The following is a 243,793-nucleotide window of genomic DNA, read 5'->3' as shown; positions in this document are numbered from 1 at the left end:
GTGGAACTGGAAGTTCATCGTCTAAGCCTCCTTCTCTCATCAGGTCTGCAGTGAGTGGAAGAAAGAAAGTTTCCACCTCTGAGTCTGGTTCTGCAGGTTTCTTCCTGTTAAAAGGGAGTCATTCCTTTTCACCATCTCTACTTGCTCATGTGCAAGTGTTACTTCTTCTCTGTAAAAGTGCCTTGAAATGACCGTGTAGTATTTGTCGCTGTATTAATAAGTCTAATTCAGTTGTGTGTGTGTGTGTTGGGGTGGTATTTGTTAAATACAAATCTAAGAATCAATCAGACTGTTCAAAAACATTTTGTTTGACTTCTTTGAATATAAAAATGCTATTTTAAATGTATGCACAATATTTCACCTCGGAAATAGAATAAGTGTTATTGTAGTACAGTATAGTAGTAATAGTACATTAATCATTCATAATAGAAGTGACCGGGTCTGCGTCTTCAGCCCCGCCCACCTCCTGCCGCCGACCAATGAACGGCTCCGTGCTTTCGCCATGTGCTCGCACGTCTTCTCCTTTAGGCATTGCGTGTCAACATGGCGGCATCCATTGCATCCCAGGCTGCATTGAGAGGACTCAGGACACCCAAACACATACTTCTGGACAAGCTCAAGGTAGTGTCACGGCTTCTGTCAGTCGGAATGCGGCGGTCTGTGCTCAGGGGAGGCGTCGTGTTGTTTTGCGACTCCTGTCAGCGTGTTATAGAGCTCCTGTGGTGCTAACATGTTAGCACGAGTTAGCACTGGTTTGACAGGTCAGAGTTGAACTCTGTGACACTCACGTAACACCCATGGAAGCTTTACTAACCAACGTTTCTGAGATGGCAATTATAAATCTGTCCGATTAGGTACTGACCCGTGCATGCATGTGTCTCAGTCCAAGTCACATGTTAAACATCTAAAGCTTTGCCTGTCACCAGTGTCTGTGCCTGCAGCCTCATGTGAGATAACATCGTGCAAAGGTCAACTCCTGCACTTTGATCCACTCTGTTTGTGAGCAGCTTGCACACCTCGTCCTCTTAGCTCAGCCTGTTGTACACGATTCACCATAGTTACATGGCCATTCATTCAGCAAACAATGCATTTGGCCTAATGGTCACGAGCAGAATTAAAGTGCCAGAATAAAGAGTGTGAAATTAATCTCCCTGCCTTGTATTGACTCACAAACCAATAGAGTCTCAGCTGTGCTTTCCACAATGAAATCCAAAGCGTCACGACCGGCAGACGAATACATCAGCATGCTCTCCTGCATGAAGTGTCCCTGCTTGATATTTTTTTCTGACTGGTTTTCTATCTTGAGTATTTGTGCGTACATTTTCGTAACAGCGGTAGGGCTTTTCATACTTGAAGGACACAGCAAGGACCTGTCGATGCTGTAAACATGCTTTCAGCCAGACAGACACACTCCGTTAGGCACTATGCTGGTAAGTCTGTTGGACTTTTGCAATCTCATGTTATATTTACTTCCACATTTGATGTGTCTCCCCGGTAGATTGTGCTTCTGATGGAGCCATTTGTTGTTGACATTTGGAACAGATTTTTACACTTGAGTGGATCAGGGTGTTTTTGATAGGTGCTGTGAATGACACACAACCGATAGCATCGTGACTGATAATGTAGTTTGTCTTGTGTTGCGAAAACCAGAAAAGTTGACCGTAGCAGGCATAGTCTATTAGTCTATCTCCGCTGATAAGGCCGGGTCGACGCGGTCATCCTTCTGGCTTGTGGTTCATTTATCAGTAATTGGTGAACATTTATGTTCAAAGTTTCAGTATATATATATATATATAAAATATACAATGAAGTTCATAGACATACAATGTTGACACGGACTTTAAAAAAGTGATGAAATGTACCAGCCGAGATAATGTTTTGATTTGTCTACCAGGAGTGTCCAGCTCTTTTTTTTTTTTTTTAGCAGCCACATGCGGCCCAATTTCACTCTTGAGTAGATCCACATGTAAAATAGCCAAAAATGAACTTTTAAATTTAAAAGTTAAAGTTTTTCTCTGTTGTGATGCACAGTGTATGTGGTGAAAATGTCTATACGTCCACAAAAACTAAACTATTTCAATTGAAAATTACTACAATCCCAACATCAATCCGATTCCAATACCTTCTAGTGTAAAATACAGTGAAAAAGAATGAACAGAAAATCACAAATCTATGACGATAAAAACTAACACTGATATTAAGGCAAACAAAAGAATGGCATTTATTTTTTAATATCAATTTCCGATTTTCTGCTGTTTTGAAATTGAAGTGAGATATTTGCTGATAAATTAAATTTCCAAAATAATTTCTGACATCTCTGTGCACGATGCACTTCAGCATATTGCTGTTTTAGTTTGAACATTTATACTTTAGAAATGTGCATCCTTTTTTTTTTAATTCTTTTGATATTGCTGTCTTTGAGGTATTTTAGAAATGCTGATAGTTCCGTGAGCTTTCCCCAGAATGTCTTTGATTTCTGTCTGTTTGCTGCGGGAGCCACAAAGGTTCTTATGAGAGATTACTGAAGTATCGTTCATATGACTTTTCTGCACGTACAGTTATAGTCATATCATATCAAGTCATATCATGCTTTTTAATTGTCCTCAGATCAAATCAGCTACTGTTTGAATCGGTCCATTAAAAGTATGATCTTTTGGTGGAGAGTTGCTGTTCGTGATCTTGTGAGACCACCGCCCAGTTACCAACAAACTATTACCAATGTTTGTTTATGCTTCTGTTCGGAAACAACCAAACCTACAAAGCACTTGATTGTCAGATTGTCTTAAACATCCCTGCAGTGAGTTGAGTGATTTTGTTCAGATATGACACTCTCACTGAACATGATCTGACTAGATTGGGTCTCCCAGAGTCGAGGTGGCTGTGACCTCGCATATGCTTTTTTTTTTTTTTTTTTCTGAAACCAATCTCTCAAGCAACCCTCCGGCTTTTTATTCTTCTTTACCCAAAGAAAATGGCTGACATGGACTCCATGATGAACTATTTCCATCTTAGAGGGCAAAGTCACCATAACCTCACATTGTACAGAGTTGAATATTTCAGCAAATAGTACACTTGTTACATGTGATTGGATTTTTGATAGTTTCCACAAGATTAATGTTTCAAGCCTGGACAGACGCATTATGATGCTCTAGTGAGCTTCCACTCTGATAATCTTCAGTATGTCCATTTTGAAAGGGATGAGTCATTTTTTCATAGTAGGGTAATTGAAGAAAGTTTTAGTGTTGTCTCCATTTCTTTCCAATAGGGATGGTACGAGATGGTCCGACCGTATTTTCCAGACTATTGAGCGCACCTGAATACCAGCAAAATTTAAACAGAAAAAAAAAAAAAGTGTATATATATATATATATATATATATGTAGGCAGCACTTTACTATAAGCCGCAGGTGTCCACAATGTAACGGGGCAGGAATTTCACTGCAGGGAGAGGAAAAACACAATCACAGGGTTTTATCTCTGTTGATTAAAGTATTTTATCGAGGAGGAAGATTTTTCAACCACAGAGTCCACCAGGGCGGCTTTACGTGATGCGCCTGAACGCATCACTCCCGGCCGCCAGCTGCTGGAGTTCTGGGCCGCGGAAAAGCAGCACAAGACAAGATCACTCGGAGCAGAAATATCACTTTTAAGGCAAGTTTTGGAGAAGCAGAGGCGCTCAAAACGTATCTACATGGGGAAGTAGAATCTGGCGGCATGAAGCCCGTTAATCTGTAAAAATTCACAAATTAGCAGTGTCATTTTATAAGCCGCAGGGTTTAAAGCGTGTGAAAAAAGTAGCAGCTCGTAGTCCGGAAACTACCGTAATTTCTCTTTCAACAAAACAGAAGTTTGAAGCGAGGGCATTCAGGCTAAAAAAAAAGAAAATGCTTAGATAACAGTCAAGATGTAGCTCTGCGTATTCCTGCTTAACGTCGTTCATTTACCTTCTGAAGCTCTGTGTGTGGTTCCATTCTAAAAACAAAGAGTCTATAGTAGCCTCAGAAAATGTTTTAAAAAATGCAAAAAAAAAATATATAATTTTCTCTAATTGTGCAAACAGGGTGTATTCAGTGTATTTATCACACACAATATCATTATCACAACAGTACACAATATCTTATTCCACATAATCACCTAATACCGTAGAACCCTAACCTTAATACTTTTGCTTGGTTCACAACATGCGTGCTTCTGTGGGTGGTTTACTGATTGAACCACCAACCATGAGGGGTTCAGCACTTCTGTTTATCCTTTGCATGTTTTTACAGATGCTGGGAGTTTACGTCAGATTGCCCCTTAACTCGGGCCTCGAGGACACTTTTCCTCTTCAAGGTTGATTCAGGTGCACTCAGACACATCGGGCCGAACGTGTGATTGTTGAAGAGGCTTTTGAATACAGAAGATGGTCCTTTAGAACGTTTTACGTTTGTTTTTTTTAAGTCGAATTTTGAGACGTGACAGGTCAAATAGAATCATCCATTGGCATTATAGCTTTTATAATCCAAGGGGATGAAAACAAAGTTATTTTTAAATGTAAAAGGAGTAAAGATATTGACTTTGTCCACATACATACCATGTTCATATATCACTTACATTCATCGTTAAACACAGTGAAACATGTAAGAAGTGTAAAAAAAAAAAAAAAAAAGGCTCATAATTTAGTACGTCTGTATGATGTAAACCTGTGCAAGACTTGTGATCTCACATTTACTGGCTCTTGTATCTGCCCGTCTCCTACCTCTTCCATCTAATTCTCTCTCTCTCTCTCGCTCTCGCCCTCTCTCTCTCCCCCTCTCGGCCCCGGTGATGAGAGCAGTGATCGAGTATTCGCTCGACTCTACAGCCTGATACGCCGGAGCCTGAACTGATTGACTGGCAGATATCACTACAGCCGAGTCGTATTAGCTTTGACCGTACGCCAGCTAAGCTGTGGATTTCAATTAGTCCTGAATTCTCAACAGCATTGTGGAGGACGTCACAATATTCCGATGGTTCGGCTCCAGGATGCTCTTAAAGAGGGAGTGGATGCAGGGGTATTTTTTTTGTTTTCTTTTTGTATGCGCTCTCATAAATCAAATCTCCTGAATTCTTGTCTGCACAGTGAGATAATCCTCGGGCTGTTTCTCACTGTCACCGCACAGTGGTGATTTCCAGTTTTCTTCTCTCTCCACTTTTTTTTTCTCTTCCAAGGTGTTCACACTCACTAATAACCCAATGGTATCCAGTCCCAGTCTAGTTTGGAGGGGAACACTCGGAAGAAAGGTGCCTCAATGAGACGCTGTCCTGAATATTTTACGGAGGGGGGGTGGAGAGCCCTCCGCCTGCGACGACTTCTTTCGCTGGAACTTCAAACGACGGGAGGCTTCCCCATCTGTCTCCGCGAGAACACATTTACATTTCCTCCCCGCGAGGGATACTGGAGGACGAAGTTAGCTCTAACTGGATTTGAATATCGCTCACCAAGGTTAATAGCCATTTCTGTAGCTGCTGAGGTGCTTAGGCTTTTTCAATAATTTAGAAGGGCTGCAGTCATTAGGAAATGTTGCCAGCCTCCAAAATGGGGGAAATGCAATGAGTGGATGAGCTCATATCAGCTTAAGTTCTGCTGTTGTTCTGGTGCAGATAATGATGGAGGAGTGGGAGTGATGCTGAAAATTAGCCCCGAAAACAATGTCAGTGATTGCTGACAGCCGTAATTCATTAAACGTACAGTATAGAGGAGATTATGTACAGCCCCTTCATCATCCATGAAGTTAGACTCGCAAGCATATTGCGAGAGGGATTACAAACTGAGTTGGCCCCGTGGCGACTCTCGCTAAACTCTGAGCAACTCACCGGGATCTGACTCATTCTCGTCAGCGCTGGAAAGTCTCCCGTACATCCATCTTGCCGCCTGATGGTCGTACAGTGATGTTTGTGTTACTGCGTGAGTGCAAACGTTGTTTGACCGAGTGAAATGGCTGCTGCCACCAGCCGCAGCCTCAAAGGCTTGGTCAACAGTCAGAATTCTACCACCTGTTCTGTCGGAGTTCACACGGAATCGGGTATTTTTGAAAATGGACATTTCCCTACAAAACAAAACAAAACAAAACAACCTCATCCACACAGATTGTGTTTAACAGAAAGCCAAAAAAAAAGAAGAACAAATCTCCATCCTCACGAAACTGCAAAAACACAAAGTGCTGTCAAAGAGCCAAACAACAACATCATTATTGTTGTCTACTATTTGGGCAGCTCATCCGGTAATTATAGCAACGTTTTGCACTTGGGAAAGTTTGCTTTCGCTACACTTACAACAACTTTCTAATTTTATCCCACCAACTACAACTGTTGGAAAGGTTTGTCCACTGACAGTGTTGATAGCAGAGTTCTGCAGCATGCTGTGAGAATGATGGTTGATGGGTAACTGTGCTCGGTGGTCAAGATGTCTCTGGAGAAATGGGTATACTCTTGATCACTTTTTTTATTTTCCTTTTTTTTTTTAAATGGTGGCATGTAAGACGACTGTATTTAGTAAACATCCATTCATAGTATTTGCTCATTGTCATGTAATTTATATGTTAGCACTATTTACCTCATCTCTGGCTCTGATTGGTTCATCCTCCTGCGGGCAGAAATTGGCAGCAACACCCCTAACTGTACTTGATATGTACATTTGTGAAAAGTCATTTCAGTAAATTAAAACGGGCCAACTTCCGCATAGTTTCACGTAAACAAAGGATATTTTGCTGCCATATTTGGTGCAGTAATCAGCCAAAATGCTCTTTTTTTTTTTTTTTTTTCCTTCCACGTTTAAATTTTCTATTCACTTTTGAGTCTGTCAACAATATTCAACCGACGTGGATTTGGTGAAACCATATACCTTCTGTGTTTCACTGTTCCACCTTCACGCGCCATAGGCAACAGCAATTCCATCGGTGGCTTAAACATCATCCTTTGCCTCGTGGTTATTAACATGTTGTACCGCTGCTTCCCCACATTATGGTGCGGTGGCAACATTAGTTTAGGTTTATGGAATATGTTTTTTTTTTTTACAGAAACAGGTTATTCGCCTACTGCTTACCCTCTTCGTCTGGTCTCTAGTTCTCTAAGACCAGATGAAGTTAAACTTGCGTTGCTGCTTGAAGCGCACGGTCATCAGGGAGCAGACGCTCAAGAGCATCATCAGAAATGTTTCTTTCTCTGGAATGACCTTCAAGCCTATTTGTTCAGTTGTTGTCTTTCAGTGTGTGTTTTTTTTCTTCCTTCTTGTTTTCTCTTCAGTCTCCTGTTCAGGAGGTGAAATGCACGCTCAGTTGGATTAGGCCTCCTGATTGACTTGGCCAGCGCAAACCTCCACTGCTTTTCCGTTGCAGTACTTTGTGGAGTTGGCAGTGGGTTTTGGACCGTCGTCCTCCTGAATGATAAAGTTCTTCCCGATTAATTTGGATGCATTTCTCTGCTAAACTGGCAGACACAATGTTCCTGTTAAATTCGGAATTCGTTCAGCTGCTCCAATCATGAGTTGTATCATCAATAAAGATTAGTGAGGCTGTTTTAGGAGTTTGCCATGCACGGCCCAAGCCATGACATTACCGCAGCCATTTTTCACAACAGGAGCTGGGTTTGGATCGTGGGCAGATGTTTGGCCTCTCTATCACGTTGGTAAAGGTTCATCTTGGTCTCGGTAGTTCATAAAAGATTGGACTGAAAAGTTGTGGCTCATTTCTTTATTACTTTCTTTGTTCTGGTCCAACTGTTTCCTCAGCGTATGCTTAGTTAGTATTTTCCAATACTGTGTCTTATATTATAAGATGCTGGAATGCTGCTCTCTTTATTTTGTGACAAAACGTCCACAACATTGCTTCTTGTGAATGTTGGGACATTTGTGTGTGTGTGTGTGTGTGTGTGTGTGTGTGTGTGTGTTTTTTTTTATTGTTTCGCCAACTGTTTATAAAAGCAATAAAGGGAGCAAAACAGTGGCAGGAACTCTTTTTCTTTGCACATTGATAAAAAATAATTTGAGGTCTATTACATCTTGCGTCAAGACTTTTAACAAACCACACGACCTGGTGTGCACCAGGGTGCGGATGACAGCTTTCGCACTTCCATAAATGGTATCACTAATGTGGCTTTCGTCTCCGATTTTCTTTTAACTGTACCTAGACAAGTGTTAACACATTCTTTAAATTGTCTTTTAAACGGTGAATTCTGCTTCCTTCACCACTGCAGTTTGGAAGTTGTTGGCGATGTCCCCGACTGCTGTTGGGATATCATTATTTACCATTCTCACAATGTTTCTGTCATCAGTTGTTGATTTTCTTGGCTGACCTATTCAGCTGTCTGTTGCTCTGTATAACAATGGCTTGTGTCTTTCTCACTACATTTCAAATTATTGCTTTGGCTATGCCCGGTGTTTGTGCAATGCTCTCAGATTGATTTTCTCTCTTTCCTCGGCTCCACAATAGCTTCAGTAGACGGCTTTCTAAGTCTCTGTGTTCTGTTATTCTTTTTTAACCACAAATGCTGTCTTCACATGTGAAAGTCAAGGCTAAAACAAAAGTACATGTTCAAACAGGCTGCACCAGAATAACAAGAAACACCTGTCAGCCTCATGTTCCAAATGGGCTCTGGTCTTGGCTGTTAAACACATTTACATAAAAACAAAAGAAAAATAAAGGCTGGAATTTAATTTTTTTCCCCCCCCATATTTACCTTTAGGTCTTGAGCTGCTTTCCAATTGTTTCCAAACTGGGAATGATTGTGATCACAACATTGTCAGTCAGATATTAACATGTTTTTGCTCTTTCTGAGTTTGACATTGAGAAGAACATGGTAACTTCAAATCATACCCATAGGTGACATTATGGCAGCGCTATATGTGCATGTCAATGAAATGGTCTGAAAATGTTCAAATTGCTGGTAAAAACAACAATAAAGTCACACTGTGCGCTGTCTCAAACGAGGAATGTCCAACTGCTACCCTCACCAGTCGACACCTGTACTTTTTTTTTTCTTCACGTACAAGGTCACGCTGCCACCAGTTGGGACTACACTGCCATCGGACATCCTTCCTCCCTCTCGTGGAGTCTTCTTGTAGAAGATCTGGAGTTACTTTTCTCTGGAGGATTATAATAGGACAGTGTATAATGGCACGCAATTGCTCCACTGTAGCAATACCACATTAAACTCAAGTATTTGGAACATCAGCCTGCACTGGACAACCGTCGCTGCTGCTCGTAGTGGTCGCTACAGTCAGGCTAATCTTCTCATCACAGCAAAACCTCACAAGACCTGCTTCCACTTGGCTCTGTTAGTGGTAAAGGCTTCAGGAAGTTAATGGTAGTCATTGTGCATGTACTTCAGCAGGATTTAAAATCCAATACCGTGATATAACATTGGGGTTAAAGTTTTTAAAGTGCTCTTAATATATGGTTTTTATATCAGTTCCTCAAGTCCAAAAAAAAAACCCGGTCAGAATAATGAGTTTGGAGGACAACTGGAGTGCACTTTTATGAGTCAGGAAAGTACACCTGATTGAAAGTGGTATGTTTTGAGCAGCCCCAGAAGGAAGTTCTTTGTAGATCTTTCATCAGGCATTTGTGAAGCTATAAGAGAAGTTGTATTTCTTCATGCGTCATTGATTTTCCTGCAGTAACTGTTTGTGTAGGAGTGCATAAATAAGTTGATTCTGAATGTAAGCTGATGAAAACATTGTTATTTTTCTGCAGATTTTGCCAGGGTAGATTTTTTTTTGGGCTGTTTCTTGTTCTTGTGTAAAAGAATTCAAGTCAAGAATAGGACTTTCCAAACTTGCAGCGTCACTTTGACAAAGTTGTACATCCTTCTGCTAAGAACAAGTTTCTAACAGAGCAGTCTCTCCCTTTAGAGCCGACACCTCTGAATGCATCTGTGTACACCCTCCTCTTATTAACTATGCTAATTACCCAAATCCCTTTCTGGGGAGACACAACAGTCAGGTCTTGCTTTCTTAAGCCTGTCTACAGGAGATTAAACCTGCCCTGCCTAAAGACCTGCCAATGATGCAAATCTCACTGATCTAAATCCTGGAGCCATGCTCTGGTGCTCCCGCCTCTATCTCTGCTCCACTGTTCTATCCCCAGCTCTGGAACTGGCAGATGTCATTTCTCTCTCCACACTCAGATGGTCTGGGCACAACCTTAGCTTTTAAGAGGCAAGGACATGGAAACCTACAAGTAATTAATAGCAGTAATGAGAGCAAAAAGCTCATCTTTGCATATCCAGGGCCTTATGTAATTCGATCTTTATAAATAACTAAATGGTTAGATCCCCCCCCCCCCCAATAAATTCTCTGACTATATATCAGTCTGAAATTCAAAGAAAAGCACTAGATTTTAAATTGGCACCATGTGGTGTATAAACAAAAGACAGCTTAGGTTGATCAATCTGTGTGCCTTTATGCACCTAACTGTTGCAGATGTAGTCCATTGTCTTTCAAGGTTGTTTTGAGAGGACAGTCCATTGAACTTTCTGTAAACCAAGTGGCACGAAGGTTTTTACCAAAACTGCATGCCATCGTTTTCATCCAACTCTAGGTAAACACTGCCAAAGCTGCAGAAGAATGTCTGCCTTCCACGCTCGAGTACTTTATTAATTAGAGGAAACCAGGCTTTCTGAATTAGGCCACTAATGCTTTATGAAGCATCGACATGGCAGACTTTAAATGGAAATGTGCCTATTGACTCTGGCATGTTTATGGAGAAACGGACTTTCCTGGGCCGTTTCCTTTATTGCATGTCACCTCAATCACAACTCGCGACATGCCGGTTGTCTAATTGCAAATAGTCTGTCTTTATGTCCCGCTACCAACTAGCAGAGCGCCGCCCCATTAGCAGAGACTTTCAGTCAGCACAGCCGTGATTCCTATAGACGCTCTGAGTATTCCGCCATGTGGTTCAGCACATGCTCATGGAGGTGGACAATGGAAAGCTTGCCTTTAAATTCTTCCCGGTTGGTTAGCTAAATGGATTGGGAACAGAGACGAGTTCATAACCTGAAAGGGAACAAATCAATTACATAGAATTTGTGAACTGGCAATCTGTTAATTTCTTAAACATTTGATAATACCCCTTAAGGAGCATTCTGGTTAATTAACTCTGCAGTCATTTGTCGTTACTAATTAGGGAATGTCATTTCAAAGGGGTAGGGTCTGGCCATGACAAGTAATGAGGATTTTAACCTTACTAGGCATCTGGGGATCTTGCGTCATAATATGTGATACTCATTGCCTCTGGAAACTCCAGCTGTCTGCTGGCTGTGGCTAGCAATTTAGAACACAGTGCACAGCTTTGTACAGGTGCGGTTAGGCTTTTTTTTTTGGCAGGGAAAAATCCAACACCGAATTGCCAATGAGGGAACAGTTATGCAAATGTTAGGATAAATATTTTAAATACAAGCTAAGGTCCTTTTTAATGATGCTTTGAACACAAAAGAGTCATCGTTATAAAGGCTTATTGTTTGCTAAATATGTCAACAGTGCTGACGCGTTCCATTTAGGGAAATTAAACCACTCAAATAGTAAATGCCAAAATGCCTACGTGCAAAATTAGCTGCAATGCAAGGGAAAATACATATTTCGATAACGGGAGAAAAACGCATGATAGATCAAGGGCCACATGCATCCCAATGTTATGTTTTGTGGGCTGGGCTGGAAAGATAATGCCATAATAACCTTTAAAATCAAATTTCAAAGTTTTTCTTTGTTGTGGCGCAGAGTATACAAGATGAATTGAACGATTACTACAGAAAATGACTACAATGTCAACATAAAGGCTAATTTTAGTGATACCGTCTGGTGCAAAATGCAGTAAACGTAAAACAAACAAAAAAAACCATCTATAGCTGTTGCATTATGCAGGATTTTACAAACTTACCCAGACAACATGGCTTTGAGGCTAATGCTAGTTAGCATTTTTTCAACGAGGTCGCCAGCTTTCATGGCAGGGTCTCAACGTTGTGTTGTGTCCAGTACTTTAAGAAATGTAAGACCTATAGTTAAGCTCATGCATAGTCTCGCCCCCCCCCCCCCCCCCCCCCATTTTGGAAAATGAAATTCAAGCTCTGTTTTTATCTATTGTTTAAAGTAAAAGAAAAGCCAAAAAGAAGTAACTTTGGTTACACTGTTAGACAATGTCAAAAGCAGTTTTGTTCATCATCATCAACTCAGATTGTACATAGTAGTGAAATGTTATTGTATGCTAACCCATCCAAGACCTGGCAACATATTAAAACTACTTATTTAAACCTCACAGTTTGTCTCGGCATCTGAATATCTGCAAATTAATTGTACTGGATCAGTTACCTTCTAGGAGTCATGATTGAAGTATATTAGTCTTCAATGAAAAAGACACAAAGCTTCTGTCTACAAGGCACCTTGCTTGTGTGAATTAAACAAAACCCTAAATTGATTTGACGTCCATTGAATGAAGCTTTCACTGTATAAAGAACCAAATGGGTTTAAGGCTTCAAACAAAATGTCATCTTTTTCCACTGACATTTGAGAAAAGAATCCAATGAGGAAGGTCATCTCCAGTTTTGAAAGGCTGGGAATACTCCGCAATCATTATAAGGACACTCACCAGGAAGACATTTGTGATTTTAAAATGATTTTAAAAGTCTCCTTTCGAAGCACTCCCTGATTGGACTGCTATAATCTTCTCTCAGTCCTGAGAGTATTGTCTTGTGGGCCACATCAATACAGATTCGGAGTGTCCTTATGAGCATGCCTGTTTAAAATTGGGCCTCTGTTGTCTTGAAATACCAATAGCCTTTCTTTATTTTCTGCATAGACTCCTTTGGGAATCAATCCTAAATTGACTCATTGGAAGTTTGCCACTAATGGAGCCTCGCTGTGCCCAGCGATCAAGGCATCTTAATGATGATAGTCTCTGTAAGTAGGATATAGTCTTGTGATCAAAATGCATTCTGGCTCACTTCTTTTCTTTACTGCCTTAATGCAGTTTTTTGCACAGGGGATATAAAAGCTTTATTTATATTCATAATGTATAAACTGGTGGAAGAAATAAAACTCCATAAGGTAATTTATTACTTTTATTATTGACCTCTGAAAGGTAGTGAGTGATAATGGTTCTTGTTGAGGTGTCCCATAAGGTATCGATTGACTCATACAGCAGCAACCACTTTGCATGTGTCTTCCACATCATCAATCAGATCCACCTTTTTAACATGTCTGCTGCCTGACTTTCTCACCAGCAGAGCACCGGGCACCCGAGGTCCTCCTCCTGCTCATGATGGCGTCTTGTAGTGATCTTGTTTCATTACCGCAAAAGTGCAACCCCCGTAAAGTACTCATTCACTTTGGCTAACAAGTCAGGAAATAATGTTTTCTGTTGAGAATCAGGAGCCGGTGCATTTAAAGTCATTTATATGATTAAATACATGAGCTGCACATCGGTTGGCTAATTTTCAGGAAAAAAAAATACATCAAATATCAGTGAATGATTTGTTATGCAAGTTTTTTCAACAAAATATTTCAGCCTAGTGTTAATTGTGGGAAAAATGTCTGCATTTATCTAGGAAATATATCTAATTATACAGTATTGATTTCCAAATCTTGGTGGGTCGATGCGTTTCCGAAAAATAGCATTTTCATTGTTTACATGGAGATGGATTCAGAGCGTTTTCAAATAGTTGTGTTTTCAGTGGCTCCGAGCATCACTATCGTGTGAATGGACACCCAAAACGCAACAAAAGTTTTCCAGTGTGCAAACGGGGATATAGTCTTTTCATTAGTGTTTGATGTTTGACATTTTATGTATTTATGTTGACCAGACATATTTATAATGAAACACAGTTTTCATGTATAGATTTGACGGATTTGGGAAAGACAGCATGGGCCGAGCTGTTAAAATGTCCCATAGCCAGTGTTGAAAGACAACTTTCCCGTAGCATTCCCACCTGCCAGGGAGGAATCACATCTTTACTCACTTGAATCTTGTCGAGCTTCACTTCCAGGAAACGAATGTGTTTTTTGACCTGGGCTGTCGACTCTTTGAATTTTGTGAGTGCCATATTGATGCACGTCGTGGCATCGACTGGCTGCTGTATGTGGGCCTGATCAGAGGTGATTGCCTGCTTTGTAACCTTCCCCTGTAAATTAAGGCTTATGGCTCTAATAAATTTCCAAGGGAGCCAGAACCACTCTGTCAGCTGGTGACTTTTTGACATTGCTCCGCTCTCTCACAGTGATAAAGACAACTGCTTTAAATTAGCCCTAGGTTATTGACTCCTTAAGTTGAACAGAAGGGCAAACGACAGAGTGGTGGCATGTCTTAAAATGACTTTGCAAAGTGCCGTCATCAAGCATCCCTCCTCACTGTAATGACACTTCCAACAAGTGTGGCTTGACATTGTGCATCCTGCACTCAACCAAACATGAGACTGCACAATTTTGTCCCTCTTAGGAGGAAGAGAAGTCCTGATGTTGCATGATCATGTGCTGAATACCATATGGTCCAGGCACAGAAGTGTTTTGGGAGTAAGGTTGCGCATACCAAGAGTTTGTCCTTCAACGCCACTCGTGGAGTGGCGACAAGGACTTGGCAATCTGATGCATCTGCTGCCATGGCACTGTTTGTCCTCTCCATGTCTTTGTGTGAGGTCACGAGAGCTCGGAGAGAAGCGGATGGTGACATAGTTTATTCAGCACATTTCAATGTTCCAGTTGGTCCTTTGTACCTTTTTCTTATGTCCTTAAAGTTTGTATTCAGGGAATGTTTTCATTATTTTTCTGCGTTATTTCTTCTTTTCATTACCTTGTTTTCAGATGTTCTGTATTCAATGTACCTATTACTCATGTTACGTTTAATTTTGATGATTGTATATGTCAGTGGTTTACGCAAAAATCAATTCCATTATCCTTGTGCCACTAAGTGAAAACACAAAACCTTTGTTTCCTTTTGGGTATACGTTTAAAGGACAATGGTCCTCAGAGCAACTGAAAACACAACCTTTTGAAAACGGCTCCCAAGATAGAAATCTTTGAGAAGATATGGCGATAGGGCGATATGGCAAAAATATCATATCACACATTTTTCTATAATAAAATCATCATCAGGATTTTAGCACAATTCTTTTTTACATTGGTTTTTGAGATTCATTGGCAAGTTTCTGAACAGTGCAACCAAACCATTTTCCAATATGAAACAGCCCCAACAGAAAAAGACAATTTAGGCCAAAGAACCTTTCTGAACATATTGTAATTTAGATAGTTGTTGAATCTTTGCCAACAAGTGCTAAACATGTAAACGGACCAAAAGGTAAACCACACTGATAAAGTACATTCTTGCAACATAAAAGCTAAACTGCCCTTGGCTGTTGAGGAAGCTTTCACATGAACAGTGAAACACGAACACGAAAAGTAAAAAAAATAAAATAAAATTCTAAAACAAAATGTTAAATAATTTTAATATTATTTGAGGCTTATTTCAAATGGGAAAAATAAAAACTTTTATAAAGGCAGTTCTGCAAAGTATGATTTAACACATAATTTAACAAGATTTATGTGTATCTGCACACTTTTGCAAATCACGGTTGCTTGTGCTTTGTTATCCGGGGAAAAGCCAAACCGTTTCCACACGACGAATGTGGACTTTCTTTTCGCGACCGATTCCCGATTTCGCCCTCAGCCACGCTTCCTCGATACACAACCAAAACAGACACGCTTGTAATTGGCCAGGACTGGTTGGTTCAGGTGCACAAGGAACTTCTGGTGCGACCATCAACACGTTCTAATCCTCCACGATCCAATATCGCGCACCCCTGGCTTGGGCTATGTCTTCGTGTGCGCGACAGGAACGCTGCTCCTGCACATGGTTTCCTGACACAAACAGTCAACAGCGCCAACGTGTGGCCTGGCACATTGTTTTCAGCATTTTTGCCATTCCGGTGCAAACGGACATCATTTTCAAAACGAAAACGCAAAAACCATTTAAGCGTTGGTGATTTTCATCATTTATGTATGTCAAGTCAAGTACATGCAAATCCATCACATTTCCAACCACTGTCTGTGGCTTACATGAAATAAAGTCAAACAAAGAATGTTTCAATTGATCTTAGTTAGTTTTTAATTTGATTGATTTAAAATCGAGTAAAAAAAGATTTTTTTTTTAAATATTGTCAAGTATTACACGCTTGAATCAAAGCATGAGTCAAATGCACCATTAAGATGGAAGTAAAAGTGGGCCATTCCTTTTTTCAAAGCTTTTTTTTCTCCCCCCTGTTAAATAAGAAGCCCTTTGCCAAGAACAAAAAAAGTTAGTATCCACCTCTGCTGCAGTATATAGCCGTGACATTTGTGATCACTCGCTGAATGTCAAGACTCTTGCTGCAAGCCTGCTGAAAGCAAAAATCTTTCTCAGAATAAGTGCTTCCTCAGTACGACTTCTGCCTCCTTCTCCCTCGCCTCATTTGAATTTGGTGCTGAAGGTTTTTTTCTGCATTTTTTTTTTTTTTTTTTTTTACATCAAAAGCACAACGTAGTAAAGGAGATGATGACGGGCTATTAATAGAGGGGGATGACATTAAAACTGTATGGCTTCATGGTTCGTTAAAGCATTTAGTTTCCTTTTGGAAATGTGTCTCTGACCTACAAGAGAAGCATGGGAACCTTTTTTTTTTTTTTTTTTTTTCGGAGATCTGGCACTTGTGCTTAATGTTTTGTCAAAAATCTGAGTTCCTGAAATGCATGACCTGAGAGTGAAAAGGAGACACTTTTGCTTGTTCTTCATAAAAACTATTTCTATTTTCAATTGACACGATGGATAAAATGTTTTTTTTTTTTTTTTTTTAAATGTCATTTTGGCTGTCTTTCTCCATACCTCCATCTGTTAATAGAGAATGCTATTGTTTATCATTGTCACGGCTCCAAACTCTCTCTTGCCACTGTGTCCCATTTCTCTTCACTTGGATGCACTCATAAGAAGGATCTTGAGTGCTTTTGTGTGTCGAAGAGTTTTGCTGTGAATACTTTATCCCATCTTGGGCCCACTGCATACAACTTTGTTTGTGCCAGTGTGTCGTCACCGGTGTGCATTTCACATCCCGTGTGAGTCTATTCTCGCCTTCTTTGTGTGCATTAAGAGTAAGTGGAGCAGGAGTTGGGGAGAAGGACTGAGTAGGATTGTCTCTGGAGTGCTGCTGCTGATAATTACTGTAGAAACTGCATCTCAGGGGACGGCGGGCCAGCTGCCTGTCTGGCTGCAATATCGCCGTCCACCGCTTACTATTTTCTTCCAGGTTAGATAAGAAGCGCTCACTTTATTTGTCACCTGTCAAGACCACGGCAGTATCATCGTTTTCCATCTGATAGCATTACGTGGGACTGGAAAGGACTTAAAAGCATGTTTGTGGTGATTTTAAAGTATAATTCCCTTTGGAAAACAGTGTTTACTATCTATGTAGTACTACTCGAATCATTGAAATCGTAATGTCAGGTTTTACAACTATATAACTGCATAAAGAGTGTGCAATCTTCAATTTAAATGTTAACATGTGCCTGTGAGAGTGCCTATCTCTCCTGTGTGGAGTTTGTTGACATTATGCCCACAAGCTACACATGGTCACATGACTGCCAGGCGTGCAGCAGAGATCCACATGGAGCAAACGCAGCACCCAATACATGGATCCAGGTACGGAGATGTCAAACAGAAACACTTGCTATGTCAAACTTAGAGAACTAAAGTCACCAGAGCAACAGGACCAGTTTATATCAGTACTTAAGACCCAAAATGCATTAGAGAAAGAAAAACAAGCTGAGTAATGTGGAAGTGAAAGCTAAGTGAAAACTCCCAGAGTCACATAAAACATCAACTGAGTATTATTACACAAAGATTTGAAAGCCGGAAGACAGGACCTCAAAGAGACACAGGAAAGTTAATCTGGACAGGAGCCATACACTGGACAGAAAGAATATACAAAAGTTAAGTAATACCAATGGAAAGGTTTACCAAAATAAATATCAAATGTTTTTTTAATGGTGCTGTACAATCTTGTAGGCTTACAAAAATACTAACAAAGCCTTTGAATTTACAGTAATGATACTGTTTTTGAACCCAACTCATGACTTGTCACATTTTTCTGAAACATGTGGCGCTTTGGGGGAAGGAGAATTTACATCAACATTTTGGTTTCGGGGCCACTACAGCCCAGTTTCATCTAGAATGGGCTGGACCAGTAAAATAGTGCCATAAAAACTTTTAATTCTAAACTTTGGAGCTTCTTGGGGGACCAGTTTTGACTCACGGGCCTTATGTTTGACACCCTTACTCTAGATAAGATACCATAGTGTCACGGTCGGCTGTATTATTATAAGGCAGATTCGGGTTAATGCACAATTTCTGTTTTTATTTACCCTGAATCTGAATCAACATATAATATTGTCGCATACAAAATAGAATATACTCTGATCGCAGACGTTCAAAGGAGTTGATTATAGTGTGGTCCATATCGCACCCTGCCTTAATTTGATGGTTAAGCTTAATTTTTAATGACAGCGTATCCTGCTGAAGGTGTCTGCTGATCAAGCCACGTGTTTTTTTTTTTTTTTTTTTTTCTCCAAATAACTTTGAGCTCTGTGTGTTTCCTTACATGTGTCACAACATCACTTGAAATTTGTATCCTCACTTTTACAGCCATACCATACAAGCATGACATTTTCTTCCAATCTCTGGCATCAGTCATAAGTGTCAGGAAGTTGTTTTCCTGCATCTCTGATTTACTGAGGCTCTGTATTTATTTATTTTTTGGGTAAGGTGTAGACTTTAAATGTGTACAATATTGGAAAATCAACAATATTCATGTACTTCAATGGGAATGTTTAAAAAAAATTGATAATATCACATATTTTGTGAATTAAAGAGAAATTTCCTCTGATACTCACGCTTCAGGTGTGGTTGGACCAAGGCAAAAAAAAAAAAAAAAAATGGTAATCCATCGAATTTTCATACATTTCTACATGATTTGATTATGAAATACCATCTAAACTGCATTGAATCGGCATATTGCTTAACCTAATATCAAAGACAAAAAATGCTGATCTTTAGTATTCATCGGACATGGCAATAAAACATTTACAATGCTGCTTAAAAATGTAAGTGAAGCCTTAGGCTAATGACAGCATGGGGAGCTAATTGGAGTCAAGAGCTTGCAAACCTCAAGTACAATCAATGAAATACGACTGGAGACGGCTCGTAGTGCTACTTTGACTTCTGTAATATGTTTTTTTTGTAGTTTACTGTTCCAGCGGGGTATCTGATAAAATGAATTATTGCTTGGAAAAACAGATCTCATGATGTTTGTTCAAGAATTGTTAATTTAGATGACACTGGAAGGGTTTTGGAAGACTTTAGTTGCTCTACAGAGGACAGTTAGACAAACATTTAAACGCCATTGCAGGACAACATAAAGGACGTTGCTATTTTTATAAAAATGTACTTGACTTTGACACGTTTCGGACAAAGGTTACTGCATTTGAACATCTGAGCATCATTGCCACTGTGGAGCACGGCGGAGGGATCATCATAATTTGTAGCTGCTTTTTCTAGCTCAGGACATGGCGGACAGGTCGTGCAGGGTTGATGATTCCGTATGATGGCCCACGAACCTCTATGGATTACATCCTGCTGCAACAAGAGAAAATGAACCTTTTAGGAGTGGTCCCGAAAGAGCCCAGACCAGGATCTAATAAATACTCTCTGGGAAGAGTTCAGCGCTGATCAACATCTACTAGAGGAACTTGGCTGAAGTAGTAATTTAATCTATGGTTACTTTTTCCAACAGCACCGTTAGTGTTCAATGACTGTGTTTCCAGTGGCGACTTGAAACATTATTGCTTAGAATTTTACATATTTTGTCTTGTCACACTATGCCAATGACAAACACTGATGGAAGTGGTCATCAATATTCAGCAGATGGAAGTGATCACAGTAAAGCATTAATTCAATCAGCTTAAAGCAAGGGCTGCTGTGAGACTAGCCAACATTTTGAAATGAGCTCATTTACTCCGACATTACAGACTATTTTTTTTGTGCCGTCAGAGAGATGCAGAGAACATGCAGTACAGGAGCCTTTCAGGATCAGGTTAGGACAACACCAACACACACGGTTTGCTATTAGTCACAGGGGTTTTGGAGGCATGTTTTCAAGGAAACGTACTTCACGTTGCAAGTGAAGTCTACAAAATACTATGGTTGACTCTCGCTGGAGCCGAGCAAAGCACTGATGAGTATGTTCTCCTTGGAGGAACAGTGAAAAGAAAAGATCAGTGGCTGTGTTAGTTTGTTAAAATGCACTACAGGATCAGTTTGTGTGAAGTCCGGATGTGAAGGTGTTAACAGTTCCTATTTAATGCAGCGTGTCCGTGGGTCTGGTATGTAGTAAAAAGTGCAGTAGGTTTCTTACCATTCTCTGGTGTTTCGCCCAAGGTAACTGTCAATGCCTGAAGGGCCACCTCCAGCCACACCTGACTTCTCCAGGAAGTACTCATTGTTATTTTTGGAAGCTTATATGGATTTTTCTTTTATTGTTTTTTTTTTTTAGTTTAGTTTCACAATCTTCTTTTCTTCACAGTTTGTGTTTAAGACTACACATGACTTGACATGTAACTGGAGTTTTCTGGGTAGCTGAATTGAGAAAACCAGCATTTCTATGCGGTTACTGAGTTTTTCTTTTTCTTTTCTTTTTTTTGTAACTCCCAAGGTGCATCCTGCTTATGGCAGAAATGTGCTTTTCTTTTCCTCTCGGGTTGTAGCGATGGCTTTCAGGTCACATTAACGTCAACCGGCAGCGCATTTAGGATTCTCCCTTATTCATGAGCCCGTTTACCCTCTACAGCGTCTTGACTTGTCAAATAACGGAGTACTAAACGGCAGTCATTTTTCCAATTACAGTATAGTTTTAATCAGATTTTAAATGAGTATTTAGCATGTTCAATACAATTATATCTCTATAGCGCCAGTCATTTCAAGTCACTTTTACAGAGGAAAACCCAACAATTCCACAAGCATATGAGACGGTGGAAGGGAAAAAACTCCTTCAGAACCAGACTCAGAGGTGGAGATATTTCTGCTGTTGTGGTTGTGGTTAGGGGACCGCAGGAGAGCAAAGGAGAGGACAGTGAGCCACATGCAAGCAAACTTGATTCCATTCGTTGTTGAAAAGGAAATTTGTTCTTTCAGTTAATCGTCAACCTGCTTTATGTCTATTTTATGTATGATTCTGTAAATCATTGCAATTTTGATTTGTTCATCTCCACTGCAACATTCCGGGAAAAGTCGCGTGTCATGTGTTCAGGGCGTCAGACAGAATGCACAAAGCAGCCTATGGCTACCCAAAAGAAGAAAATGTTGATTTAAATGTGTTTGTCTTCAATTTATTGTCTAACCATGAGGTTTACTGTTGCCATGAGATTTCGTGCTGTCTTGAATCTCTACATGTTGCGATGATAGTGAAGACAAGAATAATAGTTGAGAAACTCGATTGTTGTATAAGTGATTCATGGTTAAATTGATCCGAGTTGAGATTGTCCAGAATGGCATTACTCATGTCACCACCGGCGTATCATAATGGGCTTAAACCCGTCGCACTTTGCCAACATCTGATGGCAGCGTAAGCTTGACCCCACAGCAATGTGTCCCTGTCAACATTTAATCTGGCTAGATCCATTAAAGAGACGTTTAACCTGCTCCGGCAAGTGGCTTTCGTTTGCCATTTTCTTTTGAGCCTAATACAGAGCAGGAGACTGACGGATAGAGACATGCACCCAGGCAGCAGAGCTTATTCTCCCCGGGCAAACTGTGCGACGGCAAGGAAAGTGGATGGTTTAAGAGAGAGGCCCCTTTAGGTAGCTGACAACAGTCAACTGTGAGCCGGCAAAACACTGAAGAGTGTTTCTGCCGGTTGGATAGTTTAGGTTTTTGTCAATATTTCTTCGCCAAATTAGACGTGTCGGAATGAATGACTGCAGAGAATGATTCCTAAAGACATACCGTAAACCCGAGCAAGATTTTGTCAATAAACAGACTTTGGGATACAGATGATCCATTTTGTTCAAATACATTTTTCTAATTTCTCAAATCTGTTTGAGCTTTGGCTGGTTTTCCACAATTATTGTTTTTGTTTGTAATACCACACAGATCCTACTTTTCTGCCTTGCCTTTCAATCCCTCTGCACCACTTAAAGAGAGTCATATCATCTTCATAGATGTGGTCAAGTGCTTATAGAGACAGACGTGAAAGCATGAATCCATATATATATAATGTGTACACACACATACATAAGCTGCAATAACTAAAACATAGGAGTAGTGTGGTGTTATAGAGAAGGCTGCAGAGGTAACCTGCAAATGACCCTCGTTATTGTATTCAGTTATGCAAAAGAAGAGGCCAGCATATATCAGTGTGCCCTGTTCTCGAAAACAAACCATTCTGGCTCTAATGAAGTCTCCGACTGGCTCTCATGAGAGTTGGAATGGATAAAACATGCTAATACAGTGTGTTTAGGCACAGTGACTGGTCGCTTTTGGCATGAAAAGTGGATCGCAGGTCATTCGATTCAGTCTTCTGTTGAAGCTCATTGGTGGTTACACTCGGTTTGGGATATAAAAGGCCTGGGTCGGCTGTTGCCTAGTTAGGCGATTGTGTCGAGCTCATTATCCTTCAATCGCAAATAGTCATTAAGGGTAGTCAAGGCTACATTTCACCTCTTCCATCACTTAACCGTTGAGAAGTGCCGAACAAATACGCTCCGTTCCAGCGCTCCCGCCCCTTCCTGTACGTCCCTGCTTTGTGAATGATTGACTGGTGTCTTCAATAGGCTCGGAGTGGACTTGTGACGCCCCCATGCACCACTGAACGAAAACTAAACTATGACCTGTGAAAGGCAAATGTAATGCATGTGCATGCAATAGTGTCCATCCATCCATCCCACTTACATAGTAGAAAGTCCGTTGTTGTTGTTGTTGTTGTTCACCACACCAGCTGATTGAGCATTTTGTTCTCTTCATGACAACGTAGGCAACACAACATTGAAAAAGCCCAAATCAGGCCCAAAGTTCAAATTATTGTCAAAATTGACACCATAGATTGTTGCCTGCTGGCGTTAGGTGTTATTGGAAAAGCCAGCATCTTGAACTTTCTAAAACCTTTCCTTAAGGAGCATCATCTGGTCGTGCTACTGTCGGTTTAGGATTCCACTTCATGTTTGATGGCACAGCTTGATGCCATCATCACTTTTTTAGGTTGTTTGCACCGAGACACAAATGTGTTTTTCACACTGTAAGGCACAGAACAAACCTTGAGCAGCTGGTTATTAAAAAAAAAAAAAAAAAAAAAATCATGTTGCTGTACTGATGTTTTAACTGTACAAGAAACAATATTCCAGTATTGGTCAACAATGAGCCTTTATGCTGCAGACATACCATCACCTTCTGCATTGTTAAATGTGCCCTTTGTGTTCATGCAGGTGTCCTTGAATGACTAATGTCTTGTGTCCATCCAGCAGATATTACAGTGGTTTGTAGCCCATGTCGGCTTAATTTGACTGTGCCGCTGTAAAATATCGCGGTGCACTCTTGCTGTTTAATATTAGTTTAATATATTTATTATTTAATAAAGATCAGCCATAATTTACCTTGCAATCCTTGTTTTGACTCCCTCAATCTGTTCTTGTGAAAACATTAGCATACATACACGCGCAGACACGTATCCACACACACACGCTCACACACACGTGCACAGAAACCAAACGGTGTACACAGAGCTTTGTGTCGGCGTGGAAGGATTCTGACTCCGCCACAGCCCGTGTCTCTCTCTCACATTAAAAAGCCAATTTCTTTTTAATAGCAACAACAGCTGGAGCTGACAGGGCCACTGTCTGCTGATGGAGCAAACAGCTCCTGAGCTGTCCTGCAGCTCGGGCCCGGCTGCCCGCCTCATTACAGAGCGGGGAGAAGAAAAAAAAAAAAAAAAAGGCGTGTGAGGTGGTAGGAGGGAAAAAAAGGAGCAGGGAAGGCAGCCGGTACACTCTGAGGCAGGTGTTAGACACATTTAGGTATTATACACTGTAAAGTCTGTCCACAGAGGGCGCTGAGATGTTGAGCTGGAGAGGAAAAAAGGGTTATCATTAACTGCGATAGAAGCCCTAGTCAAGCATGCCCTATCGCACTGTGTTAAATCGCCTTTCGCTCACGAGCGAGAGTCTGAATCCCTTTGCTTCGCCCCGTCCCCTAGTGCACCTGGTCGAGTCCCAGGAGATGGCTCAACCTGCAGGAGTACCAGAGCAAGAAGCTGATGCAAGAGAGCGGCGTGGCTGTCCAGCGCTTCTACGTGGCCGACACAGCCTCCGAGGCCCTGGAAGCCGCCAAGAGACTCAGTGAGTGGACTCTGCACACACAAACTTGCGTGATTCACTGCACCATTGTTTCATGCAGACTTACTCTGAGCTCAAGGGTAAGTTCTAGTTGCCTGACCCTAATCCAACTGTAAGCATAGAATATTAAAACATGTCTTTACCTCAAATATTTACATGATTTCCCTTATTGTGACATGTATTTTGATGGAACAATGAATGAATAAAGTAAGAGTCCTCCCTCTCACTGGCGGCCTTCCTTCATTTGGCTTTGTTTGATTTGAAATAGTTTAGATTTTGTTTTAAGAGAGATTGATTTCAAATAGTCTCACAACTTAGAAAACATATTCAATTAGTTGATTTCATAAACCGATGCACAAATTCATAAAAAAAAAAAAGAATAAATACAACTTGTATACAATTGTATAAAGTCAGTTTGACTACTTTTGATTTTACCTTCATATTTCACTATTTAAAGCTATTAAAACGTGAATGTTTGTTGTCATTTTCTTCAGCACATTTATTCATTTTGATATATTGGATGAACATACTGGACCTAAAATTGCACAAAAAAATAAAATAAAATAGAAATCCGCTTTTAGCGTGCACAAATGTAAGAATTTTTTATTTTATTTACGGCCCCAAGCATGGACCAAAACATTGTGTTTTTCCTTCATCATAACTCTGTAAATCGTGCTCATGGGTTAAGAAGCCGCTGATTTCAGTGTGGTGATGTTTTCTCTCTTAGGCCCTGTTTACACAACAGTGCAAAACCTTTGGTGCATTTTGGGGGGTCTATTTACACGGAAACGTTGCTCAGAGCCACTGAAAATGCAACTTTTTCAAAAACGGCTCCTAAGGTGGAACGTTTATAAAATGCTCTCTCTCCTTCTCCGTGTGGACTGTGGAACTTTTTGACCATCTTGTTGCTTCCAACACATGTGAGGAGAAAATGAGGCACGGTATTGTGACTTGATTTGTGTTCTGCAAAACACAAATATTTCCAAACTTTTTGCAGAAGAGTGTCTATATTATTTAAAAAAAAAAAAAAAAAAAAAAAAGCATATTTATGAGGTCTTCTGTTGCATTTGTGTAGTGTTGATTTCATACTTTCCTTCCAGTAACATTAATTCTATCAAACTACTCTGAAATGACATCATTCCTCCTCCCATTCGTGCTATTTACGACTTGAACTGCGTTTGTACTTCTCTTTTAACTACAGCTGTAGCGAGATGCGGGCTCACTCCTTTGTTACGTTTAGTGTTGATGATGATTTAGTTTAGCGGTAGATGTAATTGTGCTGCTTTGAAAAACGGTGAAACCTTAACAGCCCCTGTTTGTGCCGCGTGGCTCCCTGGCCCTGCTACAGCATGTGCAAATGGCTGTGTTTAATAAGGGTTGAAGTTTTTATCAAGTTTAATCGCGTCTTTATGCCGTTTGCTTACGTGCGGGAGCCTGTGTTGTTTGAGCTTAGTGGCCGTGCCTGTTTTGTTTTTCATCACAGCACTCATCCGCACTAATTTGTTCCACAACCTCTCGTATTGAGTTTCTCACGCTTTATATGTTTAGTTTTTTTTTTTTTTCCCTCTCTTTGTTTTGCGTTTTAGTGCATTTACATTTAATCCTTTTGGTACAAGTTGGATCATTTCCCTTATGAATTCACACAAAGCCATGTAAAGAAGTGACTGAGAGTGTAATTTCTATACTCGTAGTACAAATACATTGCACTTGGATGAACAAAGAGGCCCTAATACCCATCTCTACGCACCCATACTTTTCTCTATCTCTCTCCTGTCTCCTTACCTCCCCTGTTCCATTTTCTTTCCACAGCAAACCGCCCGACACATACTGTGTATATTTCTACCCTCGGCTTTATATTTTATTCATTGTCCTCTGCAACTACAGCAGCAGCTTTGTGATAGCGCATCCAGGTTGGTTGTCAGCCAGCGAGGTGCCACTCTCACCGCTGTCTCCGGGCTCATGCGCCTGGGGCGCTGCTTTCCGTGGCCCAGGTTACGATGCAGACAAAGATAAACTGAATAGGAGGAAGAAGATATATATTCTGATGACAGTACCTATATTGCCTGGCAGGGGATAAAATGGAGAGGCTCGGGATAGTGGACTTGGAAAAGAACAGACAGTTTAATAAAACGCAGGTCAGACTCGAGGGTTGAGTTACTTATAATTCAGAATTTGCCGTGCATTTTATTTTTTGGAGAGCCAGCAAGTTGGATAGTAATTGTGCGTCGTCGTGTTACTCTTGAGAGCCTGCACTGGAGTAGCATAACCAGAAATTACACGTTGGCATTTTTTTGTGAAATTTCCTTTCTACTGTGCGGTTTGAAAGTCATTTATCATCGCGGTCTGTCGACCTGGGTTGAGTTTAAAGAATTTTTTTTTTTTTTAATAGGTTTTCTATAGCGCTTGCTTTCTTCTGTGTGCCATTGTTGCCTAGAAACATAAGAGAACTGTGTGAAATAATTCAGCATCAGATCTTAATTAACAGTCGTGCAATCAAATTAGCGCATCCATGGCTGCGATCACTTTTGCTGAACGTGTTCGTAAAATTTCAGGCTCGTCTTAACATGCTGATTTCTGCTGTAATCTGGAAACGTCAACCTCATAGTTTTTGCCGTGTACTTCAGAGCTACTTTGACTTCTCATCTCTATTCATGCGTTCAGCTTTGGTGTGTCTGCGCATGTGTCCATGCGCGTGTGTGTCTTGCCCTTCTTGCATCTTGTGACTACTGCTGCCTCACTCATAAAGCATGCAATGGGGCATCTTCAGACGCTTCATTTTTTTCCCCCCCCTTACACACTGTCTGTATGGCTTCCTCTTGGGCCGTGTTAGGTCATACATAAGTGTGATTAAAAAGAAAAAAGCCAGAGGAAGATGAATAATTTCTTCGCTTAAGATCAGTTGAACTGATGCACAAACTGAGACTGCCAAGCAGCGACTCCCGCGGGGTATCGGGGGGGGGAAAGGCGTGCTATGGAGCCAGACCTGGATGAAGGTCTGTATTATGGCTTTCCCCTGCGGAGGACAAACACTATGCCTCTGCACAGAAGATGTGGAGGTTTTGGGTATCTGAGCTGGCCAGGAGTGGCTCAAATGGATTTCTGCGTGGAGCTGATATCCTGCTGTGAGCCCCCGGTTGCCGGTACACAATAGAATGAAGCAGTCAAGCATGGAAGCACAGATACAGATGAATGAATGACGTTGGTAAGTGTGAGCTCTCCTCTACGAACACTCACACTCGCACGCAAACACTTAAACACACATGCACACCAACCAGTATTCTCCCCTTTACTGCACTCACTTAACCATGAAGTGGTTAGGTTGACAATTTAATCGCCGCTCCGCTTTACAGAAACACCTCTCGATCTTCTCATGTACTATAAAGTGGTCCAACTTTTCCCAAAGTGGACAGAGATTGATTTGTTCCATTACCGGTAAGAACACACAGCTTAAAATCGTTCTACTTTCCAATCAAAACCTTAAAAAAAAAAAAAAAAAAAATAAAATAAATCCCGTATGAGCTATTGATTCCATTTAACTAGAATGGCGATTCTTGGGGAAGCGTTCACATCGCGGCAGATGGTTGATTTACAACCAGCTAATGTCTCATGGAAAGCAGGGTTTGATTTCTGCGGCACCACACTGGGCAAGTCCTGCAGGGAGTTATCAGAAAAGTCCAAAGCTTTTGTAATTTGTGCTCCACTGGGACGCCGTGTGCATGGCACACTAACAGCGGCTGTCTGTCCAGAACCAATGACCCACATCCACCGTTGGCACAGTCAAGCTGCAAATGTGGTTTTTTTGTGTGTGTGTGTGTGTGTACACTCAGTTTTACTTTTGAAAAATAAACTTTTGGACCTTAACATTACTTCAGCGTCCAAACTCTTTGATTAAAATGTTAAAATAATAGTTGTTGTCTCATAAATATTTCATCCCTGAGCTCCCCAGCATTTCTGTTCATTTGGGTATGGAGGCATAATATGACTCATTTCTGCTGGTAATGTGCTCTGCTCTTCTTTTGTCAATCGGGAGAATATAAGTCAACTGTCCATCTGCCAAAATAAATAATTGATAGTTGCGATGTGACATTAAATGGCAAGCAGGAGTCGAGTTACAGCAGCTCTTCTATTTCAGCCTTTCCTAAAATGTCACCTTAAAGAAGTCAGAGAAATTAAAATCACATTTCCATAGTGATAACCCAGCACTTGATTAAAATTATATTCAATCAAAGATGCTTTATTAGTGTGGCGTTCTCAGTGCTTCATCAGCCCGATGAGGCAGTCGAGGACACATGTAAGAGGGTGTTTAACTGAAAGAAGAGCTCATTTGACACACTAATTAGTCATAATACCCCTGCCTATATTCAAAGCATCCCAATGTAGGAACATATATCATAAAGGACACATTGCCAGTCCATCGTGATGACAAAAGCTGTTTACATGTTTATTGAGATGCCCGCATGTGTAACGATGTACAACATTTTGGAAGGGGAAGCTTTAGAGAGTACTGTTACCTGGTAAACCCTACGTCTGCAAAAACTTTGAGTTCGTCCTCACGTTCAGAATAATTCACCCCTTGCATTTATCGATGTTGTCATGCTCCAAGCTCGCGTCGCCACAGCAAGATCTTGTTCTTCAGGTTCCATTTTAGTTTCAGACTAGATATGTGTTCTCATCCACCTTCAGTGGTGTGGCCCGTTGGGGTCTGACAGCCAGGAAGCAGGACCAGAGAGAGGTTTAGTCTGACACTCTGACAAAGGCCTAATAGGTGTCAGATTATCTCTGGAATACCCATTTGGATGTCTGTCAACTACTGGAAGCATCTACAATGAATATGGGAGTGATCGAGGTGGACTGGAGCAATTGAAGAGTGCATCCTTTATTCTCCTGATCTATCATTCCAGACTCCTCACATCCATTCATAGACATTACACCTTGATACCAGTTGCTTCTTTCAGCAGGATGATGCTTTCAAAGTGTTGATGTTCTCTAAGTCGTCATTGTACAATAATAACCATGGCGTACAACTCATTAAGGCCATGACTTGTACAATTTGAGGGGGATTCTGTGATTAATCTGCTGCCAGATATGACCCGGAACCTTCAGAAGTCTGATGGCCCACCACAGCCTGGGGCCTTTCCCAATACTGGTGCTTTTAGTGTTAATGCAGTCGGTTCTGTGGATGGCACCTTCCCAGTGAATGAAAACATAGCTCGTAATGTTTGTGTCCTTACGTCTTTTATTGCAGTTGTTTTTGGTGTTTTGACTTTAGAGTTTTCCATAATTCTCAATGTAACAAGGGACTTTTTCCTCACCTCAGGCCAGTCCGGCCATTTCTTTCAGGCATCAATGAGGGAACTCCCATTTACACGACATTTACGCGACATCATTTTCAGCGTTTATGCCAATTCCTTGTAAATAGACTTTATCCAAGTGTTGCCATATAAACGCAAGGCTTCTCTGAAACTGAAACACAAAAACGATGCGTGTAAGGCCTGAGATAATACAAATATTTGAGGTAATCAAGCTGCTCTGAACCGCTAATTTACTATATAGCTTGAAGCTAATAGCCAATTGGTGTGGTCTCCAAAACAAAACGTGGTCACAGTGTGGATTAAAACACAAAACAAAAAAAACACCACACATATTAAAGATGATTGATAAAAATAACCATTGGGTAGAGAGCAATATTTTTCAAGGATTTTTTTCAAAGTGTCTGAAACTTTGATATAAACAGCTTTTACGCAGAGGCATGCTTTGCCGTCTAGCCTGTTTGGGTTATCAGAGCTCCAGTAATGAATATAGATTTTGTGTTTGCCTTGGAAGCAGATTTGCACAGTTATGCACTTGCAGACAAAATATACGCACACGTACCTGTGCCCGGCCATAGCCAAAGAGAATACGATTATGCAGTCCACTTTGTGTGTCGCCACCCGCTTGACAGATGCATCTGTTGAGCAAATCTTGATGGATTTTGAGTCTGAATTCTAAATCAAAAACCACATTTTCCCTCTCTTTCCTCTCTATGAGAGCCCTTCATGTCCGCCATGCTGGCTGCCTCCCGCAGAAATCATTCGTTGACAAAGCAGTGATGGAAGAAAACATCACATCCAATTCTTATCTTAACCACATGCTGAGCCCGAGAGATGGAGGAGCGCTACGTATACTTGTGTATATGTACACCCCATATCTGATGAGAAGGGAAAATGCTCTCCTTTACCGTTGTCGGCTTCCTGGCTTTGCATTGACAAATTATACTGCAGCCCTGTTTACCGTGCCTTCATGTTGTTTGTCCAGTCCTTGGTTTGTACGGTTCCGTTCAGTTTTCTTCTTCGTTGCCGACGTCTGCCTGCCCTACTCCTCTTTCTACTCAGCACAGTCGCACCGCCAGAATGACAATTAACATAGGGAAGGAGCTATTTTAATTCATTTCACTCTGCAATGAATATTCAGTGTAAACTGTTTTTATGCCTCGCTGTCAAATCTCATGTGTGCTTATTAGAGGGATGGTTTGGTGTGTTGGCTTCCTGAATAATAGCAGGATAGCGTGACATTAACTACCTCTTTGATGAGGCAGGTGTGTGTGTGTGTGGGCGGGTTTTTGTGATGTTGCGTGATGGCGAGGAAAGAGTTGAGATCTATGCGATCGGCTCACCTCACAAACTCTCCTATCTATTCCGATCTGCCACACGTTGGCGCCTTAAGTCGACATGCTGGAAAGATTTCAAAGATTGTTTGCTCGCGGTGTAAACATCACCGCGTCCATTAAAAACACAAAATATTCTATTGTTCATTCTATATATAGTGGTTTTGTTTTTTCCTCAAAATGAGAGCGTTTGTTGTTGTTTTCTTCATATTTTTGGGTCACTGGTGATTGTCAAGTCAGTGAGACTGGTATTGTGTCCCAGCTGATGTCAACTTAAAGCAGCTCAAGGCCACAGTTATTGTCTGACTGTTTTCAATCTGCTCATTTGCTCGTCTGCTCTCTGTGGTCGCTCCGGCTCGTCTGTGCTTCAGGCCTGTGATCTCACTGTTAACCGGGAGGCGGCATTTTTTAACACGATACTGGCTTAAAGTCGATTTGTGTCATCAAGGAAGTTGTTACATGCTTTCAGAGTGTATTTGTTTTTAGATTTGTTTTTAGATGTTTAATACAGTAAAGTACGGGCGTCCTCACATGTCATATTTTGGTTTTGGCACTTTTTTATTTTTTTATGTGCATATTTTGTCTTTCGCCAAGTCTTTCTAATTAACTAGATGCATTTTCACAATCGACATGTTTTAGACCTTTTCAAATTAGATGCAGTAGATGTGTCAAAATAGTTTGCTGAAAGGAGCATGTTGTTGCTGATTCTGTTCAGGCTGAATTTACGGCCCCGTTTGCAGAACTTTTTTGCATTTTTGTGTCAGAAAATGTTTGAGTTTACACAACAACATTTGGAAAACAATTTCCATTTATACGGAAACGCCAGACATTCTGAAAACAATGTAGTTAACATGTTAGGCCACTAGTGGGTAGTGTTGTTGTTTGTTTTGTAATGAAAACACTCACGTGCTACAGAGAACAAAACGCTATAAATATTAACAATGGTAGTACACAGACATTCGTATGGATGAACAACCAAGCGGGATTGCTATTACGAAGGACTCAAATGCAAAACTTACAAGTCAAATCATGACACTCTGGAGTTCACCATTGTTGGTATTATCCATCTACCCTTGCTTGCTCAGAAGAACTATTTACTACAGCCTGAGCCACGCTGTTTATGCGCACGAGCACTGTTTCAGAAAAGGCGTGTTTTCCCCTGTTAACATGGAGACGGAGTTGAAGTGTTTCCAAGAAGATGAGCTTTCCTCCATTTCCATGCAATTGAAGTCCTATGATGTAGAAAACATTCGCCTTTTCCAAAAGCATCATTTTCAATGGCTCCGAGCACCGTTGTCGTATAAATGGACACCCAAAGTGCAACACAGGTTTTTACTTAAAAATATTGTTGGATTGTTAGGTTAACGTAGGTGGGTTGTCAAAGTTTAGGGTTATTGTTTAGTGCCAGATGCATTACAACAAAATCTGAGCAAAACAAATGATGTAACTTATTTTGAAATATCAGTTATATCGGGAATCTTTCACAAAAAGTGAATGCAATGTTTCTCGAGGTGTCTCGTCGTAATCAAGTTCGATTTAACATAATGCTACAAAATGAGTCCAATTGTCAGGAAAACTTATTGTTCTCTACACGTACTGTAAATTTTTTTTTTTTACTCTCCTCTAAATATAGCTGTTAGTTATAGATTCCTTAATGTTTTGAGACCTGTCACGCTGCACAAATTTGATTTCTTTAAATGTTTTTTTCATTACACTGCATGTAACAACCGTCTTTATAGAGAATCTCTTTCTTTTAGATGCTCGAAAAATATAAACGTAATAGATAGAAATGTCCTTGAATGCCTCTTGAGTAGGCACACAGACAAGACACTCTTTACAGGCGCTAATGTACTCTTGACACTAAGTGACAGTAAAAACAGGAGAGATTCTCAGAGGACATTTGTGTTTACATGGACAGGGTAAAAAAATTTAATAAAGCCCTTACAATTGAAGAAAACATGTTTTCATCATGTATCCATTTCACATTTCAGCCAATTCACACGTTCCTCTTCAAATGACTAATTGTGAGGCAAAGCAGGTGTATTTATCGTGACAACACAAGTTGTCGTGTTTACAGTGTTGAATTAGAGCATGTATAAATGACAGATTCTACCTGTATCGTCTTGCACAATACAAAATGGCACACTCTGTTGTGCGAGTGCGTTTTTATCCAAAATGTGGAGTTAATTCCCATTATGATGTTTTACTCTTTTCAAAATTTAGTTTGTTTTAAATGCTGCCCAGTTTACATGATGTTTTCAAGTGGGAAAAAAAAACTCCAATTGTTTTTGTATTTTCGTTACAGAAAAGTTTTGCAGTTACATGGCAACTTTCTGAAACATGTCTGTTAAAACATCCGAAACACTGGAAGCTATGTAGTTTTAATTGCTATTCTGGGTTTCTCTCAACTATAAACCCACCAAGTCCCAGGAGAATATTGACGGGTAGTCATGTCACTCTGGAAGCCGTCATTGTTGTTATTGTCCATCTATTCACACATGTGCAGAAGAACTAGTTACTATGTACTATGTACCCATCTACAGGCAGACCGATGGAGAGTGTTTTTGAAAAGTTACGCTTTTCCCAGTTTCCACAGAGACAGAGTTGGAGCCCAAACGTAACAAAAGTTTTGCGTTTTTACTTGACAACGTTGTGTAAACAGGGCAGGTTTTCTCATTTCTGTATTTATCTTGATTCTCTAGCTGCAGCAGTTTAGCGTGTTTGATAATATTTCGATTAAATGTTCAGCATTTTTTAATGTGAGCAGTGGCTTTTCACCTTGAGCAAATTACACAAGAAAAAGGTTTCTGCCTTAATCTTTACTAAGGCACATGCTTTCTTTCATGGATTGTAGTATTTTTTGGTTCAGTACCTGGTTTCTGAATGTTTTTCAAGAAAAATGACGCATCTTCTGCTAGCGAGATGCTCTTTTTTGAAATACCTATTTAATATTTACAGTCAGTAACTTGCACTTTTGGTTTGCACTAAAGCTTATTTTAAAATTTCTGTTGGATGTACAATGACACAATTTCTAAACTTGTGTTTTAATGAAGTATAATTACTAGTTTTATCCTTCACTTTGTTTTAAAATACTTGGAAAAGGCTTTCTCATGACACGCAGATTGTTTTTGCTGCTGCTACACCCTCACCTGAAGCTCTCTGCCTCACTTTCAGAAGCACTCATCTCAGGAGTAAAGTCATCCACCGGTGAACTGAGAGAAAAGTGCAATTTTCCTTTTTTTTGTTTCTCCATTTGGTTTCTTTGGTTCGGGTCTCCCGTTGTGCTTCGGATAGCTAAATCCATTCGCAGCACAGCAGCCTCTGCTTCATAGTCATTAAGAGCGTGTAGAAACATGAAATCATATGTATTTCAGACACAGATGCAAAAGTATGTTTGAAACAACTAGTAATGTGCTGCTGGCAGGCAGCAGCTTGACGGGCCATGAGACAAACAGGAAGTTCTTGAGCCGTAAATCACTGCACATTTGCACCTTGGTCTCGAGCGAGGCCTTTTCCAGCTCCCTCGTCAACACAGTGTGAGCATAGCTCCTGCCAAGTCCGACATGCAAATCTTATTCAACCACACCGGCAGATGCATACTGGACCGTCTTGCAGTTACTTTGCAGTCATGTGGGGGTTTAGCATTACTTTTATGCACAATTTCATCAAAGTGCCTCTTGGCCGTCTGGATATTGTCTTGAGTGTTGTAATTTAACTGCCACTTCCTTGACGACATTCCTGACAGTGGAAATTGCAAGCAACACATTCTTTAGTGTCTTTTGACAGCCTTTCTCTGCAAAATGCTTGATGCATTAATGAAGACAAGTTGGTCCACATTGGTGAACGTTTTTCCAGCGTTTCACCTTTGCGGGGAACAACGCAACAGTAGAATAAACATTTGATGAAAAGATAACATTTTTAATATCACTTTACAAGGAGAGGTTGAAATTAATTTGTAACAAGTCGGTTCCAAGCAGTGTTGACTCATCAGAAAGGTTCATGACTAATGGTCTAAAATAAGAAAGTCACCTAAATACGAAATGGCACACATGCTCACACTTGGTACGCCTCCATATTTCTACTGGTGATTTCAGCACTTCCGCGTTCTCTGGCAGGGTGCAGAGAAGCATTTACACCTCCGACTGGGCCTGGCGCTGCTCGATGAGATCATCTCGTGAGCACCATATGCTTCTCCACCAACCAAACACTCTGCCTAGCCTGAGCCATCTGTCGCAGAGATGCACTTCCCCACCATGGGTATCACCACAAACTGTTTTAAGGACTTCCTTATCTATCTGTGACAAATATTACCCAAGTCCTACGTCATGACGCCATTACTTCAACCTCCGACTGGCCCCTGGGCCAGTGAAAATGACCAGCAAGGTCATTGTTATATTTTGTGTTGCGACATTTGTAATTTCATTCAAAGCTAGACTAAGCTTTGCCATCAATCTAGGGTCCAACTGAACCATTGGAACCCCCCCCCAAAAAAAAATAATACAATAACACAACTCCACTTAGAGTCTCGAAACATTGAATTCACAGATATGGGAAGAGGACGGAGTACCTATCAAGCTCAAGACCTTGTTATTGTGGGGTAACAGTCCCATCCACTGTCTCGATGTGCAGTGTGTCTCCTGCTTTGGATCAATTAACTATAGAGTTGGTCAAAGATCAAAACAGAGAACAGATGTAGAGATAAGGGTCCATATCAATTTGCATCAGTAAGAGACATCAAACAGTAAAGACTGTGGGTTTTCTTTACATGATGCATCAATTATACACCGAGGCACAGATAGAGCATGCAAACTCAACACAGAAAACTCCCGGCCCTGGAATCCAACATAAGTTCTCCTGCTGAGAGGTGCCAGTATTAACCACTAACTGTCCACGCTGCCCTCCTTGTCTTTTTTAAACCAAAAGATGATTACTTCATGTCAGCAAATATCCCATAGTCAGAATTTCACACACATCTAATACAGAACATGCAAACTCTTCTCATATATAGGCCTTCTCATGGAGTTGACTGAAGCAGCTTACTGAAGGTCTAGAAATTCAAAGTTCAAAGAACTTGACGGAGACAGTTGAGAATGCACTTTATGTCTAACACCTTCAACTGGTTGAAATGTCAACAAAAATGCACTCAAGGAAAAGTGAAGTCAAAAGAGGGTCTTAGAAATAGATTTTTGTCACACATTTGCTTGATTTCAATGAGCAGAAGGGTACAAAAGCTATCCCTCCATTCATGTGCAACCGAGATGGTAAACGGGTCCGCTGGTGCAGGCATGATGGTATGGGTTCTTGTACAAACACAGAGTACTCATGAAGGTGTTTGTTGTGAGAAATAAAAATCTGTATCTGTTGAATAAAACTCTCGCCCAACGTCAAGACTTGAAGTAAGGGAAATGTTCTGCTTTGCCATTGTGTAGCGGCTCATAATACAAGGAAGAACTGCACAGGTAGATGTGAGACTGCATTCCTGTAAAGATCAGCAAAATATGAGATGCAAATACCGTGCAGTGAGAGAAGGAAATCAAACCTAAATGGAAATAGCTCCAAGAAGTTATGGCTGGACATATTTTGGATTCAGCATGACGGGAATAAATAAAGTGGAACAAGACAGGAAAATGTGTTCCCTTTTGTATAAAAGTGATGCGTTTTCAGTCGAAAATATGTTTACATCAGCGATGCAGTAATGCATGGTGCTCGCTCACCAACAGAAGAAACCGCTAGTTTAGTGTCTTGCCCTGGGACAACTGGTCAGTCGGAGATGGGAGTTGAACTACTGACCTTAGGATTCTGCTTTTAATCCCTTAATTCTACATAGGTGAGTTAAAAAATAATATCACGCTAAACCCCTCAAGTATATATCCATCGTGAAAGCTTTTTAATCTCAAATCTTAGACTGTGTTGTTTGCTTTAACCCCTTCGCTTCTACTGGAGCAAAAAGAGCAAATCAGTCCTTGTTCCACTGAATCATTTCCAGCTTCGTTTGGGGTGGCCCCGTCTTTTTAGGCCCTGCGAGTTCCAAGGCCGCACTTGTCTTGTCACCCAGCCCTTGGGTTTCCTGACGGTGTGCCCGATCTACCTCCACCTGGTGTCCTGGTTGGTAATCTCACATGGATCTTCATCCCGGATGATCAAAGGTCATCGGATCCCAAAGATGGAACGCCAGGCCGTGTTAGCTCATCGTGAATTTGTTGTGAATTACTAAGAATCACTTTAGAGTCAATCTATAACATGAATTGAATAGCTTTCAAATAATATGGTAGTACGAAAGGCCCCGTAAAACAATATCCGTGTGGTTATTGATTTTTGTCTGTATATAATTTCCAGGAAAAACACTTCAAGAGAGGAAGAGGCAGGTTTCAGCTTTTATTGCCCATTCCATTGGCCACCCATGCAATATGTACATTTCACACCTCTATCAGTTTGATTAAATAGCAAAATCTAAACCAGTTTTTTTTCGTATCAAGAATGAGGAATTCCTCTCGAGTGCATGATCAAGTTTCAACACTATAAGTCTTCGGACGATTGACACTATTTAACAGGAAGAGAAAAGAAGGAAATTCCATGCAGTTGGTCGTTGACTCCTGAAACCTCGTGATGTCGTTCCACGCATTTATGGCAGCTAATAAAACCTGCTGTTCTCTGAAAACTCACACAAACAGTTGGTTAAGGGTCCATGAAACCACAATAAGTGCTTTTCTTTTTCCATCGTGTCTGCTGAACATTTTATTGTATCTTCTCAATGCCAAACACTGTATAAAACACCACTGCTTTTGTGTGTTGACTCCTTCTATGCAAGACGTGCTGCGCAGTACGACTTCACAAATCAAACAGATTTTAAAACCCTGCCACGGGCTTCTGTGGCACATTAGCATCACTCATGCCTCAGTTCTCCTCAGCTTTTTTTATGTCATTGTGTCCCAACACTTGCTCAGCGATAGAGCCATCGTCTGGATAATACTGGCCCTAAATTGCATGTTTTATTAAGGCTATTCCACACTTCATTGAGCAGTGCATTCGTAAGGAGCAATGCAATGATATTTTCTCCCTATTATTTTCCCTCTGTGTGTCTTTTTTCTTTTTTTCTTTCTGTGCACTGCAGTTCAGTTCCAGTTTTTTGTCTACCTGGATTTGGATAACAGTGTTGTGTAAGACCCCGGTCCTTTAGTCATCAAAATCTATTATACTCCACTCACTGTGTGAGATGCCTTCCCCGTCTTAGCAATGAAAAATGTTTGGACAGATCTAGTAGTTTAATGGTGTTGAATAACAAAAGGAGAAGAAGTACAGTCACAGCACTATGTTGCACATTTTTCACACATGGCGCCGGCTGCTGTTTCATCAAGGGACAGAAAAATGCACGTTACTGTCAAACATGTTTAAAACATGGGACATGTGCAGACCTCTCCTCGCTGCGAGTCTCCGCCCTTCTCATTCATGCCGTCCCCACTGGAGCTGCCTTGTGCACTTCAACATTTCAAGCGCCTTTTAAGACCACTTTCATCTTTCTTCTTCAGAAAATGAAGCCGAGTCTCTGGCGAGAAGCGCTGACAGTAGCAGTTAGTACTGAGCGGCGTCTCCTCAGCCGCGGCCCTTCTCGCTTCTGTCTCCCTCTGAAGTGGCGGCAGATAAGACGAACCCTCTCAGAAGTATGTTTCTGTGCATATATAGACCAGCTGGAGACTGTGTCACGTCCGCCTCTCATTGGTCCGCTGGACAGAGGACACACAAGCAGCTGCTCATCAAGCGAGGTAACTGATCATACAAATGGGTTCTTGAACTTCAAAAGATTACGCGGCCATAGTCTTGATGGATGTTGCACTTGTACCGGTGCCATCTTTACACTCTCACTGCCAGCCAAAACCATTTCCATCAGAGTGTGGTTCCCATTGCCACTGCGAATGTTTCCAGGGTAAACACAATGGCTGCCCGGCTGTGACATCATGAGTGATGAGTGAAGCTGTGCACAAATGACTTTATTCTCTGTGCTCTGCGGGGGAGGGAACAAATGTATTCAAGGTCAAAGGGGTCAACTCTCTTCATTTTGAAATTGTTATTCTTTAACTTTTTACTAGAAGCCCTTGATGCGACACTCTTTTAGTCTTCAAAAGGAATTCCTTGTTGTTAGTTTTCATGTTTGCGCACATTTTGTTTGCTTCAAGTCTACATTAAAGGTTGCTACTCTTGTATATATTGTGGGGATACTCAGTGAGTCATTCATTCATTTATATGTGAGCATGCCGGGCCATGAGTTGCCACTGTTGTTGTAATGAAACCACATACACATGCGCTCAGAGAATCTTTTAACTATAAACTCTTAACGTTGAAGCTACCAAGTCCCAGAAAAATATGAACGGGGATTCATGACACTGTGGAGGCCGCCATTGTTGTTAGTGTTGATCGACTTGCATGTGTACAACAACTAATTACTGTGGTCGTGGTACGCATGCGCATGAGTTTACAAGTTCCACCTTGCAAATTGTTTTGAAAAGTATTCAGTGGCTCTGAGCACCGTTGTGTAAATGGAACCCTGCAACACAACCAAAGAACCAAAGTTTTTCGTTTTCCTTTGAAAAAGTAACCTTTACGATAAGATCTTTCAGCAATTATTTGAAATAGAGTCTACATTAAAGAAAATCCCTTGTCACATTGAGTGATTATCAAATGGAATTTGCTGTCTGCTTTTAACCCCTCCCTGAGGAGCAGAAGACGGTCGCTGTGCTGTGCTGTGCTGGGGGGAGCGTCTCAGCAGGGACAAGGGCCGAGCTCGGGGACCCATAGTAGTTACCTGTGGGGACAGACTGCAGCCATCTGTGACGGGACTAAACATCCTCCTTGCCTTCTATTTCTGCGTTTGCTCTTGCGCTCGTCCAAATGAAGGGTATCCATAATTTAAAGCAGGGAAGCTGAAACCTCTAACATAACAAGAACCAAGAGAGAATTGAGTTTATTTTTGATTGAATTCACAATTTCTGTTGACTCACATTAGATAGAATGCATTTGGTTCAACTGTAAAGGACTGCATATGAACACACCCTGAAATGCCTTCTCTTTTCACAATAATTTGTGGTGACTGTAAATATGTTGTATGCGAATTACATTGATAAATTTAAATCCATTAACAATGTTACTGTTGTTTACATGGCCGTGGAGTTTGGAGCGAGCATTATGTTAATACTGTCTCCTTCAATGAGTCGGGGTTCATTTACAAAGCTATTAACTGGTAATATCAAAACAACATTTCTCTTATGTGTTGTACTCGCACATTCACACCTTCTTCCCTTTAGCTTTAGTCTTTATTATTTTCAGCCCCCTTGTGTTTTCACCGCTTGCCCTTATTCTTTACCTCTATTTGTTGTTTTTCTTTGTGGCTCCAATGTAACTCCATTCTTCATCCCCTATTTACACTCACCCACCTGTAAAATCGATTTTGTACAAAATGGCTTCTTTGATTATGTGACAGTACAGCTGAAATGATGAACTGATTTTAAGTATATTCATTAGTCTCTTTTCAAACCTAATATCTAAATATCTTTAGATTGCCAGTCATCTCTCTGCACAAACTTGCAGCTGAGACTTCAACAAATCAACAAAACAAGTCCGAAACAAAGGTCTTCACGATATTAGCGAAAGTGATATTTTTGTAGTTTGTTAGTTCCACATTGCGGCGGGTCAATAAACAAGCGTGGGGTGTTAACTTGAGTGAGCTGCGGGTGTCTTTGACACATCACCCCATCACAGCAGGTTTCCCCGCTGATGGACAGAACAGCTCCTTTCCCTCAGTGCTGCTGGTCTTTCACTTTAAAAGACAGATGTTAACCTGCAGTTTTTCTGCCTCGACTACTTGCCGGGAGCGCTCCTATTGCACGCAACGAGGAGATAAGATGGAAGTGGGCTGGTGTGAAACTAAAGGTTATTAACGCAACTGGCACCGGCTCACCGAGATGCAGGAAACGCCAGCAAACTCCTTGTAGGCTTCGTAATAACTGTGAAAACACGTTGGGGCTTTTGAGAATCTGCAAACAAATATATTAGAAGTCAAACACCGACGAGCATGCCAGCCCAGGCACACATTGCTCTGCCCTCTCCAAGGGCCTGTTGTTGTCCCTCACATTTGCTGTTTCTTAGGTGCTCTTTTAGTAAGAGAAAGCAAGGCATCTGAAATTGTCTTAACAGCTGTAAATAGGCTTTGCGGGGTAAAGCAGCCTGTCTCTCAAAGAGCTGATTTCTATAAGCAGCTTAGTGTTTCCACCTCCTCATTACGCACCCTAACCTATTCATGCTGTGGGTGAGATGCGGACTTATTTCCCACACATCCCCTCCATCGTATTAGCATGATACTAAGTGAACATGTTTGCCTAGTGTTTTTGCTGTCGGGTGCTCCATGATATAGGGGTATCCGTTAAGTGCATGAGCTACAGTTGAGTGCCAGGTCGGGTTAGAAATCGCGCTTGTGGAGTGAAATGCGCAAACACCATCATGCTTTGTTGCACCGAGCACCGGCCATTAGACATCCTTCATTTCGCATCAGTGGAAATGGCCTCGGAAGTCGTCCTCCTGCCTGCTAATGCATCAGCGGCAGCAGCAGATGTTGGGAGCTTTCTCAATGCTTTTTTTTCTCCCCCCTGGTATTGTTCATGCTGAACTGATGGAAACTGTTCAGGCAATAATGAGAAGTAACTTGTTTTATGTAGACTCTTATTTTCAACATTTTCACAATATTTCTTGTCTGTTACCGGGGTTTTTCTAGTTAGGTGGCTCACGATGTGGCCCGACAGAAGAAAACGACGGCGTGAGATGCTTCGTTCAGAGACAAATGAGTCTCCTGGTGGATATGCCGCGGTGGTCATTTAGCACCAGTTGCTCCACAACACCATTATCACGCCGTCACCTCTCCGGATGCACGGCAAAGAAAAAAAAGTCTCAGCCAGGGGTTTGAACTTCACCTCTCTGTCACCGAGAGGCGATCGAGGCCGTCTCAGGTTGTCATTAGAGGTGCTGTCGATGTCTAAAAGTAGGTGGACTTGTCCTCTAATGAGGACTCAGCTGTCATGCTGACAGTGACTGGAGGAGGTGTCACACAAAGGTGCCTCTGTTGCTGTGGGACACTCGTGTTCTCCCCCCATGGAGGAGCACTGAGATGGTATCATTAGATGCAGAGACGAACGCGGGGGCAGCGAGGCAGTAATGATGAATTAAGTTGTAAAGAGTAAAGCCGTCGAAATGGATTTGTTATTTTGGAGTTTGTGGGGCCAAAATGTATTTGTCTCCTGCTGTATGTCTGATAGAGATGCTAGTAGCAAGAGGGAGTTGGAGAACCTGGTGAAGATTCAGTGGTCAACCAAACAAACATTTTCATCTTCAACATATAAGATTTAAAAAGTCATTTCATGTCAAGCCAAATGCAAAATTTAGTGTTTTGAATGGTTTTGGAAGTAAATTGTGCCCAAAGAGGTTGGTTATTGGTGGAATCGAAACCAATTTATTTATCGTATGCAGCTTATTTCAGGCACTCTGGTGAGCTGATGAGTGTCAAGGGTCTTGCTCATGGACCCACAATGGTGACCTGTCCGCTGTGGGAATCAAACCTGCAAACTTCAGATCCCAAGTCCATTTCTCCAGCCACCACTGCCCCCAAAACCAATGGAGGCAGCTGCCTTCCAAGGTGCTCAATCCATCCAATGAACGCAGTTTTGGGGTTCAGTGTCTTGCTAAAGGACCGTTTGACATGTGGACAGTGGGAGATGGGGAAATTCCTGCAACATTCCAATCGAGAGACGACCGCCCTACCACTCTTCCACAGCCGGACCCAAAAGCTAAAGCTTTGGTTTTAACAAGATTTGAGTAGCAACAGGACTTTGAAGAGCCCGGTTAAGATTTTCAACCTCAACCACAATAAACTGAAAATCTTTTCAGATGTGCAATGTTATCGTGTCTTAAGTTACGAGTCCAGATTTCAAATCAGGACTCTTAAAAACAGGCCCAGGGGTGTTAACAATATCCATGTGTGTTGCAAAGACACAACACAACACAACACAACACAACACAACACAACACAACACAACACAGATGATAAGCACTGAACAGCTGATGGCACCAAATCCAAATACTGAGGTTGAGTTGCACCCTGAAAAGCAAATGGTCAAGATGAATCTTAAAAGATTCACTCCGGCAAAGAAGAGATTTCAGATTGCAATTTTTAATGATTAAATTCTGAATATATTCACAAGTTGCACTACAAAAACAAAAAATTGTAAGATGTCATCATTTATTGGTTATACCCCCACACACACACACACACACACACACACACACACACACACACACACACCAACCATCAGACAGTATTTATAGACGCACACAGGGACAGTGTGAAGACGTTGACAGTAAAATTGGAGGCGTTTACACATTGATTTTGATTGAAACTTGTTCATCGATCGTTACACTCAGACATCCGTTCTGACTCGGACGTTATTCCCACGATTGCTTTGGAAAGCCCAGCGAGTCATTTATGATTTATTGTTGACTTTTCAACCTCAACCAAACAGACAACTTTCTTTTTGTAAAATCTTTAAGATTTCAAGGGCCGTTGCATGTCAAGCTAAATGCATAACCTAAGGTCCTGGAGGTTTTATTTTTCCTAACCTTTCTTTCGGTTTACCTGCCTTCACCGCAAGAAAAAGAGGACCATTCTTGCTCTGACCTTTTCACAGTCTGGTAGAAAATGAAAATGTAAAAGTTTATGGAATGCTTCCCTTGTTCAAGATTAGCCCAGCAAAACTGCTGTGGTGAAACAAAATCATCACTCTGGGGGCCTCGACCCAGTCTGCAGACTGGCCCTTGTGTATGTGTGATTAAAGTGCTCGTAAGGCTATGGCAGTGAATAATCAACAGCAAGTGTTGGCCTGATTTGACTTTACAGGTGAAATGAAGACAAACAAATGTTCAATATTCTAAAAAAAAAAAAAAAAAAAATATATATATATAATGTTTTTGAAGCCATTGATTAAGTAAGTTATGGTTTCCCTTCTCCCAATATTAGCAAACCATTATTGAAACACACCAGCAAGCCCTATAACTAAGTCACTCACAGGCTATACTAACACACTAACGCTGTTTCCAATATGCTGTTGACAACATAATTGAAGTTATTAAAAGACCTTTTACGTTCCACTTTATCGAAGCAAATGGTAGCACAGAATTTTGCCTTTATTTTTCCCACTTAAAGAACGAAGAACTTTATCGCGAGAAACAACTGTGTAATTACATAATGTACATATGGTGTTAGCGTGACGGTCTTTCTTCTTTTTTTAAAAGAAGACCTTTCTTTGTGACACCAATCAACACTCTCCAGCACCGTAATGAGGAGCTATACCATCAAACTGTGATAGTTGAAAGGTGTTCGTTTCTCTACTTTTACTTTGGTGTTAATCGTTTCACGCATAGTCAGCTGAAACTCGTAGTAGTGTTTGTTGGTATGCTGCATACTTTTTGTCCCCCCCCCCCCCCCCCCACTCCCAAGAGTTTGATTAGTCGTTTCCGTTTAGCCGCCACATTACTTTCATTACGACTCACATGGATGCTGGGCAGGGCCACCCTGATCGCTTTCTCTCTCCTTGCAGATGGTGGCCTCATCTTACTCTATCTGTATTGGCGCGCATCCTGCGTCTGTCCCTCCACAGCCAGCACTCCCCCCATGGCACAGCCTTGAAGGGCTTAATTAAATATTAGGACAAAGCTAACTGTGCTGCTGGCCGCCCGTAGGCTACATAGAAAGAAAGGGGGGGGGGGGGGGGGATAAAAGGCGATAGGTCTTTCAAAAGTGCACAGTAAGAGAGGGTTGAGAGAGACACTGTGCAATAAGAAACATCCTCTTCTCCAGCTGCTGTCACTGGCAAGCAGACTTGGAGTTGATTTGCACTCATTACAGGAAAATGAGCAAGGCCTGAGGACGATGACCGCATTACTCAGATTGCATGTGAACTGATTGGAGATGTTGTGCGATGTTAATCTCCTCCCCTGTGTCCCCAAGAAAAAGGAAAATAAATGGAGATGAAAATCTTGCTCCACATTCCCCGCGATGGGCCGCAAATGATACGAATGTAAGTGGAGAGCTGATTATGCAACACGGTCTCCCACCCCTCCCCTCCGGGGAAAAAGGAATCCGACCAATAACCCAGCCGCTTCCGGCAAGAGGTATTTCTAATTACTGTGGTTGCGGTGAAGAAATGATCAATTTATCTAGTACATTTATGCTCTGCGTGTTTGCGTACCAGGTAATGAAAACATACATACGAGGGAACATCTTTGACAGAATGTATAATGTATGGCCGTCTGATAGAAACACACATCTGAGTCACCCTTCATTAGTGTGACCTCTCAGTTTACAGATTTAATATTGCCTTTTCTTCCGCTGTGTGAATACGTAGCGCTACGATACTGCTCGCCGATGTCTTTACTGATTAACTTCAGGCATGTGCCCTTCTTTCCCCTTGCTCTTCTGGGAGTCTCGGTTGAACATAAAAGCACGACTTGTCTCTGATTTCTTTTTCTTTTTTTTCTTTTTTTTTTTTAACATACACCTGTTCCTTTTCTTGCCAGACCCTCGCTCTGTTTCACACTCATTACGAACCAACCTTTTGTCTGTGTTAGAGGCCATCTCATGTCTGTCATACTACCAGATAATGGTCGCCCTGCTCTTTACCATGCACCGTGTTCACCCTGATCTTTGAGGACATCATTATCCTCTCCATGTATTTCAACCAAGACTGCTGTTGGAGTGTTAACCTGAGGATTTGTTACGGTATTTCATTCCTTTTTTATTTATGGTTATGTGTGGGTATGTTCTTCATGCAGAATATGAGACGCCGTTTGGTTCCATTTTGTTTCAGCTCAGTTTAGAAAATAAAAAAAAAAAAATTTTAAGTAGTGCCAATTACAAAAAGTCAACCACAGCACTAAATGTTTAGATGAAACATGAAGGGTTAAAAAGTGCCGCGTAGGCATGTGTGGAGGGGAAAATAACTCCCTTTTAACAAGAAGAAACCTCCAGGAAAGCTACTATCAGATTGAAACTGTTTCGACCCTTCAGGGTTAGAGGATAGTGAAGTGAGGAAAAAAACAACAACAGGACAAAGAACAAAAATCAACATGTTGCTGACTGATGGGCGCAGACGCCACAGATCAGAACCTTTTTCTCCGTAGACAGAGAGAGGAGAGTACAGACTACCAAGGAGAGATGCATAAAGTTAATGACGTGCAATACTGACATGAAAATGCAAAGAGCAGAGTTTTTCAAAGTGTGGGAGGATGACCCACTGCTTACAGAGCTTTTATTGCATCGTTTCAGCTTCCAGTCTGACTCTTGGCATCCACAGGCAATGAAAAGCACAACTTTTTGAAGGCTATTAGATGCCTTTTAGTTTTTATAGTCTGTAACTGTTGGAACTGTTGTTACTTATAGGCCCGGTTTGCATGACAGCTAAACACATCGGTTTTGCATTTTCGTTTCAGAAAAGCTTTGCGTTTACACTGCAACATTTTGGAATGCTTCGACTCTGTGTAGACGCTTGAACATGCAACTTTTCTGAAACGCTGCTACTGTCTTGTGCACCACGGTCGCAGAAAACCATACTTCTACACATGTGCCAATAGATGGACAATAACAACCATGGAGGCTTCAAGAGTGTCATGACTCCCAGTCCATAGTCTCCTGGGACTTGGGAGTTTTGTAGTTGGGTCACTGTAATAGCAATCCAACATTGCCATCTGTCCACTAGAATGTCTGTGTACTCGTCATTGTGAATGTTTATAGCGTGTGATGTTCTATTGCAAAAACAAGCGGCGCCAACTCGTGGCCTGGTATGCTAACTACATCGTTTTCAGCGTTTCTGCCGTTTCCATGTAAACGGACATCGTTTTCATTTGCTGTGTGAACGCAAAACTTTTCTGAAACGACAAAAAACCAACCCTTTTCTTGTTTTCACTTTGTTGTCGTGTAAAGCACAAGCGAGAGGCCTAATTTCAACCAATAATATCATCTGCTCTTATTGTTTGTTTTTTCGCTTTCTCTTATCAACAAACTGCTTCACATTCATAATGCTGATATTGCTGCAATACTTGGTTATGTGCTACACGATAAGCAGGTTTGTTATCAATTACTCATACAGCAGGAATGAACCCGCTTTGTTTTTATCCCATTAACTTCCTTAAGATGTCAAACGCAAGGTTAATATATTTAATATGGCTTTGCTTCAAAGCCATATCTTGTACGTCTAAAGTCGTTATCTGTGTCGATTCTGTCACCTTAACTCACACCCCAGCGACAACGTCTCCCTGTTGGGGCCATGTCTTTGTTCTTAAACTGGTTTCTTTTTCTTTTCTTTTCTTTTTTTTTTTTTTATTACCATTTCTCAAAGCAAAAGTCATTTCCTGTACGTCTGTCCTCCTCGCTGCCGCACATGCCCGCAGGACACTCTTTCTCATCTTGCTTTGAACTCTTTTTAATTTTGCAGGGTAGTAGTTTTTTTATTAACATATTTATTCATTTAGAGCGCCTCTCAAAACCCTTTGCATACGAGCGCACCTTTATTCTCCCCGTCTCTTTTTCTCCTGCTCAGCCCTTAACTCTCCACACACAACAGGCCTCACTAATGCAGTGTTAGTTTAATCCCCGCCACCCTGTCAGAGGCTATTTTCTCTGGGTCCTTCTCCTACTGCAGGCAGCATTTTCAAGGCTCTTTTGGCTCACCAGCTTCGAAATGTTCGCCACTCTCTTTGTAGAGCTCAGTTTCTTAGAAGCAGTCCAGGAAGCAGCTTTTCTCCAGCTCCAAGGTCAATTTGTCTTTGGAGCCGTTGCAGATCATCCCCGTCTACTCTCCCAACCACATACTTGATGACGCCCCGATGGCAGCCACCTGTCAATAGTTGAAATTCCTCACCTAGATATTAATAACGTAGTCAGAGGCCATATTTCACCAAGTGTCCTTGCTCCATTTGAATAGAGTGCGATTGTGGGCAAGATACTGAGCAGGCGGCTGAGGGGTCTCCTCCTGATGTGTGAGTTCTTGCAAGATGACAATGATGGTGATGGGGAGGCAGGGCGGTTATATAATGGTGGCAAGGTCATGTTAAGGTTCCCAACAGTAAGGCAGCTTGCTTTATCTGTCTTCATCCACAGAGGTTTTTGTTGAATGCGACTCGAAATAATACAAACAGTTGTTATTAAAATGTGTTCTGGTGTTCAGGTTTTCATGTATAATTCTTTGGTCAAGGATTAAATTCTTCCTTTTTTTTTTAACAATAGAATCACTGGATTTTATTGCAATGCTTCATTACCAACAAGGCAAAATGGTTTACTAATTTGTCAGATATTGAAAAAATGTCTATATGTCCACAAAGAAAAGCTCGTATCCAATGGTGTTTTTTTTTTTTTTAAAGAAACAGTGGCATGTAATACGACTCTATTCGTGAAAATCCATCTAAAGTATTTGGTGAATGTCATACAATTTTGGTATAATTTCTCAGTTGGCAATATTTGCCTCGTCATGACCCGCTCTACTCTGCCTCCGATTGGCTCATCAGCCCTCATGCTGCACGGTAAACCGAGATTAACCAATCAAGTCAGTGAATACAGTGAGTACAAGCCAACTAGAGACGTCATCATCCTAGAAGTAAAAAGAAAAGGGGGCAATCTGACTTGTAGATACCTGCTGGTAGACTTAAAACACCCACATATACTCTGGACTACACTATTAGTTGTACCTAATTCAGGACAGACAGTGATGGCTCCTTAAAAATGCCCGTTACCTTTGAAATTAGATTGTATCGGAATGACTTGAGGGCTTTTGCACTTTCTTTGGGAAATGAAAAATATTCAACTTTAGTTTTTGTTCAGCTTTGGAAAAACTGAGCTCTGAATAATAGTAATTTGTTTGTTTCAATTATGAATTTATTGTCTTGTGTTTTTTTAGTTTTTTTTTTTAATGTGGTGTATGTGAGTTATGCTGGTGTCAAGTGTGTGTCAGCAGCAGGTCCTAGAAGGCAGGTAGGGATATACACATGATGTTATGACCCTGGCTTAGGGTGCTAAAATGAGACGCAACATGAATACCAAATGGAATATTGGTTTAACATAAAGTTATCTAAATATATTGAATGCAATGCATTGGAAGTAATATAATTTTAAAGCTTTCAAATTTACTACAATCATTGATCTTTTATTTAGGATTATTAGTTTTTTTTCTCTTTTCTCAAAGCTGTCACACAACATGCAAACATGATTAGAAAAAAAAATTTGGTGCATTTTCTTTACGTGTATTTGCACTCAGACCTTCAGCAAAAATGTTATGGTGGCTCAAACTAATGTCAAGAATGTTTTTAGTAGAATTCCAATTATTGTGGATATTTCATTTGGCATAGGATTATTGTACAAGCACCATTTCATGTTCACGTGTCAGAACGTACTGATTATACTGTACATTCTTGACCGCTTTGTGTTTGATCCCCTGACCTTCTATTTGAGACGGTCAAGTCCAATCCCAAACTGTTTGATAGTCTCAATCTTGAGCAAAGAAAACACTTAACTAAGCCGCTAAGCACATTAAATGCTATAGCTAATAAAACGGAGCATGGCGGTGTCGCCACTACTTGTTGTGTGCTTTTCATCCCAAGCCACAGATATACAGTTTTACTAACTCGTAAGGATGACTGGTACGTGCTAATTAGCACTGATATGAAATTTCTATGTGGATGGCATTCCTGGTCAGGAGCACAAAGTGTTTCCCTCCGTCACTGATTCGTATTCCTGTCACATGCCACTGTTTTGTTTTCCTCTTCTGTTCTTCGTTCAATCAGATGGACAAATGTGGCAGACTCAAGGGGGGGGGGCAATCAAAGTGTGGAGCCTATGTCTTAAGTGCTCTGTTTAATGTTCCTGTTCTGTCTGTGTCCCGTCCCCCCCCCCCCCCCCCACACACACACACTACACCACCATGTCCCTGTCTGTCCGTCTGTCTCTCAGATGCCAAGGAGATTGTGTTGAAAGCTCAGATTCTCGCTGGTGGCAGAGGCAAAGGTGTGTTCGACAGTGGCCTTAAAGGTGGAGTGCACTTAACTAAGGAGTAAGTATGCCCCCGTATGTGCGTTTCCACGCTGCGCGCTACTGTAGGTGATAGATTCATGTTATTTTTTTCCAGCGACAGTGGCTTTTATGGCGAGGAGGCTCAAAAAGCTCTCAGAAGATGCTCCCTCGACACCAACACACAGTCAGGATTACTTGTGCCGCAAATAAATGTTTTTCTTCATTTCTTTCGGTCTCTTGTTTTCGAACAACTCCCCTCAATTAAATGTAAAAAAAGAGAAAAGGATTTTAAGGTCGGCTAAAGCATAATGCACCTCACACAGAGTGTTTGTCTCTCAGGTTGATTAGTTTTGTGCCACTGCTGTGGGTTATTTTGTTCCAGCTTAGAGTTACAAAGTGTGATGCGCGTATTCTTCCAATGAGGGCTCACGCCGAAACCTTTTGCATTTTTCAAAAGGCTAAACAACAACTTGAAAGAGCTTTTCTTCGCTCACCCACTGCATCGCCTTCAACCAAGCTTCCATGTACCCAGAAAGTGCTGTCTTCTTAGGAGAAAAAAAAGGTACCAGCTACTTACTGCTGCCTTAAAGGAACACAAAAAGTGATTTATGACAATTGTCCCAGACATGTATCATCATCACCCTACTTCAGGGTTTGGAACGGCCAGAAACTTTTTCAAAGTGAGATACACTGAAGTTCATCGTCCCCAGACAGTGACATGAGTGCACAGTTCACCTTCCTCTCATCTATCAAAGGATGAGTACAACCCCCTGCTTCATTTGTATTCACTTCCAAAGCCAGAGCAGGCTTGCAGAAGTGGCACCGGCATGCAGGCAGCTTTTAAATAGAGAGAATAAGTACACGTTCATTCACAGTGATTTCTGAAGTTAGCTAAGTGGTTCCAAGAGCTGTGCTGCTGCTGCAGAGCACACTGATCCAGCCTCAAGATTAAAAAACCACTGAGTCTCTCGTTACACTGGCACCAATCTGGAGGTACAATCTAGCAGTTGATGGGTTGAACGCATGAAGATGGACAAAGCTCAACATGCTGTACATGGTAGTGATGACAACCAATCTTCAGGGATGGACTCTGCTCAAGACTGACCTCCTAAATGCAAAGGTGGTCTAAGGAAGGACAATTGGTGAAGCGACAACAAAGTCACAGGCGCCTTAAGCTTACTGATGAGCACAGGAAGTGTGAGCCTGAGGCCCTGTTTACACGTTTTCAAGTAAAAATGGAAAACGTTCTCTTTGTGGCTCAGTTTATGTGACGACGATGCACGCAGCAACTGAACTTTTTGAAAACTGCTTCCATTGTGGAACTTTTCAAAACCGCTTCGACTCCATGTCTCCATGTAAACAGGGGGGAATTCAATTTTTTTCTGAAGCGCTGCTACTGCGTGTGCGCCCTATGGCCATAGTGGATAGTTGTTCTGCACATCTGTGAGAAGATGGGTAAAAACGACAATGTTTGCCTCCAGAGTGTCAGAACTCCCAGTCCATAGTCTCCTGGGACTGGGTCGTTTTATAGTTGAGACTCACTAATAAAATCTAACTTTATCATCTGTATATAACAGGGGTCTGCAAAAATTAAATCTTTTCATTTGAATCGTTGTCCTGTTAATGGGAAAGAGTGTGAGCCAGATCAAGTAGAGAAGCTGCTGCCGAAAACGTTAATGCTCGTCATCAGGAAGTTGTCTGAATACCAGTAGGGATGCCTAGGCTAACTATTTAAAGGGTTCGGGTTAACCCTAACCCGGCAACAATGATATACGTGTCACAGATTGTGAAACATAGTGCTCTAAGATGATTAATCATTGTCCCTTTGGCATGATGTGGCCAAAGGGATGTTGGCCTGGGGAACTGATGGAATCAGTATTTTTTATGGATAACAAGTTGGAAAGTTGTATAATACTGTATGATCTTTTGTTAGCCATCTGGATTTTTTGTTAAACATCCTGCAGACTGTTCGCTGGATCAGATGTACTCAATATAAGACAGGTAGTTGTAATTGTAAATACAGAGTGATATATAAAATTGACGGTTGTCTCCTTGTTTCAGCCCTGCAGTTGTCGGTGAGTTGGCCAACAAGATGCTGGGTTTCAACCTGACCACTAAGCAAACGCCTAAAGATGGAGTCAAAGTCAAAACGGTGAGCCAAAGCACAGACCGAAAGAAAGACATTTGTCTTCTTTCTCACCTCGTTTTAAGTCATTTTGTGTTCAGTAATGCAGTTGTGGAAAAATTAATGTCCACGAGGGCAGCCTGGCTCCTTGGTTGTGTGTTTTGTGTATTTTTTGCTTGTGTTTCTGCGTTTAAATAGTCGCTGTCCACTGTTGTTTACTGTTGGGTTGTGGTGGCTGGTGTTATGGCTCATTGCATAAATTGAACTAGGCCCACTGTGAATATAAAGTGTTTGGTAAACAACTGTTTCTATGTGCCACTAACAAGCAGGAATATCATTTTCTCTGCTTGCATGCCACATGCAGTCCCTCCTCAAACAGACATTTCCAGGTGATGAGGCCTCCTCAGTCTGTGGCTTGTGTGTGCATCCTGCTCTCTTCTTCTTTGTCTCTCCTCGGCTCTGTTTCCCCCTGCTACCCCTTTACTTTCAGCCAACTCCTGTTACCGCTCCTTCCGCAGAGTTTAGCTGGAATCAAACGGGTGCCACGCTTGTCAGTTTTCCAGAAAAAACACCTACGGCGAAAGGAGCGGGCTCAGAATTAACTCTGAGGAGAAAGGCAAACGGCAAAATAAACTTCAATTACTTGCGAAGTAAGAAAAGACGCGACCTCCAATTGCACATCGACCGTAATTGTCCCACCAAGAACATCGCCTATGGCGCAGAAATCAGACCTGGCAAAGAGCAGCCTTTGACTGACCTGCAGGATCGAGTGCAGTGGCAGTGTAGTCAGAACCTGGTGTTTCAGATGACAGCCAGAGCTCAGCTGTCAACCTGCCAAAGGAGCTTGCATCAGCCCTCCACCCGTACTGCACCACGGAGGAGGGAACGCCACAGTAAAAGGGGCAGCACTTCTGCATCTACATGGATTTGCTGTCATAGCACTGATAGATGAGTGAGCAGGGAAGATGGGGGGGGGGAGAGAGACATGGGGCGTAGAAAGTGGTTGAGGTAGACGGTGGCAGGAGACAGGATTGGGGTTTGAGGTGAGAGCGAAGGAAAAGAACAAGGCTGTGGGAACAGAATGTGTTCAGGTTGGGAGAAGACACGGGCAAGTCAAACGACGGGGAACAAGAGAGCGTTTGAGTGACTCGGGAAAACATTTGGACAAGAAGATAGGCGCGCTGTCTGTTAACGCCAAGCAGAGAGAAGGCTATCCATCCTCATTGACTGGGCGATAGGGTGGAGGCAGAACATAAGGGCTGTGCATGTTCAAACAACCTCCCCATCCCGAATGCCTGCAGCTCATTAACCACCACAGAACTGATAGTTCCCTGTCAAGTTTCTTTTTTCTCCTCCAAATGAGCTTCTTGCTTGCTTCCTCTCCTCGCTCTCTGTTTGAGTGAGCATCCAATTCCTCTCTATTTGCCTTTCTGTTCTCCGTTCCACAGCATCAGGGATTTCCTCAGAGCTGTTCTCCAATTCTGTCGGTCCGTGGCTCCTGCTTATTTGCCTGTGTCTTCAGCTCAGTTTTAAATGTTATGTAACTTTTAAAGTTGCCATCAAATGGAAAAAGTCAGAATCTTGGTTTGCTTGCTGAATGCTAAGCGTTAGGTCCCACACCTTGGCCTTCTTTCTAATGCAGTTTGTCTGTGCAGGTGATGGTCGCTGAGGCCTTGGACATTACCAGGGAGACATATTTTGCCATCCTTATGGACCGCTCCTGCAACGGCCCCGTCATGGTGGGAAGCCCCCAGGGCGGTATGGACATCGAGGAAGTGGCTGCGAGCACCCCAGAACTCATCTTTAAGGTGCATCATTTCAGATTTCTTCTCATCATTTCAACAAGATGTAGAAAGAGAACCCTTCTGAAACTGTCCGGATTGCCCTAAAAGAGTCCCTTTTTTTTTTTAAGTAGTTGTTTTATTGGGAAATAGATCAATTTTGTCTGGCCCAGAGGAGCAATTTCATCAAGTTGCAAACCTTTTGCTATCTTTATTCAGAGATCTTCATTTATAATTGACAAAAGTTTTTCGCTTGTGTGTTGAAATCCTGCCCGGCTGCCCAGGGAGGTTTCGAGAGCCATGCTGTCTTCAGTTTGTACTCTCTGCTAATTCACATTTCAATTTGTTGTCCTGTTTGCAAAGACACAGCAGAAGCAGGAAATAGTGCGCACATGCCGCAACACACTGGAGCTTAGCATGAACAAATACACACTCGGGAACAAGTCCTCTGTGGCTGGTAAAAACCTTCGTTCGGTGTTGCTTGCAGTTGCTTAGCACTTCATTTTTGTCATTGCTAACGGATGCTCAGATGCTTTACTCACATTCCTGTCATTGCCTGCTCCTATTTATAAGTAAGTGTTGTATAGATTTGCCTCAGTTTTTCTTTCTTTTTTGTGAAATTCATAAAAAAAAATTTAAGTTATTGAAGCTGGCGTCAAATTACAAGCACCTCATGCTGCAAGAGTGACGTCACACTAACGAGGTTTTTCTTCTCCCAGTCTGAATGTCAACAAAAGAGAGTAACAAGGTTAACAAGAGTAACAGGGGAAAAATACTCACACGCCGCTTTTAACTTAGTAACTCAGGCCTTCTTTACACAAGAACATTTCAAGTGAAAACGGATCGTGTTAGCATTTTATTTTTACTTAAAGTTTTGCACTTCCACGGCAAGGTTTTGAAAATGATGTCCATTTGTTCGGCAGAAATAGAAAAAAAGATGTCGTTTTCAAGGTTAGACCATTAGTGGGTGCAGTTCTTTGTTTTTGTAATGAAACCACACACACATACACACATATATATATGTATATGCGTGTATATACCCTCTAAAAAGTCCCTTGAGAATGTGGTCTGGGAGTCATGTCACTCGGGAGGCCGTCATTGTTGTTGTTATTTATTATGGCTGCGGCGCGCATGCGCAGTAGCGGTGTCTCAAAAAAGGTGCGTTTTTCCCCGCAACTACAGGAGTATGGAGTCGGAGCGTTTTCAAAAAGTTACTGTTTCGGTTGCATTGTCGTGAAAACGGACAACCAAAGTTTTCTGTTTTCACCTGAAAACATTTTGGAAACAAAGCGGAAGCTTAACTTTTTTTTCTTTTTTTTTTTTTTCTGATTAAATTAGCCTTGAAACAGTTTGTGATATTGGCCACCTTGAGTAAAAGACATACCATCTTGGTGATGGCTTTAGTTTTGTTTAAAATCCAATCAAACGTTGTACTGTGAAAGCGGTATGTGGATGGCCAGTTGTACAACCTCATTAAATCCTTGTTGCAGTGTCGCCGCAAATTCATTGATAAAACCGCACAAACCTCACAGTTTTCAGGAGCCTTAAGTTGGCTTGTGAAACACAACTTAAAAGGATTCCCCACCTCCCTCAAACTATTTGGTTAGTTGAGTGTTATACAAACATTTTACGGCATAGAAAAAAAGCTTGTTGTTATTCTTCGGTTTGGTTTATTGTACAGGTTATGGTTGGTTGGCAGGATTGGTTCATACTTACAGTTTTGTCTTATTTATATATAGTCTTATTCTTATTCTTATTCTTATTCTTATTCTTATCCCCATAATTTTTCCAGTCTCTCCTCCCTCATTTCATTCTATTTGTCACTCCCTAATAGCAATACACTTTAATATGAACATTTGAATTTTCTCATTACCGTCAAGCGTTTGAGTCTCATTTTCTCACTCGATACACGCCCTCCTTTGTCTCCCTCTCTCTTTCCTCTCTCACTGTAACTCTTACAGGAAGTCATAGATATATTTGAAGGCGTGCAAGACGAGCAGGCGCTCCGCATGGCAGCTAATTTGGGTTTCAAAGGACCTCTGCAGAAACAGGTAATGGGCGCCCTGACGGCATCAGAGTCACAATGCAAAGAGGCTGCGGAGAGATCTTGGATTCCAACACGCATGTAGACAGACAGCCGCATGCCCGTTCCCAAACACACCTCACTTTGGCTATTATTAGTTTTCCAGAGGCAAGTTGTGAAGTGTCATTACACGTGGCTGACTTGCCAGGTGGTCTATTGTGATATCTGGCAGTGAAGCACAGCTCTGTGCCAGGCTGAGAGCCCAGATCACTAATGATACCATTATTTGATAGAACATGCCACAGATTGATTTTGTGAGCGACAAAAAAACAAAAAAAAAAACTCATCTCAGTTGGGTAAGCTATGATTTTAAAGACGGTGAAACAAATACTATTTTTGTCACGCCGGTTTTTTTTCCAAATCTCTTTTTTTCTGCGGGGAAACAACAGAATCACCCAGAGTTCACACTCGGAACGGGCATGTGTGCTTAAACGACTTCATTTCATGGCGTTTTGTTTTTTTTCTCTCTCTCCCGGCTTTAGAACACCAACTTGTTTTCATTTCCCACCGATATCGCAGTTTGAGCAGTCCGATTAGTTCTGAAATGGAAGATGGTGGGCTATGTAGTCTGGTTGAGACCAACTTTGTTTTATTCTTTTGAAACGTGCAATCAAAGATGTATGAAATGACTGGTTAAGTGTCTGCATTGTTGGCATACTTTTTCTGGGGCTTTGTGTGAGTCAGCCTGTTGAATTACAGCAGCACAGTTATGTATGTTGTAGTAGTGTGTGACAGAAAAAAGATGAGGTTTGGAGGCGTGACGAGTTTGTTGAGAGATCTTGTTGTGTTCACAAGGTAAATTAAACTTAGATGACTTAGACAGTTGGGTTTCAGACAGTAAATATTAAGGCCTCCGTTTTACACGACAATGATTCAAGTGAAAACATTTTATTAGATTGTATTTTTTTTTGCATTTTTGATTCAGAATAGTTTCACGTTTATACGGAAATGTTTTTAAAAACAATGGAGTTAGGATGTCTGGCCACTAGTTGGTGCTGTTGGTTGTTTTGTTTTGGGGTTTCACTTCAAAATCGCCATGTAAACGGAGGCTAAATGAGTAAACTTAGGTGGTGTCACATTTCACATTTAAACAGCACACAAACTGAGGAAACTTATATTCAGAAGATATTTTTTAATTTTTTTTATGTAATGTTGCTTATTGGCATGAACTCTTTTTAGTCTTTCTAAATGCTGCCGCATTTGTCATGAACATGCATTTGTGGGATGAGCCGCGGCTGAGTATTTGGGTTTCACCATAAATGAATGTTCAAATATTCTCCACCAGCAACTCAGCGCTTATTCTGCTGTACACTTTTTTTGGAGGTTTGGATGATTGCGGTCTAAAGAAATGAGAAATATTGGTGATTTACCCTTTTTTTTCAGAGCAACATCAACCCACATACTCATTTGAAAAGGAAATAACAGGCTTCCCACCAGTGCAACTTGTGACATCAAAGAAATAGTCTACCAAACACCTATTCTAAATAGCCATCCTATATGTAATGACATCTGGTCAAAGCTGATATGTGTCTCAATCCTTGTCCTTTTTGCTGGTTTTTGCACCTTTTGAAAAAGCAATGAATCGCATTCTGCCTTTCATACACATTCATGCTAAACAAGCTCCGGCGGCGCGGCGGTGAAGGTGATTTGCCATGTTTTATGTAGCCTGTGTGGGATGCTGAGTGGCCTTGGCGGGGCCGACTGCTCAGAGCTGAACCATCAGGTAATTATTGTCCTCTGTGGACCTCACAGGCAGCAGATCAGATTAAGAGGCTCTATGATCTGTTCCTGAAAGTCGACGCCACTCAAGTCGAAGTCAATCCTCTCGGCGAGACTCCCGAAGGACAAGGTACCTTGTAACACAGCAAATGCTCGTCTTTGTGGGGGTGTGTGTGTGTGTGTGTGTGTGTGTGTGTGTGTGTGTGTGTGTGTGTGTGTGTGCGTGGGTGCGTTTGCTTGCCTCTGTCTCATGCTTTATGTTTGTCTCTGCATGAGTGTTCTCCGTTGGGTTGCTGCCCATAAATCAAACGTAAGATGTCTGCACTGCATTTTCGATGCAGGAGCCTTCATTCCAGCATGGAGACCCAGCCACCTAACGCTGCGTCTCCTCGGGTCTGAATGCACTTAAAGACCATGAACTTTACAGTAATTGCAGCACATTGACATCAGCTTCTTGCCGGCATGACTTTGTCGAGATCAAAATCCGAATGGCTTCGGGGAGCGGAGCTTTTCTGTTTTTTTTTTTCTCAGTACGCCGATGTTTGTTGATGTTTCCTAGCTGTTGATGATTAAGTGAAGGCTTACAGTCTGTCATCAACAAGTAATGAGCAAATACAGATTACAGCAGAAGCTTCAGACACATCCTATTTAACTACTCGGGGTTGATCTGCGAATAACGATGAGAATGAAATGGATATACTGTATATCCATCAGCCCAACCACAGTGTCAGCAGCCCTGTGAAAGATGTTGAATTAATTTTTCCTCACTGTATGTCAGTTCTTAAAGACATTTTTTTTGTTGTTTGCTTTTTTTTAAACCTACAGCTGATATCTGAATTCATATAACACAATGCTCAAGAAAAGGGCTTCATATATGATACATCCAAGTTAAATGTCCATCTTTCATGCTGCTTTCTCTCACTTTATGTGCACTCATACACATTCCAGAAAGAAAAGGGCTCAAGACAAACCCGGGCTCAAACCTGGGACCTCCTCGCTATGAGTCCGAGCTGTTAACCAATAGGGATGCAATATACCGATACCAATATTGACTATCGGGTCCGATACTGCACCGTATACTCATGAAAGCTCCATACAGTTTGGAGATTTTCTGATATTAATGAGAATGACAAGAAGAAAGACCAGCACCAGCAACTTAATCAGCAGTGACATTTGGACCAGCAGAATTAGCCCGGTGTCGCTCATTAGTTTAATTGATCAGAGGATCCAGGAGGATTTTCCTCCAAACTGTGCTACATGCAAAAGGAATGCTGGAGCTCACACACAGCGGCGATGCTACATGATTAAAGTATGACTGATACGCTCAATAACAGCCAGCTGGTGGGTGTAACGGCACGCAGCAAGCTCGGTCCCTCAGTCCAGAGTACGCCATAGTGCAGTGCGTAGACGCAGTGTACTGGAGCCCTCAAGGCTGTTGGAGGTGTGCATAGTGTCGACAGGCTGCGTGGAGGATGGTTCACAGCAACGCACAGCCTCCGAACACCGTTTGCGTTTGGAGTATGAACTCGACTTAATGGCATTTAGTAAGTGCTCTTATCGGTACTCGGCATCAGTGAGTAGCTAAAGGTAAAAAAAAAAAAAGTGGTATGGGTGCGTCCCTATCAACCACCACACCACTGTGCAACCCTGTTAAAAGAACTAACCCCCAAAAAAACAGTAGTTGTCATGTTTGTTTCCTGCATTCTAAGAACACTGTTAATCACTTTGTTCACCTTCACACACACAACACAATGCCTGAAGTAGTTAGGTACACCCACCTGCAATCCTTCTGTCTTCAGCTGGATGAAAGGGAGATTATAACAAATTAAAAGATTAAAAAATAATCATCCTTAATTAACTGTCTTTATTGTCGTGCCGCCTGGCCTATTACATGTTCAGTCTATTGAAATTAACTTCCAGTAATTAGATTCCGGATCAATTTATTGTGCAGCCGAGCAATAAATAACGTCCCCATTGTCAGTCAACTGTGTGTACTTCAAGGATAAACTGTGAGACAAAGTCTGGATTCAGACCTGCAGCTCATCGCTGTTATGCTGCTGCAGCTTTGCCAGATAGCGCTACTAATATTGGATTAATGGAGCCGTAAATTAGCAGTTGGCCTTTCTCAACAAGCGACAGTGTCTTTCTTGTAACGCATTAAAAACAATGCAATAACATGCTTTCTTGAGTTGGCTGTCAAGAAATGCTCAAATTGATTATTTTGATTTATTTATTTTTTTTAATGCTTTGCATTAAAAGTCTAAATGTCTTTTATTAGAATTTCATCAAAAATGTACAGAGAAATGATGTGTCCCAGCTTCTGAATAATATTACTGCAATCCCAGTTTTAATGATTAAGATAACACTGCTATCTTGAACCGAGGTAAACAAACTCATCATCGCGCATTTAAATCAAGAGAAGGATAAAATGGAACACAGGAGCTACAATTTCTTTTCCCAATACATTTATGCACACTCGCTGTACAGCTGTGACGGTTTTCTGCTGTTTGTTTAGGAACAGTTTGCTGTAAAGCTATGGTAGCAGGGTATTCCTAAGCTTAAATCTAATCCTCAGGCGTCGTGAGAGGAATCGTTGTCATCTAGGCCCACGAGTACAACCAGAAAGAAGATGAAAATAAGTTATTTGTGCAAATTGCAAAAAAAACAAAATTTCTAATTTTCCCAAGAGTGAATCTACCAGTTTAACTTCTGTCAGATGCATTTTCTTTTTTTCTTTTTTTTACCCACTTTGAAGTGGGACCTTTCCCTTTATGCAGTACCTTGTGAATGTACCAGTAGTTTACCAAAGCTATGGACCGATATTATGGTGTAGTAGTTATCAACAAGGCCCTTTGTTTGAGTCTAGAATGAACCGGGGGCCTTTTCTCTGCTGAGCTTTCATGTTTTCTCTGGGCATGTATAGCTTTTCTCCATGTAGTCTAGTTTGCGTCAGTTTATGAAGACGTATCTGTGAATGTGATTTTAAAGGCCCGTTTACACAGCAACGTTTTAAAAACCACGTCTGTTTACATGAAAACGGCAGAAACACTGAAAAAGATGTAGTTCTAATGTAAGTCCACTCGTGGGTGTTGTTGTTTCTTTTGTAATGAAAGCACACACACCTTTGTATGGACAGATGAGGAATTTAATTAAATCAGCAATAATGTTGGTAATCCTTACAGTAATTGTAGAATTTGGACTAAATACAAACAACTAAGTAGATAATCTTAATGTCTTGGCCCTCTTCTTTTTGCCCTAATTTACACAAACTGTTGCTGTTGGGCCTGGTAGTTGGGATCGGCTCCATTCCCTCGTGACACTAAGGTGGACAAAGTGGTATGTAAGAGGGATGGATAGTACATTTCCTTAGCTTCTAGTGTGACAAAACATTGTTTACACCCTGTATCAAATGTTGCCTACTTTAATTCTCAAATAAACATGGTGAAATACGCGGGTAACGTTCGGTTTTCCCTGCTGATACAAATGGAGGTTAGCGGGTTAGCTTTTCAAGCGTTCCTCACTGATGAGAAAGCTATTATATGTAGACACAAAGCGTCATTCCAGCTCTTGTGATGCCAGTTCAGTTGAACTTGTGCTGAACTTGGTTTTTTTTTTCTTCTCCCCACCAAAGAAACAAGAGTTATTGTCGTGTGTGTGCAGTCGAACACAGATTGACTGTGATGTGTCCAGCGGAGAGGTATTACCGCACGCTGAAGATGCATCACTTCTTTGATGTAATTTAGTATATAAAAAAATAAAAAATAAAAACAGGAATCTTTTTCAAAGAATGCTTTATCAAACATTGACAAGATAAGTTTGTTATTTCATGGTTTCCTATGAATATTAATGAATAGAATGACTCCTTTCACGCGGCGGATTTGCACAGTGAGGTATGAGCTTCCTCCAGCAACCAGCAGGAAGAAGCGCCGGCTGTGATTGAAGCAGGTTTTGTAGGCAGGCTTCACATTAACATCAGCTCATTCTTTGGTTCGATTTGTTCACATGTCGCAAGGGAGTGCAGCTATTTTCCGGCAGGCATTCAACAAACGTGTATCGGAAAAAGAAAATTTCTCAAGGGTGGAAGATTTGTATTTTTTTTCTTCTTCGTTTTTTTTCTCTTTTTTTTTTCCCCCCTCCTGTCTCGTTTCGTAATAGCTGAATTCATTTTGTAGATAGTGAAAACAAAAGCAAGTTTTGTAGTGGGAGAACTACTCTAAGAGGAGGACCCAGTATGTCTACTCCCACAGTCCCAGGAGAGTCTGTCGGCTGCATGTAGAGAGTGTGTGTGTGTGTGTGTGTGTGTGTGTTTAGTGTACGTCTGTCTGTCCGTATGTCACTCTTAAAGAATATCCCTGTAATTCATACTATTATTATGTGACTTTTTTTTATGCCGTCTTTTAGCTCTGATAGACATCTTTGTGTGTCATTTGCTGCTCTTCTTCAGATGTACAATATTGGCAGTCTCACCGACGAGCTCATGCTAACTGTATATTTTGCTAATATGAAGCTACTCGAATGCAAGCCGCTAGCTAGGTAGCTTAGGCAAAGATTAAGCTTAAACTCGCCATTAAATCATAGAATACAATAAAGCCGTGAGAGAACTTTGGCCCTGTTTACAAGACAACCTTTCAAGTGAAAAGGCATAATGTTGTGTTTTTGTTTCAGACAAATGTTTCGGGTTTACATGTAACATTCTACAAATTATGCATTTATCCTGTTTGGCCACTAGTTGGTGCTGTTGTTTGCTTTTATAATGAAGCCACACATGTGCGCAGAGCACAGTTTGCTATGAATGTTAATAATGGCGAGAATAAGGACATTTGAATGGACAGACGACCAAGTTGGATTGCTGTTCCGTCGAGGTGCTGATGGGCAGTTGCAGCATTTCAATATAGTTGCGTTTCCCGTTTCCACGGAAACGTAGTCAGAGCATTTTCGAAAATCTGCTTTCGAAAAATTTTCATTTTTCATGACTCGAGGGCACAGTTGTCATGTACAAGCACACAAAATGACACAAATAGCGATGTAGCTTCAAAAAAACATTAGTAGACAATAGTTTCTAGGTTTATTATTACAATAGTTCTATTAATTAATTCACTCATCAGCTGAATCTTTTGTTTCTAGTGATTTTTTTTTTGTTTTGTTTTTTTACAATTGGCAACCTAACCAATAAACCAAACATAAACCAATACAATAAAATGGATATATTTTGTTAATAGATGGAGAGACTTAGATGCAATTTTTTCCTCCTTCATTATTCGGTTTGAAATTGTTCTTGACTGATCAGCCATAATTTAAAAACCGTCCGTTATCTCATAATGTCCCTTCACTCACTATCTGACCGAGATGAGCAGATTTTTCTTCTGTCTCTTTGAGGCCACTTTTAATAACACCCAAGCATTCCCTTTGAATCGGCTACAGTTAATCTCAATAATTTCAACCCACTTTTGTTACCAAAGCTACAGACGTTTAATGTTTTTGCCTCGTTTCTTAATCTTATGCAAAGCCATGTAACTGGCTGCGGGCCTCAGCTATATGATTACTTCACAGACACGTCAGTTGTGGCAGTCTTCTCATTAAACTTGCAAAAAATGCAAATAAGTACATTTTTATATATATTTTTTTTAATGTTGAACATTTTCTTTAAGTTTCAGTCGGTGTTTAAGCATAAGCTCTTTGACTAATTTGCACAACAACAAAAAAAAAAATAATCAAGCTCCAGGTGGCTTCATGAGTCTTTTGAAATTCACTCTCTTTGAAGTATTAAGAAAATGTCCATTTACTATAATAGTCTTTCCCTCAGAGGCAGTGTCAGATACACACACCTTAGTGAGCCAACCGCTGAAATAATTAAGACCAGTAGGCCGAGGGGAGGCCCTTCACTTCATTAATTTCAGGTTTTAGAAATGATAATTAGCCAGCTTTTCATGTCTGAAACCTTCCTCCCCCACTCTCCTGCCATGTTTTCTCCTCTCCCGTTCCTCGCCGTCTTCACTCCTAACTCTTGTCTTTTCTGTCGTCGTCCCCGCCCGTCCGTCTCCTTTCCCCAGTGGTTTGCTTCGACGCTAAGATCAACTTTGACGACAACGCGGAGTTCCGTCAGAAAGCCGTGTTCGCCATGGACGACATGACTGAGAGCGACCCCACAGAGACGGAGGCAGCCAAGTGGGACCTCAAATATATCGGTCTGGACGGAAACATCGCCTGCTTCGGTAGAGATACAAAGGATGCAGGCACTCGTAACAGCGCGCACACACACACACACACACGGAAGCACGTCCCCTATCCAGTAAATGAATTCTCCCGTAAGCGAACCCCTGTTGGCATATGGCTTTAATGCGTCTCTAAAGTCACATAAGTGAAAAGCTCGGACACAGTTAAAACTTCGTCAAACTAAAGGCAGCCTGGGCTCCGCTCCAGTCCACATTACAAGCCGCTTTCTGAGGACTCCAGAAGGAACGCTGCCGTAACCAATGCGTTCTAATTAGCCATAATCCACCCAGAAAGTCTCCAGCGAGCCAGATTGTTAGCATTCTCATTAAAGGCCCCCTCTCTTGTCATAAATCAAAGCTTTTACAGTGTACGGCAGCACTAACAGGTGCTCTTGCTTCTTACCCCATAGCCTCATAAACACATTAGATGTCTGTTAGCACGAGTCCCCCCTTCACGCACACTCACACACCCCATTTCTGCATCCCCAGCTCCCAGACTCTTAAAGTAACAACAGCTTTTAAGGCCCTGCAGCTTCCTTGAGAGCTCTGTAAGCCACCAAAGTGACAGCTGTTAAAGCGAATTTCCCTTTTATCGAGACCTCGGTCGGGGAGCTTGCCAGGACACAAGTTCAGCTTGGCTAAACCAAATGAGGCAAGACATTTTTGTGCACTTGGCTCCTGCACAAACCCAGCAGGGTGGAGGCGCTGGCAGTTGGCTAAATGATGACACAGTCCACAAAAAAAAAGGCCAAGCCGAATCCCCTTTAATCAAAACTCTTTTTCTCTGAAGTTGAGGGGTGACTTATCATCACAATTTCTCTCTGTTGCTTGACTTGAATGCTCCTGATTAGAAGATTTCCAACTGATTCGCTTTTTAAGTCTGACATTTTTTCCGGCTATTTGCTCCTATTTGGTGGATAATTTAGTGCTAGATTCCTTTGTGGGTGTTCTTACGGTGCAGGCCATCTTTCCTTCAGTGCCGGTAATGTTATTTTAATTAATTCATGTCTGCTGGCATGGCACTCTCCTCTCCGGGAGTTTTGTTTTAATTTCTGGACCTCGGCCTGTATTTCACGGCCAAATTCCGTCTCATCATACTTAACAAATGCATAGAATTTCAAATTATTATTACTGGATATTACTATTAACTAGTGATAGCTTCTCCCAGCATGCCTTCTGTTTTTTTTTGTGAAAGAGATTATCATAAAACATCGATAACAGAAGTAAGTATGTATCATGTATTTTTAGAACCAAAGAAAATGGAAGTTTTTCCTGAGAAAATCAATTAACATAACGTGCTCTGATGCGGGTGTAATAAGTGTGACTATTGCAATCACTCGTAATAGATTTAAAGTTACATTTTTATGCTTCTCCGTGTCTCGGGATCCCAGTTATGAAGTGGCAAACCTGTACTTGGTGAAAATGAGAGCATTGCAAGATTGAAACTGAAAATCAGACTTCTGAGCAGATTCAGCAGGAGTGAGTATTACCATCGCTGACAACTATAATCCTTCTTGTCCATGGATAACCACCCCTGATATGGATCTGAGGTATTCCGCGGTAGCACTGTGACCCCACCCCCACCCCTCCACCCTCCAACATGATGCCTTTGGGTTTACCACATACTAAAGGTTTAATTCAACGCTGAAACGTGAGTAGAAAATGGTGTGCTCTTGTGTAACTAAATTCAGTTCTCTTTCCTTTGTGTTTCCAGTAAACGGTGCTGGTTTGGCCATGGCCACATGTGACATCATCGACCTGCACGGGGGAAAGCCGGCTAACTTCCTGGATCTTGGGGGCGGAGTCAAAGAACGGCAGGTGTATGAAGCCTTCAAGCTGCTCACCGCTGATCCAAAGGTAGGAACCAACTGTTGACGCACTAATCCATCCATCAGTCTTTCATCCAGTTCAGGGTCACGGGGGGGGGGGGGGTGGAGCCGATCCTGCCTAACTCAGAGCAAAAGGAATTGTTTTTTGTTCTTGTGAAGCTTGGCTGCACTTTAATAGATAAGCCAGAGCGGTTCCTTTATTTTGAACTTCAGAGAAAAAGTCAGAGTGACAAGAGAAAGCAGTTTCACCACCTGTTGAATCCTCTTTGTTATTGCAGTCATGTTCCTTGTCTGAGCAGACTCATAAAGCTCCGTCTATCTGCTCGGTGTTTTGTCTCTCAGACAACAGCGCTCATTAGAATAGGGACCTTGGCACGTGTCCATGTTTTACCCAGGAAAGGATGTGTGATTATATGCCATCACTTTATCTTCTGTTCCATGATAAATTGATCCTCTGTACTCTGCGGTGAAAACCGGACTTTTAAAGACTTGCCATGACGTGCACATTGACTCACACACACAGAGAGGCTCACATGCAACTCAGAACGATTGCAAAATCTCAAATCAGAATCGTCCTTCTGAAAAGGCTCTGCGGTGAGTGGCAGCTTGGGGATGTTTTACAAGCGACTCTGCTCTATGTTCAGACCGCTAATAACTCCAAACTAAACAGCATGAGCCTTGTAACAATACCGCCGCACTGATTGTGTGCTGACAGTCATCACATCACTAATTCCCCCCACCGCTGCCACTCTTACACCCCCCCCCCCCAACTGATCTCTGGCTGGCTCGGCGCTATCGTCTCTGTATTCCATACAGCCGAGTGCTGCCAGAGTCGAAATCCACATAAATTCTGTCCTCATCTCATCTCACCTTTTTTTTTTTTTTTTTTTAACTTTGGCAAACACATGCTGACTCTACTTGGCAGGAAATGCTTTCATGAACGTGTCTCACACAAATTTCTTTTAAACGATATTGACATATCTCAAACCTTTTTTTTTTTTTTTTTAAACCTCCTTCCAGGACAAGGTGCTAATTGACCAGAACTGTTAAATGCGCGATCACCCATCCAAACACACCGCACTCTCTCTCTGATTTAATTTGACATGTCTGCTTTTTTTTTTTTCTGAGCTGACTAGAATAAGGATAGCTTACTTATTTTTAAGTGTCTTGAGATAACGCGGATGCCGTGAATACAAATCCCCTGCGTGCGATGTGATGCATGGTCTGCTCTCAAAATAGATATTCTGCCGATGTTACACTGCCCAAAAAAAACTAATTTCATCTAAACAGAATCCCTGAGTCTTTCACGGTGGCATTTAGAAAAAAAAACAAAAAAGAAACACAGCAGTCAACAAACTGGCGTTACACACCTTTTGTGGATGAATGTTAAAAACCTACTAACCTTAACACCCCAGCAGGTGATGCATTGCCCGACTCAAATATCCACTGTGTGATCGATTGGTCTCGTGAATTCGGCCCAGTGGAGTGTAGAGGAAAATAAAAACCAATAGGGTAAAAAAAAAAAAAAGAGAGAGAGAGAGCGTGGGAGAAACTGCACAGCCTTGAAGAGTTGTCAGTCTCACAAAGTTTGGGTGTTTATTGCTTTATTTAGATATGCAAAATAACAAATTAGAAACTAAACTTCCTCCCTCTGGCGCCTACAGAATAATAGATGCAACCGTGTGCGGATGTTTTCCACAGGTGTACAAAATTGCAAAAAGAAAGTTCGAAATAAGGGTTTTATTAGTGTAGATTTCCTTTTTTCTAAGTAATTTAAATACCATTTTATTCAAGTCAGGGTCAACCTATTACAGGGCAAAACACAGAGAAACATTCGTGCAGGTGCAGGCGATGTAAGAGCCACAGATTAACCTGAAAAGATGCACCGAGAACTTCTTGTTAGAGTCCGAACCACTTCATCGCTGTGTGGCTCAGTATCAATAAAGCATTTAATATCTGGTTTCATCACTCTTAAACTTGAAAGAGCTGTAACACAGATATTTAGAGCAGTTATTCCTAACTGGGCGAGTTGAATATTCATGGGGGGGCGGGTCACGGAGCCCTCTTGATTTTAAGGGGTATAACATTTTGTAATTAACTTATGTCACAAAACTACCAACTTGAAGCATTTTACATTAGCATTACAAGTGTATTGTTTATTTAACAATATAATAAAAATGAATTACTATGCCGACCATACTCGACCATAGTTAACTGGGATCCTCTCCGGTGTCCTGCGGCCCAGCAAAGGGTGACGCTGCGTACAAGATAGAGGGTAAAAATACTATTTAGAAGTTTTAAAATACTGCAATGGTATGGACTTGTTGAATGAGAAGATACAAAGGTACGCTCGTAGTTGCAGCAGTGGGAGAAAAAAAATGTCAGAGCATAAAGTCAAAAAAAGGAAATAATAAAGAGCTACATAGAATTTGGCTTTCTAAAAACAGCTGAATGTATTTCGCGGTGACAAACTGACAAACTGGCCAGTGAATGTTTGAAACAGCTGAAGCAGCCAAAGGTAAACCAAACACCCCGAAAATGATCTCATCATCATAGAATATAACAAAGAACGTGGATTTCACTTATCATGTGTTATCTTCTTGTACGTTGCCTGTGTTTACAGTGGTACACGTTTTGGAATCACTGATTTAGAGAACCTTGCAGGAAGATTACTGAAGAACTACACACAGAGTACATGTTTAATGTCGAGTAAATCCTCAATTCTGTTCATATAATCTCCGACAGACTCCGGCGGTCAGTGCCGTCGCAACCAGGACCTCTTGTTCTTCTTGATGGCACACGATAGAACTTTATGGCACTGACTGTATGTTGGATTCAGAGCCAATAAGAATGTCTGTATAAGCTATTTTGCACATGAGTAAGAGAGCATCTCTCTCCTCCTCCTTCCTCTTTTCTTTTCTTTTTTTTTTTTTGGTTTCTTGGTTTGAGTCCCCAAATCCAGATGGGGGAGTAAGCTGTTGCCTGTTCCTCCTGCTGCTGCGTATGGAAATAGACTCCTCCTTAACAGTGGATGGCAGGGACAAAAGAGAGAAAAAAAAGGTAGAATAGGATTGACATTAAACTGGGTTGGAGGCACCATTAGCATTTCAACCAGGGGAGCTGAGAAACCTGCTCTGATCTGTGGAGGGGAATGTTAATCATTTCACAATATGAGCGAGTCTCTCATTTGCATTTAGTTTCTCTCCCTTTTCTGTGGGCTCCACAAATTACCGCTCACCCAACCTCGAAAACACCAGCAGAAGCCAACATTAAAATCACACCCAAGGTTCGGTAAATGCGAGGAGGCAAAATGTATTGATCTCGAGCGTCAGGCTCTCTTCATTTACTTTTCAGCAGCGAGGCGGCGGCGCTCGCAGCCTTCAAATACGCGACCCTTTGTTTACCATATATCCACGGTCTCCACTCCCAGACGGACCGGCTCGCTTTCATTTCACATCATATTTGCTCTGTGTTTTTTTAACTTTCCTCTTTACATAACAGTGTTGATGGCATGTGTTATGAGGATGACGCTTGGTGCTGAATGAAATGAGTTGCTGCAGGGAAGGCCATTAAAAGCCGGGCTTCGTACGCCAGTTAGAAGCCGCTGCAGCCGTCGAGTGCATGGAGTCGTTTCAGCACACGGACAGGCAGTGCTGCGAGAAGTGTCCCACTGTAACAGAAACAGGTATTTCCGTGTTGGTCTCTCCCTCCCTCCCTCCCTCCCTCCCTCCCTCCCCATTTGTGCTTTGATGTCTCGGGCTCATTGTGCTGCGTGGAGCGGAGGCGGTGCGAGCGTAGCGCCGGCTCCTGAACAGCAGAGATGGAGCACGAGATGACAAAGGCGAGCCTTATCTTTTCTTGTTTGCTCAAATACCTCCCCCTTAAAGCATTCATTACCTTAAACTTTATTATTTTCAGACAGAGAGGAAGAGGGGAATGGGATTGTGTGAAGTAGGGACAACACAGGAAAGAGTCTTGATGATGTGGAGGCTGTTGGGGCTTCGCTAAATACTTCTAGATAATGACACAAGTTTCTTTTTTTTTTTCTGTCTACAAAGCAATACCGGCTCGACCCCCAAATTACTTTGTTGCTTTTATTAGTTTTAAATGCTTTGAGCTGCAAGCGACTCTCTTCCTATTGGTTGCATTTTAATGCGCCTATAGTTTTGGTAAAAGTATTTTCTCGCTCTCGACTCATCCTTGACGAGATTGTAAGAAACACGTGCAGAAGGAATCTTCCATGTCTGCTTCTGTGTTTTGTATTAGTATTCCTCGCAAAAAAAAAATATATATAATCTCAATCTAACTTCCCTGTAAAATAAAAGTGGAATAAAATGAAACGAACAAAGGGAGAGAAAAAAAAAATGTATCCAGCGGTGCGTATCCCCCGGTGTGTATGTTAAATATGTGCAATGTTATGGAGCTCAGCTGGGCCTAGTCGACCATTCAGCTTTGTTTGAATTTAGGCCCGCGGCATTTTGAGTGGGGACATATTTATTTTCCATGCGAAAATAAATAGCTCCACTTTCTTCATATCCACGTATAGAACAGTTTGTTGACAGACTGCCGGGATTTATTGAGGTTTCCTTCACATCACCTGTAGGCATGAGGCAGGAGCAGGCAGCAAATACCAACACCCAAATAACCTTGTTATTGCCTTGTGCCGGTGCCGTAAAGAAAGTGGCAGATGGATGTTTTGTCCAACTCGAAATCCATTTTGTTCCCAGAGCTTAAGGCTGTTTTCTGTAATTTTTATGGGCTGGAGTAAATGATGACATTTTTCTAAAACTGGTGTGTGTCGGCATCAGGACCGCCACTATATCAAACTTAATAATTGTCACGGCAATTTGTTTTGTGATTTATGTAGCCATGATTATGTCACTATTGCGTAATTAAAATTCCATTCAAAATTCAATTCCTTTTTTTTACACGAGGGTTTAACCTTTCATTGCTGTGTGTATCCTCCTCACTGTGAAAGCTAAACAAAACCATTTCTTTTCCCAAGAATCAGTTTCTTTAGCGAAACGTCTGTTCAGCTTTTTTGATTGATTGATTTTTTTTTTATGATTTTGACTAGAGATGCACGGATAATAATAATGCCAGTATTGGGTTCGATTCCATCGCCGCAGAGGGGATTCATGGAAATGCGTAGCCTTCACGTTTGGTTTGCATATAGAGTATAAATTAGGCTTTATGGCACTTAAGTTCTTGTATCGGTACTCGTATCGGCAAGTAGCTCAAGGTTAGTACTCGTACTTGTACTCTTTTAAAAAGTACAACTAGTTTAACTAACAAATTTGGACGGTACTGTGGCTGATTCCAAAACACTTTCAACATTATGCCTTTCCAAGCGTCTCTGTTGGACAGTCTGCATCCGTTCATGGCCTGTGCACCCTGAGTAGGTTGCCAGTTCATCGTGAGGCGAACACAAGGGCACAGATAACTACATGCACTTTCACTCACACCTACATGCAATTCATATTTCATATAGGGTCCAACGTACATGTGTTTCAATTATGTTAAGTGGCCAGAGTACACGGAGAGAACCCACGCATGCACTGGGTGACTTGGCCTCAGACAGGACTTGAGTGCTCATATATTACTGTCTTTTTTTTTTTTTTTTCCCCTCTAAGGCTCTTTCCAGATGACGAAGTTGGATTGTTGTTACGGGTGACGCTTAACTATCAAACTACCAACTTCCAGAAGAATATGGACGGGAACTAATGATATTCTGGAGGCAAACATTGTTCTTATTGTTTATCTACTCACACATGCGCAGAAGAACTTTTTAATACGGCCGTGATGCGCATGCACAGTAGGAGCATTCCAAATAAGCTGTTTCCATGGGGGATTGAGTCAAAGCGGTTTCAAAAAGTTGTGATTTTCCTCCGTTTCCAAAGAGATGGACTCTGAGCTTTTTTTTTTTTTTAAAAGATCCACCTTGGAAGCTGTTTTCAAAAAGTTGCATTTTCAGCAGCTCGGAGCACTGTGAGCGCACACCCAAAACACAATGAAAGTTTTGCATAAAAGACATCAGTATGAAGAGACCAGGAGATTTAAAGCCCATAGCAGACCTGGACAGAACCGAAGGTCAGTGGTACTATTTTCACACTAAAACTGATTCATTCAGCCAGTTTTTGCATTGAGTTCTGAAACACATTGGCACTTCACACGTTTCATAACTCCGGCTGGCCTGGGTTCAAATCCCAGGAGATGAGCCGTAACGCAAACCACCACTTTCTCTGCTGAGCAAGTCACACAACCTGAGATAAACACCGTCCCCACAACCTACCTACAAATCTCCTCCTCTCTACGGGCCGGCAGAAGCTGTGTACTCTTTGCATCTTATCAGTTCAACACCGTTTTTGGTGTTGTTCGCATGTTCACACTAACCCTGCCCCCACCGATGAGGTTGGTGGGTTTGGCTTTGATGGCGTGAACACAGATGTCAGCCACAGAATGAAATGAGTATAACAAGAACAACATGTTGACATTAGCGACGTAACATTCTTAACAGGGATATATTTTGCTCTGTCAGAGAGACCTCCTTCTAAAGCTCTGTCGGCCGGCTCTGTGTGGCCAATCAGACGAGACCTCACAGTCACATGACTGCAAACCAACTCTCCACAGCAGCAGGCGGGGAAAAAAAATCTCAACATCAACAGTTTTTGAGACGGAGTATGATAAGGTTTCTGCAGTAACCACTCGCATTCAGTCCATTATGTTGTCCACTGATTTATATTCAGCGTTCGTATTCCAGCACTTCTCAACAATGCCTTGTAATTTTTCATTAACGCATGCCACTTCGGCACAGTTAGAAAATGTAGTGTCAAAGATATTTCTCTATAATCAGACAGAAATACACACAAGCCTCTTAGAGGTTACTCAGCAGCTTTTATATTCCTAAAATGGATTTCTCTTCCACAATCAGTGGCACAAACACTCTAGAATGAACCACTGATAGGAAATCACAACATAACTAAATATCAACTCTTCCAAATACTTTGTTTATATGTGTGTTTAGACTGTGCTTTAACAAAATATCTTAATGCAGTGTTTTTTTTACCATATTTGGTATAAACCATAAAGCAGCCTGTCACATTTCTCAGCTCAACAAACAAAATATCTACACTTCATTCAGTAAATGTGGACGTTTTTCTCCACTTCCTCTGAAAAGCAGCACTTTCTTTACGTTTTATGTGCAGATTAAAAGCGACGCTGCTTTAATGTCAATTTGTGAGATATCTCACTCTTTGTGAGCGTAGCAGCCGAGCTGAAGCCTTCTTTATAAACAACTTTCAATGGAAACGGAACATTTATAAGCAAAATATGATGGGAACTGAATATTTCCGATCTCGGGAACTCAGTCGTGATATTGATTATTTTAGTGATTATGATTAAGTAACAATAAGTGCAAACAATAACAACAGCCGTATTATTTTTGAACATTTCAGAGTAATTTATTTTCACACCGTAGTTACCGTTGAGCGAACAGTGATCTAGATGAGGAGGAGATTACTCCAAGCTTGTGTTAACTACACGTGTAATTCTCAGTCAAATTTCCCATCACAAGTTGTGCTGTCATCTTCAAACAGTGGAGTGATGCAAAAGTGCTGCAGGCTTGTTTGTCATCTATAAATAAAAAAAAAACCTTCTAAGTGGCTAAACATAGTTTCACCTCCTGTAGGAGAATGCCCTGAAAGGGAAATGTTCCTATGATTCCGAAAAAAAACCCCAACAATTGAATAGATTGTGTGCATTCACGTAACTCCACACTTCATAAACTTTGTATATCTTTTTATGTGGGATTAAAAATATGAAGAGATTGAAGGAGTTCAACTGTAAGCTCTTTTAGATTCATTGTTTATAGGTTATTAAGTGTCTTATTCCCTCTTATGTTCAAACGTCTCCAAGCTCACCTCACAAGTTTCTCTTTTTTTAAAAAAAATGAAATAAATGGAAATTAGAAATGAAAAGTCAAGTGAAAAATCTGTACTTTATTAATGCACCTGTTCAACAAACCTAAACACCAGAAGGCAATTTTCTCCCACTATGTGTCTCTTTTTTTAGTTTTATAAAAGTGCCGTGCGCTACCTCGGTGCAAGCTACAAATAAGGACAAACAAGTTAAAACAAAAGTTGTGTGTTTGTAATTCCAGTGTTGAACTTGGCACAATTATCATTTAGAGGATTGGCATGAAGCGAACTCCAGCCTGAGACTTGAAGTAAATCCACCAAAATAAGAAAGAATAAGTTGGATCGCAGGAAAGGGAATGTATAGATGTCTTTGGCCCACTAAACCAACAAGCAAATTGTTAGTAGATGAGTAGCAGACACAGCGCTCCGGTCCGAGTTGGAATAGAATAGAATAGACATTCTTTAATAATCCCAGAGGGCCATTCTTTGTAGCATTGCTTCTCAAAGAATAGAATACAGAGACTTAATAGAAGAAAAGTTAAAATATCAATGAGATTTATTATAAATTTAATAAGTAACTGTTAAGCAGAAATGTAGCCATTTTCATCCTGTATACTCAACGCCACAACAATGAAAAGCTTGAGAGTTTAAAATTAAAGGTTTTTATGGCACTATTTTACTGGTCTGACCCACTCCAGATCAAATTTGGCTGTAAGTGGCCCCTGAACTGAAATGTGTTTTACACTCTTGGATTAGAAGAAGTATTTAATTAGTAATATAAAGGGGCTATAAAACCAATAAAAAGCATTGATAGCATTAATAGTCTTGATAAAATCTTGTTTTTTTGTTTTTTTTACTTCAGAACAGCCAAACAATACAAACACGTGTGTCACTTGTGAGTTCTGTTTCCTGAAGAGCAGCTTTGTGCTTCCTCGAGCAGTCTGTAAAAATTCCACTCTATCCGTCTCAGAAAAAGCCTGAAATCTTCTAAATAGGCTGTGATTTTTTTATTTTTTATTTTTTTGCCGGTTGCGTAATGTTTTTTTCTTTTTCGGAATAATGTTTTTGTTGTAGTCACATTGGCGGCAGAGCCAGAGTCACATTTCCATTGTTGTGAGTTGTGAACGTGCTGCCTCCCACTTAGTTCATCTGCGTGTGTGCTAAAAAAAAGGACGTGGGAAGAACAAAAGTATGCTTTTAAAAATGAGGATATTCAAAAAAAACCAACAAAAAAAGTCAGTCTGAAAAATTTGGCAGCAGTGTATCCATTTAGCTTCATCTTGGTGAGATAATCCAGGGCGCATGAGTGGAAATCAGTGCTGGTGTGAACAGAAGCTGTGGGTTTGTCTCTCGGAGCATGGAAATGCGGCTGTAGGCTCCGTGCACGAGTATGTACAGCGGTAGTCACGCGGCGGCGTTGTTCCAGGTGAAGTCGGCATGCGGAGCGAGGAGGCGCCGCCCAGAGGCGTACGAGACGCAGGTTGGCACATTAGCATCAGTTCAGCTGGACGACCCACCTTCCAGGCGGATACAGCGCTGGCTTCATTTGCATGTGGTAATGTTGTTGCATAATCGTTCCGTTGATCCTAAAACATCTTTTTAGCTCCCACTGGCGCGTGTGTGTGTGTGTGTGTGTGTGTGTGTGTGTGTGTGTGTGTGTGTGTGTGTGTGTGTGTGTGTGTGTGTGTGTGTGTGTGTGTGTGTGTGTGTGTGTGTGTGTGTGTGTGTGTGTGTGTGTGTGTGTGTGTGTGTGTGTGTGTGTGTGTGTGTGTGTTTTTCTCTCCTTAACAAGCTGAGTGGACACAAGCTCCTGAGAACTCACTGATACAGTCAGGACAAAATTAATAGAACATTTTTAAAGATATGTTTTAAGTGCAGGCGAGAGTTGGTGAAGCTGAATTTAGTTGTCGTCTGCAAGAAATTGAAGAAAGTCAATATATAGAGCAAGTAGTTGAACCGTGGCAGTCTGTGGGGACAAAATCTCTTTAAATGTTCAAATTACACTTTTAGTTGTTTATTGTTGCGCTAAGGTTTGATTAAGATGAGATCCGGAATTTACAAATGGCTATGGTTGAGTTTAGATCATACACATACATTTCTGGGCCACAACAGAGAAAAACTTTCAAGTTTAAATTCAAAAGTTGTTACGGCACTATTTTACCAGTGCGGCCCACTCCAAATGAAATTGGACTGAATGTGGCCCCTGAATTAAAATGTGTGACACCGCTGGATTACGAGAAGCATTTAATTAGTAGAACAAAAAGAAGTGGTAAAAGCGATTTATGTATATGTACGGTTGATGCTGGCTCTTTTTTCACCGGTCTCACAATGATTACACATAAACGTAAAGGTCAGGGTATGATTTAAAGGTTACCGTTTGACTCAGATCAAGTGTATCTTGTCAGGTATTGAGCTGTCTTGTTCATTTTAGGGATTAGGAAAGGACACAGACAGAAATTTTATCTACTTTGTCTTTCGATGTCAATGGAAGCTTGGTCTTAATAATATAAAACAAGATGTTATTCATTGTGAATGAGCGTGGATCCATTAAATTCTGAATATATGGCAATAAAGGGAAGTCTTGACAAGGATAGTGACTGTCTGTAATTCTTCTTCCTGCATTTCACTCTCTCTGCTTGTGCGGGATTATTATGCGTGTCTCCTGGTGCTCCAGCCCTGCTTTGCCCTCAAAGGAAACTACATACAATTTTACTTCTTTCCAGCTCAGTGCCTCTGCCTTAATTCACCTGTGGTCCCTCTTTAACCACGTTCTTCCTTTTTGCTGTGACACTCTCGAGCCCTGCCAGCTCTGAGTCCCATCTCCCCTGTCCGGCAGGGAACAGCCTACTATTACCAGCTTCTCTTTCTGTTTTTCCTGAAAAGTGTATCCATTGATAATACACACGTAGAGTTACGTATCTGGGCATTTATAGCAACACGCTGTTGTTTTACTGCCAGTCTACCTCACGGGTTCCTCCCGTATTTATCCCTGTCCACATTCATTTCTCTTTGCTCTTTCTCTCAATTTCCCTCTGTCTCTGTGCCTGTCTTTTCTTCCCTTTACCCTTTCATCTGGCTAAATCCTGTTAAAGTCAATGTGAGGAGATCCCCTCGGTTTCATGCCTGCTAGTTAAATCCTGCTGGAGCCCTGACACTGCCTCTCTCACCCCCATATGGAGATGTCTGAGCCCATGCCTAATGGGCTGCGGCATGTATAGAGTTGGAAAAAAAGGCAGGGGCTCCCATCCAAGCCAGGTGTGCCAGGGAAATGTCTCGTGAATTGTTTCACGAGAAATAGGAGCTGTGTCTTAAAGGGCCGTTTCCTCAGGATGCTTCAGCACAGCCATGTGACAGAAATCACGCAAGATCTTCGTTTTCTCTGCAAGGAAATACAAATAGCTGCGTGCATCATCTCACCAGCGCCGTACAAACGTCGGCATGCACATGCAGGGCCTCCAGGGACCCCGAACAACTTTTAATCACTAGTCACCCGTGATATGAGAGTCCCATGCTGTTTTAGTTCAGAGGAAAAGAAATCACCTCTCCGCCTGGAGCTGGTGGCCTCCGGGAGATGCCGGTCCCCTGCGATCCAAACAGAAGCAACGCAAGCCACCGGAAAAAAAGAGAGAAAGCGAGCTACTCGGTAATGGAGTTAATTCCCGACACGCAGAGTATTACACAAGTGCTAAATGAGGGGCCAGCCATGGAGGGACCCACGCTCAGTCCGGCCAACACACCGGGGCTGCCACATCGAGGCCAAGCCACGAGAAGAGTGAACATTGCAGACAGTTTGTGGACTCGCAGGGCGCAGCGGCTCTCTGGCTGATGTATTTCTTTATTTATTTCACTCGGCTATGTGCTGTGTAGGTCATTGTATTGGTTTGCCACTATTTGCGAAAAGCTCTACCTTATATAATGGTTTTTCCAGCAGATTTGCTTACGGTGCATTAAAGTCCCATAGTAACTGATTTATTGATGGATTTTTTTTTTGTGTGTCGTGGGACCTCTTTTGCTCCAGTACATAAAAAAAAACAAAAAAAAACCACTGCAGCAATGTGGGAAGCTAATGTTATAGGCTAAAAAGCAGAATGTGTGAACCCCATGTTTGAAATGTATTCACCGCCTCTGTGATGCAGTTTACACATCAATCGATTATATGTGGCATTTATTTCTGTTTTTTTCCATTTTGAACATATAGTTTGTGTGTGAGTGTGTATGTGTCTGAATAGGTATATTTCAAGGCCGTCTGCTCCGGGCTTCAAAGATACAGAGCAAAAAAGCCAATTGTGCAGCCTTATTGAAACCTGCTTCCAGACTGATGCAGCGTGGGTGAACTGGCCTTATGCGATATCCCCTTTGGCTCTGTGAACTCTGGAGCATGCCTATCACTTGGGTGCACAAGAGACACATCAGATAAACAGCGTAAACCCTTTTCATGGCTCGATACAATCATGAGTTCAACTTTAAGCAGCGTTATATATTTTCCAGCATAACGTCAGTTGACTGGATTCAGCGGCTGTTTTTTTGTTGTTTGTTTTGGTTTTCTTTACCGTTTTCTCAACTTCTTTGTGGGCTGCTGTATCAATGCACCCACAGGGGTTATCCAACCAAGTGTTTTTGCATTAAAGTCGCAGTATTGATTGGTAAAGACACATGAGGTTGCATGGATTTTTAAAAGATTGCGTGCATTTTGTTTCTTGCCCACACTTTCATTTGGTCGACATCGACTTCATGTTACTGCCAGTGCAAATCCACATCTGCACTGTAGATTATGCATGATGGCCTCACAGACAACATTTGATATCTGCCTCTTCACTGCTCATTTAAATGTATTCGCGTTGCTCCCGCTATGCCTTCGCTGTCATGTTTGACAAGAACACATTGATTTTGCTGGCAATCTTTTATTCCCTCGGGGAGCCAGCCCAACGGTGAGTCGGCAAGAAAAGCCGAACAAGACATCATTAGTCAACCGAGTGGTATAAAGAAACAGAAATTATGTTGTACTGCACTAAATATAATCAGACATTTGTAACTAGACAGAGCTTTTCACCAATATTTTGGGATCACCACTTTTTATTTCCTTCAGATTGCTTCTAAGGTTTGTACTCTCCCATGTTTACCAACATACTGTATTTAAGTAGTAGTCTTCAAAATGGTCAGTTTCTGGAGATTCTGAAAAGTTATTCAGGGTTTCTTTCACACGTGCAAATCGAATTTCGACAACTTCAGTGAAGGTTAAACCCTTAACCAACACCGACACCAGATTGCATGAAAACAAGTTGGCTGGAGGACGGACGTGTTCTCGCAGCTGACTGACTCCATCTGGTGAATGTGTGAGGAAGACCAGTACCACCGTGAAGCACAAGGTGGCCTTGAAGTGTCTAAGGTCCCGTTTACATGACAATGTTTGACGTGAGAATACATAGTTTTTGCATTTTCGTTTCAGAGAAGTTTTTGTGTTTATGTTTTAAAAATGGCAGAAACGCTGAAAACAATGTAGTTTTCACATATGACCACTAGTGGGTGCTGTTATTTGCTTCTGGTATGAAAACACACACACGCACACACACACACACACACACACACACACACACACACACACACAAAAAACACGCAGCACTGGACCATCGTCACATGCATATGCGCTGTCGGCAATATCCAAGCCATTTTCTTTTATTCTGCGGCGCTTCTGATTGGTTTTCTGATGTCACTGAGGTGTTTGCAAAGACAGATGAACGCCAGAGTGGATCTTTGGTTTCGGTTGTCACTAAAAGTGAGATTCTCTGTAATGACAGAACACACGTCCTCTTTTCTCTAATCTGAAAGCAGCCTTGGCCCAGATGGTGTTTTTACAAGATATGATTAACTGTGTTGAAGCAAATTGACCAAATACTGTTTCCTCGCTAATTTTAACCACACATTTAGAATTTTTACTACTTTTCCCAATCATATTGTGTTTAACAGGCAGCTCATTTGGTGCCAGAACTTTTGAAATTACTTTTTTTTTTTTTTTTTTTTTGTCTCTTCTTTGCATCTGTTATGTAAATGTTTAATTGTCAGTCTTTGATTAGAATTTGAATTTGAATCACCTTTTCTATCAGTTAAAGCGAATATCCCCCTGGTTCACAATTAGAATTGTGTTTTTGTCACCAATAACACTTTCCTTTGTCCCAGAAATATATGTTGACTCAGACTAATACCTATTCGGTAAGTTGAACTGCTTGCTCATTTCTTAGAGCAGTCTCTCTATAAATCACAAGGTTGCAGGCTTGATCCTGTCCTCTGTCAAAGTGACTTTGAGCAGGTTTTAACATGCGACATCATTGTAAAGTGCTTGAACTAAATTAGCCTAAAGTGTGAAATCGATATTCAATAACCTGCTGTCTGGCATGGGTCTAGTCTTGGTAAAGTTTAGGCTCTCAGTCAGGTTGTACTGGCCTCTAAATACTGTAAGTGTGATATATAAAACCTCTTCAGGACGCAATGACATTATGATTATGGACAGATGAGCCTTTTAAGGATGATCGAAGGCCCGTTTACAAGGAAACATTTCAAGTGAAAACACATTTACATATTGTTTTGAAAATGAGCTCTGTTTACACGGAAGCGACAAACACTGAAAACGATGTAGTTAGTGTGCTATACCATGAGTAGGCGCTATTGGTTGTTTTTGTAGTGAAACCACACACATATTCACATCGAGAACAATGTGATCTAAATGCTACCAATGGCAAGTACACGGACATTTATATGGACCGACGACGAAGCTGGATTGCTATTACAGGTGACTCTCCACTAGAAATAAGTCCCAGGAGAATAGCAACTTACTACAGGCTTGGTAGCAGCGTTTCAGAAAAGTATATGTGCATGGTTTGACCTCCTCATCCAAGCATTTTTGGCTAAATGGGGGTTTTTCCATTGTCGGCTTTCGTCACTGGGCTTACTATCAGTCATGTCAAATACAATAAAGGACATTCAAAATCAATAATTGTCTTTTGCAGACTTGCTGGTGGATGTAGGGAGTGGTTGAAACACAGGCAGAAATACTGCATCCCTTTGAATTCAAGAGAAGGAGAAAGAAAGTGAAATGCGGCGTAGGTGTATCAGTGAAGCGTATAGCAGTGTGTAGTTCCGTCTCTGTTAGCAGCGAGAAATGACAGTTCTCATGAATTGGTCCATTGCAGGTTGAACATGAGCGGAGTCACCCTGCTTCATCTTTGTGCCTCTTGTCTTGAAATGGCTTTGTACTCCAATATACTGAGATGGGACAATTGCACAGTGGGCGACATTGTTACTTAGCGAAAGACAGATGTCTCCTCGAGTCGTGAATTTGTTCAAAAGCACATCCTTTTTACCCAAAGTGAAAGGCTTAAGTCATAAGTGAAGGACAAACAGGGTTATCAGACTGCATACGTCCTCGCTGTCGCTTCTCCACCAGAGGTTAATTCGGGGAATTGAAGGACTTTTCCAGAGATGTAGCATGGAACTGATGACTTGTCAGATTGATTTGCCCTTCAGGGAACTAATGCCTTGTCTGTCTTCTTTTCCATTTGATCTGGCTCCGAGTAGCACAGTATGCTTTTAAGGACCCGTGTCATTTTCCCCAGCACCATCAGCAGACAGCGCTATTACTTAAGCATCATGTATGCATAAAGACCATGGATTCCTAATGTATTCACCTCATCTCAGCACCTTGTCTTGGCACCAATTCGCCCCCAGTTGACACACTCACACACACACGCACACTCGCACACACACACGCACACACGCACAGCTGATCCCATGGGTATGTCTGATTGAGCTTTCTCCTGTCTGCCATTCCTCATCCGTGTGAAATCAATAGAGGATCTGGGATTGGAGCTCAGGCTAATTGAGCGCTGCTCTCTCTGTTCTCTTATTGCTGCCAGGAGCATTTTGTCATCACAGCACCTGGTTCACACCACGGGGCCAGGGGGAGCCAGCCAGCGATCAGATAGGGCCTCTGGATGCCACAGGGAGGGGAGCTGCATATGATTGAGCAACCTTGTGAAGTCAAGCTCTCAGAGGAAGGGCATTGCAAAGAAGGACTTCATTTATTCTCATGTACTTCTATAGGAGCTGCTCCTCTTTACCTGATCATACCTGAAATGGAAATATATTTTATGTGCTTGCTGTGGAAAGCAGAATCATTACAGCAATGATTATCACTTTGGAAATTAAATTACTTTTCTTACTTTTTTTCTTTTGTTTGCTGCAACTGCAGCCCCTTAGTCCAACTGGAATCGGTCATTTACTTTATTTACCCATTTCTTTCTATCCTGCCACTTTCAACAAGACGTCAACAGAACAAATGAAAGAAGAAAAGTCATTTTGGCAGTTTTAAGTGACCCACGATTCTTACTCGCTATAAATATCATTTTGCGAGTGGCAGTTCTGCTGTGTTTACACTTCACACATGGTCTCAACATAGTCCTGGATCACTCGGTCTCAATAATGCCTCATAATAAATGTGGCACGCCATTGCTCGCCAGTCCTCCTGACAAACTGCTTTTCTCCTCTCCTCGATGTTCTAAAAGGAGATTCCCTCCATCCAAACCATCTGCTGTCATCGCGCCACCCTTTGCCGCCATTCCAGTTTCCACATCCCTCCATCTGTCCACATTCCAGGACTTGGGGGAGTGTGACCGCCACTGATAGCCTAAGACAGTGCTGAGGGACGTTGCAAGAGAAGTGCGACTGTTAGACACTCCCTCATTTCACGCTCCCCTGGCGCTTATGAGCCCAAACTGTGCGGGGGATTATGTGAGACCACTCGAACATCCAATTGATGAGATCATTGGAGCTCTCTGAGGCGTTTACTGACACCACAAACACTGCGCCCATCCCTGTATCCGCAGCCTGTTAATGTGGGTGATGCTTTCAAAGTAGCCGGTAGTTCATTGAATCACGGGTTAATTGCAACAAGAGCCATCAAATGTTGTCCTGAATTAATTTCCACATTAAAACGATGAATAAACTGTCAACATTGCAATGCCCTTGTAATTTGTCGATGTGCGGTGTTACCCCATCTTTAACTTCAGCGAAAGATCATGCACAGTAGGACTCAACATCCACCCAATTTGATGGAGCATCCAAGGACTCTCCCAACGAGGGATTGAACCGATAATTTGTAGAACGGTGGTGTGACAGATAATGAGGTCTTTCTGTATTTATATACAGTCCCAACATAAACTCAAGAAACTATTTCTTCATTCCAGTTATAGAAATAAGGCTTGTGTTAAATTAAAATATCTCAATGCTTAGGGCCAGCTGTTCAAAGACGAGTTTGAACATTTGTATTACATTTTTCATGAACTTGAGTTCTGCATTGAGGAGCATTATTAGACAAATGAAAATGTTTTTAACCGTGAATGACAAATATTACGGAAAACCTGAAAATGATCGTAATCCTGTTCCTTCACCTTGTTGTGAAGTTGGTTGAAGTAAAGAAGAATATTCTCTCAAAGCATTAGTGGGTAGGACATTGTCACCCTTAGTCCCTGCTCATGTAAACGCTTTGATACGGATTCCTCCCAATGCATCTTAAGAATGTCCTCCAGTGGTTTTGCGAGAGCAAAAAAAGACAAACACCTGTGCACTGTGTTCTACATATTATACCTAGAACCACTGGAGAGGTCCTTTGAGTTTTTTTTAGTTTTATCATGATCTAGTCTACTCAAAAATGAGGAATTGAAACATGCTGCTAATTCTTCCAGTTGAATTGGCAGACAAAAGTGAGACTCTTCTTCCCATCCATGCATCCATTTATCCAGCCGTCCGTCAGAGTTTGTTTCTTAAGTTGTGTTGTATAGCAGCTTAAGGTCTTCATACCTGTATAACACTCCATTTGTTGAGTTGAAAGTGAGCCTGCAGGGTGTATGAGGTCTTTTAAGAATAGGTTGGATCATGTTTTTGTTGTTGTGTATGTTAATCTTTAGCAGATACATGAGCGTCTTTATCGGTGCCGCTTTGAGTTCCTTTGTTTACTTAGTCCTATCTGTGAATCATGTTTTTGTGCACAAGCATTGTGAAACCTGTGTTTGTTGTAGCAGGGCCCAAGGCGCTGAGCAACTCGCATTAACCCTTCTGATTTTCAGACGGCTCGGCTCTCGAATCCACCAGCCCTCCTGACCTCTCCGCTGTTGAGCAACCCCCCCACCCACCACCCACCCACCCCTCTGGAGGTTTGGGGCGGGATCACGGGTTGAGACACTAGTTTCTCTCCACCAGCTCCTCTGTGCCATCCACCTCCGTAACTTTGTCAGTTGCAATGCTGTACGTACAACTTTGCTTCACCGTTTGTTTCCACAGCCTCGTCCACTTAGGTGAGCAAGATTAATTCACACGCTATGCATCATATTTTGATACATAGCAAAAACCGGCTCTAAATATGTTGTCACTATAATGAAAAAGCAACAACTTCTGAATGCACTATGTCCTGTGTCTGCACAGTGGCCCTCCTCTCCACTCATCATGTTTTAGGTATTTGTTGCCGGGTATGGTGAGACATGCCGGCAGCAGTGCAGCGAGAGATTATTGTCACTGTAATTGGCTTTTCCAGGCCTGATTTGATACGAACCTCTTGTCTGATCCACACACTTCTTTATTATCCAGCGTAATGGAAAGACGATGAAGCTCACATAAAACGTTCAGCCTCGTCATATCTCCAGAGAAATCGCCTCCTGCGTTTTGTTTCTGTACTCCGGGTCAGAATGGATGGTAGCACCTCCGTATAAAGACACCGTTCTCGCTGCGTACTCACAGAAACACCCTTCTATTAGCATTATACTTATCTGCAGTCAGGAGGAGGAACATGCAGGACTAAACACGGATCAGCCAAAGCATTATGGCCATTCACAGAACAAATGAATAACATTGATAATCTCTAGTTACCTGTCAGTGGGATGGGTGTTGAATAATAGGCAGGAATTGAGTTTGAGAGCACCTCCAAAAGATCTTGTGGGGTATATCCAGTCTCCAGTGGTCATTCTCAAAACTGCTCCAGCGAAAGAAAAGCTGAGAGTCAGTGACAGGATCCTCAGCAACCCGGTCTCATTGATGTCCATGGGAAGTCCAATCCATCAGACAAGCTACTCTTTCTCAGGCCCAGAGTGGCATGACTCTCAGCTGACTGTTCGCAATTGTTAATGTTTATGGCCTATTCTCTGCACGCATGTGTGGTTTCAAAAACAAACATCAGCATCCATTACTGGCCCAACATGAAAACTGCATAGTTGTCAGTGTTTTCTGCCTTTTCCATGTAACCAGACATCATTGTGAAAACATTGCCATGTAATCACGAAACATTGCTGAAACTAAAATCTGGTTTTCAGTTGAAACGTTGTCATGTAAACAGAGGCTCAATCTGCTACCAAAGTCACTGCTAATATGTCAGAATTTATGTTGTGGATGCTGACACTTGTCCAAAAGCACCAACAGTATTCACTGTCAAATGAAAGAAAGGTGGCTTTGTCTGATTAATCACAATTTCTTTCACCACCGGCAGGGGAAGTGCTTTTGGCAATGTTTGGCTGTTAAACCTTATGTCCTTCCATTAGCATGGATGCTACCTTGACATGTATTGTAAGTATGCATTATAATGTTTATGGAAACAAAATAGCTTTTCATTTATTACAGCCTGCCACAAAGAAAAGAAAGTGTATGTTGTTGATCACCTTAGAAAAACAATACGCTTTATAACAAGAGTACCCGACATCTGTATGGACTGATGACGAGTCAGATGCCATTCGGGGTGAGTCAACTATTAATCTACCAATATGGACTATAAAACTAGAATACGGACCACAAGTCATACTACTACCGCGGCCATCATGATCGCTGCAGGGGGGGGATCGTGACCCTGAAAGAAACGGTCCACCTTGGGCACTGGTATAAAACCTTCATGGATGCAGTGGCTCTGCACACCAGTGCCACGTAAATGGACCCCCCAAAAAGTGAAGAAAGTTTTGCGGATACACCCGTAGTCATTGCCGTGTAAACAGTGCCTTAACTATACATGGTAGCAGCAGTGAGAGTTGCTTAGTAACACGTTACTCATATGACCACTTTTTTCGCTAACGAGTAATCTAACGGGTCACTATCTCCAAACCAGTTATCAGGTTAAAGTTACTTATCCAAGTCAGTGTGCGTTACCCTTGTAGCGTCCCAGAGGATGAGTTTGTTGTCTGTAAAGCCGCTTTATTACTGAGCACAACAGACGTAGATTAACCGGGCTGCTTCTCCATTCCTTCTCCTCAACCGGGCTCACACACCCAGGCAGTCTCCTCATGCTCACGCACCTGACCCGCCCCCCCCAGCCAATCCTAGGCCAACTCGCTCCAACAGTGCGCTCAAGTAATGTCAAAGAATAGGAACCAACAGTACATCACCAATCAATCATTGCAACTGTGCCTCGGTGTGATGATTGACGACAGCACAATTGTCCTTGATGTTTACTGCTCAAGGTTTATTAAACTCCAAAACCCCAAAATGTGAGAACTCATTGGCGGCATTACCCAAACACAGGAGGTAGGTCTTGTCATGTGTAGCTCTTAAACTACAATAAACACTTTACCGAACTGTCCAAACCTAAACACTTGAGGAAACGCCGATACACTCTCATCCGTCCACCTGCTAATTATGTCCCCCCCGGTAACGACTGCTGATATATAGTTCCGCCTGAGATAATACGGTCTTTGGGGGTAGGAACCAAAATTTAAAGGTGTGAAAAAATTTGTAATGCACTGCTAACGTGATGCAGTTACAGCAACAATAGCACAACTGCAGAGATGTTTGTAATTGTCCTTGGTAAAAAAGAGGTATTGGCAGGAAGTCGACACTGCCTCTAAGGCACCACTGCCCTGCTTGAGGAATGGTTTAAGAGGTACAAGGGCCAGTTTAAGGGTCATTAACCTGTAGGATCTGTAAGACAAGTTTCAGGATTAAAGGTTCTGCTACTAACATCCTGGTGCCAGATACCACAGAGGTGTAGTGGCGTAAATGCCTCAATGGGTGAACGCTGTTTAGGCAAACCTCCACGATATTGTTGGTCATAATATTATGGCTGGTTTATATGCAAACGTTAATAGTTCTGTGTTGTCCCCGTTTTCCAACCTCTTCATATCACCCTGATCCAGATCTCATTGTTTTTACTGTCCTGGTTAATAACAGCCAGTGGAAAGACTTTGCCATCAGATAGCATGATCCGACTCAATCCCTGGTACCCTGTCCAAGCTGACACCACTGCCTGCTCCAGCAGCAGTCTGCCTTGTTCTCGGAGCGGCAGAGGCAATGTCGAACACGGCTCGGCTATCTCACTCACTATCTGCTGCTGCCAGAGGAAGATACAGATGGACAAGAGATTTGCACTGGGAAAAACTGAGAAGCTCTGTAAAGACGGCGAAAGCGATGATATCGAGCAGAAGCAGTTTTATATTCCCCTTACATTTTTCACAAAATCACCAATTATCTACGCAGTGAGAATGTTGTGGTTTTATTTAATGCAAACAGAATCCAGGTAGATAATGAAGCCTTTTTCCGAGGATGATAAAGTGGCAGACAAGAAGAGACCTTTCTCTTTTTTTTTATCCGATATGCGCCGCCTTGGGTTTCGTCCAAACAACGCAACATTCATACATTCTTAATACTCGCTCTACATTTTTATTTCCCCCATGTCCCTGTCATTTCCTCATTCATTTCAGTCTAGTGATACAACATTTGCTTCACTGAGGTTTGGTTGCCAAGACAACAACCTCTGAGGCCTTTGGCTCTCGGATTTATTTTGTTCATTATCACGAACAATATCAATGCTTGGGAATATCAGAAGAGGCCAGATGAGGGTAAATAGATGTCTGAAATTGGCAAAGAACAAAACACAGACGAGTGCACGAGGCTTCAAGATGTTCTCTCACACATTAATGGATTCCTCGTGAAACCTGCTTGATGCTTTTTTGCTAAAGATGTTCAGATTTCTATTTTTGGGACCCACTTCAGTCATATTTCGTAACATCTCCTGCTCGCTGTTCCTTTTGATACCGTTTGATTTAATTAAGAAAAAAAATCCAGCTCATTCTGAGATGAAGGGACGGCATACATCAAAAAGACTACAGTTTAACCATAATTCTGAAAACCGAAACAAGTGTTTTAAACTAAAATTAAAAAAAAAGTATTTGAGTTGAATAGCATTAGTAAGTTCATTCTTATGAATATAAACAATAAGGCATTGAGGTCCAATTTTATTCAGTGATCTGGATTGTGTTTAGTGTTACAGATACACATAAATCTATGTGGGATTACACCCTGTGGTAATTTAATATCCTGTTTGCTTTCATAGGGTGGAATGTGTCATAGCTGTCATACATGAGAACCTATATATCGTACTGTTGGTATCTTCAATGGATCAATACCAACAGTATGATCCATTGAAGATACCAACAGTATGATATATACTGTTGGTATCTTCAATGGATCAATACAATAGAGAGCATTTCAAGCATATTTTTTTTACGGATGACTTGGATACTGAAGAAAAAAATGTATTTTGATCTTGCCAATGTTGTTAATGCAAATTCATTTATGATAATTTTCTGTTCATAAAAGTACACATCAGCGGGCCAGGAAACAAAGACTTTAGTCTTTTGCCAGTTATGAAAATGTCTCAAAGCAACTCAGGCATGTTGTCAGTGGAATCTATTAAAGCTGATCCAATAACATGCTCACTGTTTGATGTAATGCGCAAGGGAAGTTAGCATTATTCCTTCCATTTGTGAAAGGTGTGTCAAACACATTTTAATTCAGGGGCCACACACACACAGCACAATTTCATCTTGAGTGAGCCGGGCCAAGAGAATGGTGCCATAATAACCTTTAAATTTGAGGTTTTTCTTTGTTTTTTTGCAGATATGTGATGAAAATGTCTATATTTTTACAAAACCAAACAATTAGTACCCAAAGTGACGACAATCTCAACATAAAGCATTTTTAATGAAACCTTCTAATGTAAAATGCAGTGAAACGTCAAACAAACCTCGTAAAACTGTTACCTTACGCATATTTTTTGGCGCACTCACCCGGACAACATGACATTGAGCAACAAGGTAGCTCTATTTCACACTGATATCTCAGCTCGGGTCTCGGTGTTGTTTTGTTTCCACTATTTTGAAGGAATTACTAAAAAGAATAATCAAGGTTTTCTTTGAAATTTTTACAATTTGCTTGGTGGTTTGTAGGCCCAGATTGGAGCCTCTTGCGGGCCAGATACCGCTCACGGGCCTTATGTTTAACTCGCTTCTGAAGGAGAAAAAAGTGTGAGACACACTGTGTTAAAGTTCCTTGCTTCGACCCCCAACGGCTCGACCCAACCAGACTACTGCAGTTCTGTGTTACTCAAATACTAAAAGAATCTACATTTATTGTTTCCTTGGTCAAGGTTTCTTTTTGTTTAATTTTATGGTGATAATTCATCTATTTTTACATAACAGACTCCCCCTGCACCTCCAACTTGTCCCAAACCTTTCTTGTGTTTATTAAGTGTCACAGTTGGTCCTAATTGACTGTTTATGTTGGTGGAACCACTGCATGAAATGGTTCAAAATCTAATTTTAGCTCAGACTTGCTTATTTTCTCTCTCTCCTTGCGGCTTTGGTACTCACGCATAGAAATCGACAGCTGCTTGTATCCTTCTCAACAGTCCAGTGGGACTCTTCTTCTGCTTATCAGAAAGAGCGTGACTTTAACTAGTTGTGAGTGAGCAGTGGAGTGGTTGAAATGGCGCGTGGATAAGGCAGATGAGTAGAAAGGCAGTGACAGAATAAGCAAGAGTTTTTGTTGAAAAGTGCATTAAAGAAAGGGAAATGAGAAGAGTGTGAAAAAAGGAAGGAGAGAGAAGGAGGGGGATGTTGAGTGTAGTAAAATGGGTGGACTAGTGTGGGGTGGGGGTGGAGAGGGGAGCTCCAGCAGTGATTACATTGTCCATCAGGCCACAGGACGGCCTGCATCAGCCCACAGGATTGATGTTTGACAGAATAATTAGAAAACTGTCTCAGCCTGTAATCACTGGAGCTCATCTTGCCGAAGAAGACTTCCATTCGCTTTCTGCCACACACACACAAACACACACGTACACACACACATGCACACACACATGCACACACACATGCACACACACATGCACACGCGTACACACACACATGCACACACGCAGTAGAGGGAGCCATGGTTGGCTGCTATATGGGACAGTGTGTTGATAGAGTGGTAAGATGGGAGTGTTCCTGTTTATTCTTAAGAAACTGAAAGGCTTTATCTGCAGAGGTGGGGACGGCGGGTTGAGCGTAGCACCTCGCTTGCCGGTTCACTGAAGGCAGGAGTGGAGAACACGGTGGTGGTTTTGAAGGTGCTGGCAGTAGGATTTATAGAGTGGAGAAAAAAAAAAAAAAGAAGAATTAAATGGGCTTTTACTACAGTGGGTGGCAGAACGAATGAGATGTGGGACCGAGGACCACCCCCAACTCTCCAATGCTTATGTGTACTATAGACGCGATTCAACATGGCTGCATGGAAACCAAATTAACAGCTAAACTGGGCCACATATTAAAGTAGTGTAATTCAAGAGTATATTCATCATATTCATTTCAGATTTTACACAAATGGCACAGAAGAGGTTGCTTGATTAACATATAACTGGTATTTGTACAGTCATATCAAGAACAGTCGCATCGCCTAATATAAATTACAAAATTCACAAATCTGTAAGTGCATGGCAGACAGCACGAGTCTCGGTTTTCTAATATTCATGTGTGAAAATCCTGGTAAAATGCTGTGAGGTACTAAATAGTTGTTATCCATTTTTTCCTCTCCTAATTGTGATGATCATCTACTGAGAATAAATTGTTCATTTGAAAAAAAAAATCCTCAAATGCTTTGTTCCTCGGACAATATCAGATGTGAGCTGTTGTTTAATTCCGGTGCTTATGAGTTGGCTGCTTCTTTGCAGTAAAGCGTGAAAAAAATCAGCAGGGTTCATTTAATGTTTCTGGCTCTGGTTTATTTCTTTTCTTCAATGGTGTCAAGCAAGCCTATTTTTTGACCAAATAGTAAATGCAAATCAAATCAAAAACAGTCATTTCTACTGCTCGCTTTTATTCCCTGGCATGTCCTGTAAAGAATTACTGGTGATAAAAAAAATTTGGAAATAAAAAGCCAACGTGTCGTCATAGTCATGGCGTTCTATGCTATTCATACAGTAGAAGAGCAATTAATTCTTAATGTATTGAGTACTTATTATACTCTTTCAGTGTCTCTTGTTTACCCAGCTGAAAAGGCATTTGTGGTAACACGAGCTGACAAATCCCTCCCACTAGGAGGTCCATTAACCCCTTTTGCCCCAAAGCAATTTTTCATTTATTTATTTATTTTTTTTTGTGAAATTTCCACTTCGGAAAAAAAAGGTGCAACTCCAGCCAATAACCACTCAACAACTGTGAAGACGGAATGGGTTCAATGGAGGTGCAGTAGATTGTAAACACCACAAATAATAAAGGTTTCTGCCTCTGCTGGGCTCGGAGGATGGGACTTTCGGCTTTTTTTTTTTCTCTTCTTTTCTAAACCAAGTTTTTTTTCCCATGATTCAAGTTGAATAGCGGCTCTACAATGTCCAAAGGTGTGTGTCTGTGTGTATTTGTTAGACCTGTTGTGGGCTAATGAAGTTTCCCAGGCAACACCTGTTGCCCTTTACTTGCTGGGAAAAGCTCCGGATTCCTGTGATTGATTGAATATATATATAAGGAACAATTGTACATTTTCTTTATCCGTAGTAATGCTTGGCTTCCTCTTTAGTGGGTTCTTTTTTTTGTGACGGAATCAGCGGAGAATTGCTGCCTGGTCCTGTCGAAAGATGAAATAAATCATCACATTGTTGTCAGGTGTTGTTATTCCTCAGATTGTTATTAGATTTTGATTGAAAAGAGTGCCGCCACTTGCTTTGTGGACTTTTTGTAATCCTATTAATTTTTATATTAGGTTTCCATGTGATTTTACAGTGTTCTGGTGATAATTAGTCAGACAAAAGTATGAGTCTTTGTGAAGAATCTCAGAAAGGATAAATCAAAAAAGCCTTTTCATCAGAATGAAAGCCATCATGAAATCTGAACTCCAAAGCAGGGAAATGAGTGTTGATTGCCAGGCAAGGCCACTCTTAAGGCTACCAGGGACAGAATCTCTCAACAAGCTTCACAAATGTGAGATTTATGTTTTTCACATGTAGCGGAAATGAACTTGGAGTGATGAGACAGTTGAAGTCTCTTATTTTTCGATTACCATTGTCAAAATTAAGACTTTCTCCAAGTGAGAAAGTGAGAATATTTTTGTACTATTTATATTGTTATGTATGTTTTGTGATGATGATTACACAAATACCTAAATTCTTATATGTCTGCTCCTGGCTGTACAGCTCTATAGCCTATTCATATGTAAAAAAATTCAGTGACGTTGTCATAAACCTGTGTAAAATCATTTAATTCCATTACCTGGTGATAGATTTGTACTTGTACTTGTAAGCCATTAAATCTGTGGCCATGTTTATGCATTTCACTCACACCACAGTGGCGCTCAGAGTCTCGTATAAAGCAAGTTTTTGTAAATCCACTCTCCTTGTAAATATAGAAAACTAAACTCTTCTGAAACGCTGAAACGGTCAAAGGAAAAAGTTTCACCGCACATGTGTGATTAGAGCAACAATAACAAAGCCAGATCCCAAAGTGACGCTTGTGCTGCTGACTCTTTAAAATTTAACAGCGCTTCTCCAACAAAGTGCACATTTTCTCCACCATCTGGATCAGCGGAGACACATTTTCTTACATTCACCAGACACTGAGTGGGTCTGAACAACAAAGAAAGGGGAGCTGAAAGGAGCTTGAATTTTCACGCCAACTAGTTCCTTGACATGCCAACAGCACGTGTAGTGTGTGTGTGTTGATTAAGTGCAAAGTACTTCATTCATAGAATACTATATACTCTGTGTTATCTGAAAGCAAGGTTTTTAGGTTGCTTGGAGCTCTGTCCGGGAGTACTTCCTCAGAGGATATGAAATGCGTGCAACAGGATCTCTGCGTGCATCGCCAAAGTGGGCCAGTGTGCGTTTCCACATGGGGGAATTGCAACATCGTTATTTACTTTCTCAGACGGGAACAGGATGTGTCAGCATTTGTCAAAAGATGAGAGTTTTTGGTGAGCTGTTACACATTCCTAAACCCCGAGCTCTCGCGAAAACTTCGCTTTCGAATATGTTGCAAATTAAAACAAAAAAAAAACCAACGTACGATTAAAAGAACCAGTGTAACTCTTTGAAAACAAGCGTCAGACTTTGACCTTCAGACTAGTAAAAGTAACCCGGAAGACTGTAGAATGTGTGTATTTATCAAAATGTGCTCATCTTTCAGGGGATTTGTTACTGAAATGCCTTGGTATGGTTGATTATTGCAACTCAAATATCTACACATTTACCATGATGTCTGCAGCCCTCTCAGATGTCCAGAAGCAATCAGGAAATGTTAAATCGCTTGAGGTCTAAGGTCTTGATTGGGATAATGGCGTCAGTTTGCACTTAAAGTTCAAAGGTCCGATTATTTGTCCCTATTATACGGTCCTCTTGACACGTAGCGAACCCCTAGATGGGACTTAAATCGATCTTGAATCTATTCAGCCGCTTCCTTTCGTCCCGAGGCTTTTATTGGTTTCTCTGATCCCCTTAATACCTGAGCAAACCCTTAATGGCTAATTGATATGCTGTTCTGTTCTCCCGAGCTTCATCAAAAATCTGCAGGGCAAAATGTCAGCCGTGGAGCCATCGCTTGCCCTCGCTCTCTGCAAAGGCAACTGAAAATCTTTTCATTTGCATATGAGAGCAGCCAGCTTCTCTATTAGATAAGACTGGAGGACATGGGAAACTCTCGTGGAAATGCTGTCACTGCAGCACGGATCAGGTGAGGCTGCTCACATGCTCAATCGATGTTGAATCTCCGCGTCTGGATTTTTGAAAAGTCAGACTGTGATTGTGCCGATCTGTTTTAAAGGCGGTTTTCTGTCAATTTCGCATTCCGCTTCCTCAGACCTCGTAGGACCCAGAAAGGGAGAAAGGAAGGGAAGCTGAACGAGAGAGCACACACACGCGTGCAGAGAACAATACGCTATATAGACATTAACAATGCCGAGTACAGGGACATTCGTATGGACCGACGATGGAGCTGATTGCTGTAATAGGTACACTCAACTATAAAACTACCAAGTCATGACACTCTGGAGGCCGCCATTGTTGTTATTGTCCATCTACTCGCACATGTGCCGAACAACTATTTACTATAAAGAGGCAGATTACATAAGTTTCATTCTGCTCCTTTTCCTTCATTTTGTATTGCTTTAAATTGTATTAGTTGTGTTTTTTTTCTCTTTTGTCAATGAATGAAATGAAAATAAACTAAACTACCCTAGTGCTCATGTGCAGTAGCAGCATTTTCAAAAATTTCAGTTTCCTCTTTCTACACTGAGACTGAGTTGGCACATTTTCGAAAGATTTCAATTGGGAGATGTTTTCAAATAATTGCATTTCCACTGTTTCTGAGGATCTTCGTCATATAAAAGGACCCACAAACCGCAACTAAAGTTTTCCAACTTCACTGTAAATCATATAAACGGAGCCTAAGTTGAGGTATGGTCATCGCCATCAACCAACTGTGCTGATGTCTTTTTTTTTTTTTTTTTTTTTTTTTTTTTTAAAGGCATACAGGTTCATGGTTTATCATTTGTGCGTATGCCTTTTTTTTATTCTGTCCGTACTCTCTTTACTGTCATATGTATTACTGTCCTCAAGGTATGTAATATATACCACTCCTATATTAGATACAGATGACTTCATCTGATGAAATTCACTCAACACCTTAATCACAGCTTAACTGGTTGTCAAAGCAACTTGGCTTCAAGTCGGATGCGAGGGCCTGTGTGTTCTCATGTATTCTTAGAAAAGTATTTCATCGTGTTGCTTTGTGAAGTGTGAGACGTATTAAGGTGAAAATTGAAGTTACTTTGCCACTTACTGCGAGGATGAGGGAAGTGTAGGCCAGGAACTAAGATTAGAAAAGTTCTGTAAACAGCCTCGCCCTTCCTTTTCAACTTGTCATCGAGCAATTAGTGCCTTTTCACAAAGCTAAATAGTTTTCCCATGCTGGCACCGTGCATAGCCTCAGCATAGAGTTAGATCTCATTGCAGCAAATGCAAGTCTGCTTTCCTCCAAGCACATTCACACACAAGTGGGTATCTTGCATCTGGGGTAACATTTCACCAAAATATTAATTAATAAATCCTTGGCAGCATAGTGCAAGAAAGGGAATTGTTGTCAAATATTCTCTTTCATTTTACAAGTATAGATAATTTAAAGTTGGTAAAAAACCAAAACTAAACTTATTTAATTGCTCACCAATTGCTCACTGTGTGCCTGCAACTGCAGAGACACATCTCATACATGACAACATTTCAGAAAAGTTCTGCGTTTACACAGCCACATTGTGAAAACGATATCTGTTTACACGGAAATGATAGAAACCTTGAAAATGACATAATTAGCATGCCAGGCCATGAGTTGGCGCTATTGTTTGTTTTTGCAATGAGACGACACACACATGCACCGAGAACAATACACCAGAAACATTAACGATGTCAAGTACACAGACATTTGCATGGACGGATGATAAATTTGGATTGCTATTACAGGAGACTCTCCACAATAAAGCTACTAAGTCCGAGGACAATATTGACTGGGGGTCATGACACTCTGGAGTGCCGCCATTGTTGTTACTGTCCATCGACCCACGCATGTGGCGAAGAACAATGTACTACGGCTGTCGTGCGCATGCACAGTAGTAGCGTTTTCACTTCAAACCTCGTGCAAATGGGACCTCAGACTAGTGGGTGGCGTCCCACTTAATTTAATCATGCCAGCAGATGCACAGGTTTACTTTAATGCTAATCACTTCATCCTGCTACATATTGTCGCATGCACTGCATATTGTGCGTTCCACATTTTAAAAAGTGACTCGCACAGGGACAACAAGGAAGTTTGCCGTACTTTCTCAATGCTTTTGGTCACACGCGCTATTGTTTACCTACCTACTTGTCTTGCTTTGTGGCCTGACTCCGTCTGCACAAGTTAAATGTTAAGTTGTTTATCCATTAGTGTAATGCACTTCAGGAAAGGTGAGCGGATGGCCGTGCACATTTGGACATGTAAATGGTTGGGAGGTGACAAAAAAAAAAAAGAAAAGGGGGTCGGGTCGATGATTTGCCTTGCAAAGCACACCCATCTGCCCTTTCGATGGCTCATTGGCTCTTAAGATCAGGTGCAATCTAAACTGGAATCATTTGGATAATTGACCTTCTGTGTGCATACATTAGAATAAATTAATTTTGATTGGCCGCGCAGCATTAGGAACAAAGCGGGAAATGTTGGCTCTTTTATATTCAGCTGCTGGTTTGTTGTAGCGAGTCTCTGAGGTGATTATGTATGCCATTCCTCAACTATTATGCATTTCTTCAGTTTAATAAAATAATTCTTGCTCTAAGCAGAGCAGAGACAACCACAACTTGACACAGAGCAATATTTTACTTTTTGAGTAAAGCTGAGGTCTGACTTGGCAATAAAAAGCACCCACTCGAGTATGTGTGCATTCACATTTGTGTATTTCATATTTCAGGGGTGTGGGTGAGCGTTGTTGTGTGTCGATCTGTGTGGACTCATTAAGACAAGCTGAAGCTTAAAGAGAATGCGTCTATATTGGTGTGCTTGCCTCATGTGGCCACGTGTCTTCCCGGGTTTTTTTTAGTTTCCACTTTTCTGACCTTGCAATCCCATTGAATGTGTGTGGTACACCACACCCACGAGGTCCTATGTGTGTCATTGCCAGTTGATGGACAGCCATTAACCCTTGGTGACGGGGTTGAGGAATATTTATGTCTGCCTGTCAGCGATGACACCACACCCTCTGGGGATGAATAATATGCCTGCCCTACACTGGCTCCAATTGTTGAGTCCAATTCACCGCAAAATGTCTTGTGTGTGTTCACGCTGGTGTGTGTGGTCCTGCTGATAGATTTACAGTACGTGTGTGTGTGAGTGTGTGTGTGTGTGAGTGTGTATGTGTGTGTGTGGGCAGTCAGTTGGAGTGTGGGTTTAGGGGCGTTCTGATACCCTGAGGTGAGCAGCAGGAGACGAGCTTTCCATCCCTCACTGACAACTGACAAACCGTTCTCTCGCCATAGAGGCTGGGCACTCATCCTCGCTGTGCATCATGCATGGCCTCTCCATGTCAGCCTGTATTTCCTCTCCTTCTACACAACTTTCAACGTGCGCAAAGGCTCCAGCCGATTTGTTATCATGTGCATGCCCAAATTTAAAACCAATTCCGAAATAAAGGCTTTATAGTTCTGTTTTTTGGGTCTCTTTTATAACTGTATAGAGTTAGTTGGTGTCCATTGTTTTGCATTTCATTTTAAAGCTTTGAAAGAAATTATTTCTAATTTGACTTGACAAACTGCCTCCCACTGCACATCCACTTCCTGTGGCTCATTCTACTGCTGCTGCATATTTTAGAGAAGAAAAAGAAAAAAAGGATGATACTGATTTAACTATCACTGAAATAATTCAGCATCTGAGAGCAAAACACCCCGATATTGTGACTCAACTTGTGACCCTGTCCGACGACCCAGATCTGTTGAGCAGCTCTTTTACGCCAATAACGGGAACTGAGGCGCATCTGGCTTTTTTTTTTTTTTTTAACTTGTGTTTCACACAGATGTACTAAGAAGTTGCCGCTGTGAGGCTACAGTGCTGATGACACCACCGAGCAATAAGACTGACTGCAGTTTAAGAACCCGTTTCCACAACAGCATTTTCAAGTGAAAATGCTTCGCTAGTTGGCGCTGTTGTAAAAAAAAAAAAAAAAAAAACTACCAAGTCCCGGGAGAATAGGGACTGGATGTCATGTCACTCCGGAGGATCTACTTGCACAAGGGCAGAAGCACTATGCTACGACCGTGGTGCACATGTCACCGAGGTTCATCCGACATTGACCATCAGCTTTGTCTCTTGCTCACATGGACGTCTCCGGGTGTGACGAATCATTTGAAGATATTTGACAACATGGACATGGTGGGATCGACAAAGCGCGTTCCAATTGTTCAACAGTTTCTTTGTTTGTTTTTTTCTTTTTGTTTTTTGCTGGATGGTGACCTCCTTTCTGTCTCTACCTTCCCAATATGCTTTTTGAGTATTTGCCTTCTAGTTACTGACCTGTTGCCAATTAAGTTAATTGGCTGCTCAATGTCCCTCCAGCTGTTTTTCTTTGTTCAACTTTTATTATTGAAATTGCAAATTATTTTATGTGGAACATGATTTAAAGTGGAAATGGATTATAATAAATGAGACCACTGGTGTGATTGCTGCAAATTCTTCACCTGTTGTTGCTGTTCTATCCAAACTTTTTTTTTTTTTTTGCCCCTCTTTCTTTATACAGCATCTGTTCAATATACTAAAATGTCTTGAAAAGGTCAGCATTCATTCTAAAGTATTGCCGGGAGAACCTTCAGATTGTGAAGTGGCTATCGCACCACTCCATCTGACCAGTGCTGATTGCAGTATTTGCTCTCGTGGTTTGTTCAGTGTGATTAAAAAAGTACATTTTACCAATAAACCTTCCTACATATATTTGATATTTCCCATCTGATATCGTACATAGGAAAGCATTTCCCTCAAATGTTTTCTCACAATACTATACTGCAGTTTTTAGGTCACCCTGAATGCAATAGGTAGGAAAGAAACTGTGTTTTAATGCCCTATCCAGTCGTGTTTTATTATTTATAACTTCCCCCGGAGGTGTTGTAGATGTACATCTGCAAGACTGCCAGCCCCCTCGATTGTTTGTTTGTGGAATGTTTATTTCTTGGTGACAAAAAGAGAATATGGACAAGAGCAGCAAGTTGCACGACCTGTATCTTCTTCCTTTCGACTCGCCACCACTTTCCAAGCACTTAATAGGACCTTCATAGTTTCCAACAACAAAGTGTTCCCCCTGCTGCACCTCCACGCCGGTACTCTGCAGTCGCTGCCTCCATCCCCATCGCAAAAAGGTGATATGCAGTGTGGTGAAACGCACTTGTCGTTTTAAATTGCGCAGACTAAATTCCAAGGCAGCCAAGTGTAAAGCACACGTTTGAATATTTTGTCCTTCTTTTAATAGTGAACCCCCACTTGAGTCAATCAAATGATTCAGTTTTCTATAACTCGCTCTGGGTTGGACCTACATTCTGCAAACATGAATAGAGTCTTTTATTTTATATTTATACTTGCTACTTTCTCCAATTTATTTTTGGGGTTAACTATTTAATGTGTAGTATATATACTGTTGAAATGAAATACAGAATTATTGAGCAGTAGTGAACGTGACAGCTGGAATTCAAGGTTGTTGAATCATCCTAAAATGAAACATGTTCCACAGACAGAATATTGAATGCCTCACTAACTTACCTTGTTTTTCCCATCTCTCCTTTACTGCTTTACTGTTGAGCCCTGATCCTGATATTGGGTATAAATAAGCAAAGACTGCAAATAAAGAAAATTGGACCTTTTTTATTAAAATCTAGGGTTCAATGAGAACATAGTGATGGGAGGGTACTCGGGTAGGTGAAGCTGTTCTGTAATATAGTATTCATTGATATCTAACTACGGCAAAGAAACCTGGCAAAACACATCACTTCACACATGATTAACCATGATCAACTTTCACCTACTTGTCTACAGGTCTTGGTGGATAAACAAGTAACTACGGCATACAGACATGTCATTAGGTAACTGGCAACGTCACGCATATCAAATCCGTACCGTTATATTGGCAACAACAGAATAATGCTCGTCTAAAAATGTGACTTCCTCTGCCTATCTTCCCTGCACTTCAGAGAAAATTAAACAAGGAACTTTGAAAGTGGCAGAACTTTAAAATAATCCTCTCAGTCACGACACCTCTTTCTGTTTGCGAGCCATGGATGACAATTTTTGTGTAATTAGCGCTATTTGTGCCTCTCACACCTGTCAAACATGTTTAAAAGAGTCTTAATGGGAATGCCTGGCGGTGACTGGATCAGAAGGCAAATGATTACAATCATTAAACACCACATGCCGAATGATTTTATCTCATCGACTGTCAACACTGACTGGCCCAGACTCCAGCAGACTTGATCCTACTTGGTCCAGTCAGTCACTACATCCCAATCGCAACTTTTACTGGGCTGGAAATTTTAAACGTCTTTTCAACCTCCTAAAATGTCGACTGATTTTGTTGCTAGGGTTTTTTACGTTCTGGAGCTTAGACCTCAACTCAGCCACTCACCTGAAATCACAAGCTTGTAAAGACCGTTGTGTTATTGTACATAAATGCCCCTGAACAAATGAGCTTCGCTTGGTTTCTGTAAAAAAAACCTCAGCGCCCTATGACAGATTGACGAATAGAAAGCGTGCCCTTTTTTTTCCTGTGTCAGAATGGTTGGGTACACACAGCCATGGGGAACCTGTCACAGTCCATGACCTCGCTGCTCTCTCACATGACTTGGCATCGTGAAGGCCATCCTCTCTCTGATTTGCTTCTGCTCTCTGGCACGCAGAGAAAAATGGAATCCCAGAGCATTTTTAGATTGGAGGTGGCTAAGTGCTCATAAAGAGCTAGTGTCCGGTCCATACGAAGAACACTTAAAGGTGTGTATTAGGGTTTGGAGTGCCATCCATGCCGTAACTCCAGGAGTCCCGAGTTTAGAACAGTGTGGTTTGTTGGGAGTGGTGCTTTCAAAGCATCACATCAGTCCAGAGGTTTGCAATTTCTACTGGAGAAGGTGGACTTCACATTAACACATGTAGCTGGTGGACTGAGTTCAGTGATTACGTCTTTATGTCCTCTAAATGAAACTTTGCGTCCACCGTTCATCGATCAGACAGGTATCCAGCTGCCGGTTGCAGTTGGTTTTTCCCCCCCTGTCAAGTGAAACTTCAGACGCCTCTGTCTGTCAAAAGGTGTCTCTGCCAGTGACATGGGCAATCTTTGACATAATGCACAGCCTGTCTCTCTGCAGTCCCAAGAAGGGGCTGTCATGCTTCAGCAGGCCGGATAATTATTTCCCTCTTATCCCTCCTTGCCAGGGCCAATCCCAGCCTTCAATAGAAACCAGGGCCTGCACCACTTCCCATCACTTCTCTCTGTCTCTTTTCTTCTACATCTCTCTTCTTCCATCTGCCTCACTTCACCTCACTCTCTGACTTCAAGACACCCTTTTCTCTCCGTCTGTCTTTGTGGCTTTCTCTCTTTCTCTTCCCCGTGTTCTCTCAGAGAATAGCTTTGCGCAGGCAAAATAGATCCTCGCTTTGACAGAATTGATGTTCAAAGATGTATAAAAGATTGCCGTATGAGTATCTTCATTACACGGCTTGCGTCGCTTATTTGATGCCGCCAGCAGATACAACAAAGAGGAGTTCTTGCTGTTCTTTTTTGTCCACACAGTCTTCTCATGCTGCTAACATGAAGCACAATTACATAGAAGGGCAATTCCAAGGAATGAAATGTTCTGAGAAGCTGCTTTGTCCAAAGTTGGATTGCTGTGTTTGTACTGTTGTACTTGCCTGCATCTTTTTTTTATATATATATTTTGGATCAAGATAGGGGCAAAGCTTCATTGGTTTATTTAGAAATTTTCAGTAAGTTGGGGAAAATTTCGGTATTGGTTTTATTATAGGTGATCTGAGCAAAAGAGAAAAGCCAAGCCTCAGATGAGGATTGAACCTCAGCCTCCTCCCATACAGGAGCCAGTGGCCTCCCTTGCTTGTCTTCACTTCAGTTCTAGAACAAGTGTTATTCAGAATCCATTTGTTGGCTATTTATTTTCAATGGGTGCCTGTATAATAAAGCCCTGCCTTGGATGAAGACTGATCCCTCTCCTCTACTGTTCTCATCTAGTACATTGTTTTTCACCACTACTTTATTCAGCAAGAGGAAAAACTGAACAGGTTCAATTTTTCCTCTTACTTTAAAATACACAATGGGGTACCTGGCCAAAAACTGAAACGTTGGATTGAACTCAGGCCTCCACTTTCCCTCTTCAGTACCAGATTCAGTATGTGTGTGTAACTGTTTTTAAAAATAGATGAGTCAGCATTTAATCCATTTATATTTCGAAACCACCTATTTTAAGAGTTTATATTGGTGTAAAGTGTATAATTTAATAAAAAATGTATGTTAAATAAAACTACGAATCAAAGATTTTAAAGTAAAAAAAGACTGAATGGACTCAAAAGGCATTATGAATGTTCCCATCATTTGTGAGTAGATGTTAAGCTCGGTACACTCTTGTTTTGGTGCAACTTGACAGGTAGAACTTGCAAAACTGCATCCCGGAAAAAGTTATCGAAAGAAAATCGAAATCATCCCTTGGCTACTTAATGCCATTCACTCCTATCATGTGGGCAGAAGCAGAATAATTGTTCTTCACCAACCTCCAGTCTTGCCTTTCCAAGATGTGTAATTAGAGCCAGCAGGCCTGCCTTGATTTGGAAGCTGCGCATGTTAACCTGTGGCCCCGGGGCCGAGTGCTCGGGCCCCCAGCGGATCGAAAAACAAATAAACAAGGCCTGCCAGAGCGGGCGGTGATGGTACAGGCTGTCTCCAGTAGATAAGACAGAACAATAGCCCTTAATAGGCCACAGAGAGACACACACCCATCTCCAGTCCTGCCTTTTTCTACTCCTATCTGCTTCGCCGGTAACAAAAGAAACAAGATTCTTTCCTTTTTTCTTTCCTGCAGAGAGATTAGCGGTGCATAACAGGGGTATGGGCATGAAAATGTGTATTTGAGTGATAATTCAGCAACGCACGCATAACTGGTGACAAGGAGCCTTGCAGAATGAGAAGGAACACAATGCCTTTATTCCCCCCTGGGCTGAAATTTGGAGGAGAAAAGTACATCGTGTTTGTTTGCTACTTATCGTCTGTGGTGTTGAATATGAAAACCCAGCAAGCATGTGGCCCAACTTTCCAGTGCGGTGTTCGTAATTCAGTCAGTACAGACAGCCATCGATTTATAATTTGATAATACTGTGACCCATGCGTGTGTCCATGATACCTGCTCACACACATTCTGATGAACTTTTATCCAAGGCACGTTTCAACACTCACACCGTAGGAGCACAATACTAGTCCACGTGCGCATGCCAAATTGTCTGGGTTACATTTCTTTCTTGTCCTAAATGCAGTTAGTGGGGCGTATAATAGCAGGCAGAAAAGCCGGTTTCTCCTGTGAAGGCCCTTTTCTGACTTTGACGACAAAAAAAGAAAGGGGGCAAAAAAAAAAAAAAAAAACCTTGGCAGGGTATCGCAACGCCAGCAGCAATGATCCTATTTTCTAAAATTTGAATCATTTCACCGGCGCCCAGGTGGAAGGCGACCGGCTCATGCTGTAACTCTTCCTGAAAGAACACACAAAGATCCCTTAAAAAGAGTGAGCTGGCACATTATACATGATGCCATTATGCTGAGCTCTGATGAAAGAAGTCTACCCTGCTGCCAACTTGGTTCACCTGAAATGAATGCCTTTAAGGAAAGAGACTGCACTTCTGTAATGGGAAGTATAAAAAAAAAGAAAGAAAGAAAATGCTACAGAATACAATGTTGAAGATTTTTAGACAGATCGAAGTGTAAGGCACTATTTCGTTCCTCGAAGCTGGATTTCTGGACATGAATGGAGCAGAAAAGTAGTGGACTTTGATTGGAAAGAGGATTTACTCTAAATTGGGCGCCCATTCTTTTGACCAGTTCGTTATCGGGGAGTTTTAACCCCGCACTGCCCACACAGGCAAGACATATCATTTCCAATAGCGGTTCACAGTCTACCACAGGATACTGAAAAGCTGTGTATGTTACTCCAATCCGGGACAGAATGAGCCATTTCGAGATGGATTGTGATGAGAGAAGAAAAAAAAAGAGAAGACAAAGAAAGATGCACACATTTCTTTCGGCTTGAGTACTGCCATTGTGTTTGAATGATCTCAATTTAAGGCGGCGTTCCCTCTGGGCATGCAGCTCTGTATTTAACCACAGTGCCTGTCTTGAAACGATAGTGAGGTGGTTGTCTGCTGCCGTCACTCTGGATCTGTGATCTCGGCATGAAATAGGAAGAAGTGAGAGAAAATTCACATCAAACGTCTGCTCCTGTGTAGCTGTTGCCTCTTTTTTGCGGGGAGAATAATGTTCCTTCAGGTCGTTTTGCTTTCTCATGAACCGGAACTCAAGAAAACAAAAAAATAAGAACTAACTTGCGGCAAAGTGCAACTAGGCCCCGGTCACATCTATATTTCTATAAACTGCATTTACTTCAGTGCCAAGCAACATAAATCATGTGTGATGTATCATTAATAAACATGGGTGTCAATAGGAGACGCATGAATGGAAGAAATATGGCTCTTCCCTATAGAGACAGAGTTGAAAAATGGGCTGCAGATAGGGTGAGAATAGAGCCTTTTCGACTGAGGCTGCAAAAGGCATCTAAATCTCTGCTGCCCCCCAGTGGACCATTAGATAATCCTGTGTGGGTGTGTGTGTTAGTAGGTGCGTAGGTGTCTGTGGCTTAAAAAAAAATATGCGAGCTCTTCCTCACATGGGCACATATACAAATAGTATTGAGTGCACTGCAGTTCCACTGTCAAAATCCCACTTTGTTGTTGATGCATTGCACTCTGCATTTCTGCTCTCATCTCATAATATATGCAAGGAATGATACAAAAGTCCTGTTGTAATTCGCACACAGAGTTTTTAGTGCTTTTGTACATACATTTATTTTATTTATTTATTTTCCCCCCACAGTCTCTGCACAGGACTTTATGCTTTACAATCGTACTGTGTATAAATCTGTTGTGGTAGCAGCAGCAGCGTTGGCATTGACCTTCCCGTGGCCCACGACTGAATCAGCTTGCCATAGAAATGCACATTGATGCACGTGCCCTCAGGCTGCATGTAGCATATATGGTTGGATAAGACACCAAATGAATTGCCCAGGTGAACTGCAGGCTGTCAAAAGGCTTGAAATAAAACATGTTTGCATCATTTCTCTTTCATGCAGCCTTCAGGTGTGTACGTGCACACTGCTCTCTGTAAAGACATGGCTGAGATACCCAAGTAGTTTTCTTTTTCCCCAACATATAGATAATCTGTAGTGAAGAAGAGCCACATTTACTGCGCATTACAATATAGTACAGCTGATTCTTCAAACGGTTTAGGATTAGTTCCAAATCTGTGATGAACGCACAACATTTATGGACATAACAGAACATTGGAATTGCAAATTGATTCAACGTAGTGCCTCAGTTCATTGTTTTGTTGCTCCGCGTCATTAGCAGGTGAATAAAAGACATTCATTGGGAGTGTTTCAGTCTCTCAAGATAGTATTGATGAATTGTAAAGTCTGACCCAGCTGAGTCCTTTAATTAGACCACTCTGGTCATCTTTCTAAATGGCAATAGGTGATTTACTTGGAAAAGAAACTATTCTTTTGACATATTTACATCAGTGTAATTGCTGGGGAATCCATCTTACAGCTTGTGTCTTAATATGATCCAGATTCTTATTAAGAACAAACCCTCAGCGTGTCTGTACTGAGCCTCAGTCTTGTTGATCAGTTTTATGATTGAGCTTGGCCCATGTTAAGAGTTTATGTTGGTGTTTGAGACCTGGAATCTGACCACAGTCTTACTATTTTGTCTGGAAAGACCTACGGGAGCGAAAGCACTAAATCAATGCTGTGATTACCATGATGAGGCAGTCTGGCATGTTAAATTGTTTGCACGGCTTAGCACTATTATGTGGCTGAAACATAAACAACAGTTGAAAGCTTTTCATTATGTTGTTTACCTAAAGTTTTGGCATTCAAGTTTTTTGTGAAGTGTTGACCAAGCACTGATGCCTCAAGGCCAACCTCGGACCTGCTTGAGAGGTTATATTTCTTGCTTGTCCTGGGAGCAGCCCAAGGTCTTCCCAGTTGAGCCACAAAAAGTTGGCTTGGCCTGTTTACTCTCTACATTCCCACTGCTATCCTCCTGTGGACTAAGTGGGTACGAGGATGGATGGATAGATTTGGGTCATTAAGCGAAAGAAGAATTTAGCTTTTTCAAGCAAATACTTTTTTCCGCCAATCAACTACACTTAACAACAATTAAACCAGCAACGTAATCTAAGTGTGCCATCTGGACTGGCTTTTTTTTTTTTCTCTCTCTCTCTCTGGCCATTTGTTGAGCTACTTTGTGTCTTTATAAAACATGTGTTTTTAGTCAGTCATCAGGACCCAGCTTTTTTTTTTTCTTGCACCTTCCTCCTTTTTTCTTTTAAATTAATGTTGCGCTACTTTTTCAAAGGAACTTTGTGTCTTTATATGTAAAAATACATTACTATTCATCCTAGGTCACTGAAATGTTACAAATAATTCACTTATTATAATAAGGCGTCTAAATGGGAATCATCTATCTGTGAATCGTCTAACTGGGAAGCGTCTATCTGGGATGAGTTCTTCCTTGACGGATCTCCAAGGAAGTTTTGGGGGCCAAGCCAACAACTTGAACCCCTTGTCATGTCCATCAAGGTATTCACGAGCATGTGTGGCGGTGTGCTTTATTCCACCTGTTTGTAGTTTCATTACAAAAACAAACAGCACCCACTAGTGGCCCAACATGAAAAAAAGTTTTTTTGTTGCATTTCTGTCGTTTCCATGTCAACGGACATCATTTTCAAAAAGTTACTGTGTCAATGGGAAACTTTTCTGAAACAAAACGGTCAGGTTAAGGTGCCTCAAATACGCTCATAGATTTATCATTGCAGCCCATCATATGTCTGCATCAATGTGTCACGAGACAGCAGAAATTCTAGAAGCTGAAGTTTCTAGCCAAACACTGTTTAGAGCCTCAGACACTTGAAAGAAACATTCAAATTTTTGGTTTTGTAGTTCTACTTGTTTCTAATCTTTCAATTATACATACATACATGCATTTTAGATTACATACAATGCAACACAGTTTGTCTCACAAAGGATTATGTGTGGTAGTGGCTTACTTGGACAAATGTCCTGAACACATCGCAGTTAAACTTAGAACTCGCTCCCACTTCGCTGCTCTCCCACTTGATGTCGTGGCCCACGCTACAGTACATGACAGAACTTCAAGTAATAAGTCAAAAATTCTGCTAATGGGATAAGTTCTGATGTTGTCTTGTTATTGAAAATAGAAAGGATAAAAAAAAGTCTCTGGATCTCTGTGAAATCTCACCTGGGGGGTGATTCTGTCGTATATCAGAGGTGATGAAATCATTTCACTAATACACCCATTAAAGCATGTAGTTGTTGCATTGTTTTGCCGCTGCTGAATTGATTTCATCCCATAGTGAGTCTCGCTTTCATCATTTCCTTTTGTGTCATTGAAAGAAGCTCGTCATTCGTTAGACCTGCCACCTATTTCCTTTCGTTTAAGTTTTGGCACTGGGTGTTCTGACACCTTTCTGTCACATTCAACACTGTAATTTAATCTATATTCACTTCTGTGAGGGATCGAACCCAGAGAGCCCACTGTTACCATGACCACTGCCACCAGTTTGCATGTTGCCTTTTCCCTAGGTCACTTCTGTAGGTAATGACATACGCTGAGAATGCCTCAAGGTGCCGCGCTGTTTTGGAAATGCATTGTCGCCGATCAAGGAATAGAAAATCAATCATGAGGTGATTATTTAAGGAGTCATATTCCTAACACTTGGCCGAAACTTATTCTGCACAAGGAGACTTTCTGCAGCTGTTTCTTTCACCACCTCTTCAGAGAAAACTACAGAACTTGGCAAAGCGTCTTAGATCCTCACACATGCACAGCTTTGTGTTTTCAACAACTTCAAGATGTTACTGTGCTGCTAATTGGCATGTATTGAAAATTGATGGAACTGAGTTAGTTCCAACAAATGTCTGCGTACCCACCATTGTTAATGCTTATGGTGTATTGTTCTCTGTGCGTGTGTGTGTGTGTGTGTGTGTGTGTGTGTGTGTGTGTGTGTGTGTGTGTGTGTGTGTGTGTGTGTGTGTGTGTGTGTGGGTGTGGGTGTGGGTGTGGGTGTGGGTGTGGGTGTGGGTGTGGGTGTGGGTGTGTGTGGGTGTGTGTGTGTGTGGGTGTGTGTGTGATTTCATTACTAAAACAGTGTCAACTTGTGGTCTGGCATGCTGGCCACATTGTTTTCAGCATTCCCGTTGTTTCCATGTAAATGGACATCGTTTTCAAAACGTGCCTGTTGAAACACAAAACTTTTCTGAAACAAAAACTTAAAGCGTTGCGTGAACACAGTTTTAAATTCATGGATGGTTTCAACAACAAAATATACAGTAAATTCAAACACCTCTTTGTTTTTCACAACATTGTCATGTGTGATTTGTGGATTAACTTTTGTGGAGCGGTACATTGGTGTGTGTGTGTGAAGATTTGGATACTTGTCCAAGGTGAATTCTGACCCCTGCCCTGTACAAGCTGGGAGCCTCTGGAAGTCATGTATCAATGTGATTGTCTTTCTTTTGAAAGGTCTTTTATTTTGAACTGTTTGCCCAACTGTTTCTTATGGTTTCTGCATCCCTGCATGATCATCTTAACAAGTATGAAACTGCTCAGTATGGACTGAACTGCTCGCCCTCTTTCTTTGCGTGGCAGTCGTTACAGTTCTTCCCGTGTTTATTTTGGATCTCTCTCCTGGTCTCGTGTCATCCTCTGCCGCTCCCTAGGAGATGCTCATTTGGATAGCATGTAGAGGACAATGCCATGGCTGTCGCTCTGATAGCTATCCAAGTCCTTGATCTTCTCTCCCTGTAAACATCATTACCACACACTGAAAACATACACGTTCACAACATTCACACGCACGTTCACACTCGCATACACACACACATACACACACAAACACGTGTGTGCGCGCACACACCCACAAGCTGCTCATCCAAATCGGCGCTAACAGATTAGCAGTGATTATAAACAAACATGGAGGATTAATCCTGTGTGCTCTCAGTCTACTTTTCCACTGAGCTAGCCAGGGTAATTATGAAGCACTAGATTGTTAGTGTAGTCACACACACACACACACACACACACACACACACACACACACACACACACACACACACACACACACTTACTTGCCGCCTTGCTCCTCTACTTGGTGATCAGTTTTATGCTCATTTTATGAGAAAGTTGAAGATATCTCCCTCAAAAGAAATTGAGAGGCAGCTGAAGTAAACACACACACACACACACACACACACACACACACACACACACACACACACACACACACACACACACACACACACGATGGGATGTTTGAGCATAACCTAATGTTCAGAGCTTGGGGGCTCGTCCTTCATAGCTCAGAGTGGAATATGGAAATCTGAAGGTGAGGGACATCTCAACTTTATAAGTTATAAGCAAGGTGAGGATGAACTGACCAACGACTCTTAGATGAGGCCTCTTTAATGCTGGGGCTCATTGCATTGAGAGATGGTGAGTTTTATCCGGACACCTTCTGTTGTTGAGAAGTTGCTTTATTATTTGGCCCTTTTCTGGCCTTTTCCACCTGCTGCTGCCCTTTTTGTAACAATATATCGCCACAGTCTGCCTCCATTGTGATGCTGCTGTATCTCCGAAAGTGCTCTGACTCTGTGTGACCTGCTGTACACAAACTTGGCTGCTCTGCTGTTTTGCTTACTCGGGGGTTTTCAATCTGCCTGCTGTTAACTTTGTGCGGAGCATGTTTTCAGCTGTGTAAGACGTGTGCTGTCTAACGGCGGTACAGGATCTGCCGATGTTCGGAGCTGTATTAAATGTTAAACGTTACAAATGAATCCAGCTTTCACCTTGTTCTGATTTTGCTGCACGGTATACAAGGATGTTAAGTGGTCTCCCTGTCTCCTCTCCTCCAGGTTGAAGCCATCCTGGTCAACATCTTCGGAGGTATCGTGAACTGTGCCATCATTGCCAACGGCATCACTAAAGCCTGCAGAGAGCTGGAGCTGAAGGTGCCGCTGGTGGTCCGGCTCGAAGGTAAAAAAAATAAAATAAAAAATGACAAAGGGTCCCCTTTCTGCTTCTAGCTAACACTCCCATTCCACACAGGGAATCATTCCCCGTAGAAAGGCTCGAAGGAAAGAATTTGACCTTAATGAAGATTTCATGATCCTGGCTAATGACCCCAGCCGCAAAGATACATTACACTTTTTAGTACTTTTAATCGACCTCGCTTTAGAGTGATCTGTGAAGTAAAACACTAAACTTTATCTATGGCAAATGGAAAACACCACACATTTGCATGTGGACTGCAGGTAAATTATTAACCTAAACTGTAATGAATTGGCTGTTGACGTTTTGAAATAACCTGATAGTAGACGGGGCTGCTGAGGCGGCAGGAAAACCAAAAGTACGTTTACACTACGGTATGTTCCCGGCAGCCACGGCAGCACCGTGGACAAAACGGGATGGACGTGAGACAAAGCAGGGGGACGGGATGTGCAAACGTAACAGGTCGTGATTGCTAGTCATAAAATTGCCATGGCGGCCACGGTGCAGATGAGAAACTCAGTAGCCCGTAGCAAAACGGGATGAATGTCACAAAATGTGGCAGCAAGAAATAGGCAGTAATAGAACTTGGAGGCAGCCCGTAGTGGGACGGGAGGCTTACAGGAAGTGACGTTTAGTGCACGTTCTGTCACGGTTCTTTCACGGTTGCTTCGCGTTTTATCACGTCGCATGTTGATGGTTTGTAGACCCGACGCGTTGCGTTTTACTCCGGTCTGCCACGGCGCACACGGTCTGGGAGGAAGCCGGGCTCGGTAGGTGAGTTTCATTCGAATCTGAGCGATCAACGACAGAACACTTTCTACAAGCTCGGCCACCGAAAAAAAAATCAAGAGGTACGTATGCACCTAGCAAAAGTCACTTTTGGTGGCCCTTTGGGGCATAATCGTGCTTCAAAATGGCCCGGCGTCCACATTTCATCCGTAGAAAGCCTTGACAGAATGTGATAAACGTGCCAGACCTTCCTTACAATTCCCCAAAATCCCACGGCGCACTACATTTCGAGCAAACGAGGCTGCCGTGAAGATAGCGTAAACGTAGCATTCCAAACTCTCCCTCACCCTTAGGTGAGCGTTTCAACATCCATTTCAGTTAGTCCTTCTAGATTTTAACTTTTTTAATGTTTTCTTTTTAGTTTAACTGAATATTATGATGCAGTATCTGATCTGAGGGTAAAGTGAGCCAGAACGCCAAACAGATCAACCTCAAAAAGTTGATCATCACTCAGAGGAACACTGGCTGAGATACACTAATAATTCAAATATTTTGCACCATGTCCTTTCGCAGTCTACAATATAAAGGAAAGCTCAATTTTTTGCCTCGATTCAAACTTCCGGAGCCATTGTTCTGTTGCCGCCGTGCTCTCTGGAGCCGATCCATCTTCATTGTTCCCCGGTGTCCCGATAAGAACAGCACAGCATTTCTCAAGCAAGTCACATTGTGCCGCACCTGTCATTAGCGGCGGCCGGAGTAACTGGAGAGACGGCGCTGATTGGCTCACCTTTCACCTTCGTATGCTAATGAAAGCCGCTCAGTTGTCTGAGCGTGAGTGTGTGTGAATGTGTGTGATGGCAGCGGTGGCTCCCAGAGACACGGGGCCAGTAGGTGGTGAGCTTAATTGTCAAGATCCTGCTGAGTGGAGTGTCCAGAGCAGAGAAGTGTGTGTGTGTGTGTGTGTGTGAGAGAGCCCTTACATTTCTCACTGTATGTCTGCACACGCTTTGCTAATATGGTTTGCAGGTCAGAGCGTGTACGCTAAAACCCATCTGTGTGCCGAGGGAGTGCAGTGGAAGTGTGGACACGGCTGCTCAGAGCACAATAAGTGTGAAAGATTCAGTTTTTACCACCAATTTCACTGAGAACAAGGTACAGTCAGGTATAAGGATGTACTGTCGGTACCGATTGTTGGGTCTGATAATGACATTTTTTGCCGATAACTAGATCCAATTATAAATGTTTGTGTGCCTTGTCATGCTGCTGTGTGCTGTTGTCGCATGCGTTGCGACATTGATGCACCTCAAACATAAACATGGTGTCACCAGGGTGGGTGTCTTTCACTGTTTCTCAAAAAGACAATGCGATTCCAGTATGCAATAAATGTTCAGCCGCAAAAGATGTTATTGGTTAACGGTATTAGTATCGGTTGTGAGAAGTTATTGTGCGTCCCAGGTCAGCTATGTAGTACAGAAGATTGTTGGGGCCACTGAAAAAATCAAATATAGGAGGTAAAAGAAAATCCTCATGCACTTGGAGAAAAAAAGTCACAGATTTTTATTTTTTTTTTATTTTTATTTTTTTTTAACATACAAACTGGAAACGTCCGTCTCCTCTGGTCCATCCCTCATCATTTGCCCATGGATGCCGAAATAATCACATTAAATCTCATAATTCTGACCATACAGGATTGCTTACTGCTTATGGACATTAGGTTTTACACTGGATTTGCAGTCAAAGTGCTATTAACTTTTCTTTTTTGAAAGTGCATAATAAAAAAATCTATATCTCGACATTGATTATGGGCTTTTTTCTCGAATTGCATGAAGATTTTGTTTTTACCCAGATTTTTTTTCTCTTCTCCAGTGGCCCTAGTACTCTTCCGTAATGTAGTGCTTTTTTTGTCTAAAATAACTGTACATTTGAACCAGAACAAAGTCAAATTACCCCTGCACACACAAAGTTACTGAGGACAGAGAGAGAGGGACAGAGAGACACTGTGTTAGTTTATCTACCAAAGGTGCAAGATGATCAGATTGGCAAGAAAAACAGATCCCTAATTAGCTGCCACACATCTCTCATGCCAGACCACGTTATTCAACTTCATTCACAAATGGTCCAGAAGGTCACTCACTGGTGGACGGTCCAGGCGCAGCTCCTGGCCCGGGCCTAATCCAAGCTTTAGTTGTGGGTCATTACACCCTGGGCTGCAGTCTTGTGGAGAGGATTGGTTCAGAATCAATCAGCTCAGCTTGCTAGGCTGACTGCGGGGCAGTGAGAGCAGCCCGGCGCTCTTCAACAGGATCAAAATGGATTAACAGGCACACTTTTAATTGGAAAGCCTCTTTTTAAAAGGCTGGGGCTGATTGCATTGCTGGAGAGTTATGTATTCCTCTGTGGAGCAGAGGAGCTGTGCGCTTTAGATGCTGGTAGGGTCATTTTATTTGATAGGGCTTGTATGAAGTGTTTGATATGGGCTGATAGAGATGAAACACGGACTATTTGCATGCTTCAGATGTGGCTCTGGTGTTCATTCTTGCAGCAGAATAGACTCGCATGTACATACTGTAGATATTTGGGCTGTGGGAGTTCAGAGATACCTGACGAAGTACTGCACTGCCCTCTGTGGCGACAGCATGAGGATGGGTATACTGTATGGCATGACTTTCTGAGGACGGTGTCTGTCACTGTGGAGGAAAAACAAAATCCCCTCCAATGGTCTGAGAGGTCTGTGGAAAAAGGAACGAGTGCTCTGCTCTTCAGACCGTTGATTGTCTAAGCAATCCTCGGCTGTCTGTCGGAGTGAAGCGGCTCCCTCTGAAAACGTTTCCCTCCCATTTAATTGAAGCAGAGGTGAGAGTCCCCATATTAAGCTCCATCAGTCCTGACAGCATCATTATAGCTTAAGTGACCATTTGCAGATGTGCTTATACTCACACCTATAACTCCGCCTGTTTTCACCCAGATATTCTCATGATTTCTTTCTTAGTTTTTTTAGCCAATCATAATGTAAGAAAATCAATCATTTAAAGATAAAACTAATGTTTATTTCCATAAAAACACTGTTATAACTGAGGGTTTAGGTATATCTTTTTAACAAATGCCTCTCAGCAAGAATGTCTCTTTGCTTCTGGGATTGAAGTGAGTACTTCTCATGATTTCTCTGTGCATAGATGGATTTCCTATACATGCTCGGTGGTTTGCACACACTTCGAGTTTTCTGTGCATGCATGGGTTTTTGGGGGGAGGTTACTTTAGTGTCACCCCGCAGTCAAGTTTGAATCTAAAAAATTTTGAGGGGAAAAACAAGTTGCGATTATAAAGGTTATTTTAATTATTTCTAAAGCGCATCTGTACCACAGTGTTGCCTGTGGGTATGATGACGTTACCGTGGCTCTGCGATTGAAATATAATGTTTTTGTTCATACTGGGAAAGCGTGAGCACAGGAACAGCTGCCATGGGGGCGTCCATATTGTTTTTGCAACGTCTTGATCAACCGGAATGCCAAGAATCTTGTTTGTCTTTAAACAGTGACGCCGTTTTCAACTTCTCATTTCTGAGACATCACAACGCGGCCTTATACTTACAATTCCTTTCAAAATGATGATCTCCCACTAGCATACTATGCTAATCCCTCTTATTGCTTATGCATTCAACACAACAAATCAATAACATCTCGGGGAATGTGTTAATGTCGTTCAGGACGGCACATCCATTTCTTCTCATGCAAAGAGAAAATCGGGTTTGAACAAGATGAGGTTGGATTTCACTAAGAAGAGAAATATGTGCACAGAAAATAATAATGCCCACATATACATGTAAAGTGTAAAAGAGTTAAAAAAAATTAAAAAGAATAAAGTGAGACATTTTATATATTATAAACTGTAATAGCACAGCTATGCAATATGTGAACTTAAGTTGTCTGGATATTTTTGAGTGTCATTTTTCTAAAAGTCATCAAAAAAGCTGTTATGCCGGCTGGCTGCAAACTGTGGGCTGGATTTCCTGAAGGGAGGTGGGTCTCAACGAGACGAGGAGTAATGAGTCAGGAAATCCAGTCCACAGTTTGCAGCCAGCGAGCAGGCTAGGGAAGCAGCACTGTGCTATCCAACTTTTCATGACAACATGTTGCTGTTTTGACGGATTTTACACTCAAAACACCACAAAGCAACGCACCAACGTGGAGGTTAGCAAAGCCGTTGTACAGCGAGGCGGTCGCGTTGTCAACAGACATCACCGTTTTAAAACGCCAGCTCGCTGAGGAGAACGGTACTGACCGCGGCATCAAAACAATGAACAGCTCGCTCATCCGCTGGAGCAGTCGATTCACACCTCCGTGAAGCTGCGTCCTACTCCGCGCTAAACTCCATGAAAATAGTCCCATTCATTTGTGTTGCGTTCAAAATGGAAACATTGTGTTTGTGTTGCATTACTAAATAATTTCCCAGGAATTAATAAAGTGATTCTGAGGTTTTAAAGATAGAACTAGTTTATTATGAGATGATGACGTCACGCAGACCCCCACATTGTCCAAATGGAACAAAAATAGTTTGATCCTTAATGTCAAGCCCTGCATTAGTATAGTGACCAAGCCTGGGTTTATGGCATTGATAAGCACAATGGACAAGCGACTGCAAGTCACAGTATTTAGTAAGTTTACAACTGTAATTGAAGTAGAAAATAAATAAACTGTCTTATTAATGCATCCTTCATTTGACTTTATCATAACATAAGCCTAGCCTATAAAAAAGAACAATTTATGTATAGTAAATCTGATATTGTTTATTATAATACACATTGATTTATTGCTTGTGTTTGTTGAAAAGTACATGAGAAAAGGACCTTCAAAAAATACTTGCATATTAAATCGCAATCGCAATATTGGGGGAAGAAAATCGCAATTACTTTATTTTCCAAAATCGTTCAGCCCTAACGGACACAGTTTTTAAAACTTTTCTGAAACAAAAATGCAAAAACTATACATTTTCACTTGAAACGCTGTTCGAGCGAGGCCCAGGAAAAATTGTACACTCCCTCTCCGATTGCCGATGTGGCCAGATGTTTCAGTGAAGGCAGACACTGGTAGATGCTCCCACGTTGATCAACGTACAAATTCAGGAGCCTTTAAAATAGGCCTGCTCTGGATCTTTAGAAAAGATGGTTTTTATGTGACCATGTGTAAATCTTGGGACCCTTTCTGTGATCTCTGACGTGGGTCCAGGACCCTCGGTGGAGAAGAAACGGGTCCGAATTTATTATTGTTTCCAGACGTAGAGCCACTGTGTGGTTGTTGTTTTGGTTAAATTCCACATGGACAGAAGGAAAAAGCTTGGAGCTGAGGCTGTCAGAGTGAGTTTGACATGCACAGATATGGCTTCAGTCTCTGTTTAACCACAGTCTAGACTCGCACGAGGAACGTGAGAACTTTGATTAATGACCGGTTTGCACTTCAAAGCGGGGGAAGGATGTGCGCGGTTGAGCGGGATCTCGCTCTGCGTTCAGATGAGGCGCATTTGATGTTTGACACCCACCGGAGCTGGCCTCGTCCAATTTGTGATGTAAAGGGAGAAGTCAATGTTTAGTGCTGATTAAGATGAAGACGAACCAGTGAAGCTGGTATCCACTAGTGGCCCGGAACAATGTCGCCAGCGTGCCAGACACTGCTGCTTGTTTTGGCCATGAAGCCACACACAAAACAGCCTTTCAGAGAAGTCCCGCTGTTTTCATGGAGATGGAGCATTTTCAAAAAGTTGAGCTCCCGTTTTCATGTAAGCAGACACCCAAAGCGCATGGCGTATTGTTCTCTCCATGCACCTGGGTGCAAAAAAAAAAAGAAGCGCTCACTCATGGCTCAACATGACAGCGACATGTTTTCATCTTTTTGCCATTTCCATGTAAGCAGACATCGTTTTCGTTTTGCAGTGTTAAACGCGAAACCTTTCAGGACAAAAAAACTTGAAACACTGTCATGTGGATGGGGCCTCGGCCTCTCTGTGTTCTGTCTTGACGTTTTTGATCTTTTCTTTATTCTGACATGTGATCAGGCTCACTTAACCCCATCGTGTTGGAAAACGACTTAGAAGCTTGACAAATGAACGAATGTAAAGCTTCACTTGTATAAAATTCCTTGAGGAGCTTCAGGGAAGTGTAGTGTTTGTTGGGCATTGCTCACAGTATTAGGAGAAGTCAATCAACGCTTGTTATTCAGCCAGTTGGCTTGACACTGGCAGAATTAAAAAGTGCCCCTCAGAGACGGTGTTGGTACGTGACCCAGGTTTCTTGTCCTCCACAGCTGCTGCACACTAACTCACACACACACGCGGAGATAACATATCACTTTCCCATCTTTTCTTCTCTTATCTTCACCTTTTTGAAAAAAAAAAAAAAAGCACATTCTTTCTCATGGCCCTGACACATTGTTACAGTGAGCCGCTGCAATTATGGATCTTATCTGAGCGTCTGAGGCCGCGGCGTCAGATGTTAAGACGAGATGCTAAGACCCCGAGTCGGTCGCAAATTTAGGATTTGCAGCATCAACAGAAATCCTGCAGCACGCGACTTTGGCACGGCGCCAAACCTTATTATCTCATTCAAATATAGTGGCCTGTAATTGACTCGCAGATTAAAGTGACATTTTCACAATAGGCACAAGTGAGCTGGCTAATTGGAGTGGGGATCCGGCAGAAATGGGTTGTGAAGCGGCAATACATCACATGGCAGAATGCTGAGCTGCAGCTCGGCCTTTTTGTCGTTCTTACCCTGTTTTTTGGGGGCTTAGCTGTTGTTGGGAGCCAGTGTGCTGATCCATCGTTTGGATTCAGAGCTGTGAGGACGTGTTATTGGATGGACTCGCATGATTCGGTCCGACAAGGGTGTTTCTTTAGATGTGTAAAATTTCACAGCACAGTAATTAACTAATCATTTGGTCTCATTAATATCCCTTTCAAACACAACACATATGGCGTGCCACCAACACTTTCTGATGATGATGATTAAAATCCATTTTTACAGTTTATTATGTAGATTATTTTTTTTTATTTCAAACCATAAATGCTACTCACTGTGCACACTGCATAGTGTGTCCCCAATCCAGATCCTGGGAAGGTCTCTGGCAGCACCTAGTGGCTGCAGGTGAATACACACATTCATATATTTAGCATACTCCACACACACACACACACACACACACACACACACACACACACACACACACACACACACACACACACAACCTCTTGTGCTGCTGTATCCAGCTGGGTTCAGCTCTTACCTCCGCTGCTGCTGTGAGCTATCAGTGCTCCCTACTGCTCACAATGGAACTGCAGTCAGAGCCCTCTCTTCTGAACACACACACACACACACACACACACACACACACACACACACACACACACACACACACACACACACACACACACACACACACACACACTGAAGCAGAGCCACAGAATTCCACGTGTCTTCATTCTCACTCCCGCAGATGTGTGATTCCCCTCTCACACATTACATGGATAACACAGATGCAGCAGCATCTAAACAATGCCGCACACTGTTCCAACTTTCATGAATATTTATGAGGGGGGAAAAAAACAACTGTAAAAAAGCATGTATTGTTAACATTATTTTGATCCCCATATGTGTGTATTTTCATAGGCATATTTATCTCTGCAGAATGCGGCCTGCATGATGCATCTGCTGCTCGGCCCATATGTCTGCTTCACCTCCCGTGAGCTTTATCTGCTGTTGTCTCGGTTTGTTGTGCAGCAGCTTTAGTTTTTAATCCTCCGACAGATCGGACTGCCAGCAGCGTGCCACAGATCCATCCATCCAGTTCAGGGGTCGGCCTGTTGAATGCGAGGCGTACTGTATGTACAGTCTCCGTCCTCTCGGTATCCTCTGCCGCGCGATGAGAAAATAACTTGAGACACCCTATCCCCTGTTTACGTGTCAGCTCCGAGGTGTCTTCCTGCTCTTATTCTAATTAATTACAACGCGGCATCGATCGTCTGCAGAAAAGTGTTTGGAATGACTTAATATACGACTGGACACAAGGAGATGAAATATTAGGCGTTAAGTGGCGCTGGTAATAGAATTCCTCGTGAAAGGTCTATTGATCAGGGTGGCCGGGCCTCCAGAGAATTCACATATCATGCGGTCTTAATTACACGCCAGCCGGGAGAGCTAAGGTCAACCTGTAAGCGTCTGCGCATGCACACGCACCGGCGAGACCGCAACACCTCCGCTCATTTAACTCCGGGGATCCGTACGCAGGGAGGAACTAATGGAAACATCAATCGCAAAAAGAAAATCACACTGCAGCTTGTCGGTTAGTGTTCAGCAACTTGACTTTAATGCTTTTTACAAGTTCATCAATAGGTGCATTTTTTATTTCTTCTGCTTGTTTTTCTGCTAATTCTTGTTTTACTTCTTTTTATCCTTCTTTTTTTTTTTTTTACTTATTTTCTCCTCCTCCCTCATCGTATTCTTGTCCTTATCTCGTCTCGTGTCACCTCAAGATAAGATATTCCTTCATTTCTCCCACAATGAACACATTTTCATTGCTACAGCATCATGTGGACCGTAGTCATTGGAAACACTATAAACCAACCAAGAAGACAATGATCATGACATCATTATCGTTCCTGCGTTCTGTCAATAGTTCATCTTTATTCTTTCCACAGTTTTTGTTGATTTCTTTCTTATTCTTCCCATTTTTCACATAATCATGAAATATTTTCATTATTCTTCCATTTTTATTAATGTCTTTTCAACCTCGTCTCATTTGTGGACCATATTGTCTCTTCACCACCTATTTGAAGGGACCGATGTATTGATTGGACTCGGTCATGTTTTAAATAAATGAGACCGGTAATATATGACTTTGCGCGACATTGTTATGAGTTTCTATTGATCCACCAGGGGGAGACTCGGGTGTTGCAGCCACCTTAGGACTGATATAAAATGCATTAATAAAAAAAAAAAAAGAAGATTACTGGCACATTTCCTTAAAGCAAATGAATCCAAGTGAAAGCCCACCGGGCTGACACATTTCATGAATAGCCTCTGTCCTACTTTGGCCCCATTCATGTGTGAAATCAGTAAATGCCACATAAACAGCTGGCTTCTGTTGTTGTAGCAGCGAGGGGGCGATTCGGCTTCATTTGACCTTTTGCTCGGATGCCCTGCCCCCCCCAACCCAACCCAACCCCCCCCACCCCCTCGGTGTGCTTCCGTCCACCACCGTGCTCCATGCTCTGTGTTGTGACAGACTCATCAGGCTCATGTTTGGAGCCAGAGCGCTCTCTCTCTCTCTCACACTCTCTCTCTCGCTCTCGCTCTCTCTCACACTCTCTCTCTCGCTCTCTCTCTCGCTCTCGCTCTCTCTCACACTCTCTCTCTCGCTCTCTCGCTCTCTCTCTCTCACTCTCGCTCGCTCTCTTGCTCGCTCTCTTGCTCTCGCTCTCTCTCTCTCTCTCTCTCTCTCTCGCTCTCGCTCGCTCTCTTGCTCGCTCTCTTGCTCGCTCTCTTGCTCTCTCTCTCTCTCTCTCTCTCTCTCTCTCGCTCTTTCTCTCGCTTGCTCTCTCTCTCTCTCTCTCTCTCTCTCGCTCGCTCTCTTGCTCTCTCTCTCTCTCTCTCTCGCTCTTTCTCTCGCTTGCTCTCTCTCTCTCTCACTCTCGCTCACTCTCTTGCTCGCTCGCTCTCTCTCTCTCTCTCTCTCTCTCTCTCTCTCTCTCTCTCGGGGGTGGCTGGCAGCACCGTGTCATCCGGCACCTGCCACCTCTGCCCTTACCACAAATTGCCCTTTATACCCACCCTCCTTGATCAAACTTGTTTCTGGATCAGCGGCTGAAACGAGCCGCCGTTGACCCATATCTCCATCCATCTGTCTGCGCGGGCTGATTCCTCCAGAGGAGCGCCTCGTCTTTCGCAGCGTTTACCTCGGCTGCAGACGGCACGTCAACTTCAACCCTGTTGAGCCGTTTTGTAACTTGCTCTTTGTTGTTTCTTTTCTGTGCGTTTAGGGACCAACGTCCACGAGGCGAAGAGGATCCTGGGCGAGAGCGGCCTCCCCATCACCGCCGCTGAAAATCTGGACGACGCCGCCAGGAAGGCGGTGGCCGCCATCAAGAAGTAGAGAACCTGGTGCGACCTCCACCGTGCTCACGCACATTTATTGCCATCAGCCTTTTTACACACACAGACCTCCTTAAGCCTCAGAGCTTGGCTCTCGTAAGCCTTTACTAACGCAGCTCTTTCTTTCGTTGATAAAGTGAATCCATATCTGCGTGTCCGAGGAGGTTCATCACCTCTCCGCTGCACAAATTAGCTGCTCTTAATTCCTTTAATCCCCCACCGCCATTAAAATTCCACATAATTCGGTAGGAATCCCACACTCTGTGGTGTGTTATGGTGTTTCCATAACATTGATCCTGTTATTGAACGCCACAAAGCCACCTCTTTCTCTCTTTTTGCATTCCATTTTCAACTTTTCCTCTTTGCACACTGTGACATTTTTCTATAATATGAACTGTGAGAGATGCATTTTAATGTCCGGCCTCGGTGTGCACTCATTTCGAAATGCAGGAAGACTGTAAGTCGGCCTGTACGAAACCGTCCAGTCTCACTCGCTGTGACGGAAACAGATGGAAGCAACTGACTTCCAATGTTGTTTGCATCATCGCTCCAGTTAAGTGCAGAAAGCCCTCCGACTGTGTGAACGCACCCGCTCGGTGAATCTCCACATCATTTCTTCTCTTGAGAAACAGTGACTTGTGCTTTAATCTGTGCCTGGTGAATGAAGGCTTCTACACGATCCTGCCTTAATGGTAATGCTTTCTTACAAAGGTGAATCAAAAAGACGTTTTCTTTTTCTTTTTCTTCTAATAAGCATGAATGTACAACCAACAGGACACTAGTGTGGAAACTGTATATAATTGAAAGATTAAAAACAAATGTTTCAAACATACTTGTGTTTTTATTCATCTTGGAGTTAGTGGGCGAGAGAAAGGAATGAAGACGTGGAAATTAGAACCTCGCCGGATTCTACTGGTTCTTCTCTGCTACAGAATTAATGTGATGTCAGCGAGTAAAGTCGACCCTCGGCAGTTTGTACGTCGTGTCCCTTCGAGACTTAAAAACTTCTGACTGCCTGAGCAAGAGGAAACGGTTCTGGAAGAGGACGATCGCAATAAACACTTTTTTATGTACCTCCAGTGAGTTTGGGTTAAATAAAGTAAGATGGCTTTAGGGGTAGATCAGGGGTGTCAAACATAAGGCCCGTGGTGCCGAAACCGGCCGGCAAGCTCTCCAATCCGGTCAAACCACCCAGCGAATTGTAAACAATTCTCGGATGCAGGATGCTTTGCTGCACTTAAGGCAAAACGTAAATCCTCTGAGTTTTGTGGGTCTGTTTACAAGACAACGTTGCTTGCAGCCAACTTTTTGAAAACGCTCCAACTACGTCTCCACGGAAACCCGGGAGGACAAGCAACTTTTTGAAAACGATCCGACTCTCCGAATATCTCCTAACAATATTGGCAAAGTATAATCCTGCGGGCTCATTGAGCAAGACGAGTTCATTTATCGAGTGCAAATCAATACATGAGGTCCAGCTTTCCACCAGCATGTGATTTGCGTCCCGTTTAGACGACAAAGTTTTCAAGTTAAAACAGACGACTTTCGTTGTCTTTTGGCAGTCTCTACATGACAACGGTGCTCAGTCACTGAAAACTTTTTGAAAACACAGTGAACACGCCTACACACCGCGCCTGTAGTAAATAGTTACTCAGCACATGCGCAGGCCAATGGCGGCCTCCAGAGTGTCATGACTCCCAGTTCATGTTCTCCTGGGACCTGGTAGTTGGAGAGTCACCGTAATAACAATCGAACTTGCTCGTCTGTCCAATGCGAATGTCTGCTGACTCACTATTGCTTATGTTTAGACCATATTGTTTTCTGTGCGCTTGTGTGATTTCATTACAAAAAATAAACAACACCCGATCGTGGCCCGATATGAACACGACATCACTTTCAGCCTTTCTGTCATTTCCATGTAAACGGACATCATCAACTCAAACACGACGCGTTTTTAATCGAACAATTGCCTGTGAATCGACACTAACTTGTGCATTTTATTCCTTGAAGACCCGTCATTCAGTGGACAACATGATTTCTCCGGTGATCATCGTATTGAATACATCGATTTCCATCGTTTTAGTTTGACAGTAAATAAAATGTCACTCAAACTTGCAAAACGATGCAATGGGAACTATCATTTGGACAAAGATTCCTCAACACATCTGCTTTCTGTATCGTTGTGCGCACACACACACACACACACACACACACACACACGTTTCATTAGACAAGTGAAGCTGGGTGATTTGAGAAGGGTGTGTGTGTGTGTGTGTGTGTGTGTGTGTGTGTGTGTGTGTGTGTGTGTGTGTGTGTGTGTGTGTGTGTGTGTGTGTGTGTGTGTGTGTGTGTGTGTGTGTGTGTGTGTGTGTGTGTGTGTGTGACGTCCCACGAGGGACCCGGTAGGAGTGATCGTCCTTCATAGGCCCCATGCGAGCGCCGCACAGAGACAGAGAGTTTGACTGAGACCTCTTCCTGTCAGACACACTGACTGTGTGATGGATTATCTGTCAGGCAATCTGAGAGGACGCCCAGACTCACAGGATCGACTGCCACCTCCATGAAAGACACACACACACCTTCTTTTTTTTTTTTTCTCCCCCCCTCTTCCTGTTTGTGCCACAGAGGACCTCACAGAGTCTCAAACTGGAACCCAAGTCTCTCTCCTGTTTTTATTTATTTATTTATTTATTATCTTTAGCGGACAAAGTCAAGAGGACTCCACAAGGACCTGGCTGAATACACCAATCCTTGTTTGGTTTTTTTCCGCTGTGTAAGAAGTGACACGCTTCATATTAACAGGCAGAGATTCAGGGATGTTGTTTTGGCTACTTACCACATTGTGCTCTCACTGTGTTGATTTCCAGCCTCCCTATCGGCCAGAGCCATCTGAAGGCACCAACCCTCTGTGTGCTGCAGAGAGCCAGCCGTAAAAATGGGCTGAAGGGTTCAATAATTGCCTTATTTCATGCTCTTCCCTCCGTGTGTCAGAAATATCCCTGCTGATGGATTGGACGGAGGAATTTAAGGCTTGTTAAGGCGAGCTACTCAGGCCCTGATATTGTTTAATTCAGTGTCAAGCTGGAGGTCGCTACCGAATGTGCACACTGATTTACTGGGCAAAATTAGTGCCGCTTCTTCATATAAATATAGATGAGGGGGGGGGGAAGAAGCTTTAGAGGTCAGCCTGAAGACGTGTGACGTGGAGCCCGCTGCTTTTAACCGGCCTAATGTTGTTTGAAATGACCCCCTCGGCTCGGCCTGCTCTTTTAATTGAGCTGAATTATTATGCGGCGGGAGTTTTTAGTCCTCACTCCTTTTGTTTGTCTCTGTAATTGTCCATTTTGGCCTCTTCAAAAACGTGGCAGGTTTCTTCTTTCTTTCTTTTCTTTTCTTTTTTTTTTTTTATGTGCCTCCTGGATTGATGTCAGAGCGGTAATTGCCACTTTATGGAGCTGCTTTCGGTGTTTAAGCGTGTTGGGAGAGGCGACGCTGGTGGGAAGCATCCTCTCAGACAAACAGGGTCAAGGCCGTCTCTAAGGAGGTATTGGATATTTATTGAGTCATTTGGAAGCAACAACTAGGAACATATTAGTTCATAAAACCTGGCAATAGCGGTATGAATTGCCTCCAGCTATTGTACTTCATCTTTCTGTGGGGAGACGAGAGGTTGCTCAATATTCACAATTTTCTGCATCTGTCCCGGCGGATGAAAAGAGTGCGAACCCCTTTGTGTGTGTGTGTGTGTGTGTGTCTGTGTATTGATGTGCGCGTCCTTGAAAGCCGCGTATGCACGCGTTGTAAGAGGTTTTCTTCATGGGATTACAGCTCCAGACAGGGGGGAAAAAAAAAACAGGGTTTTCTCCTCCACAGAAAACGCTTCGCCTCTTCACAGCTATTGTTGTCTCGCCCAGCACCCGAGATCATAAAAAAAAAAAAAAGAAGAAGAAAAAAAACAACTGTCTGTTGACAGGTTTTATAGGTGGAAGAGCAGCACATAGAGGAAGGGAGTAAAAACGTCAAACGTGAAGGAGGAGCCGCGGCTGTTTGTTACCGGTCCTCGCGTTCGGCCTTGGCTCACCGATGAGCAGAAAAATCCATTTCCCTCTCTCCAAACTGTTGTCGGTGTGTCTGTAATTGAAGGACTTGGAATCGATTTAAATTACCTTGGCTGTCTGCAGAAATTGAGCGAAGGGGAGGCAGATTTAAAAAAAAGTTGCAATAAGCAACACGCCTCCTGAATCGTCCTTTCTTTTTCTCCCTCCCTGACAATCTCTTGTTTTCAGCAGCGTCTCCCGGCTGCGACCGATCGATACGACCGGAGCGTCTCCTTTAGCTTCCAGTGCAAAGTCTGAGGACGTTTCCGGTGCGATCGGAGACTTTTCTGTCATTCCTGCTGTCAGACTCTTAATTTGTTCCACGGGTTCGTGTCTCCGCTTGTCGACGGCCGATGGAAGAAGCGCTGTGGCTCTTTTCTGCGCGCCGTCTGAGCTGGTAGCCGCCGAGGGCCGTCAAAGTAATCAGAGTACACGAATCTGCACTGTTACACTTCTAGAGGATATTACTGTGAAGATGATCTGAAAACACAGTAGGCAAAGTAATTCTGCTTGATTCACAGTAATAAAAACCACAGTATTTTATTGGAAAATCAGAACGGCCAATTCGGACACATTTAACTATTTCAAGCTTTTTTTCCACATTTCGCTCAACGGTGAACTTTTATTTTAATGTATTTAATGTATTTAATGTATTGTATCCAGGTCACATTAAAATATGACAAATACTCAACATATTTTCTTTGAATCTTTCCAGTCTTTTTTCTGTGTCTTCTTTTCATCCATCCGTCTTTGACAAAGCTTCGTCCTGTGCAGGGCGCTGGAGCCAGGACAGGCCGCCGGTCTGTCAAAGAGACAAACAACCACACACACTCGCACTCACACCGAGGGACAATTTAGTGTCACCAATTGACCTCCCGTGCATGTTTTTGGACTGTCGGTGGAAACCCACCTGCACACAGGGAGAACATGCAAACTCCACACAGAAAGGCCCCGGCAGCTATTTGAACCTGTGCAGTGATTTCTGGAAGTGTCCCTGAACCTGTGCAGTGATCTCCAGAGCAGATTCCTCACACAGCGACACCAGGAGATCGGAAACATTCAACACTGATCTACTGGCTTCATTTATTTATTTATTCTAATTTGAGACATACTTATGTACATAGTCTGAAGTTCTCTTTTCCAGTGTTTTGTCATCTGCCCGGGCAGAGAAGCAAGATTAAAAAAACTGAAAGAGTGAATATGGTGTGTTGGTACAGTCTGGATTGTTTCTCAGATTGTACACGCTGTCAGGGTTACGACTAAGACCAACTAATAACACATTCTGGCATCTTCGTGGGGCATTTTTCCATAATGTTATCAGTTCGTTTCAGGGCCATTGTCCCTATCATTTGGTGTGTTTTCTTTCTCTCCATTTGTTCGATAAAGTTTTGTTTTCAGGCAGTGGTTCCATCCACAAAGCGGCATCAGGACGGCAGAAATCCACTCCGGGAATGACACTAGTTAAAAGCTCATTTGGTCCCCCCCCCCCCGGGAGCCGACGCCCTCTAATTAAAACAGTGGCAGAGGCAACAGAATGCTGCTTCAAATTGCTTGATAATTAGGCTCCAAGTTGTCCTGCAGGAGCGCTCGGCAGGTGTTCAGCTGCCACACACACACACACACACACACACACACGCGTATACACTCGTAACGCCGCCGCGCTCTGAGGCCGTCTGCTGGCTAGAAAGAAAGGTGAGACTCAGTTCTGGGAGGCCAGCAGGTCCACTCAGTGGTGACAAACAGCACAATCCAACCAGTGGCGCTTTTTTACTCTTTGTTTTACACTTGTGTAAAACAAAGAGTGTGTGTGTGTGTGTTTGTTCTGTGTGTCTGCATGCGTACATGTTGGTCCTGTGTGTGAGTGCAATGTGTTTTTCGTGTGTGTGTGTGTGTGTGTGTGTGCCTCAGGATGAAGGTGACTTTGACAGTTAATAGCGATAACGTTTTTCTGTTGCCTTCCTTCTTTTCTTCCTCTGTCATCGCCTCACACTTCTACTGAATACATGAAATCTGTGTGTGTGTGTGTGTGTGTGTGTGTGTGTGTGTGTGTGTGTGTGTGTGTGTGTGTGTGTGTGTGTGTGTGTGTGTGTGTGTCAGAGGGGTTTCTGTGCAGCGTTGGGGGGGGGGGGGGGGGGAAGTGGCCTGTCACCTGTGATTTTGCCTCCAATATCAAGGCGAGCTGAGCGGTAATGGCGGGATGAAGTATTCTTTCTCACACGTTCGCCTGTAAACACACAGGCTGATGAAGTTTAGCTCATTGAAGAGGCAGGAGCTCTGGGTAATCACATGAGGTGTGTTTGTGTTTATTTTTACTTGTCTGTGTGTCAAAATCCACATGAGCATTGTGTGTGTGTGCGTGTGTGTGTGTGTGTGTGTGTGTGTGTGTGTGTGTGTGTGTGTGTGTGTGTGTGTGTGTGTGTGTGTGTGTGTGTGTGTGTGTGTGTGTGTGTGTGTGTGTGTGTGTGTGTGTGTTCTCGGCGGGAAGACGTGATGAGCTGTTTGTGGAGTGAAATGTGTTTGAAGGTTTGTTTGTTTTCAGGGTTGCAAAGTCAATTGCTTCTCCTGAAAAGGTAAACTGGCGCCAACTTGGCGTCTCACATCCCGTAATGTTTACATCATGTAGCAGCCATTTGCATGCGTCGAGATGACTAATTGTAAACTTTTGTTTGCCCGCTGCAGTTTTTTGCTGAGCACACACACTCGGCTCGCTGTGTGTGTGTGTTTGTGTGTGTGTGTGTGTGTGTGTGTGTGTGTGTGTGTGTGTGTGTGTGTGTGTGTGTGTGTGTGTGTGTGTGTGTGTGTGTGTGTGTGTGTGTGTGTGTGTGTTCTCGGCGGGAAGACGTGATGAGCTGTTTGTGGAGTGAAATGTGTTTGAAGGTTTGTTTGTTTTCAGGGTTGCAAAGTCAATTGCTTCTCCTGAAAAGGTAAACTGGCGCCAACTTGGCGTCTCACATCCCGTAATGTTTACATCATGTAGCAGCCATTTGCATGCGTCGAGATGACTAATTGTAAACTTTTGTTTGCCCGCTGCAGTTTTTTGCTGAGCACACACACTCGGCTCGCTGTGTGTGTGTGTTTGTGTGTGTGTGTGTGTGTGTGTGTGTGTGTGTGTGTGTGTGTGTGTGTGTGTGTGTGTGTGTGTGTGTGTGTGTGTGTCTGCAATGGAGCAGTTTCCACCGCCGCTCCCAAGCAGCCTCGCTGGAGCAGTGTGGGATTGAAAGCCTTGCTCAAGAGCACATTAATTCAGCTCAGATTTCCATGATTTTTTTTTTTTATGGTACATGAAAGCCAGCTGCTCCCTTTTATAAAGTCAGGCTTGATTAGAAAGAGAAGACTTCATGAGACCCGAATGCTGAGAGCAAGTAAATGTGGATTTATTGTCATAATCGTGTGACGTTCATGTGTGATCTCTGGAGGATTAAGGCTTGTTGCAGATCCGGTTGTGTAGCAACCAGCAACGTAATCAGATAGATCACTTACCACCATGGTCAGGACAGTGCTGCATAGTACGATTCCTCAATGAATGGATAGGATCACTTTCCCATCCTCTACCTGTTTGTGATGGGCAACACCTGTACAACTCCGACATAAATAGCACTTTTATTTTAGAAAAAAAAAGCAGTTTAATTCATGTTATTACAATATTGGCAGCAGTTGTTACATTGTGAAGGTAATGTATTCCTAAATGCTACTCTGTTGGTAAGTTATTACAAGTCAAGCTTTATAATATTTTAAATGGACAAAGTTATGAAATTATTGGTCATCATTACATTATTGGTTGCTAAAAGTTGCCATGTAATAATATAGGAATTTTAGCAATGATAGAGAAAAAAAAATCCTTTGAAAATCCAGTTCAATCTGAGTAGTTCACGTATCAAAAAATACTTATAGAGGATGGTATTGTTGCTCAGTGAGTATGAGTACAATGGAACTCTCAATTATAGTTGTAAATGATGATTTCTAATTACATCATTGGCTTTACAGCAGTTAAAATGGCCAAAGTTCATATATTTGTATTACATAACTGCCGGGTTTCATGTCTTTTTGAGGATCAAGTTACAAAGCAAACTTACCAAAAAAAATCAACCCCTGTTTAGCATCTTTGAACAAAAGAAATCTTTCCTCCAGAGATCATCTACTCAAACCAAAGTTACCGTACTGTAATCCCCTCTGTTCACCTCCACACAGGAGCATTAGCATAATACAACATGGCTTAATACATGTCGCCAGGAGTTAAATGAGCAGAATTGAATACTTAGACAACTGTACATTCAGATAGTCTCTAGTGAAGACAGTGCAGATCTCACTACCAGTGTAAGATCCCATTTACAAAACGTTTTGAAGTGAAAACGGAAATCTTTCGTTGTGTCTTGGGCGTCTGTACACGTCAACAATGCTCGGAGCCACCGAAAACGTTCTGAAACGGCTCCCAAGGTGGAACTTTTCAAAAATGCTCCAACTCCTATCTCTGACGTAGTGCTAACTCCATAGTTTTCAGTATTTCTGCCATTCCTGTGTAAACGCACATCATTTCTAAAATGTTGCCATGTAAACGCAGATCTTCTCTGAAGCAAAAATGCAAAAACGAGTATTTTTCACCTAAATAGTTTACGTGTAAACGGGGCCTAAGTCCTCGGTTACTCATGAAACAGCACTTCCTCCTCTGACAACGCCATGTACCCAGGAAATGCTGTAAATACATGTGCTACTTTGATCCGTGACCAATCATCAAGTTGCTGCACAAGTTTGAGATGTGACGGGTGTCTGCTGAGGAATGTGATTGTACAAGGATGTACTGTGGCGGTCCGGCAGTGTGACGCTGCAGTCGTCACAGTGAGGAGGACGTGTGTTTGTTGGAACATGACGGCCATCAGAGAATATTTTGACCCTCCTCCAACGTTGACCCGAGGTTTGTTCAGACTGAAAATCTAATTAGAATGACAGGGTGCGAGAAGCGGAGCCATGTTCCTCCATGTGACCTCGTCATCTCACATTTGGTTCTGGTGTCGTCCTCGTCAGTCTCATTATGGGACATGTGAAGGGTAGTTCTCACAACACGACAATAGTACGGGACTGATGAGGACAAACTCACACAGACGGGCTTTCATGTTTTTCCACATTCAGCGTTGCTGCTGTACTGTGTGCAGAGTTTTGATGTTTCCACGTGTTTGGGTTGGTTTTCTTTGGTCGTTTTCTACTTTCTTCTACCTTTCCTCACCTGAGACGAACTGTCCAGCACACAGACGTGAGCTTATTTGTATCGGGGGAGGTTTTTTTATTGGACAGCATTTCTGTCCACAAAAAGTTTTTACAATGAAGTAAGAGATGCAATCTGTACTAGGAGGAGCCCCATACTCTCTAAGTGGCTTCATCTCATCACTGTACTTTTTGAACTGCATCCCTTTGGAAGACGTAGAAAACATCTGTACTGTGATGAACGAGTGACCTGTCCAGAGTGCCCGGCGTCAGCTTTGTTTGTCTCCGGATACTCCAGTGTCCTCCATCAGTTCAAACCTGTCTGAGGTTATTTGGGTGTGTGAGTGTGTGTGATTGTCCTCCCATGACGAAGTGGCTGTGATGGACTCCGTAACGCTCAGATCAACCTCATGTTTCCTCAACTTAAAGTCACGTATCCATTCTCTGATATGTTGTGGATGTATTCATGAGCTCACTCTGTAATCTTGAAGATTCTCTGAGGGTGGCCACTTTACCACAAGTTGAGAAATAAAAAATAAAAACGGCCATTCGTCAACTCTTCATTCATCTGCCAACATAAAATGTAAAGTACAGTGTTCACCTGAGCTCGTCTCTGAAGTGCAAGTTTGACAGTTTTCAAACTCTGCAGCACAAAAAACACGATAAAGGAAAACAAGACTTTTGTATTGTGATCAGACTCTTTTTGTCTGATCCGAACATCAAAACCGAGCTGCTGAGTTTCCTCTGTGAGGAGAAGAAGAGACGCCAGCAACGTACATTTCCACGTCTTTGGATTGGCTCGCATTCAACAATGCAGCTGGACTTCTAATGGCTTCGACACGAAGTCGCATCCAGTGACCTCCTCTCTCTTTTTTCTTTCCTTCAAGCTTTCAGAAAGCAGACGAGATTATCTGCTGCTCTTTGTTCTTCATACTGTTTACATAAGAGCTGCATTATTAAAGATCCACTCTGGCGTTTATCTGTCTTTGCAAACACCTCAGTGACATCAGAAAACCAATCAGAAGCGCCGCAGAATAAAAGAAAATGGCTTGGATATTGCCGACAGCGCATATGCATGTGACGATGGTCCAGTGCTGTGTGTGTGCGTGTGTGTGTGAGGAAGAGTAAGTCAGAGAAGGAATAGGAAATGAAAGCAGAGCTTGCTTTCCAAGATGAACACATTACCTACATCTAAAGGATAACTCAAACACTTCCCCTTGTAAAATTCTCCATTACATGGGTCAATAGAGGGCAATGGGAGAAGAATAAATACCCCCGTTCTCCTGAAGACTGCAGCCCTCTTCATTGCCGGCACACAAACATCCTCTCACACACACACACACACACACACACACGCGCGGCTGACACTCGCTGTCAGCCCATCTGATTGCCTGTTAGACAGTCTCACCCACCACGACAAGTGCCCTTTATCGCCAAGAACCATTTTCTCCGCCATGTCAGATATGGGGGATATTAATAAATGCGCGGTGACAGTGCTTAGGGAGCCGAGCAGCGGTCCTGCCTCGGCGAATTTACCCGGGGGTCACTTCAGCGCGGCGGGGAGAAAGAAGCTGCGGAAACAAACAGGTGCGGGTCAGAAACTCATCTCCGCTCCCAGATTAAAAACTCATCTTTCAAGGCAGCGCGCGGTTATTGAGGCTGATTCTTCAGTGCTCCCGATGCAAATGGAGGTGTGATTAGGCACACGGGGTGGGGGGGGGGGGGGGGGGAGGGGCGGGCGGAGGGAACGACATGTCCCTCTGTTCAATTACCTCTGTGAGGATAACTTAGAGATAGAGGGCCAGAGGCTGCCTCTGCCTCTGAAACACTCATTAGGAGCCAAGGTTGTGTGTGTCTTGGCACTAACAATTCATGCACACACACACACACACACACACACACAAAAAATGCTTTTTTATTTTTTATTTTTTTGCCATCGACTAAATTAGCGTTAATGCACTGGGTGATTTCATGCCGTACTGAACATTTTACATCATTAGTTCATGCGATAAGTTGTATTTAAGTTGTATTAATGGCTACTTGGTGTTTCCCTTTTAACCTTTACCATTTCTTTCACAAGGCAGTTAAGCGAGGAAGCTTTCGTAGTCGTCCGGCTCAAATACGGCTCCGCTTTGGTTCATGCAGCTCCCACCTTCTCCACTTTTTTTGGAGGTATCTACGACTTTTGGAGAGCCTGATGTAGAAACACCTCCAGTTTGAGAGAGACCAGGAAATTGTAGATATGAAATGTCTTACAGGCTGCAATGGAAACATTGTGCTGAGTGAGTTTCACTCTCTGGATTTTAAAGTGTTGTTGTTTGTCTGCCCGTCAAGTTGTTTCAAACAATAAGTAGAGAAGATACCAAAAAAAATATGCACACGTTGTAAAAATGTACATTTGGCCAATGTACTTCGATCCTCAAGGCTCAAGAACTTTTCCAAGTGGGAAGCTTCCAGTTTGACTGCTTTTTTCCCACTTTCTAGTTGCTCATGAATGCACCATAACACACAGCGGTGGAGGGCGAGACTGCCTGCATGTGTTGATCCACTGGAGATAAATAAGCCTGAGCCCTTCTTTGAAAAGGAAACACACTGCAAGCTCCTGGATGTGATGAGATATCAGCGAGGTCGAGCCTTTATGGATTCACCAATCATCACATGCCTTTTAAACGAGAAGCACCAAACAACAGGGATTTCATCTGCTGCTGTTTTCCCTCATTAACCTTAATTTATTCAGACCACTACAGTTTTTCTATGCCGGCTCGCAGACGGCACGAATCCACCCTCTTTACAGTTCCCGTCCTCCATCCTCTCCCCTGCTTCCCCTCCCTCCTGCTCCTACTTCCTGATCGCCCGGCGTTTTCAAGTCGGCTCCAACAATCTGAGGGTCACGTCTGCTTTTTCCTCGCCGCTGATTTCACTGCTGCTTTCCTTTGTAATGAGCTCTGGTAAGACGGCAAGGTCATGTGGCGCAGACACACGGAGATATATTGTCTGTGTGTGTGTGTGTGTGTGTGTGTGTGTGTGTGTGTGTGTGTGTGTGTGTGTGTGTGTGTGTGTGTGTGTGTGTGTGTGTGTGTGTGTGTGTGTGTGTGTGTGTGTGTGTGTGTGTGTGTGTACATTGAGCTTGGGACTTGCGTTACCTGTCCTGTGCTGCAGCCTCGGGGTCCGGCCTCACGATAAAATACACATATTTATCTGCTCCGCTGCCTCCGATGATCTTAACCGGATCGATGAGGGGGGGGGTCGTATTTCATGGCGAATGGGATGACTCCCTGAACCTGCACACTGGCCTGTGGGTATTTTTTTTTAAGAGGAAAGGAAATACTTGAGAAGACGATGAGCATAAGTAGACAGGCACGATTCCTAATGAGGCTGTTTTGCGGCGTTCTCCATAGTTTCTATCAATTTTGATGATCAAGATATGTGATACTGACTGCTGAGCAAAACTACAGATAGTAGATATAAAAAAAACAAATAAAATTCTAAGGTTCTAACTACCTGCCTGCTCTGAGGCTGTGCTGTGCCGGCATCAAGATGTTGGCAGCAGATCTTTGGAATCCAGGACGTTATGATGTGAGCAGGTTCACTTCCTTTAGCGGTTTTTGAAAACAGCACCCAAAGTGGATTTCTGAAGAAACGCGAGAAAACACAACTTTTCTGAAGCGCTGCGACTGCGTTGACAGTCACCCATAACAGCAACCCAACTTCTACGTAATGTCCATACCATCGTCCATGAACTCGCCGTCTTTAATGTTCACAGCGTATTGTTCTCTGAGTGCATGTGTGTGTGTGTGATTTCATTACAATGACAACCAACAGCGCCAACTAGTGGCCCTACATGCTAACGACATCATTTTCAGCGATTCACAATCACGACGTGGCTCTGATGTTAATCTCTCCGCTTGTTGCTTTAATTAATCACACAGACCGAAATATATTCTTTGGCACACTGGATTTGGACCCTCGGCCTTATGTTTGACACCCCTGCTGTGGACAAAGACTGAATATTTCAACATTAACAGTAAACCGCACAGACCGATGGATCCTACACAGACTCTTTAACTTTCAGCAGTGAAAGTACTAATCTTATGATATATTGTGGATAACAAGTAAGCCAATTGCTAAAGAGTGAAGGTGGATGTCAGTGGATGGAATAGGTGCAGTATCAACATGTCTTTCATGAGTCATTTCACTGCGACTCAACAGAGAGAGCGCGCAGGAATAGGAATTTCAAAACGGCCCTCTCAAGCAGTGAAACAGCTGTCAATTTGCCGTCTTGGTGGAGCAACAAAGCGGCGGTGGCGGCGGCGGCGGCGAGCTGGGAGATCCCTCCCGTCTTCTCTCCACCTGCATTCGTTGCCCTTGATGCACACTTTCAAGGACACCTGACAAACTCCAGCGCGGAGTGGGATAATGTAGGCAGCGATCCCGACGGGCCCCACGCGGCAGCTGCTGAGGAGGCCCCCTCAGGGAGAGCTGCAAGAGTGAGTGAGTGTGAAAGACAAACAGACAGAGGAAGGGAGAGGGGGGCGGAGGTGTATCAGAAGAAGAAAAACAGCTTATTTTGTTAAAGTTGAACTCATTGCAGCTGGAAAAAAAATGAAACATACATACAGAATAAAAGAATATACACACTTGTAGTGATTAGATGATTCAGACTGTTGATCTCTGACGTCTTGCTGAAATGAACAAAAGTGCCAAACTAGAAACCAGAACCCGTATTCATCAAGTTTCTTAGAATCACGCCTAACAACCCTGCTAAGAGTTGACTTAAGAGTTAAAAAACTCTTCACTGAAAGCTGCACTTAAACGTCACTTATCAAGCGTCTTACTGACACTTTCAGCGACGTGTAGGACTGAAAGTGTCGCTCTCAGAGCTGAATTACCACAGTACTAGTTGACGTCACGTCCGTGTCCATAGAAATGACCAATCACGGAAGGGAATTCATTTTCTAAGAATAAAGAAATATCTTAGTAATACTTAAATGTACCCCCGGCTAGCTCAGTTGGTAGAGCATGAGACTCATAATCTCAGGGTAGTGGGTTCATGTCCCACGTTGGGTGCCACCACCTGCAGGAAGGTTCTCAATCAGGTGCAATGTGATGCTTATCTGTTTCCAGGTCGCGGGGGTGACAGTCAGAGTACTGTCACCCCCGCGACCCGGAAACAGATAAGCGGAAGAAAATGGATGGATGGATATTTAAATGTACAATGGGAGTGTATATTTTGACAACAATACAAAACATATTGGCATAAGCTTCCGTGGCGGGGCGACGGACGGGAGAGAGAGAGGGAGAGAGGGCAAGTGAATTTCTGCAAAAATACACAAACACTGAGGGTTTTATCTCTGTTCATAAAGTATTTGCTGATTGTGATTGTGAGGAGAAGAGATTTTCCTCTCAGGAGGACGCTGCACAGCCACGGAGTGCAGAGTCACGTGATGCACCTGAACGCATCATCCATGTATTGTCGCCATGAAGCTCGTTTACCCATAAGAAATCCACAAATTAGCGTCACTGTTTAAGCTGCCGGCTTCAAAGCGTGTGAAAAAAAGTAGCGGCTTGTAGTTCGGAAATTATGGAAAGTTTTGGTAAGCGCTCTGCGCTACAAAAAAGTCCCGGTACTCTGAGGGGTAAACTTTTAAGGTGAGGGTACTGCGTACAGGTGCACACCGCCCACTTAATGCACTGGTCTTCACGCTACCGTTTGATCAGCTGCTCATCAAACAAAGGCAGGACACACTTCCGCTCCCGGAACGTTCGCGCACGTCTCTCTCGCCTCAGTTCCGCCCCCTGCTGGCAACTCCTAACCACTTAGGTCGCCTCTGGAGGTCTCTTAAATATCTGGGAGAGTAGGAGTGATTCTTAGATATAAGAAACTTGAGAAATAGCCTTTATTCTTGAGTTTGAGAGTAGGACTAAATTTCACAAATCCAGGTGTGTCAAACACACTTTAGTTCAGGGGCCACATATGGCGCAATTTCTTCTTGAGTGTGCCAGACTGGTAAAACAGTGCCATGAATAACCTTTAAATTTAAATTTGAAAGTGTTTATTTGTTGTCGTGCAGGTAATGAAATTGTCTATATTTTTTACAAAACCTAATAATAACAACCATAAATTACTACGATTTCAACAGAAAGCAAATTTTAATGATACTTTCTGGTGCAAAATTACGTGAAACGTCAAACAAACTTCTCCTATAGTTGCTGCATCATACATGTTTTTTCAAACTCACCCTGACCGCATGGCTTTCAGGATGCTTTTCTGTCTACAGATACTTCTGTTTTATTCCCTGAGTTTTAGCTTCATTTTAAAAAAGTTTGTTTTCACTTTCCCATAATCCAACCATCCATCCATCCATTCAAACATCACTCAATCACTCACTCACTATTCATTCATCCATCCATCATTCATTCGTTCATTCATTCATTCATTCGTTCATTCATTTGTCCGTTCGTTCATTCATTTCCGTTACATTTTTAATATAAAACCAAAATTGAAAAATGCCTTTAAATTAGACTCCCTTTTGCTTTAATCTGGCCTTTTAACAACAGCTTTGTTAAAATCACATGACCTTTTGCTGACCTTTACTGATGCTGAACCGTGTTAGAAGCTGTTGTGGTTTATTTGTCATGCAGCTGCAAACTTCCTGAAACTTTTCCTTTGATTCTCTTGTGGCTCAGATTGGACTTGTCTCTCCCCAACCTGCAGTTTCCTGGAGCCAGTTAAATGATGACAACACTGTATCCAGTGACATGTTTGTTTTATTTACAAACCGTCCTAAAAAAAAAGACCACTGTTGACACTCTCGACAGCTTTTCTTAGTCCATATTGGTTTTTAAATATTGAACTAGAATGGTTGCATTACACCATCCACCTTAAAGCTGCAAGTGTCTTATCACACTCTGAAAGTGTCCCGCTTTATTCCTAACTACATGTAACCAGACTGTTAAGAAAAAGTTTACTATTGTTTTCTTGAAAGACAGATACTCCGGCCAGCACTGACTGGGGCTAGAATATGATTCCCCACACCGTTATAGAACTATCACCACCCTGCAAAGTGAACACAAGGCAAGCTGCATTCACCAGTTCATCCGACTATTTTTTAATCTATGATCTGTATCTCAGCAGAAATCTCACTGGTTTCTTCTCCTCGGCTGTCACGTCCTGGTGATTCTGCAGCGTTACAACTGTCACTGTGTGGTTTGGAGAGAAGAAGAGGACTAAATGTGGTTATCAGCAGGTTACGATTCAGCAGGTTGTGCACTGAGCTTCTCTTCAGCCCGTCACGGATGGAAACGCTTGTTGTCTGAAGTAGCCCAGCTTTTCCTGGAAGCTCAGCAGCAGCGTTTCACGGCGACGTCAGAGTCGGAGCGTTTTCAAAAAGTTTTCTTTTACCCCGCTGACACCGTGTTGAAGCGTTTTTGAAAAGTTCCACCTTGTACACGGAGCCTAAGATCGCACACCACTGCCAACGGACTCAACAGATGTATCTTTTAATCATTTAAAACTGGAAAATTAAAAAAAAAAAAATTCAGAATGGGCACTTTAGATTTAGAGTTTTATTAATTCTTATTGCTAAATATTGTGCTCAATATCTTTGTAATGCAAAGAATTACTTTTCATCTGAGACCACAAATGGAGGTATTTATTTAAACGAGCAAAAATGGATCACTGTACTTACCTCTCTACCATCAGACCGGACTTTGGGTAATCTTTGTTTGGACTAGTCTTATTACTTTTATCTATTTACATTCTCGTTCACTCTCTTTTAGGGTTTCTTGCTCGTGTTCATAACTGGAGGTGTTTACCAGTCTCTATGTACGTTTTTATTTTCTCGCTGGTGTCTTGCGCTTGTTTTAAGGTCTTGACTGTTCAAAGAATTGTTTGTTCGTTTACATATAAACTCAAAAATCACCAAAAAATAAATGACAAAAGAAAAAGAAAGAAATTGTAAATCTCTTTCACGGCTATTCCCACCTCTCTACATGTCCAATAGCACTGGGGCAGAAGAGGGAACGAGTCAGTTGGTCCGATTCAGGAGTAAAAGTCATTCAGGAAACACTTTGCACTTGCTTGGATGGTGAAAGCCGCTTCTCGACAAGGTCAGAGTTGCGTTCTAATACACGGGAGCATGGATTTCCTGACTGGATTACATGGAACAGAGGTTGACTGTGGTGCTTGAGAAAAAGACACACACACACACACATGCACTGTACATGTGTGGAAGTGTGAAAACTGAATCCAACCCTCACCTCCTACACGCCCGCCCTCCCACCCGGCAGATGACATTGCATCAAATATTTATTAAAAAAAAACAAACTATCTCCGACGGGAGCGTAATTAGAGGCCGGGTTTGATGTCGACCGCCTAATCCTCAGGCTCCGATTTCACCACCATTCTTGCTTTGCAGCTATAGGAGCAAACGCTGCAATATCTGCTGGCCTGTGTGATGTGGAGTTTTTCTCATCTGTGAATCAACACGCATCACTCCTGTTCGATATGCATAATGCTGCTGTGCGGTAATGTGCTGACAAGACACAACACCCCCCCCCCCCCCCCCCCCCCCCCCCCCAAATGGTTTGTGAAAGACGAGCCGCTGCTGAGCACATTATTATATTTTCAGGTTATTAATTACTTTCCAATTACTTAAACAAATATGCTACATTGAGCGCCTAATTTCCCCCGTTAAACTGCAGCAGATGGATGTTGTGGCTTCGGCTGGAGTCAGCCAGCGTTCGGCGCCTCAGCATAAAAGCGGAGCGCAGCGATGGAGGGGAACATCACGCACTGGTTGCTGCTCTCTGCTGTCTTTGCTGTAGCACATTAGTTAATTGGTGAACCCTATAGCAGGGCAGCAGGACGGGTGTGTTTTCGGCGCAGGCTTGCAGAGAAAGCAGATGTTATTTATTATTCATGCACTCTGACGAGAGAAAAGTTGTGGCGATTTGGCATTTTGCTGGCAGCACCGTGGAAATTAGTTTAGTTATGAATTGCTTGTGTTCCGTCGGTGACTTTTTCTCAACAGGTCAAACTGAGCTTTTGTTCAAAAAGTGTTGCGTGTATTACTGAAAATTAGTACTATGACACAGTTACTTACTTCATTAGCACAAAGCTGTGTTCAAGTTCTAAGTTAACCAAGCAAGCAAGTTTTTACAAAATTGGTGAAAGTTTTTTTTGTGTTATTATCAAAAACACATATAACACACAAACAGAAATATGGACGACAAACATAATTTATTTCAAGATAAATGCTTCTCGCTGGAAAAAGATCCCTTTCTAATAACTGTTAATGACATTATCTTTAAATGTGAAAAAGAGAAACTGTTCCTGCTGGGAGTCACTGGAAGTTAATGCAAACTTCCAGAGTGCAATGTTTTGGAGGTGGTCTGCTCTCTGTCTCTGTGTTAAAAAGCTGAACCGCTGAGGAAACCAGCATGCTGTCTGTGAGGTTCACTCCTGAATCCAACAGCACTATCATTTGCATACGCGGAGTGACACATTCGACATTGTTTCCAGAAGTTCTGGCCATTTCCATGCATACGGCGATCGTTTTCAAAAATGTTGGAATCCAAACACAAAACTTTTCTCAAACAAAAATATAAAACCGGTGGCTTTTCCAGTCAATCCTTTTGATGGATTTGGGGCCTGGTACTTCTACAATTGGAACCGTCATACATACAGAAACCGTTTTGCCTCGGTGTGCAGAAGGTTTCGCCTTTTTCTTGAGGATAAATTGAGCGCAGTCTTTTTAGTCATATTGAAAGAAAGTGATCAACAAGCTTAACTGAAAAGTAACTGATATCATAGTGGAGATCAACTCCTAACACACTGCTGCGGACAGTAGTGGTGTTGCAGCAGCAGGTTACTTGGCGATGCATTATCTCGAATGCTCCGTTTGAAGCATTCGTCTCTGTGTTTAAAAAGTCTCTGCTATAGCTTGAGTGTGTTCAGGCCCAACGTCACGGCCCATTTTGTTTGTGTGCCTGTCTATTTGTGTACACACCGCCAGCTCTCGCGCAAAATAGGAGCCAAACTCTTCGGTCATATCTAAAAGCCTAATGGGAAATCTCTCCCCTAATTAAGATGCATGAATAATTCAAGTAGTGGCACACTAATTAGTATTCCATCAGTCCTCTGTGGCGATGACGGCCTGTCGGGGCTCATCGCGAGCTAGTTACGGCCCGCGCAGGGAGGAGGACGGCTGAGGAGAAGGAATGCAGACACCTCGAGAGCCGCTTGACAGAGTATCCTATCATTACTGTGGAGAGCATGACACGCTTCCTATTTTCCTCCATCTCTGTAATCAACATCAACACAAATCTTTTGTCTGTGGAAAATCTGGCAAGAAAGATATCATTTGGAAGGAAAATGAGCCTTGGGAGAGGAACTTTTTTTTCTTTCTTTTTTTTTTAACCCCCATATATCCCGCTTCAACCACAGACAGCAATGTTGCGTTTATTTGTCAGTGCAGCTTTGTTCTCACCCGGGGTGCACTGAAACTTCCATATACACATTGTGCTGCTTTAAATGCATGATTTAGCAGTGTTATGGCCCCGCAGTTATTGCCTCTCTCTCCGAGGGGCTGTTTATTGCTAGTAAAAGCAATAAAGACGCGCTAAGATGGAAATTAAGTCTGGATAAATCACTGAGGTTAACTCTGCTCTGGCTCGCAATTACAGCGTGGCTTCAATGATATTCATTGCTTCATTCACAACAGGAGCATTAACCCCATACGGAAACGTGCTAATGCATCTGTCATACCATGGAATCGCTCTCTGTGTTGTTTTTGCCACAAGATAATGATCAAACTTAATATCATCTTTAATTTAATTACGGCTAGGTGTTGCAGTAAAGTGCATTAATGATGATGTGCGCTGTATAAAGCAGGAGAGTCTCCTCAGGCCTGCGGCTGCGTCACAGGCTTGCCTTTTTTTGGGGGGGGGGGGGGGGGGGGGGGGGGGGGGGGGGGGGGGTCGCCACGAGGCACACGCACACGGTGAGAAGAAAGGCTCCCGCGGTGGGCCCGTGTGAGTGTATGTAGCCCCGGGGAGGCAGGCGGAGGTTTTTGTGGCGTCTTTGTGCAGGGTGCAGGGGTTAACCTTGGCTCTGGGCTAAACACACAGGGAATGTTCTGAGAGGACCTTCAGCCATCAGCAGTGGCTTTTCATATACTGCTCCACTCCTGTGGGAGCGCCGCCACAAACACAACTATTGATCCGCTGTCACACTCCCACACACTCCTCCCTTCGGCATTTCTCTTTTCTCTCTGCTGCCTTTGTGTGTGTGTGTGTGCGTGCGTGCGTGCGTGCGTGCGTGCGTGCGTGCGTGGCGTGCGTGCGTGCGTGCGTGCGTGCGTGCGTGCGTGCGTGCGTGCGTGCGTGCGTGCGTGCGTGCGTGCGTGTGTGTGTGTGTGTGTGTGTGTTGGTGCGAGCTAAAATATACTTCGCAAAGTGGTCACAGATCCCATGATGTGGTATCGTGGGTATTGATATGTTATTGGTGTCCTGTGTATCCTGGGTTTTTTTGACTTTTGCATTATGTTTCTATGTATTTTACGCCCCCCCCCCCCCCCCCCCCCCCCCCGATCTATTTAATGACATAAATAGCCCACAGAGGCTGTGTTTCAGAATATGGCCCATAACTCCATAATGTGATGAGAACTTCCTGGCAAACAGTGGGCTAGTGGACGATTGTTAATGTTTTTCCATCTCGCAAAATCGATCTTCCTTTTTCTTCTTGACTGACGTTCCATTGATTTATAATGTGGAATCAGTCTTTGTTGTGGTTCAGTGCAATATGCCTGTTTCAATCGGAAATTCATCACATTCAGTGAAGTATAGATACGATTTTTGGATACACTTCAATAAGGGAAAGGAAAGTGAAGGCTGTCATCTTTAATGAGGCACAAATATTGGGAAAAACTGCATTTACCTTAAGAGGCACTCACTGTGGTCAATATAAAGATTTCCCTTTCACATTCATATGAAAGGCCACCTGAGAAACTTTGTATGATCCATACTTTTAAATGAAATAATTGATATATGCTGGTCCTTTTCAGTCTCTTAGTTTATCCACCATCTAAAATGATCTCTTTTACCTTGTTCTGCTTCTCCAGTGCCCACTTTCCTCTGACTGAGCAGCTCCCTTAAGCCATTTCTCACAAGAAAAGCTCTATTTGCACCGGATTGGTATTACCTACCGACCAATGGTGATTTGGGAATCCCCCCCCCACACACACACACGTCTGTGCTTCTTGCAGTGCATCCGCACAGGATGAACAAACTATATATTTTACTCAAATGTACTGACATTACAGCCCAGATATGATGTCAAGTCTGTGCATGTTGCAACATCCACTATTGATACGTGTTATGAAGTCGTCCTGGCAACAAGTATGTCAAAGCAGCAACATAACTTGTGAACAGTGGGTGGCGCTGTCGGAATAACAAGATGCCAGGTCATTTCTATTGAGCCGTTTGTATTGAGTTACGCCTTGAAAACAATTAGTCTTACCGTCTGCTGCTACGCATGTCATTCATCTCAATATCCTCCAAAATGTTCCTCTTCTTCTTGGTCTTTTTTTTTGCCATTTCTGCAAATGGTCCATAGACCTGTTGGGTACAGACCTACTCCTGCAATTGCACCTAAAAGGCTGCCAATAATTTCCAGCGCAGCCTCTTTAATTTAACCAGAATAAAGTGTTTCCTGGTTTGGCTGGGTTCCCGGAGGTCATGGGACTCATGCTGTGTCGGCGCCCCGGCAGCCAATGGGATTTGCCCGACCCTTGGTTGGGGGGGTTGGATGGCAGGTGGCGTGGGCCCACTGCGTTCATCTGGCCCACACAGGTCGAGGGTCTAAGACCAGGGCTGGAGCGGGAGGAAGTTCCCTCGGGGACTAAAATACCCCCAATCGCACAGGAAGAGTATTATTACAAGACGTCAGTGTCCAGCAAAATATTGTAGGTAATAATTTGCAGTGGAACTTTTACTTTACATTTTACAGATTTGGCGCATTTGCACGGGATTAAGATTACAGACAACCTCCACAATTATTACAAATCCCCATTGGTCCTAAGGTAATACTTAATCCCGTGTGAATAGGGCGAAAGTTGAATGCCTGTGATTTGACACCAGCATCATGGTCTGTATGGATTGGGTCAGTTTTGGCGTATGCATGTTCTCTCTGTGGTTTCCTCCTGCAATCCAAAAACAACATGTCAGTGACAACCCCATGACAGAATCCTCTGACGTAGCGGGCTGTGTCCTACCAGGTCAACAGGGTTGACCTGGTGACTTCCAGTTGTCAAACCAAGTTTGAGTTGATGGTTCTCTCTCCAGGATGCTGTCCTTCTCCAGGTAAGGGAGAGGAACGTTTCCCACGTTTGAGGAGTTCTCGTAACTCGCCTTGTTCAGGAGTGATGGGAGGTGTCTTGAAATCGGCCCCGGTTTCTCACCGGCAGCAACAGTAACGCGGTGGATACACTGGACTGTTGAGCTTCGTTTCTGGGTCCGTCTACATCTTCACCTTAGATCGTGAACTTTTGGTCATGCCTGAAAGAAGATCACAGAGACAAGCAGCTAGAATGAGAAACAAAAGTAGGAACCTACAAAATTAAAAGCAAGTTTCCAAAGCCTGTTCTAGATTCATTTTGAAAAACCATGTAAAGTTGCATTTCTAGTCAAAGTGAAAGAAAAACAGTATATTACTTGGTTTATATGCTGTTTTATGGAAATAGTTTCGGTCCCCTCAAAGGATAAAAAAAGGAATAAAATAGAATTTATGCTCATTCAAAGACTCATTTCAAGTCAGTATGATCAACTAGAAATATGCATAATAATAATAATAATTATTGGATTTATATAGGGTTTGTTTGAGGTGACTCATTCATTCAAACCAGTCACACCGGTGGTGGTAAGCTATGTTGAAGCCACAGCTGCCCTGGGGCATGCTGACAGAGGCGTGGCTGCCATTTCGCGCCTACAGCCCCTCTGACCACCACCAACATTCATGCGTACAAGTGCCTTGCCCAAGGACATAAAAACAATGACGGGCCACGAATTGCCCATATCTGGCCTTTAAGTTTAAAGTTAATTAAAAAGTAAGTTCATTCTTTTCTTTTGTTTCCAAAACAGTTTATTTCTTGACCAGTACTTACGCAGGGGACTCAAATCAGTTTGATTGAGTTAGGCGTCGTTTAAATGTGCATCAAAAAGTTTTTTAAAAATGACTCAATTCAACCAGGAATATTGGAAAACAAATATGGAAAAGGGATTTCCTGACAGATGGAGCAGGAAATGAAATAGAAAGGAGCAGACAAGAGATGAATAGTGAAAGATTTATGAAAAAATACATAGAGGCGAGAGAGCTTGAGAGAGCAGGGTCTGAGGGACTACGATGAATCATCTCCTCATCCTCTGTTCGCTGAATAAATAGCGGGCCATTTCCACATCATAAATATCATCTCCGCTTAATGTGCCGAGCTCCAAGGTGGGCCCGGACTGCTCTACCCTGGGGGGCCGTTTGAGGAGGGGATGGAGCTGGCTTCAGGGAAGGATCCCTTACCTGCAGCCTCAGGAGAGGGGGCAAAGGGCAGCTTAATCCCTGAAGCAGCTACCATATCTGTCCTGCTCCCAGAGGGGCAGATGTGCTCCAGATGCCAGGATGGACAAAAAGAAGCATTAATCATTTTCAGCCTGATGACTCTCCCCTTCATCTTCTCAACCTGAATGAGTGTGTGTGTGTGTGTGTGTGTGTGTGTGTGTGTGTGTGTGTGTGTGTGTGTGTGTGTGTGTGTGTGTGTGTGTGTGTGTGTGTGTGTGTGTGTGTGTGTGTGTGTGTGTGTGTGTGTGTGTGTGTGTGTGTGTGTGTGTGTGTGTGAGAGAGAGAGAGAGTGAGTGAGTGAGAGTGCTTCAGTCTGAGTGAGACAAACTCACACACACACACACACACACACACACACACACACACACACACACACACACACACACACACACACACACACACACACACACACACACACACACACACACACACACACAGTATTACTGTTTTCTTACTTTAGGAATGGCACCATGGCACGAGGGACCGACAGTCAAAAAGGAGACAGAAATAGCAGGCAGGACTGTGCAGCTACACATTTTCTATCTCTTTTATCGGTTTTGAATGTGGACCTCTCATGCCGAGCAAGTCGGTGACATTGGGCTCCGATTCGTCCTGACGTGTGCAGGGTTGAGCTCATTTTTCTGGATGTCAGGCATTGTCCCCTCTGATGAATCCTCTGGCCCGAGGCCTGGGCGGATTGGCTCACACGCTGGCTACAGGCAGGTGATTGATGACTGGAGGAGCAGTCTTCAGCTCGTCTCTGATTTCCCCCGGCCGGTCTATCTGACAGCACCAATCGTCAGGCGGGCATCGGAATTGGGCCCTCCACCATCCAACCATACCAGCTCAACTGATCTCTTTGCTTAAGCTGCCTTCACTGCGCTCGATTTTCCAAACAGAGGGGGGAAAAAAAATAAAAATCGGAGCTGGAAACGTCCATGCAATGAAAAACAATTGCGCCTTTGGAAGGCCGTGGTGTAATACACCCACACAGACATGAAATAACAGTAAGCTGGCGGTTTTCCACATTCAAGTGCAATTAAGAAGGATTTTGTAGCATATCTGGGGTCCTATTCAGAATGGCTTTTCTCAGCATCCTTACAGGCGATGAAAGCGGTGAGCCGACGCCTCCCCCTTCACAGCCTGGTTTGAAGCCCCTGCATCAGCTATTTGGATGAATGCTCGCCTTGGAACACACATAGGTGGTGCATCGTCTCCTCAATTAGCACCTTATCCAAAGCCCCCCATGTCCCATTCCCTCTCACAGTACGGGTGTGAAATTTAAAATCTTCCTCCAGTGTGATTGCTCCTCTCTTTGGGGCACTGCACTGCTGAGGCAGCATAATGACAATCAACACAGTAGTCCGGGGATGGCAGAGCTACAAAACAGGGTTGTTTACTGAGGGAAGAGCAGAAAGCCAGACTCAGCGAGGAGCGAAGACAAGACGACGAGTTAACAGTGGAATTAGGAGTGTCGTACAGCGACTCGCAGATGAGTCATCAGGTTTGCTCGGCCACGCTTCCCAGTGCCAGTCCTGAGCGTCTGTTTGTTCCATTAAAACGTCCACCCTCCCCTCATTCCACTCTTTGCTCCAGTTCCCCGTGTCCCATGGCAGCTTACCAGGTGGGCAAAGTTGCACTTGGCAATTACCACGTGCCCACCTGGGAGTCCGTCTGGTTGATTTGAAGAGACGGGATTGGCTGCGTATCCCGTCACTAATGGATGGCTTTTGGGTGCTAGTCTCAGTGTGACAGGTAGCAGATGATGGCGAGCAGAGGGGATTTAACCGAAATGCTCTTATCTTTTATTCAAAACTCCAGCACTTTATTTCTTCCAAACATTGGATTCGCCTTACTTTCCCTCTGAAGGATAAATGTAGCACATATATAAGTTTGATATGTTTTAAAAAAAAACCTGTAATTTCCAATTTATAAAAGTCAGATTCCTCAGATACTGATGCCAACTGTAATGTTCTCGCAAATGGCATCAACAATGACAACTGAGAGGAGCTTTTAACTCAAAAGTAATCCAATTGTACTTATTTTCTTTAACAATTTAACGTTTTGCTTTTTGAATGCTAAAAACAAATGCAGGGGAGGAAAGATTTATTCAAAGAAAATGAGTGAATAATTCCAATTTGATATCTGACTTAACTAGCCTCCAAATTCAAATAGTACAGAAGTCACAGTTTCAGGTGGTGATACTCGCAGATAGATTAATCCTTATTTGACATATATACAAGAAAGCCTCAGTAGCCTTATTTAGCTCTGTGATGCATTCATCTGCATTTAGCTGGTGTTAACTATAGACAACTATTTAAAAATATTGATTTATAGTATCTGAGAAGAGGAAAATATAAATTATTAATTCTGGGTTCTGGAAGTAAATCAGAATTTAACTAATTCTCACTTTATGATTTACTCCCATAGGCTTGCATGTTAGTGTTTATAGGGGACGTTATCAAATATATTGGACCATTACAACTAATACATTGAAATATAAACACAATAGTCCCCCGGCTAGCTCAGTTGGTAGAGCATGAGACTCACAATCTCAGGGTAGTGGGTTCGTGTCCCACGCTGGGCGCCACCTTCCCGTGGGCTCACCACCTGCAGGAAGGTTCTTAAATGGTGCGATGTGATCTGGGTGACGGTGCTCAGCCCCGTCACCTTTCTGTCACCCCCGTGACCCGGAAACGTGGAAGAAAATGAATGAATGAATGAATAAACACAATAAGGGAGATGATCATCACAAAGTCAAAGTTGTGGAAAGAGAAGTGCAATAAAAGTGATTCAGAAAAGATCTGGGAAGTACAACACACAAAATATCTTACTAAGAAAGTCCCCAAACAAAAGTTGTGGCGAGTCAGCTGAGGAAACGGTGCTGACTACAATAACAGCAGCAGTTCTGCACCTCCTGAAAACAATCGATTTATTCATAAACAACAAAAAACATGTGTAGTGAGTCACATTGCAGGTTATATATGTTAGGATAAAACTGCTCCCAGTTTTGCATGATCTGGTGCACATAACAATAGTTCATGTTCACGAAGGCAACGATGTGTATTATTCAGTTTATTTAAAAAAACACAAATTTATTTCATCCAGAAGTCAGTAGTTTTTACTCTCCCTCCATGTTTACAGGAAAACACCTTTGATAGAACAGACAGTTTTAAAGTAGCGCTGTCTTCTCTAAGAGTGGCCGGCGTGTTCATTCAACTAGTTACAATCTCCTAAACAGACTGAGGGGGTTGTTGTTTGTGTTTGTAATGACACCCCACAGACATGCACACAGAGAACAACACGCTATAACCATTAACAAAGGAGAGCGCCCGGACATCCATATGGACAGACGACGAAGTTGGATTGCTGTTAATGCTGACTGCCAACTCTAAAACTACCAAGTCCCAGGAGAATATTGACCAGGAGTCACGACACTCTGAGGCCGCCATTGTTGTTAGTGTGCACAAGAACTATTTACTACAGCCGTGTTGCGCGTGCGCATTAGTAGTGTTTCAGAAAAGTTGAGTTTTATCCCGTTTCCACGGAGACAGAGTAAGAGAGTTTTCTAAAATTTCCATCTTGGGAGACATTTTCAAAAAAGTTGTGTCTTCAGTGGCTCAGAGCAGCACTGTGGTGTGAACAGGTCTTGTAAAATAAACGTGGCTGAGGTGAACATCATTTGGAGCGCTTGACTAAAATGATGTCACTATAAAGTTTCAACGTTTTCACACTAAATCTAAAATCCTGTACTAGAATCGTTAGCACACTAATGCAAGCGATTCACTAGTGCTGATACCATCAAACCAACAGAAACCAACAGACTCTAATGCCAAGTACGAGACACAATTAAAGCACAACCTGCAGCCAGACGAAGATGAGACAGGATGAGGAAGAGGGGGAGGAGAGGGGGAGCAAGCCAGTGCACCTTTCAGCCAAGCCCAGACACATTACAGTGGCAGACTTCCCAGTGTCCTGCCCATCAGAGCCCAATCAAATATTCTATTACATTATTCTCCAATTTCTGCCCCCTATCAGCTTCAGGGGCCCAGGGGCCTCGCTCGCAACGACGGCCGAGGAAATGTTTCCTCTGCATCCATCTGTGGTGATGGGAGGACATATTGGAAATCAAAGCAGGAACAGGAGGAGGGTGCAGAGGGCAGGTCCCCCGGCTGTGGAAAGGCTCCTCTTTGCCTCGGAATTACCGCTTCAGACTAGGAAGGAGTGGGAAGAGCTGAATCTGAACATCGCATCTGCGCATGCACGCACGCACACGCACACACACACACACACACACACACACACACACACACACACACACACACACACACACACACACACACACACACACACACACACACACACACTCACACACACACACACACACACACACACACACACACACACACACACACACACGGTGCTTCCCGTACATGCTTCTCTTGATGGATATGGGCGAACCAGATGCATACATGAGTAGAAATACAAGCCAGGGCTTGTGTTAAAATTTGACGATATATGATATTTCTTGTTAATAAACTTGTGGACAAGGATGGAGGCCCCCCCCCCCCCCCCCCCCGAGACTCCATCCGACTGGGCTTTCATATGGGTCAGGATCAGCAGAGGCCTTCAAACTGAGGGATCGGACAGCACTGAACAGGCAGACAAATAACAAGAGAACAAAACAGCCCAGGTCAGAAAAATAAACAAAACCGAAAACTAAGAAAAACACTTTGCAGTAGTGTCAAGATGTGAGAGAAACTATCTTGGAAAAGCCATGAACAGTGGCACGGACACCCAGTGAGGCCTATCGCCAATTAATCCAGCCTCTGCCCCTCCGCTCCAGCTGCCCACTGCTTCCCTCTGAGCGGGGTCTACTGAGTACTCTGTTCTATTTTTTTACCTCCCCTCCCAATAAAATCCCCCTGCAGGAAAAATGTCCAAAGGCCTGAGTTCATATCTCGGCAGCACAGTTGGTCAGAGCTGTGGTCTCAGCTTGGAAGCACAGCCGGACACATTTTGGCTGCCTTGTGTGCAGAAGGAGCAACGATTTAAAATGTTGGCTCTTAATAAGTGCACTGCTTATGATCCTGATGTTTGAAAGCGTATTTGTACAAAATGCTTTGTCCAGTCAAACGTCCACTGTTCCACGTAAAGTACATTTCTCCTTCGCCTGAGCCGCAGTGTGCATCAGCCCAACAACAGTACAGTGCTTGAGGTTTTATTGTCTAATCTACACTTGTAAAATATAAATGGTCAGACATCAAAGTTTTCTTGAAAACATAAGAAAAGGTCATGAAATCCACCATTGGCAGCTTGTGATTGAACGAGTTCGAATAAATAAAAACATGTCACGGACTTTGTGGCATTGAGAGCCGGGCTGGCATTCCCCCCCCCTCCCTCACTTTGGACCCCGAGACCACCGCGGCTTCTCTCTGGCTCGCTTTTGCACTTTCATTCAAGCCACCACCAATATCTAGCAGGTGATCACATGACCTGCCCCGGCAGCTTTATGAATTATGCAGCCTGAACAAACAAACAAGCCACTGGGTCACTGGAGGGGATGTCTGTCCGACCCCCCCCCCCCCCCCCCCCCCCCCCCCCCACACACACACTCACACACACACACACACACTTCTATAGGCTCCTATTGAACCTTAGGAACGAGACTGACTGAGCAGATAAACAAATAAAAGATGGAAACGAGGAATAACAGACGGACAATTGATAGGCATCAGCTGGCTGTCTACTGCTGTGGCAGCCTCCGATTCCTTTCTACACCCCCACCCCCCCACTTCCCCACCTCCACCTCAGCACACTCTCACAATGTGCCCCCATCTTCGATCACCTCCCAGCCGCCCAGCAGGACGTTGGGAGTTGATCTCAGAGCAGCGTGACAGGACAGCAGGGGCCCCGAGGTAGGGGGTCAGAGGGACAACAAAGGTTAGTGAATGGTGGGGCATGATGAAAGTGTGTGTGTGTGTGTGTGTGTGTGTGTGTGTGTGTGTGTGTGTGTGTGTGTGTGTGTGTGTGTGTGTGTGTGTGTGTGTGTGTGTGTGTGTAACGAGTGCGGTGTGCAGCCACTGTGTCCATTAACGACGGCCTGAAGATCAAGCCAAGGGCGCCCCAGCCAGCCTCGTCTCCAGTGGCTCGGTGACCATGTGGGAGTGTGTGTGTGTCTGTGTGTGTGTGGTTGGTTGTGTGTGTGAGTGTGTGTGTGTGCGTGTGTGCGTGTGTCACTGCAAACAGGTCTGTGTGTGTTTGTGTGTGTGTGACTCACCTCTGACCGGCTGCGCTTGCTCGGAGGCAGCTCTTTGTCTTTGTGCTGACAGGGTGAAGATGATGGAATGCTCTGCTCCTCCAGTTTTAAACCACAGAGACAGAGAGATATACGCTGAGAACACATTTTACACTCTGCACAGAGGCCTCGCTCTTTCTCGGCACACTGTCACTTGTAGCACACTTATTCCCCAAAACCCCATGCATGTATGGGGCTATCTTTTTTCTTTTTTCCAAGACATCAACATAAAGTGCCAAAATCCTCTCATCCAACAATAGGCAGTGAGTCAACCTCTCAGCCCAGAGGGATTATTTTATATTATGTTAGGCTATCATTAGTTTTATTCCTTGAGTGAAACTCTAAGAAATGAAAGCTGTATCCACGTCTGAGAGACTTCATCTTTCAATCCTTAATCCCTCTTTTGGGGTGAGATAAGCCTAAACGGTACAAGGTTTTAAAAATGAAAAAAAAAAAAAGAAAGTACCCCAGGAGAATATGCGAGCTTTAGCAGGAATGAAGGAATGACTGTATACATATACATGAGCCTTACTTATATAGACACAACTGGTTATGTCCCTGGATCCCAGTGCTTTAACACTGTACAAGTTGGAAATATTTCATCATTATTTCACAATTGAGCCTTCATGGGAGCATAATATCTGATAGTGGAACATTCCTTCTCATACATATAATCACATCTGTGCACCTGCAGGAAGACGTTCGACTCCAACATTAATCGTGGAGCCAAAAGAGATCATTTGTAAGTTATTCATTCCTGGTTTCTTGTGGATAAATGACTCCAGACTCACTGTTCAGCGTATCAGCTCCCCGAAGAGCAATCAAGTTAGATTATTCTGAGCCTGATACGTAAATAGATAGAAGCATATCACACATTGTATACATGTATTAAGAGGGCCTTTCTTTTCCTTTAGAAAGTTTGGAGTCAGCCCTTAACCCCCTGGTGATAGAACTTTTTGAGGCTCTTAATCACCCGGCAGAGGGTTTCATGTCAGTAAGATATCATCTAATGAAGCTTCCACTGTGCTTCCTACTCAAAAAGTTCCACAAGGCTTCTGAGGAATATACATTGCACCTAGTAGACATGCTATACCGATGGGATCACCTGGTGGGGCCTCTCATGCTGAGCAGGTAGAAGGTGATCTCCTGGATCCTCCAGGTTGGTGGTTGGATGACAGACTAATAACTCGCTCCTGTTAAGCCTGTGTATTACAGAAACCAAAACTAACGCGGCCACCGCGCCCGGCTGAGCGGACGCTCAGGTACAAGACGTTAATGTCCGACTGGACAGGCGAAGAATGAAGCTTAAACTGCTGATTAAATTTGCTGTTGACAAAAGCATGTGTGAATATCGGACAGAGGAACGTAGTCGAAATCGATGTTCGGTGCACCTGCTTGGATATTCCACTGCACGGACAAGAAATTTCTATTGGTCCGACTAGATATTTCTAAGATATTGATACTGAAATTTGCACTGTACATGAAAGAACCTTTCCACTGTGCATGCTTTAAATTTCTATTGTACCTCTTACAAATTTCAATTGTTCCGACAAGAAACTTCCAGGACAACTCTTCTGCTTCTGCTGAACTTTCTGCTGGCGTCTAGTTTTGCAGCAGTCCTTCATTTGTTGGTGCTCTGGCCTCACAGTGAGAAGGTCTGACCTCAGGTAGCAGCACAGCCTCTCTGTGTGGAGTTTGCATGTTCTCACCTTGTGTGCGTAGTTTTCATACGGGTACTCTGGGTACTTCTCACAGTCTAAAACTATGCGAGGGTTAACTGGTGAGCCTAAATTGTCCCGTGGTGTGAATGTGAGTGTTTGTGTGTACGTGTGTTTGTCTTGTGATGTACTGGCGACCTGTCCTGGGTGAATCCTGCCTTCCTCCATAGGTAACTGGGATTGGCTCCAGCGATAAAAGGCGGATGGATGGTATCTACCAGAGGAACACGACATCCTAAAAAATAAAAACCTAAATCTGTTCATTGTGTATAAGTGTCACTGCTTATATGATTGATTATCTGTTTTATAGATGTGTTGTTGAGTTTAAGATTGCCATCTATACTACATATTTCCAAGTTTCTATGATAAACAAAATTAGACATACCATAATACAACACAATGCCCCAGCACAAGTATCATCCGCTTTGTGTTTGACTAAAACTAAAAAAATGTTTTCCCTAAGCCACATTTCTCTTCTTTTAATCCATTATTTGGAGAACGTGCATATCATATCGTTCAGTAATGAAAAATCACCTCATCACAATTTTCCCATCATTACTTGCAAGAAGATTGCGACGATGCCAACCGCCGCTCCGCAGCGCGTGTCTCCCTCCCGCGTAATATCTTGTTTCTAAGGCCGCTGAAACCATTATGTTGACACGGGAGTGCTGAAATACGGAGTTTGGCTGGCGTCCCTGGAGAGCATGTGCTGTTGAAATGATTAGTAAAGCATGTAGCCAGCCTGTATCTTGTTGAGCCTGACAGGCAGGGAACATATGTACGAGTGCTGGGCCTTGTAATCAACACATGGGGTTGTGAGGCTGCTCACTACTGCAAAGGAATGAACCAACCTTCTTTTTTTTCTTTTTTATTTGTTTCCATCCGCTGGTGGTTTTTGGGAAACCACAAGTGTCCAAATCAGACAAAAAAGAAGCCAAATGAATGGGGAAAACACATTTTCAATGGAAATTGATAAGAAAAATTGGATTTAAAAAAGTAAAAACTTCACCCTGTTTCTGTTTAAATCCACACACATGTCGGGACTAATTCAAACAAAGTTGTTGGAATATCTCTGGCCTAAACAGCCTCATGCCGCTGACAGGGGCTAATTAGTTCTAAGCTTTATTTGTCCTCCCTCTCTCTCCCTGTGGTACGCCTCCAGTGTGTGAAACGTGATCAGTATTCTGGATTGTCGGTAAACTGCGAGCGCGGTGAGACGGCGTGACCCTCGGGGTGCTCGCAGACCCCCAAAGCCTCCTCGCACCGCCTGCCGTCGCTCCCGTCCCGCCGAAGGCAGCCTGTAATTAAGAGCCTCGCACACTGGGGAGCGTTAACATGCATGTGTCTGCCGAGCCAATCAGCGAGCCTCTCCCATCTATTGAGGAAATAAAGCATGCTGAACAAGATGACAGGAACAGATTGACCCTGGTAAATATGGAAGAGTTTTTTCAAATATCTGTGAAGCGGTCTGTGAGCGCTTACATTAAAAAAAAAGTACCTCAATATTTGTGATATCGGTCATTTTCTGACTACATCCTGCGTGATTAACGTTTATCAATATGCACCAGTTCCAGTGTGAGGGATCAAAAAGATGATCATCTACAGGTTTGCACGTGCAAATGTGAAATTGTGCAGTCATGCTGTGAAAGCGGAAATAGGGGCACCACCAAAATTTACTACAACTTTATTGAGACCTTCTTTTGCAAAATACGGTGAAATGTCTGAAAATATTCTCCTGTTGCATTGTGCTTGTTTTTACGAACACTTCCTGACAGCATAGCTTTGAAGCTACTTTAATAGCAACTTGATAGCAGCTATTTTTCATGTTGATATCGCCGCCCGGGTCTCAGTGTTTTGTTGTGTCCGCGACTCTTGAAAAATGTGTTCAAGATCAATATTTCCTTTGATATTTTGACAATTCGCTTGGTGGTTTGGCAGGCCCGATTGGAGCCTCTTGCAGGCCGGTCGTGGCTCACGGGCCTTATTTTTGACACCCCTGCTGTAAGCTGTGAAACTGCAACATATGTAAAACTGATAGTACAATCTATTTTGTATGAGTGTGCAATTTAATACGCTTGCAGGATCCTTGGTAAATGAGGCCGTAAGTGTCCTTTGAATACGTGTGTGTCGGTTTCAATCCACTTTCAAAAGTCGTCGTCGGTCATGGCGTGCTTCAGCCTCAAACACACCAACTGAGCGGTACTGTGAAAAGTCTTTAGCATTTTAATCATCTCCTGTGGCCACCGTGGATTCTCCTACACAATGGGGGAATGACAAGTGTGCGATCAGCAACTTTGCTGCTTGATGAGACAAAGTCTTTCACACAGCACCACAGAACAGATGTGAGAGTGAATGTGGAGGAAGGATTTAGGAGTTTAGTTGAGTTTTGAGTTGTAGTTTCCAGTCACAGAGACTGTATAAACAAACTTTCCTGTCAGTTTTGAGGAAAAAAAACGTTTTGTCCAACATCCACACAGATTGCCTGCAAAGCTGGAAGTGTGTATTAAAATAAAACCGTGTCAAACATTTTCCCACCTGAATCCTGTTTGACTATCGGGGGGCTGCGAACCAAAGCATTCATACAGTTTCCAAAATTATCAGTAGGTGAGATTTATTCTATTTTAATTTTTGTGGGATTAATTGCCAACAGGAAAAATATAAACTCTACTAGAATCATCCTGTAAAAACCTGAACTGTGAGCAGTGATGACGGCACCATTGTGCACTGTCCTCTAATGATCCTTTGTGTTGCATGCACAGAAATAATGAGGGCTATAGTATTGCAGCAGAGATCAAGCCACAGTGAAGAGTGCCTCCTGTTCATCTATAATGCATCACAGTACTTATATTAACACACTGTGAGAATAAGCAAGCATGCCGCTCACTGGGCATGAATGTTCATCATATATTCACGGGAGTAAATAAAGGTTAAATGTCTGTCAGAGGAAAGCTGAGAGCTATTCCCCTCCCCTCTGTTCTCCTTATATTTTCCTCCCCTGCTTGTCGACCGCGCTCCCCTGATGCAGACGTCAGGTGAGGTGAGAGAGGAAGATGATGGGCTTCGCTTCCTGCAAACACGCTCATCAGTGTGTTGCATCGATTGCATTAGTATCTCCTCTGCAACAATCAATGGCCATGCGAGCTGCAATGAGCTGTGTTTTCACCGGCCATCATCGGGTGGCTGTTGGTTTTCTGCTCAATCTCGTGGCCCATGAAGGAAAATGGAAAGAAGAAACCTGGAATCAGGTGAAGTTTTCTTTTCCTGCTTTCATTTCACTTTTGTTAATCAGTGAAAGAAATAAAAGAGAAAAAAGATCAGGAGCAATGGAAATCATTTTGACCCTGGACTGAGATATGCTCCCCGTGTCTCATGTACTCTCTCCATCTCTGCAACGGGGGGGGGGATGGGGGGGGGGGGGGGGGGGGGGGGGGGGGGGGGGGGCAGGTGTTAGATGAAATCCAGAAAATGAGCTCAGTGGAAAGACTCATTAGAAGCCAACAGCAGGGTCTCGACTCAGCAAATAGGAACACGGTTGTCGGTGTTGGCTTCCCATAGCCAGCTGCATGCCATCCTATCAAAGCATAAGCAGAAACACACACACACACACACACACACACACACACACACGCACACACACACACACACACACACACACACACACACACACACACACACACACACACACACACACACACACACACACACACACACACACACACACACAGTTAATGACATGTGATCCATAAATGAGGTTCATTTGGAGGAATAGCAGAGTTGGAGGGGGAAACATGTTGGTAAGAGCCGTTTCATTTGATGTTTCATCATAATCACATGTTTGTGTTTGCTTGTGCCATCTCTCAGAGGAAAGCTGTGACACTTTGACTGCTTCCTGCATGTTTTTCCTCCAGCTTCAACCACATCTCCTCTGATGATTTCCTTATTTCATAGGAAAGAATCAGGGGCTTTCTTGAGTATCAAACAAGTAACCTTCAGCTGCGTAGGGTTTGTGCCAACTGTGCTGCCTCGCCGCGTCGGGGTTCAGATTGTGGGTCCCACTACCTTTCCTACTGATGGTACTCTTCTTGTTTTGTCACACCTTTGTGGTTAATGATGTCATTAATTGAATGAAATAGCTAAACGTGAAACTTTAAAATAAAACCAAAGAAATCAATCCTGTTCATTTTAAAAGCGATTCCGTGTTCATTAACCAACATCGACAGAAAATGGTAACATATTCAGTGTAAATGCTCACCACAGGGGTTGAATGGTGGGTTAGATTGGAGTCCCAAAACAAAAGAAACAGACAGCCAGTTTGCAGCAAATGTTTCCAACATTAAATTCAAGTTTTCCACAAGATGTCCCAATATGGTTTCTTCTTGCAAAGCCACTGATATTGTGACTGTCCTTTTATCCATTATATAACTCTGCTCTACCTACAAAATCACAGACCATAACAAAGCCCTCGCTTCGATCGCTGTAAATCATTTTTATCCTGACCTTCTTTCATGGAGTATTTGGAGCTCCAACACAGTACTTAGTGGTCCGTACTGTATACCATCAGTCCTCCTCCTCCTCCACCTCCTCCACCTCCTCCTCCTCCTCCTCCTTCATCGGTTGACTTACTGTCACTGTCCCGCTCACCTTCTGGCGCTGGCACATGTGCCAAATTCCTCAGAGCGATTCCTCCCCAACGCCTGCAAATTTATTAATATGATTTACATAAAGTTAAAGTTCCCCCAGCAGCCAAGGAGGCCGCTCTAAAATAAGCTGTGGCGTTGACAGAGCCAATGTGTTATGCGTGTCACAAACCTGGAGGGCTGCTGGGGAGGGAACGACGCCGAGGGTCCCTCTGGGGCCCGCTGGCCTGGAAATGACACGGAGTGAGGGAAGAGCCCCCCGTACCCCGGAATCAGTCATCTCGTCTGCAGGGGGAGAGAGGAGGAAGGACAAAGACGCAGCGCTCCCACCGCCGGGCACACACACGCGCACACACACACACACACACACACACACACACACACACACACACACACACACGCATACACACACACAGGAACACACACACGCGCCAGAATATAATATTTCATGTGATTTTTAAATATGGCTTGAGAGAGGGATTATGGAGGGGCCGATTCAGGCCGATTAAGGTTTTTAGAGCGTGAGGGACACTTAATCTCTTCAGTGGCCAGATATTTGTCACACAGCAAATAGACCAGCCAAAAAGAGAAATTCCCTTTTATTCGAATTACAAAAAAAAAACCCGACAACATACAAACATGCTACATACAAAATACAAAAAAAAAAAAAAAAAAGCATGAAAACAGATAAGTAATAAGTGTTTGAGTGCATGATTGTCCTAAAAAATAGGCTATTTTCACGTGATGTTCATGTTACTGGAAAAAAATATATATATACGAGAAGAAACGTTCAAACTCATGTTTCCGTCACCGCCGTTCTTTCACATCAGTCACACTGAATTTCTGTTGTTAACAGGCTCCGATAATTGCCTCATCTCCAAAAATGGGCTCTGAAGAGGCGTGCGGGTGTCGCTTACCCGCCACAAGGTCAATATCTGCCTGCACCTGATGACAGCCCACTGATCTCAAACTACTCTGACAGCTTTTTGATGGGATGATTTTTGAGAAACCGCCATGAAAGCCCCAGAGGTTTTGGCCAGCAGCACATGGGAAATACAATCCAGTGTATAATGGGACAGGGGTGGGTTTAAAAAGAGGGGGAAAAAAAATAAAAATGAAAAGAAAGAAAAGATCAGAATCCTCCCCAGAGGGACAAGCAGCACTCCAGGCCGGCCAAATAGAAGTGAAAAATGTGGGAATTAAGACGTGTGAAAAGCGCTTCGTGACCACCTAGCAGAGGATGAAGGCCGATGTTCGGCGGAGGCGGAGCGACGGCCTGAAATCCGCCTTGGTGGGCTTCCTCCAAGCTGGCTTGGGGATTAAAAAAAAAGAAGAAGAAGCAAAATGTCAACACCTCATTTTCTTTGCAAATATTTAGGCAAAGTGTGACTAGAGGAGAAGTCCTCCGAGGCGCCGGGGAAACACAGAGTGGAGAATTAGCTGAAACATTCATGTAACGTTTTCCCCGATGCTTCATCTTAATTACCACCCTGTGCAAGCCGTGCAAATCCGATTGGCCGTTTATGCCAGGAAATTCATAACCACAGTGCAATATTAATTACTCCGGTAGGATTCCTTGCTGTATTTGATATGCACGAGGCATCGCGGCCATTACCAGCCTTGTGTTTCAGCCTCGGCCCTGCATGTCAGCGGTAATCAAATCTAAACGTTGACAACAACACATTTGCCAATCAATATGGGATGGGAGGGATCCTTTGATGGTGGAATTTTAATCTCTTCCCTCTCTCGTGTGTGCGTCTTAATCTGTGTCAATATCCTGTTAGTATCTCTCACGCGCAACTCCATTAATTTCACCCTTAGGTTGCTCGTCGGATTTCCTCATTTAAATTGTGTCTTTTATGTCCCATTGTTTGCAAAGCCATTAGATTAGGTGCAGTCAAATGCAATTACTACGCACGGTTGTTGAGAGACTATCAGCTGTGTGTGTGTGTGTGTGTGTGTGAGAGGATGTGAGCGTGAAGCGTGCATGGGTGCATGAAGTCTTCCTCTAAGGTTTGATCTGCACAGTCAGAACAATGCGAAGACACTGAAGAGTCAAAGCACACTGAAACTGACTGACAAGAGGCGCCAACCTGACCCGCAGCTTCATCAGTGGAGCAACACTGACCTCTCCTGGCGAGCACACCCCTCTCTTCTCTCTCTTGTCACACCCTTTAACGCCCCACCGGTGGCTCTAAAATTGCTTTCTTAAATCATCCGCCGTGTGAGTGAGAGGGAACATAGATCAAGCACGCTGAGGAGCGGAAATAATACGAGGGGGGGAGAAAAAACACAAAGCGTTGTGCCAATTACTGGCTCAGGTTCTACATTGCGCTCATAAAAATGTAATCAATCACCTGCTCCAATGTGGGCCACACACAATGTTTAACACCCCACTGCTGCATCCGGGGGGGGGGGGGGTCACTGGGGGAAGAGGCAACACCACATTACTGTAATGCAAATAAATAAATATATAAATGAATAAATAAATAAAAACCTCTTCAAAGTTTCCCTTTGAGATCCTCAAGAGAGATGCACCTAATTTTCCAGCTTGGTCTCGACAAAGACGTTCCATTTGGCAGGTTAGAGAGGAGAAGTGGACGTCAGGCATCAGGCATGAGACACAGTAAAGGAGGGAAGTGGAGGCCTGTGCAGTGATGTGAGAGGATTTCTGAAGTTTATAAAATAACACAAGGTGGTGAAGTGGCTTCTCTTTGAAGAGGTTGCATGAGCTTCCTGTGGCGATTTTCTGGCTATTCTGGTTTTTGAGTCTAAATTATCTGTAGGTGTGAGTGAGTATGTCCAGTACTGTCCAGTATTTGCCTTTCACTTGAATCTAACTTGATCAAAGCAGTATCGGCTATGGAAGGATAAGCTCTAAAGTGATGATAAAAAGAACCAAAATAACAGAAACTAAAAAGCAAACACGATGCGCTTTCATTCCAGAAAGGTTTCGCATTTACACAGAAACGTTTTGAAAACGATGACCTTGGATTGCTATCACAGGTGACTTTCAACAAGAAATCTACTAGGTTCAGACTAAGTTCCAGGGGAATATGGACTGGGAGTATTTACTACAACGCAGCAGCAGTATTTCAGAAAAGTTGCTTTCCCCCCGGTCTCCATGGAGACAGAGTCGCAGCGTTTTCAGAAAGTTGCGTTTTTTAATGGCTCAGAGTACCGTTGTTGTGTAAACTGACAACCAAAATGCAACAATCCCTCTCAACACAACAAAGCAGCCCTCCATAGTCACTCTGTAATTCAGCCAATATCTATCTACCTCTCAGTATTGACAGAAATGAAGCTACAATTTAAAGACCTTGAATTTGCAGCAGAGGTGCCAGAGTTACTCACTCTACCTTAGTAGAAGTACAGGTACAAGTATAATCACTAAGTTATCTAATTTAGTTCAAAGTAATACTTTTTGGTTCTGAAATGTATAAAAGTGAAGATGATTCTTTCTTTTTTTTTGAAGTACTGTGAAGATATGCATATAATAATAGATTCTTTTTGGGGATAACGTTTGTATTTATGAAGCTTTTAGTCCAGATCCACATTCAACCAAATTTCATCTTTTAAAATTAAACTTTATAGGTTTTCTTTGTTGCAGTGTAGAGGATATATGATGACAATGTCTTTCCTTTTTCTTTGCAAAAACAAACAATTACCACATTCAATTTATACAGTTTTAACATAAAGCCAATTTCATTGAAATTTTCTGGTGCAAAAATGTCCAAAGAACTTCCCCTGTTGCAGTTGCTTTTTGCATGTCTCTACAAACTCACCCTCATAGCAACGAGGTCACTGTCTTTCATGGCGCCATCATCCACATGTCAGCTTGGGTCTGTGTTGTGTCCACTTTTCTTAAGAAGTTTTTATTTTTATTAATTTTTTATTTTTTTTCAAATCAATGTTACAGTGTGTTTGATGGTTTGGAGTCTGGAAAGAAGCTTCTTGGGGGCCGGTTTTGCTCCATGAGCCTCATGTTTGACACCCCTGCTTTAAGAAATCAGATACTACTATACTATTATGAATGAAACGTACAGAAATGAAGGTAAACATGACATAAAAAGTGCAAACCAGTCGTATTTGTATTTGTACTTTATAATTTCCCATGTCTAGCTTTCGATGACATTTTGATGCGCAGACACACACACACACACACACACACACACACACACACACACACACACACACACGCACACACAGCTCTGTTTACAGCTTTTCTTCACACCAGCTGGGGGAGCGAGCGCCGTCGAGGTCAGTAACCTCCACCGGGACCCTCATGTAGACATGGATGGGCCATTTTCCAGCGAACACACATATGTATGTCCGCTGGGGTTGTGAACACACTTCAGAGACTGCATACCAAAACACACATGTTTACACATTGGAAGTGGGTAAGCCAGCATGACAGTTTCTTTGCTTTATCGGTTGTTTGTTGACTGTGAGACGGGGACATGCACATAGACTGGCACTGCACACTGTGCTTCTATAGCATTAGGAAAAAAAAAATAATAAATCCAACCCAGTTCATGAGCAAAACAGCTATCAGAGAGCATTTCATGTGTGTGTGTGTGTGTTTCCAGTCCCACAGTCATCTTCTGACTCGGCTAATGATGCACTGGCAGGCAGGTTGGAGCTGCGCAGCCATTCACAGGGCTGGCATGTGTTAATGGCCCTGGCATCCTGCGGCCCAAGTAAACTGATACATCCAACTGGCTTAGCAGCGCACGTATACAGTCAGGACTGAACAGATGCCACTCATTTCCACTGGCCAAAGTGACCCGGCAATGAGCTGGCTGAGCCCCTCAAAAAAAATCTCAGCGAGCCGGTAATGAGAGGAATGAAGTCTCCGCTGGGCGACGACGCAGCGTGAAGCACAGCCACAGCGACCTCCACACCCCCCCCTCCCCCGCCCTCCTCCTACTTTCTACTCTGTCCTCTTCCTGCTCTTGCCAGTTTTTTCAGAGCCGATCCTTGTTTAGCTGATATTTTGCAGACCCCCCCTCTCATTCGCTCTATCCCTTTTTTGTTCCGACTACATCTCTGTTCAAATGTTTATCTCTCCTCTTTTCCCCCCGCTGTCCCTCGTTTGCTTTCTGCCTCACACTGAAAAATGCTGTGTTTTTCTGTCCTGCTCTGTGTGTGTGTGTGTGTGTGTGTGTGTGTGTGTGTGTGTGTGTGTGTGTGTGTGTGTGTGTGTGTGTGTGTGTGTGTGTGTGTGTGTGTGTGTGTGTGTGTGTGTGGGGGGGGCTGCTATCGCTGATGCACTCTATGACATATTGAGGTAATAAAAAGCTCCTCCACAGGGACGACTGCGGCCCACTAATTAAACACCTCCTATGCGACCTTATTGCGGGCGCCAGTTGCCATAGAATCCAGTTACATCTTCAGGGCCCTGCGTCAGACTGCATCTCCCGTCTCGGAGTTGGAGGGAAGTGAGAGGACTGGAGGGAAGCTGCAAGGTCATTACCTCAAAAACAAAAATCCCAATTACCCCACTACACAAAATGATTTCAGAGAGGAGCTATTGACTTGCACGAGTTGTTTTCCAGGCTGTACGAAAGCTTTCGGAATGACAATTTCACTGCAGTTTTCTCTTTAACAAAGAAGCGTCTCATTCTCTTAAGCTGTCATAAGTGAAAAGTTGATTGCTGTTGTTTTCTTTGAGGTAATTACAATGCTAATTATTGTGAAAAATGGTAAAACGCACTATTATAGAGTATTTTTACCACTTCAGCCATCACCATGTTTCACACGCTCCGCCACGTTCACCTTTTCGCTCACGCATTCACACACAGATGGTGACAGCTGCTCACACATTTTCAGCCGAGGACACTTGAAGGCGCGGACGACATGGTGGATCTGATGAGACGAGCGCAGAAAGTCTTTAAATATTGTATAATCATCCTTTCTGCTGATATATTGTTTCAATTACCAAATTAAAGCATTCTAATCAAATGATTAAGTAATTCTCATGTGTTGCTTCCATTTTGGACCTTTTGTAGAAATGATTTTTGCAAAAGAATTTTTATTTTTTTTATATTTCACCACATTAAAGGCTGTGGATCAACTCTTTGTAGATATGGATGTTTCAATACTTTCATCTCAGTATCAAACACCATTTTACGCCATTGACAGATAATAGAATATATGATAAAGCATCATATTGATTAAAGTCAAGTGCATTTAAACATTTCTAACGAAAAAAAAAGTCTTTAAATTGAGAAGGAAAACATGTGATTGACTCCTGATTATATCATGTAATTTAGCCCCCAGAAAATTACTCCAACTACGACTCACTAAAAGTTTGGGAAACATGTTTGAAAACCTGAAAGTTTATACAAGCAGCAGCAGATATCTTGTTCAGCTGAACAATCTAATCTTATATTACCTGATTGTAATCTAAGTAGGTTGAAAGAAACTACCAAACATGGTCAATTTGTCCAATAAAAACGGACACTTCATTGTGTTCCCAGCTGTCTATACTGTTTGTAAAGCACATCATCCATCCATCCATTCTTCTCCTTCACAGTAGCAATGTGCTTGGAGTACACCTGGCAACGGACAGAAGCAGGATATACACGCTGGGGAGTTTTCCAGTCCATCACTGACTTTAAACGCTGTAATAACACATGTCAGGGCTGTTTTCCTGAGCTACATACATGGTGTAGATACAGATACATGGACAGAAATTGGGTTCATGTGATATCAAAGTGACCTTCACTCTGCCTTCCTATCTATGAGTCAAGTGCACTTTAAGAACGTTCATTTTAACACGTAAAACGTGTGAACTTAAGTCAAACCATTTTCATGATGTCATCGGGTTTGGACAAAACTAACCGTCTGAGCAATTCTTCTGCTTTCTTCAGTCAAATTTGCAACCACCCACCGAGAGTCGAGACCGCCAAACCGCCAAGACCGAATCAAGTCCAAGTCCAGAACATCCCAAGACCTAGACTATAAGGGCCTGAGACCATGCCAAAACTAAGATCAGATCATTCCAAGATGAGACCTAGACTTTAAAGGGCCGAAGCTGAGTCAAGACCGAGATCAGAGTACTTTATTTCAAGGCCAAGACAAGACTAAAACTTTAATCAAATACCGATTAGGACCATGGCCAGAGCATCTCAAGATAAGACCAAGACCAAGACTTTAAGAGGCAACAACCAAGATACAACCAAGACCAGAGCATCCCATGAACAAAAGACCTTGAAATCGCGGTGTACTATGACACTAGTGTTCGTCACATGTTAGCAGTACCACTTTGTGTTAGCTACACAACAAGCTACAGCATTAGCGCCCGCTAAGCCAGACACAGTCCACTTCTCTAAACAGATTGAAGGAGATTCCTTCACTTCATCAATCCATCATCTGCTGCACTTTATGTAGCTGACGAAGGGTAAAGGTATAGTACACCCGGGACAGATTACCAGCTCATCACAGGGCAAACACACACACACACACACACACACACACACACACACACACACACATCAAATTACAGTCAACAAATGCGCCTCAAATGAATGTTTTGGGACTGTTGGAGGAAAACCCATACATACAGAGGGGGAACATATAAACTCTACACTTTAAAAATCCCTGGGATGTTCTGGTTCTGAGGGGAACATCCAACCACTACACCGCCATAAGGCTCTCTTGACATATGTTAATGAAAATTCCCAACAATTACCTTGGCCATGAGTTGAATCCTTGAATGAGATTAACTTTTGTTGACAAAAATGAAACAAAAGTACTGACTGAATATATAAACGGACTGAAAAATGAAGATTTACTGTATCAAGTATATAGATGGTCCCAGGCAGACACATAAATAAACATTAAAAAAAAACTTTATAAAATGAGATTCCACACAAAACTGGAGTAGGGTCTCTGATCTGCACTCACAGAAAAGCGAGCAGATCGGAGCCCCGGGCAACAGAAACGCTTCTACAAGCTTCTTTGTGTATTTTAGTTAACCGATTAAGCCGAGGACTAATTTGCATCGCCTCATTTGCCCTAACGTGTCTGATCTCAGTGTGTGCTCGATCATTTACACCTGACGCAAAGTACATGAGCTGAATTTCCCGGGTTGTGCAAGTAGATCTGTTTGTTTCACTCTCAGATGTGGTTTTTCTTTTGCCACCAGCTTCCTCTTCAGAGCCCTCCAGCGCTCAGTTTGTCTGCCTGCGTTAGATTCGCCGGGGGTTTTTCTGCTTGTGCAGAGGTCACGCTCAAGCTTCATACACTGAGCGCCGCCGCACAAGGACAGGATGCAAAACTGCATTTCACACAGGTGACATCACTTAGAAATGAGAAAAGTAAAAAAAAAAAAAAAAAAAACTTGTTTAAAATTGTTGCATGAAGACAGGAAAGGCAACTTTAAGAAAACCATGGATCCATTGTTCTTATGCATTTCTCGAAAGTGCCAGCGTGGGAGTGAGAGCAAATTTCCACCTGCCTGGAGCTGGAGGATGAATGTAAAACCGGCCCTGAGTCACACACATCGGCGTGTGCGCCGGTTTGTGTGTCTCGTCGGGGTCAGACCCGTTAAACAAAGGTGTCCTCGGACCGGGTCCTTTGTGGGGCCAGGGTCAGCGCAACAGACGACTCAGCACCTGTCAGCAGCTGAAGCCCGCTCATCACTCAGCGCCTCCATATGCTGCCCATTAAAATCAGACGTGTGGGCACGCGGCCGGCAGAGTCCAGACACCTCGCGACCCGCTCCACATCTGTTGACCGAGTCTGAAACGCATGCGGCGCGGAGGCGGGGGAGGGTAAAGGACAGTCCACAGGGGAGAGGAAGCAAAGAGCTGCGTCAACGTGGTGAAAACTTGGTTTAACTTCAGGCCGGGGAACGACCTGTGCTTCTCAATACTTCACTGGCTCTCAGCAGACTCATTCTCATCAGTTTTCCCTCATGCCACTCAGCAAAAACTACACGATAGAGAAGTATCATACTATGGAAAAGACTTTGGGCTTTGGGACTAATGTTTTTTTAAATTTGTGTACCGTTTACTAAATCCCTCAGAAATGTTTCAACTCAGTTTCAGGCCCTTTCAGGTGAAAATGGATCGTTTTTATGTTTTGCTTCAGAAAATGTGTATTTCTACGGTAACATTTTGAAAACTATGAAACTTATGTAGGGAGCATGCTGGACTACGTGTTGACACTGCTGGTTGGTCTCATAATAAAACCACACACATATACACCCGTAGGACAACACGCTGTAAACATTAACAATGGCGAGTACACAGGCATTCGTACGGACAGAAGACCAAGGTGGATTATTATTACAGTGACTCTCAACTATAAAATTGCCATGTCCCAGGAGGCAAACGTTGTTATTGTCCATCTACTCGCACATGTATAGAAGAACTATTTACTACAGCCGTGATGCACATGTTAAGTAGCAGCGTTTCAGAAAAGTTGTGTTTTTAGTGGCGCCAAGCACCAGTGAAAGTTTTTCTGTATAATCACAATCTTCTATTATTATTATTATTATTATTATTATTATTATTATTATTATTATTATACCACAGAATTCACATGGATTTTCAGAATTTGTTGATGATCGTTTCATTTAAATGTTTTCAACAATTTCCCCCAAAAGGCATATCTATTAATTCTGGATTAAAATTTTTTTTATTAAAAGTACTGAGCAGGTTTTGGTTTCCATATCAAACATCAAGGTCACATTAACATCACATATACTCATCAATGGGGTAATTTAGAAAGACCTTGTGGTATTTCCTTTGAATTCTGTCCGTGGCAAGTTCCTCTTCACTTGTGCCAGTTTTAAACCTGATTTATGTTTGTCTTTTTCAGATTCAACCCGCCATCCTAACATGTAGCAGCTGAATCAGAACCAAATGGGTTGATCCAGTATCATGTGGGGATCCTGTTATTAAAGACCATGTAAATAATACAACTTTATCGAGATTAGCGGTATCACAACATTGACAACAGCACTTGGTACGGCCCATCTTCTGTCTAAACTTGGAAGGCACAAGTTTTCTTAATATCATTCTAAAAAACTTTTCTGAGTTTTCAATCCTTCCAAAAGCTTTGACGGCGATCCAAGAGAAAATCTTGGACATTTAGTTGAAGAGTTATAATGCAGTAAGATGTGCCAAAATCAAATAATGTTGTCAAAGTGATATACATGTAACCTCTATTTCTTCTATTGGATGAGATATAGGCTCCATTAACCTGGCCGAGTTCACACTCCCCAGCAAAGTTTTCACTGGCGAGGATAGAAGCTCCTTCTTTGCAGATCACGTTCAAGGAATGTTTATTTAATGTTAATTTAATGTGTTATTCTACATATAGACAGACAACCAGACACACCCACATTCACACCTAGGGGCTCACATGCATGTTTTTGGACTGTGCGAGGAAACCAGAGTGCCCTCAGGAAACCCGCGCACACACGGGGAGAACATGCAAACTTCACACAGAAAGCATATCAGTGGAAAGTGCTGAGTCAGCAACAATTGTTGACCACTGTCAGGGGGGTTTTGGTAGTTTTGTTGAACAGAGAATTTACTCAAAACATCCCATAGTGTCATAAAACAGTTTTACAAGCAATGTTGGGCTACATCCAAAAGATCGTTTTAGAATGGAGCTTCTACTTTCTCTTTGAAGCCCCACTTTGCACAACGTTTGCAAATGAAAACGGAAAACTTTTATCATGTTTTGGGTGTCCGTTTACACGACAGCGGTGCTCTGAGCGAGTGAAAACTTTTGGGAAAATGGCTCCAATGGTGAACCTTTAAAAAAAAAAAAAAACAAGCTCTGACTTGTCTCTGTGGAAACAAGGAAAAAATAGCAAATTAATTGTCCTCTGTCCATACAAAAGACTGGTCACACCCATTGTTAATGCTTATAGCACAAATATATGTGTGGTTTCATTACAAAAACAAACAACAGTGCTAACCCATGGCCTGGGACGCTATCTACCTCATTTTCAGCATTTCTGCCATTTCCGTTTAAACGGACATCATTTTGAACGCAGAACTTTTCTGGATCAAGAACGGGAAAACGATGCGTTTTCACTAGAAACATCGTAACATGAAGCCTTATAATGGATATTACTTTTCTGGTGAATCAAAGACAAACTACCAGTTACTAATAGTTGTCTCTCTTCACTCGGATGTCCTCTGTGTTTGAAGTGACGCAGGAGCTGAGCTGTCAGCACTCTGAGGGTCTGAGTCAGTCAGTTGAAAGTCAAATGATGAACACTTGTTATTCTAGTCTTGGACTTAAGATGTCATCATTAAAATAATGAAACGTTTTCAACTGCAAGTACTCAACAGCACACACTCTTTCAAGGGGGTTACTAGTTTTGGCTGCCATACAGACCTCAGCCTGAAGTTGAATAAATTGGTCAAGAGCAGGTCAACTAATCAGTGGTGATAAACTACCAACATCTAGAAAAGTTTAGATATCCCTTCTATAGATAACCTAATGTTTGTTTAGGTGCTTTGAATACATCTCTTGTGCTGGGGCAGCAGGCAAACATTTCCTAAAACAAACAACTGATGGAGCATTATAAAGAGAAGCAGCAGCTCAGAATCAATATGTCATAATATGAACTAGTTCCAGCGCATTACTGCAAAAACTAGTGGCTTCGTCAACCAGAACACCCACTGCCCACTGCCTTACGTCTTACTGTTTGTCTTGTTACTGTCTGGTTTTCTTAATTCCACCTCTGGGATAAATAAAAAAACTTTTAATCCCCAGACGATCACACAATTACCGTCCAGAGAAATTTGGTTAACTTTATAAATACCTACACAGTAGAGTATATAAATGTCTTTAAGATACATCTTTTGACTTTGTTTTATAGATTTAGACCTTTTGCAGGTCGTAACTTTCTGTTGTATTTTACACTCACAATACTTTACATCTTTTATTGTGTCCTCTCTTTACGTTTTCTATTTGTCCTATTTTTTTTTATTAATTTCTGAAAATTTGGAGCATAAAATCAGAGATGAGCTGGTTAGACGTTAGTCATCAAACGTGACAGTGACTTTTCTCTTGTCTCAGTAAAATCTGAGTCTTTAAAATCACTAGTGCACCGTGATAATAGTTGTTTATTTGTTTCTCTTTTTTGTCTCAGTAATCTTTACAATTCCCACTTTGTGCATATATTGTTCCCTTTTCAGTGACTGATTCTGTTCAAGTCGTGGTGATGTCGTCCCCAGAAAGATCATTTCCTGAGCAAATAAGCAAAAGCTTGGATTCGTTTATCCCTTGTAATTTCATTAAACCAACCATTTAACGGCTTCGTTCAAGGTAAAAACAGGAATAATTGGCCGTGTGGTTGGAAGGCTCATGTAAGCAGTTTAACCTGAATTAGACCTTTGCTGGAGGACGGCCAGGATCAGGAGCTGCACACTGCATGTAAGCGCAGCCCGAGAGGGAGAGAAGAGGGATTAAAGGAGGGAGTCGGTGTTGAAAGTGGAGGAGAAATTCACTCTGTACCACCACGTTTCATGTAGTCTGTATGTGTGTATTTTGGTGGGTGTGTGTGCCTGCAAGTGTGATTGCAAACGCATTCCTACGCAGGCTTAAATAGTGTGTGTGTGTGTGTGTGTGTGTGTGCGCGCGCGCGTGCTTTGTGTGTGAGTTAATGCAGGAGAGTGTCTGAGAGAGTGCTTGAGCGGCTGTGTAAAAGAAATGCAGAGGGCATTCTTTTCAAACGGAGGGTATTCAAAGAGCAGGGGGTTTCAAAGGAGACAGCACTGGGGGCAGCTGAGTTTGAACTGTGTCTGTGCAAAGTCGTCTGCCTTTTAAAAAATAATTAAATGAAAGCAGGAATAAGAAAAAGAAAGAAACAGAAATTCCTGAAGTGCATCACATCACCGAGTTTTTGGAGGAGGAGGAGATCATTTTAGGAGCTCTAAGGAGAGATAGGGCAGGAGGGGCAGACAGACAGGGAGATGGGGGTTGGGGGTTGGGGGTTGGGCACAGAGGAATAAAAACAACAGGAGGGGAAAAGGGGACACAAAGATCTAAAACTGATTCACTGTAAAACCTCAAACTGTTAGTTTAACTCAAAGCTTTCAATTACTTAAGCTTGATAACTCTGGATTGTGTCGTAGTGGTTAGTACTCCTACCTCACTGTCAGAAAAATCACTGGTTCAAGTCTGGGTTTGAAAATCTTTCTAGCCAGTGTTTTTCTCCCCAGAGAGTGAAAAAGTGTGTGCTCTGCTGGCCATCGACAACTTCTGGTTTAAATCAAATGGTACAGGGAAATGGAACATTTTCGTTGGGTCTTGGGCGTCCGTTTACATGACAACAGGGCTCGGAGCCACTGAAACATTTTTTGAAAACACTCCGACTCTGCCTCTGTGGAATTTGGAAGAAAACACTACTTTTCTACTGAGCATACGCTCCACAGCCGTAGTAAATAGTTTCCCTGCACATGCGCGAGTAAATGAGCAATAACAACAATGTTTGCCTCCAGAGTGTCGTGACTCCCGGTCCACATTCTCCTGGGACTTGGTAGTTTTATAATTGAGACTCATCATGATAACAATCCAACTTCTTCGTCTGCCCACTAAAATGTCTGTTTACTTGCCATTGTTAATGTTTGTAACATACTGGTTGTTTTCACTTGAAAATGCCGTCATGTAAACGAGGTGTGAAGCACACGGAGACCAAGAAATGTAAAGTGAGCATGAAATATCTTAATCATTATCGTTCTAATCGAAGTGAGAACCTGTCCACATGAGCCAAAACGGGTCTTTTTTCTCGGAGTGGTTCTTTTTTTTTTTTTTCTATCCACGGCACCATAAAAATGACTCAAAATGATGCGGTACATATGCCAGGCCTATAGAGGGAGCTATAGCTCTGCAACAGAGTAAGACCAAAAACGGAGAAGGCACGATGCATGAAAACAAAAAAAATGCTTGTAGTGGAGAAAAACAACTTGTCGGCTTATTAAACCGACTAGAATCAGAAGCTCCTGCAGCTCGATCACCACTCTGGAATCCGTTCTAAAATAAATTAAAAACGGTTTTCAGGCTCCTAAAACGCTGCGGTGTGTGAATGATATCAGCCAAAAATGATGCGGCGACATGAAACGGCAATGTGGTGTGGACAGGGCTGACATGAGTGTTCCTCAGTTCAAGAACAATAAATTACTTTCATTGCAACAAGCGTTTCCACATTTCTCCGATGTTTAAGCGAGTCTTTCCTGATGTTACGCTCTCATGTTACACAGTGTAAAATGTTGTTTCCTTTTGTCTCTTTCCTTCTGGAAAGGATGAGAGAAAAAGTCTGAAGAGCCCACTTCCCCCTGCGTTCCTGTGGGACGGCCGAGGCCGGCGGAGCCTCATATAGCCGCTCCGACCTGACCGACCCGCTGCAGGACTGATGGCTCATGAATTAGCATGTCAGTGGCCCCGTCGCCCCGTCACGCCGACTCCCTCACACACACATAATAAACACACTCCATCACCCTCTCGGCCCGGCCACACCGCCCAAACAGAGCATATTAATTATAGATGTACGTTAAATTACTTTCATTACCGCCGCTGCTCGGCGGACAGGACAAAGACGGGGATGATGAATGGGAAAAGGCTTCGCTGTGTCTCCCCGAGTCGCAAACGCCCCTTGTTTTACTTTCTCTAACCTTTTTTTTTTTTACATTTACTATTTTACACCAGTTCTTTTGACATTATGTCTTTATGTGTGTTGCACGTTTTTCCATCTTAAAGAACCCTGACAGCTCCCGCTCACAGCAGATGATACATGTTCCGTTTCCAAACCCAACGTTTAATAAGCTGACCTGTTTAAAACTGTTTCCCTGTATGTATTAGCATTTGATTTAATATTACTTATCTAATTGTATCCTGTAATATTGACACTTCTATGCATTCCGTGTGCGTTTATGTGTGAAACTATGTCACAAGAATTCTGAAAATGTTTAAACCGTGAAAAAGTCTTAAAAGTGCAAAAAGTGCTGAATTTGCTGAAATGACTTTAAGCAGCTAAGCAAAAACTTAAATGTCTTGAATATACTAACATGAACGTAATCTGTGGGTTTAACTCTATATGAAAGGTTACAAGTTGTATTGTCCACACATTGAAGGTTAAACATGCTTTACGATTCAAGATTTGATTCTATTTGGTTGGAACCGAATCAAAATTGGCTCTTTTTGTCGTGAAGGTTTCCGACTGGATGAGACGACGGGACGGTCAGGTTGGTTTCTGTGAGAATGAAAAAAGTTGACAGTCATGCTACATCAAGGCCCTGTTTACACGACAAACACTTTCAAGTGAAAACGGCAAAACTTTCCTAGTATTTTAATGGGGAGTCGGTATACACGACAGTGGTGCTCGGAGCCACTGAAAAGACAACTTTTTGAAAACAGCTTCCAAGGTGGAACTTCCTTAAAGAGTGAAAACAGGTTATCGCCTATATATTAAAGGCTTGTGTGTGTGCGTTGATGAGATCGGGAGAGTCCATCAGAGTTCGGCTTCAATGTAATGTTGTGGATGCTTTTCTTCGAGGTACAGTGTATGGCAGATGCACTGAGGAGAAACTATTAGAAAATAGAAATGGCCGACTCTAAATGTGAAAAAAAGAACAGTTCTGAAGGGCCTCCGATGGCAGATTAAAGGACATTGTGCAGAAGATAAACCCTGTCAGAGGTTTACAGAGGAATTAACCAGGGCCACAGTTTTTATCACTCGGATTCTTTTCAACTTGAATATCAATGGTGGCTTGAATAACTGTGGAAAACTGACTTTTCCCCTGAAATTATAACCTCCACACCTTCCCACTATGTCACAGACTGTAGGTGCTTCACTATTTGCTTGTTGCTTGTGAATAACGTCTCCCAGCGGACTGTGGAGCCAGCGGACTTTCTGACGGTTACAGCTTTATCCTCATGTTAATCTGGAAAATAGTAAACGGACTCAACCTTACAGGGAGCGATTTTCTTTTTTAGCACTTCCACAGGCTCATAACGTCTTCACACACACACACACACACACACACACACACACACACACACACACACACACACACACACACACACACACACACACACACACACACACACACACACACACACACACACACACACACACACACACACCACAATGACTCAGTGTCCATACATTCAAAGAGCTCAAGCAACAAGCGAGTAAGTCGGGATTGAAAGATCAAAACGTCAAGAGTGAAGCGAACGCTTCCACTGAATGTCAAACGTCAAACTATATCAAAGTCTTCCTCTAATAACCTGAAGAATATTCTGCTGCAGTGGACCAACCCAGTGTACCATTAACCTAACATTTAAACGGGCTGTGACGATGTGGACCAAGTGGGGGCTTGGAATCTCAATGTTCTTTATATTTAGTGCTTCGTCGTACAAATCAGATGTTTTAATTCGCGGGAATAAACTCCAGACGTCCTCCAGGGCACGCATGACATTTTATGATAAAGCCTGTTTATAAGCCCGTTTTGATGAACTTTCCCTCTGATGTTAATAAGAACACTGATAAAAACCCTGACACCTGACACGAACACGCTGTAATGAAGAAGTGCCTAATGTGGAAGCGGAACATCTCTTGTGTTATCCGCCGTTATCCCCTCAGTGCACTCCCCGAGCAAATAACAAAGCAGCACATCTCTTTGTCAAACCTAAAGGCCACTGTTGGCTCCTCGGTGTGTGTGTGTGTGTGTGTGTGTGTGTGTGTGTGTGTGTGTGTGTGTGTGTGTGTGTGTGTGTGTGTGTGTGTGTGTGTGTGTGTGTGTGTGTGTGTGTGTGTGTGTGTGTGTGTGTGTGTGTGTGTGTGTGTGTGTGTGTGTGTGTGTGTGTGCTCGTTCCCGCTTCACTGTGTTCTGTAAGTTTGATCTCACTCCAGCGAGGGAAGCATTCCACCACCAGCCTGTGCTCGCTCAACACCCTGAGTCCATCTAATCTCTGCTGCTCCGAAACATCCCATTCAATTTCTTCTGTTGATAGATGCCACTGCTCTTTGAGCCTTCCGGGAGCACATCCTCCCTCTGCTGCTCATCTCTTGTCACTCTGCTTGCGTAGGACCACTCCAGATTCATCACGTCACCCTCCCTGCCATGTATTGTAAACAACTGGGATCTGATTCGCATGGATCCAAAGGTCAGGAGAAAGGCCTGGTAATCAACATCCACACACACACACACACACACATATACACACACACATATACATACATATACACACACACACACACACACACACACACACACACACACACACACACACACACACACACACACACACACACCGGCCCTCCCCTCCCTGCTCTCGCTCAGGTCTGTGCGGCGCAGAGCGAGGGGCTTTTATGAAGAGTGATGCCCAATTACGGCCTCGCGCTCTCAAGCTGGACACTTAATCAAGCGGAAGTGACAGACAACGGAGCGCTGTCGATTGGACTTAGTACATGATCCATTCTGATTGTATCTTCATTAGGAGATGAGTAACAAACAGGAACTCGCTCACTGCTTGGCTTCCTGTTCGGCCATCGAAGCCCCCCCCCCCCCCCCCCCCCCCGCCCCCCGGTGTGTCTGCAGACCGGCCGGGAAGGTTTATCTAATCATAACTAGTTGTTTAGCTGAATCAGCTGGAGATACTAGCCGAGTTAACCAACGATCATTCATGCAGGATTTAACCTGAGGCGGTGGGTGTGAAACCTACACAAGCCCCTCTGTGGTGACTGACTGAAACTTTCAGAGAACACGTGGACATTCACTGTATTTGCTGCGATGACAAACTGTTTGTCGTTTTCTGCTCGTCACTTCCCATCCGGACCGCGGTTTGAATTCCTCACCACCTCAGCAGAAAGCCTGGATCTGCAGGATTCTTCCTGTTAAAAAAAGGACGTTGTTTGTTTGTTTTGTTTTTCTCTCTCCTTTTTTCTCTCTGTGATTGGGTTGTATTTGGCGCTATTGAAATTAAATTGAACTGAAATTGCAGACCAGACTGTGTTTCAAAGGGACTCTGGCACTTTGAGTTGACAAATGTGAGATTAAAATTAAAGTCTGCCTCAATAGTTTGTCACATCCCACTATGTCACCTGCTTCTTCTCAGGTGATAAATGTTGAGTTTCTGGAAGAAGCTCTTCAATTAACCTGGATTAAACCCAAATAAATACATTTAAAAAAGGCTTGTCGGAAAAACATTTTTATTCAAGATGGACTCTCTTTTGCTTTCTGGTTCATCTGCATGTTTGATATGTGGGGAGACAACAGAAAAGTATATCTCTACATCCATTATTCTTTGCAACCAGGAAATGTGAAAGAAGATCTTTAGCTTTCGCCAGAATCAAAAATACAGCAAATGATTGATGCAGAATAACAAACATTAGGTTTTCAACCCTGTAACCCTGATAATTCAATCAGGCCGAGTTTACAAGTAAAAATGTAAAACTTTTATCGGATATTGGGTGTCTGTTTACACAACTACGCTTTTTGAAAGCAGTTCCCAAGGTTTTGCTTTTCGAAAATGTTCCGACTCCGTCTTTGTGGAAACATGGGAAAACGCAACTTTTTGAAAATGCTCAGACGCCGTTTCGTAAACTGTGGATGCGCACCACAGCCGTAGTGAATAGCTCTTCTGCACATTTGCCAGTAGATTGACAATAACAACAAAGTTTATCTCCCGATGTCATGACTCCCAGTCCATATTCTCCTGGGACTTGGTACTTTTATAGATGTCAGTCACCTGGAATAACAATCCAACTTTGTGTGGTTTTATTACAGCTCAGAGCAGAAGTGCTGCCCCTAGAGGTGGAGGTGGGTCATTACAAAGGAATCTCTGAAGAGAACAGGCTATGTAATGTTTGTCACTTATGTTTGGTGGAAGATTAAATTCTTTTCAGGTTCTATTGTCCACTGTATAATGATTTAAGGATTACTTTGTTTGAAAAAATGTTTACGGAATAATCCTGACCTCTTTTGGTTGGCAGAAGGTGATTTGCTGAGTTGGTTATTTAGAAATGAAACTTGGCAAGACACATGGAAAAAGCATTGACAGAGAGACAAAGCTTCATCCAGACTCTTGACTCTGATGAAATGTTCATGTTGTATTGAAGATGTACCGTGACTGTCACCTTCCTTTTAATGCATATAGTGGCATATAAGCCCATGTGGACTGGGCACACGCGTGCATGACACCCCTCCTTTTAAAAACTGGGTGAACGTGAAACTTTTCTGAAGCGAAAACGCAAAAACAACGCATTTCACTTGTGTAAACATTTTATTCTTTCTGAAACTGTAAATCTGGAGTTTCTGCCTCATATTGCAGTTGCTAACATTTCTCTACAGAATATTAAAAAAAACACCTAAAAGCATGATTGTTGCTTTTCTTTTCTCCCTTTGTATTTTTATTAAATTTTTTTTTTTTTACCAGCTCTGCTTTGACACCCAACCACCTCCAAGACCCTCTGGAGACACACCCGTCTTGGTTTTTTTTTGGAGGACAACGGTCCTGAAGCTCCGCCGGAACAAACATTATGAGAAGGGCGGCCCGAGAGAAGAGGGTCAGCGGGCCAGAGGCGAGCAGGGAGGTGATGGGGAATATAATAATGACAAACAGATTCCCGGCCGCAGCACGCACAGCCGTCTCTCTGGGGCAGCGTTCCACCTTGTCTTGTCCAAAGAACCTTGTGTAATACTCAACAAAGACAGGAGAGAAAGCAGAAGAGATGTGTGTGTGTGTGTGTTTCTAATTTATTGGCCCACTGATTTGCTGGTGTGTGTGTGTGTGTGTGTGTGTGGCAGCGCGCAGCTCAGGGCGCCAGCCTGGAACATCCGGGCCGTGCTTCATTAGGTGCTCACACCCTTAAGCTGCTGACATTTCCAAACTTGTTCCCCAGTCTTCTAATTGTCGTGAAAAATTGGACGCGGCTTCCCAACATGGAAGCGCCACGTGCGGGAATTTGATTTGATGGCATTTTCCCATGCGCGCGAGTGTCATTTACCCCGCTGGATGACCGAGGAACGCAAAGCACATGGCTTTCACTGGTTTGGGAAAGTCCGAGAAGTAGTGAGGGTTTTTCCCAAAAGAGACACATCTTCAGTCGCAACAAAGACGAACGATGCGATTGGATAAAGAAACAGAAACAATGTAGGAATATCACATGTCGATTTTATTCAAAACCCCCAAAACGACATAATTATGCTTTAATGTGTAACACACGAGAACAAAACTTCACAATTCTCTGGAAAACAAGAGTCACAAAAAGCTGCCATCTCCTTCAAACACAAAGTTCAACATCATCACATTATAAAGTGTCAAATACACACTATCAGAGTTAACAGTAGGGCTGCACTGTACACATATTATGGGGATATCAACACATCTGGAGACTGTCATCACATGCTTCCATGAATTCATGTTCAGCATGTCAACATATTTGGACAATGGGATGTCAGACGGCGCGTCGCTGCGACGGATTGTGTTAACGGAGCATAATTACACATTATTTCAACTCAACATCACACCTCAGAGTCAGAAGCTGTGAAATCAACTGCGGTGGCTCCACTTGTGAAAAGCTGCTGGTGGGAAATGGAGAAAACACATATGACGGATTCAAAAAATAAAAAAATTGCCCAATTCGCTGGATCCAGATGGACAACAGAAAGTCAAATCCCGAAAGATCTTAACATCGTATACTTGAACATGTGATGACGGTGTTGGGTATCGAGAATTAACCGATATCGTGCGGTCTCATTCGACGGTGTAAAAAAAAAAAAAAAAAAAAAACCTGACAAAAGAATTTCAGTGCAGTGAAACGGTATCAAACCGAAAAATTAAAACAAAATCAACTTTAATTCAAGTTTAGAAAGATTAGATATCAGTGTTACTCTTTAAAAACGACACTTGTTACTGATTTCACAATATAGTACTCATTGTATACATCTCCATCTCCAAAGATGAGAATGGAATGAAAAATACATTTCCTGCCAAATTTTCATAAGACAGAAAAACGTTTTACTTTATACATTAAAAGTGTAAAATAATTGACAAATCCATAATTAATTCTTGATTTAGATCACCTTTAATCAGTATAAAACCGTTTAGTTGGACCTGTAATACAGGTCATGTCAGGCAGATACAGTATTTCTCTGTAAACATCACTAGTGCATTATTTCTCATGGCAGCCCCCCCCCTGAGGGGTTCACAGGTGACATTTGGTCACTGAAAGAGAAAATATGTGTTCAGAGATTAGCTTGAATAGTAATACAGAAAAAGAAAATGGTGAATATTGAACTGGACTGAAGAGTGGAGATGAAGGAAGGGGCTGATTATAGTTCCAATAGACTTGAATAAAACAGACTGAGTGAATGAATAAATTATGTTTGCTGGGTTGGGGACTAAAAAGAATAAAACACTACATTGGAATAGCTTGAGGCCCCAAAACAAACTTAACATTTTTTATACAAGAGTGACGCTAAAACCTGTAAATGTTTGTGAGAATGCGACGCAGTTCAAGGCAACTATTTGTTTCAAACGTGAATAAATTCTGAAATATCTAATGTTAATGCTAATGTAAAGCTACTGATGGATCTCCTGACTGCTCACCAATCACCTTCTGCAGGCTCATGGTAAAACAATTATTAAACTTATAGACCTGGTTTAGTTTAGTTAAGCAATGGAACAAAGGCTGGGTAAACAAATGCAACTTAATTATGCTCCACATTGGGATGAGGTTAAAGACATGTTGTTGAGGCACATTGAGGGGGAAATATATAAAAAAAGCAAACACTGAACAAAGCTCTAATAAGGGAAAATCTATCCATTTTTCAAACCGTTACAAAACTCACACAGGTTGAACAGGTAAAGTCCACGTCAACCAACAAGGTCTGAAGGAGGAAGTCTCCTGCTGGGAGAAGGAGGAAGCACCCACTGCAGTAATGTGAGGTTTTCTAGGAAATTACAGTAAAAATGTCAAGAGAACGTTAACGGCTGTAAGAAAAAGACTCTTGGAATGTCAGAATGACTCATTATTACTGAGAACAGACGTCATTCTAGGACTGCCGTGTGCACAGTTTGACTTTATAATAGAAACATTTGCTGATATTTAAGCGGCAATGTGAGAAGGCGGTTCTCGCTTCTTACTTTTTTCACACACAGTCACACCCAGACGTGGTTCCCCTGGTGAGAAAGGGACTGTGTTTGAATGTTTCCTCCACAGTATTTCACCTGTCTGATGGCAAATGGCTCAGGCCACTGTGTGTAGGGGTGCACCATTTGTATAATTCTGTGCGTATATCTTCGGGATGGTCTCCGGCAACACCGATGCGTCGAGCTCACAAGAGCGTATCGCTTTAATGAAAAGTCACGTGGCCGATACAGGCGCTGTAACTCCTAACTGTGTTTATAAGGAGGTGCATCTGTCAACGAGATGCATCGCTTCCAAAAGCGCCCCTGATATTTTGACACACAACTATTTGCTGCGAGACCTTCTGACATGGAGCCTGAGAGAAAGCACCAAGTTTTGGCTGTTTCGGACCATTTTCATCTTATTTTGACAAACAAGGAATTTGTCTTTAATTTCCTTGTTTCGTCCTGTTCCTTTCAGTTTCTTGATCTGTCATAATTTTTTATCTTTTTCAATGCGTTATTAATTGCATTTTCTGCAGGTTGAATGCCACATTTGTTTGACTGAACTGTCTTACATGAATAAAAGCCCCTCCTCAATGCTGAGGCGGTCCAGAGCCAGGCATGAACATGAGGAGGCCACAAACACACCAAGAAATCAACACAGGTACACAGACCTGTATTACAATGGTCGCTTTCTTAATGATGAATACATATTCTGTTTTTTGACCATCAAGCTTCCAGGAAGCAAGCGTTGGACGAGGCAATGAATCTAATCATCAAGGACTGCCAACCTCTCAGCATTGTTCAGGAAACGTATTGAGGCTCTGGAGCCATCACGTGTTTTTCCAACCAGAAAGGTTTGTACAGAAAATATCTAGAGAAGTAGTTCAAATAGCTCATTCATTTAGGATTTAATTACATATATTGACTTGCTTTTGTTTCAATTTTTAGACTGTCATAGAAGTGGAGGCCCCCCAAAAAATATGAGGAGGAATGAGAACGAGTGGAAGACGGAGGCTTACTTGGCTCTGACCTGTTGTAGGTACCAGGGCCCGTATTTATGAAGCGCCTTGGAGTGACATTCTACTCTTATGTCCTGAGAATTCATGAAATTTAGTCCTACTCTCAAACTTAAGAATGATAGCTATTTTATCACGGCCCGTATTTATCAAGCTTCTTAGAATCCCTCCTAACAACCCTGAGTTGAAAGAATTCCTCACTGAAAGCTGCACTTAAACGTCAGTTATCAAGCGTCTTACTGGCACTTTCAGCGACGTGTTGGACTGAAAGTGTCGCTCTCAGAGCTGAATTACCATGGTACTATGAGTTTTAGGTGACGTCACGTCCGTGTCCATAGAAATGACCAATCGCGGAAGGGAATTCATTTTCTAAGAATAAAGAAATATCTAAGAAATATTTATATGTACAATGGGAGTGTATATTTTGACAATAATCTACAAAATAATCAAATATTAATGTTTCCTTATCCCTTTTTTTTTTTTTTTTCAAAAAAAAAAAAAAAAAGTTTTAAACACGGCTTCCGCGGTGGGAGAGAGGGCAAGTGAAATACTGCAAAAACACACAAATACTGAGGGTTTTATCTGTGTTGATAGTATTTGCCAATTGTGATTCTGAGGAGAAGACATTTTCCTCTCAGGAGGACGCCGCACAGCCACGGACTGCAGAGTGCAGAGTCACGTGATGCACCTGAACACATCATCCATGTATTGTTGGCATGAAGCTCGTTTACCCATAAAAACCCAGAAATTAAGTGTCATTGTTTAAGCTGCCGGGTTCAAAGCGTGTGAAATAAGTAGCGGCTTGTAGTCCAGAAAATACGGAAAATTCCAGTATGTGTGTTGAGGCAAGAAAAAAGTCCTGGTACGCTGAGGGGTAAAATTTAAAAGTGCCAGTGCTGTGTTACTTTTTGTACAGAGATCTTTTTCTTCACTCTCTTACTTGTCAAAATATATTTAAAACATATCAGCCACAGATTATCCTTCCGATGTATCATAAGAAAACAGGGATTCGAGGCCATTTGACACCATAATTGTTATAATGTCACGTCATTTATATCTTCATCATTGTGGCCACAATATTCATCTTCAGTCTTAAACCACTCACTTTATTGTTTCACCTGCTTGAGATGTGAGAAACAGACTAAAAGTCACACATCACAGGTCTTTACAGCATTAAGTGAATGAAGTGTGCAAATCTTTCCACAAAGTCACACTGCTGACAATTTGGCCAAAAGAGGTATGAGGGATGTTTGGGGCGTAACTAATACAGTAATGTGTCTTGTGATCGACGCTGCAACAAACACGATTTCTTCTGTAAAAAGTCTCCAAATTCAGCATTTGATGAGCATCGCACATACTTTATATTTAACAGTGAAGAAATCATGTGATCGAATTGGTGGCGAATCGTCACGATCAGGCAAAGAGAAGCTCACAGTGCAACAGATGGGACAAAACAACCCTGGAACTGATCAGTGAGGAACCAAGACGATGGAACAGCACATATCAGGAGCTGGCGAGGCTGAATGCTGAGAAAGAACCAGAACCGTGCCTCCCTCGCAAAAAACAGACACGAGTTCAGCTGTAAGGGGAGAAACACTTCTAGTGCTTGCTCTGTCCCAGCGAGCTGCAGTGGCGTTCGTCTGAGGAGGAGAGAGTTTCAGGATGAAAGGTCGTCCCCATGATGAGAATGCTGTGTCACACACTTCAGCGTGATGCTTCACACACAGGCAGGTATACACCTCCATGAACACCTTAGGCGGACCCTATCAACACTCCTGGACCCCACATTTAAAACACTCGGGTTTAGAAGTTCCAACCGAATGCAACGAAGCGGTCACCAGGCTGAAATCCCAATGTGCAGTTGTAATTGGGCGAACATCAACGGCGCCACAGCCTGGACCGTCTTCACAACCGTTAATGGCTCCCGCTTTAGGCATCTTATCTTCTTTTTTTTTTATCCGTTTAGTTTTGCATTGATTTGCTTGCATGTACCGATTCGTAATTAATGACTAAAACTAAAATGCCAATTGGTTGTTTTTAGACGACCTCTGTCAGCAGCTGGATCAGGAAGTTCAGGCATGCGAACCTCTGGGACAGCCAGAAAAAGACCAATCCAACTCTCCTCCGCCTGGCCCAACACTTTCTTTGTACACCGGCTTCATCGGTGCCATGCGAACTTGCCTCAAAGAAACGGACCCGGCTGAAGGCTGCACCGGACAACTTGCAACACGTTGAAGACAGAAAACAATTGTTCAAATGGCAACAGCTTCTTTTGCTTTGAATCACACTGAACTGGTCATTTGCTTAATTCACATGAATGATGCAAATCATCCTGGTAAAATTGGTCAAATTGTAACCGGATACACTATAATAGCAGCTCCTGCAACAAATGTGTTGTCGAGAGACGATTGCCAGTAATTGACCATATAAATATGGTATCGCTCCCCAGTCCAGACATCAAGCAAACGACAAAGGCTCATTATATGCACTGGAAACTAAAGTGAGACTAAAACTTCAATTAAAATGTTTTTATAACCAAGCTGCGCGAGTATCCACACACATATATAAAAAAATAAAAAACTCATTTGCGGCAACTTCCCTGAATCGAGTGCTCATGCTGAAGTTTCTTTGGTCTGCTCACAGTTCTTGATGCACCGTGTCGGTCTCCTCCGCCCCAGGCTCAGTCTGTTCCTCCTCGGCCTCACGGATGCTCACCTGCTCCTGCTTCTCGATGCTTATCGGATTCTGCTCGCTTTCTTTGGCCTTCTTCTCTCTGTCCAGCATGTGGTAGTTGTAGATGTTCATCACGAAGAGGAAGAGCCCACCGGTCACGATCACTGCGCCGCACATGAGGAAGAGGTACTTGTAGTCACTGAAGGCGTCCACCAGGAACCCTGCGAGGAGGAAGAGTCAAAGACTTTATGGTACTTTCAACGTAGCGAGTGCCAGTTCTCAGTATTTTGTGTCACATTATATCTGTATATACAAAGTCTCTGAACACAAGGACAAGGAAAACAGAATACAGTGGAGGTGAAGTATCTGGACTGAGGCGCTTTACAAGTTTGAAGGTGAAGAGAGAGACCGTGTGTGTGTGTGTGTGTGTGTGTGTGTGTGTGTGTGTGTGTGTGTGTGTGTGTGTGTGTGTGTGTGTGTGTGTGTGTGTGTGTGTGTGTGTGTGTGTGTGTGTGTGTGTGTCAATTTGAGAAGAGCCATTTCGGAAATGACAGAGGGCCATTACAGCCTCCCCGGCTCTCCTGCATCTCGGGGAAGGCAATTTGGATGGCTGCTACCAAAACGAATCAGAAGAGAGGCTCGTTTTCCGAGCCATAAATATCGTGCCCAGGTCTGCAGAAAAGTGACAAATGTGGTTTAGATCAGATTTAAGCCGCAGGGTTTTCAGAGTCTTAAGCGCACCTCGCCCCCCCTCCCCTCCAGACACGGATCGATGGGCGAGTGTCGCTGACTTTCTCTTCCTCTCTTTCAGTGTCGACATCTACGAGTGTCCATGTGTGGCATCTCAAAGCCTTATGGGATCAATCGGAGGTCCATGCTCCGGCTCTGGATCAGGTTCTCTTTACTGTCCTTAAAATCCCCCTTCGTGACCTCAACAAGTCAAACCTCAGTGCGGTCAGCTTTAGGCCTCGTTTACACGTACCTGGTTTTTTACAAAAACTGACATTTCCCCTTCTACCTTTAAAAAAATTATTCTTAACACAGACCCACATATACACCTGGTTCAGAGCTGCTATGAGCAGCCAGACCTGTAGGGGGCAGCGTATCGAGAAGAATGAAGCCATGATAGCCCACGTCACGAATTGTGAGGTAAATATCCGCCTCCCTCCCTTTAGATACAAACGGTGACACAGACTTTATCCAGATCTCCACTGCGGCCGGAGTTTTCATGAATCATCGTTTGTGGCGAGTCGTAGCTACATTTATGTGTAAATGCGCGGCCAAATCGCAGAGAAATATCACCATTTTTTTTCCCCAAACACCCGAGTACGTGTAAACGTGGCCTTAATGTCAACTCATTCAGACTGAATCGATTCTGCTGCATTAAAAACAGCAAGTATGTAGTTTTGCACTTTGTACAACAAATACCGACGATAATATCTGCTTGTGTCCATGACCTGTGCTGCTCCACCCCTTTGCTTTTGGGTCAAATTTCAATAGTCTCACTGCAGACTGCATTATCTGATTGATAGCACTCATCTGGCACACGTACTCAGATGACCATCACCCTCATTAAGACAGCCCGAGATTGGCCGAGCAGTAATTAAGTCCATCTGGCATCGTCACCTCATATTTGGTAATGTATTCACAGCCTAATTATGGCCCAGGTACAGCACTTTAATGACGAGAGTTTGAACTGAGCGTCATTAAACACCCAAAGCAAAAGGCTAATTACACACACTTACCTCACTTCCTTCTAATTGGTCTGACCCCGAGGTTCAGAGGGGGGGGGCAGTAACAAGCACAGAGGGGCAACATAACGACTGTGCCCTCTGGAGAAGAACGTAGCAGAGAGGTACTTATTTACCCCCCCTCGTTACAACTTTTTTTTGTCTCATTAAAAGTCAGATTGGAAGCAAAGGGCACGGTTTCTTAAAGAGGAGACGTCAAGACTCGATGAGATGCAGCAAATATTATTGTAATTCAGTCATTGACATTTTTTAAATGCATGTCAGGTAAACGCTGTAATGGTAAAGTAACGTGCTATACAAAAACTATAAAACATAACGTAAGAGAGGGAAAGTTTTAATATGAAATTGACTTCCTTTATATAGTGCATGCAGTCATGTTTTTTTCTCACTGGGATTTTTTGTAAGTTTTGAATCACCGAGCCTATATGAATTGCATTTAGCAATCTTTTAGACCGATTTATGCAATTTAGTGCTCAAGGCAGGGCACATTTTGAACATAATTCAGTTAAAATAAATGTGTTGAACAGTAGTTATTGTATCGTCCACTTAATCCTAGTTTTATGATGTTTTTCCCCCACAAACCTCGTCTCTTTAGTTGTGTGTCCTTGCATAAGTGTTATGCTCATAGAGACCAAAGCTCACAAAAAAACAGCGCAGGCAGCTTTTGTGCAGCGCAGAATAACCGTGACAAATAACCATATTTTGTTTCTCTTTGCAAAGCCACAGTCATCAGCAACAATCCAGCTGTCTTAAGGTAGGAACACTGGAGGAAGCCAAAGAGTTCCACTGCTGAATGATTCACAGGCTGTGACTCGGGTAAACACGCAAATAAAAATATCATTCAATCTGCTTCGTGTGTTTCCAAAGCAGTTTGCTTCAAACTGGTTATTTATTTCTCCATTATGATCATCATCCCGTGTGTGTGTGTGTGTGTGTGTGTGTGTGTGTGTGTGTGTGTGTGTGTGTGTGTGTGTGTGTGTGTGTGTGTGTGTGTGTGTGTGTGTGTGTGTGTGTGTGTGTGTGTGTGTGTAATTTTACATCATTCACTTGTGCTCTTGGCATTAATCTAACAGGAGGGTGTATAAAGCAGGCTGAGAGCAAACACTTCTTCTTGTCTAAGAGAGGGAAACGATTACGAGAACTGTACAAATATTGTGATTGTTTGTGCACGGCTCATCAGATCCAACAACCGAGGAGTAGATAAACACTGAGGAGCGTTGACTGAGCGCCATGTTTGCCTGTGGGGTTGCACCGAGCAGGCTGTGTGTGTGAATGAACTGCGTGCGTTGATGGAGCGTGTACCTGCGGCAGGGGGTCCCAGCAGCATGGGAAAGCACTCTATGATGGTGACCTGTCCCACCGCGCTGGGGAAACGCTGACTCCCCATCAGGTCCATGAGGCATTCGAAGATCAGGGCGAAGACCATGCCGAACCCCACGCCGAAAAAGATGGCGTAGGTCACCAGGAGTGGGTAGGTGTCCATCAGCGGGCACAGGAGGTGGCACGTGCCGTTGAAGACCATGGCGAAGCTGAAGAAGTACTGGATTCTGGGCCGGATCCACTTGCTGTTGGCCACCAGGCCGGTGCCGGGTCGAACAAACATGTCCACAAAGCCCATGATGGAGAGCAGATACGCCGCCGAGTACTCGTCCACGCCTTGGTGAACGGCGTAGGCCGACAGGAACACGATGGGAGCATAAGCGCCAAAAATGAACAGGACATTTCCGATCAGGTAGATGACAAAACCTCGGTCTTTGAAGAAAGACAAATCCAAGAAGTTCTTGGCCTTCGTCATACAGCCTTGGCTTCCATCTGTGCTGTTCACTTTGGACTGTTCCATTTTTTCCTGCGGCTGATCACGGAGTGTTCTAATGGGCCTCATCAGGGCTCCGGCCACACAGCAATGCAGCATCATCCCCCCGAGGATGAGCAGACTCCCTCTCCACCCAAACGTCCCCAGCAGATACTGGTTGAGAGGCGCCAGGAAGCAGAGAAACACTGGACTCCCGGCCATGGCCAGCCCGTTGGCCAACGGACGCCTGGCGAGGAAGTACTTGCTGATGATGGTGAGCGAAGCATTCAGGTTTAAGCAAAGTCCACAACCTGGTTAAGAAAACAGTCACATTAGAAAAAAAACAAAAGAGAAATAAACTTTGTAAGTAATCCCTCGTGAACCCAAACTCCAAAGTGTACCTAATAAATTGAATTAAGGCCGACTCAGTTTGGCGCTCATTAAAGTTCCATTTCATTTCACTTTTGCCGGCTAAAATCTTATTACTGAGTGCTGGAATTATTTCAGAAATAATTTCTCCCTTCAAATAGAAATAGATTAGGGAGTGTGGGTAATGCGTTCACTCTCTCGCCTTTCTTCCCAGAAAATCTCAAATTAATAGCGCCTTATTTTGAGGAAGATCAAGAGCTACAGCTAGACGGTTAGGCTGCCGTTTCATCAATCCATTCCTCCTCTCTGCGTACAGGGTGAAGCCCACGGAGAAACTTATCGGGCCAAACAAGGGGTCTTCCATAACTAATGATACGTTTCAATTTCACCAGTGTTTGTCTCATATGAAACAGAAACAACATTTTACATAGAGCTTATGCAAACATTTCAAGAAATAAAGGCTTGAAATGTTTCACTCGATGTGTCATGAGCCTATATCATATATGGGTTTGACTTTCTGAAATGAGTGACAAAAATATTGAACATTTTCATGATATTCAAATTTTTTTTAGATGTACCTTTATATTGAAGAATTTGAAAAAAGCTTATTTGGGTGAATTCAGTTAAACATTTATAAAGACATGTCTGTAATTTCATTATACGAGACATATAATTACATTGAAGCTATTCTATTCTGAAAACAAAACCTGTATGACAGGCCGAGACTGTGCATGCGCACCACGGCTGTGCTAGTAATAGTTTGTCTGCACATGCGCGAGTAGATGGACAACAACAACAACAACAACGTCATGACTCCCAGTCCATATTCTCCGGGGACCTGGTAGTTTTCTACAGCAGTTGAGAGTCACCTGGAAAACCAATCCAACTTCGCTGGATGTCCATATAAATGTCTGTCTACTTGCTATTGTTAATGTTTATAGTGTTTTGTTTTCTGCACGTATGTTGGTGGTTTCATTACAAAAACCACCAATAAGCGCGTACTCATGGCCCGGCATGCTGACTACACAGTTTTCAGTGTTCCCGCCATTTCCATGTAGACGGACATCGTTTTGTGGTTGTGTAAAACGAAAAGACTTTCCTGAAACGAAAATGCGAAAACGATGCGTTTTCCCTTGAAACGTTGTGTAATCAGGGCTTTAGTGCCTCGGTGAAATAAAATGTGTTCATCTCAGCTTTTGTTTGAATTAATGTTGATGTGGCTTTTTCCAATATTACTGTTTAATGATTAAAATGTGGTGTAAACACCAACTTAGTAAAGAAACTTTCAAACAGAACAGGCCTGGATGATTTTAAATACTTCCTTTTTTGCCTTCCTGGTGTCCAACATGCAGTGGATGTCCATCGCTGTGTTGTTTTGACATCTTGCTTACCTTTTTGAAATTCATGCACTTTCCTGGATGTTTTCTTGAAATCAAATTTCATACCAACCACCACAATGTCTCTCTAGAATTACTCTTCTTCGGGCAAGTGACCCACATTTGGAAATTCTTTCTTTCTCTTGAATCGATGAAAATCATATGAATAGTTCAATAAAATGTCCGGCTAAAGCCTGAGATAAAAGCTGCTGCTTGCTTCGCTCTCCTCGCTCTGGCGATGCATCATTTACTAGCAGTTAGTTCACTTGAGTGAAGTCTTTGAACTAAACAGATCATAGCAAGCAAACCATCGGGCACAAAACTAGTTCAAGGTTTGAGCTTCGTCTAATCCATTTAATAAATTCTATTTATGGTACTCTTTTGCAAATAATACAATATAGAGTAAAACAGTGCTACTAAACTGAATTTAACCAGTCAATTACAGGAATCCAGCAACAATTCGTCCAATTTAGTGACTTCTTGAGCTTAAAATGTGTGATTTTCCCAGGAGGATAATGCTTTTTATCATATGTTGTTATATGGCATTAAAGGGTGTTTTTCACACAAGTGACCCCTTTGTCTTGGGTGTGGCGTCCATCTACCGACGCAAGACGGTGTCCTTACTGCTGGAACGAGGAAATAATTCCAAACAAATCAACCTCTACACAAAAATAGTTCATATGAAAGCCTTTCACCTTGTTTGGGGTACATTTCAATAACCTGATTAGCTTTCTGCACGTACAGGTATTTTTGCACGCACACACACGTCCACACGTCCGCTCGGTAAAACTGCTTGATGCCCTGCATGGTGTGGGTGTGCCAGGTCACAGGGGAGCAGAGCAGGACACACACTTGCCCTTGGGCACCACACACGGCCCGGCCACTTGCCGGGCCTATTAATCCTTCACAGGGGGCGCTTGGCAGGGTAATGAGCCTCTCGGGGCGGCACAGTGCCCCCGTGTGACGACCATGATTGCAGCCTCTGGGAGAGTACGGAGGGCCATGGAAGACCATGCTCTCTGGGATCGGAGATGACTCTGTCTTAATTACCGTCCTGGTCCTGGGTCCCCGCGGTGCTCTGACGGCACCCCGGGAGCTGGTGCAGTTGCCCACGCCCTTGCTAAACAGTACAGTAACCCAGTCGGAGGGAATCGGATCTGAACCAGGAGATTGTTGGGAGGTTTAAAGACGAAGACGCCGTTGCTAACCTCACATGATCATCTATTCCCAAAGCATGAACTGAAAAATGTCAACGCAGCTAAAACTATTCAGGCAAGAGTGTCATAAATACTGTGAATGATACTGTACCTCCAATGATGCCGATGCAAAAGTAGAGATAAACGATGGAGTTCCCGAAAGACGCAGTTACCATGGAAACCGCACACATCAATCCGCCCGCTATGACCACCGGCCGGCTTCCAAAGCGATTGACCAGCAAACTGCTCACCGGTCCTGTGAATGAAAAAAAATAAATAAAAAAATCAAGGCAAATACAGACAAGCTGCTTATCGAATGTGAAACTTTACAGGATGACCAGTTTGAGCAACAAACCCACCCACAACTTCAAGACAAGTCAGAGTCTAAACCTAGTGACACAATGTGATGGAAAACCTCCACAATCCTGCCATGACCGCAGAGCAACTCATTCCACTTACCCTCATAATGTAAAATAACACACGCAGTGATCAATCAGCAATTAAACAGTCTTTAATATGCCGTCACCTTTTCCTTCGTTAGTAACCTTGCCTGAAAGAGTGACATTGCGCCACCAGAGCAGATGTCAAGAAAACGTTGGTATTCATATGAAAGTGAACTATTTGAGAGCGTTATTAATTCACTGAATGGAGAATAAAAACTGCTTTACTGCTTTTATGGCTCAAACAGAAATGCCTGATTGATTTAGTTAATAAACAAGAAGGAAAAACCCAAATGTCTGACTGGTGGTTGCTATTTGACCAAATAATAAGAAAAAAAACCTTTTGGGTAACGGTTTACTCTTTAATTGGATCACTGATACCAGAATATCACCTTTACTTTGCACTGAATGGTCTTTCTCGTGTTAACCAATGTATGTCCGGCAAATGTAATAACAAAAACCTAGAAAACACACAAAATACAATTGAGAGGATGAAACAAGACTTGGTGTTGCTGAAATGTTTACAGTGTGTTCTTTAACAGCTTATGATCAGCTTACAGATTAAAGGAGTGTTTGTTTCAGTCCTATGAATTGTGCAAAGAGAAGTTTGAGAGTTGTGCTTCATATTTTTCTGAAGTTGAGCATGTCCGCCGGGCGGAGGCCCCTTAAAGATAAATGTGAGCCCCCTGGGCTACGGACATGCTGGAGGCTGTTTGGTTTATGCCCTCTGCCCTCAGTCAGTCATTCACAATAGCCGAGTAGTAGCTTTATTACACTTTTAACCATGTTTGAGCCAAAAGCTTCTGCAGGACAGGAGAATAGAGAGTGAGGAGTCAGCTAAACTATACTGGTGTTACATATTTTCATCGGTTATACAGTAATGCTGGCTTGAGCGTGCTATAATGTTGGGTATTACTGGAAACACTTCAGTAGATTACATGTTGATTTATTTGTGCTCTTCTTTTTACAGACTTCATGAGCTCCAAACATTTACTCATTGTGTGGGCATTTAGTGCGGTTGGAGTCCATCTGATTGGACAAAGATATGAATATGAAAATCATGAATGCACAGTGCTTAGGAATATATACAGTGAGACCTTTGTGACACTGTTCATTTACCTGTGTATCAGTGATTTCTTTCATTTACAATTTAATCTGCAACTTTGTTACACGATAGACCAGGCGTCTGCAACCTTTCTGACCAGAAGAGCTGCTTTGTTCGTCTTTCTACCACATGAAATTTGATTGGAGTCGCAATATTTAACCTTCAAAACGAGGACGGCATGGCTGATGTTTCTTGACGACAATTTAGAACTTTAGATATATTTTTGGGGAGTTAATTTAGTGATTTTCTCTTTTCTCTTTTTGTTGTTTTAACTGTGTTTGCCATTTCAAGCCATTTTAGCAATTAAACCCATTTTAACTGTTGTTTCCCCCCCCCCCAAAATGTATTTCAGGCAACTTTTTATAGTTGTTTTTTTTGTTTTAGCTATTTAAACTATATTTGTTTTAGCCATTTTCTTTTAGAAATTTTGTTTGTTCTTCCTTTATTTTGTACTGATTTGAGGCATTTCAGTAGTTCATTTTGCCAGTTTAGCTCCCCCCCCCCCCAAGCCATTTTTAGCCAGAAGGTAAGAGTTCTTTAAAAAGGGGAAAAAAAATTAAAAAAAAAAGAGTGTAAAAACAAATAATAAATAAAAATAAAAAAACATTTTCTTATAGCTTTGCAGAGCCATTACAAAGAAGCTCAGGAGCCGTATGTGGCTCTTGAGCTGCAGGTTGCAGACACTCAGTGCTTTAACTAATTCTTTAGTTTTACGTTCTTTTTTCACTATGTCCACATCAGCAGGACTAAATATCTAATAGATATACATGAAATTAGGTTAGGACAAGCAAAAATAAATAAATAATATATATATATATATAAAGAACACACACTTTAAACAGTTTGCGTGGGATTGCCCAGTCTGAGGGGAGTCTCATCTGACTCATTATTTAGCCCTAAAATATGGCATATTTGTCATACAGAAACTACATTCATAGCACACATTAACATGACTTCGCATTAAGACTAAAGTTCCCATTGCAGGAGCACGGAGAGACGCCTTTGCAGGCTGCCATAACTTGATTTGCACTAAAAAAAAAAAAAAAAAAAACAGTATCAAGAAATTAGATTTAAACGCTTAAATTGTTGCTGGGCTTCACTGCTCCTGTTTGAAGGCCTAATGATGAGCCTCCAGGAAATAGCGTTCAGGAACATGGCCATCCTTGTGATGTTGCTTTTGCGTTGAAACCATTAGTAAATCAGAGTACATCAGGCCCTCCATGTGATACAGACGGAAAGAGGCTTTGCGTAGGCTGGACGCTCCAAGCCCACCGTTCTCTATTAACATCTAAAATGTCCTGTTCACTCTCCTTACATCGGATATTAACTTCTGTACACACAAACCAAGTTGATGTTGAATCAAAGCTAAGCAAACTAAGGGAAAACTCTTCTTTTTTTCCCTCCTCTTTTCCAAGCCTCAAAAACTCATCCTCAACTGTATCTAATGTACATGAAATAAAAATATCCACCCTGCTGTTTTTACGCAGTTAACCAGGTGGTGGCGGGGGTCAGAGACAGACCATCTTTCTCGCTGGAGCCGTGTTGCAATGGGGCATCTCTCGTACTGCCACCATTTCCATTTCCATTATAAGTTTATCATTTGGACTCCTTGAGTCAGAGGTTTTCTGAAAAGGCTGTCATGTCTCTCCCATGGGGACCTGATGTCAGACCCCAGTGGGCTGAACCTGCCTCTGATATATTCCCCCTGTCTCTCTCCTCCACTGGGTGACATTGCTGAAGCCGTCCCAAGGACAATATGATAAAGCCCTGTGCCTGAGCCACGGAGAGGGGAATATTTCACCAGCGAGGCCTCCCAGAGTTGAGGGGAGGTGAGTCACGCACCCCATTGTCCTGTAACCTTGAAAGTAGCTGCTGATGCACTTGTGTAAAGCTTTTACAACACTCATTTGGTCGTGTTCTGTGTCATCCACCGGTCACAGAAATCCTTCGAGTGGACACGACACAAATAGTGGGAAAGATTCGTCAAGTCTCGGTTTTATTTGACGTGAGAGCCCGATTGTAGCGTCTGTTATTTCAACGACAAAGACCCAAATCTTTAGTTTTATTTTATTTTATTCTATTGGGGACCCCTACTGGTGTTTTTTTCGTGAGCCTGAAGCAGCTACGAGACACACACCGTCATTTTCAGAGGGAATTCAGAGCAACTGAAGCTGAATTGATTCGTACAGACTTACAACATGAGAATATTTAGACAAAAGATCAGAATTAATGTCCTTACTGGATTGTGTATTTGTGATAATATACACCACCGGAATTAACTCAGGTTAATAATGTACCCTGGTGGGATAGGCTTACTGGTGTCATGTATTCATTCTCTTGTGATAAAATGCATTGTTAGAAAAACTTTATATCCCTTTTCTCTTTATACTACTTGATAATAATGTGAGGCAGTTATCCTTTGGCTCAACTCACAGAAATGTTACTTCTCTAGTTAACAGTTGAAAAAATATATGCTTTTGCCTCGATTAATACTGGGGCAGCAGAGAGTTGATAAACATGCGAGAAGAAATATCATTGTTGAATATTGCAATAATGGTATGATTTGCAAGAAATAAACAGACTTTAGTCGGTGCTACCGTCTTCGCATTTTGAAATTTGTTCTTTGAAATAACAGTGTTCTTTCTCTCGTCTCTAATTTGTTAAACCAACGGTGTTTCCATGTAGGAGTGGGCAGCTCATTTTTCCAAAGCACCACATGAAAAAAAGCACCGTTTCCACCGCACAAAAAGTGCAGGAATGGAGTGGTACAGTCCGTCACTGTTCGGGTTTCCACCGCAAGAATTTGGGATTTTTCCGGAAATAACCGCTCCAAAGGTTGACACGTCATCTTTCCGTTGGGGTACTCTGGACCATAGAACGGGTCTGAGTTTGAGGAGCCGTCTACTGATTAGTTAGTGATTTACTACACGTTTACTACATTTACTACGCCGCAAGTTCCGCCGCAAGTTCCGTTTTAGTTCCGAGAGAGCGAACATCGCCCCGGCGAAGTGACATCGGAGCCACTCCGGCCGACAGGCTTTGTGCCGCCGGAGCGCGCTCCCGTGCGGGGCGACGTCACCGTGGCTGGCCGGCGGAAACCCGCACCAGATTTGGCTCTGGTTGCGCTTTGCCATACTGCTCCGTTCCATCCCTGCACTTTTTGTGCGGTGGAAACGAGGCTTTAAATGGACTTAAGTTTTGCTCATCAAGAATCATCTCTTGATGAAAAGCTGTGGGTTTTTTTTTTTTTTTTTACATTTTTATGAGGTACTGTTGCGCTACGTCACTTTTTCTTACCCAGTCCGGAAATCATGATAAAATTCTGAGTTCAGGATACAAGTAAATTTTCTACTATGAAACTAAAATATTGTGAGGTAACAATCACAATAATAATGGCCAATAGCATGGACAATGTGACCATTTTTGGTGTAATCGAGCCAATAGTAAAGTAATATTCATTTGATTGAGTATTTCTCTGTGACACCCTGAGGGCCATTTATTGCGGTTATAATGGTAGATATGCAATATAATTTGTAGAAAAGCTGTGAACAGTATATTTGATTTTCTTTTCTGAGTATAAACACTCACAGAAAAGCGTATTACCAGATTACCATGGCCTGTGTTGTCCCCTTTTACTTAGCTTTAGCCTAGAGAGTAGCGAAGGATTAACCAGATTAAAGTGTGCTGCAAGTGACGTGACAAAACACCAAACGGTTGCAGCTGCAGTTAACTGGCATTAGTTTTAAACCTGAATAGGAGAAAATGTTGTCTTGGCCACTTCTGGAGAAGTTAACAAGTCGGACAAACGTTTGATAAATCAAATCTTCGCAGAGCTGCAGTTCTATGTTACTCTGCAGGCTAACTACTTCAGCTTCCTTCCTCTGGTCGTGGTACTCTTTCTTGAATAAAGGAGCGACAGCATTTACCAATAGCTACAGGGGACACTGTACATTTCCTGTAACTGGACATCTCTTGTGGCACACTTGGGTCACACCCTCAGCTCGTTGCTTAGTCATGCCGACAATATTGCAGCAAAGCCACCGAACAATGACAACAGGACTTCAGTCAGCAGATCGATGACCTTCTTAAGACTTCTTCTGACGGAGTTCAAAGACTATTGGATAGTCTTTAGGTACTTTTGCCTATACTGGCGATCAAGACCGCACCGCAACACCGCTTGATGAAAAACGATAATTTACCTCCAGACATCCACTTCAAGCTTTCGGCCATGATTGTTTTCTCCTGAAATATGTTGACAGCCCTCCCACTTTCCTACGTGGCTGAAATCTCAACGTCACACATTTTAGAGAGTCCTGGAGATGCTGGCTCCTGTGCTTCACCGCAGCACATCAAATGCATATTTATTTTCATTTCGATTGCATACTACCCTCCATGTAATGGTACAAAAGGTGGCTGAGCCTCGGTACTTTTTACAGATTTGAAACACTCAAAATAGTGAAGTGAGTCACACTGTTAGTTTGTAATTTTACAAATAATAGTGGCGGTGGACATTATAGCACTCGGTCATTTTCTGTATTTAGAAGTTTAAGGGGAAAAGCTTCAGCTATAATAAATGACTCACTCTGAACCACATCAGTGAGAATATTTCAATTTAAGTCAGGTGAGTAACACACACAGGCAGCATTCTTCTTATTAGGAAGCCGAACGCTATTTTAGCAGCCACAGTCACTCATGTGAAGTCAATTTATCAATTATCCCTGTTCGAATGGGGCAACAGCACAACCACACACCACTGCTGCTTTCCTTCCCTCCTGCAAAGTTACAGTGTTCAGGGATATTTTTAAATGTTGGGATGAAACAACGACTTGTTCCTTTGGTTTACAATGCTGAAAAAAACATACACGTCATGGATGATATTAAACACATTGTGCTGCCAGGTTAATATTGTTGAAGCCTTACTGACAACTTCAAATACAACGAGCTTGAGCAAATCCTCGTCTGTGTAGATTGTTTAGAAGGTGAGTTGGTGTTTTAACGTCCAGATTTGACGTGACACAATATAGTTGAGTGGATCAAAGGAAGGGGAAAGAAAACCAACTTAATCTTTTTAACCTTCAGGCTGGTTTTTTACGAGCACTACAAAGCATTTCTGTACTGGTGTAAAAGGTGCTGACTGCGCAGCCTGAGCTGACCTAAAGGTAGAAGATCACGATGTTTATTGATGTGGCGTGTCAGCAGATCAGAGCTTATCATAGATGTCATATCATGATAAACTTATTCAATATTACCAAAACGGCTTAGAAAATGCAGGATCATCACATGGCCTGCTAAAAGATCGGTTTCTCCAAATGTCGAATTTACTGTGCACTAGACTCAAGAGCATATTGAGATCTTTGTAACTACAAACCTCATTTTATGCATCTAGACAATTTAAAGAAGGAGGAATGGAGGAGCGTTATCAATTCCTCTTGATAACCTTCCATCCCTGTCTTTACTTGGTGGTACTAGAGAGAGTGCAAGAGCAGAAGGGTTGTTCAAAATTTTTTTTGAAAAATGGTGCTCTGGTCAGTCTTTTTTAAACTACTTATGGACCCCGACCATGGACAAACTCTAGTATTGACCAGCTCAAAAACAATCAATCTGAAAGTTAGCGATCGGTGCAATTAGACAGGAAACGATGAGTCTGTGATGAAACTGTAGGGCGAGCGCCAGTTCAGACTGTACTTGTAGTTTCCGTTTTCAGGTTTTCATTTTGACAAATATTTGTGTTTTCACGGCAGCGTTTTGAAAGTGATGTCTGTTTACACAGAATTGACAGCAACGCTGAAAAAGCTTTGTAGTTGGCATGCCAGGCCACAGTGTGGCGCAGTTGTTGTTTTTGTAATGACAGAAAACAATAGTGTACCAACATTAACAATGGGAGTACACAGACATTTTTATGGAGAGACGACTAAGCTGAAATGCTATTCCGGGTGACTTTCAACTATAAAACTATCGAGGAAAGAAAAAAAAAAAAAAAAAAAAAAAAAACACTGTTGAGCCCCGGTGGGATAATAGTTTTTTCGTTCTATATATTTGAGATGAATTCATGTTGAAAATAATTTAACTATAGAGGATTTCATTCAAGCTGAACTTCAGCACAAAACCATAGGTTCAGCAGTTTCATGGTCTGTTAAAGCGGCTGATTCTCTCAATGTGAAAACATTTGACATCCAAATAATTCAAGAGTTGCATTGACAAAAATTGTATCAAGCAGGAATAACAAAAGCAGTTACTAGGAAAGCTCTTTTTCTGCCAACATGAAGGAAAAACGTATGTGATCGTTCTTCACAATTGAACGTTACAAACTTTGACCACATCAACTCACCGCCTGCATACATGGCTGCCAGCATGATGGAGGGAATCCATGCAATTTCACTGGAGCTTGCTCTCAGGTCCTCTTGTATTGCCTTGAAGAAAATGGACAGCGCTTTGGGTGTGGAGTATGCAAATCCGATGGAAATATGGGCCCCTAGCACCACCATCCAGCCCCAACCCCCATCCGGGGGCTTACAGGGCGACATCTCTGCTGGAGCCGGGGACATGGCCCTGTGGGCACAACACAAAATAAGGGGAAGCAAACAAATGGCACAGCATTGTCAAAATAAAACTATGGCGATAATCTCAAACTTAGTGGCATTTACAAAGCAAACTCAGTTAAATGTCTTGTGTTGGGGCCCGATGGTGGTTCCAGGAGAACGAACTCTGTACAATGGAGTTGCATTTCATGAATTCATCAGGTATTTGATTGTATTGCACAAGGTTCAAGGATTTTAAGATGATTGCAAAGTCACATTTAAAGGTTTAAGTAGAAACTGCATCTCAGAATAAGACAAAATTACAAACACATCTAATTCACTTAGTTCACATACTTTTTTTGTTTGTTTGTGCATGGTAATATTTTAACAAAACTGGGTTATTTCAACAACTGGTTAAATCCTTAACCCGCCGTTGGCTAACCGACCGTTAAATATGCGTTGTTTAAAACATGGTTAGTCATCCCGTTAGCTAACGTTGTCGTCAAGGTTAACAGTGAGGTTAACAACAGTGGCGAGCGTCCCTGACGCCCAAGGCTCCGCCCACTTCCAAGTCTCCGTGCTTCCGCGTTTTGTCTGAAGCGTTGTCGTGGACGGCAGCGCAGTGTTTTTATCTCGTCTACAAAACTAGCATAACACATGACAAACTACGCTGCTGCCAGGATATTAAAGTGGAACATGAAAACCTTTTAAACCCAAAAACTTTTGGTTCATCAGTAACTACTAAACAAACTACATACTACTGTAAATGAAAGCTTGGAGTTTTTTTGCCATTAAATGAGCCTTTTAATGGCTTCATGTGAAAGAGTACTTTAATCAGTGTGTTTACACAGGTTGCTATTGGAAACGGCTGTAGAGCTGCGTTCTATCACTCTAGACCTCCATTCCTCCTGATGTTGAAGCATTTGATTCAGACACGTCCAGAAATAAGGTGAAAGGAGCAGAAATTCACTTTGTAATGCCCAAATGTTGAAAAATAAGCCCCAGCCTCATTTATTTATGGTAAAGAGGGAATACGTAATATGGAGCTGCTGAGAATTAGATCCTCTCTTTTTGAATCAAGGTGAGTTTAACATGTCTGTATTTCAAATGCTTTAGTTAGAAAACACCAATATCTAATGTGGTCGGCATTACTTTTATTATTGTTATCTCAAAGCTCCATAACAGCAAATCTGACGGGATGGAAGTGGCATTGGTGAAAAAAATATAATACGAGATAGTAATTTGGTGTCTCGAGTTACTAATTATTATCTAATTTCCACGCATTACATATATATTTTTAATAAAAAAAATTCTATGGCCACTCCAGAGCTCCATAGAGGCGCAACTCTTCATTACAGTATTGACTTATATCAAAGTTCAGTCCACGGTCCACCCTGTCCTTCCTTTGTTGATCTGGCATCATGAACGCAGCGCCGACAGTGAACGCCATGGTGAGAGTTAACCACGCCGTTAAAAAGTTACCGGCTGTCCGGAGGTGCGTTACCTTTAACGTCAAGATAACAGCGGGTTAAAGGTAACCGGGTTTTGAACAACAACATAACAGTGCCGTTAAATTTAACGCTCAGTTAAATGGATTTAGCGGCTGGTTAAACGATAACCAGTTTTGAAGAACCGGGCCCAGGTAAACAGATCTGGAGGTCTTAAGGTTATCTTCATTATCTGCAGCAGCAGACACGCCACTCAACAAAACAAAGCCTTTCACCAATCAGCCGGTTTGAAACTGAGCTTTGTGACCTTTGCTCCAAATGGCAGTTTCATAACAGCCAGCGTCACATCATTTTTAACATGAGACTAATTAACGTTTACACTGAGCTTTTTACACGGCGAGTTACTCAAAGAGTCACAAGTAGGGTCTAACCGAGTCTCAGGTAGTGCGCCCATCTGGTATTTTTAAATGTTGAAGTATAAAAGATGAACATTTGAAGGGATGGCTCTGAATATTCTACGTCTGGGGACAAAGCAGATGTCAAACTCGAGACATGATCTTCCTTCAGATGCTGATTTCAGATCAGTATTCTACTCAAAAGTAAAATTTTCTCTCCAGATTCAATAAATAAACGTTGTGAGATTTTAGATCAAAAATGTTCCACAATCTGAATTATTTCAGTTTTCTGAAAAAGAAAAAAAAAAACCTGATTTCTAGCGATGTCCAATTAGACATTACATGCCTAGAACAGGGGTTCTCAATTCCGGGCCTCAAGGGCCAGTGTCCTGCATGTTTTAGGTTTCTCCCAGTTGCAACACACCTGAATCCAATAAGGGGCTCGTTACTTGGCTTTTTTACAAGTTGGACGATGACATCAACATCAAATTGAGGTGTGCTGAAGCTGGGAGAGTGTATAAACGTGCAGGACACCGGCCCTCGAGGCCCGGAATTGAAAACCCCTGGCCTAGAAGTACATATGTGGGCATGAGAATGATGTCCAGGCCCCGTTTACAACGTTTCTAGACAAAAATTCATAATTTTTGTGAAGTATTCACTAAGGTCATAGTGCGCATGTGCAGTAGCAGAATTTCAAAAAAAAAGTTGTTTTTTTGCCCCGTTTACACAAAGACCAAGTCAGACTTTTGAAAAGTTTCACTTTGATGGGTGTTTTCAAAAAGTTACATTTTCATCAGCCCCGAACACCGTTGTCCTGTAAACAGACACCCAAAACGCTACTAATGAAATATTGACTTTATAAAAGGTTTATCAACAATTTGGTTTGATGGTCACGTATAAACAGAATGTGCCTCCGAAATACATTTTAAAAAGTCAGTAATTAAATGACGTGTGTTTGGTAGGACGTGAGATTTAACGTGGCCAGTTTAACGTGGACACTAACAGGAGTCATGGGACGTTGGTTATGGTGCTGCTCCACGTGAAGCCATCAGTAGACAGGAACAATAAAACACTGCTTGAAATTAATGTGGCTCTTTTATACATTTTTTTAAACAATCCAAAGATAATCCCAAACGTTTTTATTCATAGGACAATACAAGAGACACTAGCTAAAATGTGGATAAACAAACTGTGCGAAAGAAAATAAACGGATATATATATTGACCCACGCGACGTTCCCTTGTTTCCGTGCGGAGCAACACGTGGGGTGGAAATGGAGGACAAACAGCAGCGTCAGTGGGTTTTTAGGAGGTTTTTAGGAGAGGTTGAGAGTCGGAGTTCGTCTTACCTTCCTTCATTCAGCTCCTCCGCGGCGGGTTTGAACAAACTTTAGTTTCGCGTGCGCCGCCGTATTGTGGAGCGCGCGTCGATGACGCAACGAGGGGGGGTCATCGTCACCGGGGGAGAGGGGGGGGGGGGGGTACATTTAAAGTACTAATTTCGTACTCTATTTCAAGTAAAATTACGTTTAAAAATGTGTCTGCAAGTTTCCTCCTAGTTCTTATAAACTTTTAAAAAATTCTGAAGAAACTAAAAAAAACTAAGTATTAGTTACTTTCTAACCACAATGAATCGCAACCAAATCAGTCAATAACATTTTTCAGGCCATTCTGATCTGTAACAACCAGTAAAATAATAGTTTTAGCTATTTTGTTTATTGGAATTGCCAATTGCTGAAAGGGTGATTAAATAGAAAAATGTGGTTTCTAACTACGATAAGGTGTTTCTAAGACTACATTACTGGCTGAAGCTGTAAGAGTTTGGATTTCTTTTTTTTTTTTTTTTTTAAAGCTGCTTCCATCATGTTATTTGATAATGGCTCAAATACTTTATAACATTGTAGGCAAGTTATCTCATGGGCTTGTCCAGGAAACTTTATTCATGTGGCACCATTCATTCCATGCGGAGGTCCGGCTTACGAGTAATGTGATTTCAAAGTTTGCAAAGGAACATGTGGACAAGCCTGGAAACAAGTCCTGTGGACTGATGAGGTAAAAATAGACCTTTATGGCCGGAATGAGCAAAGGTACGCTTGGAGAAGAAAGGGAACAGAATTTCATGAAAGGAACATCTGTCCAACTGTTCAGCATGGAGGTGGATCCATCTTGCTGTGGGGTTGTGCTGCAGCCAGTGGCACGGGGAACATTTCATGGCGAGAAGGAAAAAGGAATTCAATTCAATTCCAGCAAATTCTGGACGCTAACTTGACACCGTCTGTGAAAAAGCCGAAGTTCAGGAGAGTACGACATCTACAAATGGATAATGATCCAAAAAGACCATCTCAAAAGCCACGATGGATTACATCAAGAGGCGCAGGCAATGAGCGTTTACAAGCTGTGATACTTGCCATAGGGGGGCGCTACAAGGTATTAACTATATAGGGTGACAAGACTTTTGCACAAGCCTTTTTTTTTTCTCCTGTTATTTTGAAAGTGTAAACAATGGAAATAAAACCCAATTTTTTGTGACGTTATGGGAATGTCTCATCATGTAATTTGAGGCATTTTGGAGATTTTTTTCAGCTTCCCCTTGGCTTCATTACTCACATTCATACACATTTTGACCCAGGCTGCCCAAACTTCCAATCCCCACTGTAGATATTCTCCTTTGCTTTGGTGGAGGAGGGGTGGGGGGTGTTGTCTCAGGTTCACCATTGACTAGCTTTTCTCTTTTTTTGCTTTTTTCCTGTTGTCTTCTGCTCAAGAATTTGTTTCCAAGTCTCAAATCTGAAAAACAAAATGACGTCTGTTGTGTAAAACAATGCTGGTTAGTGCAACTATCTAATTAACTATGTGTAAAATAAAGCCCGTCCAACTGATCGTCATTTTATATACTGTAAAACATAAACAAAGACAATCACTAGACCTGCTCGTATTATGTTCAAACTTTATTGAACTTTATTGGCGTCTTACTGGACAAGAAGTCAAGATGTGAGCAATTTACGTCTGCAAATGACAGGAGGGAAACACTAAGTGCAGGAGCTTGTATTAAACCGTGCACCTGTGTGGTGGTCCTAAATTTGTCTTTGTGCGACTGAAATATTTAGCTTGCTCGTAAGCGTACAGTCCCGACATGACAGAATCATTATGCTTTAAAAGTCAATCCATCTCGTTCTGGAGAAAGAGGGAGAAGCAGTTTTTACTGAGTGGTTTGCGACTTAGTTATTTTTTGACATTTGTGCCTAAACTACTGACGCCCTTGTTTACAGCATATTGTTCTCTGCACCTTGTGTGGTTTCATGACAAAATAGAGGGCAAACATGAAAGCTGCATTGTTTTCTGCCAGACGTCGTTTTCAAAACTTTGCCGTGGAAATTGTGGGAAAATGTTCTCACTCTAACTGTAAGCTCATCCTCCCTCATCACAGGTCACGTGTGTATAAATGTAACTACACCAACGAGCACTATGAAGAAAAAAAAATGAAAAAAAAAAAAACAGAATTAATCAACGAATTACACTTTTATTCATTTTATTTTGAAATTATGTGCAATGTGAATTTCACAGTTGAGCTCAACAACCACTAAAACCTGAAACCCAAAACGGACAAACCAGCAAAATAAAAGTGAAGGAAGAACTGAAGACACACACACACACGCACACACACGCACGCACGCGCACACACACACACGATGGACTAGCACCCATAGGTAATGCATGAGGACGATCCGGGCGAGCCGACTGCGGCGACTCCACACAGAGAGCAGGTTAGTCTTTTTTTTGTTTTGTTTTTCTATTTAGCTTGTTGTAGTATGTGACTGGTGTTTGAAAAAAAAATTAAACATGTAACAATGCAGTTACTTGATCTGTCATGCTTTTGTTTCAGTGAGATGATGCAAAGAAAAATACTACGGGTACTACAAGGGGAGGGGGGGTAAAAGAAAAACTGAATCACTCGTGCAGTAATCGCAGGATTACTCTACATAACTAAAAACAAATTACATAAAGAAAATATAAACAGCCACTGGAGACAAAAAAAAAAGAAAAAAAAAATCACATCTATTTTTTTTTTTCAAGTTATAAAAGAAACTGAAGATAAGTTTACAAAACTGTGCAAGTACAGCAAACCTATAGTACAGTATATTACACATAAAAGAAAATCTTAAATACAGTACTGTGTATCAGTAGAAATCCTGAGAGTTCTCCGTTCCTGGTTCTCGAATGGCCGTCTGTAGATGTGCATGAAGCTCAGACCCTCTAAGACGCCTTGATTCTGGATTCTGTTATGTATTTTTTTTGTTATGGGGGGGTGGTGGGGTGGGGAGGGGGGGGGGGGGGGGTTGCATTGTTCAAGCCAGGTTCTCGTCAGTCAGCAGTGGATCTTCTCTTGGAGAAGTTAAGAGTCCCAAGTGCTAATTGAACTGGACCGGTTTAAAAACTCTTTCAATGATTGCTCTGTGGGTACTAAACTAACTTTCACGACCTTAAGAGGAGCACTCTTTGTGTTGACATATAAAAAAAAAAAAGAAAAAAAAGGAGAGAAATGTGTAGTGCAATGATGACACAGGAACCTGCGCGAGGAAACAGACAGCACCGAAAGTGTCTCACGCCACAGTAGGATTCTTCTGTACAAGATTGTCAAAAAAAAACAACCAAAAAACAAAAAAGCAGCACCAACAGTTTGTGTCCTCTTGTGTGATGGCGTGGTAAAGACGGATTCATGGCCGTTGAAGGGTGCTTGGTTAAAGTTGCAGTGCAACGCCGAGTAAGACTTCACGGATGCTCCTCTATGGGGGGGAGGAGGACTAACGATCAAACCCACGTTTGATTCTCTTGCCACAGGCACATTGGCATCGCGAATGATCCGCACTAAAAATGACACACCCCACCTGCACCCGAGCAACAGCCAGACAATCATTATTGGTACGACTGATTTTTCCCCACCAGCGGACACAAGCACACCAAACAATTAATGCACTTTTACTAAGGTTATACAAAGTCATATAGCCTAATCACAGTTCAATGATTTATTGCTACCACAAAATTCCTTTTTTTTTTCTCTTTTTTTTCTTTTAAATGTCCACAATAACTACAACAATCCCTCAAATGCCGCATTTGGCCATTTAAGAGGAAGGCGTTTCTCAAATGATTAGATGATGTTCCCAAAAAAAAAAAAAAACAACCGAGCCACTCGACAGCCTGAAATGTCCCTTTGCTCCTAATAATCATATATTTAAAGTTTTTTTTTTTTTTTTGTTTATTTTTTTTGAGGTAAACCTGTTAGTTGGTCTGAACTTGCCACTTAGTGTTGCCACGAATTTGACTCCGTCCTTATTTCTCCAATGTGGAGAGAGAATATTCAAAGACTTCACTTAAGTTTTTCTTCGCGTGCGACACAAAAAAAAAAAGAAAAAAAAAAAAGAAGAAACTGATGCCGACTCAATGCTCATCTGGAATCTCCAAATACAACTTGCAAGTAGCTCAGAAGCTGCACATATTGAATAGTTTTGACACACTGACGCTTGTGAAGGGGAAAAGGAAGGAAGGGGGGGGGCAAAAAAAAAAAAAAAAAAAATACACAAGCTTTAAGAATACTAATGCACACCTCAAAAGTATAACTGGTCTACAAAATAAGCTAAACACAGAATAGAAAAAACACACATACACAAACCTCAGAGCCAGCAACCTACTAGTGAGCTAAGGTACTCCTCTTACCCGTATGAATATATAGTTTATATCGTCATTTACATGTGTATATAGATTTTTTTTTTTTTTCCACTTTATGCCGACACATAGCATCCATATTTCCAGAGGGCTCCTTTACCTGGCGGACCACCCTCACGTTGCATGCTTTAACAATTGTAAAAATCCATACCTTAGTCATGTATCTCAAACAAACAATGAGGAAAGAAAAAATAATAATAAAAAGTCAAAAATAGAACAACATGGCTCAACAACAAGCAAAGAAATAGGATAATTGCACTTATGATTCATTGTACGGTTTTGTTAAACAAGCCTCAGTGTGGGTTGTTGGTGCTGTGTGGGGGGAAACCAAACAAAAACAACAAAGAGGAACAAAAAAAAACACCAAAAAGAAAAATACTGCAATCTTTAAAAGCACCCCCGTTTTGATCATGTTAAACCAAAAGTAAATTGACTTAAGACTTAACCAGAAATGGTCCGTGTGGTGCAAACCCAGGGTAACACCAGGCACAAGGCAGGCAGGCAGGCCCTCCGCCTCACTGAAGGAAGCCCCTAGAGGCACCTCAAAGCACTTTCTGGAGACACTGTGGGTAAAGTTTGGCCACCACGCATTCAAAATGGCGGCCCAGATCCCAGAGGCGATCGGGGGTCTCGTACACTTTGGTCCATGCGTCCGCCTCGTCGTCGTACTGGTACAGGGAGTTCTTTCGGCTGGTGCGGAACACGTGCTCCTCCACCATGACCTGCGTGGCTCGCACGAACAGGTGCAGCTTGCCCTGCAGCAGCATGGCCTTGATGTACGGGCTGGTGGCCTGGTCGAACGGGAGCTCTCGCCTGCGGCTCCACGTGTTCCTCTCGATGTCGTACACCTCCACGGTGAAGGTGCGCTGGTGGTTCCTGCAGATGCCCGCGATGTAGTAGATGCAGTTCTTGTACAGGGCGGCCAGGCCTTGGCTCCGCGGGACGTACATCGGCGCCAGGTGACTCCAGTAGTCCTTACGGGGATCGTAGCAGAAGAAATATTCTCCTGTGGGAAGAGAAAATGATGTGGTTTTTAGAATCAACCAGAATCATTGTGTTGATCCCCCGAGGGAGACTCTGGATATGTCCGCTACTATTTTGTTTGACACCCCTGATGTAAGCTCCATTATCTTTAATTTATTTGGTGGAAAGTTTTAGTCATTAAGTTGCGTCTGTACTAGACCAGGGGTGTCAAACATAAGGCCCGTGTGCCAGAACTGGCCCGTAAGAGGATTCAATGCGGCCAGACAAACCACAAAGCCAATGGGAAACATTTCAAGCAAACTCATTTTTTTAAAACAAATTTCTTCAGAGTAGCAAGACACAACACTGACACCCGACTTGAGATATCGACGATGCTGCCATGAAAAGATGGCGTCGCTGTTATTATCACACCAGCCTCAAAGCCATGCTGTCAGGGTGAGCTTGTACAAACATGCACAATGCAACAGCTATAGAAGTTTTTTTGGGGGGACATTTTACTGTATTTTGCACTAGAAAGTATCATTAAAAGTGGATAGATGTTGGAATTGTAGTGATTTTCGGTAGTAATTGTTTGGTTTCACGTATACTCTGCACTACAAGAAAAACTTTATTGTTTAAATTTTAAGGCATCATATGTACAAAGATTACAAGAAAGCAGAGAACAACTACCTCAGAAATTCCCTTTTTTTTTTTTTTTTAAACCAGGACTTTTGCAGTAGGACAATCTAATCAGATTAGATTCACCAGTGTGTCACATATCCAACATGAGCTTCTCAGTCCCAAAAGACAAAGGATTTTTAATCTGGGCTGAATCACTCAGTGTGATTTAGTTTGACATTTTATAGATGTTAATTGCATCATTCTCTATCTGCTGCAAGAACTCACCTTGGAGCACATAGATGCGGTCCCTGTACTCCAGAGCGCTGTGAAACTCCATGGCCACCGGCATGGGAGTGACTGCCGTCCAACAGTTGTCCCTGGCATCGTAGCACTCCACAGATTTCAGCGCGTTGCGGCCGTCGCCCTCGTAGACGCGGCCTCCCAGTGCAAAAAGCTTCCCGCAGCAGTGCACGAGCCGGCAGCCGATCCGGGCCCTCAGCAGCGGAGCGCGCGGCAGCCATCGGTTCCCCGCGTGCTCGTACTGCCAGAAGTCACTCTCCGCCCGGTGGTCTATGCACACCTCGCTGTTGCTGGGCCGGTACCCGCCGGCGATGTAGATGTCGTTCTCCGGGGACACCAGGATACCGACCTCCCGCAGGTCGTTGGGGGGCTTGCAGAGCTTGAAGACCCTCCCCGCCACCGAGTCCAGGCAAGGCACCGTCTGCTTCTTCCCCGAGTGTTTATGAGCAGCGTCGAAGCAGATGATCATCTCGGAAGCAGTCATACCCAGGCGCTGCGGGCAGCCCATGGTGCCGGGGAGGTGGGCCTTGACCTCGTCGGGGTCTTTGGACAAGGACAGAGCGCAGGCGAAGGGCGCCGGTATCCGACTGAAGAAGGCCTCTTCCAGTAAAGGCAGGCGGATGCATTGGGAAAACACCTCGGCGAGGTGGACCTCGCGGCCCGACAGGTCGTGCTCCAGCCAGCGGACGATGCTCTCGTAGACGTGCTCCTCCTTCTCCACGTTGAGGTCGTCGTTGTTTAAGATGCTGACCAGCTGCTCCTTGGTCATGTGGAGGAACTCCTGCTCCTGAGACACACACAGGAACTGCCACAAGAACACAAAACACAGGATTTAGCGGACAAACACACAGACACGACCAGAAAAAGTTGCTTGGAAATGGAACCAGCTCACTTTTTTTTTGTTACGGGGAAACAAAAACTCTTTTTTTCACTAATCACATTCTTTCACAGTCCCACCTCTTTCCACCTATCACAGAGTGGAATAATATTCTGAAAGTGATTCCAAGTGGTCAAAAGATGTAATCCAGTGAAAATTAAGAAATCCATATTTTTGGAAATGTCCTGATGGAATTAGCAGCATTGGGTCGAGGCCATTGTCAGTGTTCAACGGTTCGACCAAAGATTTTGGTTCCACATTATGTCGTGTCGTCTCAAAATGATACCTACGACATGACTTGACCAAATCGGTGCAATAAAGTAAAAACCGTCAGTTTCAGTACAGAGGGTGAGGAGCTTGGAGGTTTTTCTCACGTCACTGCTGAGCTTCACTGGATTGATTTAGATCCTTGAGCTTAATCCAACCGTGCGACATGAATCTTACACAGCAGAGCTTTGAAAGACGACATCCAGTAACTTAATGTTATGTACAGTATACAAGTACTTTGCAGGTCAGAACACAAAGAAAAAGTAAGTATCAGAAGTGGAAAAGTGTTTATATCGATTAATAATCCATTAAATAAAATTAGAAATTGTGATCAGAGCATTTCAAAATACTTTTAAAACAACTTTTAATAAGCGTGCTTTTGAAAGAAAAGAAAAAAACCTGAAACAAAACAAAAAACCAACCCAGACTGTTTATATTGTAATATTTACAACAAAGCTAAACTCCTGGAATCAGAGTCTTTAAACATGAACGAGACCCAATAAACAATCAATTTTCTTAAGAATTTGCTCTCCAGAACATTGACTGGCATATTAAACCTGTAAAAATCATTCAATCCAGCACCCACTGACCTTCTTGCGGATGTAATCCTGCGAGCGCTCTCTCAGCTCCTGGTGTCCGTACGCATCAGCGAACATGTACACCCCTATACAGTTCTGGGGGTCAAGTCTGCTGATCATGAACTGGGCACACTGGTCCTGGAGAGCGGGGATCTGGAAAATGCTGGCTGCAGTAAACAGGGCCTGGACGTTGGACTCGGAGAGCGTGACTCTGGACGTGTAGGCGTAGTCCAGGACGAGGTGCATGGACTCGGACTCCACGCCGACGATTCGGACCTCACGCTGACTGCTCTCTGTAAGGCCGCTGGTGAACATGGACCTGAGGGCAAAGGTCAGGAGAACACAGGAGACATCTTGTCAAAGAAAATCTGAACCCGACTCAGGGCTGCACGATATCAGATGAAACTACGAGAACGACAGAAATTGTGCCGACAAAACGGTCTGCAACACAAGAATTAAAAAAATCATAAAAAAATAAATAAATCAATGCTTTCTCGGAATTTTGTTCCATTTGCTTGGTGTTTTGGTGGCTCAGATTGGAGCCTCTTGCGGGCCGGTTTAGACCCAACCGGAATTATGTTTGACACCCCTGCACTAGATTACACCAACAGCATCGGAATTAAGAATAACGACCACATTGCCCACTGAGGCAGGAGCAGAGTCAACACACTTTACTGTCCAACGTCGCATCTGCAGTGATGAACAGCAGGACAGTTTGCATTAAAATATAAAGACCGTCACTACATCTAATCAGGTTTTCCACCTTCCAAAAAAGGGAAAACTGTGACATATGTTTCTCTTTATGACTATTTGCATTTTTCCATTTCAGAGTGTTTGTTTGTATAAATAGTCAACACAACAACTTGAGCACATTTACGATGCTTCCTACCTAAAATACGGGCTGATGGCAGCGAGGACATTTCGGTGGCAGGAGAAAGTCTTGCCATGGTCCACTTCTACGACGATGTCTGTGAGCTGTGCTTCGTCGTACAAGGCTTTGAGCTGCTGGAGGATGTTACAGGCGTGAACAGCGTCTACTCCGTTGTAGTTGGAGGTCGGAGATGTCCCATTTTGTATTTGTAACAGCTTCCCTACCTCTGAAAAACACAGAGAAAAAACATGAAAGTCAGGTGACGAAGTGGCAAAACCTGTCAAAGTTAGTATTAGTTAAAGTCAAATTCAAAAACAAGCATGCACACTTGTTTTACAGGGGGTCCACACACTTCAATGTAAAGTTTATCAGTTTATCTGCGCTGGAGGCTTCAAGTTCTCACAACACTCAACAGATGCAACAAGCAGGTTCTAAATTTAGAAATAATGCTTAAAGGAAATGACAGAACTACTTTCTTACCCAGGATGAGAATGAATAAACATATCACATGTGAATATAGTCTAATATTAAGGAAGTATTCTACAGTCACGTCTGTTTCTTGGAAGGCAATTCAACCACATCACACTACTTATAAATCAACATGTCGAAGGTTATTGTCATTAAGTCCTGTTTGATTGGCCAGTGAAGATGATATAATGCTAAACATTCATTAAATAACATTCTTACAAGTCTTTCTGCACATATTCATATTGTTCCTGATTTTTTTCCTGAGACATAATGTGTCATATACTAAGAAAGTTTCACATCTGTGCACTGTCAGGATTATCGATTCAAGTTGTAAAAAGTGTTTGAAATTCTTTTGGCTAGCGTTTCCCCCCCAGTTCTGGTGTTTTCAGACGTCTCACATGAAGTGGGCAACGTCAAACTCCGCAGACGCCTGTTAATGACAACTCTGGACAGGGACTATTGTCTGAATTGAGAATCTGAGTCAAAAGCAACAGAGTTAATTGTTTTGGGGACCCAAAGAGGAAGGGTTAAAGGTCAGTGCTCATCTTGACTCCATGTCACTCAAGATAATAAATCAAGAAAGAAATCTGGGTTTAATTATGGACTACGACCCAATTCAACAACCACAAGATAACAAAATCACCTCACTACCAACAATATTGCAAGACTTAAAGGATTTCTGACCAAACACAATTCAGAGAAACTTGTTCATGCATTTATCTTGAATATTGTAACTGCGTTTACAGGTGTCAGTGTTTTAATAGCTCACCCAGAGTCTCCACCAACACAAAGAGGGTGGAGCACACTACACCTAAGCTTCTATCTCTGCACTGGCTGCCTGTCTGGCAAAATTCTCAATCAGACTTCCGGTTCATAAAGCTTTGAATGATCCTAAATACATCTCCGGTGTACTAGTAACAGATGAAACATCAGGACCCCCGGGGTCCTCAGATTTACTGAATGTTCCCAGAGTCAGAAGAAACAAGGTCAAGACGCTTTTAGTTCCTACCCTCCTCACCAGTTGAACAAACTTCCCTCTGACATACTGTCTTTGAAATCAGTCCTTAACATTTTTATTGGTTCAGGCTTTCCAATAAACAATATATTTTGTGTATTTTATCGTCTTAATTAAGTTTATCCATTTATCTACTGCTTATGACTTTCACAATGCCTTTGTTTTAACGCATTACCTTCATTCTCTTGTAAAGCACTGTCTGAATGGGGTTGTTTAAATACATTTGCATGGCAAAAGTGCAAGCCTATTGTTTGTGGAGTGGTTACTTTCCAGTCACAAGCATGTGGAAATCCCACCGCTGGGGAAACAAAAATAATAATAACTCATGTGGGATTTATGGTGTAGATATGTTAGTTACCAACAACAAACCATTTCGCTCGTTGTGTAAACTGTCGTGCACTTTGTGGTAAATAAACGAAAGGACACATACATTGGTGAATTTAGTAGTGATCAGTCATGATAGTGTCTCCGATCACACGTGATTTAAAGGTAACTTCAGTAAAATAGAAAGCGAATTGCTGAGACTCTAGTGTCGCCTCGTCGTGTCAGCTGTTGAGGAGGAGAAACTTTCCCGTCCTGAACCTCGTGTTGGTGAGGAGCTAACCCGTTGACAGGACAAAGACGAGCTCCGGATGAATAGAAAACTTCTCTCACGCCAGGTGGTAGCTAACAGGCTAACCGCACATTGACTGCCCACTGTCCCCGGTAACTCACTGCGAGGCTCACCACATAAACACACTCAATAGGTCCCCAACCACCAGAGCAGATAGTTTAGCTGGTTGACGTGCAGGCTTAACTTTTAGCTGACAGCTAAGCACCGAGCTAACGTTAGCAGGCTTTTTCTTTCACACAACATTACGAGATTTTAGAAGCGATAAAAAGCTCAAATGTTTCAGGTGGAGACATTTTCAACCGGCACAGACTCCCCACACCCGAATCGATGCTCGGGCACTCAGTTTAGTATCGGCGAGCTTCAAAACAACTTGTCTTAACCTTCGTCTTCTGTCATAAACAAGTGTTTTTACAATCAGCTGTGGGTCGCGAGCTAACGTTAGCCACACCGCCGGGCTAACGACAACCAACAGTTTGGAGGAGTCGTTTCAAGCCGCATGTCACGACTTCCTCCGTCCACCTGTGAGGCGACACTCGGTGGACATTTGAGCGCACGAACTACAACTTTAAAAGGCGTTATTCTGGTCTAATCCGGCCACGAAACATTTAAGATTTTTTGCTAACCTCCACTGGCAGCCATTCTCTCCGGTCTGTCTCGGTGCGGAGCCCCGGAAACAAGGATCAGCCAATCAGAGAAGAGCCCCGCAGCCGTCAGCCAATCAGAGGCCTCACATCTCAAATAGGAAAAAGTTAATGCTGGATGGGTCAATTACATACACACACACACACACACACACACACACACACACACACACACACACACACACACACACACACACACACACACACACACACACACACACACACACACACACACTCTCTCTCTCTCTCTCACACACGCACACACACATACACTCACTTTTTTATTTTTATATTTTGCCGGGATTAGGAAAACATTTAAATTCTCTAAAATCAAGAAACAACATCTTTTGAAAATTGCTATACAAACAAAAATGTAGGTTGCATCCATAAGGTCTCATAGAAACAATTGATCCATTCATCCATCCATCTTCTATCCCACTTATCCAGTTCAGGGTTGCGGGGCGAGGGCAGGGTACACCTTGGACAGATTGCCAGTCTGTCACAAACAACCACACACACACTCACATTCGGGTGCACCTCCAGACTTACACAATGTCACCTTAAAAAAGGGACGATTGGCACTAAATAACACCAATATCTTTTTCCTAGTACAGCTAAACTGCTCAAACAACAAGGAAACGCCCAGCGGTTGTAAACAGTTCAATGGCTAAAGTAGCTCAAATAGCCAAGATGCATAAAATAGCTAAAGCAGGAAAGTCCATGGGAGAAAAAAAATAAAGAAGAAATAAGAAAAAAAGAAAGAAAATCACAAAAAATGGCTGCAAGAGCTAAAAATGTAATAAAATAGACCTGGGTTTCCTCTGGGTACTCCGGCTTCCTCCCATGGTGCAAAAACATGCATGTGAGGTCAATTGGTGATAAGCTGGTCTTGTCTTTGTCTTTGTTTCTGGTACAGTCTGTCTTGTACACTGCCCTGGATGCACAGTTAGACTACTCCGTTTTAAGTCAAATCTAGATCAGGAAAAGTCTTTGCTCACTGGACCAAGAAATACGAGGAGCTCCTGGAGGGAAAACAGGGTTTAAAAGTTAATTGAAAAACTGAATAGCTGAAGGCCTATTCAATGTTGTTTGTGTGAAAGTAACAAGAGGAGCATGTTTCATTTGTATAGTTTAATCTGGGAGGATACTTTTATACACAGGCGTTGTGAAAAGATATTCACATAAACTGTCCAAAATGTTATCCTTGGATAATTTAATTTCAAACATAACATGTTAACATGTCTTTTTGGTTGTTGTTAGACCCTTATACCCAGATGGTGAAACCCTGAAATGGGTGCAGTGCCAAATGTACAAAGCCTGGCTGCATACAGATTGTGCTGGGACACGAGATAAATATTCGGAAGATGAGTCATTTAACTGTGGGCGCACAGATCTGAACGACAGTCCAAACATTTACAGCATTTACTAGTTCAATATCTGTATAAAGTGTCACACACAAATGATGATTGAAGTAGAGAGCAAGAAAAGAAACACTTGGCTGACATACTTGGGCTTCACTTCTTCAGGAAAGGCTTCATGTGTGTGTTTGTTTAAGCAGCCTGGAGAAAACTATTAACCTCAGTGATCAGCTGTTCTCTCAGGTCGGGTTAAAAATGGTCTGTTTTATACTCTAAAACTGCGCGGCATTCATCTTGGCTCTTATCTGAGGTTCACTTTCAAAATGATGTGCTGCTGTTTCGCACATCGTTACCACTTTTACAAAACACTGAGATAAGAAGTAGAAGGGGGGGGGGGGTAGAAATGTGACATATCGCCTGCTGGAGCAGGGGCACTCCTTAAGTTTACATCGATTTTGTCATACTTTTTATCTGGCTTAGTTCTCAAAGGTTGGTTCTTTCCATTTCCAGAAATGTTTTTCAACGGCCTTTCCACCCCAATGTTGCCTTTTGTTTTCTGTTTCACTGTTTTGTCTTACTCTCTGTCATTGTATTGATCTTCTTATGGAGCGTTTAGGATCGCACCCAGTGACAGGAAAAGTACCATATCAATATGTTTGAGTATTGTCTTATGACTACAAAACTTCTATCTATCACAGTACACCTATAGAAAATACTTGATGATTGGACTTTTGCTTTTATTAATATTTATAGTATATATAGTATTGAGAACAAATAGGGAAATTTGATATTTTGGAAAAGTGGTTACATTTTTTTTTATCATACATTAAAACACCAGAAATATAAATAAGTTGGAGTATAATTTTTCCCAAAATGAGCCAATGATTTTGAAATCACAGTGACAGAAAACTTAGAAACCACATGGAGGTAGTGACATTGTCGACATGTGATTGGGACAGTTATGAGGCGGTTGATATTCAAATGTGGTGATGACACGGTTACATTTCAAACATTTAATCATGCTGTATTCTTTAGGTTGCACTCACAGTTTATTGAAAAGTTTACATTTGTGAGATGTTCTGACGAATCAAACACAGTAATAGGCGTTAACCACTGATGAGAAACTGTTTAAAAATACGGAAAAACTCCAAATACATTCAAGTTTTAACTAAGAGAGTGGGAACAGTAACATCGCTAATTTCACAAAATTCTTCCGATGATGTAAGTATAAAAGATTTTTAAAATCGGTCGCCCGATTTGCAAATAACAATCTTTTGTTGGAGGCTTAATAATCCCACTGAGGCCTGATTTGGAACTGCCAAAGCTGCCCTCTGCTCAATCGAAGGTCGTCTCCATGGCAACACGCACACACCTAGAGTATTACTTGTATCTTATTGATACATTTTCCCTGTTATTGTTATTATCACAGATACATATCATCCTCTCTTTCTCAAACACACTCATACACACAGTTAAAGAGATATATTATTGCTATTTGAAGTTAGAGTATGGAGGGGATGCTCCTCAGCAGCGAGCGGGAGGCACAATCAAAATGACTTCACAAATTTTCAAGTTATATTTTATTTCTTTTGTCATCTACGTTTAAACGCTCAGCTACATCTGTCTATAAAAGGTGGAGTACAAATTAAGGATATTTCACATGTTATGTGGTGTTTTTTTGTTTTTTTTCAGATTGAGATCACTTCTACAAAAACATATAAGAAGTAATCAGGGTTTGGCCTGTTGACCTGTTTTTTGGGCCTGCCAGCAGGTTAAAGCTGTTATAAGGTGTTGGATGACTCATTTGTAGCGATGACATGGGGACATTATTAAAAACATTAGAGGGCTGCAGTAGCTCCACAAGCCTCATAGAGGTAGCACCTTTACACCCACAGAGCCAATCCTCCCGATTCTGACCTAAAAACACAGTTTCAAATTAAACCACAGAACAGAGCTCTCACTAATCAGAGTGAATGTTTAGATCGGGGAGGTTAACCCAGTTTTAACTGGGAGAGTTTGGACTCATTTGATCAACTCTCATCGCTTAAATTCTAATGTCGCCCCGTATTTTCAGGAGATTCTGTTGTGTTCTTTAAGTGATACTCACAATTTATTGAGTCCAGTTTACATTTCACACATTGTTTGTTCCATAGGGAACAGGGTGAAGCGAAAAGCGTCTTCAGACCTGTGCCGTCACCACAACATTTGCTCTTTACCAGGATAAGAAAAAGGTTTTCCTCGCAGTCTTTCAAATGTAATATAAATATGATGTATTCGTAATTTCAACGTAAAACACTTGTGAATGTCCCATAAAATGGTAGATGTGCAAACAAACAATACAGGACTCGGGCCACCTGAAAAATTCCTCAATATTCTGACTTTTCTTTCCACAGAATTGTAATACGAGATTTCTGCAAAGAATTTGTAAAGAATACAATTATTTTTTTCTTTTTGAGGTGGCCTTAAATAATTAAATTTTCCTCCACTTTCATTCTTTTGTACCATAATTAATTAGGCTGAGTTGATCTCTTGATTATACGGTAGCATTATCGTAATATTTGTAGCTTGCGATATGCTTGTAATGAACTCACTTCTGAGGAATTCATTTGGGGATTTTTTTTTGTGGCGATTTAATCTCCAAAATATTTGTACAATTAAATATCTTTGTCACGTTCAGCCAATTAGAGTTGAATAGGTGATTTACCGACGCTGGTAAAATCTAAGGCTGCACAGAGGTGTAGTGATCAGCACTTTTGCCTCAAACATGTAAACTCCACACAGCATTTGAACCCATGACCCCTTGTTATGAGGCAATTGAATTGACCACAGCACCACTGCACAGCCCTCCTGCCTGTTCCCACAATTCTAAATTATGTCAGAGTCAGAAAATCCAAGCAAAACAAGTCAGATACACAATCCAGCTGTTGGATCGGTTGGTAAACACAGACTATATAGTATGGTCGTCATCTGTTTTATGGTAGTAAAGTGCTGAGCAGCCTCAGTACCAACTGGATTTGGATATATTTGGATATAAACTTGCATTTACCTTCTTCACAATAACCAGTTAATTTGAATGTGCTTGAGGTGGAGCATGAGAGCAGCATGGTGGTGTTGTGGTCATAGCTCCAGTCACACAGCAGAAATAACACAGACCTTTTTATGTTGAGTCTTTATGTTCTCCTTGCATTTCCATCAGTTACTAATGCTTCCTCCTACATTTTAAAATCATGCATGTTACATTCAATTTCAATATGTTGTTATATTGTTTGTCTACTATAATGTTGATGATTTTCTTTTATTATTGCTTATGTGAAAATGTGTAGAAGTAAATGTTATGTGACATATTTAAGTGTAAGTTTATTCTTGATTTTAATTAATAGCTGCACAAACAACAAACAAAAAAACAAAACAGAAAGTGTTTGGATGCGGAACATACTCAAATTCTTCTCTGATACTAAACTGGGACATAATCCAGTCCCGAAAGTAAAACACAAGACTTGATTAGTTGTAAAATTAAGAAATCAAGCAACCAAATGGCCAAACCTTCTATGAAACACTGAATTCTATTTAAATCTTTCAGGACTTTTGGAAAAATTGTAATTCAGCCATTATTGATGGGGCTTGATCACTGTGAAACAATCACTTCCCTCAGCTTCAGTCTTTCCTCTGTGACTCTGGATCACAGAGGTTACAAGTAGAAACGAGCCAGTTTGAAGAATGTGAAGTGCCGAAAGTGAAGAGATGACGATATCAGAAAAAAATTAGTCAAGCACAGTAAGAAAGGGAATCACTTTTCACCTTTGTGAAGCAGAATAGAGGACAGATGTAAATCCAAAACAACATTTCAGGGTAAATGTGGCTCATGTAGGAGAGTGGAATCTCCTTTAATGTCGTGATCAACGGCCTTGGGCAAGTCACTGAACCCAAACTATCTTTGAAAGGTGTGCGTACAAATTGCACGGCGAAACTACAAAATAAAATAAGCAAAAATAAAAAAGGTGGAGTGGTGTAATCCATATTAGTAATCAAGTAATCTGATGCTAAATGGGCAAGTGTGTGGAGATTCAGCAGAACATTTTAACATCTGAAACAACGCTGTAGTTCGGAGTTCATCCATCGCTTTGGGTCAGTGCAATAAAATTCTCATTGTGTTTCAGTCTTTCGAGCACATTTTCCAAGGTGTAATGCCAAGTCAATATTAAATACGGTATTAGGAGACCATAACCTGATGGATTCCAATTATTTTTCTTTCTTGATGTTATCAAATTATGATGGAAAATAACTTGACATTCATCACTTAACCCAGGGCAGTGAAACTAAAGATAGTAAAATAGCCATTATGATTCACAAAGCGAAGAGGCTTCTCTTTTAGTATGTGTTTAATGATAGAAATCAGGCTGAATTTGAAAATCAATACAAGCCTTTAAAGGTTTTTTGTTTTTCTTTGTCTAACAGCACTGCTTGACCCCCTGACCTCAGCACTTTTCCACTTTCGACATGTTTTCAAAAAGTGAATTCAGAAGTACACACAATGACTCTCTCTCCCATTTACACAACTTCTTGTTGTGTTTTGGGTGTAACTGAAAACTCATCTTTTTGAAAACGCTCCGACTCCCTCTCTGTGTACGATTGGGAAAACTCGACTTTTCTGAAAAGCTGCGCATGCGCACCACGGCTGTTGTGAATAGTTCTTCTGTAAATGCGGGAGATGGACATTAACAACGCTGGCAGCGTCCAGAGTGTCATGACTCCCAGTCCAGATTCTCCTGGGACTTGATAGTTTTATAGTTCAGAGGCAACCGTAAAAGTTCTCGCAAAACGTAAAACCTTTGGCCATTTCCCCGTTAAAAGTTTTAAAAATGATCTGTTCTGGGTTAATGTGGAGGCAGTGCTCTGTAAAAGAAGCCACGCGCCATATGCAGATATAAAAGCCTCATTGAAATGTAATGAAAACAGAATAATTCTTACTTTCAGATGATTCTCCGACAATTACATTAGAATTATGAGTATTCCCATACATAGATCCTCCCAGATCATTCAATTATTCAGCATTTTGTTTTAACATAAACAAGGTTACCGGGTCCCTCCGTCTGAAGGCGCAGTTTCAGATGAAAAATTAATAGTCGCAAAGGGAAACATGCATTTTTCATCCACAAATTAAGTCAAACCTTAATATTTCATATAAATTCTCTGATATTAGGGTGATTGCATATTTCAGGTCTTTTCACATGCTGTCAAAATTAATGAGGCGATGCCCTTGGTGGTGATGGCGGTTGATAATTTACTGCAATTTAAGCTCTCCGTCTGAGCACGGTCGATTGGCATTCATGTGGCAGCACGCGCAACTTCACGCTGTCAAGAGAAATAGACTAATTGCTGTTTATTGAACACTGTGATTGCCATGTAATCCCTATGTATTATCCTGCTGTCACTTAATCGCTGTTGCTCTTAATTAGAATTCATTTATTAATGGATTTAGGCAGGGGGGGGGGAGTTACAGAAGCCCCTCTGATATTGTTTGCTGTTTAAATACAACACAAATTGCATGTGTTGAACGTTGAAATCAATAAGCTCCAGCCCGTAGTGACACACTGAACCTTTGAACGTCTCAGGACTCTGAACAATATTCATTTGAATTCACGTCATTCAAAACGCCTCCGCTTTTCATATACATCAGTACTTTAACTATTAAGATGAGGAATTAGGAGCCCAAACCAGTGAACAATAAGCCAAAAGCAAGGTAGACCAATCGGTCACCAATCAGAGAGACACACAACAAATCAAACAAATCTAATAAAAGGAAATTAAAAAACTTGCAGCCTTAAATCGCATAATGAGGAACAAAACGTGTTTGAGTTTGACTTCAGTGTTCACACGACTTTTGTGAAAGCTTCAGAGAGCCTGTACATGAGGGCCGAGGACCGTTGGTCATCACCTATAGATAAAACATGGATTCAGGATTCACTGCTTGTACATACTTCATTTTGATTCTGAAAAAGTAGAAGTTGCTTGTTGTGTCTCAGCTTTAAATCCAATATTCCCACAGGGGCCACGTTGTGGCGCAGTCCTTGTTTTGCTGTTTGCACATTTTGTTTCTTTCCTTTCCAATCCAGATGAACAAACAGGAAAACAGAAAACGTGTCACTGTCCAAACTTGAATCCATTCCCAGTGACGTTGTCGCAACTAATTACTGCTCAACAGAACACATAAGAATAAAGCATCCCTGTGACATAATTGCGGTCTTCCTCATGTGAGTGTTGATAATTAAACTTTTGTTGTCTGACCAGCACCAGGAGCCAGTGTGAGGTCGACACTGATCATTTCTGCATGCAGCGCCACAATGTCGCAGGCACGAAGGCAGTGCCATCATCGGCGCTGTGCAGGCTGGAATTTCCCCTCTAACGCTGCGTAACGCTGTAAAATGGCAGTAGAAGAGACAAATAAAAGTACAACTGCAATCTTGGCAATCGATTTTTTTTTTCTCCAATTTCTTCCCATTCAGCCACAGTGCGGCCTGTGAAATTGGGCCTAGCTGCTGTTGAATCAGAGAAAAAAGGCTTCCTGGGGTCGCAGTTATCTGATGATAGCTCTGCTTTCTGATTACACGCACGCACACGCACACGCACTCGCACACTTACACACATACACACACACACACACACACACACAGGGCCTAATCTCATGCATTCTACCAAAACCTTAATCTTGATAATCCTAAACCTCACACGAAGTTTAACCTCAATCCAACCACGAGCTCACCTCTGAAGACACATCATCTCCTCAAATACACATTTAAATGTTGCACTTCGTTTTTAAGGAAAGACCATACATGGTCACTTGCCCCACAAAGGGTTAACTATAACTGCTACTTGTATAAACATAGTCTAAGCTTCACAACAAGGAACAAACATTGATGATTTTTCTCAGGGGCACAAAATGTTTTGGCCATACAAGGGAGGCAAGTCCCTATTTTTGTTAGTGTTCCCTACAACATTAATGTACACAAAGACACGCGTGCCTGCTCCGACACATACACACACATGCAGACAGACACACACTATTTGTTTGGTTCCGATTACACAACGTTTCAAGTGAAAATACATCGTTTTGTTTTCATTTCAGAAGAATTTGGTGTTTTACACGGCAACTTTTTAAAAACGTCGTCCGTTTACACGTAAATGACAGAAACACTGAAAACAATGTCGTTCGTAAGCATTGGTTTATTTTGTTTTTGTAACGAAATCACACACAGATGCTCAGAGAACAATGTTCTATAAACATTAAAAATGGGACTACACTTACAGTCATACGAACAGACGACCAATTAGGATTATTATTCCGGTGATTCTCTACAGTAAAACCGACCGAGCCCCAGGAGAATATGAACTGGGAGTCCTGACACTCTGAAGGCCGCCGTTGTTGTTATTGTCCATCTACTCGCACATGTGCAAAAGTGCAACAGACGTTTTCAGTTTTCACTCATGTAAATGGAGCCTTGGCGTGTCAGTCGATGTGAGTCCCTACGACAGTCCACATTTACAATAAGACACTGTTCAAGCACACGAACCTGACGGCAAAAACCCAAAGTAATTGGAACATATAGACATCATCCACTCCTGATTTTCCCGTCAAGATCACCTAAAGGGGTTTTTAATGTCCATCTTTACTCTGCTTTGAGAGAGCGAAATGCGTGTTTTAAAAAGTTACGACGCGTCTAAGTATTTAAGAGTATTTGTGAGTGTGATCTGCTTACCCACAATCAAAGGTGGCTTGTGTTCATTCAGTGTGGCTCCGATTAAATTGTAGGACACGACAAAGAGGAGCAGACGAGATCGAGAGCAGGGGGAAGCAAAAAGCAAAGAGTGTAATTGGGGTTTAAATGTGTGTTTTCATCAAATACGGAGGTAATGGGTTCTCATGTGCCCCCGGGGACGTGTGGAAGAATGCCTGCAGATGTTGTGAAGGAGCCACTGACTCCCTCAAGCTGCAGCTCAGGAGGAGACAAATAGGAACACGCTGGGCGGCTGCTGTAAATACAGAGCTGGAGCTCCTTCTCCACGCTTGGAAAAAAAGTCTGTTTCTTCCTCTTTTTTTTTTTCCATCCTTCCCTCCCGGTCACCCCACCTGAGGAACCGATGAGCAGATGGTACGAGTTTCCCCCGAAGCCCCTTAATTTCTAAACAATCCCACCGCAGCTTCTCAAACTGCTGACAGAGTTGTTTGTTAATGCTTGTTGTTCAGCAGAAGAACCTCAAGTTTGGTTTGGTTGTCAACATTTTATTGTCAGAGAGGATTTGTTTGTGTTTGAACAGTGTTGTACACTTATAGGATCTCAACATCCTGCGGCTGCGTCAGTGCAGGTTTATCTTCACAGGGATTGTAATACAGACTCTGTATAGAAATGTTGCAATTTGTGAAGCAAAGCCAACAATACAAGAAGTCGTTTTGTAATCTCAAAGAGGTCAACGAGCTGGTTTTGGTTCTTCTCACATCACTTTTGTATTTCTGTGATATTTACAGACCAATATTGTCACAAAACCCTCCAGATTGTTGTTTACTTGAAAGACTTAGTCTGGCCTTCCTGCCCAAACACAGCTGAGTCCAACATGCGTTATGAAAGCAACACTGAACATGTATTACTGGTCATGAAAACGTCACGGCTCCGGTTCTGTGTAGACGGAAGACAACTGCACATTTTTCATTTCATTTTTTCATTTCATTTATTTTATTTAAATACTCACCATGGACCGGAAAAAAAATACTTGTTAGAATAGAATAGTTCTTCTGCACATGCACGAGTAGACGGACAATAACAACATTCACAGCTTGAGTCAGTCCATCTTCTCCCGGAACTTTGTAGTTTTATAGTTGAGAGTCACCCGGAATGGCATTCCAACTTCTTCGCCTGTCCGTACGAATCTCCCTATACTCACCATTGTTAATGTTATATAGCATGCATGTGTGGTTTCATTACAATGCGGTGTAAACGTGAAACTTTTCTGAAACGAAAATACAAAAACAAAATGTTGTGTAAACGGGGAAAGAGAATAACAAAGGGGAGGTCAGATTGCACCTCTGTTGTTCATCCTGTAAGTTTTGTACAGAGTGTGCTCAGTGCGATACTTTCAGAATGTCCTCGTGCTTACTTTGTGAGATTTCACTCTTCTGAGATTTACTAATTGACATCAAAGAGAGCTGCAAATAGCTCCCGAAACTGAAATGAGCTTGACACCCATGAGCGAGGAGCTGAAAAGTACCGGGCAAATATTTTGTTGTCATGATTTAATAATCTGGTGTAGGCACGACACCCTCTGAAATTCTCCAGGTTTAAGTGCACATGAACAAAGATAAGATTATACAAATATCAAAGTGTTTTGGGGAAGCTGTCTGAATATCATCCAGTCTGTTGTGAGCGTAGCGGGTGGCCGTACCCTGTGGTGATTGTAACTGTTCATGCTTTCATAGTTATGAGTGCGACAGCAAGCCCGTCGTCTTTGCAGAGATGAACCCCCCCCCCCCCCCCCCCCTTAAAAAAAAAAGGAAATGTTCCCATTTCTGTGTGTGTTTGAGCTGTGTCACAAATGTGACAGAGCTGATAACAGCGGATCAAAGCTCGCGTGTTTTGATGTAGTTGCCAAAAAAGCCCCGGCGCTTAGTGGGCGGTCGAGGTTTTTATTGGTTCCAACTTCGGGGACAGTTGCAGTCGGCTGCTCCTGCACGGCCGCGCGTTGTCTGCCCTTCAAGTTGTAAAAGCAAACAAATAACTCTACCCCGCCTCCCCGCTGTGGGGTCGGCTCATTTGTTCCACTTGTCCGGCTGATGGATTTAGTTTTATAAAATTTTGCCTTTTTTTAGCCTCCCGCTAATTAGTTAAGGGAGAAAAACATGCACTCCACACGTTTTATCCAATTTGACTCGCCTCTTTTTTTTCTCTTTCTTTCTTTTTTTTCTCCTTCTAAATCGTCCTCTCGTGGTCTTCTTCACAGACCTGTGCTTCCACAGCATGGCCGCCCTCAATCCCTGACTCAGGCGGAGCCAGAGTGGCCCTGAGGCTCGAGACACCCAGCAGGAAGGTCCGCAGCTCTAATAGCAGAATCGGATTATGGGACCCCCCCCCGGTGTGTGCTGCCATGCGCCCATGTGCGAATGCTCTGTCAGTCATCAGTGCTGAGACGGTGGCACGGGGAGATCCATCAGCAAATCCGATTGCATGGAGAAAATTCTAAAGGTCCCGACAGAAAAGGCTTGGATTCCCCCCCACCAGCAGCACCACCACCACCACCACGCTTCTCTCCCCACTTTCCTTTTACATTATTTCAGTCCCCAGGAGAGTATTCTCCATCATGTCAATGTAATGTAGCACACAGAGGCAATCATGCAGCCTTTCTGGCCTCGGGGCTGCCTGCTCGGAGGAGAAAATGCAACTTTAGCACTTAATCATGTGGCCCATACCTGCTGCACCAGTCTATGAGAAGCTTTTCCACACAATATGAAACCAGATCCCCGATGTGACCGTGTTGTCGGAAGGCTTTGCTCCTCTGCCCCCCCCCGCCACCCCTTCCCATCTGAAGATCAATGAATACACTGACTCAAACCTGTGCTTATATGTCAATCCAGCCCATGCGGAAAAAGAGCCCGGCTGGGTGCAGCGTTACATGCTGACACCTGCTGAAGCATTTGGATTCATGAGTCCCATCTCCTCGCTGAGGAGCGCTCGGCAATCAGAGTCATTCTAGTGTGATCAATGCAGCGCCGCCGTGGAAGACCATGCATGCCCAAGCAGAGTGACACGGGGATTTATTGATATTGGCTCACACACGTACCAGACATCACTGCTTCTTGTTTCACGACCACAAAGTTCACATTTGAGAGGAAACAGATATGTGTTGAGAGAGAGAGGGAGAGAAGGAGTCGGTGTGTAGATGCATTGAAATAAAGTGAGAGCTGTGTGTGCGTGTGTAAGTGTATGTGTGTGTATTAACAAGTGATTGATCGGCTGCACTCATGGCTCCAAGGGAAGACATAGGGAGAGGTCAAACAAGACGGTTCCAAATAGACCTGTCGGAATCCGCCTCGGGGAGGCCTAACTGGCTAGACAAGGGCAATACTTTTTTACCACAAGTGCCCTTGCTTTACTGTGCACGAACTGGACAAGCCCATGTATTATTCACTGGTCTCACTGGGTGATAAATGGGAGACCTCCCTTCCAAGTAGTGGAATATTCACCAGTGCTTATCTCTTTTAATCCCATGACCGCAGGCCAAGTCACTGAATTAGTGGGCGAGCCATAACAGCACCGCTTAAACTGCAGGGGCCCGCCTGTTTAACCGGGGGACGTTTGATAAATAAGCTCAGGCATGTTTAGTCCACATCGTTCTTTACGGGAATTATTTAAAAGTAATATGCAGTTTTATACTAGAGATGGATTGCTGTCATGCTCACACACTGTGTATTTACTGGAAACAGTTTGTTAAACGTCTGTGGGCTCATTTATTTCTCTCGCCGTCTGTGTTTCATGTACAATATGAAAGCAAAGAACACACCTATTTGCCAGTGTGTAATTTCATTTTGGAACAGTGTCATCATGCCAAAATTCTAATGGAGATAATTAAATCATACCACAGTTCTTGCAGTGATTTGTTATTTGATAAACTCGCCTTTATTCTGACTATAAAAAGCTAAACTGCACACTGTGAAGCTTGTGCTTCGGAACATTTGAAGTTCACACTGACAACTAACTGGAATATGATCGTTTGCAGGCTGATTTGTTTTTGTACTGCATCTGATAACACCTTGAACTGTGTGTTGTGTTAATATGAACGTGTAATCAACAATAAAAATGTTTACTCTTTGTCTTTACATGACATGACAGTGCTTCAGGTGAAAACACATAGTTTTTGCATTTTCGTTTCATAAGCGTTTCGCTTTTAGATGGCAACATTTAAAAAAAACGATGGTATTTACATAAAAGGCCGTAACAATGAAAATGAAGTAATTTTGATGCTGGGCCACCAGCGGGTGCCATTCTTCATTTTAGTTATCAAAACCATACACTAAAATCATTAATAATGGCGAGTACAGACGTATGTATGGACAGACGACCAAATTGGATTGTTGTTCCGAGTGACTCTCAATAAACCATAAAAGTCCCAAGAGGATTTGGAATAGGAGTCATGACACTGGAGAGAAACTTTGTTGTTATTGTCCAGCTACTTGCACTTAAATCAGTAATCTTGCACAGTAATATAAAGTGTCGTCATTATGTACAGTAAGTCCAGTGTTACTAGTATTGATACATTCACAGGCCAGGGGCTTTGTAAAGGTAATCTCCAGACATTTAGTGATGCAAAATTCTTTCTGTTGTAAATATACCTCGGCTCAAAAGTTTGATTGAAATAAAAGTGTACAAGAAATCTAGATGTTCCAAAATATGCAACTATGACAGAAAACCAACACTCAAAAGTGGTGGACGTATGCTTCGAGCGGGTGGGGTTAAAGATTAAACAGTCAAACGGTGCAGAGTGAGTGTCACTTAGAACCACCGAAAGAGAGAGCACAAAGAGCGAGAAAAAAAAAAAAGAGGAGAGACACAAAATGAATGGTCTTCTATTTCTGGGAAAGATCTGAGAAAGAGGGATCATTTTAACATCAAGGTCATCTTATGTTTGGACCAATACGGTAAATGTCCAAAAAGTCCTAACTATGAACTTCAGCAAAAAGCGAAGTATGAAGCCTGAGCTTACAACCGGAGTGTGGTTTAGTTTCCTGAACTGAGACGGATGGTTGGAGGCTCTACCTCTCATTTTACTTTAACATTGTCTGGAAGCTTCGGCTGAGACAAAAACTCTGAGGGATGACGTGTAAAATATGACCTTTCCACCTCCTTCCTGTCAGAACTGGGACTGATGCCTTTAGGATCAAACAGTAGTTATGATGAGTTATTGGGACATTAAGGTAAGAGATAGCAGGTATAAGAGCAGTTAAGAAAAAAATCCTGATTCGTGACGTATCATGTACATACATTCAGGCCCCCGAAATCAAAATCACTCTGGTGGGTCGGTAACCTGGTCCACCTGGTCCACCTGGTCCACCTGGTGTGTTGGTTTGCTTTTCCGCTCACACCAATAATTCTAATGTCTGACGAACTGAACAGATATTTTAACGTATAGTCTGTGAGCATTTATAGTTTTATGTTCTGTGCTGGGGAAATGCAACAGAGTGCAGCAATCACACCAGGGTTCATTTTAAGTGGACAAAGCCAGCTGAAGACATTTTACGACATATGATTGCTGACTAAAGAGCTGAGTGTCATCTGCATGGTACACAAAAGAAAATAGTTGGACCATCTTAACTGAATTACTTCAGTTGGTAACATCTAAATGAATCAAGTTCTTCTGTCTGAATCAAATTCATTGACTTCCTTAAGTTTAGTTAATGAATTAGATCTGAATGGACTAGAGGTTTGAAGAACTTGATTCATTTAGATGTTACCAATCAAAGCAATTAAGTTAAGTTGTTTTTTTTTAGTGTGGCAAAAAGCACAACATGTCTCTCGATATGCTGGAAAGACGAACACATAGAGCAAGAAGTATAGGTCCGAACACAGAGCCCTGAGGAATACCACGGCCGATATCTGATAAACATGAGCAAACCAAATGATGTTCCTTTATTCCCAATGGCACATTTTGGGTATAAAATCTTCCTTGGATAAAGTTGGCCTTAGGAACTGAGTCAGGGGACATCCACCACTGGGTTCAAATTGATGAACGATCTGCAGCTGTACTCTACATCTGATTAAATGAAACACAAATGAAACGAGATATCAGTGCTCTTCTCAACACATCTTCACACCTAAAGCTAAAGACTCAATTTCCAGTGGTGTGGTGTAGTGGTTAGCGCTCTCTCTCCTCGTATCAAGACCCTAGTTTGAGTCTGGGTTGGACCTGAGGGCTCCTCGGTGTGGAATTACTTTTCTCCTTGAGCGCGTAGCTATTTTTTCCAGGTATTCTGTTTTTAAAGTGTCTGTTTGGTTGTGTGGAGCTACTGATAGTGCAACATTTTGAAAATGGCCCCTAATGTGGACCTTTTGGAAAACACTCACACTCCATCGTTGTGGGAACAGGCGAAAACGCAACTTTTTGAAAACACTCCAAATTCAACTCCATATCAATGGGGGACGAGCCACTGTTAATGTTTATAGCAAAGATTTCTCTGCATGCGTGTGTGTGCAGTTTCATTACAGAGACTCGTGGCCCTGGCATGCTGACCACATCATTTCCAGCGTTTCTGCCATTTCAGTGTAAACGGACATCGTTTAAAAAATGTTGCTGTGTAAACGCAAATGTGAGCGTGTGTCCATTTCTCTGTTTGCTGTGTGAGTGATCTCCCCAGGGTGTACCTCTGTTGGATGAAGGACTGTGGAAGATGCGTGGTTGGCTTTCCAATGTTGTTCCGAACATTGTACAGTATACCTCGAGAAGATGATTTTGCAAGATGAAACTTGTCCTTGTCATTTTTTGCCAAACTGACACCAGCTTTGAGAGCATCAGCTGCCCGTAGTTGTCATGGCAACCATACTAAACAAAGTTAAAAAAGATGACTGACGTAGTGTATATGCCTAAAGTTACACTGTTGTTTTAGTGTATTTTGTAGAATAAGCCCATTGCTTTTACTTTGTGGCCTGGCTTACTTCATTGCTCCTGTCAATAACACTACAGCCACTAGAGGTCACAAGAAGGCTCGATATGGATTGCTCTTTTGCTTAGATGACCGAGCTATGAGGACACGTTTCAGCAGAGGACAGTGTGAGCTTTCTGCAGGAGTTTCTTTTCAAGACAAAACCTTCCATCGCAGCAACAAATTCCCAATTCTCCTCAGCCCCCCTCCCTGCATCTCCACCTCGGCTGCAGTCGCATCATAGCAATTTGGAAGAAGCTGAAGCAGAAGTACACCACCAGCCTTTGTTTTCCCCGCACAGGAGCTGGATGTCTGCCACCGAGCTTTCTGGAATACTAATGAGGGTGGTTAGCGAGTCAAAGTTACTGACCTGAGGTGTCGGGATAGAGCACAGACCACGGAGTGGAGGCGACGAGTGCAGCCAGACACTGCCTGCCACAAGAAGACTGGAAATGTCATAGTTTACCACCGCAGGCCCGGCTCGTTCTGCGCTGCTTGTAGCTGATGGCAAACTGCACTCATGTTTCATTCGGCCAATTGTGTGAATTTTTTGTTTTTTTATTTTAATGGGGGGGAGTGGGATGCTTTGTTGCTCTACAGTCGCAGCAGGAGAGTGAAATATTTTGCATTAAAGCTCACCTACTGGAAGAGAAGTCACTTTGTCAACAGGGGTTGAAAGGCACGGCGTAGTGTCGTGAGGGGCATGTGCGCCCTCTATAATTAGTCGTTCAAGCCCAGAAGAAGCTTCACTGCACAAAAGGGATGAGCACCAGAGGAGAAGTTGGATTGGAAGAACTTCTGGAAGCAGCGTCTCCCTTTTCTCTCCAATTCTTACTGCTTTCTCTCATTTCATTCTACACTTGCCCTCCCCTCCCTTGTTTTTGGAACTGATTATGTTTCTGTCAGCCCATATCACCCATTTTCTCTGCCTACCGTCCTCCAACTTTTTTTTTTTTTTGTCCCAGCTTCATTTTAATTCTGCTCCACCTGCCTCCTCTCCCAGCCCCCTCCTCGTGCCGCCACAGGTGGGGATGCCAGAGAGAGAGAGAGAGAGAGAGAGAGAGAGAAGTAGAGAAAAAAAGAAATAAAAGAAAGACAGTGATCCAGAATTTCTCTCTCTGCAAACGAGGCAAGGGCGAGGCTTGTCAGGCAATTAATATACGTAGCTGCACATGGCTATGAGAAGCCTCTCCATTATAAACAAAGCCTATTCATGAGCTGGGAGATAACCCCCATGCCTTCTTTTGTATCGGGGGGAGAGTAATTACCCCCCCCCCTCCCCGCTCCATGCAGCTAATCTATCTCTGAAGATACTGATTCATCTTCTACCTGGCAATCTATTTAGGGATGCTTCCTCCTATTCCTGTCAGTCTTTCATGCAGTGCTCAAAAAAAAGAAAAGAAAACCCCAACCCACTACAGATTGCACTACAGTGAGAATTTGAACCACTTATCCAGATTAGCTGCAGCTTTAATCTGAGTTGAGTGTGAAGTGATTCATGTTTTCATTAATCTGGGTTTAAACAGCTAATTTTTTATTTTTATTTTTTTCGCCTTTAAATCGAGGTGAGAGCCCATCATGGATTGAAGTGGGGTGCAAGAAGAAGAAACACGATGGAAAAGTCAAATAGAAAGTCAAACTTTTAAAGAAACAAATAGAAAACATACAGTAATTGAAAGAATTGAAAGATCTCTTCATGCATGGTTCTCAAGCGTGAAATTAAGATAAATTTATGCTCACAGAAGGAACCAAGAGCCTCTTCCTTAACGCCAATGAAAAATCCTCATAATACATATTTTCTTGCCCTCATAACTCCAAGTGTTTCTCTCATTTGTGTTCCCATATAACAGTATATTTGCCCAAAATGCCCTCTGATAAGCCCTAAATTGAACAATTAGAGTGAAAACGTTTGCAAGGCACAGCTATTTGGCCTCAAACCTTCCCGTGTGCTTGGGTTGTGTTTTAGTGGAAGAGCAACATTGCCATCTATCCCTGGGAAGCAGAAATGCAGAGTGTGAAGTGGCAGGGATCTGAGCAAATCTGGTGTTTCTTCTTAAGCCAAATACAAACCCAGCGTCTTTAAGCCTGGGCTCACATTCTGACCATCCCCGAAGACGAATACATCCATCCATCTTCTACACAGCTTCACCCGCCCTGAGGTCTACGGGTGCAGGGACTGATCCCAACAAAGGCACATTCACATGTACGAGCAATTTAGAGGCGCCATTTCTTCTCACCTGCATGTTTTGAACAGCAGGAGGACACCAAGGTACATGGGAAACATGGAAACGTCACACAAACCCAAACCGCCATAATACCAAGCAGTTTGTGGGGCTGGAGGAGAGTGAGAATACCTGAGCATGACTTTCAGTGAACTCGGCAGTAAACCAATCACAGTCAGAAAAATGGGCTCAACATCAGTTTGTGTTATTGTAATAAACAGTTGAAAGAAGCCAGACGTGGACAAACTTTGCTCAGAATGTGTTTTGCTTAATAGTTCTTTTGTAGCCTTTTTTTAATTTCTGGCATTGAACCGTGAGAAAAAGGATTTACCAAACAAAAATAAGTTTATACTGAATGTCTAGACCAGGGGTCAAACACGATTTAGTTCAGGTTCCACACACAGCCCTATTTCATCTTGAGTGGGCTGCACTGGTAAATTAATGCCATCAGAACCTTTATATTTAAACTTTAAAGTTTTTATTTCATGAGGCGCAACATATACACAAGGAAAATGTCTATTTTTTTTGTAAAAACTAAACAATTACTGCAGAAAATGAGTACAATCTCAATTTAAATGATACCATCTGGTGTAAAACACAGTGAAATGTCACCCCCAAAAAAAAAGAACTTCTTCTTTAGCTGTTGTATTATGCATGCAACTCACCCTGACAGCATGGCTTTGAGGCGAGTTTGATAGCAACGAGGTAGCTATCTTTCATGGCAGCATCAGTTGCATTGTGTCTGCCACTTTTAAGAAATTAGTTTAAAAAAATAAATAAATAAAATAAATGTTTCTTTTAGTTTTTTACCATTTTGTTGGTAGTTTGTCGGGCCGGATTGGAGCCCCCTTTGCGGGCCGATTATGGCCCGCGGGCACTACGTTTGATACCTTTACTCTGGAGAGATGTATTATTACAGTACAAAACTCTGTGCATAGTCAGTATGTAACTGTACCGTATTTGCATTATCCCCAGATTTATTCATCAGGTTGGCTTTCGTGTGCTGCATTTGCACGGGCTGCATCGACGCTGATCCTGCTTTTTGGTGGCTGATTTAATTTCTTCTAGTTAATCCAGAGGAGGAGAGCATTGAGTGGCCTTCCTCTCAGTGTGAGACTACAGGAGAAAAGAGGAAGACGCGGCAATCGCCAGGCACCCTGCTGCCAGTGACATCGGAGTGTGTGATGTATGACCTTTCTTCTTTTTTTATACGAGCAGGCGTGTACACATATAAAGTGCATCCATCCACATGGAAAGCCACTCAGTGAATGCCACGGGAGTGTATCATCATGATTGAGAGAGATGGCTCCTTTCTTAAACCGTAATTTCATGCATAATGTCACAGATCTGGCTGCAGTGCGAGCCCCACTGTTCTCCCCCCTGAATCCTAATTCCGCATTCAGATTGGTTTATTTCGGAGACGCCTCGGCAAATCATGGCCCTAATTAATCGGAATGATGCATTGATTCCAACTTCCTTCTTCCCTTTTCTTTCGCAATTTGCGTGGGCTTATGAAGAATGCAGTTAGCGAAGAGGGGAAGAGCAACACAATCAAAGCAGAACCCCCCCCCCCCCCCCCCCCCCCCCCCCCGATACGGAGTACAGCTGAAGCACAAGGTGTTAATCTGTAGAAGTGATAGAAGTTAGACAAACGCAGCTCTGTAAATACATGTGCCCTGCTCTTTCTGGCTGGAGTTTCCTCCTCCCAGCTCTCTCTTCTGGTCTCCCCGGTTCCCTCCATCCACCCTTTGCTCGTCAGCCCTAACAGCCCCGGACAGCTGGAGATGAAATAGAAATTTTGATATCAAACACCTACACAAAGGAGGGCTGACCTTTGATCAGCGTGTCTTTTGATGTTGTGACATGAAATTTGCATCACGGGAGCCGGGGCAAGCGGACGTTACCACAAAAGAGGGTAATGCCAGAGCCCTGTCAGGCAGCCGCGAAGGTCAAGGGCCTATTAGGCAGAAACAAGCCTTCTAATCCCACACGAGGGGGCCCCGCGCTGCATCTGATGTCCAATACGGAGGAATAGAATAGAAAATTGAGCCCCGAACAGAGCGAGGACGGTCGGGGTATTCGTTCGGTATTAACAGAGGAGTGAACGGGAGGAGGTTCGGCACCGTGGGATTATGTTCAGGTGTGATATCGTGTTTGGATGGAATAAAACAGAGCAACAAAAAAAAAACTCAGACATGTCAGACCTCTCGCTGGAAGAAAAATCTTCACTTTTATTTAATAAAATTTTTTTTTCCTGGAAAGCATTTGGTAACTTCTAATAAGCTGCTCCTGGCCAGGCCTGAAATGGACCTCCTCTCTCGGGTGTGGGCCGCTCTGGAACATATGGCACGCTCCATCCGAATGTTGTCTATTGATCTGTGGACAGGTGGATCAGTGCAGCTCTGAAGCTGTTTAATTATTCAAGCTGGCACGTCATTTTTCATGCTCGCCGCTGTTTCAGAAGACCAAAAATAAACCTGTCACTCTCGCTGACCATCTTTCATCCGGCCGTCGGCTTGCAGCCTCATTAGCCGCGCAGCACAGGTAGAGGAGAGGAGAGGAGAGGAGAGGAGAGGAGAGGAGAGGAGAGGAGAGGAGAGGAGAGGAGAGGAGAGGAGAGGAGAGGAGAGGAAAGGAAAGGAAAGGAAAGGAAAGGAAAGGAAAGGAAAGGAAAGGAAAGGAAAGGAAAGGAAAGGAAAGGAAAGGAAAGGAAAGGAAAATATTTCACATATGTTCTGCCCAGTCACTCGCTCAGTCCTTTACAGGTCTGCAGTACATACTCTATGTCACACAGTCCTTCGATCTCATTTCAATCGATCTCATCATCTATATTCTCTCTCCTGTGATCAATGTTTCAGTTACAGTTTTGCTTCGACTTCAAAGCACAGCCGTGAAGCTTTACAAAGAACTTCTCAAACACCCTGAAGACAGCGTTTTATTTGACAGTTTCATGGCAGTTACCAAACTTTTGCTTTAGTCAACACCACTGAGGTGTATTTCATTACTCTGTTGCAGGTTTTTTCACAGACATTCGTGGATGGAGGCATTCGAGACATTGCCGCTCACTATGCCAATATTGAAAGCGTAGAGCTTTCTTTTTTTCTTTTTTTTTTTCCAAGAGCTTTCAGTGCAAACATTTGTCTTATCAATACTGTTTCTCCACTGCAACTCCGGTGACATAAAGAGGGAATTCTGCACCTGAGCGATACCATTTCTGTGTTAACTTTGACTTTTTAATTAAAAACGCGTCTCGTCTTTTGCTACTCACAGAGGAATAGTTCGGATGCAGTTTTCAACACTATGGAAAACTGTATTTCGCTTGACAGACTAAATTCAGATATTGCCTTCGGTCATTTGCTCCAGTGGTTCAAATCTTACCTGGGAAGACTTCAAGGTGAGTTTTCCTTCCAAAATCTTGTGCAGTTAAACAAGGAGTTCCTCAGGGATCTGTACTGGAATCCCTGGTGTTCTCTATTTGCCACCAATGCAGAGCTTAAGTCTTTGGGGTCACTTACAGTGTTATGCAGATGATCTACAGTTGTATATGTGTCGTCAATAATCCTTCAAATATCATTAAACTTGAAGCCAGTCTTGCTGTTTTTAAGAGGTGGTTATCCACGATTCATTACTTTCTTAATCACATAACTCTGCAAACACATACATGGTGAGTATTGGATCCTCTAAAATGAATATCTCTTTGATAACTTTTCTTTATCTCAGAATGAAGACTTGTGTGGTTGGTTATGGGATCTAATATTTTCAAGTTCATAGGAAAGGGCTGCTAAAGTTGTTTTCATGAAGATTTGACTGATTGTGTCATTTAAGGGGCAGCATGGCTCGGTTGGTAGAGCGGTCGTCTCCCAATCGGAAGGTTGCAGGTTTGATTCCCATCTCTGCCTGCCTACCTGCAAGTGTCCTTGGGCAAGACACTGAACCCCAAACTGCCCCCATTGGAGTGACAGCGCCTTGCACGGCCACAGCCTCCAATGGTGTGTGAATGGGTGAATGTGATGAGCTATGTAAAGTGCTTTGGGGCTGTTGCCAGCGAAAAGGTGCTATATAAGTGAGTCCATTTATCTATCGTTTAAGGTCATAATTCATTTCATCATATCTCTGTGACATATTCATATCAAATGTGCCTTCAAGTGCTCAGCAGTTTCTCTTCTTACCAGAGTAGATACATATGAACACATCACCCCCATTGCTGCCCGTTCTGCATTTTGCTCACCAACAAAATGCTAAAAGGCACCGCAGCATAAATCTGGCTGAAGTTAAACTTTTATGTGTCTACTCTTATGCTCCCAGAGTACACGGACATTTCATTTCAAGCACTAATGTTTACAGTCTACCTGCTGGTATCAGATAACATTGTTCTCAGGAGTTCTCCAGGCTCAGAGTTTCAAGGTAAAGACCTTTAAAACATCTGAACACCTTGACTGTTCTAAGATCTTTGTTCACATTGGGGTGGTTGTTAAACATCTGGGCTGCTTTTTACATGATGAAGTGTTAGTAATATGTTTACAATTATACATATTATTGATGTGTGTGCCTACGTAAACTTACATTAACTTGGATTCAACTCTTTGGCTGCTCACATTTCATATTGGTATTGTATTTTTGATGAAGATACTGTCCGAGACAAATATCAATCGCTGCAACTAAAACAGGGCAGAGTTCACAGCCCCTTCCTCCAGCGAACACATTTTTATGCATTTCAATAATCTCCCCGGAGAAACGATAAAAGATCAGATCGAGTCTGTTGCTGTATCGCATCACCTCACTTGCCATATTTTCTGACACCAGAATGAGATATAAGACTTTTCAGGTCAGACATTTTTAAAGAGCCGGGAGTTTTCTGGCCTGATCAATAATTTTGTTCTCTGTAATTATCTCTCCATTGCACTCATTAATTACACTTTCAAGGCTCATTTCCAGTGTTGGCCACAGATGCCTGTTCTGTAGGAGCATCAAGAGAGGTGAGGGTGAGAGAGGGAGAGAGGGGGGGGGGGGGGCTGATTAATACTCTGTCTCTCTGTCTAAGGTTGGCTGCCACTCGCAAGGGGTAAAATGCAAGCGCTCTGTCATCCGAGACTTCACCAAGCGGGAGACAAACGAGGTCTTTGGTGGCCAAATCGATAAGTTCCTCTGATGAGCCAAATTTAGAGAGTGCAGCTCCTGGTTTGAAGTAATCACTAACACCTCAGGGTGAGGCAAATCCACCAAACTTCCTCTGGAGCGTTTTTGTCTGCAGGATATGCCGTGGTGTGCAAATACCTAGAAATGTACAGGAGTTACTCATTTAATAAATAGAAGTTCAACTCAGAGATGACCCAAAACACACTCAGAGATACTGGAAAGAAAACAAGGAAATGACGTCAACATTTCCGGCTAATGTGCGTCTTGCCCGTCCACGTATCAACACCGAGGCGGCCTTTTAAAAAAAAATACTCAATTCTGGAACCCGTTCTCAAAACCACCCATTTTTCAGCTTCGCCGTAAGGATGATCGGCCCGAAAATGATGCAGTTACATGAAACAGCGTTGTCGCGCGGAAAGGGTCGAGGGCCCCGTTTACACGTTTCAAGTGAAAATGCATCGTTTATGTGTTTTTGTTTCGCAAAAGTAAAGTTGAGTGACTCTAAAGTCCACAACTACCAAGTTCCTGGAGAATAAGGACTGGGAATCATGAAATATTGTTGTTATTGTACATCTCGCACATGTGCAGAAGAATCGATTACTACGGATGTGGTGAGCATGTGGATTAGCAGCATTTCAGAGAAGTTGTCAGAGTCAGAGCGTTTCCATAAACGCTGCGTTTTGAGTGTCTCTCAGCACTGTTGTTGTGTAAACAGACCCCCAAAACGCAACAAAAGGTCTCAGTTTTTACCTGATAATGTCGTGTAAATGGGGCCTGAGTTTGTAAAAACATGCATAATGCAACATCTATCGGAGAATGTTTTGTTCTTTTTCTTTTTTAATATTTCACTGTATGTTGCACCAGAAGGTTTCACTAAACTTGGATTTATGTTGAGATTGTAGCCATTCTCCTTAGTAATTGTTTAGAGTCATGAAAATATAGACATTTTCATCACGTATACTCTTCGCCACAACAGAAGAAACCTTAAAGTTTATATTTGAACGTTGTTACGACACTAATTCACCGGTTTGGCCCACTCAGGATGGAATAGGGCTTTATGTGGCCCCTGAACTAAAGAGACTTTGACACCAATGACCTAGTAAGACAGCAACTCTACAACTCTATAACTCAAGATTTAAGATGTTTTATGTCATGTGCGCTGCAGATGACTCAAAAAGTATCTGGACTCCCAGCATGCAATGGATTTTGAAGAATAAATGTTTTAAACTAGTACCACAAGGTGCAAAAAGAAAATAACTAAAAACTCTAAAACAGCTAATAACGTAAAAATACACGAGTAAATAAAACTGTTCAAACACAAAAGAACAATTCAAATAGTACGAAATATGGATCCAGAAATTCAGAGAAAGCTCCCTGAGATACCGCAAAAGTTAGTCAAGGAGGCATCAGGACAAAATGCGTAAACTTTCTGTACGTACATCAATGCATCATTTGCTGTAAAGTTTTCCCCACAACAGATGGCCTCTAATTGAATGCTATGTCTACTCGTGTTTGTAGGTTCCCATTTTCCAGGAACGCATAAAAGAGGAGAAGAACAACATTGCCAAGCGGAACGGGGAGGGGAAATGATTGAATGAGTTTGGCTGATAACAAATCCGGAGCGATGTATGACGTTGCTAAATGTGATCACCAACTTGCCAACCTCTCCATCTGTCCAGGAGGAGGGGTCGCCAGATTGGCTGAATAATTTCACTACGCTCAAACAGCTGTCGGATCCCATCTACACCATGTTCCCATGACAACACCTGGATGGTGGAAGTGAGGCGACTTAAATCGGCACCACACAATTAGGAAGAGCGGGTTGGAGTGCAGTGATCGCTTAGGCCTGGGAACGAAACTCTGCTTTCTCTTATCCTCTGTTGGACTCACTGTGAGGTCTCTGTGTGTGTGTGTGTGTGTGTGTGTGTGTGTGTGTGTGTGTGTGTGTGTGTGTGTGTGTGTGTGTGTGTGTGTGTGTGTGTGTGTGTGTGTGTGTGTGTGTGTGTGTGTGTGTCTCAGACTGCTTAAAAGTGCAACATCAGCATCAAAATATTTTTATTTTTGCTGACACAGCACAGACAGACTCACTTGTCATGCCCTAATTATCATATTATTATCATTAGTGTTTAGGTTTGAATCCAGCAGAGGGCAGACAGAGGTCAGAATTAGTTATACATTCAGTACTTTGGAGTATCCTCCTGAGCCAAAAGCTTCAGCTGATGTGAGATGAGATGAAGACACACCGGCACACTGATGCCATCTGCTGTCTGGTACCTCAGAACTGGATCTCAGTGAAATTTACGGAGCACCATCTATTAACAGTGTCTATTAGTGTAAAAGACTACGAGGACATTTACCACAGTAGGCATGCTGTGATGGTACCACGACGGTATTTTAACAGTGTATTTCACAATGCTGTGCAAGATAGTACAGTCACACATATCAAGCTGTAGTTGACATAAGGTACTGTTAAAATACACTATGGTAATGCCAAATGTACAAAGTACCGTCTAACGTGCAATCAATCCATCCATCTTCTATGCTGCTTTATGGAGTCATATGGCAATGGAACCAATCCCAACGAGCCATAGTCACAGGAAGAATACATCACGACAGATCCCCAGTCCACCACAGAACAAACAGTCCCACGCATTTCAATTTAGATTAATCTATTAACCTGAAGTGAATCAATTTGGGAGAAATGAAAGGAAAGTGGAGTCCCGGAGATTAGATCCATGCATGCACAGGGGAAAAAACATGCTACACACAGACAGATCCAGCCTGGATTCACCCCTTCTCACAATGGGGGGAGTTTCCAGATGTAGTATAAACTGACAAATATACTATGATACATTCAAACGTACCATAGTACTGACGTACTGTGGTACTGTCAAATCCAATATGGTACTCTTACATGTGTTGTGGTAATATCAAATAGACCATGAATTTCTCAAGTATCTTAAGGTATTGCCATCTACTATGCTACCGTCAACAATATGATGTTATAATCACATATACTGCCGCATGTATCATGGAGTTGTTAAATATATCTTGATCATGTCATACCTCCATGGACAGGGTGCCGAGGAGCAGCTGAGCTCAGGTAGGGATGTTGGGGGGGGGAGGGTTGCCGTCTCTGCCTTTATGCAGATGATGTTGTCCTTTTGGCATTGTCGCATGAGGTCCTCCATCTTTTTACGGTTTACATGACAACGTTTTAAGTGAAAACACATTGTTCTTGTCGTCTTGCTTTAGAAAAGTTTTAGCGTTTACACAGCAACGTTTTGAAAACAATGTCCGTTTCCACGGAAACGGCAGAAATGCTGACGAAGCGCTACCGCAGTCATGGAGTTGTCATCTCATCCACAAGCAGGTGGAAACCTTGTAGAGGTACAACTTCAGCTCACATGTCTGCGTGAGTGCAGAGGAGCTTCTTGGTTCTTCAGTCGAACCGCTTTGTTTGTGCTGCCCAGCTGTCTGGCTGACCTGGTCCATGTCGGCGCTCTCTCTTGTGTCTGACACTACTTAGTTTATAGCACTTTAATAAGGAAGCCCAGTACACACACACACACACACACACACACACACACACACACACACACACACACACACACACACACACACACACACACACACACACACACACACACACACACACACACACACATCCAATTATGAGGTCCTTTCTTTTCCAAATATCGTGATAACAATAAAAACAACAATACATATCTGTTTGAAGATTGTATACGTCTGTACGGATCAACGTTACAATCAAAAGACATTACAGTAACGGTTTGTCACTGGCAATCAAGGAAACCACCGGACTGCATCCGTCCTGGTTCTCACTTCCTGCTGAATCATAGAGACTTTACCAAATAGAGAACATGTTCATTCTCAGGCTAATCTTCAGTAATAATTGAGACAAAACACAGTACAAAGTCAATTTATGACATGTTCCATTCTCAATGAGAATATGTGTGTTTATAATCATCCATCCATCCATCCATCCATCCATCCATCCATCCATCCATCCATCCATCCATTTTCTCCTGCTTATCTGTTTCTGGGTCGCGGGGGTGGCAGTCTGAGCACTGTCACCTAGATCACATTGCACCAACTGAGAACCTTTCCTGCGGGTGGTGAGCCCACGGGAAGTGTTTACATCATCAGTTCCACGAAAAAAGTGATTGGTCAGACTACATCTTTATCAAACAAACAAGAAAACATGCTTTGGGCATCTTGATTGTCATGACCTCACATCAGCCATGATGTGAATAATATACAATTTTCAACACTATCGACCCTCTAGGAATAAAATAAAATAAACCTAATTAAATCTGCATTTACAGACAAAGAACGCACATATCTACTATCAACCAGAACCCTGTGTGTGTGTGTGTGTGTGTGTGTGTGTGTGTGTGTGTGTGTGTGTGTGTGTGTGTGTGTGTGTGTGTGTGTGCGTGTGTGTGTGTGTGTGTGTGTGTGTGTGTGTGTGTGTGTGTGTGTGTGTGTGTGTGTGTGTGTGTGTGTGTGTGTGTGAGTGAGTGAGTATTTCATTCAAACACATCAACATGAAGTTCCATCTTCCTCCACAAGAGGGCAAACTCCCTCTGCAATATTTGCATGGGCTTTGCCATAACTGACTGTGTGTAGTGGACTGCAGTTACTCGACAACACACTCGCCTTTGTAAAGTTTGACAAAAGTGGAACAATTGTTTGGCTGGAGTGTTCAGATTTGAGCTTATCCTGCAGTGAGTCTCTTGCTCAAACAAGGCTCGAAAAACTTTTCTTCATCAAAGATGCACATACCTTTCCTTTCACCTCGGAAAATAATATCCTACCCGGATATACAAACTTCATCCCTCTTTCTCTGACTTGTTTTGCCCGAGGCAGGAAACGAACACAGGAGGGTTTTGTGCTTCGTCGTGGCGGGAGGGCGAAGACCCCTGGTCCCCCCCACACCCCCACTCCCCACCCCTGAGACTAAACTTGATGTTGGGAGATGAGACGGGAAACAGGTGTCACCCATGACCTTCAGTGCTCAAACACTACAGGCCTCACAATCAGAGGAGCTCTGGAGGGGGGAGAGGGAGGGGGGGCGGCTGCCGGTCTTCCTCTTATCGTTCTCACTGACAAATATGAGGTAACCCCACACTCCCACGTTTGTCATCACAGATTATTCTCATCGCAGTTGATGAGCACTCCGGACTGTGTGTTGAACATCACTACAGCATTGCCCGGTTGTTAGTCTGCGCTTCTCCCACGTTCACCCTGATCTCACCTCGGATTTCGAAAGAGCAACCACCCCCCCCCCATACACAACCCCTCCCATTCAAGACAAAGAAGGGGAACACAAAGTAATAACCTCTAAATCCCCACCGCTGGCTTATGTGAAGCCGGAGACGATTGGGAAGTCTGCAGCTGAGAAGGTTGTGGACGTGGGAGCCGGCGGTGTCTGTGTCCTCGGCCCGTCTGTCAGCGCCGCTCGTATCGCCCGCTCTGTTTCCCTCATAAGAAAAAGATTAATTCTGCAGATTATCAAGCCTCAATAAAGTACTTACTGTTAACCAGTAATTGGGAGAAGCTGAAGTCTTGTCCAGAAGTGAATAATAGGCGGTCAAACAGAGGTAAAGGACAGAGCCGAACACACTTTGCATTAATCTGAAAGGTGAATTCTACCACATGAGTAAAGACGGGTTCTAAAGCAGAAGGACTCTGAGCACAGGGCGGTGAAACAAATGGATCGACCATCAGACTAAAGCTGGAATGTCAAGTTCAGCAGGAATGGCTGCACCGTGTGGGGTCGAAGTAGGACTGTCATGCAATTCATTGAGAGCCGTTTGCATATTTAGACCGAAAGAGTTTCCCACCTGTTGTTTCTGGTGAATCCAGTTGAGTCGGGGAAGTACCGAGGTGCAGGTGTAGGCAAAACACTCCACGCTACCTTCTGCACTTCAAAGGTTTGAGTTATGCATTGAGACTTGTTCTGGAACATTGTGAAAGAAAATACCAACAACTGCGACAAAAGCAGAAGGCAAACCAGCATTTCAGGTCTAATCTTTCTGTCAAGTAACTTCACAAAGATGGAACTATTAACACAACAGAAATTTGCAGAAAAGGGAAAAATTCCCAAGGAACACCAGTCAAAAAGTTGATTCTGTTCAGACTAAATCAGCAGTCAGTGTGAACAGGGATCAAACCTTCCACAATGTACCATGGCAGGTGTGAAAGCCGAATGAAAGAAAGAAGCAACCAAGAAAGAAGACGATTGGGTTGGTAGAGCAGTCGTCACCCAATCGGAATGTTGCAGGTTCGATTCCCGTCTCTGCCTGTCTACATGCGAAAGTGTCCTTGGGCAAGACACTGAACCGCAAACTGCTTGGGTGAATGCAGTGTGAGAGTGAGTGGTTGGTGGTGGTCGGAGGGGCAGAATGGCAGCCCTGCTTCTGTCAGTCTGCCCCAGGGCAGCTGTGGCAACATATGTAGTTTACCACCATCCAGTATGGAGTGAATGAATAATTCAATGTAAAGTGTCTTTTAGTGTCAAGAAAAGTGCAATATAAAACCAATGCATTATTATCATTATCATTAAATATAACAACAAAAACCCAACAGACGATTACAGAACTGTTGACCAAGACTGGAGCCCATACCACATCTGTCGTAAACCATAATACGGCACAAACGTCTAGGGGTATTTCTGACTGGAGAAGGAATCCACATGACTTGCCCTCTACGGTGAAAAAGCTAGCCACATCACATTATCCTACATGATCCGCAATAAGTCACCCAGTTATTCTTTGACACAAAAACAAACCCCCGTCTTTAAAGGAATTTTCTTTTTCCCAATTCTTGCTCCCGTTCAGCCCGTGTTTCATTCGAGCAGCCGTACGTCATAGCTCTACGGCCATTATCTCACCACAGACACGGCCATAGAAATCCCTAACCATTTGTCTATAGGAGGGCGCCTGTTTATGGACTAATGGTTATCCTGGTTGTGTGTCTGTGGCATAAGCCTGACAGCCAACTGTTTGACACTGAGGCCACGGAGACAGATGGCAACCAAATGCCTTTTATTGCCTGCCTTTACCACTTGTGTGTCCCGATCACATCAGTCATGAACACAGCGGGGACTACATGACATGAAGCGCTCTCTCTCTCTCTCTCGCTCTCTCTCTCTCACACACACACACACACACACACACACACACACACACACACACACACACACACACACACACACACACACACACACACACACACACACACACACACACACACTCTTTCAGCTTCCCGGCTCTTTGGTGCATCAGATCAAAGTTGAACCCTCCGTGATTCAATCAATGAATTATGCATCTTTCGATTTCAACCTGCCGCATCCTGCACGCGCTTTCTTTATCGTCCCGTTGCGCACATGTGGCGAATGTTTGTATGTGTGTTTGTGCGTTTCAGGGTGTCATATTGCCGCGTTATGTGCTGACACAGCGCCTGCAGCTACAGGTTGCACCTGGTGTGTGAGAGCAGTTCACCAGCTGCTGATGCCTGAGTGTCAGATGCACGCACACACCCGCACGCACACACACCCACACACACACACACACACACGCACACGCACACGCACACGCACACGCACACGCACACGCACACGCACACACACACACACACACACACACACACACACACACACACACACACACACACACACAAACAGGCAACTGTATATTTGTTCATTCCATTCCTCACACGTGTGCACATGTATACATCGCACCCTCGCACTGACATATGTCCCTCACTGTCACGCACGACCTACAACGTATGAACGCATATTTGTGTAGGCAGGCACCAC

The 243,793-nt window shown here is 42.5% G+C and overlaps 3 protein-coding genes across 3 annotated transcripts; 1 reads left to right on the top strand and 2 right to left on the bottom strand.

Annotated features, from left to right (window-relative positions):
• Positions 1-520: 520 nt before the first annotated feature.
• Positions 521-121,705, top strand: suclg2 (succinate-CoA ligase GDP-forming subunit beta). Its single transcript, XM_080460891.1, has 11 exons — positions 521-621; positions 24,268-24,409; positions 50,080-50,179; positions 52,201-52,291; positions 53,920-54,072; positions 56,007-56,096; positions 57,881-57,977; positions 63,898-64,059; positions 65,774-65,916; positions 109,875-109,995; positions 120,763-121,705. The coding sequence occupies exons 1-11, from the start codon at positions 544-546 to the stop codon at positions 120,873-120,875; spliced, it is 1,290 nt and encodes a 429-aa protein (XP_080317017.1). The 5' UTR covers positions 521-543; the 3' UTR covers positions 120,876-121,705.
• Positions 121,706-182,519: 60,814 nt separating this feature from the next.
• On the bottom strand, positions 182,520-201,036 carry LOC308109007 (monocarboxylate transporter 2-like). The gene is made up of 5 exons (XM_080462341.1): positions 200,969-201,036; positions 197,588-197,808; positions 189,827-189,970; positions 186,284-187,084; positions 182,520-183,451 (listed from the first exon to the last, which is right to left on the bottom strand). The coding sequence occupies exons 2-5, from the start codon at positions 197,802-197,804 to the stop codon at positions 183,195-183,197; spliced, it is 1,419 nt and encodes a 472-aa protein (XP_080318467.1). The 5' UTR covers positions 197,805-197,808; positions 200,969-201,036; the 3' UTR covers positions 182,520-183,194.
• A 3,586-nt stretch (positions 201,037-204,622) lies between these two features.
• On the bottom strand, positions 204,623-212,574 carry kbtbd8 (kelch repeat and BTB (POZ) domain containing 8). The gene is made up of 5 exons (XM_080460711.1): positions 212,537-212,574; positions 209,836-210,043; positions 208,959-209,265; positions 207,210-208,029; positions 204,623-206,346 (listed from the first exon to the last, which is right to left on the bottom strand). Exons 1-5 carry the CDS (start codon positions 212,550-212,552, stop codon positions 205,883-205,885), a joined length of 1,815 nt encoding a protein of 604 aa, XP_080316837.1. The 5' UTR covers positions 212,553-212,574; the 3' UTR covers positions 204,623-205,882.
• Between the last annotated feature and the right edge of the window lie 31,219 nt (positions 212,575-243,793).

Source organism: Lipophrys pholis (assembly GCF_963383615.2).
Source record: "Lipophrys pholis genome assembly, chromosome: 4".
Lineage (NCBI taxonomy): Eukaryota > Metazoa > Chordata > Actinopteri > Blenniiformes > Blenniidae > Lipophrys > Lipophrys pholis.
Note: the sequence above shows the minus strand (reverse complement) of the source record. Positions and strands in the feature narration are given on the sequence as shown.

What these genes read in the sequence shown, in the direction of transcription:
- suclg2 (XM_080460891.1), top strand. Translation starts at nt 544, where the DNA reads ATGGCGGCATCCATTGCATCCCAGGCTGCATTGAGAGGACTCAGGACA. An exon ending in GGAGTGCACTTAACTAAGGA is followed by an intron (nt 50,180 to 52,200) that starts GTAAGTATGCCC and finishes TCCTTGTTTCAG; the next exon opens with CCCTGCAGTTGTCGGTGAGT. An exon ending in CGAGACTCCCGAAGGACAAG is followed by an intron (nt 57,978 to 63,897) that starts GTACCTTGTAAC and finishes TCCTTTCCCCAG; the next exon opens with TGGTTTGCTTCGACGCTAAG.
- LOC308109007 (XM_080462341.1), bottom strand. Translation starts at nt 197,804, where the DNA reads ATGTCCCCGGCTCCAGCAGAGATGTCGCCCTGTAAGCCCCCGGATGGG. An exon ending in TTGCATCGGCATCATTGGAG is followed by an intron (nt 187,085 to 189,826) that starts GTACAGTATCAT and finishes TTTCTTAACCAG; the next exon opens with GTTGTGGACTTTGCTTAAAC. An exon ending in GCTGGGACCCCCTGCCGCAG is followed by an intron (nt 183,452 to 186,283) that starts GTACACGCTCCA and finishes TCCTCCTCGCAG; the next exon opens with GGTTCCTGGTGGACGCCTTC.
- kbtbd8 (XM_080460711.1), bottom strand. An exon ending in GCCATCAGCCCGTATTTTAG is followed by an intron (nt 209,266 to 209,835) that starts GTAGGAAGCATC and finishes CTTTGCCCTCAG; the next exon opens with GTCCATGTTCACCAGCGGCC. An exon ending in CCGCATCTATGTGCTCCAAG is followed by an intron (nt 206,347 to 207,209) that starts GTGAGTTCTTGC and finishes CTCTTCCCACAG; the next exon opens with GAGAATATTTCTTCTGCTAC.